The sequence below is a fragment of the Euleptes europaea genome, chromosome 5 (genome assembly GCF_029931775.1).
Source record: "Euleptes europaea isolate rEulEur1 chromosome 5, rEulEur1.hap1, whole genome shotgun sequence".
NCBI classification, from domain to species: Eukaryota; Metazoa; Chordata; class Lepidosauria; order Squamata; family Sphaerodactylidae; genus Euleptes; species Euleptes europaea.
Genome location: NC_079316.1, coordinates 77,113,264 through 77,366,179, shown reverse-complemented (window position 1 = coordinate 77,366,179; position 252,916 = coordinate 77,113,264). Strand labels below are relative to the sequence as shown.

General features: G+C 44.7%; 1 protein-coding gene and 1 non-coding gene across 2 annotated transcripts; both read left to right on the top strand.

Annotated features, from left to right (window-relative positions):
• Positions 1-20,114: 20,114 nt before the first annotated feature.
• Positions 20,115-244,781, top strand: STK32C (serine/threonine kinase 32C). Its single transcript, XM_056849782.1, has 12 exons — positions 20,115-20,226; positions 137,563-137,618; positions 211,176-211,327; positions 216,856-217,029; positions 219,350-219,387; positions 229,316-229,405; positions 235,478-235,581; positions 235,708-235,824; positions 239,519-239,644; positions 239,827-239,958; positions 242,398-242,465; positions 244,353-244,781. The coding sequence occupies exons 1-12, from the start codon at positions 20,136-20,138 to the stop codon at positions 244,489-244,491; spliced, it is 1,287 nt and encodes a 428-aa protein (XP_056705760.1). The 5' UTR covers positions 20,115-20,135; the 3' UTR covers positions 244,492-244,781.
• Positions 75,364-75,435, top strand: TRNAV-UAC (transfer RNA valine (anticodon UAC)). The gene has a single exon. It is a non-coding gene; the product is annotated as a tRNA-Val (tRNA).
• Positions 244,782-252,916: the final 8,135 nt, after the last annotated feature.

Sequence of the window (252,916 nt, the reverse complement as noted above, 5' to 3'; positions counted from 1 at the left end):
CTTACGATAGGATTGCCAACCTCCAGGTACTAGCTGGAGATCTGCTATTACAACTGATCTCCAGCTGATAGAGATCAGTTCACCTGGAGAAAATGGGTGCTTTGGCAATTGGACTCTATGGCACTGAAGTCCCTCCCCTTCCCAAACCTTCCCTCCACAGGCTCCGCACCAAAAACCTCCCGCCGGTGGTGAAGAGGGACCTGGCAACCCTACTTCTGCCTTGTTTACGTATTTTTCCTTCACTCAGCACCTAAATAGTCTTTCTTCCTCTTTTGCTTCTAGGCGTGTGAAAAGAATACTGTGGCATGTTAAAGGCAGATTTATACTATTTATGCTTCTGCTGACTTTTGTGAACTCCAGTTCACAAAACCTTGTCTCCTGGTATGCCCCTCCGAGAGCTTTGCGTTCAGCAAATAATAATCTCCTGGTGGGCCCCGGCCCAAAGAGTGTCCGGCTGTCCTTGACCAGGGCCAGGGCTCTTTTGGCCTTGGCCCCAACAGAACTTATCCAGCAAGACCAAGGCCCTGCGGGATCTCAAACAATCCCGCAGGGCCTGTAAAACGGAGTTATTCCACCAGGCCTAACGGTTGAGGACAGCTACCATTTCCATCTGAGCTGGCCTCCCGACCCTTTCCTCCACTGTATTCTCTATTATGGCTGTTAACTGTATGAGGGTCTTGGCTGCTGGTAAGCCGCAGCGGTTTGGTTTTTTTGCTCATGAGTACCATCCCTATTTTATCTATTTTGATGTTTGCTGAGTTTTATTATAAGGATTTTATTGTATTCAAGTGATTTTATTGTATGGACTAATAGTCTTTCAAGGTGTCACAAGAGAGACTAACAATTCCCCTGGAAGAGATCTAGTAAATTGCTTTTCATGAACAAACAACATTAGGTACTTAGTTTAAATTGGAGTGCAGTTGTACCCTCAACCCAGCTTTAGTCTTGTTACTTGGAGGGGGTGATGGTACCCTGTACCCTTAAAGCTGCTTGACTGGGAGAAACCTGAGGAGAAATTGTATTTGTTGAACTTCTGTCTTTTAACGCAGCTTGTCAGAGGCACAGGTTCTTTGCAAGTGTGGGGGATTGTAACACTTGTTCCTGCAAATTGATGGTATCCGAAAGCAATACTTATAATAAACATTGCTTACTTCTTTTGTTGAGAACAACAATGCAGAACAGATAGAAAAGGATATTACCGTAGTTGCCTTTCCAGCACTGTACCATCACTCTAGTTTTCGGCCAGGATTCATAACATTTTTGCTGACTGGAGAAGTATGAGGTTTTGTGGATTTACACATATACTAAAAATAATCACATTACCTTATGCAGCAGGTAGAAAATGGATAGATGTACTAATTGAATTACAATATATTCTACAGAGCAGAAAAATCTTGTCAGGCATTAGAAGAATGACAGTTGGCTTTGAACTGGTTCTCTGTAATTTCTTGGCAAAGGCAAAAGACATAGTCTCAATTATTTATAATCTGCTATTATCCACACATTTTGGAAGTAAATTAAAATATATTGAAGCCCGAAAAACAGATCAGCAAGCCAATTAAAGAGGAAATCTGGCATGAGCCAAGATTTGGACGCCTCTCCCACTACATCGGCATGTAGTAATATAAGAGAAATTGACTTCGGAGTAAAGAGTAAATGTTAAAACTGCAATTTGGATAACAAAATTCCCTGTATAAATGCTGAAATCAGGTTATTGTTAAAGGGGACTATCATTTTTAGGGCTTGGTCTAGTCCAGTTGTCAAAGGATTTGAGGAATAAGAACAGGCTAAATCATAGCCATCTTCAAGAAAAAAGTATATTTTCCAATAATTTCAGTTATTTAACATTATAAGTCTAAGCATCTATAATCTTTGCAACACATCTATGGAGCATGTCAATATTATTATCCCTATAAATGTGGATTATCTTGAGAATCTACATGAAGAAGCAACAAAGACAATATTTGTCTAACGTTGAGGAGGGTAGTCAGTGTTTTCAAAACTATGGGAGATTGCAGCTATGGGAAAAGACCAAAGACTAGTTTACAGACTCATTAAACACGGCAGAGGTTTCTGTTAGTATGGATTCTTTCTTGCACTTAGGCTGAAACAGAAGCCAGGATGGCGGGGGGGGGGGGGGAGGGAAATCTTGAGATTTATTCATGTACTAAAATATTCATACTAAAGAAACTGAAAGAAAAAAAATGAAAGAAGAACAAATGAAAAAACGAAAGAACAATTACTTTTATCCATTCCTGACCTTTTTGGCTCCTTGAAGGACTGTCTGAGATACTGCAAATAAATAATAATTTATAGACTAGTTTCTCTGTCTTGCTTCTTTTTCTATATACTTATGTAGTTTTTATTTTAACTGTAAACATTTCATAAAATATTTTACCCAAAAATAATGGCAGAAATAACCCCAGAAGTCTCTTTGTCTTGTCTTCAGTGTGCTTGATCCCTCCATGTAGAACAGAGATTAATGGTAGCCATGAATTTTTCCCTGCTAGGGAGAGTTATAGGGTTGCCAGGTCCCTCTTTGCTACTGGCGGGAGGTTTTTGGGGCAGAGCCTGAAGAAGGCAGGGTTTGGGGAGGGGAGGGACTTCAATGCCATAAAGTCCAATTGCCAAAGCGGCCATTTTCTCCAGGTGAACTGATCTCTATTGGCTGGAGATCAGTTGTAATAGCAGGAGATCTTTAGCTAGTACCCGGAGGTTGGCAACCCTAGAGAGGTACCAAGAGCCACCATGGCCTACAGGCCAAGATTCCCTCGGCATACCTCCTCATATCACGCAGATGCAACTAATTCAGACATTATATGAAAATAGATCACTTGACTAGCATGGGTATATGGGCAACACCAGGCAGTAAAAGCAGGACGTTCTACCATATATGGACATTGTGTCACAAGTTGTAGAGTCCTTTTTTAAAATCTCAAATTCAGCTCTGAGGCTGACATCCTAATCTAATGGACCCATCAAGGTGTTCAGGAGCCACTATAGTCAGTGATACAATAGCAATCATTCAGGAAAACTGCAATTCCTTCATTTTGAACATAAACTGTATTTTTTTAATGTAATAGCACCCAGTTTATTAGCTAACAATAGCTGCAGTGAATAACCCTGGCAAAGATTAGCAAGCAACTACGTCAATCTGAAATAAGAGACTTTTTTAAAGAGGATTTATGGGGATTGATAAAAATCCATTACATAGCCAAATGCAGACAACAGAAAGCTGAAAGCTAACAAATTTACCTTAATCCTAGATAGCTGTTCTATAATCTATGAATAATTTGATTTACACTATACACACAATTCTTACAAGACAGAAAATGAAATTACCAATGTGATATCACTGAACAAAACCGTTATAAGAACAATTCCTTTGTAAATAAGAAATTGCTTAGCTCATGGATGCAGACTCCACATAGGGAAAGATATGTTAATTGATGCCACATTGAATAAACCCTCTATATTTCCAGGTAAAGGTTAAGTGCCAAACCAAGAGCACAGTAAGCTTCCAGGTGATCTAGGTATGGTATTTTAACTTTATATATCTTTCAGAGCTGAAAACTCTAATAATGTAGAATAAGATAAAAATGGCTATTATCTGCTTGACCAACAAGCTCTGTTTAGCCATTGGCTTGACTGCTGTGATATAATTTAATATTCATTAGCATTCTAATTGCTGTGCTGGAGTCAGTTATAGAATGAGACAAACTATGCTTTCTGCTAGTGAACTAGTCTAGAATTACTCTTCCACCCCAGTATATATGTAATGGGTTTTTCACTAGTTCCAGAGACGATTGAGTAGTCAAATCCAGATGGCACTATGACCCAGAGACTTAAGAAACAGCTATGATGTTTTACTTAAAGCTGATAGCACAGAGCACTGTGGTGCTTCTTTAGAAATCAGATGGCAAGTGAATTAATCCAGAGATTTACCACCTAATAATGGGGTGCTTGTGCCACTAAATTCCAAATAGCACCTGAATTGGCTCAGGTATGATCCATTGAATTGTGGGTGTTTCATCATAGCTGGACAGCATCTGTATTAAACCAAGAATGCTCCACTAAATCCAGGCAGCACCTAATTATGAGATGCTCCATAAAATCTGAACAACACCTATATTAAATTGATGTACATCCATTAAGTCAAGGCTCCAATGTGATTCCCCTCAGTTGCTCCAATACCTGTATCAGAAGTCATGAGGATAGCTTTCTTGGGGTTTCTTCTCTCATTACTACCGTTAGGATTCCTTCTGTGTCTTCTTCTAGCCCAACATCTGTGCATGAGTTGCAGGACAGCAATAGCCAAACTGAGATAAAGAATTGATGAAAGACACAAGTTAAATTGCCAGTGAATAAAATAGGCATATTTAAAAGCAGTTGAGTAACTCAAATACCTTGCTAGTTTCATAAAATGGTCATATTACCCAAATGAGCAAAAAGTCAGTTTTTTTAACTGAAAGCATTTAAAAGTTTGCATGTTATCACTTACTAGTACAATTCTAAAGGGAAAGCTTAGCAGAAGAAATAGGCACAAGAAATAAATACATATAAAGATTAATTGACATTACAAGAGAAATCTGTTTCCTAGTGTCTAACTAGTTTCCTAGTGTCTAACACACCTGCAAGCCTATAACAACAAAAACAAAAAAATAAATGGGAACATACTTGCCAGTCAGAGGTCTAGAATGCCTTTGTCCCTCTCCCCTCAAAACCAACAAACTGTAAATCTTGAGTAATACTAATAATCACAGGATTAACCTTCCATCTCCCTGATTACACTTCTCTAGGAAAAGTAACTATAATTGATCATTGTTTACATTAAAGAATTATTTTATGTTTCATAAAAAAAACCACATTTCTAGGTCACTTGTCAGCTAGATCACCATTGGTATGTATTTCTTCATACTTCTAGTTGTCAGTGGAATGATGTGACTTTATTGTATGTTTGTTTCCCTTCTTAAACATCAAGACTGCTTCTGGAAGTGATTCCCAAGTGTTCTCTCATTTCATTGCCCTGAATGTCCTTTGCTGGCAGTGTGTGGTTGGGGGGCTCTGTAGCAGCAGGCCCTGCCAGAAACCCTGGGCCCTGGCAGCTGCCCCACCTCAGGGTTTGCTGATGCCAGCCCTGATTGTTAGGCAACCACAATAGCCTTCAAGCCTTGGCTTCTGTCAATAAAAAGCCAAGGGAGGGGGCAAGGTCCTTTATGGGGCTATTTTGGCCTTTGAGGGAGGATTCATCAGGTCCAGACCCACCAGCAACCACCAGCCAACCTGCATGATTCATCCAGACTCAGCTGTTTGCTACTGTTCAATAGCAGTTGCCCCACAAAAGCCAGTGTGGAGCAGTGGTTAGAGTTTCAGACCAGGATCTGGGAGACCAGGTTAGAATCCCCACTCTTCCCTGGAAACTCACTGGGTGGCCTTAAGCCAGTCATACACTCTCACCCTAATTTACCACACAGGGTTGTTGTGAAGATGAAATGGAGGAGAAGAAAAAGATGTTTTGGGTTCCCACTGTGAAGAAAGGTGGGGCATAAATGAAGTAAATAAGTAATAAATATAGCTGAACATGAGGGCAGATAAAAGGTTGGTAGGTGGGTGGAAAGGAGAGAAGGAAGCAGGAAAAGGTGAATTTATGGGGGCGTAAGGAGAAGGAAAACAAGCCATAGTGTGGAAAAGGAAGATATAGGGGAAAGTGAGGTGCCCCCTGCAAGTCCTTGTGGGTTAAGGTTGCCAGCTCCAGGATGGGAAATAACTGGCAATTTTGAGGGTAGATCTTCAGGAGGGTGGGGTTTGGAGAAGGGAGGGACTTCAGTGGGGTATAATGCCGCCTTCCAAAGTGGCCATTTTCTCCAGGTGAACTGATTTCTGTTGCTTGGAGATCAATTGTAATAGCGGGAGATCTCCAGCCACCATCTGGTGGTTGGCAACCCTATTGTGGGTTCCCTACTGTACAACGGCCCAGAGGCTGACACCACACAACTGGGCCCTATACAGCCCAGTGCCTAGAACCATGCAGAGTTTTCCCTGGGACAGGCTGCCATGGGGAACTAAGAACGAAAGCTGAAGACATGGGGGCAGGTAAAGATTGGTTGGCTGGTGGGTGGGTGGGAAGACGAGAAGGAAGCAGGAAAAGGGAGGAAGTTATGGGGGCTTTGAGAGAAGGGAAAGAGCAAATAGTAGGGGAGGCGAAAGTGATCGGCCCTTCCAGTCCTTGCTGGTCCCTTGCTTACCCTTTAGTATTAGCACTATGTGTTCTAGGCTGTCTTAAAGAAGAGTATAAGATCAGACTCTAAAGGGAGTTGCTTATTTAAATAAGCTGTCCCCCAAACAATTGCTTTACCCAGAAAGAAACACTTGACGTCTCAAGCTTGAGTGAAACATAGCTAGGGTTTCCAGTTCTGGGTTGGGAAGTATCTGGAGATTTGGGGGGGAGGGAGCCTGAGGAGGGCGGGGTTTGGAGAGGGGAGGGATTTCAATGGCATAGAGTCCAATTGCCAAAGTGGCCATTTTCTCCAGGTGAACTGATCTTTATCGGCTGGAGATCAGTTGTAACAGCAGGAGATCTCCAGCTAGTACCTGGGGGTTGGCAAACCCTAAACATAGCATTTCCATGAGCAGACAGATTTCCACCCATGGAGTGCAACTTCTTTGACTTCCCCTTTCTGTCACAGCCTAAAATGTCCCCCCCAAAAACAACAACAACAACAACTCGGGGCATTTTAGGCTGCACCAGGAACGGGGAGAAAGGAAGTCATGCTCTGTGGGTGGAAATCCTAATGCTCACGGAAACACTCCATTGGATCCAAGCCCTTGGCATCTCATGTTTCAGTACTGAAATTAACTTCCTTTTGATGCACTATATTTTCTTAAAACCCAGTTTTCAGGAATCAGGTGGCTCACACATAGTTACAAATGCCCTACATTTTCCTGAGATGTTAAAACTTGCTTTGACCCATTGACAATGGCGGGGATCGGCTATTCAAAAGTGATGCTTGCTTTTCTCCCCTTCAGTCTAGGATTATTGTAAGGAACTCAGCTGCTATGATGTTCCACTTCTCATATAAGTCAGGATCTATTTCTGAAAAAAAATGGGGGAGGATGTTTTTGTATATGATTTTCTAAGCACAGATTCTTAAATGAAGAAAATTAAGAGCAGCTCCTTGTCCTCCAGCTGGTAAGTAAATACTAATTAATTACTAACTAAAAACAAGTAGCATATGTCCTAAATTTCCTAATGAGACATCTGGATTCGTTTTTGCATAAATAGAGAACATGCAGACCGCGGAAATAGACATGAGAGTGAAAGACGCTTCACGCAAAAGGCATATGTGGCTGACAAATTGTTATATGGATGAAAATACCCATGATAGTGCCAAACATAATGATATAAACAAGGGGGCGGGGTGGAGCATGTATCCTCTGACTATCCCAGCATAATAAGGGAACCTGACGTGTTTGAAGAGCTCTGCAAACCCTGGAGAGCCTCAGCGATGAAGCTTCATAGCCCCAGTGGCAAAATGTTGAAAAGGGCTAGGAGTCAGGCAAATTAAACACCTGTGTGAGAAGGTGATGGTATCTATATATGAATGAACACTAATTCAGGGCACAACAAGAGCCCTACAGAAATAATTCTATTGCAGCTAACAGTTTCTCATCTCTGCTGTAACCACAAAATGTGACTAGATTGAAGATATATTTGAAAGGGGGTAAAGCTAATGACTAGTTTAAATGTGAGAAGTATTAGATCCAATTGCCTACTGTAGAATCATAGAAACATAGAGTTGGAAGGGACTTCCAGGGTCTAGTCCAGCCCCCTGCACAATGCAGGAAATTCACAACTACCTCACCCCCACATCTCCAGTGACCCCTGCTCCATGCCCAGAAGATGGCAAAAAACTTCCAGGATCTCTGGCCAATCTGTCTTGGAGGAAAATTGCTTCCTGACCCCAACGTGGTGATCTGCATTACCCTGGGCGTGTAAGAAAGGGCCATGAGAGCCAAGCACTGATGCAACTTTCCCTGCCCTCCCTCTCACGATCTGCCGAAGTTCACAGAATCAGTCCTGAAGTTCTTGGAAAACCAACAGATATAGCAATTGAAAAACTTAATTGTAGATTTAACTAAATTTAACGAGGGACAGACTTCTATATGCTCTCAGTAGTGCCCATGTGCTCATCATCCCCTTGAAGCTGTCCTGTTCACACCTGCTGAAGTATGCATTTCAATAATAACTGAGTCATCTTGCTGGACTGAATAGCCTTGGGAATGGAAACTAGCCACATACAAATACACTTTTTGAAGCTGAGGCCCTACTAATCCCAACTGGCTACTAACCAAACATGGGGATCTAGTCACAATTCTATGTTTAGGAGTGGTACAGAAGGGAACTCCAGCTATGTGAGCCCAGGGGAGACCCTGTGACAAACTATTACAGGCTGCTCAAGAGAGTGCATTAGTTAAATATCCTTAAAAAATAGGATTGCCAACCTCCAAGTACTAGCTGGAGATCTCCTGCTATTACAACTGATCTCCAGCTGATAGAGATCAGTTCACCTGGAGAAAATGGCCACTTTGGCAATTGGACTCTATGGCATTGAAGTCCCTCCCCTCTCCAAACCCCGCCCTCCTCAGGCTGCACTCCAAAAACCTCCCACCGATGGTGAAGAGGGACCTAGCAACCCTATTTTGGAAGACTAGTTCAAATTTACCCTGTAATTTTAAGAGTCTTAACATACGGTAGTGATGTTCAAGATGGTATCCGCATCTTTCAAAAGCAGCAGGATGTATATGTATTCTTCTGCCACAGAAAACATTCACTGAAAAGATTAGAAGCATAGTTCTTTTTATTCAGTCTAACTATGTTGTTGCATTGAGAACATATCTGTTAGTTACGGGCCAGAATATCACAGTTGTGCTACCTGCAGGATTTTTAATCCTCACAATAAAACAGTTTTACAACATTTGCTTTCTTTGCAATATTAAAAGTAGGAGCGTTTATTTTGCAAAGACAGTTTTCATTAGCTGCGAAATGGATAAGAGCAAAAGAAGGAAAAAAATTGCAGGTGCTCAAGTAAACAATTCTAACTAAAGTAGAAGCTGTTCAAACCCTTTTTTTTGGGGGGGGGGGATTACATAACAAGCAAAAATTACAAAATTACCAGCACAGCTTTAAATGCATGCACACAGGGTCAGCTTCTTTATGAAACAAGTTGGAGCAGCAATTTGAAGCTTAGGATACCACTTAGAGAAGTTTTTCTCTGTAGGAAAGAAAAGCTAATAAGGAACTTTAAAAAAATGTAAATGAAATGTATTACAACATTTAAAAAAGGGCAATACAATCCAAACATCAACCAAAACATATAGTATAAAATACATATAATATTCCAGAATTAAAGGGTTCCAGATTTGTCTGGAGCCCGAGTTGCCGGCGCTGGGCGGGAGGAGAGCGCAGCGGGTGGCTTGAAGATGGCGGGGTGGCTCCTGATGGTGCCGCTGCTTCGGGCAGCCGTCCCTGCCCTGTTCAGGCTATCGGGCTTAAATGTGGCCCCTTCTTTGAGAAGGGGCCAATGGGAGGAAGGGCTCTGAGTGGGGAGGGGGCCGGCAAGGAACGGACCAGAGGTGAGCTTTTCACTCTGGTCCGTTCCTTTTGTATAAGGGAAGGAGCTGGCTGCCGGGGAGCATCAGTCAGCTTCAGCTAACGTTTTACATGCTCGTTCTTTGGCTGGTGACTGTGCAGCCATGGAATATGATGAGGCTTTTAGGAAGCGGGCATCGCAAAATGAGCGAACCAGGTGGGACCTCATAAATGATAAATTGTGGCTGGTTACCGTAGGTCCACATATAAAGGGAAGACCGGACAATCCCCAGTGGGGGCGATGGAGCGGGAATTGCAGAGATGTTACATGCAGAGACTGCTGAGAATATAGTCGGGGAAAATGCCAGCTACTAAAGTGTCGATTTGAGCACTGTTGTGAAAATTTCTATGGACCCCACCCGAAGGTGAATTGCTCCAGCAATGGCTCTACACCACTGCCCTTTTGTGGAGGCAGACCTTCCAATTCAGGGGGCCGCAGAGATGGGGGGGGGGGTCTGCCGCCAGTTCTGCTTCTGCAGCAAAATAAGGAAGTTGGCCTGAATACATTAGCAAGGACACTTGTAAAATTACAGGCTGTGATTCCACTGCTGTCTAAATACCCCAATAGATCAGCAGCTGATTATTTAATGAAAGGGTTTTCAGTTGGATTCCGCAACCCCTTTTTTGGCCCCAGGTTGCCATTTCAGTCTGGCAATTTAAAATCTGCAAAGGAAATGCCTGATGTGGTCAGGACAAAAATTGACAAAGAATGCCAGGCTGGTCGGGTGGCTGGCCCATTTATTGAACTGCCCTTTCCTAATTTAAGGATATCCCCGTTGGGTATTGTCCCCAAGAAAACCCCTGGTGAATTCCGTATGATTCACCATCTCTCTTATCCGAAGGGTCAATCAGTTAACGACGCCATACAAACAGCACTATCTTCGGTGAAGTATGCGTCATTTGATCAGGCGATTGGACTGGTAAGGGCATGTGGCCCAGGGGCCAAAATGGCAAAATGTGATATTCAGTCCGCATTTCGACTGCTGCCAGTGCACCCGGCAGACTTTTGCCTTTTGGGTTTTAAGTTTCAAGGGGCAATATATGTGGACAAGGCCATGCCCATGGGCTGTTCGATTGCTTGTGTGGCATTCGAGGCCTTCAGCACATTTTTAGAGTGGGCTGTCAAAGAACGTGCCGGGTTGAAGCATGCAACTCATTATCTTGATGACTTTTTGTTTGTAGGGCCAGCAGGATCTGACAGGTGCGAAGTTCTACTGTCTTCATTTATGATTTTGGTGGAAGAGATTGGTGTCCCGTTGGCCCATGAAAAAACTGAGGGGCTGACATCCACTTAACTTTCCTGGGCATAGAGATAGATTCTATTGCAGGCTATTCACATTTACCAGAAAACAAGCTGGAGACACTAAAGGCCTTGCTAACAAATTTCTTGGGAAAGCGTAAGTGCACCTTATGAGAATTGCAGCCTATCATCGGCAACTTGAACTTTGCATGCTGAGCGGTTTCTCCAGGTAGGGCATTTTGTGCCCGTCTGACTAGAGCTACTGCAGGCGTTAAGGCATCTCACCACCATATATGCCTGAATCATGACACGAGGGAGGACATTCACACTTGGCTGTATTTCCTGCAAAATATCAATGGGGTGTCATTTTGGCAAGAACACGTAGACCTGGGACAAGAATTACAGGTACAGTCCAATGCTGCCGGAAGCATGGGATTTGGTCTGTACTTCAAGGGGAGTTGGTGTGTACAACGTTGGCCATCTCATTGGGCTCAGTCGGATCTTGTGAGGGACTTTTTTAGAATTGTTCCCCTTGGTGGTAGCGGTGGTTCTGTGGCAGGATAGGTTTCAGAATAAACGAGTCCGCTTCCTCTGTGATAACCAGGCTGTGGTACAGGTAGTGTACAGGCAGTCCTCAAAGTCACCTAGGGTGATGCATTTGGTATGCAAGTTTGTATTGACGTGTTTGCTTGCTAACATCACGTTCACTGCCTGTCATGTCCCTGGTGTCAACAAGGACATAGCAGATTCTTTATCCCGCATGCAACGGGAGATTTCGCAGCCTGGTGCCAGAAGCAATCGTCCAGCCAGAGGAATTTCCCGAGGAACTGTGGGCTCTTGGAGAAGCACTATAATGCAAGGGGTTTACGACTCAATGTCTCCAGCAAAGCTCCGATTTTATTCAGCGGCAGTGACTACATTTTTATCATTTTCAGTGTCCCATGGGGGCTCGGGGAGTTGGCCGGTTCCTCAACAGATGGTCCTACGCTATTTGGTGCATATGAAAAATGGGGGATGTGCGGCCAGAACTATAGGGGTACACAAAGCCGCAATATCTTTCTATATCAAGGTTCAAGGGCATGGGGACCCTTATTCATCCTTCCTGGTGTGTCAGGCGGTAAAGGGTTGGAGAAAGGGGACCTCTTCTATTCCTGACTGGCGCAGACCTCTCAACTTGGACATTTTGTCTAGACTATCACAGACCTTGACAGAAATCTGCTGGTCTGCTTATGAGGTCACTTTATTTCGGGCAGCTTTCACAGTAGCCTTCTACGGGGCACTCAGGATTGGGGAGCTGGTGGCTGGATCGGCCAGGGAAAAATCCAGCCGAGCATTGCAAAGGGATGATGTGGTGATCTCAAAAGGTGCCCTATATATACAAATAAGGAGATGAAAGACCGATCAAGCTGGGAAAGGTGCACAGTTACTCCTTAACTCGGCCCATTGTCAGGGTCCCTGCCCCGTGCAGGCTATGAGTCAATTCCTGAGAGTTCGGTCTGACCTACCGGGGACGCTATTGATACACGAAAACAGGAAAGTGTTGACCCGTTTTCAGTTTGTTCGGGTTTTTCGGATGGGGTTGGCTGAGATTGGGCTGCCAGCACAGGAGTTTGGTGCCCACTCCTTCCGTATTGGGGTCGCTACTGCCTCCGCCGGGTTAGGCCTGCAAGATGATCAGATCTGAGGCATTGGCCGAAGGAGATCAACAGCCTACAAGGGATACATCAGACCCCACTTGCAAATTCGCTAACTCTGCGTTTTAAGTTGCAGTTACATGGCGGCTGCGAGTCTTGATATGTGGCCACAGCATCGTGCACAGGGCAGGCGCTTATGCTATGGCGTCTGGATGGGGCAGACATTTGGGCCTTGCAGGTCGAGTGTGGATATTCTGGATGGGCTGTGGGGGCATGCGTTGAGACGCATTGAAACCAACCTTGGACAAAATGGCACAGAGATATGGTCCTCCAGATGCATTAGTAATCTAGCTGGGGGAAAACGACCTGATTTCCTGTGAAGGAAAAGACCTCATAGAAGCGGCATGTTCAATGGTTTGGGCTATTGCGGCCAGATGGACTGGGACACTGCTAAGTTGGTCAGACATGCTTTAAAGGTGTTGCTGGAAAGGTGCAGCTAGCCCTGAAAGGGTGGATGTGGCTAGACACAAGGTTACTAATGCCATTGGGTGAGAAATATTGACACTTGGAGGTCTGGTGTTCAGGCACTGGGATATATCATTCCGGCAGCCCGCCATGTTCCACTCTGATGGAGTTCATCTGTCAGAGTGGGGGATGGCTTTATGGCTATTCAGTATTCAACAAGGCCTGAGGGAATGGTCACAGCTGTAGTGCGTTGGGGGAAGTGGAACGAATCCATGGGATCCACCCTGCTATTTGGCGAGGTGAGCATTTGGCAAGATCCGTTAAGGAGGAAAGCGGTCTGCGAACCCCTTTCCTCTGGTGCGGGGAATCCCAATAAGGGATTTTGGGGAGAGGCATGGCAGTAAGGCAAGCCAGTTCAGGGGCGGCCAGAAGGCCTCTCCGTAGGTGGCTGTGGGATTTACCTAGTGGCTCATGTCCTGGTATTTTCTGGAAAAAGCCATCCCTGGTGACTCCAGCGGGACCGCTGGACATCAGTCCGCATTGGGGTCAGCAGATGTAAGGGATCCTGCCTAAAATACTGCGCCAATGCTTACAGCTGTTATTGTAAAATTAAGTTGTGGCCGTTTTTTCCTTCCACATAAAAATTTCTTCTTCTAGTACAGAGTATTGCATGGTTTGTTATGTATGCTAATAAAGGGTCAACAGCCAGCTTCTCCTCTGGTCTTGCCCTGCGCTAGCAACAGGCAATCTCTTTATAAACCACCACCATCTGATTCTAGACTTTTAAGTGTATTTTCCATTCTGGAAATTGTAGGACTCCATACTTCTTCTAAATCCTCTATGTTTTTGTCATTTTGGTAATAAGTCAATTTAATCAGAACATAGGTCTCTTTCACTTTATCAAACCAACTATTTAAATTAGGGGAATTCTTTCCTTTTCAACGTCTAGCAAAATTTACTCTTGCTAGTGTTAACTTATGGAGGATTATATCATGATATTTCTTATGCAAGATCGGTAGACAATTTAATAAAATTGTATCTGGTTTCATAGGTATATCTATTTCCAGACCTTTGGATAAAATATTAATCACTTTTCCCCAACAGCTAATAAGGATCCCCCCCCAGTATGTTTGGTATTGTCACCTCCTACTTCTCCACTTCCTCTTTCATCACTATACCCCATTGTAGCTGACAAAAGTAGCAAAACCAGGCCAAACTCTGACGAGATACTGGTTTTGGGGACTTCTCAGGTATGCAGGGGGGGAAATGCCTTTGTAAATTAACCAAAGGGAAAAATCCAGAATCAGCCTGATGAGGACCAATAATGGAATGCTGGGCTAAGGAAGGGAATATTGAGGGCAGCTGAATGGAAAGGGAAAGGTTAATGGAAAAGGGTGTGTGTGCACACACGTGTGTAGAATTAGCCTGCTGAGTCCCCTGAGGGGAAAAAAAATCATGGAGGGGATATATGGGGATGAGATTTCCGAATAGTTCTCTCCTCTACCAATTCCTCAAGGTTTAAGAACTTGGGTCCGTAATACTGCAATACATTTTATGCCTTCCCGAGTAGAGTGTGTAGTCTATATCTGCTATAATTTCCTCCAAATGTCTACTAATGAGAAATTGAGTGGTGTGCATTCTCTTTAAATTTGTCCAATTTGCTGCAAATCACACCATAAAAATATCTTGCTAATATAATTTCACTTACCATCCAAGTATCAAATTGCTCTATTAAAATTTAGAAGAAAACCTTTTATCTTTGATTTAGTGCATATGTACCTTACATTGTAACTTTTTGCCCTAAGACTGCCTATATTAATCTCTTAGCTGTGCTACTTTTTTCTTCTCTACTCATTTCGTCATCACCTCCTCCCCTATATTTTGTATTTTCTTCAACATTCTATGTCCTGTCCTTTAAAAAAGCACGTCCAAGTTTTTCCTCTTCTGTTCTATTATATTCTTCTTTAAGGAAATACTATGGCCATTTATGCAGGGGTACATTTACTTCGCAGTCCCTGCTGAACTGCTTCGAGGCTTCCTTTGCAATATTCATGATTTTACCGACCTTCAGACATGACTTCGCTCTGGCATCATTCTTCCCCTGCAGTTCTAGGATCCTGTTTTAGAACGAATTTAAATACTGCTTTGAGGCAATAGCGATGCAAATTCACCCCATTTCCATGCATATCTCTTCAGGTTTCTCTCCCCACGCCCATTTTGGCTTCTCCCTCCCACGTGTCTGTCCCTCCCATCCAACCCCTTCCCTCAAAGCAAAGCACAAAAGAGGGAGTTAAACCTTCATGGAATGTGCAGGAAGACATAACCAGCAAAAGCACATGCAGCCTCTTTAAGAGCTGACCCGCCCCCTCCATGTAAAGTGCAACAAGGCTATGTTTTCAGGGGGAGGGACTCGGAAGCTCTGTGATTCATTGGGGATGCTTAATTAATCACAAGGTACTCCTGGAATTTTTTTTGGGGGGGAGAATCCCTTATGCATACGATGCTTGAGGATTCGGAGCAGAAAACTGTGCAGCAAACCAAACACAGATTTACCCTGCATAAATGACCCATAACTAAGCCCCCCCTTCAATTACCTACTGAGATTTGTTACATGTAAACTTACAGTGCAATCCTAAACAGAATCAATGGGTTTAGATGTGTGTAACTCTGCTGAGGATGCCACTGTTAGGCACTATGCAGCTGAATCTTGAATGTTTACTTGAAATTAAATCCCATTGCATTCAGTGGAATTGACTGCCAAGTAAGGACTATAGAATAATAGCATTAATGTATTCACTATCTTTATTAAATGTTAATAACATGAAGGGTAATTAAATAAAGATAAAAATAATTACTAAGTAGAAGAAAAACAGTAGACCCTAGATATTCATATTGCCTACGTTTTATCTGAGTTTTTTTTTTGCTTTTTAAGAAGTTGATCATGCTATAATTAATGCTATAATTAAATGTCAGGGATTGGCGCTTTTGGTTTTCCTTATCTATCATTCGTTTTTTGTCTTTCCCATTTTAAATTTCAGCTGTTATCTGTTGCCCAGTTCCCTTTCTGTGGCTTCACTTTGTGGTCCCCACCTTTCTGTGGCTTCACTTCATGGGAACCTTCGTGAAACCACTCTTGATATGATATTTGGACTATTGATGATTGCACCAGTGTGTTCATGTTCATTAGGATGGTTTAGGATGTATATGTATGTATGAATGGCTAGTTGATGTTCAGTGTTGTACTTGTGTAGCTATTTATATAAATGTTTGCACTTTGTTAATTACCCTCGCATCTGTGCTGATTTCCAAACCCCGTGGTACTAGCACAGGAGTGTCTTTTTCCTACATACCACCTGGAGTTTGGCAACCCTAGTCATCCAGCAGGCTTCATGTGGAGGAGTGGGGAATCAAACCCGGTTCTCCAGATACGAATCCGCTGCTCTTACCCACTACACTACACTGGCTCTCTTTAAATAAAATAAAAATCTTCATTCAGTTACTTGGGACTAAGCCTTATTGAGCTCAGTGGCATCTACTTCCGAGTAAACAAGCATTGGGAGTTGTGTGTACATAACCTCTTTGTGGATGCCAAGCAACTTAAAATGTTCATTTCCCAATCTGTCAGGTTTATATCTACGCAGCTCTTAGTAATCCCAGTCATTTGAAAGACAGACAATATGTCTTAGTTTGCACAATAAAAAGCAGGGTTTAGCTGGGCCCTTGTTCTGCTGTTTTGGAAACTGGAGGTCCATTGTGTGTGTTCCGTTTTTGTTGAGGTATTTATGTACATATTTTAAAATAGCTAAATATATCCAGTACAATACCAGGATACACATTAGACTGAAACTCCCTATCTCTCAATTAGCTCTTTAAGGCTTTTTCTTTTTCTGCGCACAGCATGTAACTGAAACAAACAGTTAAATAAGAGGAAGGAAACTGCTGTGAATTAATTAGCAGCGCTAATCGAAAACAATGCAAAGTTGGTAGAAAGTGAGGTTATCTATTCTAACAAAAGGGTTGTTCAAGGTAGACAGTAATTAGCAGTGCTGTCCTAAACAGAGTTATACCCTTCTAAATCCACTGAAGTCGGTGGGCTTAGAAAGGTGTAACTCTCCTTAGGACAACTCTGATAAATCACTTGAATTTCACGGTTGTGATCTGAGTCACTCTTTTACCATTTTCAGCTTTTAAACATGGTTTCACATCTTTGTGAAACTTTCTCTTAAAAGTGTGCCTGAACAAATACAGAATCCAACTGTAAAGAAAATTTGGTGGTGGTAGGGGTGGTTGCGTAGAATGAAAAAATTCTAATAAATTCTGCCTGGAAATCCTACCCCAAATCCCTTAAGCATAGAGGTTATAGGTTACTCATTGGTGATAAGACTGGCATTCTGTGCATGCACACAAGAAATATGTGATGACACCTATGCCTTTGCATTGAAAATAGGTTCTGGAGCTAAGCACAATTTATGTACTGTGCATGTTAATTATTTTGTTTTTAGCTCACACAATATCAAGTGGCTTTGAGCAGGTGCTAATATATTACACACCTCTCCATTCTGCAATGTATAGGGTTGCCAGCTCTGGGTTGGGAAATACCTGGAGATTTTTTGGGTGGAGCCTGAGGAAGGCAGGGTTTGGGGAGGGGAGGGACTTCAATGCCATAGAGTCCAATTACCAAAGTGGTCATTTTCTCCAGGTGATCTGATCTGTATCAGTGGAGATCAGTTGTAACAGCAGATCTCCAGCTAGTACCTGGAGGTTGGCAACCCTAGCAATGTAAATGGTAATATCTATGTCCTGGAAAACTGGACTTTCAGGATTCTCTTTGTAATAACTTCTCTCCCACTGTTTGTAGCTTTGGGCCTATCTTTCTCTGTCAACTAAATGTATCACTTCATGCATCACAGGTTCACAACAGCTTTTGCCATAATAAATCTTTAAGGAATCCAGAAGACTTTTTTTTTTTTGCTGCATCAGACCCCGTGGAAGTCAGACTACCCCCCCACCCCGCTCCCAAAACAGCAATTGAAGAAAACATGGAGGGAGGCAGGAGTTGGTCCCTAGAAGCTAAAATAACTAAACTGAGGCTATCATGTTTTGGTCACATTATGAGAAGACAAGAGTCACCGGAAAAGACAATCATGCTAGGAAAGGTTGAGGGCAGCAGGAAAAGAGGAAGACCAAACAAGAGATGGATTGACTCTATCAAGGAAGCCACGGCCCTCAGTTTGCAAGACCTGAGCAAGGCTGTTAAAGATAGGACATTTTGGAGGACTTTGATTCATAGGGTCGCCATGAGTTGGGAGCGCCTTGATGGCACTTAACACACACACACACATTTATGCATGGGAGATTTTGCCTTGGATTTGCCACTCTCTAGATGCATAGGTCTAGATGCACGACTCGAGTTCGGTCCCGGCAGAAGTTGGTTTCAGGTAGCCGGCTCAAGGTCGACTCAGCCTTCCATCCTTCCGAGGTCGGTGAAATGAGTACCCAGCTTGCTGGGGGTAAAGGGAAGATGACTGGGGAAGGCACTGGCAAACCACCCTGTAAACAAAGTCTGCCTAGGAAACGTCACCCCATGGGTCAGGGATGTGATGTCACCCCATGGGTCAGGAATGACCTGGTGCTTGCACAGGGGACCATGACCTTTAGATGCGCATTTCCCCCATCCAAATTCTCAATACTCAACAATCAGCCCCCATGCAGAGTTTTGAGGATTCAGACGGGGGAAATGTGCACCTAGAGAGAGGCAAATCCAAGGCAAAACCTCCCGTGCACCAGTGGCCCACCCACCACCACCGCCCCTAGCCCACCTTTCCCTCCTCTACCAACCCTGCCACCTCTCCCACCCCCCAACCGAGCATCATCTCGAGGATCTCAGAAGGTTAAAGGTAAGTCCCCGCGTTTGCGGCAACTCTGGCGCCACCTAGCGGGCCACCGGGGCACTGCCGCCCGCCTTTCACCACCGCCTCCGGAGTCAGGCCGTTTCAAACTGACCGCGGAGGACTCTTTGGGGAGAAAGAGGGACGGGGTGGGGGAGAGCCGGTAGCCAGCGGCGGGTCGTCTTCGGGAGCCCCCCCGCCCTCAATGCTGGGGGGGGGCTGCGATTCGTAGGGTTGCCAGCCTCCAGGTACTAGCTGGAGATCTCCCGCTATTACAGCTGATCTCCCTTAAGCATAGAGGTTATAGGTTACTCACTGGTGATAAGACTGGCATTCTGCGCATGCACACGAGAAATAGGGGATGACACCTATGCCTTTGCATTGAAAATAGGTTCTGGAGCGAAGCCACAACTGATGTACTGTGCATGTTAATTAGAGGTGATAGGTTACTCATTGGTGATAAGACTGGCATTCTGCGCATGCACACGAGAAATAGGGGATGACACCTATGCCTTTGCATTGAAAATAGGTTCTGGAGCGAAGCCACAACTGATGTACTGTGCATGTTAATTAGAGGTGATAGGTTACTCATTGGTGATAAGACTGGCATTCTGCGCATGCACACGAGAAATAGGGGATGACACGTATGCCTTTGCATTGAAAATAGGTTCTGGAGCGAAGCCGCAATTGATGTGCTGTGCGTGTTAATTTTTTTTGTTTTGAGCTCGCACAGCATCAAGCGGCTTCGAGCAGGTGCTGCCATATCACACACCTCTCCATCCTGCAGCGTGCCGGGCTGCCAGCTCTGGGTCGGGAAGCACCTTTTACGGCATCGAAGCCCCTCCCCTCCCCAAACCCCGCCCTCCTCAGGCCCCGCCCCTAGAACCTCCCGCCGGCGGCGGAGGGGGAGCGGGCGAACCCCGGCGCCTGGCGCGCCTGGAGCCGGCGGGGAGAAGCCTCGGGCCGAGCGCAGCCCCTGCGCCTTCCCTTCCCTCCCCGGCCGGGCGGGTGCGCGCCTCGCAGACAAAAGCCGGCGAGCGAGGGGCTGGTCGGGAAAGGAGAGCCACGTTATATAGATACACACGCACAGAGAGACACAGACACGCGCGCACACACACACAGGCGCGCGCGCGCACTCCCTGCACAGATCCATCTGCAAGGGGGCTCTCGCCTGCTGCTGCCGCCGTCTCCGCCGCGCCCCTCGCCGGGACTCGGCCACCCTTCCGCCGGTAGGGCATGCCCTCTCGCCCCCCTGGCCAATGTTTCACTGGAGCAAGTGGAAGAAGAGGATGGGCGCCAGCACCTCGTCCGCGTCCGCCAAGAGACCCGTGTTCGACGAGAAGGAGGATGGTGAGTACGCGCCCCCAGGAAAGTCCAGGTCAGGGGAGCGCCTGGCCGCCGGTGGGTTGGGAGTAGGAGGTGGGACCAGGGCCAGGGCTGCCACTTAGGCGAACCGGGAGGTCGCCTAGGGCGCAGAACGGACCCCAGGGGCAAATTTTATTTATTTATTTATTTATTTATTTATTTATTTATTTATTTACAAAATTAGCAGTTCCAAGTTGGGTGTTTTTCTTTTTCCTGTAGTAGAAAAAGGGCAAGAGTCCAGTAGCACCTTCAAGACCAACAAAAATTGTTTTCTGGTAGGGTAGGAGCTTTCGTGAGCCACAGCTCACTCCATCAGATGCACTGGCAGGCACCCTCAAAGCTACAAGAGCCCAGTAGCACCTTCAAGACTAACAAGAATATTTTCTGGCAGGGTAGGAGCTTTCGTGAGCTCCCTTCTTCAGATACAGAAAGATCCTACCCTGCCAGAAAATATTCTTGTTAGTCTTTAAGGTGCTACTGGGCTCTTGCCCTTTTTCTACTACTGCAGACAGACTAAACACGGCTACCCACTGTGAATTTTCTTTTTTTCTGCAAGATATCTGGTTTTGAAAATTGGTTTGCAGGGTGGGGTGTGTGTGTGTGTGCGCGCGCAAGTAGCCTTGCCCAGGGTGCAGAAAAGCCTGGCACCGGCCCTGGGTAGGACGCCAACTGACCCCCCCTCCCTTTCCACAAAGTAGGAGCAGTTGGGAAAGTCGCGGGAGGGGAAAGAGATGGGGTGCAGAACTGCTTGGGGGATGCCCACGGGGCTGGGAGGTGTCCAGCGGAGACGGCCAGGAAATGATGTAGGCGCATGACTGGGAACCAGGCGAATCCTCAGGACGCCACGTGAGGAAGTTCAGCAAGGTTTAGGAGACCCGTTCTCTCTCTTTCTCTGGGTTGTGCTACGGAAGCATTGGCTGTACTGTCATCACCCTGTATTCTTCCTTAAGCTCAAATCCATAACTTTGTCCCCCTACCCCCCAAACGACCGCATCTTTCTCACTAGGCAGTTCTGGAGGTGGACACCTGTAAAGGTGAGGCTGGTGAGTCTTCATGCTCGAACCGGAGATCTTGGATCATCTCCTCCAAGAGTGTTAAAGTTTCTTTTAATTTCACTGCAAGTGGATAAAGCCATGGGGGGGGGGTAATTGGATTAGGTGTCAGCTCATGTAAATGGCCCTGGATTAATAGGACGAGTTTTGCTATGGAGCTGTGAAGATTTGATAATAGGGATTAGTCAGTCGGCCAGATGCTTCTTCTCCTCTGAAGAATGGGTAAAGCCCGCTTCTGCCGCAGCCTGAGTTTGGATCACTGGTTCAGGAAATAGATTATATCCGATCATGAGCTTTCCTTCTCGCTTGTGCACGGGAGGTGATCTGACTGGGGATGAGTAACTGGAGAGGAGATGAACAGTGGAATCCTATGCAGAGCGGAAATCAATGGGTTTAGATTGGAGTAACTGCGTAGGGTTGCATTGCAAGGTTTGCAAATCCTGTATGCACGGGAGGAAGTTCCGCTGACTGCTGCAAGGCTTACTCCTAAGTAGACCTGTCAAGGGTCAACCTGTGCATGTTGCGACTCATATCAGGGCTTCTTTACAATGCACGTGTGGCACTTGTGGCCCATGCACAATTAATGTTTGAGATCAGGGGTACATGGATGATCACCCTGTACAATTGTTCTTTAGATATGTTACTACTTTTACAGTGCCATCCTAAGTAGAGTTACATCCTTAGCCCAGTTGCTTCAGTGGATTTAGAAGAGTGTCACTCTATTTAGGATTGCACTGTAGTGTCTGTCCTTTATAGTGGTACTCAGTGGCAATAAGAAAAGCTGCTACAAATCACTGGTACCCTACAGCAGCCAACTCACGAATGATTTTCAGTACAAATGGAAATAGTCAGAGGCAAATGCTCCCTTTCAAAACTGCTAGTTTCTGAAGGCACTGAAAAAGCATTAAAACTGGTCATCTATCAGTATTGGTGCCATTCTAAGGACACTTTCCTGGGCGTCAGCCCCACTGAATAGACCAGAGTAGGATTCTGCGTAGACCTACTTGGATAGCTCTCTTTGAAAGCCAAAGTGCTAGTGGAAATATTTTTCAAAATAACATTTTGAATTTACAGCGTCTGAAGTTTGGATCATGCAAGCACTAGAAAACACACACACACACCAATTTGTTAAGAGAACTATCTTTACAGAACCATCCGTTGATTTCTCTGGGTAAAGAAATGGATCAGATTGCCTATTGTATGTAGTGTGGATCATAAATGGGTTGGGGAACAAAAGGATGTACTATCTTCATCTTTGTTAAGTCGTGCAATTTCAAACAGTATCTGCCTTCAAATAAATTTTGAGAGATCACTATAAGGAAAATGTTTCTGCAGATCCAGAATCGAGGAATTTTAAGAGTGTGCTCTTTGCTTATTCCGGTTGTGATTTTCTCCAAAGCCTGTTCTCAATTATGTGTATGCTTACTTTGAATGTAAAAGACCCAGAGTGAGAAGGGCCAGCTTGACACATGGCTCAGTGGTAGCGCATCTGCTTGGCATGTAGAAGGTCCCAGGTTCAATCCCCGGCATCTCCAGCTAAAGGGACTAGGCAAGCAGGTGATGTGAAAGACCTCTGCCTGACACCCTGCAGAGCCGCTGCCAGTCTGAATAGACAATACTGACTTTGATGGCCCACGGGTCTGATTCAGTATAAGGCAGCTTTATGTGTTCATGTTCTAGTCTGTTTCATCAGATCCCTTTGGGAGTTAAGGCACAAGCAAGTTTGCAATAGCTAGGAGAACGTGCATGACAATTAATCCATTCCAACTGCATGCTATTCTTTTGGAATCAGCTTTCACTCCCTGGTTCTTCACTTATGATCTCTAACTTCAGTGTGAATTGCCACTTCACATATAAAAACACATCGGAACAGTGCGGAGGGATTGTCCCCTCTTTGTGATTAGACTGCAACCGTGGACTGTGGCAAGTAATTTGTGTTGTGAGAATATGTATTTATTTGAGCACGGGCTCTTCCCTACCCCCTGGGATGGAAGCTTTTGATCCAGATAAATTCCTGCTTGCGTGGGTGAAGTAACACCTAAGATGACATATTGAATAACTATCTTCAGGACTAATATCTGGATATCTAGTTTCACCAGTATTGTCTGCTTGTAATGTGGGATCCCTTTTAAAGAAATATTCTACCTCTCTGTTCCATAAACTTTTCTGAGAGATGGTTGTGTTGATGCGCTGGAGCTGACCAGCAGTGAAAAACTTCCCATTCGGCTCTACTCATGTGAGCAGAGCAAATAGGAACTCGACACAAGATTGTGGGTCCTCTCCCATGTTAGCAGAAATCTTTGTTTTTCGCTTTCAAATAAACGAGAGCTGCAACCATACCTGTTTCATTAATCCAGTTAAAATGTTTATATAGCCCTTTCCCTAACTAGCTCAAAGTGATTTATATATGCCCCCCCAAAATTCGGTGTATCAATTAAATATAATGCAAGTAACCTGAAATAAAAACAGAATAAGAAGAACAGAATACAAGACTTAAAGTGCCACCCTGAGCAGAGTTACTCTCTTGGGCTTAGAAATGTGTAACACTGTTTAGATCGCTACCAAACCTACACCTGCTAAATGTTTGTTGAAAAACGTAGGTCTAATAATCTTGTCAGTACCCTGATAGAGAGGGAGATTGTCTGGCCTCTGCAGGCAGGAGGCGCCGTAGTTCAGGAACTGCGTCCATAAAGGTCCTGCTTTCAGATATATTTGTCCTGACTTGACACGAAGCAGGCAATGCTTGTTGGCCGTGTCTCATAGCAGGAGGATGTATCGAGACTCCTCTGTCGCGTACATCATACCAAAGCTCATGAGCATTTTGCACCATGTGGCCCAGCACGTCGCTGGCATTGATTCTTAACGATCTTCAAGTTTAAGAGTCCAATCCAGTAGCCTTTTCCCCGTGCAGTCTCAACTGAGCAGATGAGTCTCATGCTGCTGTGTGAATTGAATGCCAGGGCCCAGAAATGTTTCTTTGCTTCTATTGATCAGTTCTAATTTGTGATTTCTGCCCACTTCTTAGCAGCCTGAATAGCCCTGATTAATCTGATGTTGTCAGAGTTTGGCAGCTGAGCAGGGTCAGCCATGGTTCGTACTTGGGTGGGAGAGCATCAAGGAAGCCTGGAGTTGGCAAACCTACTTCTGCTCGTTTTATTTACTTTAAAACATCGATTAGTCGTTTTTCTACCTTGTAATCACTCAAGGCAGCTTATTTATTTATTTGCTGTCAAGTCGCAGCCGACTTATGGTGACTCTGTAGGGGTTTCAAGGCAAGAGACGTTCAGAGGAGGTTTGCCATTGCCTTTCTCTGCATAACAACTCTGGAATTCCTTGGTGGTCTTCTATCCAAATACCGACCAGGACCGACCCCCTTAGTTTCCGAGATCTGATGAAATTGGGCTAGACTGGGCTATCCAGGTCAGGGCCAAGGTGGCTTACAATATAAATAATAATGATACAATAAAATGCATAAAACCCACTAGTTAAAATCAATAATTTAAAACTGCCAGTAGACAGAAGAAATAATCAAATGCTGTCATGAATAAAACTGTCTTCAGCTGCTTCCTAAAGACTGAGCCGCACAGGAAAAAAACATGTATGTGTGCTCCAGGGATGCCTGTATGTTTTCCCCTTTGAGGTAAGCATTGGGAGGGCGATATGTGTGTGTATGCGCGTGGGTGTGTGTGTACGCATGTTCGTGAAATGCCATCCAGTCACAGCCGACTTATGGTGATCCTAGCAAGGGGCTTCTGAGGCAAGTGAGAAGCACAGGTGGTTTGCCATTGCCTGCCTCCACATCATGACCCAGTAGGGTTGCCAGCTCTGGGTTGGGAAATAACTGGAGATTTTGGAGGCGGAGCCTGAAAAGGGAGGTGTTTGGGGAGGGTCCAATTGCCAAAGCGGCCATTTTCTCCAGGTGAACTGATCTCTGTCGGCTGGAGATCTGTTGCAATAGCAGGAGATCTCCAGCTAGTACCTGGAGGTTGCCAACCCTATGACCTAGGTATTCCTTGGCGGTCTCCCATCCAAATAACAACCAGGGCTGACCCTGCTTAGCTTTTGAGATCTGACAAAATTGGGCTAACCTAGGCTATCCAGGTTATGTAAACATACAGATATGGGAAATGATGTGAGAGTAAAGGTTAAGTGCCTGCTCTTCCCGCACTGTTTCCAAACCCTGCCTCTCCACCTCTATTACTTTTAAATTAAAAAAAAAAAAGACTACAGCTTTCCCACCATCTTGTCTAGGCTGTACGTCAGCTCTTTGAAGCCAACCACACCTTCATTTACAAGGAAAAGATTCCTCTTGGGAATCCATGGCTTTCTCAGTGCCGCCGATCATGGGGAGGAAGAGTTTGCACGGTCACTTTCTCTGGAAGGGAGAGTTTGCACGGTCACTTTCTCTGGAAGGGAGAGTTTGCACGGTCACTTCCTCCGGGAGGGAGAGTTCACATGGTCACTTCCTCTGGGAAGCCACCCTGCAGAAAACCAGGAGATTGTGTGAGGGGCAGGGCCAACGAGCTGTCAAAGACAGGACATTTTGGAGGACTTTTATTCATAGGGTCGCCATGAGTTGGAAGCGACTTGACGGCACTTAACACACACACACAGGGCCAACGAGCTTGTGCCCGCTGTCCTCTCTGCACATTCAGTGAACCCGTGGGTCTGTGATCTGTTCCGTAGAGTTAACTGGATTCAAACCCTTGTTCAGCCCAGGCAAGTTACTTGCCTCCAACCAAAGATCCTAGCTACAAAATGGGAACAATAGAGATGAATGAATAAGAAAAAGAAATATCGCCTGCCCTGAACCTTCATCAAGAGGCAGCCTTTCGTAGCCACCTTAATAAATATCTATGTCACCTGTGGAAATAAGGTGCTGGTTTTTGCTAGGTGGTAGCTAGTGAAGAGTGTTAATTAAGAAATAGCTGCTGGGGACTGGTTAACAGGTTTTTAACAGCCCATTCAAAATAATTAACCCCAAAGAATGATTAACAAAGGCATTTGTGCTGTGTGAGTACACAAAGGAAAGCTCTTAAATGCCATATTTTTCTAAAGACTGTTGTGTTCCAGGAGTAGACAATGTGCCAGCGTTACAGAAATGCACCTCATTCTGACAAATACAGAACTTTCTTAAATTCTCCTCTAAGTATCAATTTGCCATTTAGCCTGCCTCGAATGCAGAGGGGTAACCGAAGCTGTGCAGTTTCAAACTAATGTATTCAAGCGTCAGTTTTGCCACACGTTTTTTGAAAAAAAAGAATGTTAATTGCATGCACTTTATAAAACGAGCGAAGTCTACGCTGCCTTTTCAAAGGAGGCAGCGCTGCCAAGAAGTGTGTTATGATGTGTAAAAAAAAGGAAAGGGGCTCGCAAGCAAGGTTGTGCTAATTGCATTAATATTTCATCGAGGTATACGTTCAGTATCGTCTGCTTTTAAAGAGGCATAATCACTTCTTAGTGTATCCAGAAGCAATTACAGCATTGTTCTGGCTTGCTCCTGTTTACCGGCACAGCATGGTTGCTATGGAGACCCCTTAAGACATTTTGGGGACTTCCTTAAATAAAATGTCAATTAATACTTTACATTTTGTGGGAGAGAGAGATGATGTTATGAAAAAGGCGCTCCCGTAATGACCACATAATATAATATATGGTAAAAAAAAAAAAACAACAACAACAGCAGAGGGAAAAAATTAGATGGGTTTGAGCTAAGGCTAACCAGAATTAAAAGGGCAGAGGCTAAAAATCAAGTGGAAATAAGTGGAAAGATGGGTTGGTATACATAACAAGTGACTGAAGAATGAACATGCTTTCTTCAGATAAGCTTATGAGAGCAGTTGTGGTGCGCTAAGATGCTTCCAGAGCTGGTTCAAGGGTTGTCACCTTCCTTAGTGAAGGTAAATGGAAGTTGAGGAAAAGTCTTGGGTTTGGCCTACCTGATAGGGTTGCCAAGTCACCACCAGCTGGAGGTTTTTGGAGCAGAGCCTGAGGAAGGCGGGATTTGGGGGAGGGACTTCAAAGCCATAGAGTCCAATTGCCAAAGCGGCCATTTTCTCTAGGTGAGCTGATCTCTTATCGGCTGGAGATCAGTTGTAATAGCAGATCTCCAGCTAGTACCTGGAGGTTGGCCACCCTACTACCTGATAAATGGGAGGGAAAGCCAGTAGATGGAATAGTTACTTGTGATCATTCTGCCTCCTGGATAGCTGAGCAAGTGGAACACATAGTTAAATTGTGGAACTCCTTGCCCCAAGATATAGTAATGGCTGCCAACTTGGAAGACTTTAAGAGGGGAGTGGACATGTTCATGGAGGAGAGGGGTATTCATGGCTACTAGTCAAAATGGCTACTAGTCATGATGCATACCTATTCTCTCCAGGATCAGAGGAGCATGCCGAATATATTAGGTGCTGTGAATCACAGGCGGGATGCTGCTGCTGCAGTCGTCTTGTTTGGGGGCTTCCTAGAGGCACCTGGTTGGCCACCGTGTGAACAGACTGCTGGGCTTGATGGACCTTGGTCTGATCCAGCATGGCTGTTCTTATGGGAGAGGGCAGGGTGATGAGTTGCAGCCATGATAGCACTTGGGCAGAAATAACATGGTCTTGCCGTCGTTGGAACAGCTCCTCAGCCTGCCTGTTCTTCTCAGGGCCAGTCGAGAAACATGCAGGAGAAGCAGCTGAAATGACCAGCTTCCTTCATGAACAGGAGACCCCAGAACCCTTGGCCGTGTTGTCACATGCCCCTTGGGCACAATAGTGAATCCACGGATGTGAGGGCGATCTGGCTGCGACATCTGTCACCCCGTTGATCGCCAGGGTAAATAGTGAATCCTGCTGCTCCTCAAACTAACATAAGCAAGTAAGCTGGTTCCTACCTCCTATCAGGCCTCCATCAGTCTGGCCTTCCTTCCTTGGGGGAATGGCAGTTGTGCTCTCCTGAATCAATCACAATCAGATTGTGAGGAAAATTAGGCTGGGAATGTCACCTTTTCAGAGCATGGGACACTTCCGAGTTAACCGTCTCACCTCAGTTCCTCAGCTGTTAATCGTATTATCAAGCCAGGCTATGTCAAATAAAAGTTGTATTGATAATGAGATGGGGGGGGTTTACAAGGAAGTGGAACAAAACGTAGAAGTAAAAATAAGTTTAGACTCCACAATTATAGATCATCTGATTTCCACCATACCAGTTTCTGGAAAAGGGAGGTTTCATTTTTGTTATGGTCCCAGCCTTCATCATAAACTCCTCCAAAATGGTAAAAGATTAAATTTGTTTCCCAGCATTTATTTTCATTCACATCACAAAAACACATATGCATACCATGTAGCAGGGAGTATTGTGTATCTGTCTGTTCCCTTCAGTAAAATTCCTCTCTAAAGTAAAATTCCTCAGCAGATTGATCTGTATATCCTTCCCATCTGCCAACATCCAAACAAAGGATAGATTTCTCCACATTGTCTTTCTGACTCTGGTTCTTAATTAATTACATATATATCCTACAGTGGGAGGGAAGGTGGCATGATGTAGTCCAATTTTGTTAAATCTCAGAAGTTAAGTAAGGTGAGTACTTGGATGGGAGACCACCAAGGAAGGCTCTGCTGAGGAAGGCAATGGCAAACCACCTCTGCTTGTCACTTGCCTTGAAAGCCCCTTGCTGGGGTTGCCATAAGTTGCTTGCGACTTGACAATACTTAGAAGAAGAAGAAGAGTTGGTTTTATATGCCAACTTTCCCTACCACTTAAGGGAGACTCAAACCGGCTTACAATCACCTTTCCTTCCCCACAACAGGTACCTTGTGAGGTAGGTGGGGCTGAGAGAGTGTGACTAGCCCAAGGTCACCCAGCTGGCTTTGTGTGTAGGAGTGGGGAAACAAATCCAGTTCACCAGATTAGCCGCCGCTCATGTGGAGGAGTGGGGGATCAAAGCCGGTTCTCCAGACTCCACCACTCCAAACCACCACTCTTAACCACTAGGCCACGCTGCCTTACATATGTATATCCTGCTCTTCCTCCTAAGAATTCAGGTCAGCCTGTATGACCTGCCTCTCCAAAAAGGAGGGAGGGAGGGAAGGAAGGAAGGAAATCTGTAAGGTAGATGAGGTTAAAAAGGTAACAGAGAAAGTTAGGTAGATTTCAGTTCTCAACACTAACTAATCCAACACTGACTCTCTCCTTCTAGAATTTAACAGCTAGAATACTTGTGGACAGCAAGGTTGCAATAGGGAATGATACTTCATGCAGCCCTGTAAAACGTGTCTGCGTGTGTGCCTTTGAAACCTCTCTGGGCAGCATAGATGCCTTTCTTTGTGGTCTTGGTTGTGTACTGTAGTGCCAAACCAGGAATGCTAGAAGTTGCAGGACCAGTTTACCCATACACTCAGACTGGGCCACAGCTGAGCTCCTGCTAGGAGCAGCGGAACCTGTGAAAGTCTCCAACCAGGGTGGCAATAATGGATGACCTTGGGAAGACACTTCTGTAGCAGACTGCCTAGTCTTTCAAGGGTTGAGCCTGCAACTTGTGTTCCTCCTTTGACACGAATTGGATTCTCCCGAGTGCAGATTCCAAGCTGGAAGCAGACCCTGAGGACCAAACAGGTCTTGGCTTCGGTCCCTAATGCAGCTGTTTGTACGGGTGATGGGGCCAGCACAGGAGGAAGAGCGACACGCATATGGATTGTGGGGGGTTGGAAGTGCTGAAGCAGCTTTCCTGATTCCCCCCTAAATTAGAGCTGCCTGGGAACGCTCTTGGTTTTATTTTGTATTGCATCTTTGTGTGAAGCCTAAATGCAGTTGAAGTTAATCAGAATCAATGATAAAGAAGGGATGAGGCACCTGCTCCCTGACTAATCCACTTCCTAGTGCAGTCTGATTGAAGCTTGCGCTTTTAAACATTTTTTCACACTTCCTTCTTTAACCTTTGAATGGCTCCAGAATGTTTCAGTGAAATGCTCCAGTTAACTCAAAAGATGCTCTGTATGTCTTATATATTTTTTTTTTTACCAAGATCTCAAAGACCGACTTCAACTCCAGTGTGATTTCGGTCTCTTCTGACACGAATAGATATTGTATCTGCTCAGAAATTTATCCTTGCTTGAGCTATATTTGCAGTTTCCCTTAAAGTATTACAGTGGCTGGTTAACTCAAAAGATGTTCTGTATGTTTTTTTAATATAAATATATCAGGATCCCAAAAGACTGAATTCAACTCTAGTGTGATTTCGGTCTGTTCTGAAACGAAGAGATATTATGTCTGCTCAGAAATTCATCCTTGCTTGTGCTATATTTGCAGTTTTCTTTAAAGTATTATTGGGCTGGTCTATAGAAATCCTGCCGCATGTTTTTTTAAAAGCCGTTCCAGTTCTCCTAGTTTATTGAGTTTAAGAGCACAAGAGAAGTCTGTTGACATTAAAGGACATGCCATCCTATATTTCCAATAGAAACTGGACTGTTCTAATCCTTTGGTTCCTAATCATTTCATTTGCTAGCAAATCATTTAGGGCGAACCCGAATCTCTTTTCTTCTTTTATAGCAGTTGCAATTGAAATCTTAATTTTTGGGTGCATTGGGTCCTCTTCCTCAGTGTGGTGTGGTTAAGAATGGTGGACTCTAATCTGGAGAACTGAGTCTGATTCCCCACTCCTCTGCATGAAGCCTGCTGGGTGGCCTTGGGCCCGTCACAGTTCTCTCAGAACTCTCTCAGCCCCACCTACCTCACAAGGTGCCTGATGTGGGGAGAGGAAGTGAATACGATTGTAAGAAGAAGAATTGGTTTTTATATGCCGACTTTCTCTACCACTTAAGGAAGAATCAAACTGGCGTACAATCACCTTCCCTCCCCCTCCCCACAACAGACACCTTGTGAGGCAGGTGAGGCTGAGAGAGCTCTAAGAGAACTGTGACTAGCCCAAGGTCACCCAGCTGGCTTCATGTGTAGGAGTGGGGAAACCAACCCGGTTCACCAGATTAGCGTCCAACGCTCATAAGGAGGAGTGGGGAATCAAACCCAGTTCTCCAGATTAGAGTCCACCACTCCAAACCAGCATTCTTAACCACTACACCATGCTGGCTCTTTGCTGCTTTGAGACTCTTTACAGTAAAAAAGTGGGACATAAAAACCTCCTTCTCCTTCTCCCCCCCCCCCCCGATAACAGAGGTGCACAAAGGTAGTCTCTAGATAGCCAGTTGTGGTATAGTAATTAGAGTGTTGGACTAGGATCTGGGAGACCCAAGTTCAAATCTCCACTGGGCCATGCAGGCTTGCTAGGTGACCTTGGGCCAGGCACACACTCTTAGCCTAACCTACCTTACAGGGTTGTTATGAAGATAAAACGGAGGAGTGAGGAACAGTGTAAGCTGTGCTGGGTCCCCATTGCGGAGAAAGGCCGGGTATAAATGAAGTAAATATATTTCTGGTGACTGCTTCCTCCTGGAGGACAAGGATGCATTGCAAGACCTCTCCCCAGAATTTTCAGCATACTGTAGGGGACTAAGAAGTGACTCTCATTTTGTGCTGGGTGGCAGGTCAGCTCCTTCTTCTCTCCCAAGTTGTCCGGCATGTACAGCGAAGTTGGGGAACAGGAAGACTCTGTCTTTCACTTCCCGCTGGGCTTCCAGAGACATTCAAAAGCAGCATGAGAAATCCGTGCTGCTTCCGACCGTCTCCGAAGCTCAGCACGAAGTGAAAGACTGATCGCTCCTCTGCCAAATCTTCTGCATGTGAAAGAGAACATGGAGGGGACAGGGCATGCACATCAATGGTTGGCTACCAATGTAAGCCAAACTTGGGAAACTTCTGGATGCTGCTTTTCGAGAATGTTTGTAGTCCAAAGACCGTGCATGTTTTTTTTTAACATGTAAGTAACCAACACATTTCCAATTCTGCATTTCAGTATTTTCTAGTATCGTCTCCTGGGAAATTAAAGGAAGGCCTGTTGTTTGGGCATGATGTGTATTATTTTACGAAAGTTGAAGGTACTTTCTTATAACTTGCATTTTAAAGATTTCCAAATGATGTCATAAAGAGATTTCTGGTGCATTGACAAAAATTATTAGATGATTTTCGCTGCGTGGTAGAGAAACAATCTAAAAAGACAGAGATCCATATTCTCTCCTGAAGTAGATTGTTTATTTGCGGCCTTTGGCCAGATAAAACAAGATACATGGACTAAAGTGGTCTTATCGACAAAGGTTTACAGTCCAAGTCTTAAATCACTTAAAAAATTAAAAAATAAAATAAATAGCATCCAAGTTACATCTGCCATTTGGACTAAGAGACTACTCTGTGGCATATCTCCTGAAATTTTTGGCCACTACCATAGGACATTCCAGAGCTAAATCAGGGGTCCCCATTCTTATTGAGCCTGTGGATGCTCGTTGAATGTTGAGGATGGGTAGTGAGCTCCATAACAAAACATCAGCCATAGGGGCGAGCCAATCTACAAATTGATGGGAAGTTTCAGAATGGGTTCCAAGCCAAATATCCTCTTATAAAGAAAGCAGCTGTTTTGAAATAGTTGCTCTCTTGTTCCAATAAGATGAAAGAAAGTCAGGACTGGCTGTCTGGAGAAGATATATTTTAGGAGAAGGAGGAAGTAAGTGCCATAGTATCCAGGGGCACCATGTTGGAGATCACTTTTCTATATATTACAAAAAAAAAAAATAGTACAGGTGCCAAAAAAGCCAAGTCCTCTCCTAATGACGCCATTAAACTGTGTGGTTCCATTCTGGTTTCGAAACATGGCACTATGTGATGGGAAGGAGAGGGAGACCAACAGCGCATCTTACCTCCACACTGGTCCAGTACATCTGCCCGACCTTAAATGCTTCTGGTTGGCCACGGAGTAATGTGAGGTGCAAATGGGGTATAAGTGAATGTACGTAGGCCCGGTCACATCAGGGCTTTGTGGGACCTTAAAGAGTTCTGCAGAGCCTGCAAGGCAGAGCTATTCCACCTGGCCTATTGCTGTGGGCAGCAGCGAGTACCATCTATGCAGGCCTCCCTACCCCCCTCTTCTCCCTCCTACTCAATGTTAAGCTGGGGGGGGGGGGCAACCTGCTGCTTATCTCGGGCAACATGAGTGAGTTTAGGCACCATCTGGAGTTTTTTTTTGAGGTTTCTATTGGGATTTTACTGTTTTAAATTTAGAATTTATGGTTAATTTTATTATTGATTATTCTTGATGTATTTTAAATGATGTCGCCCGCTCTGAGCCTGGTTCTGGCCGGGGAGGGTAGGCTACAAATCGCAAGAATAAATAAATAAAACCAATCAATAAGTGCAGTGAATTCTGAGATTGAAGATCAATCACGCATATGAAACTGCCAGGCTCCCCTGTTGGTTGGTCAGAGCCCTGGACTGGCCCAGGGCTTTGCTAATCCCGACAAGCCTGGGGCGGGCTTGCGGGTAGGACAGGGCCCGTGTTTCGTCCCCCAGGACCTCTGAGCCATGTGACCTGCCCTTCCTCTTGTTTGCCTCAAAAGGGTGTGCCCTTGGCCCACATGAGCTCTTGCTCCTCCCTCCGTCTGTGATACCTTCAGGCATGGCTGCTGCTGAGGCTTCTGCTGCTTCCTGAGGCTGCCTGGGTCACTTTCTGTAGTTCCCGGCCCACCTGCTTTGCTGCCGCCGCCTCTCTTTCTTTTCTACCTCGCCAGCTTTTCACATTCTCCTCTTTACCTCCCTCTTTGTGACAACAACAAGGGAGAAAAAAGCCCATCTGGCAACTAGTAAATTCATGGTAGTAGCTGATAGAAGGCGGGGATGGAGAGTAGGTGGGAGCTGTTCAGCGTGCCATGGAATAGAAAGAGTTGTGTGTGTGCGCGTGTGCGTGGGCTTTGTCTTGATGGTGCTTCTCCTGCTGCCCAACCTTTTGCCCAGCCCCTGCAGGGCCTCTCTGCCCTTCTGTGGGAGATGTGCTCCCCCAAGCCCCTTGCAGCCAACCTCTTTACTACCTTCTTCCATTTTCATGCATCTCCTCAACCCAGTGCACCCCACGCACTCCTCTTCAAACTTCAGCTGGGAGAGGAGAAGGAGGAGATGAGCTCCCATTTGCTTGGGGTTCATCGTGGAGACAGCAGCACCCTTTGTGTGATGTTAGTTGTTTTCTCAACATCTGGTTGGGCACTATAGAAAATGGGGTGCTGGAATAGATCCAATGCCCTAGTTTGTCTAGGGCACCCAAAAACCTTGGGCCAGCCTTGGATGGGTCACTGTATTAAGTAAATTTAGATTTGTGGGTCAACATACCAAAAAAGTTGGGAACCACTGGTATACAGCAACCCCCCTTCCTTGATTTTTGTCAACCAACAAAGACTCTTCATGGCTTTACAGAACTGTAGTTTGTCCTGGATTCCCCTTAAATGTTCTTACTAAAGAATCATTGACATCTACTAGGCTATTGTAGGCTTTCTATATGCTATGTACATGGTTTGTCGTGGGTCTCATCTTCTGGGACCAACAGTTTATCGAGTTGATGTATAATCAACACTATGTGTCTGGAAGACAATGGGACAATCCATTTTGGGTTCTAAAAAAATGTTAAAATTGTTTGTGTGAGTTGCAGCCAACTTATGGCAACCCCTTCTGGGGGTTTTCATGGCAAGAGACTAACAGAGGTGATTTGCCAGTGCCTTCCTCTGCACAGAAACCCTGGACTTCCTCGGTGGTCTCCCATCCAAATACTAACCAGGGCTGACCCTGCTTAGCTTCTGAGATCTGACGAGATCAGGCTAGCCTGGGCCATCCAGGTCAGGGCTCTGATCAGATAGTGGGTTATAAATGTAATAAATGGAATTAATTTCCACATGTTGTTTGGTATTGTTTGGATGAAGGCAGTCATTTCGACTGACAGCGATTCAGATGTTCTGTGCTATAGTACCAGCTGTTACAAAAGCTGAAGAAAACATTCAAATTTAGGAAGAGGCCCTCATATCTTGTTTAATTGGGAGAAATAATTTCTCTTATACCATCTGAACTTGAAATGTGTAAACACCTGGAAGAGATTTTCCTGTCTTTTTCCTTTGACATATTTAGAGCACTAAATATGTCAAAGTCTTCAGGAGTCTGTTGGTTCCTGCAGGCTTTTGAAATCTGTAAGCAGAATTTGAAACATGGAATTTGCTGTTTCTCACCAGCAGCCTATGACTAGAGTTTAGTGTCTGGACTATAGGCTCCTACAATACTTTCCCTATTCCCATGGAAACCTACATGGAATTTGGGGGGAAATAGAATAAAGGGCTTAAAATAATCTCCAGTTTTAAATAAAGTCATACATGAAGCTGCCTTATACTGAATCAGACCCTCGGTCCATCAAAGTCAGTATTGTTCACTTGGACTGGCAGCAGCTCTCCAGGGTCTCAGGCAGGGGTCTTTCAAATCAACTACTTGCCTAGTTCCTTTAACTGGAGTTGCTGGGGATTGAACCTGGGATCTTCTGCATGCCAAGCAGATGCTCCACCACTGAGCCACAGCCCTTCCCTACTAGAAGATGAGATATCCAGTTCTGGTATGTATTGGGGGTAATGTGAATGGTTTATGGAATTGTGAGGCTTGTCATACACTATGCCTGTAAGGCACACATACCATTGAGGCTGCCATTTTATTTATGAAAAGAAAAGTCTTAGGGCTGCATTAGGCTTCCTATCTTCCCCTAGCTTAGTGTTGAAGTCTTGCAGTACACAAGGTTGAATTGGGCTAAACTGCAGCCAGTAAACATAATTTTGCAAACCTTAGGCATGATCAATACTACAATCCTATGCACACTTACTTGGGTATAAATTTCATTGGTTTGAATTAGATATACTCGATTACCTGCTGATTTGACTTGCCATTTGTGATCCGTGAGCCGACTGCTTGCCGAGCTGTTTGATGCATCTGAATACCTGTGGACGTGTTCATTTACTTGATTACAGGCTGATTTCTCCCTGCTACATGTCCACTCTGCTGTCCCTAATTGTTAAAAGGCTCTAATTGTTAAAATCTATTTGAGATTTTGCTGAGATTTACTACTTAAGTGTCTCTGGGAGCCATTGGTGCCTGCCCATGAACTTAAGTACTCTTGCAGTTAGTTCTTATGATCAGTTCAGGATAGATGCTTCTGACTGGGGAGGTGCCGAAAGTATGCAATGCAGCCTCTGTAAGGTTATTTAAAGAATGACCCAGCTCTGCAGTTATAAAGAAGGATTGTATTGTGAGTTAACCTATGTTTGACAAGAAGATAACTTCAGTGACTCAACCATCACTCTGGCAAAAGCTCCACAAACTGCAGCTTATTTGTTCCTTATTACCAAGCTACGTGTGTAATGCACAGGTGCAAAGTCGTGTGGCAGAGGGCTTGAGATGAATTTCGACAGATGACATTATGGTGATGCTATCAGAAACTCGCCACTTGTATCAGCAGAGGAGTTGGGTGTAGAAAAGGTTGTCTGGTGATTGTATTTGTCTCAAAGTCCTCAGCATCCCTGATTTTAGTGGGATATATTTCTGAGTAATCACGCGTAGGATTCGGTTGTAATTTCTGTTCAAACTGGGGATGTGCAGTCACCGCTCTTCGTGAAATATGCTTTGTTCACAAATTGCAGTCGGAACCCTCTAAGCTCAAAAATATTTTAATATTTTTCAGATGATTGAAATTGGGTTGAAAATGTTCGGTGCCTATGCGTTCTCATGCAGCTTTTCCTAGACCCATTCCTCATGTATGTTAAAAATCAATCAAAACCGTGGTCTTTCATTCCTGCTTGGAGGAGGGGGGCGGAAGCTGTATGTGTCCCTTTATAGCTTTGCCTAGGTAACTCAGTGTTTGTATAGGTTGCATATCCCTTATCTGGACATCCAATATCTGATCTGAAAACCGGACCTTCTGAGCCGGCATGCAGGCATTACTGAGAGCCAGCGTGGTGCAGTGGTTAAGAGCAGTGGTTTGGAGCTGTGAATTCTAATCTGAATAACTGGGTTTGATTCCCCACTCCTCCACATGAGTGGCGGATGCTAATCTGGTGAACCGGGTTGGTTTCCTACTCCTACACATGATGCCAGCTGGGTGACCTTGGGCTAGTCACAGCTCTAAGAGCTCTCTCAGCCCCAGCTACCTCACAGGGTGTCTGTTGTGGGGAGGGGAAGGGAAGGTGATTGTAAGCCGGTTTGATTCTTCCTTAAGTGGTAGAGAAAGTCAGCATATAAAAACCAACTCTTCTTTTTCTTCTCCTTCTTCTCCTTCTCCTCCTCTCCTCACAGGCCCTCAGCAGTGTCATTGATGGTTCAATGTACACAAAATTATTAAAAATATTGTTTAAAATTACATTCAGGCCATGTCTATAAAGTATATATAAAACATAAATGAATTTCGTGTTTAGACGTGGTCCCATCTCTAAGATATCACATTGTATATGTAAAAATTCCAAAATACGGAATACTGGTCCCAAGCAGTCCGGATAAGGGATACTTAACTTGTATTCATGTGATTTTGGACTGCAGATACTTTGTTGTGACTGTCTGTATTGTCCATTCATCTAACGCATCCAACAGGAACCAAAAGTTCAACTTCCTAAAGAGGCTATTTTCTTGGGTGCCTCGATCCCACTGGAGTGAAGATGGCGATGAAATCGCACAGCTTCTGTCCCATATTCCAGCCTTGCCTGTTTTGCCTCCCTCCCAGAGCTAAACGTATTCATGTTTGTTCATAGAAACTGGATTTATGCAATCTCACACTGCTGCCCGGGACCTGTAATTTGATCTGGTTCGTTCTGAGCCACCTTGAGCCCCAGAGGGAAAGGTGGAATAGAAATGTTTCCCTCCGTAAATAAATATGCCAGTATGATGAATGCCACTGGTTGCAGAGGCGCAAAAGCAGTGCATGTGTCCTGTGTAGTCGATTACAAATAGCATATGACTTGCCCACGACAACTTTGGGTTCTGTGCAATGCAAGCAAGCCTGTAAAACTCTGAGCGCGCAGCAGCGTCGATCGCTGGGCTAGTGGTCATGCCGCGTGCTTACGATGAACAGGTGCAGAGGTACTCAACCTGCTGTTTGTTTTGAGGCAAGCCAGCTGTTGAGTCGTGAGGCGTCCAACTTGACACGCAGCAGGAATCTTGAATAAATAAGTTTGAATGCAATCACGTTTTTTGGGGTGAAGTTCTCTGCATTGTTGGGTAAAAATCTGTGGAAATATAGTTCCCACCGCATTGCTTTCCACGGGCTCAGTTGTAACTTCTGCTCAATCAGTGCACAACATGTTTTATTTTTGCAAAGATATTTTCTTCGTGCTGCCTGTGTGTCTATTCATGCACACTTTCATGCATATGCCTTAAAAAGTTCCTTACTTTGTGTCAAACAGAATGATGACCAATGTTCCACTAAGGAGTTTAGAGATCTGCTGCAAAAAGAACATTGGAAGATGTCCTGGTTGGCCACTGAGTGAACCGACTGCTGGACTTGATGGGCCTTGGTCCGATCCAGCATGGCTTTTGTGATGTTCTTATATCCTTGTGGACGCTTATTCCTTTAGAGAAGTAGGCCCCAAGTTCTGTTGGGTCTGTTCCTGATTCACTTCTATGTGTTCCCTTCCAAACACATAGGAACCTTGTGACTGCATTTGTGTGGCATTTTGCCGGGTGAAATAGTGACTGGACTGAAAGGACCATCTCCTTTTGATATGTGCTCCTCCTGTCTCTATCAGAGGTTCTGTCTCTGTGCACGCTGGTGAAGTAGAGGCTATCGAGTACCCTTGTCGCCCTCTGTATTTGGATGGCCCTCCCTATAACCGCCCACCTGGTGCTGAATCTGATGGTTTTTAGTATCTAGACAAAAGCTTGTTTATTTGCCCAAATCTTCTTTTCTGCTTTTTGTGTTGCCGCTGCTGATCATGACTCTGCTTATTCTCTAGCTAGTTACCGTGTATTTTTATAACTCTTTCTTTTAAGTTTACTTTATACTAACAACAATAACAAAAATAAAAGTAGTAGTAGGTTAAACAGCAGTAGTAGGTTAAACATCCTTGTATAGTCAAGAGGTGTTCCAATATATGCTCCAATATTATACATCAGTGCTTTTTACAGAAATCATACTATTTGTTGTATTCACTTAGCAGAACTTAATAAATGCAAATCATACGATATTTTCATGGGTATCGTTTACTCCGTGATAGCCCCTTCTCCACATATTCTAGAATAGGCAGCCATCCATTTAAAAAGTTTTGTAGAGTAAGATAAGTTATTTGCTACTTTGAGTTGTGACGATATCTTACCTACAATTAAATGCTTTAAAATATTAATTAATTAATTAACATATTTCTATAACACCTTTCTTCACAGTTCAAGGTGGCTTACAATAATAGTAAAAAAACATTTTCAGTTAAAACCAAAAATAAAACAGCAAACCCCAAATCTCTCCCCCCTTAAAAAATGCCTGCCATTCAAACCCCCTCAAAAGCCCTGGCAAACTAGCAGGACTTGCAGTGGCTCCTGACGATCTCCAAGGCGGGGGCACCTTTCCCCCCTTCAGGGAGCCCATTACATAGAGCCAAGGCCACGATACAAAAGGCAAGGACTCTAGACCAGGGGTGTCAAACTCATTTGTTACAAAGGCTGGATATGACATAAATGTGACTTGATTGGGACGGGTCGGGACGGGGGGAGGGGGTGGCTGCCTTGGCTGGCTTGCAGGCTGAATAAGAGCTTTCATGGGGCCAGATCCGGCCCGTGGGCCTTATGTTTGACACCCCTGCTCCAAACAATGCTAGATAGGCCACCGTAAGTGGTAGAAGAAGAAGAGTTGGTTTTTATATTCCTACTTTCTCTACCACTTAAGGAAGAATCAAACCAGCTTACAATCACCTTCCCTTCTCCTCCCTACAACAGACCCCCTGTGAGGGAGGTGGGTCTGAGAGAACTCTAAAAGAGCTGTTACTAGCCCAAGGTCACCCAGCTGGCTTCATATGGAGAAGTGGGGAAACCACCCTGGTTCACCAGATAGTGTCCGACACTCATGTGGAGGAGTGGGGAATCAAACCTGGTTCTCCAAATTAGAGTCCACCGCTCTTAACCACTATACCATGCTCTATACAACTGATAAAGTGGGCTCTAATCGACAAAAGCTTATGCCGTAATAAATAGGGTTGCCAACCTCCATGTAGTAGCTGGAGATCTGATATTACAACTGATCTCCAGCTGATAGAGATCAGTTCACCTGGAGAAAATGGCTGCTTTGGCAATAGGACTGTATGGCATTGAAGTCCCTCCTGAAACCCTGCTCTCCTCGGGCTCTGCCCCAAAAACCTCCCGCCGGTGGTGAAGAGGGACCTGGCAACCCTACCCTGGAATATCAGTCTTCTCAATCAGTGTTACCTGTCTTGTCTGGATTCAGCTTCAGTTTGTTCTGCCTTAGGCACCTGACCACAGCCTCAAAGCAGTGGTTCAGAACCAAGACAGAAGCATCTGAAGGCTTGGCTAATGAAATATAGAACTGGGTGTCATCTGCATATTGATGACACCCAACCCTAAAGCTCCAGACAATTCCACCCAGTTGATTCTGCACCTTTGGGGTGAATGATCAGGCAGAAGAGAGTGAGACCATCCAAGGGAAATGCCCATGATACAAACTCTATATTCAAGCCAGTAGATAAGAAGGAAGCACTTATCTTTGTCAAAGGCTGCTAAAAGGTCCAACACTATCAACAGGGAAATTATCCCTTGTCCAACTTTAAACGAAGATTGTCCAACAGTGCAAATAAAGTCATCTTGGTACCAAATCTAGGCCTGAAACCAGTTTGGAATGGTTCCTGGATGACATATCTGCTGGAAGGTCTGCCCCCACAATTTAATTGAGTAAAGTTACTCTAAAGTGTGTGGATTTTGTGATCCACAAGTGTGTGTGTGTGTATGTCTTCAGAGCAGCTTCAGGGCATTCACCTCTCTTGGAAAATAATGTACTGTCTTTCCTGCCTTTCACTTCTTTAAAGATCTACTTCAAATATGTTTCTATCAGCCCAGCAAGCACTAATCTTTCCCTTTGATTATGATGAAAGTGAAAAACCTCAGGTAAAGCTGAAGTCTGTTTACTGAAGATTCCCATGCTGGTCCTTTTGTTGAGCAGTTCCATGTTGAGACTGACTGTCCTAGGGTGCCTTACTGTTTCTTTGTAAGTTTTCCTTCACAAGCTGGTTAGCAAATAAAACATAGGGTCTGATGCAGTCAACCGCAATTACTTCTATATTGCCTAGAGTTTAATGACAAGAGTTAAATAGAAAAAGAGTTGGTATCTATATGCCGATTTTCTCTACCTTTTAAGAAGAATCAAACCGGCTTACAATCTCCTGCCCCTTCCTCTCCCCACAACAGACACCATGTGAGGTAGGCGGAGTTGAGAGAGTTCGAAGAGAACTGTGTCTGGCCCAAGGTCACCCAGCTGGCATCCTGTGGAGGAGTGGGGAAACCAACCCGGTTATCCAGAAGTGATGCCTTGGCATCTTTCGGGCTCCTCCGTGCAATGCAGAGGCCCTGTCATTGTTTTTCCCCTTGGCTGCACCTAATCTTGGGCATTTTTACGTATAACAAATTAAAGAAAACTCAGCTGGAGTCTGCTGGTGTTAACTGCAGGCTTCTGTGTTCGCTCTAGGCCCGCCAATTTATTTTATCTCGATCAACCAGAGAATCCCAATAAGAAAGAGAATGAATGTTCTGGCCAGTCCAGGGTCATCTGGAACTGATAATAAGACCTGTTACAGATACAGCGCGAGGCTGGGTCCCCTCTGTGACATTAGTGCCGTTTCTCCTGCTTGTGTTGCCTCCCAGCTGTGTCCTTGCGAAGCATGTGGAGAGCAGAAAACATGTCATTTTCAGTCTTCTCCCAGCCTACACAGAAGAGATGGAGCCGGGAGAACAAGAGGAAGGGTGTGACACGCACGCATATGCCCACTGCATTTGCAAAACTGGCTAGCTTTTATGCAGCTGGGGTGCCCAGTGGAGAACTGTGCCCATTGTGCAACCCTTCTCATTGATTATGTGCTGGCTGTAGATTTGCACCACCAAGTAGCCTTTAATGATGCCGAGAACCACAGCCTCCATGCTGAAAAACAAAAGGTTGTGTTCTGCCCATCCCCTTTGATCATCTGCAGGGTTTTGAAAGCGCGACTAGAAGCTTTTTAAGGCAGCATCCACAGTTTCTCTCGGCTGAGAAAGTTGTTTTGCATAATCTAGTTGACAGGTTGATTACCTGGAAAGCTGCCACATGGTTTACTTCTCAGATAGCTGCATCGTTTCATTTCATTTCATTTATTTATTTGTCAAACTTATAGCCCGCCCTCCCCAGCAAAAGCCAGGCTCAGGGCGGCTCACATAGTCATATAAATATGCAATATACCGTAAAAAAAACATGAACTTAATTAAAAACAATAAATTATAAAACCAGCCCTATAAAACCTATAAAAATCACATATCTCCGATGGCGCATATTGATTGCGACAGAAGGCCACAGCAAGGTCAGCTAGTGGATTGAATAAAGTGCAGAGCCTGCAGATAACATGAAACGCTCAGATAACATAAAACACTTAGGAGTAGGGTAAGGAGGCCAGCATTGATAAAGAAAACCGAAGCTGGCCTCAACCAGCTCCGCTCTCTCATCCCCTTCCTCCACTCCAGTGGATAGATAATGTTGGTTTCTCATATGTCTAGGGATGTCAGGATAGGTGTTTTCACCAAGTCAAGGACAAATTGGACTTCTGATCTCCACACTTGGGGGACTGGCATAAACTGAACAAACGAAAACTTGCATGTGTTTGACCTAAACCCCCATCAAGTTTAAGGGTAGAACCTGTCTGTGTACAGTGCTGAGGTTCAGCCACAAGCCTCTGGTCATGTGTGAAGATCTTTCTCGCAATGCTGCCTTTAGTTTTGAGGATAAAATGGAAGAACCGCAGGCATGCTGCTCTTGAATTCCATCCAGATGAAAGTACAGGAACGGCTTTTCCTCATCCCTCTAGGACAGCGGTTCCCAAACTTTTTGAGTTGTGGAGAACTTTTCAGGAGAGAAATTCATCATGGAGCACTCATTTTCGCCTAGCACCTATGTTCTAAACTGAATAACAGTAACATTTCTACTCAGTACTTACCTACACACAGTTCATAGCCATAAAAATTCACAATTTTGAGATCTTGTCACATTTATTTAATTTATTTTTCTTTCCAGTCTCTTCACAGAGCTCGAGGAGATGTTTTGCGGAGCACCAAGTGCTCTGTGGAGCACAGTTTGGGAACTGCTGCTCTAGGATGCGGAGAGGGTAGGCACCCAAAGCTTGGTATCATCATTTCTGCACTGAGCTCTCTACTGAACACACATTCAAGAGGAGACTGTGCGGGAAAATGTCACCTGCCATTCATACATCTGGAGCCCCTCTAGCAGCGGTATCTTCCACAACTTTCCTGAGATAGTTCTGCAGCACCATCAGTGCCATAGACATGCCTATCTATGTGGCTTCAGAGAGTGACACAGACCAGCATCAGAGCATCAATCAGAGCATCTTCCCATTGCTGTCAATCAGTAGCATTATAACACCTGCCTGGTGGAATAGCCTCCCGAGTGAAACCAGGGCCCTGCGGGACCTTCAAGAATTCCGCAGGGCCTGTAAGACGGAGCTATTCCGCCGGGCTTATGGTTGAGGCCAGTGACAGTGCTCCCTATCAATACTGGCCTCCCTAGTCCTTTCCCCCCTTCCCGCTGCTAAGCCCTTTCCCCCATTTTTTTGGGGGAGTCAGTTCCATCTATCGAGCTGCAGACACCTATGATGTGTTTTTAGCGCCATCGGGGGGAGTGTTACTCCCCTATTTATTGAAATGATTTGGGTTATTTTTAAATGTATTTAGATTATACCTTAAGGTTTTAGTGATTTTTATTGTTCTGAACTTGGTAAGCTGCCCCGAGCCCTGCCTTTGGGCCAAGGAGGGCAGGGTAAAAATGTAATAAAGCAAATAAATAAATACGTTTTCAGCTCGGAGTGGGACTGTAGTTATGCACTGATACAGATAGTTCCAATCTTGTGTATTCACGTGTTTGGTCTGTATAACAGCTTTCATTAATACTGCCGTAGCAGGCTGTTCCTGGTACATCACTGAAGCCTAAGCCACACCAATGGTGATGTTGCATTTGGGATCATGATGCTGTTGCACTGTAGCTGGAAATAATAATAATAAGAACGCTCAGTATTTATATAAGCACTTTAGGGAGTTCAGGTCACTTTACAGACACCATCTCAGTACAGCTTGCGACTGCCCTGTAAGGTAGGTCAGTAATTATTATCCCAGTTTGGAAATGTGAGTAGAGGCTGCAAGAGAGTGGCTCACTTAAGGCCCTTTAGTGCAGGGGTGTCGAACTCATTTGTTACGAGGGCCGGATATGACATAAATGTCACTTGGTCAGGCTGGGCCATGCCTCGCCAGACCAGATTGGGTCTGGTGGTGGTGGCTGCCTCTGCTGGCTCACGGGCCAGATAAGAGCTCTCAAGGGGCCAGATGTGGACAGTGGGCCAGATGTGGACAGTGGGCCAGATGTTTGACACCCCTGCTTTAGTGAGTTCCTAGAAGCGATAAATTTGCTACTGTGTTCACAGAAGCAGTGACTCTGGCTCAGCAGTCGTTGCATCCGGTTCTCAAAGATATTGGCTCAGTGGATCTTTGGACTAACCTGTATTTCCCAATCATCCTTTGGAAAGGCTGTCCATTAGTTGCTTGCTTAGCCTCTGCTTTCTTTTAAATACGGAAGCAGCCATCAGATATTGCTAGTGCTCTCTTAGGTATGTTGTGGCTTCAGCTGTAAGGATGTGGAATTGTGCCCTGAAAGGCTGCAATGAAACCTGTGTTTATTAAGGGCAAGGACCGTTTGAGTGAAAAACAAGAAATCACTGCTCTGTGGGTTGCATGTTTAAAGCAATTTCAGGAATCCAGTGGGTTCATTTGGTGCTTGCTGAAGTGACTTTATGATTATAATCCTAAACACACTTGGATGTAATAACCATTTAAATCAATTGGATTTATTTAACAGTAAAAATAGTTAGGCTCAGGCTGTTAAGTGTGTTTGAAGTGTGTGTGTGTGCATGTTAGCATTGTTAAAAGGAATTCTTTTAATTCCTCTTCATCCAATTTATCCCTGAAACCCAACAATCCATTTAATTCTTTTCGGGAATCTGGAGTCTGTTTCAAATCAATTCTGTTTTTATCGACAGAGAAATTCTAGGACGCCGAAAGGGAGGTTTTGCAAAATTTCAGAATTTCGTTCTGCGGATGATCAGAGTCAGGCAATGTTTTCCCTAACCTTCCTTCTGCTAGAGCAGTGCTTGCCAACCTTTTTTCACTTGGCGTACCCTATGGCAGCCCATTTCTATAAATTGTGCCCCTCATATTATCAAAATGTTTGTAATTAATATATAAGTGTGTGTGTGTGTGTGTGTAAAGTGCCGTCAAGTCGCAGCTGACTTATGGTAACCCCTTTTGGGGTTTTCATGGCAAGAGACTAACAGAGGTGGTTTGCCAGTGCCTTCCTCTGCACATCAACCCTGGACTTCCTTGGTGGTCTCCCATCCAAATGCTAACCAGGGCTGACCCTGCTTAGCTTCTGAAATCTGACGAGATCAGGCTAGCCTGGGCCATCCAGGTCAGGGCTGTAATTAATATAGTTGCTGTTATTTCAAATGCCTTTCCCCGCCATTATTCAATTTGTTCTGCATACCCCTAAACGTCCTGGTGCGTACCCCTGGTGGTACACGTACCCCAGGTTGGGAATCACTGTGCTAGAGCACCACCCTGTGGTACATAACATCAACAAACAAACCACGAAACAAACAAAAGAATCTGCAAGGGCTGAAGTTACAGAAGGATGCATAGAAGTGTAACAGAAAACTGTGGAGAGAAATCAAAGAGAAATCCTGCTTTTGAAAGTGAGAAAGACAATAAGAGGAATCACTGTCTACATCTTAGAAAAGTGAATTTCAGAAAAAACAAATCCCTCACCATTATAACAGTAGTGCATGATTGCATTCTGGTTAGTATTCGTGATTTACAGTAGAATTTTCATTTATTCTGATTGTGTGATATCCATTCAGAACAGATACATAGAATCAGTGGGAATGCTGTTAGCATAAGGACATCCCAGAGTGCATATGGTTTTCATGATTCAAAGCTCCACTGAACCTTAATGTACAATAAGGTTTACATCAGGGGTGTCAAACTCAAATGTTACGAGGGCCGGATATGACATAAATGCCACTTGGTCGGGCCGGACCATTCCTCACCAGCCCCTATTGAGAGTGGGGGTGGGCGGCTGCCTCAGCTGGCTCACAGACCAGATAAAAGCTCTCAAGGGGCTTGATCTGGCCCTCAGGCCTTATGTTTGACAGCCCTAGTTTACAAGATGAGAGCCCTCCCCAGCCATTTGGTGTGATGGAAACTTCCATTTGCTCAGTGCGAAAGAGACAGTGGCAGTGTATACTCTGGGCAGATCTCCTTCTGGTCAATGGAACTGTTGTGTGTGCAACAGAGCAATATTCCTTGGGCAAATGAATTCACCTACAGATGATTACGATAACCAAAGTTAGAGAATGCTTCCTGTATTGCACATCATTTCAGTTCACACATTTTCATCCAAAAGAAGGAAGCATACAATGGTTGTCTTTCATGGCAGCTGTTTTGTGAATGACATGGTTTAGATTTCTTGCATGGTGATAGTTATACTAATGAGTCTGAGCTCTCTAGGGGAAAACATATTTGAATGCCAACTTGGCTTATGAGTGGTTCACATTAGTGGGCTTTGCCATTTACCACTGTTAAGAAATAACTCTCTCCCTTTTTTAACCAAATTATTCCACTGGGGAGCACAGGTGAAACACCATATTTTTTAAAATGAGAAACTGTAAAAGTCTGGTCAGATACCAATTTGGCCAAGTCAATAATTACAGTTCACATACTGTTATTATATTAGTACAAAGGCTTTCACTTCTAAATGGAATTTCTGCGGTGTTTCTGGCCTTCAGTTTGGCTGATACCATTGATACCGCTATCCTTGTTTCCATATCCCAGCCATTATTCAGGAATGTCTGATTTTCCACAGTGGCTTGTGTGCTGAGGAACCACCATGGTATAGTGGTTAATAGTGGTGGTTTGGAGCGGTGATCTCTAATCTGGAGAATCGGGTTTGATTCCCCACTCCATATGAGTGGTGAACTGGGTTGTTTCCCCACTCCTACACATGAAGCCAGCTGGGAGACCTTGGGCTAGTCACAGTTCTGTTAGAGGTCACTCAGTCCCACAGGGTGTCTGTTGTGGGGAGGGGAAGGGAAGGTGGTTGTAAAGGCGGTTTGATTCTTCCTTAAGTGGTAGAGAAAGTCGGCATATAAAAACAACTCTTCTTCATCATCTTCTTCGGAAATTCATGGAGATTTGACAGTGGAGCCTGGGAAAGGCAGGATTTTGAGAGGCGAGGGACCTCAGGAGGGTATTATGTCATAAAGTCCACTCTCCAAAGAAGCCATTTTCTTCTGAGGAACTGATCTTTGTGGTCTGGAGATCACTTGTAATTTCTGGAGATCTCCAGGTCCTACCTGGAGGTTGGTAACCCTAATTCTGGGGCATATTATAGGGTATGCATTCAGTCTGTACAGGATCCCTTCCAGGCTTATTGGGACCTCCATGTTTCCTGTGTGAACTGAGTGTACCCAAGGATGAACCCGGTCCTCTCTTCCAACTGCACATTGCAGAGGAAGAGCAGAAGAGGCATGCAAGCCATCTTTTAGGAAAAAAATCTTGTTGATTTTCTCACTGATCAGACACCTGAAGAACAATTTTAAAAACATCAGTGTCATCTGATGTCTCCTTGGGTGCACTTGTTTATAGTTAATATGCAAATAGTCAGCAGTGTGATCTAGAGACTGCACTATCAAGGAGAGACTGCAGCACACACTAAAGACACTCACTTGTGTACATTTCAGTGGAGGAGAGTAGCTTCATGTGTATACATCCTTGTGGTATGAAAGGGATGCATCTTTGGGCAAGCTACTCTGTGTGCATATATAGCGTTCTGTATTACAAGTTACAATACATTTTTTTAGCCATGCATTTTGCATCTGTGGCCAGATTTGAATGGAGGGCAGGGTGCAAATATATGACATTTTGCAATAATGAAACATGCCGTTAACTGAAAGGACAGTAAAAAAGAACAGCAAACGTATTCAGTGGAAAGAACTCAGCTAGCCTAAGGACACCGTGAGCTCTCACACTTTGGGTAGAGATGTTAACAAATGTATTATGACAGACTTAGCAGGTTAGAAGGCTCGGTCAAAAAAATATATAACACTTCTGTATGACATTTACACAGTTGTAACTCAAAACAAAAAAATAATCTCAGATCTTGTAGGAGTAATTTTTTACCATGTCTCTTTTGTAAATAGTAGTTCCGGTCCAGCGGGAAGTTTCAGGCTGACCTGTGTCATCTAATGCTTTGGTTATAGCATGAAAGAACTGTGCCGCAGATGTCATTGTAGTTCTGTGCTTGCCTTACCTCTCTTGATGCTGTTGAATGATCTGCTTTGATGTTGGAGCGGGGACTTTGGCTAGCGGAAGACCATCTGACTATCATTGGCTTAGATGCTATGATGTCATAGATAGGCTGAGTATCATAGTATTGGGTAGTTAAATGGTAACGGGACTTGGGAGACCGTAGAGTTAGAATGTTGAAGTCTATGAGCAACTTGAATTAAATACACAAGTAATCATCTAAATATCATGGATTTTTCAAATTTTCTTGCAAAGAAAATAATTTTAGAGGGTAGCCGTGTTGGTCTGCAGTAGAACAGCATTATTCGAGTCCAGTAGCACCAGAGACCAACCAGATTTTTGGGGTACAAGCTTTTTTTTAAAAAAAGACTATTTTTATTATAAGAAAAAAGAAAACAACCTACTACCAATCCCATACATACAGTTTGTCATGCCCTCCAGAGCCAGACAATAACATGTTATTAAAAATACCATTGTAAAAATAGTACATGCTTTAAATTAAAGATAGTCATTCTTAACCAGCCGATATAGTGACCTCACAATAACAACAACAATTATATCACAGTTTATCATACATTAAGGTTAATCCAATTACACATTGCTAATTCCTTTTTCTAAAAAAACGCCTATATAAACAATACTATTGGTCACATTCGAATTAATCTACTGCTCAGTATCAGTATTACAATTGGACATAGTCATAATATAATTTCCATTTTTTCAGAAACTGCTCAGGTCTTCTGTTCAGCAACTGTGCCAACTTTGCCATCACTGTGTATTTGGCCATTTTCTTTCTCCACCTTTGTATCTCTGGTATTTCTTCTTGCTTCCACATAGATGCCAAAACTACTCTGGCTGCTGTTGTCATATGTCTAAACAAATCTCTGTGGTTTTTACCTAGTTCTTCAGGTACAATACTCAATAACATAGTCTCTGGCTCCAGAGGAAAAGGGGGTACAAGCTTTTGAAAGCTTATACCCCCAAATTCTGGTTGGTTTCTAAGGTGCTACTAGACTCTGGAACTACCCTCTGAAACTATCTTCATGGAAGGGACCACATTCAGCCTCATGGAACAGAAATCCATCAACCTCATGAGGTATCTTATGAAGGGAGGTTGAACTCTCAAAAGCTTATACCACAAAAATCTGGTTGCTTTCTAAGGTGCTATTGGACTTGAATCTAGTTGTTTTGCAAAGAAGCAACTGAACAAATCCTAACATTTAATTACATTCAATTTGTAATTTCTTATGAGGAGAGCACCATACTACAGTATGCCTATTATGTATCATCATCTTCTGTACTTTTATGACCTTGTAAACAATTTTTGAAGGGGTCAGGGCTTGAAGTGGGAGTGGACATCCTCCCACTACTTTTCAGGCAAGCCTAAATCTGTCCTACTTCTTCAGTGGTTGACGTCCATAGAGAAGCATGATCACTGAATATTAGGCAATATTCGTTCATGTTTTTGATGTCATTTTTAGTAAGTCTCTTTTTGGTAATGACAAAACTGTAATGATTTCTGAGTGTGACTGCCTAATTCCAGCTGACAAACCAACAGTTTATGGTGCAATTATATACCTAATGATGATGAATGGACCAAGGCTAAACTGAGTCTGGCTTAATTTGAAACAAAACCCACCCCACTTCCTTATTTCTCCCATTTCAGGCACTGGAGAGGGTAGCTTTATGCCCACTGCCTCTACCACCCTGGGCTACAGATGGGTCCAGGTGAAGCTCCAAGTACTTCTACCTCCAGAAGTAGGTCTGAAGACAGACCATCTCTCTCTCACCCCTGCCCTCCTCCACCTCCCAGACTTCCCTTGAATCTCCATGTCTAGGGAAAATATGGGCAGAGATTGATCCCTGGACTTCTGCCAGTGTTGCAGGAAGTGAAGACTAGGGATGATTCCCTCCTGGTACCGCCTTTGAATCTCGGAGCCCTAGGGATGTGTCTGTGAGAATAGCCTATAGACTCTTAAAGGCTGGAGAGGGGCAAAGAGCCAAGTGCTGAACGCATGGCTTTCCCCTTGGTCCCTTAAAGCTGGAAGAGGGAGGCAGAGACAGATGTGTAGTTAGCGTGCTCACCCGGGGGCCACATTACATCGCTGCACAAACAGAGCATCTCTTCCCAAGGCGTCTTCGGAGATATGCAATACATCATACATGGGAGATCGAGGATAACAATCATTTGCATTCCTTTGGGGAAACAACAATACGAGATACTAAAATAGCACAAGGGGAAATTATGTGGATGCTTTCTGAAGCGAGCAATGAGCTCCTAGTTTTTACACGGACAGATCATTTTGCAAAAGAAGAAAATAATAGCTAATCTGATATTTATTGCCAGAAGTACTGATGGGCGGGATTGCTGGTGAACTGGCTAAGACTTTCCAAACATGAGGAGACAAACGTTAATGTATTGTTCCTTTCTCCCACTGTTTTTTACATCCCTCCCAATATGTAAACTGATTTCGGCTGACAGTATAGAACCTTAAATGTTTATAGTGAGTAGAAACAGCTGGCTGAGAACAGTGCTTAAAATATGACAAGGATTGGTTTTTTGATGTAATAATTGACTTCTCGAGCATGTGACACAGAAAGCATTCTAAGATGCAAGAATGGATTTGTACATTTAACTTCAGCTGATGTTATTTTGCATGCTTATTTTTAGGAGTAGATTTTATCCTGGCTGGTTTCTTACTTAAACATTAGTTCATCAGTTTATTTAGGGCTCACGAGAAATATCTGATGGATAATCCTGGAACCTGCCGTTCTTTATTTACCCATGAACTTAAAAGAGAAAAAAGGCTTGGTTATTGTGACAATCTCAAGAGACCCCGGAGAGGCTGTGGCTTGGTGGTTCATCACTGTCTTGGCTCAGGTAACAGGAGATGTGAAAGGCCTTTGCATAAGATTCTGAAGAGCTGCTGCCACTTTTAGTAGGCATTCCTGAGCTTGTATGGACCAGTGGCTTGATTCAGTATAAGGCAGCTCCATGAGTGTATTATTTATGGTGACTGTTGCCAACAGTGTTAATGTGAACACGTGAAGCTGCCTTATACTGAGTCAGTAGAAAAGAGCAAGAATCCAATAGCACCGTATACTGAATCAGGAGGACTAGTTTGGTTGTCACTCCTCATTATTGGTTTATATGTTCCCTGCCTTTCTCTCTTTACAGTGGACTTTTATTTTGATGTAAAACTTTATTGGTGGAGGATTTCGTGCTTTGTACCCTAAGATACCCTGTACCCTAAGATACCCTGTTGGAGAACAAACCCTGAATACTGTTCTGATGGTTTAAGACACAGAATTATCAGCACTGATAGTCTTGATTACAGTTACAACTTGGATTTCCAGTCTTGAAATAGGACCCAAAGATACACAAGTCCTTTAAGTAAATCTCATCAATTGGGATGGTGATGGTTGGGTTGCCTTCTGATCACCACTCTGAGTTCTGCTGGGGATCACAGGGGATCTCCCCCCACTCCTAGAACAGTCTCAATTTCCATGGGAGGCTTTGAGGTAGAGCAGCTGCTTGGCATGCAGGAGGTCCCAGGTTCAGTCCCCAGCATCTCCAGTTAAATATCCTAAATAAATAAATGAAATGGCTGCCATGGGGTACTGGGCCAAACACAAAATGTTGAGAGGTTGCCAGCCAAGCATCTTCCTGTGAGGGAGGCAGCTGTTCTAAATGGGTGCTCCATGCAGATACAAACGTGGTGCGCCTCTTAGGCTCTTCTGAAGTAACACCTGCTCCAATGAGGTGGAGGAAAGCCAGGACTAGACTTTTGCTTTGGGGAAGAAGCAGGTCTCCAGAAAACCCATTGGTGGATGCCGTGGTTCCCATGGGGACCACACAGGATAGATCACAGGTGTAAAGTAACTCTCATGTTTCTGATCCTGCTCTCTTATCTGTTGGTTATGGAAGCTTTATGGCCTCAGGTCAGCAAATATCACAGGGTGATGTAGCCTAGCCTTGGAAGAGGGCCTGTAATTTTCTTACCTTCAACATCCTGTCTCCCATTTAGCATCATCTTGGCTCTTTCAGGTTTGATTTTCAGGCTTGGTTCATGTTCTTTTGATGGCTCTCTTAGAGCCACTGTTGTGTAGTGGTTAGTATGTTGGACTAGGATCTGGAGATCCAGCTTTGAATCCCCAGTTTGTTTGAATCCCCACTTTGTCATGGAAGCTCACTGGGTGACCTGGGGCTAGTTACACAGAGATCCTGAGCCTAATCTACATCATAGGGGTTTTGTGAGGATAAAATGGAGGAGAGGAGAATGTAATTTGCTTTGTATCCCATTGAAGAGAAAGGCAGAGTATAACTAAGTTAAGAGAGTTAGCAAGGTGTAATGGTTAAGAACTGTGGTTTGGAGCGGTGGACTCTGATCTGGAGAACCGGATTTGATTCCCCACTCCTCCACATGAGCGGCGGAGGCTAACCTGGTGAACTGGATTTGTTTCCCCACTCCTACACATGAAGCCAGCTGGGTGACCTTGGACTAGTCACAGTTCTCTTAGAGCTCTCTCAGACCCACCTACCTCACAGGGTGTCTGTTGTGGGGAGGGGAAGGTGATTGTAAGCTGGTTTGATTCTTCCTTAAGTGGCAGAGAAAGCCGGCATATAAAAACCAACTCTTCTTCCTCTTCCTCCTCTTCCTCTTCCTCCTCTTCCTCTTCCTCCTCTTCCTCTTCCTCTTCCTCCTCCTCCTCCTCCTCCTCCTCCTACTACTACTACTACTACTACAGGGATCCTTCATCTCACTCTGCCATTTGATTTGGCATCCTTTATTGTTCCCGTTGGCTTGTCATTAGTCTTGTGTTTTGTCAGGTTTAGGGCACTGTTCCTGCTCTCTGAAAGTCTGAAGCAAAATGTGACTCACTGTAAGCACAATCTCCGGGGCACAACTGACCTTACAAAATAAATGGAACACCTAGCTTGCTGTTTCATGTTGTGTGCTTTCAGTTGAGCTACAGAAAATACCCTTGTTAGGGCTAGGGCACAGGACCCCTGGGATACTTCTGCCAGTGTTTTCTGGAGTGTGTCCTGAAATGCTCTGGGTCCTCTCTGACTCTTCTGTCGACTCACTTTGCCACCCTAAAGAAAGTTACAGCCTTCTGAGCCCGTTAACGTCAATGTATTTAGAGGAGTGTAACTCTCCTTAGGATAACATAGATTCATGTGCTGGTTGCCGGGTCGGCAGCATAACTTTTCTGACACGGGTAGGTCATTTTTATATGAAAAAAATGTTTTGTCAGTTGCGGCGAGGAATTGCGTACGCCAAGTTGCCACCGACTTATGACAAACCCAGCAAGGGGCTTTCAAAGCAAGTGAGAAGGAGAGGTGGTTTGCCATTGCCGTCTTCCGCAGAGTCTTCCTTGATGGTCTCCCCCTTCCAAGCACCAACCCTGTTTAGCTTCCGTGATCAGACAAGATTGGTCTATATCATGCCGCCTTCTCTCCCAAGGCATTGAATACAACAACAAAATCTGAAGACCTGGTTGGTCAATTTCTACACTGCTATAGCTTGTAGTGAGTGCTGAGCAACTGCGACAATACATCTAAAAAAGAAACAAGCCCAAGAAGGAAGTGCTGTGCCGTGTGATGAATTCTGCAGAATCCGCAGTACTTTCTTTTTTAGTTGGAAATTGTTTTTCCCTGCTGAGCCCTATTTCTTCACTATTTAGCACGAACACTTTCGAAGCACTGCATGGCAAATGTGTTACAAAAGTTTCACACTCTGCATCAGCACATATTGCAAACACCCACAAACTACTGCCATGACAACTGAGCAACACTTAAACCTTCTTGAGAGCGCTCCTTCGTAATGAAGTTCATCAGGTTGTCTGAATCGGTTCAACCTTTGGGCTGTTTTCGGTAGATACTGTTGTCTCTTTAGACTCAATTACCCACGTACAACTCGGCTCTGAATTGGATCGTTGCCATGAAATGTGCGTTATGCATGTACCATTAATTTACTGACTCATCCTTTCCCCTTTGCTCTGCAAACTGCAACATTTAACGTCTCTTATGAAAGAATGTTTATTCTATCACGTTGTGTAACAGTGGACTAAATTACCTCGGAATGCAGCATGACATAATGCGCCGGAAACGCTCCGGCCGAATGGGGCTCTTTCCTTCGTGCTGAGGGCCCTGCTGGAAACTCAACACAGCCAACCAACCTGCACATTTTGGGTGCATGCATAATTTGTTTATCGTTTTCATGGCTGCTAAGCCACAGATGGTGGACAGCTTGCATTTTTTCCCCATGGTGTGTGTCATCTCCCCCACACCTTGGAACGCCATTCCGCCCCAAATGTGGAAAACCTTGGTTCAACCTCTCTGAATAATCTGGCACAGGCTTACAAAGCAAGCTATCAGATCCGGAATCTTTGTACCTGCATCTTTGTTTTTCAGCATTTTTTTTTTTGTAATCCTCTCAAAGCAACATCTGCTACCATAAGGTCCAGAAATTGATTTAAAAAAAAAAATACAGCTTGGAAACTTGAAGTTCAAACAAGACTGTCAATCTGCAAAAACATGCTGCATCAGTGCTGTATTGTTGCACAGTGCTTTGCTGCCATCAGGGCTGGACATCAGGGTATAGATCTATGGCCTCGACTCGCAGGCTCAGCAAGGAAGCCCCACTGCAGGCTGTCTTTTTCCATTTGAAGTATACATTACCATCTAAAGACGATTTAAGTCCCGAGTTTAAAAGGACCTAACTACACGACTGGTGTTAGCATGCGCTGCACACTAGAGAGAAAGTAAAGAGCACATTAAGCACTAAAGATTCACATTATCGGCACACGGTTAAGCACTGGCAAATCACACTGATTTCAGCAGGGAAGAGTTAAGCACTATCTCACTTTTGCCCCACAGCAATCTTGGCTTGGATTGTGTGACCTACTAGTGGACAGCAATAGCAATTTACACCTGTTATGGGAACACTTGTACAAGACCTCCTTCAAAACTTCAGTTGAGATGAATGAACTTCTCTTTGCCTAACACCTTTCTGCTATGGAAAGGTGTAACTTATTGTACCCCATATAATTAACACATTGATTATAAGAATACTGAATTGACTTCTGGCTCCTAAAGCATGATTTGAGGCGCTGGGAAGAATACCAACAGCTGTCTTCCTCCCTGTGCAAGCTTCTAAGCCATCCTGTGCTTACTCTAGGATACAGTGCTATTAATGTTTTTCGGTTTTGCCACCAACTTGAGGGCTAAAAACTTACTTTGCAGGGTATTGCTCATCCCTCAATAAGGCACTAATTAGAAAACAAAGCTGCCTTATTAGGCCCCATAGGTAGGGTTGCCAACCTCCAGGTTAGGGTTGCCTGGTCCCTATTTGCAACCGGCAGGAGGTTTTTGGTGCGGAGCCTAAGGAGGGCGGGGTTTGAGGAGGGGAGGGACTTCAGTGCCATAGAGTACAGTTGCCAAAGTGGTCATTGTCTCCTGGTGAACTGATCTCTATCAGCTGGAGATCAGTTGTAATAGCAGGAGATCTTCAGCTAGAACCTGGAGGTTGGCAACACTAAGGTAAAGGTCCCCTGTGCAAGCACTGGGTCATTTCTGACCCATGGGGTGACATCACATCCCGACGTTTCCTAGGCAGACTTTGTTTGTGGGGTGGTTTGCCAGTGCCTTCCCCAGTCATCTTCCCTTTACCCCCAGCTAGCTGGGTACTCATTTTACCGACCTCGGAAGGATGGAAGGCTGAGTCAACCTTGAGCCGTCTACCTGAAACCAACTTCTGTTGGGATCGAACTCAGGTTGTGAGCGGAGCTTGGACTGCAGTACTGCAGCTTACCCCTCTGCGCCACAGGGCAACCCTACCCTGGGACAAGTTGGTTCTGAAGCAGACCTTTGATGGTAGTTGGAGGAACGGCAGCACCACCGTAGGCACATGGAGCAAAGTTGTTTTAACCATGGAAAAACACAATCTAGACCAAGATGGTTTACGTAGTGTATTTTTAATGAGCTTTATTACTGGTGCATTTGCTGGAAAAGGGAGTGTTCAGGCCTAATGCTCTTTAAATGTTCTGGGACATTAAGTTTTGTTTTTGTTTTTTAAATCCCCTGGCAATGAACCTTAATTGAACACCTTGTGTAGTCTAAACTGGTCCGAGTTGAATGGCTGGGCATGAGATGGCTGAGTGTTAACTATTAATTTCGACTTCACTATTACGGTCAACAAGACGCACACCACTTGCTCACTTATGGTGAAATAAGCTCACTTGAAAAAGGATAACAAGAATTAGCATGGGAGACTAGGCACTAGCTGGAGATCTCCTGCTATTACAACTGATCTCCAGCCGATAGAAATCAGTTCACCTGGAGAAAATGGCTGCATTGGCAACTGGACTCTATGGCATTGAAGTCCCTCCCCCCTCCAAACCCCGCCTTTCTCAGGCTCCACCCCAAAAACCTCCCGCCAGTGGCGAAGAGGGACCTGGCAACCCTACCCATAGGTTTTACAGTTTCGAAAATTGAGGGGGGAAAGGAGAAACTCAAAGGCTTCCAGTTGATTTAGTATTATAATAATAATTTATTAGGTCTATGACCGCAGTCTTGGACCAAGGAAAGACCAGTCGATTTAAATATGGTGGAAAACACCCCCCAAGTCATGTTATGTAATCCTCAGTTGCACGGTAATTAAAGTACCTGAGGATTTGCCCTTGACCCATTTCCCTCCCTCTCCTGCATTCCTGCATCCTTAAATGATGATGAAGGCAGCTAGAAAACCCGGCTTTTTGTTTACATTGTCACATTAGGCTTAGCATAAACCTTCAGGCCACCGAAAGTAATGATATCGGAAAGGGTGTTGAAAGGGCTGAAAGCAGAAATATATTTGCTGTTACAACACCCGCCAGAAAACAAATTATTCTATATCCGGGGATAGATCAAAATTGGCAGTTTAGCAGCTTTCCTATAAAAGTGTTAGCTGCATAAAGGCACAAAGAAAGATAGAGGGTTTTTTTTCTCCTTCCCTGGCAAAAACCACAACATGCCAATCACTTCTGGTTTTTTTTACATTTGGTTATATTGCTGCAGCAGCTTTGTTTGTTGCCACGGTATCTACATGCACATGGTAATTTTTGGTTATCCTTGATGAGCACTTCCTTGTCTAGTCTAAATATACAAGTGGGCTCAAGTCTTGTTTGCATTACATCCCTATGATGACACTGTGGATGTTGGCATTGTGAGCCTATGTAATTCATATTTCCTTAAGGAGCCTTTGACATTGACAGGATATGATGGAGAAAGGCTATACTTAGTCCCCAATCCTGTTATAGTCACCCTCACCACCAAAGGCTCTGGGCCAGGAGGTGCATCTGTAGCCACATGCAAATATGCCTTCGTCCAGAGGGCCCAGTCGAGAACAAGCCCCATGAGGAAAGTCTGGGGGACTTTGGAATATTCAGTCTGGAGAAGAGGAGGTTGAGGGGGGACATGATTGCTCTCTTTCAGTATTTGAAGGACTGTCACTTAGAGGAGGGCAAGGAGTTGTTCCGGTTGGCAGCAGAGAATAGGACTCACAATAATGGGTTTAAATTGCAGGAGGAAAAGTACCAGCTGGATATTAGGAATTTTTTTTTTTTACAGTAAGTTGTTCGACAGTGAAATCAGCTACCCAGGGAAGTGGGCTCCCCCTCACTGACAGTCTTTAAGCAGAGGCTGGACACGCACTTGTCAGGGATGCTCTAGGTTGATCCTGCATTAAGCAGGGGGTTGGACTAAATGGCCTATATGGCCCCTTCCAACTCTAAGATTCTAAGATTCATTGAGATGCACAAGCATCCCAACTACAAACATGGCTTCCATTCATACATGAGCCAGTGTGATGTAGTGGTTAGTGCTGGCCTAGGATCTGGGTGACCCAAGATCTTCACTCCTCCATGGAAGTTCTCAGACCTTGGGCCAGTTCTCTGACCTTGGGCCAGTTGCCATCTCTCAGCCTACCCTGCCTCACAGTTTTGAGGCAAGGTGGAGGTGGAGGGAACGATGTTGTAAGTCACTTTGGGTTCCCATTGGGGAGAAAAGCAAGGTATCAATACCCAAATCAAATCAGTCAGAGATCCAGTGTGGTGTAGTGGCTAGAGTGTTGGACTAAGATCTGGGAGACCCAGATTTGAATCCCTACTCTGGCTTGGAAACTGACTAGGTGACCATGGGGCAGTCCCACAATCATCTTTCAGTTGTTTACAAGAATTGGAAGAACAAGATGATATCATAATGGGACTTCTAAATGCAAGGTGTGTGTGTAGGGGGGGGATGGACTAGCAACAGGGAGACTTGGGCCTCTATGCCCTTACATGGGACTTTTGGCACATCTGGTTTGCCACTGTGGGGAAAAGGTTGGTGGACTAGATGGAGCATCGGTTTGATCCAGCAGAGCTCTTATTAATAATCTTTGCTAGATCTATGTGAAGTGCTTATAGATTTCAAGTTACAAGACGAATAAGGCATAAAATGATTTATTAACTGCTTACAGTAGAATCCTCTCCAAAACCCCACTGAAATAAATGAGTTTTCTTCCCATTAATTCTAGGGGTGGCAATTGAGAATCTTTCCCATATCTTTTGAAAAGATGCAATAAAGATTCTGAATTGACTCCTAATGAAATGTGAGTATTGAAAATTAATGTACTTCTGCTGTATGCCTTCATTGCTTTAGTCAAATTGATTTTTTTTACTTGGAGATATATTGTTTTCTTAGGAATAATTAAGATTATAGCTTTTGGCTTCAAAATTATGTGGATTAGGCCATAAATTTTAAATGGGATTAAAAACAGCTTCTTAATGTGCATGTGAAAGTTTAAGTTTCCCTTCCAGGGAATATTAATTACTGTAGTTAGAAGATAAAAGTATTATTTTTACAGACTGGTCAGACAAGCTCTGATCTGATTTAAGCCTGTTTTTTATTGGAAGGAAATTGAACCAAATTAGCTAACTGTAAGAATTAAATCAAATTGATCTCCTGAGACATCTACACCATGAGTACTCCATAAAGTTCTGGTTTGGACATAGTAATGGCAGAAAAAGAATAATAAAAATTATTGTTGAGCTTGGGACCAGGTATTATACTGAAAGCGAATACAGATTCGTTGTTTTGTCTTTAACACAATACAGGAATCCAGGAATACTTGCTGAAAGTAATTTAGACTGTGGAATATATCTGTGAGATTTAAGGTTCAAAGAGATGAAACTCTGGATGATCTTCCCACCAATTTTTAAAGAGTAGCAGCAACCACATGGGGTCAGGGTTTGATCTTTCCACCCACCCCCATGGGTTTACTTATTAAAATCAATCCCTCCCAGTGCATTTTTAGGAGAAAAAAAAAGAAGATAGGCAAAGTTTCTGCCCCATTTTCTTCTAAAGGGCAAGTAGGTGCTTGTGTCTGTATAAGGTGGTTTTCAGTTAGCAAAACCAAACTGATGAACATTTGTCCCCCTAAAACTGGTGGCCAAAGCAGCCGCATTAAATGTAATGCAAGTCATATCCCTGAATGAAACAGATTTCCATGTCTATTTTCTCTTGAAGGCAAATGAGATCTGTTTAGTGTGTGCTAGAATAGATTTTATATTGCTTCTTGCTGCTGGGAGTTTTATTGATTCATAATATTTTTTCTTAGATTAAAAAAAAGAAAAATGGCAGTTAATGTTCAATATTTTCAGTATTGTTCAGTATTCTTTGGTGAGGAGCTTATCAAGCTGAGCTAGATCCAGGCGCAGTGGAGATCTCCCTGATTGCTTCCTGCCCTTGGATGCTGGAAGGAGGGAGACTCTTAGCTGGAGATGGATCTAGGCATGATGGATCCACACAAGCCACTGAATTATCTTGCCAGAAGCTTTAAAACAACATGTTATATTCAAGAAAAAAACCAGTGGTGAATACAATCAATACCCCTAAAGGCACTTTCTGTAGTTTTCTCTATTCCATGAAACTTTCACAGCAAAAGAATGAATGGCGGTGTTTAAATACACTGTGTGGTCCTCTTAGAAAACAAATTGCGTTTTGAATATCAAAGAGTATACATTTTTTACTATGTTTCTGCTTCAAGACTCTAACCAAGGGAGGATTTTTTTTTTTGCTAACCTGAAATCTTAATTTCTAACAATAATGTCTTCCAAATATTTTGTATTTTTGTGATTTTTTTCCCTGGGGGGGGAAATAAGAGGAGAAGAAGAGAGAAGAGTTGGTTTTTTATATGCCGACTTTCTCTACCACTTGCGGAAGAATCAAACCGACTTACAATCACCTTCCCCTCCCCACAACAGACACCCTATGAGGTAGGTGGGTCTGAGAGAGCTCTAAGAGGGCTGTGACTAGGTCATTCAGCTGGTTTCATATGTAGGAGTGGGGAAACCAACCTGGTTCACCAGATTAGAGTCTGCCACACTGCTCTTAACCACAGCTCTTAACCACTACACCAAGAGGCACAATTCAGTTTTCCACTAAATAAATGCATCTGTGTTTTCTTGATCAACTTCCACCAAAATGGACAGAGGTCTCCCCCACAACTGCAGGATGGTCCAGAATATTTGCAGCAGCGAATACTTCTGAGTTTCCCACGTGTCTGTCAGCTGTAAGATGCAGCCTCCTTTTCTCTCCTAGGGCGGGCCTGTCAGTCAGCAGTGGAGTGCATGTTTTGTATGCAGATGGACCCAGGTTCAGTCCTTGAAGTGATCAGTAGTAGGCTGTGGATCAGTAGTAGTGCCTCTTCTCGGCATGCAGAGGGTGCCAGGTTCAATTCCTGGCATCCCCATTTATAAATAGGATTGGGTAGTAGGTGTTGCAAAAGACCTCTCCAAGGCCTGAATCCTTGAAGAGCTGCTGCCAGTCCGCGTGGACAGTGCTGACCTTGATGGACCAATGGTCTGATTTCGTATAAGGCAGCTTCATGTATTCATGATTCAAGGTTGGCAGCTTCATCCTTGGATCAAAGCTGGGGTTGTGGAGTCTCTTTGCTGCTTGAGGAACTGTTGCCAGTCAGGGCAATGATACTGTGCTAGGCTGACCAATATTCTCTGTCAATATAAGGTACCTTCATATGTCACTGTATAGTGGGAGGGAGGGCATCTCTGTTATATGGGACCTTGTTGTTCTGAGGAGCAATGGTGTAGCCGATGTAGTGGAGAAGAAGAAGAGTTTGTTTTTATATACTGACTTTCTCTACCACCTAGGGAAGAATCAAGCCGGCTTACAATCACCTTCCCTTCCCCTCCCACAACAGACACCCTGTGAGGTAGGTGGGGCTGAGAGAGCTTTTAATAGAACTGTGACTAGCCCAAGGTCACCCAGCTGGCTTCATGTGGAGGAATGGGGAAACCAACCCGGTACACCAGATTAGCATCCGCTGCTCATGTGGAGGAGAGGGGAATCAAACCCGGGTCTCCAGATCAGAGTCCACTGCTCCAAACAACCGCTCTTAACCACAACACCACTCTGGCTTTAATTTTTCAAGGGACACTTCTGTCTTTCCTGAGTCACTGCCTCAATATTTCAGCTTCTCTTGCAATTGATGGGGGGGGGGGAATCTAGGAGGGCAAATGAAGGAGACAGTCCTAATTGCAGAGGCTCAAGGATTTTAATTTTTGTAAATTTCACTTAGAGAATGAAAGGTCTAGACAGGAGGAATCAGGAAGAACAGCAGGCTGTGGAAATATCATTGACAACGTCAAGTCTTTTTTGGGTTGCTCTATTCGTCCATTGAGGATTGTAGATTTGACAGCTAAGGATGGAGAAATTTCTGTAGAGGACACCTGGTGGGTCTTAGATGCTGTAGTTTGCCCTGAAAAAAGATAGTAAAATCCCCAGTGAGCTCAACAAATAAATAGATGTGAACCGGGTGAACCTAATTACCATACGATGAATAACAAGAGGTTTTCCTGCTACTGAATACAAAATTCATACCAAATGCGTTTGGACCTCTTCTGTTTTATATGCTGACAATTCCTTCCATCTGCTCCACTGGTGCATCAAATTGAACACAGAGTTTCTGATATCTTCACCCTTTGGTTCTTGTAGGTTATCCGGGCTGTGTGACCGTGGTCTTGGTATTTTCTTTCCTGATGTTTCGCCAGCAGCTGTGGCAGGCATCTTCAGAGGAGTAACACTGAAGGACAGTGTCTTCAGAGGAGTAACACTGTCCTTCAGTGTTACTCCTCTGAAGATGCCTGCCAAAGCTGCTGGCGAAACGTCAGGAAGGAAAATACCAAGACCACGGTCACACAGCCCGGATAACCTACAAGAACCAATGAACTCTGACCGTGAAAGCCTTTGACAATATCTTCACCCTTTGTTTCCTCGCCTTTTTCTCTTTTTCTTTTAGATCCCTTCCTATCCGACAGTTTTCAGCCTCCTCTATTTCAAGCAGATACTATATCCTCAAAATGTGTTTGGGGCAAAATAAAATCATGGCACTTTGGGGTGATTTTCTCCTGTTTCTTTCCTTGTAGATTGGCATGTGTTTGTAGTGTTTTAATAAGGCCTTGGAGGGTACAGAAGAGGGCAACCATCATGATTATGGAACTGGAGCACCCTTCTTAAGAGGAAAGGCTTAAGAGTGGAGCTTATATGTTTAGAAAAAAGACAAGGAGGGACATGACGGGTTTGTAAAATTTATAAAATTATGCACATGGTGAAAAAAAGTGGACAGGGGAAGCTTTTACTCCCTCTGCTGTAATACTAGAACTCTGGGTTACCCAGAGTAGTTGATTGGCAATAGATTCTAGACAGACAAAAATAAGTAGTTCTTCATGGAACTAGTAATTAAGTTGAGGAATGGCTTTAAAAGAGGATCAGACAGATTCATGGATAGGTCCAGCAATGGCTGCTAGCCAAGGAGACTAAAAGGAACCTTTATGTCCAGAGACAGTACACCTCTAAATATTACCGCTACAAGCTTCATTAGGAGGAGACCTTAAACTTTATGCCTTATGTGATGGCTCTCCAGGGCATCTGGTTAGCCTCTTGGTGAAACAGAATATTTCAATTTCAATTTCAAATACCTTTATTGGCATGACATGTTTAAAAGAGATGTACAAAAGCTGAAATTAAGAAAATTTAAGTGTTAAAAACTAATTTGGATTCAATTTATTCTTTGATGTTGTGATCCTCCTTCTGGCTAAGTTCCCATTGGATGATTGCTGTCATCAGTAATTTCGCCACACTTTCTGTGATTTCTGAGTCCCGATCAGCTAGTAGTTTTTGAAGCGTTTTCCTGTTTTTGAGAGAGAATTCGGAACTAAAGGTTTTATGAAGTTATCTCTTGACGTGTCATATAGATGGCATTCCAGGAGTATGTGGGACAGGGAATCAGGGGATCCTGTACCACATCTGCAGACTCTATCTGCATGGGGTATTTTTAGAAATCTGCCATGAAGGATCGCCAAGGGCAATGTGTTGGTTCTGGCTTGATCTAGGATGGACCACTGGTCTGATCCAGCAGTACACTTTGTATGTACTTGACTTCCAATTTTGTATTCTAAATAAACATTATACAGTGATGCTATTTCCATCAATTTTTAAACTGTAGGGGGGACCTTCCCCCAGGGGGGGAGTGGGAATTGTACATTTTGAGAAAATTTGAAACATACACAATCCTTATTTTCTTATTGGATCAAAACTTACCGTGCTGCTTTAAGAACTTACCATGCATTATGTACAGTTCAGAACATACAATTATCCTGAAATTTAATAGCACTAAATAGCTTAGTTGTATGCAGTAATTACAAGCATGCCCAGTGCTTGTGAGGGAGCAGCAAAATGTTCTACCCTGAAGAACCTATCATAGTTCAGGAAAACAGTGAAAAATCAGAGTTGAAAATTGAAACTGTCAACATTGCAGCAAACAAAAGAACATACTATCTCCTCTTCATACAGATGGCGTTCTCCAGAAAACAGAAGGAATCTGTATTTTGAAAGAGCTGAGAAATAAACATCCCTGTAACTAAGGCTGGAACAGACAATAGCTTTTCAGAAAGCTGAAAATGCTCTGACAGAGACACTGTATTTTTCCACCATGGCTGGCACATATCTTTTTCTCCCATTTTTGCCTTGCAATGCTACAGCTTGGCCTGGATCCAAAGGCACCGTTCCAGTCATGGAGGAATCTTCCTCTCGCAGGAGACATCTTCCGTTTACAGAGTTTTTCCATGAATGGAAGGTCTCCTCCATGACTGGATGGGCACCTTTGGACCTGGTCCATTGATGTAGGGGATTAGTTAAATTGTGGAACTCCTGCCCCAGGGTGTGGTGATGGCTGCCACCTTGGAAGGCTTTCAGAGGGGAGTGGACATGTTCATGGAGGAGAGGGCTATCCATGGATACTAGTCAAAATGGATACTAGTCATGATGCATGCCTATTCTCTCCAGGATTAGGGGAGCATGCCTATTATATTAGGTACTGTGGAACACAGGCAGGATAATGCTGCTGTAGTCGTCTTGTTTGTGAGCTTCCTAGAAGCACCTGGTTGGCCACTGTGTGAACGGACTGCTGGACTTGATGGGCCTGGGTCTTGACCCAGCATGGCTTTTCTTACGTTCTTACCTTCTTATTATTAGACACAGAGTTGCTAGAAATCATTCTAAATCTGTGACTTGAAAAGTATGTCACTATTCTAAAAGAAAAGATATTTTGTAAGTGATCTCCAGTTTTCCTGCTTGAAAACTGGAAAAACTAGGCCTCAATATCCCTTCCCCAAATTTCAGGTTTCCCTTTTCCAGATTTTCACATCGGATTGTTCTTCAGCTAGGAGTCTGGGGGCAAAATGGTATCATCAGCACAAACTGACCAGAAGTGCAGTTTGCTGCACAAGGGAATCCTGCATGGATTCTGCATGGCATCCTGCATGGCAGGGGGTTGGATTGGATGGCCCTTGTGGTCTCTTCCAACCTTGTGTGATTTTGTGAACAGAACCAACAGTAAAGAAATAGCCTTCCATGCTGCTCTTCTGTCGTTGACTGATTTAGGGAGATAGTCTCAGGGTTCGTGTGCAGGCTGTGCTCTGTCCCATCTGTGCTATAAGTCCTTGCCCCTGGAATCTGCCTGACCCCAGCTTTGCAGACACACTGCCCCCACTCCCAGCTCGCCCAACTCCAGATTCACCACCTCAACGGTGGCGGCTCTCCCCCACCACAGCCTGCCCAACCATTCTTCTCTGGGAGCCACACTGGACCTGGGGGACAACAGCAGTGACAGCAGGGGGTGGTGGCAGCGAGCCACACGCTGGCCTGATATGCAGCGGCAGTGACCCCAGGAGCCATGCTGGGAGCCATGCTAGGACTAGGGTTGCCAGCTCCGGGTTGGGAAATACCTGGAGATTTTTGGGGCGGAGCCTGAGGAGGGCGGAGTTTGGTGAGGGGACGGACTTCAATGCCATAGTGTCCAATTGCCAAAGCGGCCGTTTTCTCCAGGGAAACCGATATCTTTCGGCTGAAGATCAGTTGTAATAGCAGGAGATCTCCAGCTAGCACCTGGAGGCTGGCAACCCTAGCTAGGACCAGCGTTAGCAATGGAGGCAGGGCAGGGAGCCGCTGCAAAGCTGGAGTCAGGCAGGCTGGCCAGGGTTGCCAGATGGTTTTTTTTTTTTTTTTTAAATACCATACATGCTGAGGCTCAGCCCACCTTCTCCCAGGGCAAAGAGCATGAAGCACGCTGTTTGTGCTGGGAGGAGCACCCAACTGAAGCACGAGGCAGCTGTGGTTGCCATTTCACACTTAGGCTGCCTCAGCGCAGCCTCGTGCAAGCCCAAACGTCGTGCTTTGCTGTTTGGGCTTGGCCAGGTTGCCAGTTGACCCCAACAGTCTGGAATTTTCATTGACTGTTCAAGAAAAACACTGAAAAAACGCCGAACGTTTAAATGTTCGGTATTTTTTCCATCCCCCCCCCCCCCAACAGTCAGTGAAAATACCGGACAGTCCAGGTCACTGCTGGATGCCTGGCAACCTTACAGCTCCGGGCGGGGGAGCTGCTGCAGCAAAGCTGGGTTGGGCAGGCTGGGGGGAGCATCCTTTCACTATTGCACGTTTCCAATTGCCGTTATGTAATGTTGTTTGTAACAAATTTCATACTACTCATTTTGAGTAAAACCTTTCATTTCACCCATTGACTTTCATTTCACCCATTCTACCCAGGGTGGGGGGAACTCATAGGATTTTGAGTGTGAAACAAGTCTTGCCTTAAGAAACATTGCACTCATGGAGAGGCAGCCTGGTGTAGTGGTTAAGAGCGGTGGTTTGGAGCAGTGGACTCTAATCTGGAGAACCGGGTTTGATTCCCCACTCCTTCACATGAGCAGCAGACACTACTCTGGTGAACTGGGTTGGTTTCGCCACTCCTACACATGAAGCCGGCTGGGTGACCTTGGGCTAGTCACAGTTCTCTTAGAGCTCTCTCAGCCCCACCTTTCTTACAGGGTGTCTGTTGTGGGGAGGGGGAGGGAAGGTGATTGTAAGCCGGTTTGATTCTTCCTTAAGTGGTAGAGAATGTTGGCATATAAAAACCAGCTCCCCCTCCTCCTCCTCCTTATTCCTAAAATATTTCATATGAGTTTTTATTTTTGTGCTGCCAATCATTTCCCTGAAAATAATCATCAGAAAGAAGCAGTATAAAACATTTCCCTTGCCCAAATTTTTCAATTGTTTTTCCTGGGTCTTCACCTCTCTAGGACTTGCTGGGAAGGCTACAATGGAGAGCAGACCAAGCTGCATCCTATTTTGCTCCAGCTTCCCAACAGTTCTACTGAAGTAGGAAGATGCTATGGTTGTGATTTTGAATTTTTCACTATATCTTTTGATGACCGTTTCAGACCAGCCTGTACGGTTGGGTAGTCTGTGCCTTGCCTTGACCCCGCCTCTGACCTGTTCTATGGCGATTTACTCTGCCTGCATCCTTTTTTTCATCTCCTTCTGCTTCTCTTTTTAACAGTGTCTGCTTAGCACAAACTCATCTGTTAGCACAGGCATATTAACTTCACAGAAATTACTACCCCCTAAACATGTTAATATCATGCCTGTCTTCACATCCTTACACTTGTAATGTCACACACATCGAGGGCTTGAAAGGAAGTGAGAACCAGCTCTCCTTCGGTTGGACTGTTTGAGAGTGATTCATCCTCATTACAGGGACCAGGCAAGTGGTTATTTAGAAGTCGAACAAGTTCTCTTTCCAGTCCTCCTCTTATTCCAGTCTCTGGGCCTTCTCTTATGCTGCCTGTCCTTCCCTGTTCCGTATCCAGCAAGCAGTTTCCCTCTTCAACCGAATTTACTCATCTGTGCTAAAAGGTTGGCTCCAGCGGTAGATTTCCACTAACAGAAAGGAAGTCTGATTTTTTTACCCATTCTCCCCTTTGACATAGACCTCTGACTCTCCCGTCATGCTGTTCCTGAGGGGATTAGATCCAGAGGTAGCCGTCACATTGAAGTCTAAAGTCACCAGGTCAGCACGTATCCCTCACAGGGTAGCATTTCAGGCTACAGCAGGATGGAAGAAATGGCAAGGAAGTCATGTTCTGCTGCTTGGAATCCCTTCCATTGTTACTGCTGGATCCAACCCAAAATCCCTTTTAGCCTTTCTCTCATTTTTGGTGCTCAAGAGTGGAAAAGCAGAGGCAGTTTTAAATGAGCTTGCATTGGGGTTTTGAATAGATTCATGGCCTTGCAGGGCCATGGTTTTATAATAAAAGTAGGTTTTATAATAATTTGTCTAGCAGTTAAAGGTCTTGTGCTTATTCTTGAGGTGGTGAAGTCCTTTATTGTGGTGTACTGCATCATTTGGGGGGGGGGCGGCAGGCATTTCTTCAAGGAAATCCCCACTGTAAACCTTACAGCCCATTCCTGAGCTGACGGCGTGCGGAGTCGGCGGGGAAGAAGCGCAGCGCACCTCTTCCTAAGCCGACTTGCGCACGCTGTGGGAAAGAAAAAAGCCTTTTCAAGGCTTTTTTTGTTTTCAATGGGGCTAAAAGCCCCATTGAAAAGAGCGAGGCTGCGCCCGCTGACAGCAACGCCATTCCCGCTGGCAGTGGCCAGGGCCAAAACGTGATAGGAAGCTGCCTAACCGGCGGCTCCTCCTCCCGCCCTTGCGCCGGTGGAGGGGCAAGGTTCGGTCCCGCGGTGCTCGGCCGCCAGTGGGACTGGCCTCCCCGCCAGCATAAGTGCGTGTAATCATGTGATTGCACACATGCTGGCGGCGGGGTCATGCCTCCTCCTAAGAGGTTCCCCCCCCCCCAGGAATGGGCTGTCAGAAGTTATCATATTGGGGGAAAAAAACACTAGGCTGTGCATCATCGCTGCCTGTTAATTTAAACATCTGAAGAAGTGAGCTGCGGCTCACAAAAGTTCATACCCCTGCTACCAGTTGAACTTCCTACTCGATTGAAAAAAGTGTTCATGTATGCTACTACTGCTGCGAGGGTAGTTTGAGCGAGGAAATAGAAACAACCATTCGTTCCAGAAATAGAAGAATGGAGGGACAAATTAATGGAATATGCCCTTATGGAAAAAATGACTGGAATGATAACTACTAATAGTGATATGGCTCTTGGCCAGCATTATGAGACATGGAACCCCTTTAACAATTACATTGAGGCTCAAGGTTCACAATAAGAAAACGATAGATAAGATTTTTTTATAGGATATATTATAATGTAATTTTTACTTACAGAAAACTACTAGATTTGTTAATGCATTAACTGATAATAGACAATGACTTATTTTCTGTACAAGCCATTTATATAATCAGCCCAAGTAATGAATTATGGTAACATTATCAGCCTGTTCTGCGCTAGAATTGTTTTTTCTGACTTGTAGATCATATCTATGTTTGATATTCATACTTTTCCCTTTCCCTGTTTTCCTTTTGTACCCTTGTTATTTTATTTAATAATTTTTTTAAAAAAGTTCATACCCTGCCAGAAATTTTGTTAGCCTTTAAGGTGCTACTGGGCTTTTGCTCTTTTCTGCTGTTAGTGACAGACTAACACGGCTACCCATCGTGTTAATTTACAGTCACTGTTTTTGAAAAAGAAATTCTCATTATCCTAGCTGGGGAAGAAGGTCAATCCGAGTGATATTCAAGACAATGCCATTACCTTTACCTTTTTTTTTCCAATACAGAAATGAAGTGAGGGTGGAGGGGGCCTATTTCTGGTCAATTATTCTGGAGTGAACGGTGGGTTCCCTTGAATATTGCGGCTGCTCTTTCTGATCCGCAACCCCTAGAATGACACGCTGCTTGAAAACTTAATTGTTATGTAGCACCATCTGCCAGTCATGCTCGGGGGATGTGCCGAACTACCACCTTCACATCACCATGTCCCGATCCTTGTCAGGCAGCTGAGGTATTTCATTATCTTTGTACTGTTCTGCCCACCAGGAGGAGGTGGTAGGAATATTTTTTGCTTTGCAGTTCCAATCTGATGAATACATTAGGCTGCAGCCGGTCATGTGATGGAATGTAACGAGACAGGGAACGATTGTGAGGCTTCCAGAACCCAAAGCACCCTTTTAGTTTCCAAAGGCAGTCCTTTGGAGCTTAGATGGCCGCTGGATCCTCTCCTGGGGTACCCAAGGAACAATCACATGGCAGAAGTTGGAGGGCGAGAGATTCAAAACAGATAAAAGGAATTATGTCTTCACACAACGCATAGTTAAATTGTGGAACTCCCTGCCCCAGGATGTGGTGATGGCTGCCGACTTAAGAGGGGAATGGACATGTTCTTGGAGGAGAGGGCTATCCATGGCTACTGGTCAAAATGAATCCTAGTCATGATGCGTATTCATTCTCTCCAGGATCAGAGGAGCGTGCCTATTATATTAGGTGCTTTGGAACACAGGCAGAATAATGCTGCTGCAGTTGTCTTGTTTGTGGGCTTCCTAGAGGCACCTGTTTGGCCACTGTGTGAACAGATTGCTGGACTTGATGGACCTTGGTCTGATCCAGCATGGCCTTTCTTATGATCTTATGTTCTTATGTTGTTTGGAGCACTACTTCACTCCCTTACTTGTTTATGCATATAGAGAATAAGGCTGTCGAGAGCGTCTGCAAAATTAAGGCTGCTTGCAGTCACACATTTGGAAGAGACCTGCCACACTATGAATGAGCCTTGAGCTCTGTTTTTAATATATGTTGGACTCTCGCAGGCACAAATCCCATGCAAATATATGCTGCAGCCATTGGCTGCCACCTCCTCTTCTCACCGTTCCTCAGTAGGGGAATGAAGCATCTCTCAGCTGGTTGCTTGAGACAGGCTGCTTCCATATCGTGCACTTGGCTGCGGGACTCGTTCGTTTCCAGAAGCAGGAGAAGAGGAGGGTGGCAGCAGCAACGGTGAGGGGGCAGGCAGATGAGGAGTGAAAGAGAGTGCCCAGCAGCTGAGTTCGCTTGCCCGGCTGTTCGCTTGCCTGCCACCCTGCAGCCGCTGCCTCCCATTGTGGTGAATGAATGCAGTCCTGCAGTTGAGTACATAAGATGGAAATAACCCATCCTTTGGCGACCAGCTGCAGGGCGCCAGATTCCCCATCAGAAGGAATGTGACAAATAGCTCTCCTGGTATACCCCCAAAGACCATTACGCTCATCTAATGACAATTTGTTGGTCACACTAAGATCAAAATGATAGATAGATAGGTAGATAGGTAGGTAGATAGATAGATAGATAGATAGATAGATAGATAGATAACCAATAAGAAAATTAGTATTTTTTTAATCTTCATTGACTGGGAAAAGGTTGGAAAACCACCAAGGAAGAGCAGGGTTGCAACTCAAGGCAGGCAATGGCAAACCACCTCTGAATGTCTCTTGCCTTGAAAACCCTATGGGGTTGCCATAAGTCAGCTGCGACTTGATGGCAAAATAAAAACAACCACAGTACAATCCTAAAAAAGAAATTCTGAGGATTGTACTGTAAGCCCCATTGAATAGACCTTAGTAGGCTTCCAAGTAGACTTGATTAGGATTACCGTATAAGCTGTCCTACCTGAAAGGCATATTGCCATGCTTATATTCCTAAACACAATTTTGGCTTCTTTCCAAAAGAAGAACAAGAGAATAACCATGTTTTCTCAATGAAAATAATTTAAACTTACAATTGATATGATACATTTACAACAGAAGTGTAGCAGAACTAATCTCCGAGTTCCTAGCTCTTAACCACCTCTTCTTTATGCTTTAGATTCATCTGACACGTAACCTTACAGAATTCCATGATGTCCACCTGGACTACAGTTTCTTATCTTAATCAGTGGAGATGTTTCACTTGAAACAAGAGAACAATAATTACCTGCTAATTGTTTTGAACTTTCTGGAGAGCAAGAGTGCAAAAGACCAAGGCTAGGACATTTGGAAAGTGGGAGGGGAGTTCAAAGAGGAAGTAGTGTGGGTGGGAATGCAAGACTAATGAGAAAGACACCACAGTAATATTCTCTTACAAAAAGGTAACACTGCCTCATATATCGAGATATTCCAACAGAAAAAATATATACATGCCCAATGGAGGATTTTTAAAAAAGTGATGCCTTGCTATTTTTGCTCTCCGTCTCCTTTGGATATTTAGTTGATCCACAGAGCAAAGAGAAGAGGTAGATTTCTATTTTAAAACTAGCCAAAGCCTATGTGGATCTTATTAAGTATTCTTCCCTTGTCTGCATCATTAAGGGTTTTTATAGCACCACATGCCTCCATGGGAAGAGGAAAAGGAATGAAGACACGATTATAGATAGATAGATAGATAGATAGATAGATAGATAGATAGATAGATAGATGTGTGCCTCTACACAGCAAAGCACAGCATTAGGTGATTAAACTGTACATTCTTTAGAATGCTTTCCTGGGAGTTAACCCCACTGAATCAGCCTGAGTAGGATTCTGAGTAGACCTGCTTTGGACGGCTGCTTCCACACGGATTTTTCCGAGCATGGAGAAGAGGAATCTCCCAGTTTAAAAGGAGCATTGTACTCGTTCTGAGCACAACTCCATAGTGTTTCCTGAGCTTTCCCCTTTAATCTGGAGAAAAAACAAAGCCTGTCTTTTCTCTGGTTTGAAAAAGGGAACTGTGGGGTAGCTGCAGGTGGAGGGTCTGAACACTTCAGTGGTTTCCATCATGGAGAGCGGAGGCAGAGGCAAGGTCTGCTTTGAAAATGGTGCAGGGCAGCCTGCTGCTGCACACCATTCCTCTCCCTTTAGCGGTTTAAAGGGCTTTTCCCCTGCTGAGCCATGCTAGGTCTTTCATGCCTGGCTGCTTCACTCGCAGTCACCCCTCCCAACGACTTCAGGTCTTTGTGTTGTTTATGCATGCCGTTTCCAACTGTCAGAGGTCGCCTCGCTCTCCCCCTGCGTTTCCCTTCATTTTGCCCACGTTTTCAGAGACCTGTTTTATCTCGAATTTGAAAACACGGGGAAACGCAGGGGGAGAGCGAGGCGACCTCTGATGGTCAGAAATGGCACGCATAATCTGCACAAAGACCTGAAGTCATCAGAGGGGTGACGGCGAGTGGAACTCAGTCAAGAAAGAGACAATGGGGAAATAGGTGTGTGTGTGTGTTCAGACTGTTGCAGTCCCTCTGTGTTGGAGCAAAGGGGGGAGGAGCAGGGAGTAGGGAGGCAGCAGCAGAGAGTGGTCTGGGGGTAGGGTAGGGTTGCCAGGTCCCTCGTCACCACCGGCGGGAGATTTTTGGAGTGAAGCCTGAGGAGGGCGGGGTTTGGGGAGGGGAGGAACTTCAATGCCATAGAGTTCAATTGCCAAAGCAGCCATTTTCTCCAGGTGATCTGATCTCTATCGGCTGGAGATCATTTGAATTAGCAGGAGATCTCCTGCTACTACCTGGCAGTTGGCAACCCTAGGGTAGGGGCATGTGAATGTTGCTCCTGTTTGGTCCTGCATCTTATGCCCCTATCTGGATGCAGTGTTCAATTGCAATCCCTGACCAAAGGGATTTCTAAGTCCCTTGAGGTCAGTGGCCTTACAGGGGTTTAACTTTGCTTAGGATTGTCCCGGGTGAAAATAAGCAGTATGGGCTGATACAGGGTAACAGTAAGAAAGTGGCCAAAGTGATATCTCCCATATTCTGCTTTGAGCCAGTCAGAAATGTGCATGTAGCTGAGAGAAAGCCCTGTTACAGGTTGTGGCAGTTAACACAGTTTCAAGTACAGGATCAGGCTGCACTTTTCCATTTTCTTCTGTTTGCTTTTTCTGATTGTCACATTATTTCCCCATGTCAGCTTTTGGCATTTACATAAGAGCCCATGTTTCATAAGCACTCAGCCAACCGTGGCACGTTTTTAACTTTTAAAAATTATTGTTTGTACTTCCTAGGTGGGGTGTGGAATGGTATAGTATAGCCCGATCTCAGAAGCTAAACAGGATCTTGGATGGGAGCCCACCCAGGAAGTCTTTGCAGAGGAAGGCAATGACACACCACCTCTGTTTAATCACTTGCCTTGAAAACCCTATGGGGTCTCCATAAGTTGGCTGTGACTTGATGGCATTTTACTTACACCCACACACTTTCTTGGTCCAATAGGCTCATGTGTTTTGTCACTTCTGGATCACAATGTTATTATACAAGTCATACAACTATCTGTTATTTGCCAAAACAACAACAACAACAAAACACGTCAAGACTTTTTACGTGATCTGATAAAGGCAATTTTAACCCATTCCCTAGAGAAGGATGAGTCCACATTAAAGCACTCATTCTATTGGCCATATCACCTCAGTCCTTGCTGCATTCAGATTCAGCTCTTTCTTTCCCATCCACTTGGCTACTCTATTGAGGTATTGGCTAGGACACACATAGCTGTACTTGGAGGTTAGTTAATAAAAAAGTGCTGTCATCACGTTGATGACACCCAAGCCCAAAGCTTTTGGATGATCACATTGAATAGCCTGATGTAAATATGATAGGTGACAAAATGGAACCTCAAGGCACATCATACAGGTAAAGGGCCAGGCAACTGATACTGCATCTCTGACAGAAATTCTCTGCATCTTATTAGAGAGATTGAAACCGAGTACTATGCCTGTAATCCTCATCTCCTTCTCCAACCAGTGTAATAATATGGAGTAATCTACCATCTCAGATGCCAATCTAGCTCATGGTGGTGGAAAGTATTCTTTTCCAGTACCTATAAATTACATTTGTAATGCAAAGCAGCTCAACAGCTTAGAGTTACTCCAGTTTTCTAATCTAATTAATATCTACCTGCTTCCTGTTTTTCTTAAAAAAAACCCATCAACTATTTCTGTCTTCTTGTTCAGGCTCACAAAATTGACTGTATACAAGCTTAAGTGACAGTAACATCCAGTAAATTATCTCTCCTAGCATTGGGTCCAGCATAACCAACTGAAAGTGTTCTCAGAAAAGAGGGCGAAGCTATTAATACTGCTCATTACCCTAAATGAATTAATGTACTCAAATCTCTTGAGTAGCCCTAAATAATCAGATAATTTTTAGTGGCATTTGGAAAATGATCTCCTTTGATTTTACCAAAAGATATTTCCAGAGATAAAACCAGGGGAAAGGGAGGGGAGGGGCTGTGGCTCAGTGGTAGAGCATCTGCTTTACATACAGAAGGTCCCAGGTTCAATCCCCAGCAGCTCCAGTTCAAAGGACCAGGTAGGAAGTGATGCGAAAGACCTCTCTCTGAGACCCTGGAAAGCTGCTGCCAATCCAGGTGGACAATATTGACCTTGATGGACCAATGGTCTGATTCAATAGAAGACAGCTTCATGTGTGTTTATTTCTGGAGTATGACGGATGGGACTGGGAGACATTGGTAATTCACTTTCCTTTCCACACAGTACAGAAGTTCCCATCAGCAACCCTGTCACCTCACCTCCCGTTTCTCTTTCTTGGTTTGTGAGAAATCATTCTGTTTCCTAGTTCATGGGTAACTGTAGGCTTTTGGCCTGTAGATAAAGATAACATTAAAAGCTTTCTACAAAATGCTAATATACCCGAGTTAAATTCAGATGATAAAGATTTTATGGAAAAAGATATTAATATACAAGAACTAGAAACGGCCATCCAAAATTTGAAAATTAAGGAGGCCCCAGGCCCAGATGGCTATATAGCTGAATTTTATAAAATGTTAAGTCACACAATCAAAATTCCATTACTCAAAGCAATAAATAATATCTTTCAAAATGGAAAGCTGCCAAATACATGGGCTGAAAGTAACATTACAGTTATTCCCAAGCCAGAAAAGGATCCAACCTTAACTAATAATTATAGACCAATCAGTCTCCTAAATATTGATTATAAAATCTTGACTTCAATCTTAGCAAACCGGCTAAAACAAATAATTAATAAATACATTAACCCTGACCAAGCACGTTTCCTCCCTAAGAGACTGTTAACATCTAATATTAGGAAATTTTTTAATTTACAAGATTATATAAGAAAATCAATGGGAAAAGCAGTTATCTTATTCTTAGATGCTGAAAAAGCATTTGATAGAGTTGAACACTGTTATTTGAAGGAAACAATAGCTAGCTTTGGTTTCAGGGGGAAATTCCAGAAATATTAATATTCTATATAACAAGTGTCAAGCTAAAATAAGAATTAACGGTGAAAGAACAGGAAGTTTTGATATCATGCGGGGCTTTAGGCAAGGCTGCCCTTTGTCAGCTCTCCTATATGCTCTCTCTCTAGAACCCCTGGCAATCTCAATAAGAGATGATAATAAAATCAAAGGTATACAGATTAAAGACGAGGAACTTAAATTAAGCCTATATGCGGATGATATAGCGCTCTTCCTAACTGAAGCAGATAAATCTGGATTAGAGCTTAGAAAAGTGATAGCAGAATTCAGTAATAAATCTGGATACAAGTTAAATGCAAATAAATCTGAAGCTCTTTTTTAAAATATCGATAACAAAAAGGAGAAACAATTATAAGCAGAAGATCTAAGATAAGCTGATAATGTTAAATATTTAGGAATATGGTTAACTAAAGATAGAACTAAATGTTTAAATTTAAACTGCGGAAAAATAGCGAAAGATCTGAAGGATTATTTTCAGAAATGGCTCCCTTTGAACTTTTGTCTTAGGCCGAGTCAACCTAATTAAAATGATAATTTTGCCAAAATTGAGTTTTATTTTTAATAACTTATTTGTAGACATACCGAAAAAATGATTGAAGAATGGCAAAAGATCTGTAATAGATTCATCTGGCAAAATAAAAAGAATAGATTTAGAAACAATAACCTATATGAGATTAAAAGCAAAGGAGGGATTGGTATGCCAAATTTATTAACGTACTATCAGGTGGCTAGGATAAAGTGGTTAAAATCATGGGTAGTAAATGATGAAAAGGAACCATATATCATGATTGAGCAGGACTTTGTTAAATTCTTGCTAAATAAATGGCTTTGGGTTAAAAAAACGTATAGGAAAAATTTCTACAAGAAAGATAATAATTGCATTAATACCATTTAAAGCAATGGAATGCGCTAAGAGATAAACTAGCTCCAGATATTTCCCCAATGTCTTCCTTTTTATGGAATATCTTAGCTGAGAACCCAGAATTCCAATTACCACATAGAATAAAGATAGATAAACAGAATGAACGTAATTATTGGATTAGAAATAATAATTTAGAACCTTTATGTAAAATTATGGATAAAAAAGAAATTAATATTACATTTTTAGAATATTTACAAATAAAAAATATTGGAATAACCTAAAAGAAAATGACATTTCCGAAATTAGAGATAAATCAGGGTTTGAGAAGCTGATGTTACAAGACAAAACTCTAACTTCAAATATATATACAATTATACTTAAAGATAAATTAAATCAAACAACGGAATATCAGGATAAATGGAACACTTACTTAGACAGAGTGTTAAGTGACCAAGAATGGGAACACATTTTCACAAAGGGAATTAGATTTCACAGTCAGTATGCAAATGAGAGAAAATCTAATAAAGTTGGTATATATGTGGTATATAACCCCACTTAGACTAAGTAAAATCCATAAATCAGAAAACGACAGCTGTTGGTACTGTGATAGAAAACAAGCAGATTTTATACACATGTGGTGGAAATGTGAGAGCTATGTCATTTTGGTCCGAAATAGTGAAATGTCTAACGGTTGGAATGGAAGTTGATATTCCATGTAAACCCGAGATATTCTTGTTAAATTTGGTACCTAATCTAGCTAAAGATCTACTTTGTATGGTGTTACATATGATAACTGTGGCTAGAACAACCTTTGCCAGTCACTGGAAACAAAAATCAACTCCAAAGATAGAGGAATGGCTGGTTAAAGTTAAAGAAATATATGTTTTAATTAAGCTAACAGCTTATCAGAAAAAACAGAGATACAATAAGATTGGATGTGGTATAGTCACATACAATAAGTAAAATATAGAATTTCATAAATAAGGGCGGGAAAGAGGAGTGTGTTGCGCTCAGTCAGGACGTAATGATAAATATGAAGACATAGAAATAAGCTGTAGTATGGGAGACTTGATCTTATTTTATTATGTGTGTGTGTTTGTGTGTATTGTATTTTAAATTATGGAGACTCAGTAATTCTGTTTTTTTTAGTTGTTGTTATTTGTTTTTTTCTAATAAAATTAAAAAAAAAGAGTAACTGTAGGCTTTCAGGAAAGTATCTAGCCATCCCTGCTTCCTTCACAATAGGGGCAATCTCATGCCATTCCTGTTAGAAATGGGAGTGAATCTTTCTAGATTATTGTTTTTAGTGGAAAATTCATTCTTGTAGGGTCTTTCCCCAAAGCAGCATTTTTTTTTTGTTTCAGCGGAAATTGTTTCCTCATTAAAAGGTACAGGTACTCCCCGGTGCAAGTGCTGGGTCATTACTGACCCATGGGGTAACGTCACATCACAACTTTTACTAGGCAGACTTTGTTTACGGGGTGGTTTGCCACTGCCTTCCCGAGTCGTCTGCACTTTACCTTCAGCAAGGTAGGTACTCATTTTACTGACCTCGGAAGGATGGAAAGCTGAGTCAGCCTTGAGCCACTATCTGAAACCGACTTCCATCGGGATCGAACTCCTCTTTACTGAAACAGTAATCTACTATTGCCAGAAAACATTGGGACCCATTCCTCAGCCTAGCAATTCTGTTGCTGTCATTAGCCTGGGTGGATGCTATGGGCATCTACCGGGTAGTGTCTCTGGCGTCACCCCTGATGAGTGATACATCCATGTACGCTGCCTTTTGATCCTTGGAGGAATGGTGGGATATAAATATGAGGAACGAACAAAGGAATGCATGAATTAGGGTTACTAGCTGGCCTGGGGGAAAAAAAACCTGGCCTGCTCTTGGGCCTTTAACAACAGCTATAGTCACCCTGGGGCCATTTTTTTGTACTGTGTTTTTGATGAAACACATAGTAAGACCATGGCTATGTGGTGATATTTATGCCAGAAAACCCCACAGTGAATGCTATCAAAGACCAGTCATGGCCCTGCCATCCTGGCACATGTTTACTGAATGTACATACGGTATTCCAGATTATATGAAAGTTCAGGGGAAATCTAGAAAACTGCTGAGAGGAAGAAAAGAAGGGAGAAAATTCTTTCTGGTGGATTGGTAGCACCAAAGTTAGCGACTGTTGTGTAATGTTTATTAAACGTAACTCATTTAATGTCTAAAGAACATGAGCAAAGATTTGGGAATTTCTCCAGGAATGTTTCCTTTTGAAACGTCGTTTATTCTCTTCTAAGAATGAAGACTGAACTATTGTGGATAAGTAATATGCATATTTACAAGACTCATTTGACTAGATAATGGCTCCTTCTTGCTAAATCGAATTGCTTGCGTCGTTTAATTACCTTTACAGTATGCCTGAGCAAAAACAAAGCAGAAGGGAATCCACCACTTACCTCTTTTTTACTGGCAGCCCTTATTCCACCTGTTCTGCATTACCTTTTCCACCCCCACCACCCCCAACACATATGCGTGTTTTCTCTGACAAACTCACTGCAAATGTTGAAGAAACCTAATAGAAGAGCCAAGATAAATGTGTCAGGGTCTATACATAGTTCATTTGTTTAGACGACTGGCATACAGTTTATGTTAGCGCTTCGTTACATGTTGGTGAATGTCTGTATGAACCAATAACGGTGCTTAAGCAAAGTGGAGCATTATTGAGAAAATTGCCCACTAGATCAGGGGTGTCAAACATGCAGCCCTTGGAGGGCTTTTCTCCGGCAGATTTGATACAGCTAGCCCCCCCTTGCCCGTTCCTTTGTGGGCTGTGCAGGGCAGCTCTGGCCTCACGCACTCAGCCGCTACCCTCCCCTGTCCCTCTTTGTCTTCCCCTCTCTTTCATTCTCTTTTTCTTTCTCCTTACTTTCTATTTCTCTCCTTTTCTCTCTCTCCTGCTTTCTCTCTTTATCCCTCTTTCTCTCTCTCCTCCCTCTCTCTCCCTCTCTCTTTCTCCCTCTTTTTCTTTCTCTCCATTTCTTTCTCTCTCTCTCCATTTCTCTCTCTCTCTCTCTCTCTCTTTCTTTCTTTCTTTCTTTCTTTCTTTCTTTCTTTCTTTCTTTCTTTCTTTCTTTCTTTCTTTCTTTCTTTCTCTCTCTCTCTCTCTCTCTCTCTCTCTCTCTCTCTCTCTCTCTCTCTCTCTCTCTCTCCCCCTCTCCCTCCCTCCCCCTCCCTCTTTCTCCTTTATCTGTTTCACTCTTTCTGTCTCTCTCTCTTTCTCCCTCTTTCATTCCCTTTCTCTGTCTCTCTGTCTTTCCGGACTGAGGGAGGACTGCAGGCTTGCCAGCCAAAGCAGCCACCCCCACCCCAGTTTAAAAGTTTTAAATACAAACATGCTTAAAACATAACACTCACAGTGTTATTGTTTTAAGCATGTTTGTATTTTAAGTAAACAATAATATCATTTATTGGCTTTGCCTGTGTCTTCTATAAAGTTTATCTCTCTGATACCTGGCATTGAATTTTTATGGTACACATGGCCCAGCCCGACCAAGTGACATTTATGTCATATTCGGCCTTCATAACAAATGAGTTCCATTGGTGTTGTCTTGCTTTCTAGCATACGGTTTCACGTTGCAATCTCTTGATGGTCACCACCCCCCTCCAGTCCCCGGTCCCATTCTCCCCTCCAGAGTGCTGTGGGGGAATGCAGAAGGCATGTTTCCTTATGTAAGAGTAGGGGAAAGTGGCCAGCGTGGCTGCCCCGGGGAGCAGTAACTGGGGCTCCATTCTCTTCTGCAGCAGTGAACCTTTTAAAGCAACCGGATGCTACTCTGGATTGCGATCTGGCAGACCTACCTTGAGAACTTGAAGTGAGGGGAGAAGATCGCGGAGGCAGACCATCCCTAGATATTTGTCCTTTTTAGACATTCTACATGAGTAGGATGAACATGTGGTGGTGGTGAGGAATGAGATCGTGCTGATAAGAAGAAGAAGAGTTGGCTTTTATATGCCAACTTTTTCTACCACTTAAGGGAAAATCAAACCGGCTTACAATCACCTTCCCTTCCCCTCCCCACGTACAATCTTCCCCTCCCTACTCCCTGTGAGGTAGGTGGGGCTGAGAGAGCTTGAAGAGCTGTGACTAGCCCAAGGTCACCCAACTGGCTTCTTGTGGAGGAGCGGGGAAACCAACCTGGTTCACCAGTTTAGCCTCCACCACTTATGTGGAGGAGCAGGGCATCAAACCCGGTTCTCCAGATCAGAGTTCAAAATATCGTTCTTAACCACTACACCACGCTACACCTGTGTGTTAATTGACATGGACATATAGAGCTTGCCTTTTCAGGATTCCTAATCATATGACCAAAAACTTGACATGTGTACAGTGGTATGTGCACAGGCTCTATAATACAGTGCCATGAATGCACGTAGATTAGGGGAAGAGCTTCCTGCCACAATCCTGCTCCTTGCCCATGAATGTTTATTCTGTCCACGTGGAACATCTGAAAAGAGCTGTCCATGGTGAGATGAAGAAGTGGACTGCTGTAGTTCCCTGTATTCTCTGCACCACACTAACTCTCTTATTTAAGGCAGATGATAAAGTCTAATTACGAATGTGAAGTGTGAAAACTTGGAAGCTTGCTATTCTTAGCGTTGTCAGTCTGGAGCGCCATGTTGTCTCGTTCCCCTTGTGTTGCGACGGCTGTCAGCTGCGCAGGAATCAGAATGATGAATAGTGGTTGTTGGCCTGCCACTTGATTTGATTCAAGTACAAGATGCTTTCCAAGCAGGTCAGGAGGGGATTGGTTTTCAAATGGTAGATTTGGGTTTTTTGTACGACACAGAGTGCCAAGTCATTGTTGGAGAGAGTGCTGGAAGAATGAGATAAAAGATAAACCATTCCCTTGTTTGAAGCCTCAAAAGAGGTACTCCAAGGCTGAATGTATGTTCCAAAGAAGTAGAGTTCAGTTGTCTGCACGTAAGTCCCATTGATTTCGAGAAGTTAGGATGGTTGCACACTGTGCGTAGCAATGGCTTTTGCTATCTAGCTAACTAGTATATTTTAATCTCATCCTTTCTCCAAGGAGCTTGGAGAAGAATCCATGGTTTTCCCTTCCTCCCCTGTGCAAATTACATGAAATAACCTTTGAGATCAGAAAATGTTATAAATCCAGTAAATTTTACCATAACAATTTCTATATTTTTTTAAAAAAAATTAATACTCCTTCAGAACAAGCACTCATGACAATATACATATTAAAGCTGTAAAGCCACACTATGCAACAGTATACTGCTATATAATTCTCAATGTGACCAGATCTGTAGATACTTAAATCCAGAGACTGGAGCCTTGAACAGACAAACCAGATATTTCAGCAAATCCAAAAAAAGTCCCTAGTTTGCAGAAAGATTTGAAATCTAAAAATAAGTAAGCAATCAAGCAAACAAACAAACGGGTGGGTGGGTGTTGTGGTCAAAGTTTCAGATTAGGATCTGGGAGACAGAGTATAAATGAAGTAAATAAATATCAGTATAGGCGAACATGGGGGGGCAGATAAAAGGTAGGTAGATAGGTGGATGGGAAGGAGAGAACGAAACATGGAAAGGTGAGGATATGGGCTTGCCAGGAAGAAAGAGAAAATAGCATGGGGAGGGGGACAGATGAGAAAGTGAGGTGCCTCCCGCAAGCCCTTGTGGGTTCCCCACTGTGCAACTCAGCCCCACATCCCCCACTGTGCAACTCGGCCGTAATTATTTCAGGTAAAGGCTGCAAGGGGGAGGTAAGAAGAAGAAGAGTTGGTTTTTATATGCTGATTTTCTCTTACCACTTAAGGAAGAATCAAACCGGTTTACAATCACCTTCCCCTCCCCACAACAGACACCCTGTGAGGTAAGTGGGGCTGAGAGACTGTGATTAGCCCAAGGTCACCCAGCTGGTTTCATGTGGAGGAGTGGGGAAACAAATCCAGTTCACTGGATTAGCGTCCGCTGCTCATGTGGAGTGGGGAATCAAACCTGGTTCTCCAGATCAGAGCCCACCAGTCCAAATCACTGCTCTTAACCACTACACCACGCTGGGAAAAAGAAGGGAAAGTTGAAGATGGAGGCAGATAAAGTTGGAAAGGAGAGTAGGAAGCAGGAAAAGGGGAGCGGCTATGGATGCTTTTAGGGAAGGGAAAGAAGAAATAGTTGGGGGAGGGTTAAATGATATGCTTTTCCCACAAACCCTTATGAGTCCCCCACTTGTCTGGTATAATACTCTTTTGCTGTACTTTCAAAATGATAGGATTTTACAGGAGAATACTGAATTTGGAGGGTATAGATATTTCAATCTTGTGAACAATTAAATCAACACAATTGGCGAAATCTAAATGTGAAAGAGATAAAAAATACTTGCTGGATTTCAGGAGAAACTTATTACTAACTTCTCCGAAATTGTCTGAGATATGCTGTGATTTCCAAGAAGCCTCATCAGAGTAAGTTAATAATGTTCACTGACATTGTACTAATGTACAAATGAGACCATTTGTCAACTACTGGGGGTGTCTTTGACAGTTCTTCTATTCCCTACAGTGTTTGTCGGTCTAAGCTTGGGGTGTTATTATTTGTTTAGTGAGAGATATCGCTGACATTTCTATGAAGTCCTTTTGCTGGTAACAGTTTGTCCTGTTCTTATCTGGGAAGCACAGAGTAATGCGTTGTTAGGATGCTCTTTTTCACTAGTAATGACATTGATGTGCCCCAAATTGGAACACACGTTCTGGAGGCTATTGACTTTGAGGTAATTTTCAGCTGCACATGGTTTCTATGGCAATCTCGCCTGGCATAGTCACCCTCAGAAAGCCAGTAGGGAAAATGTGAAAAACGCCACGGGCAAAATCCCTACTGTTATTAATGGGGAGCGGTTGACAGGCGGAATGTAAATAATATCTGAGATCGTTGGTGTATAAAATGCCTGAGAGCTCTGTTGAAGCCAGCAGAAGGAGGGAAGGCTGCATCCAGGAGGTCCTTCGTCATGTTTAGGCCTAATTCTTCCTGAGAACATTTCCCTTTCCAGCTGCCATGGCAGATGTGGAGCAGCCAGCCACTTCTCCCATCATCCTTGGACCCGGATCCAGTTTGGGAGGCACAAAAGGAAGGCAGAAGCCAAGGATTCTTTGTTGTGCCTTTGTTGGCTCTGTTCATGAAGAGGTCTCTTCTTATTTCCTCTTTTGAGTATTTATTTAAGCATTTATCTATTGCTTTTCTCCCCAGAGTGGCTTATAATGCAAAAGTGCAAGGTAAACAAACAGGAGAAGGGGGGGGGAAATCTTCCAAGTGCAGACCAGGGCTGGATTCTCTCTCTCTCTCTTCCCCCGTCTCTCTCTGTGTCAGCAGATGCTCCTCCAACCTTCAGGCAGTGGTCCTTGGGCTAAGAGCCAAAGGCCAAGTTCACGCTTTCAAAGGGTGCCCGAAAGAAATAGGCAGGGCAGAGGTTTAGTTACAAGGTCTTGCAACTGCTGGATGCTTAGGGTTGCCAACCTCCAGGTGGGGCCTGAAGATTTCCCAGAATTATAACAGATCGCCAGAGATCAATTCCCCTAGAGCAAAGGCTCTGCGGCAGGGGTGTCGAACTCAATTGTTACAAGGGCCGGATATGACATAAATGTCACTTGGTCGGTCTGGGCCATGCCTCTCCAGCCCAAATCAAGAATGGAGGGGGTGTGTGGCTGCCTCAGCTGGCTCGTGGGCCAGATAAGAGCCCTCAAGGAGCCGGAGCCGGCCCACGGGCCTTACATTTGACACCTCTGCTCTATGGCATTATACCCTGCTGAGCCCACCCTTTCCAGGCTCAACCCCCAAATTCCAGGAATTTCTCAACCACGAGTTGGCGACCCTGTGGCTGTTTCCCTCCCCTTCCATGTCCAGCTTCCCTCCCCTCCTCGTCAATGTTAACCTTTTGTGTTTTAATTTCTTTGCCCTTTTTCACAAACCCCTTTGAGAACATGTGTTGAAAAGCAAGACGTACTTATCATAAGTCAGGTAAGTACACATGCATGGCTCAAGAGGACAGCGTAGCGGTTCTGATTCATGTCTGATTCAGGGAGAACCAGTATGGTACGGTGGTCGCGGCGGGGCTTAGACTAGGATCCAGGGGGATTCAGGTTCAAAACTGTGAAGCTTACTGGGTGCCCTTGGGCCAATCACTCTTTCTCAGCCTAACCTATTCCGTAGGGGTTGTTTGAAAAAAACGGAGATGAGGAGAACCAGGTGTTTCACCCTGAGCTCACTGGAAGATGGATGAGATAAAAGGGTCATAGATGTCTTGTAGAGGCTCCACATCATCCTTTCATAGTGAATTCTATGATGATGGGCAGGGTAAAGAAGGGATCCGAAGCTGGCCTGTAAGGCCCTGTGGATGTGTGCACCACTCTATACATAGGAACACAATGCGCATATTGGATTCCTGCTCAGGGCCAAACTAGACGTGACGGCATTCTCATGTTGAACATAGTGATGCCACCGCCATTTTAAAGCCTAAAGTGGGTGATTTAAAAGTGCCGTGAAGGCTTGAACATGATTGGGTCCACAGTGTGGCATGATGAGGCACGTTTCCCCCAAAAGTTCCCAAATGGCTGTGGGGGGCAGCTGTTTCGGCACTTGAAAAGGCATGAGGGGGCAAGAGATCAGGATTGAGCCCTCACAGCATTTTTAAATTGCCCATGTTAGGCTTTGAAATGGTGGTGGCGTCTCCATGTTGGTCATGAGGAAGCCGTCTTGATCAGGCCCCCACCCATGATCAGGACAAGGGGGACGTTTTGCTCTTACCATGCCTGGGTCCTAAAGTGGAACAGTTTGTGTTTTCCTATCAGAGTGCATTTGTAGTAGGGGAAAATATTCTGGGATAATAGTACTCCGGTCAATATACTTGCCACTGTTCCATTGTAATACTAGATTTATTTTTTAGAGAGGAAGAGGCTTTGCCTCTTCTCAACAATACGGCCTTTTAGAGCCTGCTTAATTTGTCCCACATAACTGAATAGCAGCCATTGGCAACAAAACCTCCTTCTATTTGAATAACTTCTGTACTCTTGCCCTAGGTTCCAATTTTAATTCTGCTAGAGACCCCTGCTCTGAGACCCTGAAGAGCCGTGGGGAGGGGTTGTGGCTCAGTGGTAGAGCATCTGCTTGGCATGCAGAAGGTCCCTGGTTCAATTCCCAGCATCTCCAGCTAAAGGGACTAGGCAAGTAGGTGATGTGAAAGACCCCTGCCTGAGACCCTGGAGAGCCGCTGCTGGTCTGAGTAGACAATACTGACTTTGATGGACCAAGGGTCTGGTTCAGTATAAGGCAGCTTCATGTGTTTTTAGAGTGTGACAGAAAGAGTGTGGGAACTGACAGTTAGCTACCGGATGGGATCTTGTGGATCTCTTCCAGTAGCAGGAGTCAGAGGAATGCTCTTTCTGCTGGAAGAAAATGCCTCTGCTAATGGAACAACATTGGTGGGATCCAACCGAGTTCCTATTAGTGGGTTCCAACATATTTTTGTTTTAGTAAAATAATACAGGTGATATGTGGCCCACTGTGTGGAGTTAAACCCAGAGAAGTGAACGAACCTGAATATTCGCAGTAACATTATTTGTTCTCCCTAATTTTTTTTTAAACTGTTTGTTTAGCTCGTAATCACAGGCTTTCAAGTGAGTTGCAAGTGAAATTGAGATGAAAGTCCAATGCCTTAAATAGAAGATCTCAGCAGATATTATGCTAATTCTGGCCCCGCATCTTTGATGCCAAAGTCAAGGTGCACATTGTTTGTGGTGAGTTCTTTCAAGAGAAAATCTTGATTTGTACCAATTTACCTAATTGCCCCTTGTCATCAATCTTTCACAAAAATTGTAGGGATGGTTTCCATGTCCATATGCCTGTGTGTGTTTTTCCCCCACTTTTCAATTAGCTTGTCAACAGATCCTCTCGTGTAGGTGTAAGGGCGGGAAGGAGAAAACACTGGGAATGCATTACTTTCCATGCCAAAGCAACAACTGGCTTTAAGCTGACAGGACGTGATGTCATCATGAACCTTGTTTAGGCTTGAGACTTTGGAACTAACAAAAAGATGGCAGGAGCTTTGTAAGGATGTCAGGGCAGGAAGCGACTATTATATTATGTGCTGTGGAACACAGGCAGGACAATGCTGCTGCAGTCATCTTGTTTGTGGGCTTCCTGGAGGCACCTGGTTGGCCACTGTGTGAACAGACTGCTGGACTTGATGGGTCTTGGTCTGATCCAGCATGGCTTTTCTTATGTTCTAATGCTGGCCCTGCCGGGAACTCAAAGGGTGACCTTTGGCTAAACTTAGCCTTGCAGCTCCAGCCAAAAACTGAATGGGTAGAAAGATTAAACCTCCTCTTTCTTCCCTGCAGTGTGGTGGTGATAATACTGACCTATCCTATAGGAACTGCTGTAATTATTATAACAAATTAATGTGTCAAGTGCTTGGAACACTTGAAAGCGCCATAGTAAGTATGCTCCTATATCGTATGTCAACATTTAGCATTTGTATATTTCAAAATGGGCCTTATCTTGTTACAGTTTTTGCTACAACTCTGTAAGGTAGGTGCGTATTCTTAGCTCCGTATTGTAGATTGGGGGGTGGGCAGGGAGTTGAGAGAGAGTGGCTTGCCTGTGCCATCTAGTGAGTTCATGGCATAGATGCGATTCAAACCGGGGACTTCCTGGTTCATAGTTAAGTCTAGCCCTGTGCCCGAGTTACAGTGAACACATGTGCAATCTGTGCACAGTTGATGTTTTTTTATATACGTGTTCAGTAACTCTCAGGTTACATTCAACTCAGGTAAAGCTGAATACGTCATTGAAGCCCCACGTTTGTCTTCGGACTGGTCCCTGGTTTCATCAGTAAAGTGAACGCACATTGGCTCTTCCTTACAAACAGATGTATGCACATACAAGCTGGATGTAGATGTGCTCGCTGTGATGTGTGAACAGGGCTTCTGTAAAACTATCTGGGTGTACTAGCTTTCACTGAGCCAATGTTACATTCTCTGTTTTTACTGTGATCCTGAAAAAATGCAGCATACGCTGAACCCTGGTGGAAGGCGCTGCTCTGTTTCAAGTCAGATTATCCCTTATGCCTGAGCTCATTTAACTGCCGGTGCCATTGCCAGTGATTTAATGTAGGTTTTGGCACAAGCAAGACATAAGTTTTTCCACTGAACTATGCGTCTCCCTAGCTTTCCAGGAGAAATGCTGCTGAGGAAAACGGCCTCTTTAAATTGCTCGTGCGTGTAACTTGTTTGTGAGATTTACAATGTCCCTAGTATTTCTGTCATGTTTACTCCCTTCAGCTATATATAGATACCACGTGGGAAGTGGATTATCTAATTGGAATTACATTTCCCCACTTCATTAGGGCCTGAAGAGAACCAAATTAATTAGCTGTTTCTGGCGCATTTAATCAGTATGCTGCGCATAGCCAAGTATGATCAGAACTTTATCAGTGCTGTGATTTCAGAGTATCTAGGCTTGACTTAAATGCACGTATTTTGCCACTGCACAGACCTTTCAAGACCACACATTGTGTACCAGTGCTAGAGATCCCTCTCTCGGCTTGTTCCACCCCTCGCTCCCACAAAGAGGGGGTGGTAATGCCAGTGCCACGTCACAGCCCCCCCTCCCCAGTTTGCCGTGGTTTTCCAAGCTCTTTGCAGCTTCCAGTGCTGATGGAATCCTGCCTCTGTCTAGGGTCCCACTGGCAGGCAGCACAATTGGTTGGCGGATGCCAGTGTACCTACTGTGTCCTCATAGGATTCCAGCATTTTAAAGACCGCAGATCCCTGCGTGAAAATAATTGGACGCGCACATTTCAGAACATCAGAAACATCATATTCTTGGGATAAGGGTTAGCCGTTTGAAATTGACCACGAAGAACACCCAACAGTTTTCCACTATCTGTAAAATAATTAAAACCATATGATAATTTTACAAGCTATCTGGCCAGCTCCCTTGCTCATCTTCAGTAAGTTCCAAATTTAACTTTTCCTTGCTCAACGTTCTTTATCTCACGGTAAGTAATGGTTTTATAATAACGTCACTTTAGTTGTGCTTCCACATTCAATAATACATTGATTGTAATAATCTCTCTCTGACCTAAGTCCTTAATAATTTATGTCTAACTTTTGCTGATTCCCCCCCCCATCCAACTATTGCGCATTCTGCTAATTCAAATCAGTTCTTTAGGTAAGTCTCTGATTTATCTAGGAGGCTTCAGTTCTTTCCGAGAATAGAAATATATGTTTGTGGTTCACTTACCTTTATGTAAGGAAGACAATCTTCCTAGTAAACTACTGAAGGTAAAAAAGAAGAAGAAGAAGAAGAAGAGGAGGAGGAGGAGTTGGTTTTTATATGCTGACTTTCTCTACCACTTAAGGGAGACTCAAGCCAGCTTACAATCACCTTCCCTTCCCCTCCCCACAACAGACACCCTGTGAGATAGGTGGGGCTGAGAGAGCTTTAAGAGAGCTGTGACTTGCCCAAGGTCACCCAGCTGGCTTCACATGTAGGAGGAGTGGGGAATCAAACCCGAATCTCCAGATCAGAGTCCACTGCTCCAAACCACCACTCTTAACCACTACACCACGCTGGCAGTACTTTTCAAAGAGGTGTAAGCTAAAATGCTATGCTTAAGTGATTTGTGGATTCAGTAAAGGAACCCAGATTTTTAACAACCACAGATTTTTAGAGTCAAAACCATTCATCCTCTCCCCTCCCCTCCTAACCTATCACACTTATCATATGCGGGACAGATTGGGCATTGTCAAGCATCAGGATTTGAATCTAGTACCTGGAAAACAGGTCCAAGAAAACAGCTATGCCAATAGCAACATGTTCTTGGAGGCTATTAAAGGAAAAGAAGCAGGAAGGAAAGCAAAATGGACTTGGCAACGAGGAAGTTGGGTTAAATGTGGGGATCGTAAGAAAGGCCAGTCTTCAGGGCTCAGCAATAGAGCAAAGCCATTGTGCTTGCTCAGGCAAGAGAACAAATGCAACCCAGTGGCTCAATTTAGACATCATGTGCCTAGTTAGTGACACCAGGCACGTTCACACATGCTGAATAATGCACTTTCAATCCACTTTGTAGCTGGATATGGCAAAATCCACTTGCAAATGATCTTTAAATTGCATTATTTGGCATGTGTGAAAGCACCCCAGGATTCAGCCCACCAACAAATCACAGCAATCTTGGTTTGTCTTGGCAAAAGCTGCTTTCATCACCTCCTTCTGCGGGTAGGGAACTGGCCCTAATTCAGCCAGGATGCCAGCATGAATGCATCACACAAAATGATAGTGAAGACTAACTTGATAGTTAAGACTAACCCATTTAAGATTCTGCCTTCAGATTCTGGTTTGGTAGGCACTAAGCACAGTCAGTGGATGGCTTGCATCCAGACCAGCTAACTATCATGAATTTAATTAAAACCGTGGCTTTATGTGGCGTTTGAACTGCACCAAGGTTCAGTAGTTGATGGCCGCTTGTCAGCTGATTGGGATAATGCAGAAATGGCTGCCATTCGTCAAAGGCTGTGCTTTGCTGTCTACATTCCTGAATTGGTCACTTGGCATCCTTTTCTTGAATCCCTGTCAGAGGACAACAGCTACCCTGCTGTACCAGCATGGTATAGTGGTTAAGAGAGGTGGTTTGGAGAGGTGGACTCTGATCTGGAGAACGGGTTTGATTCCCCACTCCTCCACATAAGTGGTGGAGGCCAATCTGGTGAACTGGATTTGTTTCCCCACTCTTACACATGAAGCCAGCTGGGTGATCTTGGGCTAGTCACACTCTCTCAGCCCCACCTACCTCACAGGGTGTCTGTTGTGGGGAGGGGAAGGGAAGGTGATTGTAAGCTGGTGTGATTCTTCCTTAAGTGGTAGAGAAAGTTGGCATATAAAAACCAACTCTTCTTCTTCTTCTCCATCTTCTCCTTCTTCTTCTCCTCCTCCTCCTCATTGCAAGCCAATGGGCATCCTCCTATGTTCTCCCAGGGCAAAGGACTTTTGTCCTGCATCTTTGTTTTCTTGAAAGACTTCTGTGATGTAACGGTGAGGGCACAGCTGCACACAAACACCCCCAGTTTAGGGTGACTGAGCAGGATTTTAAGGCCATTGCATTTTGTTTTGTTTTGTATGGAAAAATTCCCTAGCTAGCTATTGTGTGCCCTCAACCAAGGAACTTCAGCATTCTGAAAGGGACAGCCTCTTTAGCTTGAAAGCCTGTTTGAAGCCACACAGTCAACATTTGATGACATCCATGAGCATAAATAATACCTAAGTGGTCCCACAAAACATATAACTCACCAAGGCTTTTTTTCAACGCCCGTATTCTTGTGTTAAAACAATGGCGTTTGTGGTGAGAGGGAGGATCGCCTCAGGGAATTGCATCATACCCAGCTGAAGAGAGGTCTCCCGTGCTAATTTCTTGTTATCCGTTTTCAAGTGAGCTTATTTCACCATAAGCGAGCAAGTGGTGTGCATCTTGTTGTCTGTAATAGTGAAGTCGAAATTAATAGTTAACACACAGCCATCTCATGCCCAGTCATTCAACTCAGACCAGTTTAGACTACACAAGGTGTTCAATTAAGGTCCATAGCCAGGGGATTTAAAAAAACAAAAACAAAACTTAATGTCCCAGAACGTTTAAAGATCATTAGGCCTGAACCCTCTCTTTTCCAGCCAATGCAACAGTAATAAAGCTCATTAAAAATACACTACGTAAACCATCTTTGTCTAGATTGTGTTTTTCCATGTGCCTCCGTGTGCCTACGGTGGTGTCCCAGAACGTTTAAAGTTCATTAGGCCTGAACATGGTGTGCCTACGGTGTGCCATGTGCCTCTGTGTGCCTACGGTGGTGTCCCAGAACGTTTAAAGATCTTTAGGTCTGAACACTCTCTTTTCTAGCCAATGCACCTGTAATAAAGCTCATTAAAAATACACTATGTAAACCATCTTGGTCTTGATTGTGTTTTTCCATGTGCCTCCGTGTGCCTACGGTGGTGCTGCCATTCCCCCAACTACCATCAAAGGTCTTCAGAACCAACTTGTCCCAGGGTAGGGTTGCCAACCTCCAAGTACTAGCTGAAGATCTCCTCCTATTACAACTGATGTCCAGCTGATAGAGATCAGTTCACCAGGAGACAATGGCCACTTTGGCAATTGAACTCGATGGCATTGAAATCCCTCCCCTCCCCAAACTCCGCCCTCCTCCGGCTGCACCCCCAAAACTTCCCACCAATGGCAAAGAGGAACCTGGCAACCCTATCCCTGGGGGAGGAGACAGAAGCGCCTGGGGAGAACAGCCTCCCTCCCTCAGCCGAAGAACCAGCTTGCCTCAAGAGGAGGAACAAGGAGCCAGAACAGCCTGTCCTCAGATGGTTTAATTGAGAAGAGCAGTATGAAAAGATTACATGAAAAAACATGTCTTTACGGTGCCATCCTAAGCAGGCCCTGACCTGAATACCCCAGGCTAGCCCAATCTCGCCAGATCTGGGAAGCCAAGCAGGGTTGGCCTGGGCCAGTATTTGGATGGGAGATCACCAAGGAATACCAGGTCACGACACAGAGCAATGTCAAACCACCCCTGAAGGTCTCTGGCCTTGAAAACCCCACCAGGGGTTGCCTTACGTTCAGCTGTGACATGCTGGCAAAAATAATAATAATCCTAAACAGAATTACACTCTCCTAAACCCATTGGATTTAAAAGGGTGTATCTCTGTTTAGGGTTTCTCGGTGAAACTGTCAGTTAACTTGCGACAAGATTGAAAAGCTGCGGTGTGCGTGTGTGTGTTAAGTATCATCAATTTTGCTTCCGACTCATGGCCACCCTATGAATCCATGTCCTCCAAAACATCCTATCGATAACAGCCTTGCCCAGTTCTTGCAAACTAAGGGCCATGGCTTCCTTCATAGAGTCAATCCATCTCATGTTGGGTCTTCCTCTTTTTCTGCTGCCTTCAACTTTTCCTCACATTGTTGTCTTTTCCAGTGACTCTTGTCAGCAGCTAGTATGACTCAAAGCATTGAACCCCAATAGTGTACATACTTTAGTGTTGTTATATATTTTATCAAAATATTGTGAATTGGTTTTTTTTTAATTTAAACAATTTACAGCTTAGGGAAGGTAGCATACAAATACCTTAAATGAAAATACAGTTTTCTATCTAAAGAAGCATTTCATGGATATGAACAATACTAATGGGAAAGCTGAATAATGAAAATGATGAACCCACAGAAAGTAATCCTGAATGTCTACTGAATCCCCCCATAAGGCAGAAAGAGAACAATAGATCTGATTGTAAAGGTGCACTGTGAACTCACGTAATTTAACAACGTTATTTTATGGTACCAATCCAGCACGGAGTAGTGGTTAAGAGCAGTGGACTCTAATCTGGAGATCCGGGTTTGATTCCCCACTCCTCCACATGAGCGGCGGACTCTAATCTGGTGAACCCAGTTGATTTCCCCACTCCTACACATGAAGCCTGCTGGGTGACCTTGGGCAAGTCACAGTTCTCTCTGAACACTCTCAGCCCCACCTACCTCACAAGGTGTCTGTTGCAGGGAGAGGAAGGGAAGGCACTTGTAAGCCGGTTTGAGACTCCTTAAAAGGTAGAGAAAATTGAATTATAAAAACCAACTCTTCTTCTTTCCACTGACATGATAATTACACGAGAAAGTTTGGGAGAGTTGTAGGAGAGAGTCTGAAAGTTCGAGTCTATATATCTTTATCTCTGATAGTTCACAGTAGGAAGTAGGGACACTGTGCCGAGTGCTCATATCTGCAGTGTACTGGCAGATGAATCAATAGGGGACTGGTGCTCCTACTTCCTGATTCATAGCATTCTTATTTACATGGAAGAGAAGGTTCTCTTTAGCAAAAGATCCTTCTCCTGCTAGAAGGGTCTTCATGGAGGTACAACGATCTGAATGAACCAAGGGTCAAAACAGATAAGAAATTTGTTATCGGATCACACCAGCATTTTAAAAATATAGAAGCCATCTGGAGACCCAATTTGGATCAGGGCCACCTGGGTGAGGATTGGTATGACGATGCTGAGTTAAATCCACCCCTACTCCTCAAATGAAAAATTGACAGGCAAGAGACAGGTGTCTGTCTTTTCTTTCTTCTGTGGCTAATAATAGTAGGGGAGGCTGGTTTTGATAGGCAAAACTGTGTAGAGGCAGAAAGATTAAACTCTTTTCTTCTTGTAGGGCCCTGAAATGTATATTTAGAAGACTTTGGACTATCCCTGATCTCTGTCTCATCTAAGTGTCTGTCTAATCTATCAATATGTTCTGTAAGCATGGGGCAATTCCTTTTGTTTAAAAATCATATTCAGATTTAATGAAGATGTGTACTTGGCAGTGGAATCAGACTCGTTTCTCAGCAAGCTTCAGAAGCCTACTCTTGGGCATCTCAGTTCAACATTAAATTGCAAATAAAGAAGTGCATTCTAAGAACATTCATTTATTTAAAACGTTACTGCTGCCCCTTTCTGCCTAACAGGGTACAGTGACAACAACACACACAAATGAAAATAATCCCAAAGCTGAAACAAGAGGCAAGAACAACAGAGAGATATTAAGTAAGCACTGTCAAACCGAATCAGCCTAATGAATCTCCAAATGCCCTCTGGATGCCTTTTTTACTATGCACAGGAAGGCTAGAAGTGATAGAGATTAGTGAACCTCCTGACAGTGGGGATTCAAAAGCCTGGGGACAGCCTCTGAAAGGGCCCTCTCCTGTTCAGAAACCATGGGTAGCACTAGGGTTGCCATCCTCCAGGTACTAGCTGGAGATGGGCTATTAAAACTGATCTCCAGCTGATAGAGATCATTTCATCTGGAGAAAATGGCTGCTTTGGCAATTGGACTCAATGGCATTGAAATCCCTCCTTGTGAGGATCCGTCCCCTCGGGCCCCGCCTCTTAACCCCTCGGCCTGGCCGGCTTGGCTGGGAGAGGGCTTCCTTCGGCCTCAGAATGGGCCTCCTGAGAGGATTTCCTTCCCTCCTCTTCAGCCCACGGCCCGTTCCTCCTCCTCTGAGCCCCACTGGCTCCAGGGACGCCCGGCACCGCTTCCTCCCCGGCCGTCCACCCCCTCCCCGTCATATAGCCAGCCAGGCCCTCCGGGGTTCCGCCCCTTTCCCCTCTCCCCTCCTGTCTGACAGGGGCTCCACCAATCAGCCCCTGTCAGCTCCGTCCATCCGCCCTCCCCCTCCTGAGGGCTGCGGCCCCGCCCCAGCTGATCGGCGGCTCGGGCTCTGCCGCTCCCGGCCCCTCGCCCCTCCAGCCCTTCCCCTCCTGGCTCCTCCTCTGCCGGGGGACCTCGCCCCAGCGCCTGGGCCGGCGGAGGTGTCGCCTCGCAAACGCTGCCCATGCCGGGCGCCGGTGCCGCGTCGTCCGGCCCCAGCCCTCCCGGCCAGGCCGGCAGTTCCCCTGGGGCTCCCGCGGGTCGTGGTTCCATCGGCCCTGCCTCCTTTTCCCCCTCCGGCTTTGCCTCCTCCTGCCCGGTAAGTGCGCCCCCGGGCAGTCCCGCGCCTGGGGCTAGCCCGGGCGCGGGACACTCCTCAAACCCCACCCTCCTCAGGCTCCTCCCCCCCAAATCTCCCACCAGTGCAAAGAGGAACCTGGCAACCCTGGGTAGCACAGTTGAAGGGTCTATGTACATAAAGACCTAAGTTAACAGGATGATCAATACAGCATAGAACATGTTGTTAGAGTTCCTATGCCCAGCTATTTAGGGCATTATTTATTTATTTATTTAAAACATTAGTGGCGGAGGCTAATCTGATGAACTGGATTTGTTTCCCCACTCCTACACATGAAGCCAGCTGGGTGACCTTGGGCTAGTCACACTCTCTCAGCCACACCTGCCTGACAGGGTGTGTGTTGTGGGGACGAGAAGGGAAGGTAATTATAAGCCAGTTTGAGTCTCCCTTATGTGGTAGAGAAAGTCAGCATGTAAAAACATATTACTCCTCCTCCTCCTTCTTCCCTGCATAAAATCCACGGGGCAGGATCCAATATCCTGAATATGTGCTCCACATGTACATAAAGACTTTTCAGCTACACCTTCTGGAGGGAACCCCTGTTAACCCCAAAGACGATCTGAAGAGTAAGGATCCTTCTGGAACAGCACATTAAGAAGTCTGGGGGAAAGTTGCTAGAAGGAAAAATTGTTACCACTGCCATGTATGCTTGGAAACTTTTTGCACTTCTTGGGTAGGTTTTTGTTAAATGCTTGGCGGTGTCATGCACGTGTAACAACATACCATCACTACACTTTTCACTGAAAGGTGGTAATGTGTTCAAGTGTGTGTGTGTGTGAATTAAAGCTGTTCATATGCCCCTCTTCACAGAAGCTGGAAGAATTCTTTGTGCACATAACATTTGATCCCCTCCTTCTAAATCAAGACAACCACAAAGACCCAAAGAGAAGAGGCTGATTGTGAAGGAGTGTTCTGTCCTTCGAATGAACCTCCTGTTAGTTACTAAGAGTGAGGGAGAGCCGCAGGCAAATGAAGCAGTAGCTTTTCTCTTTGCCTTTCTTTTGTTCTTTGTTCTCTTTTGCCAGCTAGAATGCCAGCTAATCTAATGACTTAAATGGTTCGATATCGTAGACATGACCTTTGTTTTATCAGAGCTTAACAACGATTGTGATCTCATTTAGTGCATGGCTGGTCTGAGATCACACACAGATCATCCAGTACAAGTAAAGCCATGTAGACATTTGCTCATGGCTGGCACATTTCACATTTCAGACCTACGTTGATCAAGTTGATTTGAGAAGAAGCCCTGCAGCCCTGTTTCCCTGCTTAAACTCCAGAAAACAGTTTGTCCCATGATGGCCTCCCTGCAACAGGCTTGACCCAGCTTTCTCCTAACTCTTCAGTGGGGTTATTTTCTGTCCTCCTGCAGAAAGAACCCAACAGTGCAATCCTAGGCAGAGTTAGAAGAAGAAGAGTTGGTTTTTGTTTTCCGACTTCCTCTACCACCACTTAAGGAAGAATCAAACCGTGTAGGTGTAGGACTAGAGTAACTGTCCTATGGGGAGCGGTTAGGATGCTAAGAGCTGTTTAGCTTGGAAAGAAGGCGGCTAAGGGGAGACATGATAGAGGTCTATATAATTATGCATGGTTTGGAGAGAGTGGACAGGGAGAAGTTTTTCTCCCTCTCCCATAATACTAGAACACGGGGTCATCTGCTAAAGCTGGAGGGCGAGAGATTAAAAACAGATAAAAGGAAGTATTTTTCACACAATGCATAGTTAAATTGTGGAACTCCCTGCCCCAGGATGTGGTGATGGCTGCCAGCTTGGAGGGCTTTAAGAGGGGAGTGGACATATTCATGGAGGAGAGGGGTATTCATGGCTATTAGTTAGAATGGATAGAATGGAAAGTACCCAGCTTGCTGGGGGTAAAGGGAAGATGACTGGGGAAGGCAACGGCAAACCACCCCACAAACAAAGTCTGCCTAGAAAACGTCGGGATGTGACGTCTCCCCGTGGGTCAGGAATGACCCGGTGCTTGCACAGGGGACCTTTACCTTTTACCTTAGTTAGAATGGATACTAGTCATGCTGCATACCTATTCTCTCTAGTATCAGAGGAGCATGCCTATTGTTTTGGGTGCGGTGGAACACAGGCAGGATGGTGCTGCTGCAGTCGTCTTGCTTGTGGCTTCCTAGAGGCACCTGGTTGGCCACTGTGTGAACAGACTGCTGGACTTGATGGGCCTGGGTCTGATCTAGCAGGGCCTTTCTTATGTTCTTAGGTGCTGTGGTACATAGGTAGGACAATGCTACTGCAGTTGTCTTTGTGGGCTTCCTAGAGGCACCTGGTTGGCTACTGTGTGAACAGACTACTAGACTTGATGGGCCTTGGTCCCATCCGGCATGGCTTTTCTTATGTTCATATGTTCTAAAGAGTCATGAGGCGCCTTCAAGACCAGCAAATTGATTGTGGGTGTAAACGTCTGTGATCCAGAGGCCATTTGAGTCATGCTGCTGTTTTCAGAAAAAAAATGTCAGAGGTACCACAAATAGTGCAATCCTAAACAAAGTTACACCCTTGGGCTTAGAAGGGCATAACCTTGCTTAGGATCATTCTGTAGGTGTGCAGCTCCTTAGTTTTACCACATTAGCTCTCTGGGCCATGGTCCTTAAAGGCGTTTATTTTTTTGGGTGATGCATTTTATTATGTGCACAGCATAAACATATAGAACAGCCGTTTCAGTTTGGTTGAGACAGACAACAATCCTCTCTTGTTATTTAGCAGAAAGCCCTGGCAGCGTTGCTTTCTGTATTGGTTTAAGTGCTAAGCTTCCGTTGAAGTGCAGAGCTGCAGTAACGAAGAGCTGACATGAATTCCTGATCAGGCTTAAAGTATTCGTATCGAAACGGCACGCATTCTTAACACTGGAGAGATTTAACACGTCTTCCCCTGAACAATTACCACTTGGATTCTGCATGGCAACTCTTGCTTAGGTAAAGTTAAGGAAGCACTTTTAATGACTTCAGCATACACGTGCTCGAAGAGCTAATTAGGTTTCCTGTGGTGCAGACATTGACTTGTTGTTCAGTTTTCTCCCAACTGAAAACACAGTGTTCAGGAAACCCTGCTGAGTGGTCTCAATCCAACAAGGCAGCTTGTTCCTTTGCATCTTCAACAACTCATAGGTATTTCCAGGGTGCAGAATAAGCTGTACAAGAAAGGACCCTGAAGAGAACCTTGTGTGGCTAATTTGGAATTATACGCAAGTTCCACTTGTGCATATTTAAAGCACGTGGTGCAGAAGGGTAAAATTACAGATAGTAAACTTAAAATTAGATGCTGCAAACAAACGCTGCAATGCAGCACCAGAAGTCAGGAACCCTCTACCATCTTTATTATTGGAGCGCTACATAATCGTTTAATGTCAGTCAAGCTGGGAGGGGCTGTGGCTCAGTGGTAGAGCATCTGCTTGGCATGCAGAAGGTCCCAGGTTCAATCCCTGGCATCTCCAGTTAAAGGGACTAGGCAAGTAGGCGGTGTGAAAGACCTCTACCTGAGACCCTAGAGAACCGCTGCTGGTCTGAGTAGACAATACTGACTTCGATGGACCAAGGATCTGATTCAGTATAAGGCAGCTTCATGTGTTCAATGGCGAAGAATTCTAAACCACTGGTTCCTGGGGCTACTGTAGTAAGACAAAACCCCATTTTAAAAAATTGAGTGATGACTGTAATCCGTCCACTGTGGTGGGAAACACAACCCTATCAGTGCTCACGCCATCTATTGAACAAAACAATCTGAAACTAATTGCATCATTTGTTCCTAAAATACTATGTCTACTCCAAACTTAAGGACTGGGAGCAATCAGCTCATTTTCAAACACTGTAGGATGATGACATTCAATTACCTTCCTTAGTTCTAAGTATATATTTCTCAGAAGCTTCCTTGCAGCGAGCTTCACTTTTGAAATCCTTTGTTTTCAGAATTAGGGGTTTGCTAGGGTGCTTTACCATCCTGGAGTCTGATCACTGCAGAGACAAAACTAAATGTATCGTTAAATAAAATCAAGTAACATGGCAAGCAGCATTTGTTCTACTAATCCTGCAGTGCCGTAATTGAAAAGGCAACAGCAACCATGATTCTGCTTTGCCAGTGGCATATAAGCGCACCACATGGCTGTGAACCCTTAGCCACTTGCATCTTGACCTCAGGAGCAATATGTGGAGGCCCTTCCCTACCCCCAACTGAGTCCAGACATAAAAATAACATGTCTATACCATCTGTATAGAATGACAAGATATAGCTCTTCTGGTATACCCCACAAAGAACATTACGTTCTATGGATAATAACTTACTGGTGGTCCCCGGCCATAAGAGGGTGCGGCTGTCCTTGATGAGAACCAGGGCCTTTTCGGCCCTGGCCCTGACTTGGTGGAACTCCCTCCCTAGTAACATCAGAGCTCTGCGGGATCTTAAAGATTCCAACAGGGCTTGTAAGACGGAGCTGTTCCACCAGACCTACAACTGAGGATAGCCTCGAAATGTCATCAGTGCTGGCCTCTGTCAGACTCAGGCATCTATCCCTAGCATCCCATAAACAGACATGCTCAGGCAGGGGATCCTAAGCAATGCTAATTTATTAGGAGCAAAAAGACAGATTAAAAGAAGTTGACTGCCTCTCACGCTGGAGAGGTTGCTAATGGGGTCTATGCAGGTAGGTTACAGTATAAAAGCATTCTAGGCAAGAAAGTAAAACAGAGTGAAACCACAGTGCAGTAACTACGAGATAACGGTTCCCAGAGAATCGCAGACATAACATCTGTGATAAACAGTACACAGGATTTGCAGCATGAGAACAAAACCTCGACTAGCAGCCAGAACCTGGCCTTGACAGGAAGCCAGCCTCTGGCCTGCAACTGCCAAACTCCTGCTCCAAAGGTAGCAAAGACCTGACAGCCTCCCTACCTTCCCCCTATCTTATTTTATCTGGGCTTACTATCTATGGGGAATGCCCGGCTGCAATATTTTTCAATATTTCTCAACAGTGACTACTCCCAATGGAGCGCCATCTATTGTTTTATTGTTTATTGTTTCAATGTGGTTATTTATACTTGATGTATGGTTTTAATGAATATGTGTATTGACTGTGGAATGATTTTAAGTGTTGTTGCCTGCCCCGAGCCTGGGAAAGGCGGGATAGAAACTTATGGAAATAAATAAATAGCGTCCCATTCTCATGCCACAGGAGAAAGGTATCTCAAAGTCCGTATCTTAGTGGCAAGATGGGTCCAGCAAAGCAAGGAGCTGGGAATTCTTGAGGAAACACAGGAGATGGCCAACCAGGTTCAAGGCAAGGAGCGGGTTTGGGGTGTGGAGCAGGTGAGGCTGTCCAGCCGGGCACTGGAGGAGGCAGAGCTAGAGTTGATGTAGGGAGATGTTGCAGCAGCAGAATCTAGGCAGCCCCTGAAGAGGTTTATATCTGGCTCTACCTCTTCTGTGCATTTAGTGGAACTGTTCGTGGTATTGCCAAGTGAGTACTCTGGGCTTATGCTCGGGCCCACTGCCTTTTCTGTTTGGGGTCCTCAGGTGATTGCAAAGAGTCCTAAATGGGATGGTGAATTCCAGCAGAAGGTCATGGGCACCTCTGACTCCTGGGTTGGATCAAAGGTCCGTGGGCGCTATCACCCAAGCAGGTTGCTCCTGGGGTGTAGACTCCTCCACTGGGGCCTACAGGGAGGTCCTTGCTGGGATGAGGGGTTCCAAAGACTCTGCCTCCTTCTCTTTGTCTATGCAGGATCAGCCTAGAGCATCCCTGACAAGTGTTTGTCCAGCCTCTGCTTAAAGACTGCCCGTGAGGGGGAGCTCACCACCTCCCTAGGTAGCTGACTCCACTGTTGAACAGCTCTTACTGCAAAAATCCCCCCCCCCCTAATATCCAACCGGTACCTTTCCGCCTGCAATTTAAACCCATTATTGCGAGTCCTATCATCTGCTGCCAACAGGAACAGCTGCCTGCCATCCTCTAGGTGACGGCATTACATTCTGTATTACCTGAAGCTTCCAAACCGTCATAATGGGCAACCCAACAAAAAATAAATGACAGCAGTCTAAGTATAACAGATAATGTTGGAAATAATTTAAAGGAATTGTTAGAACTGACAGTCTGGAAGTATTTAGGTGCCAAGAAGGCAGTTAATTCAGTGGACAGTAGCCAGTAGGTAACTGCTGTCTGTGAGCAGCTCTAGCTGTTCTGGAACAATAAGTTGCTCAAGACTGAAGAGTCCGAGTAGCCAGAAGTCTCGTACAACCAGATGGAGCTATATTGGCCATTTCTGTCACCTGATCCTCGCTGAGCTAACAACTGTAATGTGACCCTCTGGCCATCTGCAATGGTGGCGCTAACATGCAGCCAAGGGCAGGTCAATATGTCCTTCCTCTGGTGAAGAAGAAGAGTTGGTTTTTATATGTCGACTTTCTCTACCACTTAAGGAAGAATCAAACCGGCTTACAACTGTCTCCCCCCCCCCCGCACAACAGACACCCTGTGAGGTAGGTGGGGTTGACAGAGCTCTAAGAGAGTTGTGATAGGCCAAGGTCACCCAGCTGGCTTCATGTGTAGGAGTGGGGAAACCAACACGGTTCACCAGATTAGCCTCTGCTGTTCATGTGGAGGAGCTGGGTTCAAACTCGGTTCTCCAGATCAGAGTCCGCCGCTCCAAACCACCGCTCTTAACCACTACACTACACTGGCTAAACTATGGGAGGGGCTCAGAGTAACAGTCCTGCTTCCAGAATCCCTGCTTGAAGACTCACACCCCACATCACTTGACGTTTAGATATTTTTTTATAATTCCTAGTCACCTGAGTGTAGCAATTCTGTATATCAATTTATAAGAGCCCTTCTCATCTGCAAACCTGTCCCAGTCTGTCTCAGGGAAGCTAATTTTTCCTGCCAGTTTTCCCAGCTAACCTTTAACTAAATGACAAACGCAGAATCTAATTTTCCAAGAGGCAGCCAGTGCCTTCTGCCAGTGCAGAGAAGTTGCATTTGTTCCCTGGTAATTATAACACCATTTCCAAAACCATTACCCTTCAGATGGCAGCAATTTTTAATCATGATCCCTATGCCATTATTATGAGACCAACTGCAGAGTTACAAGGTTAATCTCATTAGGAATTACTTAGTGTGTAATACAGATTTAAAACAAGATGAATAATTACAACATATCAAAAGACAGCATCATACCAACTCTTTCCTGAAGAAAAACGAGTGAGAGTTTCACATTATATGATTAGGAAGACAGCAGAGCAGGAAAATGATGGCATTTGATATTAAATCAAGATGGATACATGTGTGACCTCAGAATCATAAAAGGAAACTTACTGAGGGCGGGACTAGATGTCTGTATTTGTGTGCTTACGCATGCGTGAGCATGCGTGCGCAAAACTGCTTCAATTCTGTGTCTGTTTCTCTGCTCTTCTGCACAATGTCTAGAATAACACGTGATGTGACATTATGACACTGTTCATCTCTGCGTCTGCCCGGTCAGCAACCAGTGATTTTAGGTAAATGGTTGACTCAAGGATGTCACTCCAGTTTAGCTGAGAAGAGGTGTTTGGATGTGGGAGGAGGACAGTCTCTGCCTGCTGCTGGTTGATCTCCTCGAGGTGGGAGGGTTCCTTCCCTCGTGTAGGTAAGGTTTTATGTAGCAACCACTGTAGCTGCCTTCCCTTAGCGAGGCAGGAAGGAAATTGGAGACAGAGAGCGAATCCAGGCAGGAAACAGGAAGTGGGGAAAGTTCAATCAGTTCCTGCCTACCTTAGCACCCGGAAGGCATCACCCATCTGTCTCCAAGATGCCCTCCTATCCTCAGAGTAGAAAGAACCTTCTCGGTAAGTAACCAAGGTCCTGTTCTACATTAGGGTCTCATTACACCAAATGTGAAATGAGAGTTGGTAATCCCCAACCCAACCCCAGGACTCACAGTGTGTGTGTGGGGGGGGGGGAGGGAGAGAAATTGGCTCTGGAATATAGCGCAGTGGCAGGAGGGGCTTCAGTCTTCCCTATCTTCCACCTCATGTTGATTTCAACAAAAAAAATTACCATGGGGGGGCGTTTGTCCCACTGACGGATTCACATATCTGACCTCCACAGCCATTTCCCCCCCTGTCAAAAGCATCATTGAGCTTTTATGTATCATGTAATGAGATCCTCATATAGCACAATGACAGAAGTCTTGGAACAAGGTAGGCTTTGGGGAACACTGAGAACTTAGTTTTGGTAGTTCAGAAAAATTGATTATCAGCCTTACCTAGGAGTATTAATGTCTTAAGTTAACATAATTACAAATAAGATAAATAATATAGATTAAATGTAAGTTAGAGAATAAATGTTTATGCATTTGTTTTAGTAAAGAACATAGCGTGTGTCTGGATTAATAAGAATAGAACTAACTGATACAGAATATATTAGGACCACTCTGTTCGTTACTTAAGGAGGATCTTGTGGATATGGAGTTTATGGAGTGTGTGATGTGTATGAATTGTATGTATTCTATAAAAAAATTAATAAAATTTTATTTTTAAAAAAGATAACCTAGTTTGTTCGATGCATTTTCCAGATGTCACCCAACATCCTTCTTCGTAGACAAGGAAAAAAGGTTAGCTTGACAGGCTTGGCAATCGTATGATGATGTAACAAAGACATTTTTTGTTGCTGATCATCCTTTTGAACAGCTGCACTGGGACATCCGTCATTTCCAGCAATTAGAAAAGAGTGATATTTTTCATGTATGACAAAGCAAGTCCACTCGGCTCTGTGAATGTGTCCAGAATGAAAGTGTTCTGTCAGAATATTCCAGATATAGACAAATGGTCACTCATTCAGGAAGCTTATCTTCAACATGTTCTCTGCCAACCCTGAGTTTGGGTGAAGACCCTTGGATTTGGGTCATGTTGCATCAGTTAGCTCTTTCTCCAGAGGCCTATCATTGGGCAAAAATGAACAAAATCGTGGGTTCCACTTTGAGTAACAATTCTTACAGGTGTGTAGCAAGCTAATAAAATCTGACTGCCGAGGGCAACTGTTTCCGTCATAATTATGTGAAAGCCAACCTGAAAAGCACTGCACTTTTCCAATGCATGATACAGCTATCCAATTTTCATAAAAATATAGAAAAATCTGGGCAAGAAATTCATTTTTTTCTGAATTCAGGTGGATTGTATTGTATTGTTCAAACAGAGCTTGTTGTTCCTTTCCATACTGATCGGCAGTACACCTTGAACACATGAACACATGAAGGTGCCTTATACTGAGTCAGACCCTTGGTCCATCAAAGTCACTATTGTCTGCTCAGACCGGCAGCGGCTCTCCAGGGTCTCAGGCAGGGGTCTTCCACATCACCTACGTGCCTAGTCCCCTTTAACTAGAGATGCCTGGGATCGAACCTGGGACCTTCTGCATGCCAAGCAGATGCTCCACCACTACCACCTTTGTTTGCTGTTGAAAATTCCCCAGTTATGTGAAATCAAGAAGCTAACAGTGAAGTTAGCAGAGCGACTCCTTTTAAAGTCCAACGAAGTCAGTGAGCTTTGAAGAACGTAATCCAGGTCAATTATGATCTGATTTGTCATATGAAAAAAAGAACACTGCTCCAGTGGCGCCGGTAAAGCTTCATTATTTAGCTTCAACAATATAAATTTGTAAGCATGAAAGAAACTTCTCGTCTGCAACCTTACTGTCCAGACTTCAGTTCAGAATGAATGGATGCGGCTGAGCAACGCATTTCAGTTCATAATGCAGGTGCCATGAGGTTATTAATTGTAGCTCCTGCTCTGAATGTGAGACAGAAAAAGGCCCATTCATTTTGTCACTGGGTACAGCTTATTAAAAATGAATCAAGCCAAGGGCACATTGCGAGGGCCTCGATTTGGCACGCTGGCCCTCCATGAAAAATGCATAAGGTTTTATTTTTGTCCCTCATCGCGTGAGGACGGAGCTAAAAATAACATCTGTGGGGAACAGAAAAGACGCTCCAGCCGTACTTCACTCCCTCCGTGTTCAATCTGTGGGACGGCTGGGGACCTACTTTTCGTTGAAGTGAAGACATTTTTTTGTTGCCTGATTTGTGAAGGGCAGACGTTGTTCCCGAAAACGGATATTTCACTGAATAAGGACATGGTTTGTTTAAGGATGGAGGCCTTGTTTGGAAATGGCTGCTTAATGTCTAGGAAAAAATCTTAATGAGAGAGAGCATCAATTTGGAGAATTTTCCATAGTTCCTGGAAACGTTCAGAAGAGATCAAATTATCTGCTGCCAGAGAGGGCTGCTGTGATGTGACTTTGCATTGTCATTCCTGTTTGTGCCACAATCAGAGTGGCTTGTAGACTGTCATTAGCAAACAGAGAAGGTCCCCTACTTCATACAGCTCGCAATCCAAAAAAAGGAGAGGAGGAAAGGATGTTTGATCTCTAATAAGGGCTAAAGGTGGCCAGAATTTAATATTTATTGTACATGCAATTCACAGTGCTAAAATCGTTACTATCCCATTATTTGTTTTCTGTCACTAGGATATGTGCTACAAAGTACATCATGCGACATTCCTGTCTAATGAGAAAGAGTGTATTGAAATACATAGGCTGGTTAGTCATTTTGTTTAGTTGTTTTCTTTAATAAAGGAAGCTGTGGGTTAGATCCAGACTAAACTTTTTATCAGTGGAATGGAACTTTTCCTGCACCCCCCTCTTCCACTGCAGCCTACTGATCGCCACAAAATGCGACTTCTGGATAGGGTTGCCAACCTCCAGGTTATTAGCTGGAGATCTCCTGCTATTACAACTGATCTCCAGCCGATAGAGATCTGGAGAAAATGGCCGCTTTAGCAATTGGACTCTTTGACATTGAAGTCCCTCCCCTCCCCAAATCCCGCCCTCCTCAGGCTTTGCCCCAAAACCTCCCACCGGTGGCAACGAGGGACCTTGCAACCCTGGTCCTGGGAGACAGGGGGCCCTCAGGAATGACAAGAGTCTGTAATGGGAAGGAGGAATCAGTGGAACTTGCTTCTCCCCCTTCTTTTAGCAGAAAATTTAGTGTGGGCTAAACCCTAGATTGAAGCATCAAAATCCTTACCCCACTGGGTTGGATCCGATGCTTCCATTAACAGTGAGAGCTCACAGAAGCAATGATTATCACCTTCATTTTCTGCAGCAGCCTCAAACACTGTCCCCAAATATTGCTGCTGAGGATTGGGAGACCTTTTAGAACAATCCTCATGAGGTCTGCTGTGAGAAGCATTCTCAGCAGGAATCACCCCCCACCCACATACCACTCCTGTGCAAATCCACCATAACAGCCTTCTAGTACACTTTCTGATTCCACATAAGGATATGTCCTATTTGCCTTAGCAAATAGGCAGCTTTTACTTGTACATGCTGGCAGGCAGGCTTCACATGCGAGGGGGAAGGGCAAGAGGGGCAGAGGCCCAGACTCCCCCCCCCTCGCCACCCCATGATAAGCAGCCTCCCATTCACATGAAGTGAAAGTGGGAAGCAACCTATTTTCAAACAAACATGGAGCATGCAGGTGAAAGGGAGCTAAACTCTTTCCCCCCCGTCTTATGAAGCATTTTTATCTCCGCCAGGCTTCAATATACCAGAAATCAAACGGTAGAAGAAAAATGCTGAGTTCCATCATTGTAAGTGAGGTAAGGTTGGGGAGTGTTTCGCTTCATTTGCCCCCACACGCTCTGTTTTGTTTAAAAATATCCCCCCTTTCCCTCTTGCTTGAGTCTCCCAAGAAAGTAAGAGCATACGCAATTCACACCGCCATATGCCTGCTATGAAAGTGAGAATTTGAATTGCCTCTAAAGCAGGGACACTTTCCTTATCTGCCTGAGATGTAGGAGGGTAGGCCTGTTTGTTGAGGAGTGTGGTTCTTGAAAATTCTGTCCCCGTTTGTTGAATGATAAACAGCAACACATGGAAATGTGTGTTATCCGTGCAACCAGTGAAAATGAATAAAAGTGTAAAAACATTCCAACAAGTGTCATCGTGCGAATAAAACAAATACAAATAACTGAATTACACAATGAACCGCAAACGAAGCCAATAAAACTAAATAGGATTTTCGCCACTATCTGTTCAGCTGATTGCCGTGAAGTCCGGTTAAACTCAGTTGGAGAGGGAAATGATGACTTTCCCAATTTAAGCCATCTCTGATTGTATTTAAAGAACGTTACCCTCGAGGTTTTGTAGCCAAATTAAGCTGAGATGGCAGATGCATTTCTACTATGAAGAGAATTAAGAGAACTGGGACAGATTTGAGATAGCAGTTGCTGGAATTTGTAAAAGCAGGGCACAGTGAGAACCTATTTCAATTTTTAAAAAACTGAAGCACAGAAAAAAGCTACAGCAAAAAAAAAATTCTTATTGTGCAGGAGGACATTTTATCCTTTTTGACATATTGCAGGGCTGACCAATTAATTTGGAAGTCTTGAACTATCATATTTGCTGGACTTGGAGCTTGGGAGGGGGACAGGTGGATTAGATAACCAATCTGTACGTGGTCTGGAAAAGGTCAGATGTCTGAGGTCTAATTCAGAGCATGAGATGCAATAATCTGCAGTAACCCTCTTTTTATGACGTCAACTGAATCAAAATTAAAATAGCATTTTTCCCCCCTTCTGAAAACATTCACAGTGCTGGCCATCCTTCCCTCGATAGGATGCCTTTTAAAAAACAACACCCATTTTGTTACCGTCTGCTGTGAAATTGTTGACATCGGGAGCCAATCCTAAACGGGTCTGATCAGAAACAAATCCCATTTTGTTCAGTGAAGCTGCAGTCTTAGGAGCTTGTTGTTGTTGTGCAACAGCTGAATGGCTAGAGATTATTGTGGATAGTTCCTTCAGAAGCGTAAGTAATCTCTTCATTAGCTCCGTACTCCTCTTTTACAACTCATTTCTTATTAAGCATTTTCTGAATTATCCTGGGCCCCATTTTACCTATTTTTCTACTCCTGCCTGACTTGTCACTGCTGTCTCCCTCTTCTGTTACTGCAACAATGGCATCCTAAGCAAAGATATATCCTTCTCTAAACACAGTGACTTTTAGGATTACTTTGTTAGAGGGTAATGGTTCTTTCGGTGGAAGTTTTTTTTTAAAGCATTATTGGTCTGTAATAGTTGCTCCCAATTGAAACTCGGCAGGTGCAGTGTGCAAAACAGGAAGTTGTGCTTCACGTATACAACTGAACTGGTTTCCAGTGCAAAACGGTTAAGTGTAGAGATAGAGACACCACTGTGCAGCCACAGGCAGGTACAGCCAACAGCAATTTTCAGTCGAATACCTGAGGTTTTGTGTGATGGTGGTGCTTTTCTGTGAAAGTTTTTTCAGGCCCCTTCTCATCTGTAGTCATCTGCCTACCAGTTATGGTCTTGCTGTCTCTGGTGCAAAGTCTCTTCCAATCAAAGGGAAAGATTGATTATTACTTGGCCCAGGTTGTTTTGAAGCTGTGGTCTTATAGAAACAATCACTGAGACTTGACCTTGTAGGCCAGAGGTTCCAAAACTGTGCTCTGTGGAGCACTTGGTGCTCTGCGAAACATCTAGTGCTCCATGAAGAGATTGGAAAGAAAAATACTTCTGTCATTCAATTTAGTATATGGGTGCTAGGTGAAAATTAGTGCTGTGTGATGAATTTTTCTCCTGAAAAGTGCGCCATGACTCAATAAGTTTGGGAACCTCTGTTGTAGACCATGTACAGACTAGGGCTGTGCATTTTTCCCCCTGAAAAATGTTTGGGTTTGGGTTTATTGTTCCTGATTTTTTGGGGGGTAAACCAAAATAAGCCGAATACCTATACCGTAAATGGGTATTTTGGCTTTCCCACCTCGTTTCCCCCCCCAAAATTGGGTCCATTATAGTCTTTGGGAATTTGTTTGAGGCTCTGGGGGAGTTTTTCAAGGTAGAGTCACCAAATTTGCAGCGTAGCTGCAAGGGACTCTCCTTAGACGGGCACTGGAGTTTGGTTAAGTTTGGTTCAGGGGTGCCAACTTTATGGGCTCACAAAGGGGTCATCCTGATCCTCCAGAGGCATTTGTGAGAGCCGAACTGTCAATTGGTTTTATAGTTCAGAAGGTCAGCATTGCCGAGGACTGGTGGAAAGAGCCGAGGCAGGCTGGCGCCTCTGAGTCTGGGCACTCTGTTTGTATCTGGGTCGCATAGCAACATGGCCATGCAAATTAGCTTCCAAACTGATGGGAATGGTTTACATGCAAGAAATATAAGGCTTTGAAAACATTTCTTTTGGTGGCAAATGACATTGTGGAAACAGTCCTTTAATATAGTCATATATAGTGTTGACTCCCTGCTTGTGCTGCCGCCATCCAGAACTTGTGAGAGTGCATACACAATCTAGGTCCCCCCCACTTATGCCACTGGGGGGGGCACTCCACCTCCCATGCTGTGCAATCTCCCAAGAGATTCTGTGCAAGTTGGAGCACTGAAGGGACCAAAGCAAAGGCCAAAGCATTACACTGGGGACAGAAAGCAGAATCAGTCAAGCTGAGCCCAAGGAAAAGGGGATCTAACTAGGAGACCACACAGAAAAGATCAAAGAACCTGGAACTGACTGCTGCCAGTCAGAGTAGACAATACTGACCTTGATAGACCAGTGACTCTGACTCTGGATAAGGCAACTACATATGTTCAAGCAGACATCAGGGACATTCTTTGGAGAGGGCTAACATGAACAGGGTGGGAGGTTGTGTTGTCTCCCTGCTTGTGCTGCAATCCAGAACTTGTGAGAGTGCGTGCATGCACAATCTGTGCCCCCACCCCACTTAAGCCACTGGGGGGCACTCCACCTCCCATGCTGTGCTGTTGTTGCGTGAAGTGGCAAAATGACTAGAGCAACCATGGCCATAGCACATAATATTTCTGTATGTATACTTTGTCCCTGAAATAGAATGAATTAACAATAATGCAACTTGAGAAGTGAGCGGGGTTTTGTGGCAGAGGCGGATGTCAGAGAGAGAAAAGAACATTAGTACAGGTTTAAACGATATGCATATTGAAGCATAAAATCTATCCAAAGGAGGGGGTTCTTTCTAATGTCAGGCAAACACAGGAGAGCCGGAGGGAAAAAAAAAAGAATTTCCAAAGGTTGATAGAAATGTTCAGTGGGAATACAGGCACACAAATTTCCTGGCTCGGTTTAATTTAATACTTAGCACTTGCTTCATATGTGCAAAGTGTGAATTCCTTGGCTTTAGAGGGCAGCTATTTAAGAAAAAAATCATTGGTATTTCAAATGTAGACAGAGAGGTTGACAACATAACTTCACTGGCTGCTCTCAAGTCATGGGGGGGGGGTAGATGATAAAAGAAGAAGAAGAGTTGGTTTTTATATGTTGACTTTCTCTATCACTTAAGGAAGAATCAAACCGGCTTACAATCACCTTCCCTCCCTCTCCCCACAACAGACACCCTGTGAGGTGGGTGAGGCTGAGAGAGTTCGGAGAGAACTTTGACTGGCCCAAGGTCACCCAGCAGGCTTCATGTGTTCGAGTGGGGAAACCAACCTGGTTCACCAGATTAGCATCCGCCGCTCATGTGGAGGAGTGGGGAATCAAACCCAGTTCTCCAGATGAGAGTCCACCGCTCCAAACCACCGCTCTTCACCACTACACCTCGCTGGCTCTCCTATTTTATTGTACCACTGAAACAAGTCTCTCACAGAATTGCCTAAGTGGTATGAAAGTGTGATCATTTCTCTTATGCTTAGTTAGAATTCTACCACCTTGGGAATATGGAAGAGACAGATATGAGAAAGCTTGCCGTTGGAACAAGACTCCTCATATAGGGAGAGAAAGTTGCAGGGATCGATCCTGCCTCTTCAAAGGCCTCTGCAAACTACTCTTTCGGCAAGGGAGGGAGATTCTGGGAGTTCCCCTGGAAAAAATGGCCACTTTGGCAATTGGACTCTATGGCATTGAAGTCCCTCCCCTCCCCAAACCCCGCCCTCCTCAGGCTCCACACCAGAAACCTCCCGCCAGTGGCGAACAGGGACCTGGCAACTTTATTTGAGTATGGCCCTTCTGATGCAACTGCTGAAGTATTTCTGTCGCTTGACAATTCCAAAGCTCAGTGGAGCTTTTACTTTGGCCAGAAGAATGCCTTCCTTCAGCAGATTTGGAGGGCTGATATTTTAAAAAGTGCTGTACTCAAATTAAACGCTCATTTGACAGAGTTGAAACTATCGAACATATGATCATGGATTGTCCTATATTTAATGGGCTGAGGGCCAGTTTAATTATTTCTTTATTAAAAAATATGGAAATGTCCAACGAGGCATCTGGCATTACTAGGGCGTAGGTGACGTGGCTACTATCAGATACATATGATTCTATTACTCTGTCTGTGGCAAAATGTAAAGGGGCAATAATTAAATACCAAAAGAATAACAGTAAGGCATTTTTAATTCCTTTATTTTCTGCTCAAGGCTATAGCCGTATGAGCAGTACTAGATAGATCGATAGATCGATAGATCGATAGATCGAATTGCCAGGTCCCTCTTTGCCATTGGTGGGAGGTTTTTGGGGCAGAGCCTGAGGAGGGTGGAGTTTGGGGAGGGGAGGGACTTCAGTGCCATAGAGTCCAATTGCCAAAGCGGCTGTTTTCTCCAGGTGAACTGATCTCTATTGGCTAGATCAATTGTAATAGCAGGAGATCTCCAGCTAGTACCTCGAGGTTGGCAACCCTGTAGGTAGGCAGGTAGCTAGGTAAATAGATAGAGTGAGCCAGCCCAGTGGATCTAGGACCAGTCAAGGAAGATTGTCCTGCTATTTCAATTGTATGTTTATCAGTTTATTTAAAATGTAGTCTGGTATTTTTGTAAGCTACTTTAGATATCAAGTGAGCGTAAAAGTGGGATAAGAATGGGTGTATAAATAAATAAAACCATTAAAAGATGTAAAATGCTCCCCTCTTGCAGTAGAAATTAAGGTGGCTGGGGAAATACATAATAATTCACAGAAATCCTTCCCCCATCCTGAGCCAATTCATCTATCTATGCACCTCTCTGTCTTGGCACAACATCCAGGGCATTTCTCTTATTGTTGCCTTCAGGAAAAAAAACAACCCTGAAAAATAAAAACAGAAGAACCTTTGAAATTCCAGGTTGCAATACAGCAGGCGATTAGAAAAGCCATTACGGCTACTCAGGAGGGCAAAAAATATCTGGCAGAAAGGTAAAGCCCACAGGCACCAAGAATGCAGGGAATCCCGAATAACACAAAAAGCCCTTGGCAGAAAGACAACAAATTAGCTTAAAGGCAGCTTGAAGAATTTTAGAGCACATCTGGAGGAACAGAGCACAAAGCCATCTCCTGTGCCAGCTGACAGAAGACCAATCGATTTCCAAAATCGCAGAATAAAGGCTGTTTCACGTGCGTTATTTTTTTTTCCTTTGTAGATATCACTTCAGTGTAGGAAAAGGCTTTTACTGATAAGCCCACATGTGGCTATTTCACTGGGGGAGGGGGAATACCTTTTCATGCACCTGATTCCAGTTCACAGTTTCTCTAGTTAAAGGAATCTCTAGTAGCAAGGCAAGAAGACCCCCCCCCCCAAACGCTGCAGATTCATTGCCAGTTGGAGGAAACACTGGAGAAGAGGGACCAGTGCTCTGACAGTATAATGCAGCAACATATGCATCCGCTGCAACATGCATTTTCTCTCATGGTCCACAGATTAGATGGCTTTTTCAGAGCAGGAAAAGCCATCTGTTAAGCAGCCATCAAAAGACACAATTTTAAGGGAAGTTGCAGACCTCACTGAAGAGCATATAGCATGCATGCAGAAGTTCCCAGAATCAATCCCCAGTAGCACATGTAGTGCTGGAGATCAGTTGTAATAGCAGGAGATCTCCAGCTAGTACCTGGGGGTTGGCAACCCTAGCACCATCACCTGTTTTATTTATTCTGATGTTCTGAGATCATATATTTTATGGTTTTATTACGAGGTTTTTATTGTATTGACTTGATGTTATTGTTGGAATGTATGCTGTGAGCCGCTCTGAACCTGGCTTCGGCCGGGGCGTTGAGGGCGGGGTATAAAACTAGTAAATAAATAAAATAAATAAGCATGAGATGGAAGCACATCACTAGCCCTGAGTTAGCGTGGTGTAGTGGTGAAGAGCGGTGGTTTGGAGTGGTGGACTCTGATCTGGAGAACTGGGTTTGATTCCCTACTCCTCCACATGAGCGGCAGAGGCTAATATGGTGAACTAGGTTGGTTTCCCCACTCCTCCACATGAAACCAGGTGGGTGAACTTGGGCTAGTCACACTCTTGTCAGCCCCAACTACCTCGCAGGGTGTCTGTTGTGTGGAGGGGAAGGGAAGGTAATTGTAAGCCGGTTTGATTCTCCCTTAAGTGGTAGAGAAAGTCAGCATATAAAAAACAACTCTTCTTCTTCTGACATTGGTGAATAATGTGGGAAGCCTCTATGGAGAGGCAAAGCTCTTGCTATTTCCCATCATGCATGACTTGGCCCACAGTATGTGGGGGAATTTAAGCAAAGGCAGCAATCCCGCAGTTTTACCTCATGGGCCAATTGACACAACAATTGTGTGAATGGCTGGCTATTTCTTTTAAAGCCCACTTGACAGCATGCCCCTGGTTAACTGGTTGCCCAGCAATTGGTGCCAGTGAGGATCACAACTTGGCAATTATTGTGGCGCATGTGCTATATTGCAACCTGTGCTTATCCCAAATGCTCCACATAAGGGTTCGTTTTGGAACATGGACTCTGAATATGTCGAGCTTTATTGTTTGCGAATGTGATTTTTTCCCCTTTACAAAGCAGCAGTGTGAAGCCTTTTTGCCCGAGACAAAAACAATTTTTTTCCAGAGTTTTACCTTTTTGACTCCCCCACCCCATGTTGTAAGTCAAAATGAGGTACTTAAGCAATACAAGGCTGTTATTTTACCAAGTTAAGACTTGGAATTATTTTAGACACTTTTCTTCTCCCCACAGTTTGGCATATTGTTCAGAGGAAGTTGTGATGGCTTAAGTATTAGTTGGGTGTATTTCTATAGCTCTCATCCATGGTGCTATTTACCCTGCTACACATTGTTAGATGTATGCATTTCATTTTATTAAAAATGCACATAAATATACACTTGGAACAGGAGGATGATTATTAATAATAATAATAACAATTACGGAAAGCAAATAAAAATGTTACCCGCTGGAATTTTATTCTGAAAACATTAAGCTGGTCGAAGGGGACTGTATCCCTTACAAGAAAATTCTTTTGTTGTGACTATGGTACCCTCAGGATTAGCTTTGGCAGCCAATCGAGAGCTGAGGTACGTCTCCATCGTCAAATTGCTTGTTTGTATAAGCAGTTCAACACTCTGTACAGGCTCTCACGGATGCTCTTAACAGGCTATCAGTCACAACCCTCTGCTTGGCTACCAAGACGCCCACATTTCCCTTCCTAATGGTATCCTCACAAAAATGCTATAAACGATTGCGTTCATTGGGGAAAACCAGAACTTGGCATATTGGCCATGACCTTACACGGAGTTCTGAGTACAAATCTAGTGGGTTGGATCCAAACTAGCACCAACAGAGTGAAGCTTATGGAGCAGGACATCCCCACCTTCCCATTCCTGCTGTGACTTACTGAGGCCTCCGAAATTCTGATCCTACGGGCCAAGGGACCTTTGAGAACAGAGTGTGTATAGGGGTGGTAAAATGGAGGTCTGCCATGTGAGGAGGAATCAGCAAAAATTGCCTTCCCCTTCTTCATCGGTGGAACGACTGTTCTGCCAGCGGAATGGCAACCTTGGGGTGCAACCCAAAGGGCTGTACCCGCCCACTCCACTCAGCTATGTGTGGATTCTTCCTCTAGCTCAAGGAGCCTTCCTCCACAGGTAAAGTGTCTTCCTCTGGAGGAAAGCTCCTTAAGATGAAGGAAGGTTCCACAATTAGTGAGGGGAGTGGTAGGATACAAATGGTCGATTTCAGTGGCACATGACTATCTGTTGTATGACGGCCGACAACTGTCTCCCATTCCCACAGTGATGTCCACTGAGGATTGTGCAGTGCCCCAAAGTCTTGTTTAATTCAGATGGTAGGTTCCCATCATTGGTTTTGGTAGAACCGTTTTACCTTTTGTATCTGCATAGCCCAGGCTCGCCCGATCTCATCCGATCTCGGAAGCTAAGCAGGGTCGATGCTGGGCAGTATTTGGATGGGGAATCACAAAGGAATGGCAGGGTTGCGACACAGAGGCAGGCAATGGCAAAACACCTTGGGATGTCTCTTGCCTTGAAAACCCTATGTGGTCGCCATAATTCAGCTGTGACTTGATGGCCCCCCCCCAAAAAAATCTGCAAATTGCATTGAAGTCCAAGGGCTTTGTTTTGGATGTTTGCGTACGTATCACTTCTTTCTGTTATTTAGAATCTATAATATATCTGGCTGTGCTCCCAAAAATAGGAACAGGAGGAAAAAAAACAGTTAATCCAGTTGTTCAATTTAATGCTCTAATTTGGTTTCCTGACTCTCAGTTTGACATCATCTTTCTTCTAGCCTTTATGGTACCCCACAGTCTTCAAGGGAAAAATTCTTGTCGAACACCTGTGCATGTTTGACAGCTCCCTCATATATCATACTTATTCCTATTGCACGCTAATCTCTGTGTAAATATAGTTAGCTTGATTTGCCACAGGTGCTTGGTAAACGGAGACTTCCTTTTTAAACTGTTCACCAGGAATATTTTGTCCAGGTTAGCATGTTTTTTTTTAAAAAAAAAATCTTTTCTCTTTGAGCTTGGAATGGATCTTCTCCGTGTGGACATTTTGGGGATTCTGTCACTGTGGTTTGGCTCACCCGATCCCCATAAACCAGGGCTCCCCAACATGGTACCTTTTCCGGTGCCCACCAAGTGTTTTTAGGAAGTGGGTGGGGACGGATAGGGCTTTTGCTCAGCGAGGCTTCTGATTGACTTGGAGATTTGATCGGCTATGCAGATTTTTAAAAAAATGTTGCTTGAGCAACATCTGCCACCACAGCACAAGGATCTGCACAGTGGTACTGAAGTTAAACTGTGGCAATCATTTTGTAGCTGGCTCCTCCTCCTGTGGCAGACATTTTGCGGCCGCCATGCTGTATCAGAATTCCAAATGTGACTGCAGGCTCAAAAGGGTCGGCAACCCCTGCCATAAACCATATAAAATCTGTATAACCCATGCCGGATCCCCTGGTAATTGGCACAGCAGAATAGAAGGAATTGTGGTGTATTTATGGCACGTACACGCCAAATAATTTATCCCCCAGAAATTGTTTCCCACATTTGTTTGTCACTGCAAGTTAGGTTGTTTTTTTTAAAAAAATGGCAGACTCACAGCGTCATATGTGAAGCTGTGCTTTTTAACAAAACAAACAATGTCTAGTGATGCATAGTTGTTGGCAGAGTGTGATACCCTAGACTGTTTTCTCACATCTTTACATTTTCCCACTACCTTTTTCAAAATTTGTAAAACCTACTTTGGCCATGGTGAAATGACCTTGAGAAAGGTCAAATGCATTCTAGCATCTTGGTGCGTCCCCGTCCCCCCCATTACAGTTGCATTAATTAACCACAGATAAAAAATAGTAGAAAAATAACTTTTTTGTACGATAATTAGGATTATTGGTATGTCAGGTAATGCTTTGCACCAGCATGAATATGTAACTCAGCAAACAATAGAATGGCTTGGGTTTTTTTGTGTTATTTTTTGTTATTTTGCTTGGATGCTGAACTCAGGAATGCTTTGCATTGCAGGAAGGCTCAGGTTCATTCCCTGACATTTCCAGTTAAAAGATCTGAACAAAAAACAGAACTGGAAAAGATCGCTGAGTGAGACTGCTTTCTGGTCATGGTATTGGGGCAGGATCAAGGGACTCAGTGAAAGGCAGCTTCAGGTCTTTGCAAACACTTGCAAATCTCGCCAGCTAGAAAGGATAATTGTACTTTGTACATATTTGCTACTGGAAAATTGCTTGTGAGCGTGTGTACGTGTATGATGGTGTCCGGATGATTTTTAATATCTGTACAATATCTGATCAGGATAGCCTAATCTTGGAAGCTAAACAGTGTCAGCCCTAGCTATTACTTAGATGGGAGACAGCTGAGGAAGTCTAGGATTGTTATGCAGAAGCAGGCAATGACAAACCACTTCTCAGCATCTCTTGCCTTGAAAATCTATGGAGTTGCCAGAAGAAGAGGAAGAGGAGGAGTTGGTTTTTATATGCTTCTTTTCTCTACCTTTTAAGGAGAATCAAACTGGCTTACAATCTCCTTCCCTTCCTCTCCCCACAGCAGACACCTTGTGAGGGAGGTGGGGCTGAGAGATTTCTGCAAGAACTGTGACTAGGCCAAGGTCACTCAGCAGGCTTCATGCGCAGGAGCATGGAAACCAACCCGGTTCACCAGATTAGCGTCCGCGGCTCATGTGTAGGAGAATGTGTGGGGAATCAAACCCAGTTCTCCAGATTTGAGTCCACCACTCCTAACCGCCGCTCTTACCACTACACCACGCTGGCTCTCAGCTGCGACTTGACAGCAAGCAAACAAAAAACAAAACACCTATATTCAGCATAGTTTTCTATAGATATATCAAGTCCCCTGGTAATTATTAAATATTAACGAACAAGATGCTTGAAAATCAAATTGTTCTGCAATGCCTGTTTTCACTCAGATTCGTTTCCCTATAGCAGTGATGGCGAACCTTTTAGAGACCGAGTGCCCAAACTACAACCCAAAACCCACTTATTTATCGCCGAGTGCCAATGCGGCAATTTAACCTGAATACTGAGGTTTTAGTTTAGAACAGGGGTGGGGAACCTTTTTTCTGCCAAGGGCCATTTGCATATTTATAACATCGTTCGGGGGCCATACTGGGCGTAGATCTCCTGTTGTGTGTGTGTGGGGGGAAGCTAGGGTTGCCAGGTCCTCTTCACCACTGGCGGGAGGTTTTGGGGGTGAAGCCTGAGGAGGGCGGGGTTTGGGGAGGAAGACTGCACAGCCATAAAGCCCAATGGCCAAAGTGGCCATTTTCTCCAGGGGAACTGATCTCTATTGGCTGGAGATCAGTTGTAATAGCAGGAGATCTCCAGCCACCACCTGGAGGTTGGCAACCTTAGGGGAGGCTATGCAGAGAAGGCTTGGAGGGTGCCTCAGCTCCCCCAGGTCTTCCCCCTCCTCCCAGGTGGGAAGGCAGCCAGCGGTGGGCCCAGGCAACCAAGGTGCCAGGGGGGCGCAGCTTGCAGCCTGCGGTCGATCTGCAGGGAAGGAAAGAAGGAAGGAAAGAAAGAAAGAAAGAAAGAAAGAAAGAAAGAAAGAAGGAAAGAAGGAAGGAAGGAAAGAATGAAGGACAGAAAGAAGGAAGGAAGCAGGGAAAGAAGGAAGGAAAGAAGGAAAGGAAGGAAGGAAAGAAAGTAGGAAGGAAGGAAGGACAGAAAGAAGGAAAGAAAGGGAAGAAGGAAGGAAGGAAAGAAGCAAGGAAGGAAAGAATGAAGGACAGAAAGAAGGAAGGAATGAAGGACAGAAAGAAGGAAAGGAGGAAGGAAGGGAAGAAAGGAGGACAGAAAGAAGGAAGGAATGAAGGACAGAAAGAAGTAAGGAAAGAAGGAAAGAATGAAGGACAGAAAGAAGGCAGAAAGGAAGCATGGAAAGAAGGAGAGAGAGAGAAAGAAAGAAAGAAAGAAAAGGAGAGAGAAAAAGAGGGGGGGAAAGAGACAGAAAAAGAGGAGAGAAAGAATGGGAGAGTGACAGAAAAAGGAAGAAAAGAGAGAAAAGCCTTCACACACACACACAGCCGGCTCCCTGCGACCGGGCTTCAGCCTTCCCACCTCTCCCCCACCCCCACCCCCAAGTCCACAAAAGTCCTCCACCTGATCGGCTCCCACGCGGATGCTCCGGCCCCGGGAGGGAGCGATTGGCTTTTTCCTCTTCTTCCCCCCTCCCTCCCTCTGCGGCGGCCGAGAGAGGTTTCAACCCCTGTGCCGCGCGGCGTGCAGGGACGCTTCGCCTTCCCGGCTTGGGGGAAGCGTCTTCCTCCCTCCCGCCTCCCGCCTCCTCTTGCCGATGGCGAGAGGGGATTTAAAGGGGCCGCAGCGTTCCTGCACGCTGCGGCTTCAGAGAGGGCCGTGCTGCGCTGCGTTTCTCTTGCAGCTGCAGCGGAGCCCAGTCTGGGCCAGGAGCCTTCTTACTCCTCCTCCCAGAGGCTCCGGGGGCTGCTTGGGCGCAAGTCCCGCCAGCCGCCACCGCAGCACGCCCCCCCCCACCGCACGGGCCGCTCCCGCTCCCCGGCTCCGCTTCACAGGCCGCTCGGCTGGGCTGCGCGCTGGGCAGAACCGGGGCAGCAGCGGCGGCGGCTCCTCTTGGCCGAGCAGGGGAGGCGCCGCAGGTGGCGGCCCGGCCTTCAGGGGCCTTTTGCAGCGGGCGGGCGGGCAGGCGGGCCCTGAGGGCGACCGCTGCCGGCTCGCCCGCTGTCCCCGCCCCCGTTCTGAAGCGCCTCCCAGTCCGACCTCGGCGTGAGGAGCCAATCCGGAGTCGCTGCGGACCGCCCGTGGCGTGGGGCCAGGCAAAGCCGCGCCTCAACCCCTCGCCTCCAGCCCGGGAAGGGAAGGGGAAGGAAGGCTGCTTCCCCGGGGGGTGAGTGGAGGCGGCCGGGCGCGTGCCGGCAGAGAGGGCTACGCGTGCCAGAGTCGGCACGCGTGCCATAGGTTCGCCAACACGGCCCTATAGAATGACATTGATAATTTCTTCACAATCTTAAACAAGCAACAATTCAAGTATCTTTATATTTGTGTAGTTGGAAGCATTCATCACGGTAGCTGGTCGGGTGGCCACTGTTGGTGAATACTTGCAGCTTGCTGTGCCCTAGTTTGATAGGGTTGCCAGGTTGCTGGGAATCCACTGGGCTCCTCAGAGTGGCAACTGCACACGTGCTTTTTTGGGGGTTGAGCAGTATCAGCGCAGTCCTGAGTCTGCAGGTATGGTGCCATGGCGGGGAGAGGCGCAGCAATGGTGCAGTCGGGAGGCCTCCTAAGGGTCCAGAGTGCTTGCATGGTGGTCAATGGGCTACGCCAGGTCAATGCCTGGTGTAACTTTTCGGCGGCAAAAGTGGGCATTCCTGGCCTGAAAGGGCCTTAGGAGGCCTCCTAGCTGTCGGAACGCCCCAGAGAACGCGGCCACCACCGGCCGCTGGCTCACCACTCCGGTACTGGTGTGGCCCTTGCGCTGGTGCGGCTTCGCCTTCCCTCTCCGCTGCCTGCTGCCGCAGGAGTAACTCGACTTACGCCGGTGCCCAGGCCGTTTGCGCTGGCGCGAGGCCCTGAGGGCCTCTTAAGCACTTTCGCCACCAAAGCTCTGGAATGAGCTGTAAAGCATCCCGTTGTGATGTGGCGCTTCTGGGAATAACCCACAAGTGATGTAATCGTGTTGTGCAGCCGTGTGCAGGCCCCAGCCCTGCCCCGAAAATCTCCTGCCGGTGGAGAGGAAGGATCTGGCAACCCTATAGGTTCATCATGGGCAGTTCATGCAAGCATTTGCATGCATGCACTGCTTTAGTGCCAGAGCAGACAGTGGCATTCATCAACTGGTGGCATTTACCATATTGGCACATGCTGAGAACTTACTTGATCAAACGGCAGTTCCCAGATGACAATACAAGAATGTTCAAGTCATTTGTGACCCAATTTAGATTACATAATAAACACCAGCAAGCATTTGCTGCACATTTTAGAGCACTTAATAAAAATCAGACTTTTTCTTTAATGTTTGGTGATGTGCACAATTTGTGATCAAATTGCAATTCACAAAGAGTGTTAGTCATTGTTGCCTAAAACCCAACTTTTTGGCCTGTAAGGTGTGAATTTTGATAAAAAGGCAAAAACCAAAAGGGATATTAAACATTAACAGAATAACAATGCAATCCTAATCAGGTCTATTCAGAAGTAAGCCTCACTAATTTTAATAAGATTGTGGCCTTATTGTGGCATCTGCTCAAGAGTAAACATGACTCTTGCAATAAATCAGTCTGTTATCTTAGTTACATTGGAAAGGCCTAAGGCTCAGACATGTCACATCAAACTAGAGTTTGGCATTATGTGTGAATCAGTCCAAAATCCCCTGGAAGATGATTTCATAGAAATTCCACTGAGTGAGGTGAGCTCATCTTGTTTGGGGTTAGCTTTACATCGCTCATACACACATATGCAATGAGTTGTGCAGGGCTTGTCAAAGGTATTTTCTGGCCCTAGGCAAAGTAAATTTTTGCTCTCTTCCCCATATGCGCTATGGAATGCTAAGCAACATACCAGTTGCTCACTAAATGATGCAGAGTTTTAGCTAGGATCTATTTTCTTATTGTCCTTTTCAATGCTTGCCGGTTCTTTTCTTCCTCACCTTTAAAAATGTGTCCATGGAGCAGGTGGCCTGTGCGATCAGAGCGCTGTCTTGATCATGTCCCCAGGGATGCAGAATATATCACCCAGTTTCTGTGTATTGGTTCAATAGTATAGGCAGCACTTCTCCCTCCAAGACACATCTGCAGCTGAGGCAGGCACCCCAGAGTATTTCACCCCCAGGTGACAGCCTCATATGCCTCTATTATTGGGCCAGCCCTGGTGCTGTGAAAACATACATTTCATCAGTAGATATTTCACTGTTGAAAGGGCATTGCCAAAGAGGTCCTTGTTTTTGCCGTAGATAGAAATCACTGTTCCTAGCCAGTCCCGTGCAATCCATTTATGACTGTGTTATTAATGCAATGTGGGAATAGGGAACAGGGTTTTTTTTTGGGGGGGGGTGCTGAGGTAATTGTCATGGCATGTGAATAATCAATATAGCTAATTCTTAACATGGCTAAATCTGTGAAAACTTAAATCCAGAGACTGGCGCCGTGAACAGACATGACAGATATTTCTGCACACCTGAAAAAGCCCTAAGCCAGCAGAAAAATCTGAAATCTACAAATGATATACAGTTTTAAATATTGGGTGATTAAAACCCCCAGAAATAAAAGAAGCAGCACCTGTAACTTTATGAAATGAATGCCCTTAGATGTTATTGCTAGGCAACCTCTATAGTATTGTCAGCCTTCAAGCCTTGGTTTCTGTCAGTAAAAGGGAGGGGGGGGGGAACAGGTTCCTTTCAAGGGTTGTTGTGTTGGCCTTTGAGGGAGCCAGACCAAACAGCAATCACCGGGTGACTTGCTACCACCTGACTTGCATGACTCACCCAGGCTTGGCTGCTTTCTACTGTTCAACAGTGGCCACCCTACGAAAAGTCAGTGTGGTGTAAAGCTGTTTGTTTCGAAATAACTTTTTTTTCAAATTGCTAGTGCTACCTTCTGAACAACATGAATTGCTTCGATACATTTCACACGGCTGCACAGACAACAGTAAATCGGTCCACAGATGTGTGCCAGATCAAACAGAGCCTAATGGATCCTATGCAAGCTTTCAGCTAAAAGGACCCTGGTAGCAAGTATGCTTGCATGCCCAGAGGCTTTACATGCGACAAATGCTGTTCAGGAGAAATCATGGGCAGCTGATGAAGCATTAAAGGGGAAATAGATTTGTACCGCATCAAGAGGTGGATAAGGAGACATGTACTTATCCATATTTTGCAGGACAATCCAGTGTTGTGTTTTAGAGGCTTACTTGACAGGCCCACAGCCATTAACATGAGCTCTTGCTTCAGCAGTTCCCGCGTGGTATAGTGGTTAAGAGCGGTGGTTTGGAGCGGTGGACTCTGATCTGGAGAACTGGGTTTGATTCCCCACTCCTCCACATGAGCAGCGGAGGCTAATCTGGTGAACTGGATTTGTTTCCACACTCCTCCACATGAAACCAGCTGGGTGACCTTGGGCTAGTCACACTCTCAGCCCCACCTACCTCACATAGTGTCTGTTGTGGGGAAGGGAAGGGAAGGTGATTGTAAGCCGGTTTGATTCTTCCTTAAGTGGTAGAGAAAGTTGGCATATAAAAACCAACTCTTCTGCTTCTGCTTCTTCTTCCTCCTGTATGTGGAAGGGGTCACTAATTTGGCTGTTCTACATTCACTAGGCTTTACTGTGCATGCCCAGATTGGCATGCCTTTCATTGCTCTTTGAGAAGTCTTAAAGAACGTCTACACAAAAAGGTCAAAACAATAATTGATTCTTGGATGGCATTTGTTTCCCCAAGCCTCACCAGTTACGCTGCCATATCTGTCTGCACAGACATCATAAAAGCCATAGTTGTCTGATTATAATATCATAAGTATAATATTATAGTAATGGTAATGCAGTTTAATCCAGTGTAATGGTCTGGGAGTTGATTATAACTGAAGCAGAGCACTTCACTGCTGGTCGAGCCGGTCTTCCCATTAATATACTGATTTTGCAGTTGTATAGCTTTATCTGTATTAATAAGCAAAATTAAAACCTCCATGATGTCACTTGAAGAACATTATTGAATATTGACTAATAATCAATAAGACGCAAACAGCAAATGTACTTAAATTCATCACAGAGTTAAGGGAAGGCATCATATGCAGGTGGATGTCCGCTAGGGACGCTGAGCTGAGCACCACGTCTCTTGGGGGCTCCCAAGGGAACCAGAATTCGTTCAAATCTAGGGTGTAATTCTGCACCCCTACCCGATCCTAAATAGTGGATTGGGAAACAGGATTTCCCCTGCTGCCCATGAAGTGCGGTTTGACCCCCAGTTTTGCTGAGAGAGCCATCGGACGACTCTCAGAATCCTGGATGAGGTCCCGCCTGGCCTGAGGGGAAACCATTGCCGGGAACGTCTCTCTGGAATTAGGCTCAGCTCTCCCCTACCTATTACCATCTAAGCAACGATACATAAGCAAGAATACCTACTCTTCTAAAATCTGAGTAAGTAACAAGAACTCTTTTGTTTTTCCTGGAATTGGAAGTCCCAAAGGAGTGGAAAAAATATCTATAGAATCCGTATCTCCCCATCTGAGGTTTGGATGACTCTTTGACAATTAAAAACATTGGATAAGCCGGCAGGATTTTAATCAAATTGATTGGTGGATAGACATAACAATTGGGACCTTTTGAATGACATTATATCCACCAATCAGAAACTCAGAAGTGTAAAGGGGAGGGACGAGCAGATTCCCCCCCACTTCCGGGAGGAGGCTTTTCTGAGTAAACAAATTTTCAAGCCTCGTCTTATCCGGAAGCATCAGCTATCGTCTGCCATTGCGAGAATACTACGGGATTTGAGACCGGATGTGTGGCACCACTGTGTAACTGGCAAATACTTCCCAAGTTCCTAGGCAAAAGGAAGGAACAGCAGGCGTGCGACCTTATATCTTGTCCCCTGTAACACCACTTTACAACTCACAACGTATACCTGTCTGGATTTTACAAATTAAACCTCAACAAACTACCAGAAGTAGCAACCATGGAAAGTGAGACTAAATTCATGGACAGACTAGTCTGTCTGACAAACAATATCTACGAACTTGTCAATCGGAAACTGGATGTAATTTCGGGAGATCTCAAGGATATAAAAGACCGAATTATGACAATGAGATTAGAGATGAGAGAAGGAAGCTCCCCAAACGACAAACCATTAAAAGAAGAATTAAATTCTGTAAAGAAGATGGAGAGCTATGAAGGACTACCAAAGGATATACATCTGCAAGAAGAAATTGAACCAACCCAAATGACAACTATGGATATGAACGTAAGAGACTTTGACTTTTGTTTGTATGATTTACCTGATGAAGTTTTCAAAGTTAACTGGGAGAATTTAAAAGGGCAAAAAGCTGGAAATACCGGGATTTTTCTTCTCGCCTTAGGGATGGAAGAAAACATGCTGCAGATTTACTATCCCCCATCAATTTTTACAGAGGGAATTGCACTAACAACTTCCATGGATGCCCTTCAACGTTTAAAGCTACTGGGAAAAAGAGGAAGATGCTAGAAATTTAAGATAAAGAGACTGGGTCAAAGGGTTAGTTTTTCTTGGGATTTAATTAAAAAGGACTGATTAAATGGCTTGGCTCTGACAAAAACAGAATAATTAATGGAATTAACATAACTGATTAGATATGTGGGAGAAATGGAGGAATCATAATGATATTCATTCTCAAAGGAAGTTAAAAATGATACTTATTATCTAATCCATTTTTATTATAAAAATAGTGCTTTTTATTTCTGTTCTTTTTTCTTTTTCTTTTCTTTTTCTTTATTGGAATATAGATAAATGAAATAGCAAATACTTAGATTATGAGTAATGTTAAATAAAGAAAAAAATATCTTATAAACGTTTCTAACAATATTAGGATTAGAATCTTAAACAAAGGAGATTACAAATAAATGACAAGATTGAGGGAGGTGTAGGGGAAGTCTTTATATTTTATTTTTTATCTATATATGTATGTATTTTCAACAATTGTTTATTAGAATTTATACTCTGATGTTTACCTATATTGATTGTTGAATACCTTGTCTAATTAGTATAGAAAAATAATAATAAATTTTTTTTTAAAAAAAGGGAAGGCATCATATGCTAGATTCATCGTCTGTGGTTAATGTGGTTCACAAATTTATCCCTAGTAGGAAAGCAGTAATAAAAACAGCGCTGATCTGAAAATGCTGTTAATTTAACCGAGTGACTTAAACAGAGCATGCATTTCTTGGGGTGGGGGTGGGGAGGAACTGTCCTTGCTTCAGTTACGAAATAAAAGATTTGTGCAATATTAATTCATGTCATTTATTAATGAAACCGTACAACGTGTTTCATAATTTACATATGTCCAGAAACACTTAGATTGCGACAAATGGTTATGCACCTAAGAAGTGGAAACCGAGCAGCTGCTTTGCATGAGTGCTGCAGTAACAAACCTGTTGCTAAAAATAGTATTGCACCATTGCATTGGTTTGCCTAACTGAATTCTTCTTTGCGGAACTGAGCATGCACAAATCGGCCAGGGAGCTGTCACATCGATTGTGCTTGGCATACAGTCCTCAGTGGTATATACTGCTTCTGATCATGGTGGCTCCATTTAAGTGTCTTGACTGAAAACCATTGAGTGTCCTGCCCTCCATGAATTTGCCTAATTGCATATCTTTTCAAACTTGTTGTCACAACGTGTTGCAATCTTTTCATGGAATCGTCCTTTAATGGAATTCATTCACAGAACGATCTAGAGCAGTGGTTCCCAAACTTTTCAGGCCACCACCCCCTTGGTTCCACAAACTCAACCCCAGCGTCCCCTACCCTATCCAACAACACAGTTGAAGGGGCTCACCTCTAGCACCCCCTGCTGCCCCCTTGCCTCTTGGTGCCCCCCTAGGTGATCCCACTGTCCCCCAGGGGGTGGTACTGCCCACTTTGAGAACCACTGATCTAGAGTCAATGCATAATAGCCTAGTCTGGCGGCATCTGGGAGCTTCTCTTTGGAGTGTTGAATGTGCACAAGCAGATCTTTCTCCAGAATTAATGCCAGGGATGAATGGGTGTGTGCACAAGAACCAGCCTTTAGAGACCTTTCCTAAGTGACATTTTTAACCTCAGAGGAGTCCTAATGGGTCTCTCCTCTTCAGGGATAACTGACTACCTGTCATTTTTACCTGTTCATTTTTAAGAGATACTCATTGCTGAGATGCAAGAACCATTTTAGGCCTTCAGAAGTAGTCTTCTGCCCATCATTGATTCATAGGGTCGCCATTAGTTGGAAGCAACTTGACAGCACTTAGCACACACATGAAATCAAAATATATTATGGCCCTGGCTCCTTATCTCTCGCAACTTGATGCCCACTGAGTTAGAAGAGCCTTCACTCTGGCAAGATGTGAGGCTATGCCCCCTCGCCAAGACTGGAAGGCAAATATTTAAAAAAGCATATCTAGAGAGTATCCATGCACTATGGGTGAAGTGGAGGCCATGATACGTGTTTTTTTCTGATGCCCATATTATAGTGGATTGAAGGTTAGGCTTGTTTATCCTATAATAGCTAAATTCACGGAAAGTTCGGAAGCTGGAAAAGTTATTAACTGGCGAAAATCCCATGATCTTGAAACACGTGGGCAAATGTTGTGCTTGTGTGCTAAAAGCCCAGAGCAATTGTAATAGGTGTACAGGAATTGTAATAGGTGTACAGATACTTCTCCATGTTTTACACTGTTATATTTGGGTTAATTAGTATTTTATCTGTATTTTATATGTTTTGTTAGCAGTTCTTGAAATGCACGGTTTTAGGTTTTTGGAAATGTAGTATAGAAATGCAATATGATATTTTCTGGTCTATGACTGCAGTAAATTATGATGTTGATGATGATGATGATGATGATGATATGCCTGTAAGAAACGGCTGATTGGTGGCAAATGAATCTAGAATTTAGGGCACAACCTTTTAAAATTTTTTTGCTGCTATTCCTTAGATGTTTTTTAATCCTCAAAAATAACCACACGCGCTTTGAGGCAAGCTTTCAAAGGCCATGAGCATCATCTCTTTGTTTATGCAACACCTGCTTAGACTATTTTTTGTTTTGAGTGCTGATTTCTCTTGGTACAGGTGGCTGTTGAAAGTTATGCGAAATGCAGATAAGATGAAAAGGGTCTGCAGATGAGACACACTCCATTTTCCATATGACAGAGTAAACAGGATTCCATCTGGAAGGCAAAACTTGAACCAGTCACAGGAATCGCTGCAGCTCCCCACAGGTCCCTTCAGTATATGGGCCCTCCACACCCCATCATGACGCTAGGCCTTTAACGTGTTATGGATATTTTGACTAATCTATACAGGAGGAAAATGTGAATACTGTATTTCCATCTGTGTTGATGATAGCATTGTTGGTCTGATTATGGTTCGGGTGCATATTGGGTTATAATAGGGTTGCCAACCTCCAGGTAGTCAGAAAAGCGAAGGTACACAGTACCAGAGGTCAACAACAAGAATTTTGCCAAAGATGTGTATAAAATTTATGAAAAGTGAAATGCAAAAAATTATATTTGTGTCACAATATGATAGACAGTTCCTCAATACACCAGTACCTAATGTGTGAAAATATTTAACAGCTATTTACAAAGTCACACATCAAGAAATGAATTCACAGTAGGTGATGATTCTTAACAAATATAAGCAGAGCCACAGAGCCAAATTACAAAGAATTCTTCAGTACAAGAAAGGAATGCTGGCTGATATTTCCTGTTTCGATTTCTTCATCAGTCCACCTGGCCCATAGCTACTGAAATCAAAAATTTCCAGCAGATTCAAAATATTAATAAGTAATCAATGAGAAGCATCTTGGTTCATGTTTTTGGGTTGATAAATGTTATTCATTATGTGTGCTGGTAAATGTGGGAGATGCTGGGATTACAACTGATCTCCAGTTGATAGAGATCAGTTCCCCTGAAGAAAATGGCTGCTTTGGCAATTGGACTCTGTGGCATTGAAGTCCCTCCCCTCTTCGAACCCCGCCGTCCTCAGGCTCCATCTGCCCCCCCAAATTTCCAGGCAGTTCCCAACCCAGAGCTGGCAACCCTAGGTTGGAAAGGACTTTCGGCAGAATGGAGCACACAGAATGGATCTATACTGCCCCCCTCTTCATATCACAGTGCAGGGGGCTCTATTGGGAAGGGGGAATTGAAAGAAATCACAAGTCCCCTCTTGTGTGCGAGCAGAAACTCTCCTCTATTCACACAGGTTTGGATCCAACTCATTCCAAGATACTCTGCTGGGTATGGCTTCTCTTTGCATAAATCTTCGGTCCTTCGCAGTAACATGATCTAAAATTAACTAACAAGAGTATTTGCCCAAACAGACTTGTGTTTGCCACGCATTATAGAAGAGTTATAAAACCAATTCATATTTGAATACCTGATTCTTTTCACCTTTCATACTTAATATATATCAATAGGTGGCTGAATGACTCATAAGCCTGTTGGACGGTTTTCTTTGTGATATGTGGGTATAGGCTGTGGAGCCGAGATTTAGTTTCGCACGGAAATGTGTTAAAATTGTCTTAGAGGTTTGTGACACCATTTTCACTATGCAAATCTTTGCCTCCGGATACGTGAATGTTTCACACTCCCTGTGAAATGTAGAGTAGATTACAAATCTATGGAGAGCACGTGTGCTCTTCAGAGGCAGGAGAGTAAAGCTGTACTTTTCCATTAGGTCTGTCCCACATCTTATTACCTTCCCCACTCAGTGATTTTAGTGAACTGAGCTTGTCAGATCAATGGATATCCATAGCCACAGCATTCGTACCTGCTTATATCTCAAAGGTGATGGGGTACCAATGGAAAAGTGAAGAGTCTGTCCCTGATACAGAGGAGGGGAAAGCCATGAAATAAGTTAACACTTACATCAAATCTCTGAACTAATGAAATGTTGTGCGTTCGGTTACCCGCTGGAATGGAGTATGTGCAAAGACGCATGGCACTCACTGAAATACAGGATATATATTTTTTTAATCCTGGAGAGGAATTAGGATACAGCAGTTGCTTCAGGGTGGTTCTTTAGGGTTTCCAGTTCCAGGTTGGGAAATATCTGGAGTTTTGGGGGGTGGAGCCTGAGGAGAGTGGTCCTTGGAGAGGGGAGGGACTTCAATGCCATAGAGTCCAATGACCAAAGCGGCCATTTTCTCCAGGGGAACTGATCTCTGTCGCCTGGAGATCAGTTGTCATAGTGGGAGATCGGTTGGCAACCCTATGGTTCTTCATTCACAAGTTCACACAAGTTCACAAGGTTGGAAGAGACCACAAGGGCCATCCAGTCCAACCCCTCAAAATGTAATGGTAGATGAGATATATATAGGCAATAGGCTAGCACACGTTCCATTGTGTGATTCCTGCAGAAAGCAGCCATGATGAAGTGGCACACTGAGGAAGAGTAAGCTTCTGCTTATGAATAGGTGCTTAGAATTTTCAAGGCTTTGGCTTTATCTGATTGAAAATGAGGAAAGGGTTTGCAAAGATAAAGCAAGAGACCAGAACCAGTTTGATTTTGCATTGGCTCTCTACTAATAATGTGTGTGTATGTCTGTTAAGTGCCGTCAAGTCGCTTCCGACTCATGGCGACCCTATGAATGAAAGTCCTCCAAAATGTCCTATCTTTGACAGCCTTGCTCAGCTCTTGCAAATTGAAGGCTGTGGCTTCCTTTATTGAGTCAATCCATCTCTTGTTGGGTCTTCCTCTTTTCCTGCTGCCCTCAACTTTTCCTACTAATAGTACTGATTCAAAATGTTGCAAGTTTAATCATTATCATCGTTTGCTGGCCTCCCCATCCTCCCCCCAACTTGGTTTGGGGGTCCACTGCCAACTGGGTCTGTCTAGTAGTTGTGATCTGGAACTAAATGCCATCTTGTTCACTGTATTATATGATAAAGGCAATTTAAAGTATGTTTTAATATATGTTTTAATGTATGTTTTAATTGACGTTTTGTGATTGTGTTGTGACTTGCTCTGAGCTCGGCTTGCCGGGAATGAGGGCGGGATATAAATGCAATAAATAAACAAGCAAGCAAGCAAACAAACAAATAAATAAATGTCCATAAAAAGGAACTATGTACATACTCCAGTAAAGACCAAGTTTAAAAGTGGCGCTAGATAGCAATGTACAATCAAGGACTTGTGGAGGGCGTCTCATTTTCCTCTCCCCCACTGTTGCCTCTTTCCCTTCCCTGAAAGTCCCCATAGACTGTGCCTCTGAGTTCAACCTGGGAACATACTCATTTTGTTGAGCGGATTCTTGCTGGGGAACTCCTTGTAACGATGTTGTGGGGTCCCAGTTCAGGATAGGACCATCGGGGTACAGGAGGAGGGACTCCTCCCCCCACAGCTCTATAATTAATTATAGTTTGAAATATATTTAACTGCTCTCCACTAAGGATACTCAGTGGGGGACGACGACAATTCGTCTCCAAAATCAAGTGTAAAATCTTTATAAACAGCCTTTCGCCTTTTGTGTAAGAGGTGACTTGTTGAGCGTAAGCTATCAGAATAATTAAGAGGGCTAAGGAATGCTATTGTTTTCACAAGAAACTACAAAATCTTCCTTACAAATCCCATACGAACATAAGAAAGGCCATGCTGGATCAGACCCAGGCCCATCAAGTCCAGCAGTCTGTTCACACAGTGGCCAACCAGGGGCCTCTAGGAAGCCCACAAACAAGACGGCTGCAGCAGCATCCTGCCTGTGTTTCACAGCACCTAATATAATAGGCATGTTCCTCTGATCCTGGAGAGAATAGGCATGCACCATGACTAGTATCCATTTTGACTAGTAGCTATGGATAGCCCTCTCCTCCATGAACATGTCCACTCCCCTCTTAAAGCCTTCCAAGTTGGGCAGCCACCATCCCATCTGGGGCAGGATCCCACTGTTTGAAGTTCTGCTTTAATCAACTGTTGCATATGGTCATGTGAATTTGCTGCATCTAATTTGTGTTTAAATTTATAATATATTCTTAAGCTTTTACAACCATCCCCCCCCCCTGAATTGTCATGCCCAAAGCCTTATTGGATTTAGTGCACTGCTGCTGTCACAACTATGCTACACTGAAGACATGTTAGTTGGAGAAAATGGTTCTCTACATGGGCAGCACCTGCTTGTTAAGGCTGCGTCTCGTAAAACTCTCTACATTTATTTGGCTGCTACGAATCATCTCAAATGATAAGATGTTTGAGTCAAAAGTGAAAGACAGCTTTCTCTGACAACTGACAAAAAAAGTAAAACTCCCTATTGTTCCCAGCAACTTTAGGATTTTCTATTTCTGGAATAATCACATCTTCTGGGGAGATGTATTGTCGTTTTTAGAAATGCTGTGCATTCAACACGAAAAGTCACATTGTGTCACTATGTTTTGAGAGAGGGGAAGGAGGGAGAAGCTTTGCAGTTGTTCTCTGATTGTAATTTTAGTGATCTGGCTCCACCAAAAAGAAACCAAAAGTCTACAGCCACAGAATTGGTTGGATATTTTGAATTAAGGTGTGCAGTTCACTCTTCCTTATGTCTGTCTTTGGTGTGTACACATCTGTCCACTCTCTTTCCTTCTTTACTAGGTTCTCTGCTTGCTGAAACTGCCCCCCAAAACATCAGAAAACTCAATATGTAGGTAGGGTTGCCAGGTCCCTCTTTGCCACTGCCGGGAGGTTTTTGGAGCGGAGCCTGAGGAGGGCAGGTTTTGGGGAGGGGAAGGACTTCAATGACATAGAGTCCAATTGCCAAAGCAGACATTTTCTCCAGGTGAACTGATTTCTATTGGCTGGAGATCAGTTGTAATAGCAGGAGATCTCCAGCTAACACCTGGAGGTTGGCAAGCCTAAGTGTAGGGCTTTTCCACCACTGCAAAAACCCATTGGGCAAGTTGACAGTGACATCCTAGGCAGAAATACACCCTTCTAAGCCCATTGACTTCCAACCTAAGCATAGTTACACCCTTGACTTCAATCCTGAACAGATAGACTTATCGTAAACTGAGTTAGTTTATAGGGCCACTGACTTCAATTGATTTAGTCCATGGGTTTAGAAAGGTGTAACTCTGCTTAGGATGGCACTGTTAACTTAGCTGTATAAGCATTACAACTTTCAGCGGGAAAGTTAGGTTCTTGCTGAAGTCTTTCCCATTAAAATAACTTAATTGTGGCTGGAGTGCTGAAACGTCCCTTTGTGATGTGGTGCTTCTGGGTTTACCTCCACAGGTGACGTAATCGTGTCGTACGCTACTGTGTGCGATCACCGCCCCAGTCCAGCCCCCGAAAACCTCCTGCCAGTGGAGAGGGGGACCTGGAAACCCTAATTATCCCAGTACTATAATTTTCGAGTTGCTTTGCCTGAAGATCCAGGCAACTTCAACATGATTCAAGTGATATACAAACACTCTTCCCTTCCTCTATTATTTTCCACCGTGGTTCTGGAATTAGCCCTGACCTGGATGGCCCAGGCTAGCCTGATCTCGTCATATCTCAGAAGCTAAGCAGGGTCAGCCCTGGTTAGTATTTGGATGGGAGACCACCAAGGAATACCAGGGTTGCTGTGCAGAGGAAGGCACTGGCAAACCACCTCTGTTAGTCTCTTGCCATGAAAACCCCCAAAAGGGGTCGCCATATGTCGGCTGCGACTTGACGGCACTTTACACACACACACACACACACACACACACACACAAAATGCAAAATGGAGTCATAAAGGAGCAGAAGCCAGTGGCTTATATGTTTATTTCCTCCCAGCACAAGTAATGACTGAGTGAACTGCTACAGATTCATGAACTTATCACAACCAAGCACAGCAGCCTTCTGGAGGCTGTGGATACAAAACATTGCAAGTCGCTTCCTGGAATCACCCCTTTTCTCCCTAAAGTGCTCCTTTTTGCCCAGCTCAGATGTTTGTACCAAACAGAGTCATGTTTCCATTTTACCAATTCATTCTTCAGTTCATTGCATTGTATGTATTAATCAGAATGGACTCTTCTGACAGTGGGTTGGCATGATTTGATTCTTCCAGTAAGTCTGTTTGTAAACACTGGACTTCTGTTTATACGACATTATTCAGAAATACCATTTCACAGATTATAATGATACACAAACATCCTTGGGTAACGTAAGGCAGAAAAGACTTCTCTGCAAGGCAAACAGAATGCTTCTGTCCATAAGCATCATTTGTACTGCTTGAGGGTGCTCATCAGCATCTTGAGATTTCATGGTTTCACTGAAAGAAAAGTTCATTTCTAGACTTCATAATTGCCACAATAAATGTGGAAGTGAAGGTGCAATCCTGTGCATCAATGCATTTCTGTAATACACATTCTTTTTTTAAATGTTCAACGTTTGTGTATACTATTAGAACCAATATTGGGTGAATATGTAAGAGAATCACAGAAAGAAGCGTATGAACAGAGTATACCCAACGTTTATGGTGCAGCTAAGAGCTGGACTTGCTGCAGTGCTTGACACAGGAATGTTGCTGAACATGGATGCTCCTGTAATGTGTGGCACCATTGACCTGTGTAATTCCTCACGCCCCAACAGTGAATTGTGTGGAACAGGAACAAGGAAACAGTGGTAGCGATGATATCACAGCACAGCTAAGTCTGCCCACATGTTAGAGGGAAAGGTGGAGAACGGAGTAGCTCCCCCTTTTTTGACAGCTCAATATGGAATGTCACATCTACTTCTACCATAACTCAAGTCTTCGCTGGTGTGGCTGTAATAATTCTAGGATGCAATTAGGAGCCGGGGAGTTCAGCCTGGTTCAAGAAAATGATATGCCAATTTTCTCCTTACGTGTAAATGAGTATGCAAATTAATTACAGACATTATGTGCAACGAAGCCTTCTCAGTGGTGGTCAAATGCTGATCTGAAGCCCCGCAGGAGACTTCTGGCTCAAAAGCAGCATAGTGGAAGGAATCAAAGGCATACTGTTGCCCTGTGAGAAATCTTTTGGCGGTGCTGATATTGTTTAAATGCTTCCTGCTTCCTTTCAGGTTGCCAGGGTTAGGCTTGAATCTTAGCTGAGCATCAAATGTTTAGAGCATGTGTCAAACATAAGGCCTGGGGGCTGGATCTGGACCCTTGAGGGCTCTTATCCCCGCGAGCCAGCCAAGGCAATTACCCCCCCACACTCCCGATCTGGGCTGGCGAGCCTGCTGCGGGTTCGCCAGTTGAGGCAGCTACCCGCCCCCCAGTCCCGAGGTGTCAATTATCAAAAACTGTTAAATAAAAGAAAATACTGTATGAGAGTTATTGTTTTAAGCATGCTTGTATTTTAAGTAAAAAATAATAATATCATTAATTGGCTTTGCCTGGGTCTTCTATAAAGTTTGTATCTCCGGTACCTGGCATTAAATTTTATGGTACACATGGCCCAGCCTGACCAAGTGACATTTACGTTATATCTGGCCCTCGTAACAAATGAGTTTGACACCCCTGATTTAGAGTCAATTTCAGACTCGATAAACTTGAATAATCCACAGGGAGGCAACTCAGATTTATAGAATGTGCAAGAATTGCAGTCAGATTTGCGGGGGGGGGGGGGTTGATGCTTCGTTCAGGAATTGGCAGCTTACGGATTATGACCTTCTGTTGTATGAATTGGCTGTGTGACACATGCCATAACAGTGGAAACAAAAAGACTGATGTAACATGAAATGTTAGGGTATGGCTACCAGTCAGCCACAGACCTGAAATTTTGAATCTGTCATGTGAAGTTTCACCCTAGGGTTGCTAGGTCCCTATTCACCACCGGCGGGAGGGTTTTGGGGTGGAGCCTGAGGAGGGTGGGGTTTGGGGATGGGAAAGACTTCAGTGCCCTAGAGTCCAATTGCCAAAGCAACCATTTTTTTCTGGTGAACTGATCTCTATCGGCTGGAGATTGGTTGTAATAGCAGGAGATCTCCAGCTAGTACCTGGAGGTTGGCAACCCTAGGTCACCATCACATGCCTTTGCTAAACAGAACATGGGCACTACTGGTCACATGTTAGATGCAGGGAAGGGAGTCTAGATTATAGCATCCCCAACTCCCCAATCCAGTTCTGTAAAAAGATATAACACTGGTATTCTGTTTGGCAGTGTGCCTGGGGTCCCAATCTGATAACCTTACACACTGCCCTATATAGTCCTTCAGTGTTGTGCATTAGAGTGCTGTCTGATTGCTTCTATAATCTGCCATGAGTCTCAGCAGGAAAGGTGGGCTATAAATGAAGCAAGCAAGCAAGCAAACAAACAAACAAAGGTATCCCGTAAGCAGCAAGACTGTCACAGGACCTTAATGTGCGGCGCTCTGTTGCGTGTCATGTTCCTGATCCTCTTTTAAGGCATAGATTATGTTTTAGGACTATTTCACATTTTACGAAGTACAAACACAATGGGGAAGTCAGATTGACAGTGAATAATGGAAATGCGGTAGGGAAGAATCTACTAAAAGTAGAAGAACAAATAGACCCATCCTCTCCCTGTACCATCCTAGATAGCTGGGGCCAAAGCTTTCCTGAATCCATTAGCCAGGTTGATCTGGGTCATTTGCTTATTGTGACAACAGCATTGATTTCATCCTCTGTGTGTGATTGATTTTACTCTACTTTTTGCACCCTCTCTATTGCTTGAATGGTAGAGTCAAACTTCTTTTAACCCAGCCTCACTGTTCTTTGTTCCTTTCTTGCATGGAGAGAAATGAAGGAATGGTGGGTGAAGACAAGCTGCAGTTCTCCATGCATTAATGCAGGCACTTAACTTATCCAGAGTTAGTTTTCTTTCTGCTAACCAGGATTCTGTGCCTGGATTCAGAATTCTGGTTGACAATGCTGGCTTGGGGAGTGGGGAGTTCAACTCCAGTTAAGTGGCTCACCTACACTTTTATGGCACAGAACTGGTGTTAAGTCTCAAACCACCTGGAGACAGTAGTGGGATTTGTGGTTTATTGAACCAGGAATCAAAACCAGGTCCAGATCTAAAAAGAAGAGGCTAGATGGCCATCTGTCAGCAATGCTGATTCTATGACCGTAGGCAGATCATGAGAGGGAGGGCACCTTGGCCATCTTCTGGGCATGGAGTGGAGGTTGCTGGGTGTGTGTGTGGGGGAGGTAGTTTGGAATTTCCTGCATTGTGCAGGGGGTTGGACTAGATGACCCTGGTGGTACCTTCCAACTCTATGATTTTGTGATTCTAAACCATACTTCACTGTCTGGTGAAGTGATCTGTGCAATGTTTCTTTGGAAACTAATAAGTTTTTTCTTTTTTTGTTGCAGTGAACTTTGATCACTTTCAGATTCTTCGAGCAATTGGGAAGGGAAGCTTTGGCAAGGTAAGAGAAAAAGCTGGTAATTTGTGGGGGATGGAAATGTAGGTGATTAAATTCTCTACAGTAAAGATGAGTATCTCATAGATTGCTTTGATTTAGGAAGAACTGGAACTTTCTTCTAATTGTCAGAGCATTTTTTCCTACTGTAATTATTAGGGTCACATTTTTAATCGAGCCGAGTATTCTGTGTAGTTCCATATAGTTCCTTCTAAATGAATTCAGGTGAATAATATATAATAACACTGATCATATTGCATTCTGATAGTAGTAGAGGCTGCTGTGTCATTCTTCTTCCAAGAGCATAGGAAACCAATTATTGATTAATTTTTTACTGGTGTCCCCCCTCCCCCCGGCAGCACACTTCGTACATTATCTCTTTGTTATGATATGGAACATAATCGCTTTTGTCATGACGTCTGCCTGGGATGGGTTTATTTCTTGGCACTTTGTCCTTTGACATTTATCTTTGCACGGTTTTGTTTTGCGTCCGATTTACAGTGCTTGTTGTTTTGCCGATTGCCTGACCGTCTTCCAACAGAAAGGTATTCGGTGGCCTCCATTTCAAAATTCTTTGGCTGTCTGAATCGTAGCGTGCACACGTTGATCTAAAGCTAGTTGCCCTTTGAGTTCTGTCTTCTTCTGCTCTGTGTAGAAAGGGCAAAGAAAGCAGCAGCAACAATCGCAGCACATGGAATGTTCTGGAAAACAGCCCGATGTAGGTTTTGTGGCTGTGCTTCATGACATTTTGTGTCTGAACTTCCTCACTGTATATTTATTATTTACAATTTGTCCAATTGAATTCAAAGCATGGCTATACTGCCATGAAAAACAAACAAACAGTGCAATGGATACAAGAGTAAGAAGTGCACACATACTCCTCGTAATATTCTATTTGCCATATAGATATTTCACAATGCATTGGTTAATTTTTAAGTGGCTGACAAATCAGAAGACAGATTCTGTTTAAAGCAGTTAACACACAGTAATCCAACAAGACTTTGTGTGGACGAGATACATACCCATCATTGTGTCAACAAATCTTTAGTTTTCTGAAGATCTACATATTTAGAGACTGAACCTTCATCATAATGCCAGCTTTAGGTCAAAGTACTTGTCTAAAACATTCAGTATAGAAACAAATGCGGAAGTCTCAATTTAAGAGATATGCACTTAAGATTCTTGATTTAACACTTAGTCCCCTAACAGTGCATTCCCAAGGAGAGTCACTCCAGTCCAAACCCATTCATTTCATTGGGCTTATATTGTGATAAGGAAGAGGAGGAATTGGGGTTACAGGCAAGTGGTCAGAGCAGTATTTCAGCACACTGAAGCACCAATACCACAGAAGTGATCCGAACCAGTACCTTATCATGGCACTGTCCTTTTAAAGTGCCACAGTAGAGCAATAGGCACCTCAGAGAGTGGGGGAAAGGGAGCAAGAAGCAAGCAGAGGCAAGGAGTGAGGGGCAGGGCCGGATCTTGAGGGGATTTGGTGGGGCAAGCACCCAGGGCGCAAGGAGGGGGCACCAGCGTGGGCATTGAGAAGAGGCATGTCACCACTGCCGCCCCGTGGCGTGGGCATAGCTGCCCGCCTGCGGCCCAGCTGGTGCGTGCACCACCACCCAGCATGTAGCCACCCGCTCTTCCTTGTCACCCACTGTGCACAAGGCCAGGTGGCGGGTGAGCATGTGGCAGCATTGTGGCAACCGCCCCTGAGGCCACCAGCACTTGGCTCCAGTATGTGCCCGCGCAGGACACCCACTCCCTCCCCCTTGCCCCGGGTGCTCCTTCCCCCAGCTCTGGGTGGGTGGAGGGGAAAGCATTACCAATTCTTTTCTGGATTGGGGGACCATAGAGGATGGCTTCTTTAGGCTTGGAGGTCTGAGGGAGAATGGTTCGCAGAGAATGGCCAATAAAGGCAAGAGGATGATCTAAAAGCAATAAATCAAAAGAGAGGCAAGCACTGCGGTGAGGATTAGTCTGACCAGCATGTCAGAACCCAGGGCATATGGACTGGAGGCAAGCAAGAGAGTAGGCACACATGCCAATTGGCATGGGAAAGGGATCTCGGTTATGGGAATTAATCACAACAGAAAATAAAAGTTGACTTTGCAGCCTTGGCAGGAGGAAGGGGAAGGTCTTGGAAAGTCTGAATGGGTGCCTTTCATTGGCGTAAGGGGCGATGCAAGGCAGATTGGAGTCTGACTACTCCTCTAATCAGAGGAGAGGGGGAGGGACTAGAGAGCCAGCGTGGTGTAGTGGTTAAGAGCGGTGGTTTGGAGCAGTGAACTCTGATCTGGAGAACCGGGTTTGATTCCCCCACTCCTCCACATGAGTGGTGGACGCTAATCTGGTATACCAGGTTGGTTTCCCCACACCTACACACGGAGCTGACATAGGGTTGCCAAACTCCATTTGGCGCCTGTAGAGTTCCTAGAATTACAGCTGATCTCCAGACTAAAGTAGGGTTCCCAACTTCCAGGTGATGGCTGGAGATCTCCTGCTATTACAACTGATCTCCAGAGATCAGTTCATCTGGAGAAAATGGCCGCTTTGGAAGGTGGATTCTATGGCATTATACTCCACTGAAGTCCCTCCCCAAACCCTGCTCTCCTCAGGCTCTGCCCCCTAAATCTCCAGGCATTTCCACACCCGGAGCTGGCAATCCTAGGCTACAGAGACCTGTTCCCCTGGAGAAAATGGCTGCTTTGGAGGGTGGGCTGTATGGCATCACATTCCTGCTGAGCTCCCTCCCATCCCCCAATTCCACCCTCCCCAAGCTCCACGCCCAAATCTCCAGGAATTCCCCAACCTGGAATTGGCAATCCTACCTGCATGCTGCTCCCCAAATTTATTTTTTTATCAAAATCCAAATATGTAATGATAGAGGTTTTCTTTAGAGATCAACTTAGGACATAACCAATTGTTTTAATTTTTGTTTTTGACAAGCTCTTCTTTCCTCTCGGGCCCTGATTAATATCTCTGAAATCCAAAGATATTATTTTTCTTTTAATCCAAAAATAATAGGAAGATTAAGATGAAAATGTCTTGGAATCAGCTGAGCCCTAACACGCAGTTATGACTCACGGAATGGGTTATGGCTGCAACACATGATTCGTTCTTTCCATTATGGTTGCGTAACTTTTTAACTCAGTGCCCGCTAAAGGAGCTAATGAAATGCAATCTGTGGGATCAGGCGTGTGTCAAAATATGAGCCAGGCGCTTATTAGTAAATATTCAACTGAAATAAAAAGCAATACTTTATCTGGTGAGCAAGTGTATAAAGAGCGGAGACCTAAGGTGGCTCATTAATCTGCTTAAACAAGAAAGCTATTTCTCTGGTACATTTTAATGCCACGCTTCCTCCAAGGAGCACGGGGTGGCATGCGTGGTTCTCCTCTCTCCATTTCTGAAGGAGGGAGAAAAAGAACTAAAGCCATATATCTGCAAGACAGAGGGGAGAGTAATAAAGCAGGCGCTTTTTTAGAATAGAGAATGAAAAATCATCTCGGCCTGGCTGACTAACAAGAAGTCTATTTTTTCCCCTGTTTTATGTAGAGCTGAACAAATCCAGAAAATGTAGTGTAACAAATTCTTGCCTGTGACTGCAAGGGTGAAACAAGCTAGACTTCAGTGTGTGCTCTGAACTTAAATCTCAGTATTAAGCCAATTACCATCTTCTACTGGAAAATTCAGTGCATGGTTCTTCTCGGTATATGTACACTGACTAGCCTACATGACTCAACAAATGTCATAGAAGTATCAAAACGTGGAGATTTGCCTCTCCTCTCCTCCATGTTCTTGTCTGTGACAAACATGACCCCTGATTCACTGTACAGCCTGTGTTGTACCTGCCAATCAGTGTGGGCAAAGTTGAAACGGATTAAATTGCACTTCTCTGTGGAACTCCCTGCCCCAGGATGTGGTGATGGCTGCCAACTTGGAAGGCTTTAAGAGGACATGTTCACGGAGGACATGTTCATGGAGGAGAGGGCTATTCATGGCTGCTAGTCAAAATGAATGCTAGTCATGATGCATATCTATTATCTCCAGGATCAGAGGAGCATGCCTATTATATTATGTGTTGTGGAACACAAGCAGGATGCTGCTGCAGTCATCTTGTTTGTGGGCTTCCTGGAGGCACCTGGTTGGCCACTGTGTGAACAGACTGCTGGACTTGATGGGCCTGGGTCTGATCCAGCATGGCCTTTCTTATATTCTTACATTCACCTTCACATCACAGAAGATGACTTTGATGATAAGACAAGGAGGATTTAGATATTTGATAGCTAGCTAACGGTAAGTAGAATATTCAGGTCTGCCAGCAAACATTTTGGTCACCTTTGGTCTCAGTATTTCTAAAAACATTTCTCAAAAATATCCCCTCCCCCAACTCACAGCTGTCTCAAGTCCCTTTCACAGGCTCAAAGTACATACAGTGAATGCACACGGAGGGAGAACAGCAGCATAATAGTTACACACTACAAAAATGAAGATAGCTGAATAGAGCACTGGCAGTACAACTGGAGCACAGAAGTGTACGTTCATAGGGTTCTCTCCATGTGCATGGTGTTGAACAGAGCACCAGCCTGGTGTAGTAGTTAAGAGTGGTGGTTTGGAGCAGTGGAGTCTGATCTGGAGAACTGGGTTTGATTCCCCACTCCTCCACATGAGTGGCGGAGGTTAATCTGTTGAACTGGATTTGTTTCCCCACTTGTACACATGAAGGCAGCAGGGGGACCTTGGGCTAGTCACAGCTCTCTCAGCCTTCCTCTCCCCACAATATAAAAACCTATTTAAAAAAGCATATAAAAACCAACTCTTTTTTTTCATCATCGCTGAAAAAGCGGGTTTCTGATGTTGTGAAGAGAGCCCTACCCATGTAAACCCATACAAGAGTAGGCTGTATATATATCTTATAATGAATGCATGTAGATTGGGGGCAGAGCTTATTACCACAATTCCACTCCTCTCTCAAATAAATATTCATTGAGTTGCCGCAGAACCTGTGCAAAGTTCTACCGTTTACGAGACATTCATACAATGCCATATTGCTCTCTCTTCCTTATGCGGTGCATAACTAGTGCATAAATAATGTTGAATATAGATATGGTTTGCAACAGGAGATGTTCTGGGGGTCCTGAGAGGCAAGATAGGGCCTAGCCAGAGAGGCAAGGGAGAGGAATGTTTTACCTGTTTGTCTCCTCCCCAAGTGGCACATGTCTGTTAGCTGAGGGGCACCTGTTGCAAGGTGGACAGTAGGTAGGGCTGCCAAAACCCTGAGTGGGGGTGGGAATCCCGACCTCCAGCTTCCATCGCCCACTGCCCCTTGGAGAAAAAAAGACACTAGCATCATGTGCGGCATTGCTTCACTGGTAAAAACCCCAAAGTGACATAGGGTAGCTCTAGGTTTTCCCATAGAGTTTCTGGTGATTCCTAGAGCTTCCCATCATCACATCCAATATTTACTGGAAGTGATGTCATCACATGCATGCTACCCACCCCAGCCCTCCCAATTCTAAGAGTCGGGAATCCCAGTAGGGTATCTGTATTAGTCTGTTACAACAATAATGAAACGAAGATCTTGTACTTCAAAGCCTATGTTGACCACTTGAATGCCTGAGTAACTGAGAAGTTACTGTTTAAACCCTGTGTGCTATCTATAGGTTTCAGCATAACTCAGCAGTTTAATGTTATAATCTCCCTTTAATCTCCCTAAGTTGATTGGGGAGAACAGGTGAAGTTGCATCATTCCTTCACAGTGTTATTTTCCAAGCATAAATAAGTGTATGTACAGTAACTGTGGGACGTGAGAACCCATTCACACCATCCTCTGCGCTTGTGATAGAGCTGCTTTCCCTTCGTACAGGCCCATGTTTTCATGGTGTGTATGTGAATGCCTGAAGCATGTGTCCACCCAGCTGATGATTGGTTGGGAGACTGAAAAACAATTGCATTATTATTGGCCATTAGGATTGGATTCCCTTTCAGCCAGGATTCAGCCAGGATCGAACGCACGTTTGGCGAAAACGCATGCGTTCGATCCTGGCTGAAACAGGGAATAAAGGAGGCTAAAGCGACCATGCGTTTTCGACCAATGTGCGCTCTCTCTCTCTCTCTCTCTCTCTCTCTCTCTCTCTCTCTCTCTCTCTCTCTCTCTCTCTCTCATTTTAGATTAATTGCTGAATATATCAGTTCAACATTTATTGCAATCAAAAGATCAGTCAGCATCAGTTTAACAGCACAAATGACACACAAATTTAAAATTAATATGAAGAAAATAAAATATCTTTATTGTGCTGTAATTAATTATACATGATATAATTATATCTATGACAACATTTGGAATATCTGCTTCCTTATGGACAAGATCTCAGCACAGAATGTGACCACTTTAGAAGCGGTCTCGTTGGAGTGGTCTGCAAGGAGGGGATATGTGTAGAATTTTCCAGGTCTTCCTTGAAGAATACATAAAAATTGTAGCACAACAGAAGATTCACAGATCCATTCTGTCTTAATTCCCATGGGAGATGGGTATTTACTCAGCTTCTTTCTTCCCACAATCACTCTCCGGGTATGTCACCATGCGGACATAAATACTGAGAGTGGTAATTATGTGGACTTTCATTACCATGGAACTTGCTAACCAAGTGTATCCATGCAGTGCCCATATATAATAATGTTTTCTCCATGCAACAGAGCACTTGGGAACTACTGGAAGGGATTTCATGGGTCAGAAAAGTGGCCAGGAAAATGAATTTGGGAACTAGACCTCAGTCTCAGAAAACCAGATTCATTTATGTAAGAATGATCCTAAAGTGATAAAAATATATTTTTATTAATTTTCCAAACAGAAAACCACCACCCAAACAAACAGCAATAACAACAAAACTTTTTAAAAACAAACATAGAAACAATACGACCAAAAGAAGAAGAAGTTGAATCTGGTTATTGACAGAGGGCTTAGTATTTAACACATTTCCCAGTTTATCTTAGAATAAAAGATAAGAAAGGAATTCATTAATGGCATTGGGGATTTTTAGGTTTACCTTTGACTACTGTAAGTTGGTGTGTCAATTTTTCTGCCTTAGCTGTTTGCCACAGTTCGGAATACCAAGAATGTCATGTTAAAAGTTCTGCAGTTTTCTAACCTTTTGCTATTACCCTACAGGCTGCCATCAACATAAACACCATTAATCCCTTGGATGCCACTTTTCCATTCTGTTCTCCCCAGTCTATTAACAAAGCCCATGCTGGAATGTCGTGGATGGTTTGATTCGTAATATTTGTTATTTCTATCAATATTTTCCCCCAAAACTGTGACACTACAGGGCATGACCACCACATGGGGATATATTCGCCTTGCTGGTTGAAATTTCTCCAACATTTTTTTAGAAGCGTGGAAGGAGAAGCTGTCTGAATACGCAGTTATGACCAAAATAACCAACTTAGTGAATAAAGATCAATACTATGAACTGTTTTTGAAAAATGGAAACTTGTTATTATCAATTTGTAAAGGTTTAACGATAGAAGAGTGCTGGTGTTAGAAGGTTAGAACTGCTTTCACAAATCATATTTTTGTCTTGAGAAAAACGACCTGTGCAGGCCAGGCAGTAAGAAATGAATTTTTTTTTCCATAATTTAGTTTAACATATTTTAAACATAGTTTAATAGAGTGCAGTAGAACAACTGATGTTAGAAGGCTAGAATTGACAAAATCTTGATATTTCTATAAACTATACTTCTGTGTTGCATAAACTGTCCTGACCTATGTAGGCCATGCAGCCATGTAATGTCTATGCATATAAGTAATTTTTTCTTTTTTCCCTTTATCTGAATTGTTCTATTTTTCGAATGTCCCCCTGCTGTATTTTCCCTACCCCTTTGCTCCATTTTAAAAATAAAACATTATAAAAAAAATTCTCCAACATTTTGTATTATTTGTATTACTTATTTTTGCAACGATGCCCCAGAGTAATATACCATTGGTGTAGTCATTTCAAAGAATTCTCCCTAAAGACTGCTGATATAGTTTTTCTTGTTTGAGTCATCCATGATTTATTCCATATATTTTGTTCTATTTTTATCCCAATATCATCTTCCTATATTGTTTTAAATCTGTTTGATATACTTGTGTCTATTTAAATTAAATGGGAATATATTTTGGAAATTCATCCTTTTGCACTGTTCATATGTTCCATTAAGATCTGTTCAAATTTCATCATCTTTCTGGTCATACTTTGCCTTACTGTAGGATTCATAATTAGGTAGTGTAATTGATGAAAGAGAATCCAATTTGTTAACACTCCTTGCAGCTTTTCTTTTAATTGTACTACAGTAAGGTGAGTTCCATTTTTATACAAGTCTCTCATTCTGTAAATCCCCTTTTCTTTCCATTTAACATAAATTGGGATGTAGCATAAATGGAAGCAGCAGAGATATTTCTGGAATTAATTTATTTTTCCATTTATTCCAAATTTTAATGTAGTGTATAGGAAAGGGTTCTCACTTCTCAGCCCATTTTTTATCTCTTACTTTTCCCCCTCCAAAGACAATTTTTTCAATTAATTCTAGATATTTTCCAGTTGCTTCCATGCCTGCGCATGGCTTATCAGAGGCTTCCTACAGATATGATACCAGTGTTCTCAACTGGTTTGCCTCATAATATTTACTTATACTAGGTTCTCTCCATCCCCCTTTACCCAATCTCTTTTGTCTCAAAGTCTTTGTAAGTCATGCTCTTTTGCCTTGATAAATAAAACGAGTTAATTTTTTTTTGCCACTTTGCCAAGTCTTTAGGTTCAATTTCTGTGGGGAGTGGTTGAAGGAAATAGTTTACTTTTGGCAGTGCTACCATTTTTATAGTGGTGGTTTGGTCCATGATTGTCAGATATATCTGGGACCATCTTTTAACATCTTTTTTTTAAAAAAAAAATTTGCTGGATCACTGGATGAAAATTTAACTGCTGAAGTTGATTTAAGTTCTTTGGAATAATTTCTCCCAGGTATTTAAATGGCTTATGGAATGTTGGGATACCTGTGTCATTTTTTATTTCATGTTGTATTTTAGGTTTAATGTTTATATATAGCATTCCAGATTTTTTATAATTAATACCTAATCCTGCTACTTCTCCATACTCATAGATCTCTCTCATTAATTCCGGTAAAACATCTTTAGGATTTACAATTAATATCACCACATCAACAGCAAACATTGATCTTGTGTATTTTACCATTTACTCCTAGACCTCTAATATTATTATTAGACTTTATGGCAATTGCCAAAGGTTCTAATGAGAGGACAAAGAGCAGGGGTGATGAAGGACATCCCTGCTTGGTTCCTCTAACCAGGGGGAGACTTCCAGAATCCAAATCCATTGACTTGCACTCTAGCTTTTGATTTTTGATAGGCGGACTGTATTGCATTCATAAAGTATCGCCCAATGTCTAATTTTCTCAGGAGCCCACAAATAATGTAAAGAACTTTAATGGCATACATTTCCTCAGATCACATTTCCTGTTCATGTAGATGACCTTTGGTCAGAAGCCAGTGGGTGAAATATAGCCCCTTTCTAAGTGTGCTTAGATAGCAGATTAATAGTTTAAGAGGCAATGCTACATTTTCCCTTGTTATCTCTCACTGTGAAGGATACTGCACAGGTCCTGCCTGTTTTGTGTGGGTTAAAAGATGAGCAGGGCAAAGACCATGAAAGATGGACAAATTCACAGTGCCGAGTTTAATCTACAGTGCTGTATGTTAGGAACCTGGTTACCATAGAGATTTGGTGCATCAATGCGTAGAGATTAGTCTCTCAAACAAGGTTCAGCTGTGCAGCCCATATTACATATGGGAGCCAATACAGCCCAGCTATCTAGCTAGAGTTTCGATTCAAATTCTTGCCTGAGCAATAAAGTTATGAAGCATCACTAGACAAGTAACCCCCTCTTTGTCATGCTTTCTCCATTTGTAAAATACAAACAGAAACAACATACAGTTTTTTGTGTGTACGTTAGTGATAAGGATTGTAAAGCAATTTGTATGGGTATAACTACAATAGAAACTGTTGTTACAGATTATGGGTGTTACCTAGGGTTGCCAGCCTCCAGGTACTAGCTGGAAATCTGCTATTACAACTGATCTCCAGCCGACAGAGATCGGTTCACCAGGAGGAAATGGCCGCTTTGGCAATTGGACTCTATGGCATTGAAGTCACTCCCCTCCCCAAACCCTGCCCTCCTCAGGCTCTGCCCCCAAAACCTCCCGCCGGTGGCGAAGAGGGACCTGGCAACCCTAGTGTTACCAGATTTTGTGCCCTTCTCATTTCAGTTTGAAAATTCCAGGTTTCAACATGAGTTCTCCCAGCTCAGGATGAAATGGCAGTTGTCTTCCCTCCCCCACCCCGATCCTACTAATGAAATTCAACAGAAATAGTTCCATTAAAAGTTATACCTATTCTGTGCACCAGAGGGGTAACGATGGCATAAAATGGGACGGAGCATAAACAGTGCGATCCTAAACGCGTCAAAGCCAGCTTTACTCAGGCTTGCGCTAAAAATAGGCAAAAAAGGCCATAAAAAGACACAAACCGGGAACAGAAAGGAGAAAAACCTAAAGGCTCAAAATGACAACATACAAAAACAGCAAGAAATTAAAGGTGACATATTGATACATTCCTATTAAACATAAACATGCCAGATTAATTAAACAGGAATGATCTTTTATAAAACAGCAGAATCCAGTTGAAATATAAACATTGCAGTTTCCATTGCTATAACTATGTTGAATAAACAGAAGATATCTGAAAAGAAACCAGAGGCTTCAGCTTTCATCCCCTCAACATATTTATTTTGTTAGTAGCAATAACATGCAAATTTAATTCAGACATTCACTACAGGTTGCAGTTGCAGGTTCCTTCATGTAATCCCTCCTTTCCTGTGTTCTACATGTGAATTAGTGGTTCTTGGGTCTGCTGAAACCCAGAACAAACTATGATTCAGTTGTCTTGCAAACCAGTATTGCAAACGGGGAGAGGAGCTACACATCATTGGATATTGTGCTATTCTAATAATCCAAGTCCTAGATTTTCCTATGCAGACAGAAAAATTATTGCACTGTCATTGAATAGATCAATTGATTGCCATAGCACAGTACCCACCAACATGGGTATTCTTCAGGAATAGTAAATCAGGGCTTGGAATTGAGGTCCCCAAGGAAGGCATTGACTATAGTTTGTCATGTGCTGGAAATCTGGAATTGGCATGCAGTGCAGTAGAGGAGAAAGGATCACATGAATAAGGCTGAGCTTCCGCTGAGCTACCTAAGTAATGTAGTTTCAGAATTCAGCGGTACAACTGAACCATGCCTTCCTGTTAAAAAAACATACACTCCCCATGTCCTTTGTTATTTTTGCCATACTTATGCAGTGATGTTAATCACAGCTGGAGTAAGGGCAGATTCAGACATGCGTGTTTGTCACTTGATTGCTGAAACCTCATTGCATGAACGGAGCAGGCATTGCAGAGAGGACGAGTTATTGCCAGATTGCATTAAAGACCTTTACAGTAGGGCTGCTGGGGGAAAAAATCGGTAAAATTCAGATTCGGCTAAATTTGGCCCGTTTTTATTCGGGAAATGCCAAAGTCCAAACTCCCCCTATTCGGATTCGTGGAATTCGGCTTGAAATTTGGCATTCCCAAATAAATTTGGCCAAATAATGCCATTTAAAGCACATTTGCGGCTTTCCGCAGCTCCGGGGGGAATTTTTGGAGGTAGAGGTCCCAAACCTTTAGGGTAGCTTGGAGGGACCCTACTTGCAAGAACCCCCAAGTTTGATGCAGATTGGGCCAGGGGGTCCCGAGTTATGGGGTCTGGAAGGAATTCCCCCATCCGCCCTTTGGATTGAATAGGAGCCGGCAATCCTTAATGTGCATCTAGAGAATGGCAAATCCAAGGCAAAACCTCCCATTGTTTCTGGGGCAGCCAGAGAGAGACTCACTGACCCACACTGACCTCCAGGTGAAGGTGGCAACCAGTGAAATAGCAACAATCACACTGGCAAAGAGGAGATCAAGCAGTCCCCCCACCAGGACAGGCCACTCCCCCCCTTTGGCTCCCCCCTCCACACAGTAGAAGCCAATCCATGGCTTCTAAGAACCGATGTAACTACGCCGAAAGTGCATCCCGCTCAAAGCATAAGTAAACAGCGTAACTAGCATGGGTAACGTATCTTTTCATTTCAACACAGCCAAAGTGCATCTTATAAGGCTACTAGCGTAAGTGTGACCTGCGGAAATTGTGTATCTTCAGGATTGATAGATTTCATGCTGCTGGATTCAAATCTTCCACAGCAACAATCACACTATCAAAGAGGAGATCAGCCCCCCCCCCAGAACAGGTAACTCCCCCAAATCACACTTGCAAAGAGGCAATCAAGCCCCCCCCCCCAGCAGAACAGCCTTCCCCCCACCAACCAGAAGACGCAAATTCCAAACGAAGGAGAAGAACAGGCCATCCAGAGAGAGACTCACTAACATGGGATGTACTAAAACGAATGACAGGCTAGCCCATTGGAAACAACAGGAGCGGCTGCACAGCCCATTGGAAACAATAGGAGCCAGCCAGAGAGAGACTCACTGACCCACAGTTAACTCCACACAACCGGTGAAAACAGCAGAAAGCACAGTCCCACAAAGAGGCAATCAAGCCCACCCCAAGCAGAACAGGTAAACCCACCCCCCTTTGGCTTCCCCCCTCACACACACACACAGAATCTGCTTCCCCCCCACACACACACACAAACAAGAAAAAAGTTATAGAGGAAAGCCCCAAAATGGGTCAAACTGTGGATGTCTTCTATTCCAGCAGAAGCAGGGGTCAGGAGGAGTAATCCATACTGATTCCAGCAAGCAGCAGCAGGTCAGCTCAGCTCAGGATCTCTCACGATCAGCACAGGAGCAGCAGCAATGGAAGGAATACAGACTCACACACAGAGACTCTCTGGCCATTTATGCACGGGAGGTTTTGCCTTGGATTTGCTTCTTTCTAGATGCACATTTTCCCCGTCCAGATTCTCAAAACTCTGCATCACGGCTTATTGTTGAGTTTTGAGAATTTGGATGGGGAAAATGTGCATCTAGAGAGCGGCAAATCCAAAGCAAAACCTCCCATGCATAAATGGCCTCTCCCCCCCCCCAGGTCGCATCCACATGCACCCCCCTCACACACGCACACAGACACACTCTTTCTCCCCCCACCCGGGCCGCGCAGCAACCTGGGACCATCCACACTCACCCCCCCCCCCGCATGGGGATCTCTCTCTCTCACACACAGATCCTCTCTCTTTCTCTCCCCGGGCTGCGCAGCAGGCCGGGCTCACGCACTCATCCGCGACTGATTGGCCAGAAGAAGACCCAGCTTGGCCACCTATTGGCCATGGGAGAATGCAGATTTGGGGTCGCCGAATTTGTACGAATTTATTCGGCGTCCACCCAAACTCGCCGAGTTTGGCTTGTCATTTTCCCACCTTTTTTTGACTTCGATTCTATCCGAACTAGAAACCGCTGAAGCGGGGGAAAGTCGACTGTTTTTCAGTTCGGATGGAACCGAATCGACAGCCCTACTTTACTGTGCCATCTTATGCAGAGTCCCATCAGTCTAAACTCACTGAAGTCAATGGATTTAGTCTGGAACAAGTGGGGACCCAGCGTGGTGTAGTGTTTAAGAGCGGTGGTTTGGAGCGGTGGAGTCTGATCCGGAGAACCGGGTTTGATTCCCCACTCCTCCACATGAGCGGCGGAGGCTAATCTTGTGAACTAGATTTGTTTCTCCGCTCCTATGCACGAAGCCAGCTGGGCTTCTCTCTCAGCACCACCTACCTCACAGGGTGTCTGTTGTGGGGAGGGGAAGGGAAGGTGATTGTAAGCCGGTTTGATTCTGTCTTATGTGGTAGAGAAAGTCGGCATATAAAAACCAACTCTTCTTCTTCTTTCTCCCTACTGCTACCCCTTTCTTACTGTCTTTTCCATGCCTGTCACTTTCTCTCTGCCCCCCATAACCCTCCAGCCTCCCACCTGCTTCCTCTCCCCCTGGTGGTGGCAGCAGCTCTCTCAGAATCACATTGGATTTCCCAACTGCAGAGACCAGTTCCCCTTAGGGTTGCTACCTCCAGGTTGGGGAATTCTTGGAGATTTGGAGTGGAGCCTTGGGAGGGTGCGGTTTGGGGAGGGAGCGACCTCAGCCGGGTATAATGTCATAGAGTCCACCCTCCAAAACAGTCATTTTCTCTGGGGGAACTGATCTCTCTCATCTGGAGATCAGTTGTAATTCTAGTTGATCTCCAGCCCTCACCTGGACGTTGGCAACCCTAGTTCTCGTGAAGGAAATGACTGCTTTGGAGGGTGGAGTCTATGGCATTATACCATTTTGAGGTCCCTCCCCTCCCAAATCTCCAGGTATTTCCTAACCTGGAATTGGCAACCCTATCTTCTTCCCATGCAACAGTAAACTGATATTTATCTGCCACTATGTCTTAAGCTTTCTGTCTCCCCCACAGCCTCTACCTTGGAAAACTACAGTCTTTCTCCACAGTGGGAACCAAACCAGCTTATTTATTATTTCCATTTGTTACCCCGCTCTTCCCGGCCACAACAACCCTGCGAGATAGGTTAGGCTGAAAGTATGTGACTGACCAAAACCAACCAGTGAGCTTCCACTGCAAGATGGGGGTTTGAAACTGGGTCTCCCAGACCGTGCTCAGAAGCTCTAGCTGTTACACCACACTGGCTTTTATAGGGTGGCTGCTGTTGAACAGAAGCAAGCAGCCAGGCCTAGCTGAGTCATACAAGTCGGGTGGTGACTTGATATCAAGTCACCTAGAGGCTGCTGCCAGGACTAGGGTTGCCAGACTCCAAATGGGACCTGGAGATCCCCCGGAATTATAACTGAACTCCAGACAACAGAGATCTGCCCCCCCTGGAGAAAATGACTGCTTTGGAGAGTTGACACTATGGAATTATACCCTGCTGAGGCCTCTTCCCTCCCCAACCCTGCTTTCCTCAGACTCAACCACAAAATCTCCAGGAATTTCCCAACCTTGAGCTGGCAAGTCTAGTAAGGCCTGGCCCCAATGAATCCTCCCTCAAAGGCCAAAATAGGCCTGGAAAGGGCTCTGTCCCCTCCCCCTGCCTTTTACTGACAGAAATGGAAGCCTGGAATCTGTGGACACCTAGCAACAGCCACTGAGGGAATCTGTTGCTTAAAGCTACAGGCATTCCTTTTATCATTTTTGGATTTTTTCAGCTTCTCAATCTTTATTTTTATTCATTTTTTAGATGTCATGTTTTTCTGCAAACCTGGGGCTCTTTTCAGGATTGTGGAAAGATCTGTCTTGCCCATTCACAGCTCCAATCACCAGATTTAAGTATCCAAAGATATGGCTGACTTCGCTGTTAGAATATACAATAGCTCTGCATAGGATTGAACTGTTAGTCATAAATCTTCAGTCATCATGCACATATGTATCAACCTAAGTTCTATTGATTTTGTGGCTTGGGACTTGTGTATAAAGAGATTACATATCAGCGCAGCAGGAAATAGTTTCTGTATGACCTTCCTGAGGAAGGCTCACTTCTAATGGGGTTGGCTCAGGAGGTCTTTAACCTTAGGATTGCCATGGCTTTAATAATTCACACAGTTTTCAGCAGAGAATGATAAAGCTTTAATCTCCTTTCTATAAAGGTCACCAAAGGCATTCACTGTAGACGTATTTCAAATTCACTCAGTTTTAAAATTTCTTTGCATCAGCTCCAATTAGATTTTTCATGTATTTTTTTCCCTTTTTTGTACTATTTTAGAAGTTCCCATTTTGCAAGGTAGGGAAAAATGAAACCCATATTCCTGGATATATAAGGGCCAAACTAAATGTTATAGCATTCATGGGTCTGTTCAGTGGTCTGATAACCATTTTAGAAATATATTCAGCCAGTTAAAAATGCCATGAGGCTGCTATGCAGCCAGACCCAAGTGATCTTCTCTCTCCCCCCCCCCCCCCGCTGGTGCCATTTTCAAGTGATGAAACAGCCCCCCATGACTGTTTTGGCACTTGGAACCGCATTGGAAGGGGAAACAAGATTGCCTCTTCCCACCACACAGAGGCTTCATGGCATTTTTAAATGGTTAAATACATTGGACCCATGGGTGCTATAACATCTAGCTTGGCCCTTAGAAACCATCCTGCCAAGTGCATTAGGTGTGGAAGAATAACTCCAGAGCAATGATTCTCAAACTGCCATAATGAGCATCCCAAGGTGATGGGATCTGTACGTGTGGAGGTGGGGGGGAGGAAAGAGCTTCTGATCCTGATTAGGCCTAACTATGAGTAAACCCAATTGATTTCAGAAACGAAAGGAGCAAAGCATGTTAAGAAAAAAAAATACATTTAGACAGCTCATCTAGCCCTGTTGGTGCCAGTCTCTGGTCTAGTGGAAAGATAACAAAAGAGAGGGTGAGGGGTCAGTCAAGCTGTTTCAGAGTAAATGACCCCATAGAAATAAAATAAACCTTGTTTGGCTACAGTCAATCATCTATAATGAATAAGTTGGGAGATGCTGAGAAGACATTCCACATCCTGAGTTAGCACCTCTAGTGAAGGCCCAAATACAATCTGGGTTAGGGAAAGGCCATAGAGGAGATCATATCTTAATGAACTACAAATGGATTAGCAACTTCCTGTTCCTCAGGTCTGGTTAGTTCACGTATGGAACAAGCAGAAGCTCTAGAGCAGGGATCCGCAACATGGTCATGGTGCCTGTCGACACCTTTTCTGGTGCCCACCAAATATTTTTCAAAAGTGGGCAGGGCCAGTTAGGGCTTTGCTCAGCAAAGCTTCTGACTGACTATTGGTAATTTGAAGAAGAGTTGGTTTTTATATGCTGGTTTTCTCTTCCACTTAAGGAAGAATCAAACTGGCTTACAATCACCTTCCCTTCCCCTCCCCACAACAGACACCCTGTGTAGGTGGGGCTGAGGGAGCTCTTAAGAGAGGTGTGACTAGCCCAAGGTCACCCAGCTGGCTTCATGTGGTCGAGCGGGGAAACAAATCCAGTTCATCAGATTAGTGTCCACCACTCATGTGGAGGAGTGGGGAATCAAATCCGGTTCTCCAGATGAGAGTCTACTGCTCCAAACCACCGTTCTTAACCACTACACCATGCTGGCTGTGTAGATTAGCTGTGCATATTTTTTTTAATGTTGCTTTGGCAGCAACTGCCATCACTGCAAAAGGATCTGCACTGTGTTTCTGAAGTTAAGCAGTGTCAATCATTTTGTGGCTGGCTCCGCCTCCTGTGGCAGCTGTTTTGCGGCAGCCGTTTTGTTGCTGCACCTACCATGCCATATCAGAATTCCAGATGTGCCCACAAGCTCAAAAAGGTTGGGGAACCCTGCCCTAGAGCTACTGATATCTTGCAAGGATGATAATGACTTTTCAGTCTTCTTTCTGGACCAGTCCAGGAAAATGTGGAAATATCTGCTGGTGTGGCAATGCTGAAGCTAAACTTGGCTGGACCTGCTCAGTGACTGGGGCTTTGAGTTTTTTTACTGGAAGGGCAGAGTAACAAGATGCAATTCAACAAGGATAAGGATAACTCTACATCTGGGTAACAGAAATGAGGGGCATGCATACTGGACGGGGGATACATGACAAAAAAGCTAATGTGATCTTGGGGCGCATCAATAGGGGCATAACATCCAAATCTCAAGTTCCACTGCACACAGCATTGGCCGGGCCGCACCTGGAGTATTGTGTGAAGTTCTGGAGGCCTCACTTCAAAAAGGATGTGGACAGAATGGAGCGGGTGCAGAGGAGAGTGATGAGGATGATCAAGGGGCCTGGAGACCAAGCCCTGTGAGGAAAGGCTGAGGGACTTGGGGATTTTTAGTCTGGAGAAGAAGAGGTTGAGGGGAGACAAGATCGCTCTCTTTAAGTATTTGAAGGGCTGTCACTTAGAGGAGGGTAGGGAGCTGTTCCTGTTGGCAGCAGTGGATAGGACTCACAATAACAGATTTAAATTTCAGGTGGAAAGGTACCCACTAGATATTAGGATTTTTTTTTTTTACAGTAAGAGTTGTTCCACAGTGGAACCAGCTACCTAGGGAGGTGGTGAGCTCCCCCTCACTGGCAGTCTAAGCAGAGGCTGGACAATCACTTGTCAGGGTTGCTTTAGGCTGATCCTGGGTTGAGCAGGGGATTGGACTAGATGGCCTGTATGGCACCTTCCAACTCTATGATTCTCTGATTCTATGTAGTGTGCTAACTTATTCATCAATGTTGCTCTGCCATTTTCTTCTTGGTTCAGCCTCTTCTTATGTTACCATTGCAGCCTAGATTGCCCTAAGGAACATCATGACCCACTCTTGGCGCTGCCAGGGTGCACCTGTCCTTGAAATAACGGAAACAAATCCTGTGTGATGTGCCTTTATTTAATTTCGATTTATGGTCGAGGGTGGAGGATCTCTCTACTTTTCGAGTTGCTTAGGGTTGTTTTTTTTTAGATAAGATATATAACTAAAATTAGTAAGTATGAAGGAGTTTGTGGAATATTTGGTCACCGGGGAATAATTGCATCGAAGGTTGTGGGAGGTTGCTTCTCAAAATGCACATTTTCTAAAACAGGTAATTGCAAACCTCGGCAACATTGTTAGACCTAAGTAGGTCGTGCTGGGAAGATGATAGGATGATAGGATCTCCCTTCTCTCCCTGCTTCTCTCCTTCCCACATACTGAACATGACTGTGAACTGGGTAGGCTGATATATTTAGCCTCTGCTATTAATCCAGAACATCCATAGGCTTGAAGGAGAATTTTTGTGCTATCCTAAAAAACAACTTCTGCTCTCACTGCACTATGTGTTGTATCTAAAAGGTAAAGGTAGTCCCCTGTGTAGGCACCGGGTCATTACTGACCCATGGGGTCACATCACAATGTTTACTAGGCAGACTATGTTTACGGGGTGGTTTGCCATGGCCTTCCCCAGTCATCTACACTTTACCCCAACAAGCTGGGTACTCATTTTACCCACATCGGAAGGATGGAAGGCTGAGTCAACCTTGGGCCGGACACCTGAAACCGACTTCCGTTGGGATTGAACTCGGGTTGTGAGCAGAGCTTTGACAGCAGTACTGCAGCTTACCACTCTGTGCCATGGTGCTCTCTGTGTTATATCCACTCTACATCATATTGTTCCAAAAGGAAGTGAAGGATGTGCAACTATTAGTAATGTGAGACCCTGAAACCATAATGATCCGTAGCACTGCCCAACACAGTCCTAGGAGCCCCAAAGTGCTAGGCAAGCAGAGTTAGCAATGGTTGATCGCTGCCTATGCCTTTCCCCACAAAAAAGCACACACATAGGGAGCTGTTCCATCGCTGATGCCATCTGAAGACCAGGAGCTCCTGGGTCCCAGGCTGATACTGGCAGAGAGCCAGGATATCCTCAGTGGCACTCCTACATTGCAGTGCTGTACAAAGTTATTCCACTCTGAGCATCTTGATTTTAATGGCTTTAGACAAGAGTAACTCTGCATAGGATTACACTGTTAGGCTTCGCTGTTGGATATGTTCATCTTTGAACGCTGTTTTATATTAGGAGCTTTTTAAAACATGGGAGAGAGAGGTAGTTAAGTGGGAGAACACTTGCTTTACTTGCAGAAGGCCCTAGAGTCAATGCCTGGCACCTGCAGTTAAAAGGACCTCAAGCCCTGGAGAGCCACTGTTGGTAAGACTAAGCAGTACTGGGTTGGATGGACCAGCAATCTGACACAGTATAACTGAGGGCCAAATGAGACATGATGCTGCCACCATTTTAAACATTTAAAAATGCGGCCAGGGTCTGCAGCACGGCAGGCAAAGAAGGAGGAGAATGAGATGAAGGAGAAGGAGGAAAAGAAGAAGAAAGAGAAAGAAGAGGTTTTAATACCCCGATTTTCTCTACCTTTTTAAGGAGACTCAAATCAGCTTACAATTGCCTTCCCTTCCTCTCCCCATAACAAACCCCTTGTGAGGTAGGTGAGGCTGAGAGAGTTCGGAGAGAACTTTGACTGGCCCAAGGTCACCCAGCAGGCTTCATGGGTAGGAGTGGGGAAACCAACTCAGTTCACCAGATTAGAGTCCGCCGCTCTTAACCTCTTTCACCATGCTGAGGCAGTCTTGTCCCTCCCCTGGGTGGGACCTGGGTTCCAGGTCTTTGGCCTCAAGCCTGCCTGAACATGGTCCCTGCAACTTAGATGCTAACATGTCAAAGAGCTCGCTTGTTTTCCCTGTGGGTTGTAAATGACCCTCTGTATCTAGTGTAGCTTCCCTTTCCCATATTCTGCTGGTTGGTGGGATTCCAACTCAGTCTTCCGTTTCCGTCACTGTCACAGAATATCTTGCCCATCTGCTTGTCATCCGCAACCTTGCGGCAGTTTAAAATTTTAGGATAGCGGCAGCGTCCTCTTGGCTGCAGGGACACCGTCACGTCCAGTCTGGCCCCCAGCTTCGCTCAATCGGATATTGTATTCAAAGCTAACAAACCTTTTTTCCTCCGATGGTCTGACGAGACCATTAAAACACTCCCTGATTATTCCATGTGTTTGCACAAAAGCCTTCCAGCAAATGGATTTTGCAATGCCATGAATCAGATTTACTATGGCCATTTATGCGTGGGAGGTTTTGCCTTGGAATTGCCGCTCTCTGGATGCACATTTTCCCCATCCAAATTCTCAAAACTCTGCACGGGGGCTCATTTTTGAGTTCTGAGAATTCGGGTGGGGAAAATGTGTGTCTAGAGAGCTGCAAATCCAAGGCAAAACCTCCTGTGCATAAATGGCCTAAGTATTTTAATTAATGGAGCTGTCATGGCATAGTTCACTTGTAAAGACCAGTTCTGTACCATGCACTGCAGCTTATTTGGCTTTGGGGTCAGGCCCACTGACATGGACTGTGTTTGACTGCACAGTAACAAAAACTACTTTTACTTTTGTTAGTTTCTAGCACTGCCATTTCTCTCAGCATCTTCAGCTTCACTACAACACAGGAGAAGAAGCGTCTTGTGTTCAAGCCCCCCACGGGAATAGCTTTGTGGAACCAGGCCTTTGTCAGATAGCAGTGCTAGAGGGAGAAGATTTTAAAAGGAAAGGTCTCGGCACGACCTTTCTGCCCTTATTTTTTTCTCGCAGCCCATCGACTGTCTTTTGTGCATGCACCTGGGTCCTTCGTTGCCTGACGTCTTGCTAGCTAGATATGTGGCAGAAACAGAGCAGACTGCTAGCAAGAAAAGGCATAATTTTGTGGCCAGCTTCCTCACCCGAAGTCTTAATACATGGGCAATTACAGCTAGATCTGAACCAACACTTGTTACAAGCGCAATTTGTTCATTTGCTCGCTTCATTTATACCCTGCCTTTCTCCCTGTTGGGGGACCCAAAGCAGATTACATTGTTCTCCTCTCCTCCATTTTACCCTAACAACCCTGTGAGCTAGGATAGCCTGAGAGTGTGTGACTGGCCTAAGGTCGCCCATAGGGTTGCCAACCTCCAGGTACTAGCAGGAGATCTCCTGCTATTACAACTGATCTCCAGCTGATAGAGATCAGTTCCCCTGGAGAAAATGGCCGCTTTGGCAATTGGACTCTGTGGCATTGAAGTCCCTCCCCAAACCCTGCCCTCGTCAGGCTCCACCCCCAAAACCTCCTGCCAGTGGCAAAGAGGGACCTGGCTACCCTAGTTACCCAGGAAGCTTCCAAGGCAGCGTGGGGATTTGGACCTTGGTTTCCTAGCCATCGTGGTGTAGTGGTTCAGAGCGGTGGACTCTAATCTGCAGAACCGGGTTTGATTCCCCACTCCTCCACACAAGCGGTGGACTCTAATGTGGTGACCCGGGTTGGTTTCCCCACTCCCTACACATGCAGCCAGCTGGGTGACCTTTGGCTAGTTACAGTTCTCTCTGAACTCTCTCAGCCCCACCTACCTCACAAGGTGCCTGGTGTGGGGAGAGGAAGGGAAGGCGACTGTAAGACAGTTTGATTTTCCTTAAAAGGTAGAGAAAATCAGAATATAAAAACCAACTCTTCTTGTTCTTCTTCTTCTAGATCTTACTCTGACATTACATCACAAGGGGTCTAGGCCTTGCATTTGAATGCAGATTGCACAAATGATTTTAAGATGCCTATTGTCAGTTCCTGGGAAATGCTGGCTTGGCTCCAAAGGGGGAAATGCACAACTGGAAATGCCTTCCGCTCGTGAAGTAGGCTCTTGGATCTCTGCCACTGTAATCATACAGCTTTCTGTTTGTTGAATACCTACAAGTCAGTCACAAATGGGGGTCCTTTATCTCAAATTCTACATACCGTTTTATCTATTCAGTGGCAATTGTCACATTTTCAAGATACGAGTCTGAAGTCTCATTTCTGTGACATTTTACGAAACAGCATATTTCACTGTTCACTGAAAACAGAACTTGCCATGTGTATCTCTAGGTGCATGAAGGGTATTTCCATAGTCATTCTGACTAGGCTTCCCTTTCTCCCTGGCTGCAAGTCCTCCCGTGGTATGCGGGGTTCACCGCAATGCACCCTTACTGTATATGCTGGTTGACTATATGCAGTGGTTAGAGTGTTGGACTAGGAACTGGAAGATCTGGCTTCTAATCCCTATTCTCTCATGAAACTCGCTAGGGTAGTTTATGCATGGGAGTTTTACCTGAGGTTCGTTGCTCGCTGGACCCACACTTTCCTGTGGGGAATCTATGCACCTGCATCCTCCAAGCTCAAATCAAGTCCCCGCCCCTTTAAATGCTGCTTTGTAAAGAGCAATCATAAAGGAGGAGAGGGGGAGAAATCCAAGCCTCGGTTCTAAAAGGCCTTTCTTCTGCTCAGAAAGAGCTCTGATGAAGCAGGAAGCATTGAATCTCCTCCTCTTTACTCCTTTGTAATTGAGCGTATGCTTTCTGTGATAGAACCCATGCTTCTGTGTCCCGGGCTTTGCCTTATGCACGGAGATTTCACCTGGGCTGAGCTCAGGGGAGGGGGAAGAATCGGGTTAACAGAGGAATGGGAAGACCCAGACATTGTGAGGGCTGGCAGCAAGGTAATTTCTAATGGACGGAAAACTCATGCATAACTCCAAAGAACAACCGAGACAGTCCGGGGGCCAACGTGAGTGAAAGTACCCATGCATAAACAACCTAGGTGATCTTGTGTCAGTCATTCTTTTTCAGCCTTATCTACCTCGCTGGTTGTTGTGAGGACCAAATGGGAAGGAAGCGCTCTGTATGCTGCCCGTTGAAGAAGAAGAGGAGGTAAAAATGTGATAGGTCAAGAGACACATTGCCAAATGTGAGGGGTCCGCCTGCTCCTGACCTCATGCTGAGAAGTGATGGGGTTGAAGCTTCACTCAATCCCTCCATCTTTCAGTTGCGGGGCTCCCCAGCAGAGTCTATCCTCCCTGGCCCTCTTCGCTCTGACGCTTTCAGTATCTCATGTCAGCCCCCGCCTTCTCCCCCGGAGCCTTCCCCTACCTCACAAGTCATACGGGGCAGTGCTGTGGAGCCCAGTCAACCAGAGAGCAGTGATCCACCCTTCTTGCCAGTCTTCCAGCCACAGCTGCCACGATAGAGATCTTGCTGTGGATCTACAGCTTCCTTGTCACCTCAGCATCTCGGGAGCTGTGCTACATCTCGGCTGTCTGACATCTGATTGTGGTTGTTGCTGCCGGGGTGTCCTACTGGTCACAGCCCTGTTACCTATCTTACCCTCTCTCACTGACATCTGTCTGGTAACGACTTGGACCCCGTTGACATCTGGCTGTGGGAGGCAACTCCAGACACCAAATCCACGTGTCCCCTGTTATGCTTGTAAACTGGCTGAATGAAACAACACTTACAAATGTGCGTATGCAGAACGAGCACATGAAGACAGCAGGCCTAAGAACACTTTCCCAGGAGTAAGCCCTATTGAATATTTTGAGTAGACATGCTCGGTATTATTCCTTGAGAGACATACAGGGAGACAGTAAGCAATTTGCTTGTGGGTCAGGAAGAGTTCTATTTGTAGTTCTTTTCAATTTGAGTTTATAATGCAAACGGGAAACATTTGCTTTAGCTTTTCCGTTTGGAATACTGCTGGTAACATGAGCTATTTTAAAAAAAATGTGTACACATCTCTGGGTTCAAAATGAAGTAGACAACTCTCTTTTAGCACGAAATTCAAATTTTCAAAAACTGAAAGCTAGGAAGAAGAAGGGTTTTTTTGTTTTTGTTTGTTTAACGAAAACCCCTGCTTTCAAACAGGAGACATTGGCCTTTTATGCACAGGTTGTTTCCATCGCCATCAACTCCTGATGACTTTGGGGCTTTTGTTTTCATTATGCATGCATTTTTCGACCTTTAGAAGTCGCCTCACTTTCCTATCGTGTTTCCCCCATGTTTTATGGATGCTGTTTTACTCAGAGTTTAAAGTCTGCCTCGATTCCATATTGAAATCTGGCCCTGTGTATGCTTGCCAGTTCAGGGTTTTCTCCCGATCCCCTTTCTTGTCCCTCTCACTTGTCTTTCCCCCTCATCCAACCCCTCCTATTGAAGCCATTTTTTTTTTTTTTGCGTGACAGAATGCTAGAATACTATGAGGCTGCTTATTTGGTCAGTTTCCCAGCGAGTGTGTCAGTTTCAGATCAAACAGCTATTTTTGTTTGCGAGTGCAGGAGTAGCAACACTGAAAAGACCATTGAGAGTGTTGGTGCTCTTTTGTTGTTCAAAGGGGTGTTTAGGCTTAGGATGGCACAGCAAGTATTAGCTGAATATTGCCCTGTGGGCATTTTAAGGGCAAAATATGAAGTTTTCCATAGGAATGCTCCCCAGAAGCTTCAAATGGTTTACCTTTTGGGGCACTGTTTGCAGCCAAGCCTGCCAACCTCACGGTGGAGCCTGGAGTTCTCCCAGAACTACAACTGATACCCAGGCTACAGAAATAAGTTCCCTTCAAGGAAAGGGGAGCTTTGGAGCGTCAACTCTGCAGCATCACATTCCCTCTGAGCTGCCTCCCCTCCCCAAACTTTGCCTCCCCTGGCACAAGCGAGAGTTGCCAATTCTCTCTGCTCAAACACACCTGCAACCTTCTGCTGCCTCGGCACTACTTTTTGTCAGGGCGTCTACTCAATTCTGTTCTGATGTCAGCTGATCACGGATCATATAAAGAGTCTAGTGACATCACAACACCATGGGCGAAAACGCAGGGCTGTTTTGTCTTGCGATTCTCCCGCAAATGTAGCGAATCTCTGTTGTCCAAAGCCATGGACGTCTCCCTCCTGCAAGGCCAACCCACTCCCATTGTGAAACTTCACCTGGTTTTCCAATCCTAGTGTTGCTCCGATTTAAGATAAAGAATCACTGTAATTGGGAGTGCTTGCTGGTGTGTTTCAGCGCGCAGGTCGGCTCCCTTTCTTTCCAGTACCCTTTGCTGCTCCCTCGACAGGCTCTCCTTTGCACCACAGCCTTCGCCACACACTTCCAGCCGCCGTCTCCACTTGCCTCTGGGACCCTTCCAAGCCGGGGCAGAGGAGCGCAAGGAACCTCACTGTCATGGCCAGGCTGGCGGAGAGGCAGCTTTGGTGGCCAGGGCAACGGGTGGCGGAGGCAGAACTGTGGCAGCGCCTTCCGGCACCCCTTCTTCGCACATGCAACGCCCCTGAAGAGTTATGGCGGCACTGGTGAGAGTGGTGGTGAGTGGAGTTAGTGAGTGTTGTTGCATGAGCTTGTTTGCGGTGACTGGTGCTTCTAGAGGGGCAGACAGCTTAGTGCCGCCCCCTTGGCAGCCTCTCTCCATGCATTCGTGTTTTTTTTTAACGCGGGATGTAAAAGTGTGAGACATAACAGGGACAAACCAATGACAACCCAGCCATGCCCATGTCGCCAGTCAGATCAGGCAGCATCCTCACGGAGGGCAAATGAAACCAATTCAGAAGGGAGTGTTTCCTGCGGTGGCGTCCTCACTCTGAGTGCTTTGGGGTCAGAGAAGAGGCTAATCACTGTCTGCATGGGTGTCCTGTAGCAGGGGGGAGCATGGACATTGCCTGCGCCCTCGGACACGGGAGCTATTCCTGCCTGCCACACTATAATTTTTTTTGCCCTCTTAGAGCCCTCTCTACTAATGAAAGGGGGATTGTGCTTTTCACAGAACCCAGAAGTATTTAAGAAACGTGTCTCTCCTTCCTTCCTGGTGTAGTTGCCTCAAACGCTGGAGGGGGGGAAATAGAAGGAAAAGAATCACTTTCTAGTGTATAATTCTTGTTTTTCTGTGTATTGGAAAACTAATAACATCACACATTCTCGGGCAGCGGATGATGGACCCTGTAAGTAGGTTCAGACTTATTGCTGTAATCAACAACTGTGAAACCGCCTCTATACTCAGCTACCTTACTGATTATTGTGGCCATAGCAATTTAAAGCATCTCTCTTTCAAACATTCATCCCCCGGGGCTGGAGATTACAATGCTGTGTGTCCCTTAAAGTAGGAGAATGTGCAGATAGTGTACCTCCTGCCCCCTTTCTCCTTCAGGCCCAGAGTCAGCAGGATTTCTTTTCTTTTCTTTTTTACCACACAGCAGGGGAAAGAGGGCTAGAAAAACAGGAAAGGGGGAGCCTGCGATACACTCGAATGACTTCTCAAATGTTTAAAAAGATTTCCGGGGTTGCGCTCTGGCAGTCTTTCACCCCACAATGTGTCTCCTGCCTTGCTTCATTCAATTACAGTAGTATGAAGATTACAGCGAGTGAAACGACTCTTATCTCGCAAGGGGGGAAGAGATAGTTTACTGGCATTTTCTGTAACGTCACAGCAGCATAGGTGGCAAAAAACCCCACAAAAAAACATTGTAGATTTTATGTTCTTTGATGGCCATTTGTACTCATTGGCTGAGTTAATGTTAAAGTACCTGAGAGTACATAGACCTGAGCTCTCCTCACATTACCTTCGTGTGTATGTTAATGTATAACCTTTGATAACCCCATGTATCCCTTGGGCCCGATTGTTGGAGTTTGTTCCTTGAGCAATAAATAAGTCTTATATCTAGTCTTTCCTTTGGTTCTGTTATGTACTGAATATATATTATTAGCTCTGATGACATGCATAATAATGCCTGCTGGATGACCTTGGGCTAGTAACAGTTCTCTTAGAGCTCTCTCAGCCCCACCTACCTCACAGGGTGACTGTCATGGAGAGGGGAAGGGAAGGTGATTGTAAGCGGGTTTAATTCTTCCTTAAGTGGTAGAGAATGCCGGCATATAAAAACCAACCCTCCCCCTCCTCCTCCTCCTCCTCCTCCTCCTCCTCCTTCTTCTTCTTCTTCCGTGCCTGAGTTGCAACAGAATATAATTAACATGGCTCCCCATTCAAGTGTATTTTTTTTTCCAGTGGGTCACTGAAAATATCAGGCCATCATTAAAAATATATATATATCAAAAATTTGCAAGCTCTATAGCTTTGTGGGAAGGGGGCTTTAGGGCAAACCATATCTAGTAGAACCCCTTAACCTGCAAGAGTCGGGCACGCAGCTGAATATTCCATTATGCAGCTTCTGACCTTCTTGAGCCCCTGATGCAAAATGAGAATAGCAGCACTGTTGGGGCGATGACTGGAAAAGATGTGCTTCATACTGTCGTCCAGAGACATCTTGCCCAGTTCCTCAGGGCAACCCAAACCCCAGAATTTTGTTTGTCTGTTCCTGGCTCTGAGAGGCCCTGACTGGGACAAATATGAGATAATAACCTCTGGTGACCCAAAACATCTCCCTTTTCTACAACTGATGGCAACTTTAATTGGGGTTGCCAACCTCCAGGTGGGGGCTAGAGATCTGGGGTTTTAACTGATCTGCAGGCAACAGAGATCAGTTCCCCTGGAGGAAACAGCTGCTTGGGAGGGTGAACTCTGTGACATTGTACCCCACTGAGGTCCCTGTCCTCGCCAGGCTCCACCCCCCCCCAATCTCCAGGAGTGACCCAACCGAGAGCTGGCAACCCTACCCCCCATCCTCCACTGGTGGCCAAGAGATACCTGGCAATGCCAACTTTAATGCTAATCTTTCACTTTCCTGCTCTTCTGTCCCCCAATCTATCCTGCTGCATCAGTATGTTTCCTGAAGTAATTGGTGCCTTCAGTGGCCCTTCTGACCCCCAGAAAGACAAAATTAAAAAGGTAAAGGTCCCCTGTGCAAGCACCGGGTCATTCCCGACCCATGGGGTGACATCACATCCCGATGTTTCCCAGGCAGACTTTGTTTGCGGGGTGGTTTGCCAGTGCCTTCCCCAGTCATCTCCCCTTTACCCCCAGCAAGCTGGGTACTCATTTCACCGACCTCAGAAGGATGGAAGGCTGAGTCAACCTTGAGCCGGCTACCTGAAACCGACTTCCGTTGGGATCGAACTCAGGTCGTGAGCAGAGCTTTTGACTGCAGTTCTGCAGCTTACCACCCTGTGCCACAAAACATTTAAAAATTTAAAAACCAGGAAGTTATTTCGCATGTTCTTTTTGTGGTTGGAGGAAAGGATAATAGAAGTGCCAAGAGGATCCTTCAGAATCCCAAAGCCCTAATGAAGGAGGGTGTCTTGCAGAAAGAGGGATTCAGGTGCCAGAGATCCTCTTTTATCCCTGGTGCTTTGCCCCTCACTTGGCAGGACTGACTGCAGTGGCACCTGTTTTTTATAGTGTGTCTTGGTTTCTGAATACTGAATTTGTACTTATTACTGGCACTTACCTGTCATTTCTGCCTATTTGATTGACACAATACAGTTTGTTTTAACTTTGAAGCAGGATCTCTGTGTATGGAACTTTGAAATTCTGAACACGTTAGTATTTCAGGAGTGACATATGCGACAAGGAAGCCATATGAATTTATGACATGTCAGTGTGAGCGGGTACAAGTAGCCACCAACAGAAAAGTAGGCTTGAAAGTTATTGTTTCAAAAGTTCTTTGTGCCTATTGATGTTTCTTATTCATTCTTCTTTGGAATTCTTAATAGGAATCTTCCAGTCTGTTGATTTCAGTGGGCTCTGCATCGGATTGCACTGTTCATTTACTTAACAAACAAAAAAGCAACAGTTGTCCTCTTTCATGTGCCAGAGAATATGAATTACAATTTCCTCCTCTTGTATGTGTGGGGATCCAGGATGTTCATGGTTGTGTGGTCGTTCCTATCAGTCTCCATGGTTCCATCTGAGACCCCAGGGCTGGCAAATATTCTGATGCAGAGAAGGGAGGAGGAGGAGAAGTAGAGTTGGCTTTTATATGCTGACTTTCTCTACCTTTTTAAGGAGAATCAACTCTCCTTCCCTTCCTCTCCCCACAACAGACACCTTGTGAAGTAGATGAGGCTGAGAGAGCTCGAAGAGAACTGTGCCTGGCCCAAGATCACCTAGCTGGCTTCATGTTTTGGGTGTTGAGAAACCAACCCAGTTCACCAGATTAGAATCCGCCACTCTTAACCACACCACACCACACCACACCGGCTCTCTAACCGCATCTTGTTCCTCTTCCTCTCCTCCCCAATCTTCTCTGCAGCCTGGAGAAGACCTAGAGCCTCCTCCCTGGCCTGCTGTTTGGTCCCTTATATGGGCCAAAGCTTAATTGTGTCCATGCCTGACAGCCTGCTTTGACTTTCCACTCACATGAACACATGAAGCTACCTTATACTGAATCAGACCCTGGGTCCATCAAAGTCAGTATTGTTTACTCAGACCGACAACGGCTCTCCAGGGTCTCAGGCTGAGGCCTTTCATATAAACTACTTGCCTAGTCCCTTTAACTCAAGTTGCCGGGGATTGAACCTGGGACCTCCTATATGATAAGCAGATGCTCTATCACTGAGCCACAGCCTTTCCCCTTCTATTCCCCATTTGCCTGACAGCTGCTGAAAGGGGCCGCTCATTGACGTGTATGAGCTATGCATTGCCTGGCCTGGAGATGCTGACCTTGTTGCCATTGGAGGCAGCCATAGGAGCAGTTGGCAGCCCGAAGCAGGTCTGGGGTGATGGGTACCAGGAAAGTCTGGGAGAAGGTCTGATCTCGGACATTAAGATTGGAGTTATTTCACTAGGTTAAGAATTTCATTCTGTAGATCAACATTGTCTTCAGCAGAAATTGCACTGGGGATGGAGAATTTGAGTCCAGCGCAAGAGTTTGTGGGACTCAATGTACCACTTCATGCAATCCACTGCTGGCTGATCTCTGACCCAAGAACAAATCCTGCCCGTCATTAGACCTGCACTACTGCAAAATTTATATTCTCATTATATTTTCTGTCTGCTCCTGGTTTTTTGTTTGGATTCACTCTTGATTTCTATGCCATAGGGCTTATGTGGTTTTATATGTTATTCTGTCCTTCTGTTGTGCATGGAGAGCACTGTGATGAGCATATGGGGCACAAATGCTTTAAATAAGTAAATAAAGAAAACCCAACAAATGTTCCTGCCTACAAAGCAAACGGTTCACTTAAGAAGTATCTGCTGCGGAGGCTCCTAAATGCCAAATCTGTCCTGTTGAGCAAATACTCCCCAGGATTCTCTAAGCATCTATTCTTCTTAAAGCGACGCAAGCTGGCATGAGGTTGGGAGGAGAAGGAGTGTGGAGGGCAGCCGGAGGGAGGCTGAGATCAGCTGTTCCTCAGAGATGCCTATGGTTTAGATTGCCTGCAGGTTTGGAGACTATTTGAAGATAGTTGCTAGGCCCCTCGTGAAGTGAACAGTCTCTTGCTTTAAAAAAGAAGAACAACCCTACAGCCAGGAGAGAGAATGCAAATGGGTCTTTCAGCTTGCTCCATCCCTGGGTCCTGGTCAGCACCCACCCACCTCTGGGGAGGGATGTGGCTCAGTGGTAGAGCATCTGCTTGGCATGCAGAAGGTCCCAGGTTCAATCCCCGGCATCTCCAGTTAAAGGGACTAGGCAGGTAGGTGATGTGAAAGACCTCTGCCTGAGACCCTGGAGAGCTGCTGCCGGTCTGAGTAGACAATACTGACTTTGATGGACCAAGGGTCTGATTCAGTATAGGGCAGCTTCATGTGTGTTCTCATCCTGATTGTGTGGCAACATGAGGGTCCTGTTTACTCCAGCAGATGGGAGAGGAGGGTTTAGGGTTGCCAGCCTCCAGTTTCAGTTTCAGTCACCTTTATTGGCATGATAGCCAGCCTCCAGGTGGTGGCTGAAGATCTCCTGCTATTACAACTGATCTCCAGGCGACAGAGATCAGTTCCCCTGGAGAAAATGGCCGCTTTGGCAATTGGGCTCTAGGGGGACTGCAATCTGACCGCTTGCTAGGGAGTAACTGGGCAAATGTGCTTAATTCTGGGTAGGAGCAGATTGCAAGGAAGCGTCTCAACGGGCCAGTCGCCCACTCGCAGTGGTGCCAGTCCGTGCCGGGCGCCTGCTCCCCCCTTCTTTTGCCTGCGTGTGTGGGCTCTTCTTGGGAAGGGTAGAGCCTGCAGCTCCTACCGGCGCACCTCGTTGACTCATGCGTTCAATTTTTTGAATGTGAGATCAAAAAGCGTGCGACCAAAGAGGGACAAACAAATGACAACAGAGCCATGCGTTAACGGCCTGAGTTAAGATAGTCCCCAGGGATGCAGCATGGCAAGCCCTCTTTGAAAGAATGGCAGGGCCAAAGTTGGTAGGTCATCAGGTGGCAGGACTCTCCATGGAGACTCTGTTTTGCTTGCCTCCAGCTTGATGAGGTGCAGCCCTTCTCAGAGCCACGGTGCCCGTACCATTTACTCGGACCGTGGGCATTAAAACCTGGCGTCAGGTCCACAGGCAAGATTCCACCCCCCCTCCCAGCTCCGCTTGCTGCTTTCTTGCTTCCCCCAGTGATTTAACACTGATTTGGCTGCTTCAGAAGCTGCTAAAAGAAAAAAGAGGTCAAAATGCGACATCTCTTGAGAGACGGAAGGGAAAGGCGTACATGCCAGAATCAGAGAGCAGACGAGAAACCGCAAGAATATGGGACTTGGCTCTTATTGACTTGCTGTCTAGCTGTGTGGTAATGAGAGCAAGCATAAAATTATAGAGCAGAAAATGTTGTTAAATAATTCACAGTGGAAAAGTAAGGGAAAACTTCAGCTGCAACGCCGGATATATTGTACAACAGTCAGCAAAACGGCCCTTGCATCAAGAGCGCTTTAGGGCTCCTTGCTTTTCTTGAGAGGAGAATGATTTGTATAAAATTTAACGTGTTGCTTATTTGGTTCTGGGCATATTTAGTCCAGTGGGATGTACTCATTAGGAAGTTTGCTTAGTGCAGCAACCTTAGCATGAGATGTAAATACCTGATGACCCTAAGATGGGTCTTTTCTCCATCACATAAGAAATATTAGCCTGCCAATGAAACTCATGGTCCTCCCAGTCCAGTGTACGGTTTCCCACAGGGGCAAGTCAGATGCCACATGGAAGCCACTGAGAACAGCTCTCACTTGCTAGTTTCTCCCCAGTATCCTGACAACCAGAGGCATTCTTCCTCTGAACTCAGAAGCGCCATTCAGCTATAAAAAGAATAGTAATAATAAGAGTTAGTCTTTATATGCTGACTTTCTCTACCACTGAAGGAAGACTCAAACCAGCTTACAATCACCTTCCCTTCCCCACAACAGACACCCTGTGAGGTAGGTGGGGCTGAGAGAGTGTGACTAGCCCAAGGTCACCCAGCTGGCTTCATGTGGAGGATTGGGGAAACCAACCAGTACACCAGATTAGCGTCCGCCACTCATGTGGAGGAGTGGGGAATCAAACTCGGTTCTCCAGATCAGAATCCACTGCTCCAAACCACCACTCTTAACCACTACACCATGCTGGCTATTCACCAGCAATAGAAATATCCTTTACACATTTGTCCAGCCAGCTCTTGATGTGCCTAAGCCAGTGGCCATCACCACATCTGGTGACAGTGAGTTCCCAAGTTGACTGCCTGTGGTATGAAACTGCACTTCCTTTTGTCTTTCTTGTCACTGAGTTGAATAGGGTGACCCCCAAATTCTAGCACTGTGGGAGAAAGGATATATTCTTCATCCACTCTCTCTATTTCATACTATAGCCCTCTTCATATGTTTCATTATGTGTGAATGTGTGTGCCATCAAGTCACAGCTGACTTATAGCGACCCTGTAGGGTTTTCAAGGCAAGAGACATTCAGAGGTGGTTTGCCGTTGCCTGCCTCTGCGAAGCAACACTGGACTTCCTTGGTCTCCCATCCAAGTACTAACCAGGGCTGACCCTGCTTAGCTTCCGAGAGCTGACAAAATATGGCTATATCACAAGACAGTCTACGTGGGCAGAGAGAGTTCTGAGAGAGCTGTGACTAGCCCAAGGTCACCCAGCAGGCTGCATGTGGAGGAGTTGAACCTGGGTTCTCCAGATTATTGTCTGCCGCTCTTAACCACTACACCACGCAGGCTCTCATGTTTGATTATGCATACACCAAAATACATAGAGAGGAAGAGGGTCACTTATTCCCCACGGCCTTGCCCCCAACCACCGCATGAACAGGGGAGGTCTTGATAAAGCTCTATGCATGTACAAGTGTTTGCAGCTTTGAAGGAACCCTGAAAAAAGTATACTGAGAGTATATTTATATGAGAACAGGGCTCTGTTGTGACCTTCCATTGAAATCACAATGGTGGTAAAACTGGTGGGCTGGATCCCTATACTCCCTTGCACTTTTCTTTCTTTTTTGTTTCTAGAATTTTTATTTCAATACATAAACATAGGCATACATTAAGGCTGTTACCGCACTAGGTATTCCCAGCGATGTATTAAGAGTCTGGAAATGTCATAAAAAACACTGTTCGCAATTTCTATGTATTCCCACCGATGTATTAAGAGTTTGAAACTGTTATAAAAAATACTGTTCGCACTTTGTTTGGCCCCTGTAGCTGTGAAGACGTCTTCCAACCATTTCTTAGCCGTAGTATCCAAAAACCCTTTTAAAGCGATGTTTTTTTATAACATTTCCAAACTCTTGATACATCGCTGGGAATACCTAGTGCGGTAACAGCCTAAAAACACTCTCTCTCTCTCTCTCTCTCTCTCTCTCTCTCTCTCTCTCTCTCTCTCTCTCTCTATGTATGTATGTATGTATGTATGTATGTATGTATGTATGTATGTAAACCCTGCCCTTCTCAGGCTCTGCCCAAAAACCTCCCGTCAGTGGCAAAGAGGGGCCTGGCAACCCTAATAACTGCCCAGAGAAAACAATAAGATAACTAGACCAAGTGTGGTTACTTTGAAAATAGGGTCTGCCTTCCTGACTCTACAGTCCACCCCCGCCTTGAAACAGAGGATGCCTTGCAGGGTCAGAGAAACCACGTCCAAATAAGTGCAGTTTAGTTCTTTCTGAGCTTAGGAGAAGTGTGGTAGGAGGGAACGCGTGTGCCCTAGACTCTTAACCAGCTTGAGGTTTTCCCCTGGACACTAAGGAGTGAACTTCTGTCCCTTCTGTCTCACTGCTTATTCTTGCCAGTCAGTTAAAAAAAATATATATAAAAAGGCCTTTCTATGGGGAGCTATTTTAAAAGCAGATTTCCCCCCCCCCTTTTCCTGCCTCAAAAGAGTTATGAAACACAACAGGAGATAAAAGTGGTTTTCGTTTTTAAAAGGCTTCTGATTAAAAAGAGAGAGAGTGAAAGAGATTCGCGTCAGTCCCCAGGTTTATCATTTGGAACACAACATTGTGTTTTGCTTTTCCGTGTTTGCAGAGGGGGTTTGATTATGGAGGATAAAGAAGGAGAGAAAGCTTCCCACCGCAGCGTCACGGGTTCAAATCCAATCTAGGTCAGCGGCATCCCCAGCGAAAGCACCATCTGGTGACTACTCAATGGCCTGTGCAAAATGAGCTGTGGCCACAGTCCATTTCCCAAACACAAAGGTGTAAATGCGATAAAAATTATTGTAAAGTTGGCACAGACCGGAAGCTTCCTTCGCAATCTCAGCAGAAAGCCACAGATTAACTGGTCAGGGAAATTGAATTACTCACTCACCCTGAGTAGGTTTCCCTCCAGAGCACTTGCGGATTGAAACGCATTAGCGGTGTGGCACAGGAGAGTCAGCGTGTCTGCAACTTGACTTGGAAAATGAGTTGCACAAAGCAAGAAAACAGGAGCCTACTGGGAACTTTCCTGGTAAATTAAAGGGCCAGTCCACTCCCAGCCTTGACAGAGCCCTTCTTTGGATAACTCAACTGTGTGCTACCATTTCCTTGAGTCTCAGCTCGTGCATGGGATGGAGGATAGGGTTGCCAGCTCCGGGTTGGGAAATACCTGGAGATTTTGAGGGTGGAGCCTGAGGAGGGCAGGGTTTGGAGAGGGGAGGGACTTCGATGCCATAGAGTCCAATTGCCAAAGCAGCCATTTTCTCGAGGGGAACTGATCTCTGTCGCCTGGAGATCAGTTGTAATAGCAGGAGATCTCCAGCCACCACCTGGAGGCTGGCAACCCTAAACCCTCCTCTTCCATCTGCTGGAGCAAACAAGACCCTCATGTTGCCACACAACCAGGATGGGAACACACATGAACACATGAAGCTGCCTTACCCTGAATCAGACCCTTGGTCCATCAAAGTCAGTATTGTCTACTCAGACGGGCAGCCGCTCTCCAGGGTCTCAGGCAGAGGTCTTTCACATCACCTACTTGCCTAGTCCCTTTAACTGGAGATGCCAAGGATTGAACCCCGGGGAACTGATCTCTTTCGGCTGGAAATCAGTTGTAATCCCAGGAGATCGCCTGTTACTACCTGGAAGTTGGCAACCTTAATGGAGGAGCTCATAAGGGCGCAGTCTGTAATAACCTCTCTTGCTGTTGAGACTGTGGGGTGCTAAAACCTTGTTGCTCTGAGAATCGTAATAATGGATCTGATTGGATATGCTGGGAGCCAAATGGCAAAACTTTGGCCTCTGGGCCGTTTGTTGCCGGTCCCTACTCTCCATGATTTGCTTGAGTACAACAAATGTTTGGCATGCCAATTCCTAAAGTGTACACAATGCACACAGCATGGTGCGGGGAGAAGCCATGGCAACAGCGGTTATACAATCCTAACTGGAATTGGTTCAATAGTATTGCTGTCATACTTCAGCTGCTTCCACTCTTCAATCTGTACAAACAGAAAACAATGATAGGACCAGGAAAAGTAAGTTCTGTTTGGTTACAAAACCACAGGTCTAGATGGAGGAACTGGCTAAGTCCAGTGACATTATGGGGACCTCTGCATGAGGTAGCCTCAGGGGTAGGGTTGCCAACCTCCAGGTAGTAGCTGGAGATCTCTTGCTATTACAACTGATCTCCAGCCGATAGAGATCAGTTCACCTGGAGAAAATGGTTGCTTTGGCAATTGGACTCTATGGGATTGAAGTCCCTCCCCTCTTCAAACCCTGCCCTCCTCAGACTCCACCCCCAAAATCTCCAGGTATTTCCCAACCCGGAGCTGGCAACCCTACACAGGGGCCATCTTGAGAAAGAATGGGTATATTTTAGTGGGGCCCTGGGCATCCAAGGGGCCTGGCCATCCGGCTCGTTCCATGACATGGTCCGTTTTTGCCATTTCAGAACAAAAACAGACATTTTCTTCTCCAAAGGAGTAGCAAGCACCAGTTTCGGCTAGGTGAAGCCTCGTGTTTACATCCGAGACGACAGCTCTGTAATCCCGTTGTCTGCCATTGCTCAGCCCCACAGCGAGGTTGTAGTTTCTCTCACTGTGCAAATGTCTTTCTGACTGTGCTGTTCCTAAACTTGCGACTTTATGTAAGGCATTTTCTTGTGACTGCTCCGAGTGAAGAATAGACCGTACTACCTCGGACAGCAGGTGAGGAATTATATTATTCAGAGTTCCCTGCATAAATAATCCCTTGTACGTGAAAAATTGAGAAAGGAGCAAAAAAGCTAGGTTACAACCTTTCTCCCTTTTGTGCTTTTTTTTTTAATTTGCAGAGGGTTTTTTTTGTTTGTTTGTTTTTTGCATGAGGGAACATTAAAAATACAATTCTTCCCCTTACAGCCTGAAGCCCATTCAACCATTTCATTTTTCGGCATGTGTAGACCACGCCTTCCATTACCATATAGATAGACTTTTACCATATGTTATATCAAAGAGTTCCCAGCGATTCCAAAAGCTACCACTGTCACTTTTAGGTTTTCCCTGGAAGTTAAATCATCACGCTCGTGACAATGGTGACTTTTTATTTTTTCCCCTGCGTCCACTTGGAGTGGCAGTGGACAACGGGAGCCTGGGGTGGGAGACCCTTCACCCCAACCGAGGCAGCCCTAGTTGAACACGAATACCTACAACCTCCCTTCCCTTCTCTTCCCAGAAAAATAAATATATTTCTTGTTGTGTTAAATCTCTGTTCTCCTACTTGATATTTAGTGTGCACAAGGTTAGAACTGGGTTTTTACCAAGGCAGGGCAGAGGGTGCCTCATTGTTTTACCTCACGGGTGGCAAACTTTAAAGAGTGCCAAGCAGTTGCAGGCCAATAAATATTTCTCTGGCCTCTCCTTGCACCTTCGGAAGTACGTTAGTTCATAACATTTGCACGGTGGCCGTTCTGCAAACTACTGGCCCGGTACGGCATTCCTGTGTGGATTGTACTGTGGAAAGGCTGCCCAACAGAGGCCCTGTCTTCCATCCCGACCAATGTAACTGCAACACTTCTCTTTTACCATTGTAGGCCCATCCAGGGTGGCACACATACCCGCCAGATAATAACCTCCACAGGAGGGTCAGACAGAGTCAATCCTGGATGCAGTCCCCTCCCTGGAGAGTCGCTGCATAGAAACACGTGCATTTGTGAAAGTTAACTTTTAGTAATGATATGAACAAAATTACAAAAAAAAACAAACAAAAAAACCCCCTGCTTGGTGTGTGTTTCAGGGAAGTGGGGTGTGGGCTGTAGTCCTCAAGTATTCCTTCAAATCTTACATGCAACCATCAGAATGGCACAGTACTAAGCAAGGGTTTTCCCCACCAATAACATATTAGTGGCTGCTCTTGCCTCTGCATTGTGCTATTCTAAAAGTATAGTTATCCTTTCCCAACACGTAATAATATATCTTGTACAGGCAGGTGCTTCTGACTTTTTTTTATTGGGGGTAAAGGGAAGATGACTGGGGAAGGCACTGGCAAACCACCCCGTAAACAAAGTCTGCCTAGAAAATGTCGGGATGTGACATCACCCCATGGGTCAAGAATGACCCGGTGCTTGCACAGGGGACCTTTACCTTTACCTTTTTAATTACCATTCCAGTTATAATCAATTTATGAGCAAGCATTTTCTGATCTTTAATTTAAAAACAATATAATTTAAATAGCCTAATAAAAGAAAAGTGATTAAGGAGATATTTTGTGTCCTGCCATATGTTTAATACATTCCAAAACTGATTTTCGTTAATTCTTCAGCAGTTCAAAAATATCAAGCCGGCTGTTGTTTTGCCTCATCTCCATCATGTGTCAATCTATATATTTTCTTACCCTCTGTGATATAAGATACTGTTGATAGTGGGTTTGATAAACATTTTCCATCACAGGCACACATAATGCTTATTTGGGTATATTTTGAGCTAACCACATCCACATTTTCTGAAAGACATCAATTCCCAAATGTTTCTACCAGTTAGTCTTAGTTTGTCATAGAATATGTCTTGTATCTAGGAGTGTGTGATAGAAATGACTTAACACTCTTTTGGAGCTTTTTGAAACAATTACATTCTCAAAAGATATTTTGTCCCTCAGTTGTCTGTATTTTCATAGCAATATTTACACAGCATGCTTTATTTAAAGCCATTAAAACCAAAGCAAATAGTATTTGCGGCGGTTCAGAGAGTCTTCCCAAGGCGCATCCCAGCTGTGGCAGCAGCAAAAAGGTCAACCTGGCACGGAAGCAGGTGGCTGACTGAGGTGCTGCCTCAGAGGTGAACTGACCTCTATTGGCCGGAGATCAGCTGTACTAGTAGGAGATCTCCAGCTAGTACCTGGAGGTTAAAGGTAAAGGTCCCCTGTGCAAGCACCGGATCATTCCTGACCCATGGGGTGATGTCACATCCCGACGTTTCCAAGGCAGACTTTTTGTTTGCGGGGTGGTTTGCCAGTGCCTTCCCCAGTCATCTTCCCTTTACCCCCAACAAGCTGTGTACTCATTTTACCAACCTCGGAAGGATGGAAGGCTGAGTCAACCTTGAGCCGGCTACCTGAAACCTACTTCCGTCGGGATCGAACTCAGGTCGTGAGCAGAGCTTTTGACTGCAGTACTGCAGCTTACCACTCTGCGCCACGGGGCTCCTAGACCTGGAGGTTAGCAAACCTAAAAATATGTCATACTTAGAGAACAGCTTGTAATAGATAACAGACATATTCAGTAAGGCCAGGTTCACAAATTGGCATGATCAGGCAGTATCGGGGGCCTCTGTCCGAGGCCCCCGATACTGGCTGATCATGCCCACTGCTAACCTTTAGCGATTCAAGCGGTATTTTTCCACTGTCTTCATTACATCAAGTACCACCACTTTTCATAATCTTGGTCCCCTCTCTTCTAGGCTTCCCTATTTAACCCACTCAAGCACAAAACTTATTTTATAGAAGAGAAACCTTTTCATGACATATGAATTAAATTAACTGCTATTATCAGACTAAGCTAGAATGGCGTTGCTTTGATATTTTGATTACAAACGGCATATATATTATCTGCAATAGCATCAGGAAGGGAGGTGATTGAGGGAGGGAGTGGCAGGAAGGCCCCTTATTCTTGCTATATAAACAGTTAATCGCAATGTGCAGTTCCACTATTTTATCTCTTTTAGGATTTGGATTCCACAGTGCAGTTCTCAGCCAAAGAAGCTCCATTATCACATAAACCAGCTCAGCCAGTTGTATAAACATGTATAATGTAAAACATCTCAGTTTATGTAACCCACCACAGGGATGGGTTATATGTCCCTCTGAGCTTTTGATGTTCAAGCTGTTTAAAAGCGCAGTAGTCTGAAATCTGCATGGCTGCAGTCTTGGGAGACAATTTAGAATCTAGTAGCAGATTCTAGTTGTTCATTGTGGGTCTGGTTAGATCTGCTGGGTGGCCAATCCTGTGCTGTCCTACGAAATAAAACTCCATGATTATCCTTCCCTGTACCCCACCACCACTACCATTGACCACCGCAAATAGGGTCATATTCAGCTGCTTAGTCCTATTGAATCTTATATAGAACGGAATCAGGAGACAGGTATAGAATTGTATGAATGCCATTGGTTTAAAGCAGCCCGTTTCTAGCCATCATGAAGCTTGAAGGACAGAGGGGAAGTGCTTGGTGAAGACGCAGAATCAAAAAAAGATGGATGCAAGATGATACATGGATTTCTTTCCTTCTCGGTAGATTGAACCCCCAACCTTTAAACATTGATTGATGAAGTTCTCCTCTACTCCCACTTTCTTATCATCAACAGAGCAATAATATGGTCCAGAATGAATGCCTTGCTCTCCTAGAACATTCACTGTTGTAACTAGTTTGGGTCCTGCACTTTCCCAACAGCAGTATCAAAAGTGCAACAGCAGAAGAAAAAAGAAGCCGTATCATAAAAACAGCCATTCTCATCGCATCCATAGCAATTACATCGTCACCCACAAATTACTATGTCACCGACTACAATAATGCCACCCATAGTAGCCATGCATTGAAGGTACCAATCAAAACAAGGCAATATCAGGACCACACTAATGACATCTCAGAAATGCTCCCAGACTTCTCCCTCACACAAACACACAGCTAGGAAGAGCTTCCAGTGCCTCCAGGAGTACAGGCCTCCATTGCCTACCGGTAAAGGTGGCGGTTATGGATCGCCACAAGGTGTTGGGCTTTCTCATCATTACAGATTGTACTACAGTACCATAAAACAGTGTGTGTTAGGAAGTTTTGAACTCGTCAGGTGTCCTTAGGCCTACCATTAACCTTCAATTCCTCACTTGGAATGTGGGGATCATAACACTGGGCTGCTTTACAGATTTCGAATGCACATGGAACACTGTGGATATTGTGATGCACTGTGTTATTTTTTTACGTTAATGATTGGGAAGCCCTTCGCAGATCTGTAGGGCAAAGTGTTGTTCCAGGTGCTTTTTTCCCAGTTGTTTTTTTCTTTATGCACAGTTTCTAAAGTCTTCTCTGTTCATATGACATATCACTAGGGTTGCCAGGTTCCTCTGCTCCACCGGCGGGAGCTTTGCAGGGACGTGGCTGGGGGCATGCGACACACCAATGTCACTTCTGGGTTTACCCAGAAGCGACACAGACGCTCTAGCAATCTCTGCTGAAACTCTGTAATTTCCACAGAGTTTTGGTGGAGATTGCTAGAACGTCCACATCTCTTCTAGGTAAACCCGGAAACGACGTTGGCGCATTGCTTCCTGGTAAACCCAGAAAGGGCATCGGCACATCACATGGGTCATGGGCGTATCATGGTCCTCGCCCTCCACCTGGCCCTCTTTTGTCTGCTGACCAGTTGAGGGGTGGTGGGCAGCCCGGTGGATTGGTGGGGTTTTGCTTGCCCCCACCAGGCAATTGGCAAGCCTACGTATCATCAACAGGATAATTTTCAAGGCAATGTGATACTGTAAGTAATTTAGAACACAGCACCAAGTGAAACTCTAGTAACCTCTTACTTAGCTGTTATGGCCACAATGTATAATTTATCATCTACCTCTGTGTACTGACCTGCTTGCTTCAAAAACAGTTGTACAAATTATACTGGCAGATTGTGACCCTTGTTGGAGAACTTTGTGTTATTTATAACTTTATCTTCTCTGAGCACCAATTGAGGGCAATTTGCTTTAAGCTGTCTAGCTAACAGTACTGTTTTATCTCATGCTGTATTATTTATTTCACCTGTGATCCCTTAAGTTAAAGTTTCAGGATCCTGGAAATCTTTGCAGAACATTGCTTTGGTTTGTATATTTAACTGCACTAGCCCATGCTTGTCTGAAGGGATGCTGCAGACATGAAGCTCCGTGGCAAAGATACTTCTCTGAAAGTCTTCTGATGATGAAAATAGATGGGAGACCTCTGTTTGGGATCATCCACCATGTGTATATCTAATTCCCATATGTGCCTCCTCCCTGCGGATACTTAAATCCAAAGATAGGAGGCACACTTAGCTCCAGCAGATGTACTCCCCAAGTTTGCAGAAAAATCTGAAAACAAAAGAAAACAAATTCCCCCAATTTAAAAAACTGTTGTCTGAGCATGCCTTTTATCTTCTGAAGTGGTGGGCCTGGCCCAGCTTTGGGCAGGTGGGTGAGGTTTCCCCCCCCACACACACACACACACACGTAGCCCCACTATCACTGGCTTGCCCGAAGCTCTTCCAAGCCCCCTCCCCCAACCCCTCTCTAAGGTAAGTGGAAGAGAAGCAGATAGAGAGGTTGTGTAAAAAGATGGAGGTTTTTGTCACAATATTGATGCGAAAGAAGACTCAATTCTTTCGCTCTGTGCCTCTTTCACTTGGTTTGTTTATCAATGCACCGAAAGAGTGTGCCAATCATTCTTAAAATGACTCGTGTACCTCCAAAAATCTCCAAGTCAGTGGATGCAAATATTAGAGGCACTCACCTCTTCCTGAATTGCTTTCCTTTAATACTCTCCCTCTCCCCGTGTGTGTGTGTGTGTGTGTGTGTGTGTGTGTGAGAGAGAGAGAGAGAGAGAGAGAGAGAGCGGATGAATGGCAGGTTAAAGATTTGTGCTTGGGAATGTCAATCTTCTTTTAGCAACCTACTCTGGCATCTAGGTAGATTGCCTTCTTCTATAAGGACATTCAACCATGGTGTTAATGCAGAGGTATTAACTCTCACCCTTCCCCAAACCTCTCCAATTAATTCCACTTCTTGAAGAGGTTGGGAGGGAAAGACTCACTTTCATTTAGACCACAGACATCTCAGAAAAGGCAGCGGAGTTGCTCTTTAGTTTCCTGGTGGTCTGCCGCTAATTAATTTCTGTCAACTTTCCTTGCAGAGAGGGTTGGTAGGGCTTTGGAAAGTAGAATTCCAATTTCCTCCAACAATAGTGAAGTTTCTATTAAAGTGTCAATTTGTTTTGTTTCTAGAGCCACCATTCTCTCCACAGCTCTCACCTGCCTCTCAGTTGTCAGCTAGGGGCCAGGAGGTATTCCTTAGGGGCCAGATTTACTCCAGGAGGTCCAATCTCTGCTCTATGATCTAAATACTGATGAACCATGAAGCCCCAACCTTGGCCTAAGTCCAGACTGCTGGATTGCCCCAACATTCTCCCTTGGCATATGGCCACTCATTTTGAAGGCTCCCTGAAGGGAAGGCACCCCGAAAGTGTCTTGGGGAAAGCACGCACTGTGCTTTGGGGGAAGAACACATACAGTATCTTGAGTTCCAGAGATCAATCTGAATTGCCCCAGTGATCTCTCAGTTTATTAGGCATTTAGACAATGGATACCAAAGTTAATGAATCAACAAGACAAAGAGACATTTCCAGGAAGGCATCCTCTGGTACATAAAAGGATTAGCTAGTACATAAAAGGATTAGCTTAGCAAGCGCTTAATCATTAATAATACTACGTGATCTATGTGACCTATGTGACCAGTATTTGAAAGTGGACTTTGGCCGGGAGCTTTCAGGAGACCTAGAGCTTGTTGTAACCAATATTTCAATATGGCAAGACTCAGGGTTTTGTGGAACCAATATTAAAATGGCGAGGGTGTGCCCAGCCGCAATTAATTGGCTTCAAACATCTCTACAGCTCCCACCATTTTTGTTCACGTAACTGTCTTTGAGTTGAATTTGGAGGACTCTTTTGCAGGCATGTTTTGAAAATAATTTAAACCATTTTAAATAAAGAGCCATGGAACTGAGGCTGTACTTTGGGAATGATGGTGGGAGTGGAAAGCGCCTTCAAGTTGCAGCCAACTTAGGCACTTTCACACATGCCAAAAATGTACTTTCAATCCACTTTCAGTACACTTTAACGAGCGTTTGCAATTGGATTTTCCTAGTTCACTCAGTAAAATCCATCTTCAAAGTGGATTGAGAGTGCATTATTCGGCATGTGCGAAAGTGCCCCATATGGTGAGTCCCTTGGGGATTTCAAGGCAAGAGACATTCAGAGATGGTTTGCCATTGCCTTCCACTGACTAGTGACCCTGGAATTCCTTGGTGGTCTCCCATCCAAATACTAACCAGGGCCGATCCTGCTTAGCTTCTGCTATGTAACGAGATAGGGCTAGCCTGGGCCATCCAGGTCAGGGATAGGAAATTATACTGGAACAATATTTTCCCAATGTGGTAAAAATAGTGCTTATGTTGAAAAGATATTCAGGATGAGGGAAGGTATACATGAAGTTTCCTGATGTGATCAAACAAAGAAGTTCTATTTATGCTTGAATTTCAACAGATTGCTCAAGCCCTGCTGCCCCTTTTAATTAACCTCATGAGAGGAAGGAGCTCATGAGGGAAGGAGATTTGATGTAATGTGAAAATGACTTTTCCTAATTCAAAGAGAAGGTGCCCATTAAACAGTTCTGCTAAATTGCTCAAATTTCCTGTTTCACTTTCTAATTGACGCAGAAGGCAAATAATTAGGCTTAGGGGCAATATTTGGATCACAGATGTGGTAAAAACTGCAGTTGTTAACATAAATATTTTCCCAAGGAAAGAAATTATCTGCCCCTTCTCCCAAGCAAGTACTACAATCTTATCTATGGGTGCGATCCATGTGGAACAGCCATGCTTGCAAAATTGTTTTCAGTTGTGTATAATTGGCTATTATCGATTGAAAGGAAAATATATTAAAAACTCATTAAAATGATCCTACTTCTACTGAACCCCAACCTTTAAAATGAAGTTGAACAAGGAAATCCTCAGATTCCAGTTAAACTCTAAAAGTTATGGGTTAAGGATAGCCTCCGAGAATGCATCTCGGAATGCATCTCTACAAGCCCTCTTAGTTCAAAGTTGGCACATAGGTAGTACAAGTAGCAAGAAGGATGGCTTGTTGGTTTAAGGATGTACATCTCAACTCTAACAATCCTGCTTGGATGGACAGGAGACTAGTTTTGCGGGTTGCTTGGTAGCTCAGCATGGTGGTACCCTACAAAAAAAAAATGGGAGGCTGAGTCCAAATCAAAGGAGATAGTGATACATAGTCGACAGAGCATAGCCTAGTTTTTTTTAAGGGAAGGGCTGTGCCTCAAAACACGTTTTGCATACAGAACATCCCAGGTTCAATCCCTAGCAACTCTAGTGAAAAGGCCATAGTGCAAAAGAAGGCCTTTCTCTGCCTAAAAGCTTAGAGAACTATTGCCATTCAGCATAAAGCTAGATGGGCAAATGGTCCAACTCAGTATATTGAGATTAATGTTTTGTATAAGCATGCTGACTTCCCACAGTGGTAAATGGGCCCAAAGCTGGGTTCAAATTCACAGGCTGTGTCTGGGAAGAAATAGGTTACTCAAGGTGCTCTCGGTTGTTTGGTTGGTTGGCTGGTTGGTTGATTTAAAACATTTATTAATCATCTCTCTTCTTTATGGAGTTCAAGGTGGCTTACAAACAGATAAATTACATTGGATAAAATACATCAAAAACATAAAATGAAAATTTAAAATCACTACAGAAAATTTAAAATCACTACTAAACTTAACCAAATGCAGTCCTAAATAAAACCAGCTTAAAGCTGACTGAAGAATCAATGCATGCCAAAAGATCCCAAATGCTGGAATAGGGGAACAATACAAAAGTTTAGTGGAAAAGAAACTTGTAACTTCTACCTATCTTTCTTCAATGCTATGTTCAAGCCATAAATAAAAGTTAACTTCTTGTTTGTTTGACTGTGTGGGCTGGTTGTCTCAGAGAGAGAACCCCCCCCCCCCCACACACACACACATACACCCACACACAGGCTAATCTCTCTCTCTTTCTCTCTCTCTTTTTATATATATTGTCTCTGCACAATCCTTAGGAGTACATTGGGAAAAGGATGAGGATATATCTCTGTATCCAGATCTATAGGTATAAATCACAGTCTATATATTCCAGCTTTTAAAAGGCAGATCTTGCACTGTGGCCCAGAGAGTTTATAAGCTGTTAAGGTCAAAGTAGACATGATGAACCTCTTTTGTCCTCCACTGAGCAGTGTGTGTGGATCCCCTGGAATTATAGGGTTGCCAACCTCCAGGTAGTAGCTTGAGATCTCCTGCTGTTACAGCTGACCTCCAGCCAACAGAGATCAGTTCACCTGGAGAAAATGGCCGCTTTGGCAATTGGACTGTATGTCATTGAAGTCCCTCCTCTCCCCAAACCCCGCCCTCCTCAGGCTCCACCCCCAAAACCTTCCGCCAATGGCGGAGGGACCTGGCAACCCTACCTAGGCTGTTAATTAGGGGTTTATATCAGCTTTTTAAATAGCCTGCTTCTGTTTTATGGATAGCTTTTATGCTGCTTATGTCTAATGGCTTGTGTTTTGAATGGCTTGTTTTTATACCGGGAGACTGAAATGTTCACCAAATCGCTCAGCTATCCATTGCATTTTAGCCACATAATAGTAAATAAGAAAATTAGGAACTAATTTCTCCTTGAGATTCAGTGTGGTGTAGTGGTTAAGGTATTGGAGGTTCAAATCCCCATTTGCGCCATGGAAGCTTGCTTGGTGACCAAGTCTCAGCCCTGACCCTGGCTAGTATTTGGATGGGAGACCTACAAGGCATACTAGGGTCATGACTCAGTGGCAGACAATGGCAAACCACCTCCGATTGTCTCTTGCCTTGAAAACCCTACGGGGTCGCCATAAGTCTGCTGTGACTTGTTGTCAAAAACAAAAATTCCCCTTATTTCCATTTCTGTTGTACCTGCTTCTTGTCAATCCTAGGCATCCCTCCCCCAAGACAAAATCAGTGATTGTTTTCTGACATTTTAAAAAATTGACATCAGGTACATGAATTGGGCCCTGACCATGATGGCCCAGGCCAGCCTGATCTCGTCAGATCTCAGAAGCTAAGCAGGGTTGCCCTAGTTAGTACTTGGATGGGGGACCACCAAGGAATACCAGGGTCACTATGCAGAAAAAGGCAATGGCAAACCACCTCTGTTAGTCTCTTACCTTGAAAACCCTACTGGGTTCCCATAAATCGGTTGTGGCTTGACAGCGCTTTACACACACACAAGTGAATTGGACAATTCCAAAACAAAAATATAAACTTGGGAGAATGAGCCTTTTAACTAAATTAATTATGTCAACAAAGATAATTTCAAGGAAGCTAAATGAGATAGTCTGACATTTACTTCTCAGAGAATTGGGGCTAGATTGACTTCACAAAACTGGTCCAAATGCATGGATCCCCAGATGCCTGGTTGCTTGTGGATGCGAAGGTTTATGGTTTTTTGTCAAGAGAGATTAAAAAGAAAGCACACCCGTAATCCTTTCTCAGCTCATCTTTTTGTGCATGACATCACCAATTATTGCTTAAAGACAACACTTACCCTTGCAAACAAATCTACATTATGCTCAAGGTCCCCTTGGATGATATCCTTATTATTTATTAAAACATTTATCTCCCACCTTTCCCAAGGCTCAAGGCAGGAGAGAGAGACAGAGACAGAGAGTTATACTGGAAGTGCATTATCACATTGCTTATTCTTTATGTCTGTTGAGCATCTTTGGAACAGCAGAACAATAACCAAACATATTGCTTCCATTCTTTTTTTTTATATCACCTAGCAGTTGCACGGGCTTTGGCAATTAGAGGAGGCCTGGGCAATCTCATTTCCAGTAAATCTTCAGATTCTAGTTAGCAATTACTACAAGCACCCAAAATAGAATTCCAAGAATAGCTGGTTCTCCCAAGTTCTAATTACCAACCACCAGGGCATGGAAACCAAATTGATAATCAAGGTGGGCTGCTGACGTAGGAACGGGTGCTGCCGCTGTAATTGCCGAGTCAACTTCCTGTGCTGTTGAGTTTTGTCTCACCGAGCCATTATTCCCCCCCCCCCGAGATTTCCTGGCATCACAAGCCTCCTTTGTGTAGGCAGTTGGTGCCTATTATTGATAAAAGGGTGTCTCAGAGACCAGACTCCGGAGTGGGGGGAAGCTCAGGAGAACAACTCCGTGAAGTGCCTCCCCAATCCAGATGGCTCAGGAGACATCCAAACATATTGAAAGTGAGTCCATCTATTGGGGTTTTTAATTGGTAGGGCTGTAGAGAAAGCAGGTGCTGGGGCTTCAAATAAACAGTGTCTTGATCGAAGCACACCGTATGAGCTTTGAAGTCTTGTGGAGTTTTACATTAAAAGCTTCCTTCTGCCACCTCCCCTTCTATTTTGTTTCCAAAGGACGCATCGAGTGCATGTTAAAAAAACAAAACAAACATACACAAGGCTCCACAGCTCCGAAGATTGTTGCTTAGAAACATCCTTTCGAGATCAGTAATGAACAGGAACAATCCTAAACGCTGTTATACCTTTCCAAGCCCATCGATTTCAATGGGCGTAGAAAGGAGTAACTCTACTTAGGATTGTGTCGGAAGCTTTTTCGGGTGTGTTTTTTTTTAACAGTGTGGAAACAATGCCTTAGAAATCTGGGAAAACGTCAATAGTCATTTCTGTCCATATATTCAGCAAGAATAATTTAAGTTCTTGGTAGGAGATCATTAGATTTCACTCTTTTCAATTTCCGAAGTTGTAGGTGAAAGAAAGAAGGAGCCTGTCTACTCTCCTTTGTAGCCGTTTGTAACAAGGAGGGACACATGAGAAGTGTTTACCCTGAACGTAAGCTCAACCCTTCTGAACAGTCCATGTACTGATACACAGGAGACATTTCAGACTTTAGGGACTTATACTTGGGAGTAACCCTCACCGAAGATAGTAAGGCTTACTTCTGAGCAAGGGGATCTAGAGTTGGACTACCCATCTATGTAAGATTTTCCTGTGTTTCTGAATGCCACAGTGACAAATATTCAGGATCAGACATTTATAGTTTTCTTATCCTCCATTTTCTAGTGTTGGCATATGCCCCCCCCCTTCCACAGTTATTAGACCGAATCGGGGGGAAATACAGGTGTTTGTGCTCCCGCTGTCTTTTTTTCCTACCATGTGTAACAATAGTTGGAGAGTTTGATTAACCTCTCCTCCCATTCCAAGGCCATAATCCTTTAGGATGTTTTTTTTTTTTTTTAAATGTAGGGCAATCAGATCTGATTATAGATCCCTGTGTTAACTATAATTTGGTCCTTAGAATGAATCAGCAGAATTCAAACTTCCCTGAGAGAAAGGAGCTGCTTTCCCATTTTATCTACAACCCACCCACCCCCATGCACCCTAAAATGCTGCTACTAAAGATTGTGGGATCCTGGAAGCAATTTTCCTCTAGCCAGATTAGCCAGGAATCTTGGAGGGTTTTTATTTGCCATCTTCTGGGCAGGGAGTAAGTGTCACTGGGGATGTGTGTGGGGGCGGGGGAGGTAGTTGTGAATTTCCTGCATTGTACAGGGGGTTGGACTAGATGACCCTGGTGGTCACTTCCAACTCTATGGCTGTTACCGCACTAGGTATTCCCACCGATGTATTAAGAGTTTGAAACTGTTATAAAAAATACTGTTCGCACTTTGTTTGGCCCCTTTAGCTGTGAAGGCGTCTTCCAACCATTTTTTAGCCGTGGCATCCTAAAACCCTTTTAAAGTGATGTTTTTTATAACATTTTCAAACTCTTAATACATCGCTGGGAATACCTAGTGCGGTAACAGCTTATGATTCTACGATACCATAGATTCTGCCCTCTGAAGCTGCCATTTTCCCTAGGGGAACTGATCTCTCATCTGGAGATCAGTTGTAATTCTAGATCTTCAAACTCCACCTGGAGGTTGGTAAACCTAAAAACAAGGAACTGCGGAAAAAGGCACCCAAGACCCCTTCTTGAGAGCTTTGTTCATGGAATTTGTCTCCACCCTACCTCTTCATCGTTTTTGGCTCTGGTTCCTGTAATTGGTCTGTTTTATGGGCTTGACCTAAAGTGGCGTCCCTGGGGTGGAGGGTGGGGAGAGGAACCAGAGCCTATGACCCAAAAAAAAAAAAAATGGTAATATTTCTTACAGTGGCAATCTAAGCAGTGATGACTTCAATGGACTCAGTAGGGTGTAACTCCGTTTAGGATTGCGATGTCAGTTATGATAGATATTTCCTCTGTGGATCTTCATTGCTGGGAAATGGCTCTGTCCAAGCATCCATCATTGCTTAGAAGAGGTGACCTTCCTGCTGATGAGGATCTGATGTGAAGCAGCAGATCTGCTGTCCTGTAGGAGTGCCTCTTTTGCCTGCACCTGAGCTCTAGCTGTGTACTTGTTTTTTAAAAGGCAAAAATGGCATCAATCTCCAATGCTGTCTCCTCCATGGGAAACCAACCTGGATTCCTGGAGGAAGACAATGTCTGATTTATTCAGCAGGTGTTGCACCTCTGGAAGAATCCTCTTTTGTCTAACAGTTAGAGCGGTTCCTCAGTGGAACAGGCTTCCTCGGGAGGTGGTAAGCTCTCCTTCCCTGGAGGTTTTTAAGCAGAGGCTAGATGGCCATCTGTCAGCAATGCTGATTCTGTGACCTTAGGCAGATGATGAGAGGGAGGGCATCTTGGCCATCTTCTGGGCATGGAGTAGGTGTTACTGGCTGTGTATGGGGAGGGGATGTAGTTGTGAATTTCCTGCACTGTGCAGGGGGTTGGACTAGATGACCCTGGTGGTCCCTTCCAACTCAATGATTCTATTCTATGATTCTAAGCCCACCCCATCACATTCCAAGAAAGGATATATGAATTATGAGGTTTGAGTCAGTCTTGACTGGTTTTATCAGGAACACTATCAGATAGTGAAACATTCTCTTTTGGCACTGGTCTGCATGTGTTTACTACAACCACTTTTGGTTCTAGGGGGACAAAAGAACATGAAGCGGTAGGACTAACTCTTAAATAGAAGTTTGGGCTTAGTTGTGTCGAGGGGTATAAAACACTTCCTCATTTGTACCTTCTTGAATTCTGGGATTTTGTTGGATAGCAATCAGTTGTTGTTGAAGGAACTGGAACCTTTGGATTAACTTGTTTTGCTCTTTCTCCGGAAGTGTTGAAAAGGAGCAAAAAAGGTCTGCCTCCACCAGATCTTTCCCTGTTTCCGAAAGTGAAAACTCTTTGAGATGTTTGGCAGCTGTTGAGATTTTCTCAATCTTTTTAGCCAATCTGGGTCATCACTATTCCAGGAACTTCTCACTGCTCCAAGAAGTGGGGAATGTGTTATAATATGTATAGACAATTCAGTCTCATTCATTCTCACTTGGAGACATTCATTTTTCAGGGGATCATGAAAAATATTGTGGTACTTAAGAACCCGCAGCGCAGAGTGGTAAGCTGCAGTACTGCAGTCCAAGTTCTGCTCACGACCTGAGCTCGATCCTTACGGAAGTTGGTTTCAGGTAACTGGCTCAAGGTCGACTCAGCCTTCCATCCTTCCGAGGTCGGTAAAATGAGTACCCAGATTGCTGGGGGTAAAGTGTAGGTGACTGGGGAAGGCAATGGCAAACCACCTCGTAAAACATAGTCTGCCTAGTAAACGTAGGGGTGTGACGTCACCCCATGGGTCAGGAATGACCTGGTGCTTGCACAAGGGATCTTTACCTTTTACTTACAGTACAAATGAAAAACTGAAATTCGGTCATTTATCTGAAGGTACTCTGATTCTGCAGAAAGTCGGACCACGTGGCATTTTTTTTCCAGCTCTTGCTCCAAACCTGGGGCCTCACCCTATCTCGAAAAAACAAACCTTAAACCATTTTGATACTGTGTGAGTCAGTGAGTCCGCTCCCGGTTATATAAGCCTCTTAACTGTTAAGCTAGTAAAATTAAGAATTACAGCATTGCATTTGGACACCGCATTTATTAAGAATTACGACAGCTATTCAAATGCTTTTGAACACTGTAAAGACAAAATGTACATATTTCCAAAGAAACAGCTAATCCTAAGGAGTTTAAGAATGGATGTACCAACAATAGCAGTCATATAAATCATGCCATTATGCCATTGGCTTAGTCTTTAAGTTCCCCGTAGAAGGAGAGACTGGTTTAATGTCTGCGAATGCTAATTCGAAAGCATTCCAAGTTTTTAGTCTAGACAATATTTAACAGGCTGCAGCTGCTTTAATTTATGTAGTAATATGCACCAACAATTGTCATATCTTTGTATATCAACCAGATGTAGAAACCAAGCATAAATCTGAGTTATAAATGTGTTTTCAACCCCTTCTCCAGCATGAGTTTATCCTGATCCTGTGAGCATCTAGTAAAGCCCTGCTTTATGGTCCTCCATCAACGGAGATTCAGTGGAGCCTTTTTGGGTGGCAGTACCACAGGAGTCTCCAAGTAGCGCAAGAGTACCTTTAAGCCTAAAAAAATGATTGTGGCATAAAGACACTAAAGATTGTGTCACAATAGATTCTTTAAGGTACGGGTTGTACCCTGAGCTTGGGCTTTCCAACTGGTACCCATTTGGCACATTGCCCAGTTTGAATTCCCAGCTCTCATTTTAAAAGAGCAAGTCTCCGCCTTCCAGGAGGCTGAAGCTGGTTTCCAGTTCCCAGTTCCTTATTCACATTTCCTAGTTCCTGAATGATACTGAGGATCTCTGCACCCCAAAAGAAAGTTTGGACCACCACATATCATGCACTCCCACATTCAGGGGACAGTGCCCTCCGAGGGGGTACATGCTGGTTCCTGCTCCAAAGTCCAGTTGAAACTGGGAATGAACTGGGAACTGGGGACCAACTTCAGTCTCCTCTGCCTTCCAGATCTGGGGATAGAAAATAATATGTGAAGGCAGTTTTCTGTTTTCTTTGTACAATTTTAATTCTGCCTTCCCTTTGTTATTGGCAATGGGGAAACTCGTAGCTTTGATTCACGGGTTTTGGAAGCCCTATTAGCAGGATAGACAGCAGCAGCAGTTGGTAGCTCCTTCTGTGTTGTGTGCTTTTTAAACTGTAACTATTTTTTAAAAGTAACTTTAAGGCAGAGTCTTTCTTGCCTTCTTGTGAATTTCCAAATCATTCTAGGATGGAAACAGTAGAAAAACGAAGTAATTTGTTTTTCCAGGACCCTTTTAACTCCCTGTTCAGCCAACCTCTGACTAGAAGTTATTACCCAATAAAGAAATTTCTTGCTGTCTGTAAGGATAAATGCCTTTCCAATCAAGGGGTCAGATTGAATGGGGTGAGATTAAAGGCTTTTTAAATCGTGGCCCTGCCATCTGAGACATGACCTTGTATGCCATGTTATGCGCAAGCTAAAGAAGCATTTTGCTTAGCTGAGGTGGTTCTCACTGTATTGTTTTGGGGGCACTAGCATTCAGAGGCTTTTTAAAGGGGGCTGTCTGGCACATGGTGGGAGCCATCAAGTGAAAAGAGGAAGATGTAGGCCAAATTAGGCGGGAAAACATCCTTATGGCTATCATGAGGATGCCATCTCTATTTTAAAGAGATTTTAAAATTCTGCGCAGGGGGTCCATGGTATGGCCAGCATAAGGCCTTCTGTTCCCCTCCCTTGTGCCTTATCAAGTGCCTTATCAAGTGCCAAAATGGCTTCAACCTCCCCCATGGCTGTAGAAGAAGAAGAAGAGTTGGTTTTTATATGCCGACTTCCTCTACCTTTTAACAAGTCTCAACCCAGCTTACAATTGCCTTCCCTTCCCTTCCCCTCCCCACAACAGACACCTTGTGAGGTAGGTGGGGCTAAGATAGGTTTGCCAGGTCCCTCTTTGCCAACGGCGGTAGGTTTTTGGGGTGGAGTTTGAGGAGGGCAGGGTTTGGGGAGAGGAGGGACTTCAGTGCCTTAGAGGCCAATTGCCAAAGCAGCTATTTTCACCAGGCGATCTGATCTCTATCTGCTGGAGATCTGTTGTAATAGCAGGAGATCTCCAGCTACTACCTTGAGGTTAGCAACCCTAGGCTGAGACAGTTTGGAGCGAACTGTGATTAGCCCAAGGTCATCCAGCTGGCTTCATGTGGAGGAGTGGGGAAACCATCCCGGTACACCAGATTACAGTCTGCTGCTCATGTGGCGGAGTGGGGAATCAAACCTGGATCTCCAGATTAGAGTCCACTGCACTTAACCACTGCACCACGCTGGCATGGGGGTGGCCGGGTTTGAGGTCATGCTGTGTGCCCTCAGCATTTTAAAAACACTTTAAAACAGTTACAGCATCCTCATAGCGACCCCGAGGATGCCGTCATGTCTAGTTTGGGCCTCTGGGGCCGACCGAAATTGTACATCGGAATGCAGGCTCTCAGTTTGCTAAAGTTTGAAAATTGCTGATCTAGAGAATAATTAGGTCCATAAAAGATCATAATAATATGGCCAATGTTTGCCCTCAAGTTCTCTTCTCCAAACCTCAAACAGGAGCTCACCCATCATTTCCAGCCACCAACTCCATGTATAATTTCAGTTTTCCCCCTTCTAGTATTAATTATGTGAAGATTTGCTCCAGTTTCAGCTCCTTATTTTTCCACACCGGAGTTCCTGCTCTTTAGGGCTCAGTTGCACTTGGCAGCTTAATATTCAGTGCAGTCTTAAAGGCCCTGCAGTAGGGAGAGAAGCAATTTCCTTATCAATGATACACCAGGAATAAGAATTATTTTACTACCGTGCCTTTTTCCATGTTATTGTCTCAGCAGGGTTATTGTTATGCAGATCCCCCACTGCATTCAATGCCACAGATGTCCAATGCATTTAAATGCATTTCTAGGTACTAAAGATAATACTTGAAGATAACGTTGCTGGTGACAGAGTTGTCAAAACTGGCCATGGAACAAAGCCCTGCTTGGATAAGATGCACAATAAGAGCAACCAGAAACTTACTTAGCTGTTCTGAATTATACGTACTATCACAACAATAAGAAATATTCCATTCAATAAGGATAATAGAACTAAGGATAATGCGTCTGTTTCTGTAGCAGTACTGCTACAGAAGTAGGCTAAACTCATGATATTTAATTGTGCGATAGATCCTTCAAACCAGTGGTCTTTTTCTGCATTGATTTGGTCTTCCTTTCGTACAGCAAAAACCAGTGGGAGCAAGCGTAGTGTGGTGGTTAAAGCATAGGGTTGCCAGGTGCCCGGTGGTGGTGGGCAAACCCCCAGCAATTCGCCCCTCTGCCCGCTGACCGCCTGGGGGTCGGCGGGCAAACGTGCACATGCGCGCGCACACCGCACGCACGGCTTTCAAGTTTACAACCAGAATTGCCGCCTCCCGAGGGGGCTGTTCCTCTTAGTTTGAGTGGTAAAGGGCCGTTTTACCTCTCAAACTAAGAGGAAAAGGCCCCTCGCGAGGCGGCACTTCTGGTTGTAAACTGGAAGTGACGTGCATGCGTTTTGGCGCACACGCATGCGCAATCCTAACCGCAGCCCCATAGCTTCCCGCCGGAGGAGAGAGGGGACCTGGCAGCCCTGTTAAGGCAGCCCAGGATCAGGGAGACCCAGGTTCAAATCCCCGCTCTGCCATGAATTCTTCCTGGCTGACTTCGGGACAGTCCCTCTTTTTCAACATAACTTGTTTCCCAGGTTGTCATGAGGATTAAACCATTCGAATCAGGCTCCCTGGGGCTGCTGTTTACACTTCCTCGGGAGGTCAATTCACAGCGTCCCCTGACATCAATAACAATTTGGTCCTAACTGTAGCATAAATGAGAAGAACTCTGCAGTTCAGACATGTGCACTATCAACCCTGAGAAGAATCGCTTTCTATCAGGTGGAGGCAGGGTATTACTCCAGCCAGAATATTTAGAAAGGCAGCTCTGTTCCCAGAAGGCCAATCTGTGAATGATCGTGGGGCTCAGAGGGCTGAGGGTTGAACACACACACCCCTTAGCTACATGCAGGAAGACTAGAAAATGGTTCCCTGTTATGAGAAAGTTGTCGGTAATTAGGAATTACCTCCGAAATTCATTTTACCAAATAACAATAATAAATGGAAATAGAAATAAAAAATTGACCTTAACTTTATAGATAATAATAATCCCCTTCTCCAACAAATCAAAATAGCTCACCAGGGAATTCAGCAAAAATAACGCTGCCTTGGTTGTATTTGTATAGATTAATTTATTTACGTTATTTATAGCCCGCCTTTCTCACAGGGACTCAAGGCAGATTACAAATAGTGGGTCAGTACAGTCAACAAAATGGGGCATTCAATAACTAATGCATTAGAAGATTAGAAGTCTGAAACCATCCGAAATAACGAAAGCATAGCATAAGTATTAACGTGACACATTAAGCTGTACAAAAGTTACCTAATAGGATCCTACTTAAAATACGCTATGTACAGCAGTATAGACCACAAGTCCCAATCATTTATCCAAGTCAGTTTTGTGAACCACTTTGTACTATGCAACCTTATTACCTGCATAGAAAAGGCTTCTTGAATTGTTCAGTTTTGCATAGTTTGCAGAAGGCCAGGAGAGTATAACAAAGGGGTGCCGAACTCAATTGATATGAGGGCCAGACATGACATAAATGTCACTTGGTCAGGCCAGGCCTTGCCTCGCCAGCCCAAATCGAGAGTGGTGTGTGTGTATGGCTGCCTCGGCTGGCTCGTGGGCTGGATAAGAGCTCTCAAGGGGCCAGATCTGGCCCGCGGGCCTTATGTTTGACACCCCTGGTATAACTTACCAATAACTGCAAGAGCTGTTCCATTTTAATGGAACTACCAAGTAGGATGGGAGAGGGAGATGTGCCTGTGAAGCATGGAACTCCCAGAACACATCTGCTGTCCCAACACGGAGTGTATTGTGTAGTTAGACCTCGAGGGACATACGGATAGGATGTCTACTCAAAGATCCTGTGGTATGTCCACTGGTGTTCAAGGAGGCATATCTGTCATTGGCGGTTTATGAGCAAAAGGAGCCTATCCAGATGGGTAACTGCAGCAAATGTAATTGCCACATAAAGTCTGGAAAGGCTCAGAGACTACAGTGGGGGAAATTTTGGTGTGCTGTATTTTGGTGTGCTTCATAAAACATGTATAAATCTCACTAGATTTCCTTCTGTCACGTATGTACATGCTTTCCACTACGGTCATGTGCCTGGCATTACTGGCATTGCTTTGTGGTATTTGCCACAGGGCCAGTTGTGGAGTGTGTGTGTTGCTAGCTATGAGAGGGCAGTAGCATCCTCATGCAGACTTAATGCTTACTGTGTGGCATTGTCGAGGGTTTCAGGGTGCACATTTTCAAGTCCACATGAAAAACTGGCCACACCAAAGGATGCGTAAGAACCAGCTTGCCCTGGTGTCCAGATGCAGGCACCTGGGTGAATTGGAGCTAGGTTCTTCTCCACAACAAAGATTCTAATCTGGGATTCAATTGAGGTTTTAGATTCAGTTGTGGATTTAGATGTCTGCAGATGAGAGCCACATATTCTGTTAGATATATAAATAGCTCAGGACGTGTTATTCAGTTATTTCACAACCTCTAATTTGAGTAGGTTTTTGAGCTTATTGGGTCAATATGAGCATTACATGGCTAGAAATGTAGCCCTTTATAAGAGTAGTAGATAGGAAGCTGAATTTCAAGAAGCATCATAGAATCATAGAGTTGGAAGGGACCACCAGGATATCTAGTCCAACCCCCTGCACAATGCAGAAAATTAATAACTACCTCCCCCCCACATCCCCAGTGACCCCAACCCTTGCCCCGCAATGCAGGATCCCACAATCAAAGCACTCCCTAAAGATGGCCATCCAACCTCTGCTTAAAGACCTCCACCACCCTCCGAGGCAGTGCGTTCCACCATCGAACAGCCCTCACCATCAGAAAGTTCTTCCTAATGTTTAGGTGGAATCACTTTTTTATTAGTTTAAATCCATTACTCCGTGTCCTAGTCTCTGGAGCAACAGAGAACAAGCTAGTTCCCTCATCAACATGACATCCCTTCAAATATTTAAACATGGCTATCATATCTCCCCTCAACCTTCTTTTCTCCAAACTCAACAAACCCAACTCCCTAAGTCTCTCCTCATAGGGCATGGATTCCAGACCTCTGACCATTCAGGTCACCCTCCTCCGGACACACTCCAACTTGTCAACATCCTTCTTAAATTGTGGAGCCCAAAACTGGACGCAGGATTCCAAGTGAGGTCTGAGTAATGCAGAATACAGTGGTAGTATTACTTCCCTTGATCTAGACACAATACTCCTATTGATGCAGCCCAGAATTGCATTGGCCTTCTTAGCCGCCATATCACACTGTTGACTCATGTTCAGTTTGTGGTCCAGTAAGACTCCCAGATCTCTTTCACATGTACTGTTGTCAAGCCAACTATCTCCCATCCTGTACCTGTGCCTTATGTTGTTTCTGCCTAGGTGAAGTACCTTACACTTCTCCCTATTGAAATCCATTGTATTATTTATGGCCCAGCTCTCCAGTCTATCAAGGTCATTCTGAACTCTGACCCTATCCTCCGGGGTATTAACTACCCCTCCTAATTTGGTGTCATCTGCAAATTTGATTAGCATGCTCTCTATTCCATCATCCAAGTCATTTATAAAAATATTAAATAGTACCGGTCCCAGGACAGTCCTTTGTGGTACCCCACTAGTCACTCCTCTCCAGGATGAAGTTGTGCCATTAATGAGCACCCTTTGGGTTCGGTTGGTCAACTAATTACGAATCTACCTAACAGTAGCAGTGTCCAGCCCACATTTTACTAGCTTTGTTTCAAGAAGATCATGGGGGACTTTATCAAAGGCTTTACTGAAATCAAGGTACACTACATCTACAGTATTCCCTTCATCTACCATACTTGTCACTCTATCAAAAAAAGATATGAGATTAGTTTGGCATGACCTGTTTTTGAGAAACCCATGTTGACTGTCGGTGATCACGGCATTTCTTTCTAAGTGCTTACAGACTGTCTGTTTAATTGTCTGCTCTAGTATTTTACCTAGTATTGATGTCAGGCTGACTGGGTGATAATTGTTTGGGATTTCTTTCCTCCCCTTTTTAAAGATGGGGACCACATTAGCCCTCCTCCAGTCTGCTGGAACCTCTCCTGTTCTCCATGAATTCTCAAAGATTATTGCCAGTGGTTCTGAAATCACTTCAGCCAGTTCTTTTAACACCCTTGGATGCAGTTCGTTTGGTTCCGGAGACTTGAATTCATCAAGAGTAGCCAGGTATTCCCATACTATCTCAGATTCTATACTATGCTGTATTTCCCCTTTTGCATCCTCTGCTCCATTATTCCCAGGTTGAGGACTATTCCCCTTTTGGGAGAAGACTGATACAAAAAAGGAGTTAAGTAATTCTGCCTTTTCTGCCTCCCCTGTTAATAACTCACCATCCTCTCCACACAATGACCTGATCGTTATTTTGATCTTCCTTTTGTTATGGACATAACCAAAAAACCTTTTTTGTTTGTTTTTAACTTCCCTGGCTAGTCGGAGCTCATTCTGCACTTTAGCCTTCCTGACTTTCTCCCTACATGTGTTGGCTACTTATTTGAATTCCTCTTTGTTGATTTCTCCCTTTTTCCATTTCTTGTACATGCCCTTCTTAAATCCTATCTCAACCAAAAGTTCTTTAGACATCCACCCTGGTTTCTTCAAACCTCTACCTTTTTTTCTCCTTGTGGGAATTGATTTAAATTGCGCCTTCAATATCTCCCTTTTAAGAATTTCCCATCCTTCATGTACTCCCTTCTCATTCAATATTCTCACCCACAGGATCACACCCAGTAGTTCCCTAAATTTATTGAAATCAGCTTTCCTAAAGTCTAGAATACATGTTTGACTATTTCTTGGTTCTCCTTTCTGCTGTATAACAAACTCCAGGAGAACATGGTCACTCCCACCTAAAGATCCCACTCCTTCTACACCATAAACCAAGTCATCATTATTGGTTAAGATCAGATCCAAAATGGCTGTTACCCTTGTCGCTTCTTCCACTTTTTGGACTATGAAGTCGTCTGCAAGGGAAGTGAGGAATTTGTCGGACCTAGTTTTGGCAGAGTTAGCCTTCCAACAGATGTCAGGATAATTGAAATCTCCCATTACTACTACATCTCTCTTTTTTGAATGTTTGGACATCTGTTCCAGGAAAGCATCATCTAACTCCTCAGTCTGGCTTGGGGGTCTATAGTATACCCCCACAATTACATCACTATTTTTCTCCCCCTTAATTTTTACCCAGAGGGTTTCAAGCTGGGTTCCAGTGTCTAAGACCTGGATCTCCTCGCAGGTGTAATCATCCCTAACGTTTAATGCTACTCCTCCCCCCTTCCGATTTGGTCTATTTCTCCGAAATAGGTTATACCCTTCAATTAATACATTCCAATCATGAGACTCATTCCACCAGGTTTCCGTAATGCCTATTATATCATATTTGCTTTGTACTATTAAAGTTCTAGCTCATCCTGCTTATTTTCCATGCTCTTTGCATTAGAGACACCTTAGACCACAGGTCCTTCCTCTTGACAGCTTATTTAAGATTGCTTCCCTCCCATTGTTAAGTTTTTGAACTGTCTTTCCTTACGTATGTGCTACCCTCTGCAATTCGTTCCTATCTATATTTGCAGTTATTGTCCTCACTTGAGGCTTTAAATTAACGTCTCGCTCCCCCGGAAGATTTAGTTTAAAGCCCTCCTTATCAGGCTTGCAAGGCTGCAGCCAAACACATTTTTACCCACCTTTGTGAGGTGCAAGCCATCTACCGATAGAAGAGCATTATTCAGGTAGCGTAAGCCATGGTCCAAAAAACCAAACCTTTCCTGGCGACACCATCAACGCAGCCACTCATTTATTTCCAGAATTTTTCGTTCTCTTCCCAATCTGTGGCCTACTACAGGAAGAACCGATGAAAACACAATCATGAAGTCATTAGGCAAGGAAGAAAAACAGAGATAAATTGCTCCATCTGTATCTTTTGCCTTCAGTCCTTGGAGTAGGGTGGGCTACCCAACTAGACAGAGGAAAGCTGATCTGGAAAATCATTTGCAAGAGAGAAGGGAAAGAATACAGCTAACCATGATCAGGACTGTTCTTCCAATGGCTCAGAACACCTTTAGCAGAATGTTGGCATAGGTTGGGAATATTAGCCATTTTTAGATGTTCTAGGTGGGGAGAATTAATGTGGTTGTGTGTGGAGGGGGTGAAATTACAACACACCTTGACCTGCATATTCATATGAACTTGGGTATTGAGCCTTTGCGTGCACAAGTTATTGCATTCAGAGTTTCATCCACATGATTTGGATCCCTGAGAAAGCAAGCTCTGTGCATATGTTCCAATGGAAGAGTGTATGTCAGAGGTTGAAACCTTGCCCCACAATCCCACTATTCCCTGCTTATATTCATTCCCTTTTGGTGGAGCATCTGAAAAAAGCAAATGTGTCATACGGGACAAAGGAGAAGTTATTTTTAGACTGAGATATTAGTCCATAATATGGTAGAATTTGTAGAGCAGGTTCAGAAACCACATTTTTCTAACATCTGTCAGCTGCCTGGTATATTTTGAAAGAGCATCAAGGAAGGCTATTTCTGTTTCTCTTTTGCTGCAGACCATCAGGGTCTTCAGGAAAGAAAAGAACTTCTAAATCCAACAGCATTGAGGAAGAAGGGAAAAGAAAGATTTATCAGGAATGTTAGCTGTAGGGTTGCTCATTCCAGGTTGGGAAATACTTGGAGATTTTGGGGGTGGAGCCTGAGGAGGGTGGGGTTTGGAGGGAGGGACTTCAATGTTATATAATCAAATTGCCAAAGTGGCCATTTTCTCCAGGGGAACTGATCTCTGTCACCTGAAGATCAGTTGTAACAGCGGGAGATGTCCTGCTACCACCTGGAGGTTACAAAGGTAACTGGAGTCACATAGGAGCAAAAGGGCAGTGAAAGACTTACAACTTACAACATACAATTCTATATACAATCCTATGTTCTCAATCCTATAATGTAACAATCTCCACAATTTTCTCTTGAGTAATCTTCACAAAGGTAACTGGAGTGCAAAATTCAAAAGTCCCTTGAGGGTAAGGTTTCAATAGTATTTCTAGAAGAATGATGTGGGGGACGATCGTTTCAGTTCTTCTTCAGCCCCTTTTCAGTTTAATTCAATTGTATATGTTCACAACTTATCTCCATTTTTCCATTCAGGATAAAGCTGCAGCCACGTACTATATATATTTTTTCAAAGTTCCCACATAGGGTATATCATTTGACATACGTGGTTGCTCAGATGCTGTTATCTGTTCCCAAATGGAATCAGATTGCTACCCTGAAGAAGAACTGAAACGATCGTCCCTTACCCTCAAGGGACTTTTTGAATTTTGCACTCCAGTTACCATTGTGAAGATTACTCAAGAGAAAATTGTGGAGATTGTTACCTTATAGGATTGAGAACATAGGATTGTATATAGAATTGTATGTTGTAAGTTGTAAGTCTTTCACTGCACTTTTGCACCTATGTGATAAATTGTTAAGTTCTGGAGTATTTTGTGTCTGTGATTGACTTGAAATTAACTAGCCGACTCCATACTAACCACCTGGAGGTTGGCAACCCCAGTTAGCTGCCTTATGCTGAATCTAGTCTAGTCTTTCCCAGTCGTCTTTAGAGGAGCTGGAAATGTTGAGGATTCTAAACCTTGAGCCTTTTAAATAGAAGTATGTGCTTTGCCACTGAGTTCTGGACCCTACTGGCCACTTCCGCACTGACCTGCAGACCAATGTAGCAGTTGGCTAAGAAATTATATCCACTAGAGCATTAAGGCAGAAAGAAAAAAACACCCAGCAACTTATCTTTTCCCCATGACTTGTAGCAATCTGTTTAAGAAATCACCTATCATATCTGGGACTATTTTTATCACTTTGGTATTTATTGAGACCTCTCCAGAGACATGCTCAAGGTGACTCACAAAGTATATACTGTTTGTTCCCTTTTGGCTGCTGTTAATACAAAATACGATGAGCAGTATCTCACTACACAGTGTAGTGGTTAAGAGCTGTGGTTTGAAGCGGTGGAGTCTGATCTGGAGAACCGGGTTTGATTCCCCACTCCTCCACATGAGCAGCAGAGGCTAATCTGGTGAGCTGGATTTGTTTCCCCACTCCTACACATGAAGCCAGCTGGGTGACCTTGGGCTAGTCACAGTCTCTCAGCCCCACCTACCTCACAGGGTGTCTGTTGTGGGGAGGAGAAGGGAAGGTGATTGTAAGCCGGTTTCAGATTCAGATTTATTAATACAGCATAAGCCAGTAAAAACACATGGGTCATTTATGTGTGTGCGTAAAGTGCCTTCAAGTTGCAGCCGACTTATGGCGACCCCTTTGGGGGTTTTCATGGCAAGAGATGAACAGAGGTGGATACCCAGTGCCTTCCTCTGCACAGCAACCCTGGACTTACTTGGTGGTCTCCCATCCAAATACTAACCAGGGCTGACCCTGCTTAGCTTCTGAGATCTGACGAGATCAGGCTAGCCTGGGCCATCCAGATCAGGGTGGGTCATTTATACAAAAGGTAAAAAATTACAGCAATTCAACAAAAAAAAAATCCTAATTAAAATTTCCAAATAATTTATAATAGACTAAAATTGACCAAATTATGATTTAATCTAATTGAAATTGCCCAACATTAGAGGTCGGTTTGATTCTTTCTTAAGTGGTAGAGAAAGTTGGCATATAAAAACAAACTCTTCTTCCTCTTCTTCCTCTTCCTCTTCCTCTTCTTCTTCTTCTTGAATAAGTAATATTTCTAAATGACACAATTATCAAGTAGACCATTACGTATATCTCTCTGTGTGTGTTTTTGTGTGCTTAATTTTTGAAGGAATATTTAGAAAGCATTTCTGTTCATTCTTTGGGAGGAGACATTATTTTCCCCTGTTGTTTTCAGTAACCCATTTTTAAATTCTGTGTATCACCCATGCAGCTCTCACAAAAGCCCAGATAATAATGAGATCATTTTACTAACAATAGTGTCATTATCGAAGCAGCTGCTGCCATTTAATGGACTTTTTCCCACCCTCCAAACATGTGCCATTTTTGTTCCTGCTCTTAGTGTTAATGGTTTTTTTCTCAATTGAATGTTATCTGAAGTATAATGACAGGATTGCACAAAATGTATTGTCTGGATTGCCTTATGCTGAGAAGCACCCTGGTTCTAGAAACTAGCAAGGTGCAGGTCATTCAGAAAACAATCTACAGATAATGTGCCTGGAAACAGTGTTTCTTAATAGTCTCCAAAGAGTAGAAATCAACACAGTGTTCAGTTCAGATGTCATGTTAAACCACTATGATTAGCATCTTTGCCTGAATGCAGGCCATTGCACTAACTATGGTTAATTATGGTCCATCAAACCAGGATCTCAAACCAGGATTTGGCTTATTTACTAGGGGTGCCAGGCCCCTCTTTGCTACCGGTGGGAGGTTTTTTGGGTGGAGCCTGAGGAGGGTGGGGTTTGGGGAGGGACTTCAGTTCCATAGAGTCCAGTTGCCAAAGCGGCCATTTTCTCCAGGTGAACTGATCTCTATCAGCTTGAGATCCGTTGTAATAGCAGATTTCCAGCTAGTACCTGGAGGTTGGCAACCCTACTTATTTACCGACAGTTACTCTTAGTTCATTTCATGTGGCCTACAAGCTCAAGTATCCTGGTTTCATCTTGCCTTGTTCCCTGATAATGTCCTCCCAGTAATTGTCTATATGCTGAATCCTAGATTTACAAACTAACCATAAATAAAATAAACTATGATTTTGTTTAAGAGTGCCAATGTGATCCATTTCCCATATGTGAATCGGACCTTAAAGACTCTTAAGTCTAAATTTGGCCTACCAAATGTTATCATCTGACCACCACACTTCTGCTGGGAACCCAAAGGCAATACACACACAAAGAAAGAATGGCTGTGACCATAGGTCTTGTCAGTTAATCGCAGGGAGTGGGCACCCAGCCCATTGACCTCCATTCATTCCTCAAATTAGCCCTCAAGGAAAATTCCTTCAGAAGACTAGATAACAGTTTAAATAGGTGTGAAGCCAGGAAACTGTATGGTAGGACAATGATCAAGTGATTGCATGGATGGCAAATTTAGCTATCTGCAGAATGAAGTCATATTGCAAAGTTTTGGCGGTGGAGCCTGAGGAGGGCGGGGTTTGGGGAGGGGAGGGACTTCAATGCCACAGAGTCCAGTTGCCAAAGCGGCCATTTCCTCCAGGTGAACTGATCTCTATCGGCTGGAGATCACTTGTAATAGCAGGAGCTCTCCAGCTAGTACCTGGAGGTTGGCAACCCTGCATGCCAGGCTGGAGGGGAAACATCTGGAGGGGCAGGGAGCTGGGCGGGGGGTAGAGGCAGTGATGTTGGGGGGGGCAGGGAGCCCAGCAGTGATGTTAGGGGGAGCAAGGAGCTCCCTGCCTGCCCAGCTCTCTGTCCCTGTTGCCACCTTCCGGCCCAGCAGCAGCAAAGCTGGGAGCTGCAGCTTCTCAGTAACGACAGAGCCGCGAGCCGTGGTGGGCCCAGTAGAAGTAGCTGCACACCCACCCCACATTTTTGCTGCTGCTTTGCTGCCAGTGTTGGCGACTCCCAGCTGCCCAGCCGGCAGCTCTGCTGCCTCAGCAGTAAGTTCCCGCCCATCCAATCTCTCTTCCCCTCCCGCACTCCACCTCCTCCTCATACATCTGCCAAGAACAGTTCTCTGTGCTTACACAGTCAACTGTTCTCTTTTGTTTTTGTAATCACCCCTTTTTTTCATTTTCGGATTTTTCTGCAAACCTTTGGGGCTCACCCACGTTTGCAGAACAACCTGCTTTGTGTCCGTGTGGCCCCAGTCCGCGGATTTAAGTATCCACAGGTGGGTCCACACATGGCTATTAGATATAAGATTATCTGCTGTGCATAACCTACTCGCTCCTCAGAATCTCTAGCTTTCTTTAAAAGAAAAAGTTGCCCAAGCCCTTCTTGTTCCACGGATAAAAGGGGAAGTGTTGCCCCTTTTTAAAAGTGAAAGCTGAAAATTCAGATGAACAACTAGATTGTGGCAACAGATCGTTATAATGTCATTAGGCTATAGTGCCTTAGCAGTTAACAGCAAGCCCCCCCCCCCAGCCCTCCAGTGGTGAGGGGAAAAACTGGAGGTACGAGGGGGCTACGGCAAAGAAACTGCATGGAAAACTGCTATGTGGAGGCTCTGTTGCTGCTGTGAATGCTTCTGCACTTGCAGTGTCAACAAGAGCTACACAGAGAAGTTGTTGCTGTGTGGAAGACATACCAGGCATGTAGAAAAAGAAAGTATAGCTCAGATTTTATCACAAAGGAATGGATGACTGGGGGGGGGTATCTCCGATTTGAAAATGCGGGCAAAACGGAGGGAAACGCAGGGGGAGAGCGAGGACAGTCGGAAACGGCATGCATGATCAGCACAAAGACCCGAAGTTGTCGGAGGGGTGACCCCGAGGGAAACAGCCATGCATAAAAGGCCCTAGAGATAGCAGGGATTAGGAACTCCTCCTCCTCTCTCATCCGTTCTGCAGTGAAGATGTGACCTTGCCATGGCTCCATGTTTCCACCCAGGGATTTGCCACCAGCACGTCTGGTTTGGCCCATGTGATCTGTCTCAGTCAGGAGCCAGACAGCAGGGGGCACAGTGACCCATATGCTGATAGTGGCTGTTCTTCGGATTGGGTCATCACCTTGAACTGTCTGTCCGATCATTTGTTCATGGATTAATCATCAGCCTTTCAACCAGACGACTAAATTAAAATAGATTTAGCCAAGCTCTGTCTAAGGGTCCTTTTAAGGATATTGGATGAGCTAGAAGATTATAACAACTGAATGAGTAAAATCTGTCCTTACTTTTGAGAGGGAAAGGCTATCTTTAATATTTCTCACTAACAGCAATTAAAAGTTTCCCAAACAGATTAATCCACCTAGCCTGTGGTTGATTCATCTGCTGATTAATTCCATTAAAGCAGCACCAACCTGTCTTACTGTACCAGTGTGACATTATTTGTTTGTTTGTTTGTTTGTTTGTTTATTAACTTTATAATCCACCCTCCCCAGCCAAGACTGGGCTCAGGGCAATTCACTATAAATTATATCATAAAACACAATAAAACCGTTAATACAATGCTTAAAGACCTGCCCATCCAGTCAATAACAAGCAATAATATATTATCCAAAATGGTGCAGCTAGTGTACTATATAGGCCACAGCAGAGCCTGCTGTATTCCATATCCCCAAAGATAGAACAATTTGTGTGTGTGTGTGTGTGTGTGTGTGTGTGTGTGTGCAGGGTACGGAGGCCAGCGTTGATGGGGGGAAAATGTACATGGCCTCAACCATAGGCCTGGTGAAATAGTTCTAAGCTATTACCACCAAGCTTGCTGACGAGGGCTAGTTAAGATACCCATCCTACCTATATTCTGGCATGAAAACACTGGAAATTAAGAATGCAGCCCTATGAAAAGTTACTCCTGTCTAAGCCAATTGACTTTTATAGCTCACTTTTCTTCCCCATAGGGTTGCCAACCTCCAGGTCCTAGCTGGATATCTCCTGCTATTACAACTGATCTCCAGCCAATCGAGATCAGTTCACTTGGAGAAAATGGCCACTTTGGCAACTGGACTCTATGGCATTGAAGTCCCACCCCTCCCTAAACCCCACCCTCCTCAGGCGCCACCTCAACAACCTCCCACCAGTGGCAAAGAGGGACCTGGCAACACTACTTCCCCAGTGGGGACCCAAAGCAATGTACATCATTCTCCACGTTATCCTTACATCAGCAACACAGTGAGGTAGGCTGGGCTCAGAGAGAACAGAGAACCGCTAGCTCAGGGTCACTCAGTGAGCGTGCGTGCCAGAATAGGGATTCAAACTTAGATCACTCAGGTTCTAGCTTGACATACTAGGCTGTTTTCACTGAACTTTGACCAGAGTAACTCTGCAGCCCTGACCTGGATGGCCCAGGCTAGCCCCATCTCATCTGATCTCAGAAGCTAAGTAGGATTGGCCCTAGTTAGTACTTGAATGGAAGACCACCAAGTAAGGCCAAGGTTGTATTGGGCATGAATATTGTAGAGCTTTTAAATAAACCATTTCTATATGTGACAGGCATCACATCTATATATAATATAGGTACAAGAGGTATTGCTGATTTGTTTAGGTGCAAATAATGATGAAAAGTACATGCATTTTACTAGACAAATTCAGTGCAAGTGAAAAGAAAACGGTGTGATCTTTTATTTTTGCGTGGAAGGAAAATGGGTTCAATTCACATAAGACCGAATTAAAATTAAAAAGGAGGGGGGGGTTTCGGGGGGGAGGAGTAAGAACAACGATGACAAAGAACTGGGAATTATCCTTACTGATCTCCTGTCACCCTCCCCCTAATCAGCTCAGTAAAATAAATGTTGGGCCAGAAGGAGGGTTGGTTGATCTAATTTCTGTTGAAAACAGCAGGCTGATACAAGATACTGGCATTGACCAGAGTCCGATAAATATGGTTACAGGAATAGTTAAAGTAATTTCCCAACCCCCTTATGCCTGTAACTTAATAAAAACAAAGGCAGATGTGCACAAATCAGTTGGCAGTGGTTGAACCTCCAGGGAACTCTTTCTGTTATTTGCAGGATCTTAAACGGAAACAGCAGCTGATACTCTGCCTGCATACTCTCAATTCTGCCTGTATTTCATGGAGGTTTTAAAAAGTTTATTATTTGATGGAGATTTCTGTACTGAATAAAGAGACTAGATACTGGAGAAGTAAGAGAAAAAACGTCCATTAGCATGTTCCTCATGAAAGTAATGACCATTTTCCAACTCTCCAGTGATTGATCCTTTCTCTTTGATAATCATAAACTTAAAGTAACCATTACACGGTATGAAATATTTACAGCATCCATACTTACTATGCAGATTGACGGTCTTCAGAACTGCAACCCAATCAGTTTGAAGCACATCCTTCCCTCTTGCATTTAAGTCAAACAGATTTGTGGGCAAGAAAGACGGACATTATTGTAAGGGACAATCCCCTTCCTTTAGGGTGGTTGCCCATAGACTTTAGTCAATATTTCGTTGGCCCCGATTCTCATTGCTCTAAGAAGAAGCCATAGAAAGAGTTTCAGAGAACAACCTATCATGAGCGTTAGTACATCAGACCACATGATCTAGGATCACAGGTGCCACATGAAGCTGGCTTATACCAAATCAGACTGTTGGTTCATCAAGCTCAGGTCTTTCACATCTTGTACCACCTGATCCTTTAACTGGAGATGCTGGGGTTTATACCTGAAACCTTCAGCATGCAAAGCATGTCTGCTGACTCTGAGCCATGTCATCTTCATGGTCTCTCCTCCCAAGTCTTGCTGGATTGAACTTCAGTAGTGGACAAAGCTTTTTATGTACAACATCCATCGATTTAGTTGAGATTAGTGAAAATTCAGGTGCGGTTGTACCTTTTGCTTCACTGCATTGAATTTCATTTTCTATGTTCTTGCCTGCTCACATAATTTAGATAAATGATACTGTAGCTCTTCAGGAGAGCCAGCATGGTGTAGTAGTTAAGAGTGGTGGACTAATCTGGAGAACGGCGTTTGATTCCCCATTCCTCCACACGAGCTGCGGACACTAATCTGATGAACCGGATTCTTCATAGTCTGCCTTTGCTTTCACCCTTCTGAATAATTTGGTATCATGCACAAACTTGGCCACTACTCTGCTCACCTCCAGTTCCAAATAATTTATGAACAAATTAAACAGCCCTGACTCTAGTACTGATCCTTGTGGGACCCCACTGCCCATTTATTCCTACTCTCTGCTTCCAGTCATTTAACCTCTTATCCCATGATTGCTAAGCTTATTCAGGAGGTCTTTGGTGAGGTACCTTGTCAACTTTTGGAGAGTCCAGGTATATGATGTCTACCAGATCACTGTTGTTCATGTTTGTTCACGTTCTCAAAGATCTCTAGAAGGTTGGTGAGACAGGACTTCCCTTTGCAGAAGCTGCACTTCTTTCCCCTCCCTCTCCAAGAATCACAAACATGCCCAGTTACCCAGAAGACTTGCTGATGCAGTTTCCTTCCCTTGGGGAGAAATCATGTGAATAAGACCTGAGTGTGGACTTCCAAGTTGTTCTTTGAGTTGCATGGTAAAAGAGAGATCGGCCATAGAGCTGAGGGAGAGAGAGCAAGACCAACAATACAGGGAGAAGACTGTGCTGATGACTGATCATTAGGGAACTGAAGCCGGTTTTGACCAGCCTAAAATATTACCTGCAGACTTCTCCTTTATACTGATGATCATTATCACCATGTGCTGCAGCTGCCTAGCCTAGTACTGAATCAGACAAGGTTTGCTTACTTTGACCTGCAGTGATCCTCCAAACACCAGAGTTGAAGTCAATAGGAGTAAAAGGGTGTAACTCTGCTCAGGATTGCACGGTTAATGGGGAACTTGATACACGCAAAGCATTTGCTCTGTACTCAGTTTCAGCTTCTTCCCTGGGGCTGTGCTTAATTCCCGATATATGAGGCTTCTCTGAATATGTATACAGACATGACTATTTATATAAATCATTGAGTTTAATGGGAGTCATCTTGGCCAACAAGGAAGCATAATTCTCATTATTTTCATTTATGCCTCTAACTGGGATGTTTTGACCGAGCTCATGATAACTGTTCATTATATTTGTTTTCTCTGCTTCAAATGCCTTCCATGATGGTTTCGCATTATATGCTGTTCGCAATTTTCAGTTTGTTTCTGATGAGGGAAGGTTGCACTCCTTGCCCTGTCCTGCTTGTTCAAGGTCCGTTATGATTGTCTGTTTTAAGAGGCGTGAGAGTGTTTTCTAACAATTCATCCAAAGCCACCTTAAGGTCACGTTCAGCCTGCGGTGCTCGATGAGGAAATCATAGGAAGCGAACTGTCAGATTTAATTTTTAGTCGCATACACAGCTTCATAAGCGTAAGCAGATCAGCTAATTAACAGAAGATGGATGTAATTGTGCCAGATGTAGATTTTTCATCAACTCATTTCCAAATAGTTACTTCGTAATTAAGTGTTTCATTAGTTCTCAAAGGAAGCCGAGGAGGAAGTAAAACACACACCAAAGCAAAAGGGGGGAAAAGTTTGTTAGGAAATGTAATGATGGAAGTCCACCAGTTTTGCAGTTCTCAGCAGAGAGCTGGGGGGGAAATGACATATTAACTTCCTGACATCAGGAACTGCTGACTTCGGGTCTGTCGCCAGAAGAGGTCTCTCAAGGGCAACACATCTTGACTCTGGTTGTCTGGACACTAATGGTATTAATTGGCTAATAGGAACAGACATTTTAGCCGGATGTACTTGAGAGGTTATTTAGTATGAAGGCTGATGTCTGTGTGGAGATTAGCTAGATGTCACCAGTACCAATTTTAAAAGAACGTGCTGGCTTAAGTCATTCCATGTATAGGATTTACATTTCAAGGAAATTCTTCAGGCATGAGGACTGGCAGATAAGAGAGGCAGCCTACCACACACCTGTTTCCTGAGTTTGGTGTCCCCATCCCTTGCCAGCCTTACTTTGAAGAAGACGACGACGAAGAAGAACAGTTGGTTTTTATATGGCGACTTTCTCTACCCCTTAAGGAAGACTCAGACGGGCTTACAATCACCTTCCCTTCCCCTACCCACAACAGACACCCTGTGAAGTAGATGAGGCTGAGAGAGCTCTAAGAACTGTGACTAGCCCAGGGTCACCCAGCTGGCTTCGTGTGTAGGAATGGGGAAACAAATCCAGTTCAGCAGATTAGCCTCTGCCGCTCATGTGGAGGAGAGGGGAATCAAACCCGGTTCTCTAGATCAGAGTCCACTGCTCCAAACCACCACTTTTAACCACTGCACCATGCTTTGGTCAATGGAGGCCGTGCAGTTTACTGCCATCCTAATCAAAAGTACAGCCTTCTAAACTCATTGACTTCAATGGAAGAGTTTAACTCTAATTAGGATTACATTGTAAAGCATCCATATGGCAAAAACTTGTGGAATGGGATCCTGAGTCCCTGTTGGCCTAGGAAATATTCTCCCTGCTGCTCATGAAATCCAGTGCCCACCATGCCACAGTGCCAAGAAGTCTGTTGGCTTCATCCCAAGCTCCAATACGGAGCTGAAATGCTCAGATCCTTACATCTGATGGTCAGATCCAGACTTGATCTATATCTGTACCATTTCTACAAGTACCTAGGATAATTTAGAAATGTAATTAAAATTCAGAGTTAGAGCTGTGTAAATCCCCAAAGCGTATGTGTGGTGGATAAATAAATGCACATTGCAGAATAATGGGAAACAAACAGTTGGAGCTGTTACCCAATTAAAAAGGCTAGGTCATCGTTTAACTCATTATTTTCTTCAGTTAATTAAGAAATTCATAGAATCTCAGTACAACCAGGACATTACTTCCATTTATAGATTCAAGATTTGGAAAACAGACATTTTTTACCGTAGATACCCTGTCCATTGTGGAAACGAAACAATTCTACAAATCGTCTAGACACTGGGATGGCATTTGAAATATCAACTGATCTTATTAAAGGGGAAATTCAGATATCTGAAAAGGAATGTACTTGGAATTTGTTTCCCTTCAGAACTTTGGCTAGATATGTTAAACCATTTCTTGAACAATAATGGACAGGATTCTGCAGGGTACTGTAGCCAACAATCTTCCCAGAGTTTGACTAGATTACTAAGTATCTCTTATCAAGGGTGAACAGCTCTTGGGGGCTTCTTGCTCTTGCAGCTTATAGACACTTCTGGCCATGTCAAACTTGTCACAAGCAGCTACCCCCAGGTGCAAGATTGGACATTTGCACACCATAAGAAACTGAACATAAGAAAAGCCATGCTGGATCAGACCAAGGCCCATCACATCCAGCAGTCTGTTCACACAGTGGCCAACCAGGTGCCACTAGGAAGCCCACAAACAAGACGACTGCAGCAGAACCATTCTGCCTGTGTTTCACAGCATCTAATATATTCGGCATGTTCCTCTGATCCTGGAGAGAAGTTTATGGGAAGGTTAGTGGTAGCCGGCAAAATGCCTGATTCTGGTGCACTAAGGCAGTTGAACTCATCTGTGTTGCTGTGGGCTGAAAGCAGCAAACTTAAGAACTCACAGAAATGGGGTCAGACTTAAGTCACTCTTGCATTGCAAAGCACGGGATGATTGAAGTGCAGTTATAAATCAACCTTGCCAGGCCATCGATCCATTCAGAAACCTGATGTATGTATGCATTTATTTATATCCCACCTTTCCTTATGGCTAAAAACAGCAAATACATTTATTTTTCACATGCCAGAAACCTGATACTTGCCTTTCTGTTCTTCTCATGTGCACACCAATCATGGAAGAGGAGCTGAAGAGCACTTTAAGTGGCTCTGCCAATCTGGCTTTGGTCTTGAAACGCCATTGCAATGGCTGAATTAACAATGCAAATAAAAGCATCTAACTATAACCCAATTTGCTTTTTCCTTTTATTAAGGTATGCATCGTACAAAGGAGAGATACAGAAAAGATGTACGCTATGAAGTACATGAACAAACAGCAGTGCATTGAAAGAGACGAGGTTCGGAATGTGTTCCGAGAACTGGAGATCTTGCAGGAAATTGAACATGTCTTCTTGGTGAATCTCTGGTGAATCTCTTCTTTTTTTCTGATATACATTTTTATGTGTTCCTGTTCCATCTATAGGCACTCATAGTTAGGGCAATGGTACAGCCAGTTTTGGACGCAGCCTAGTCTAGGAGTTTGATCCCAATCCACCTATTGGGAGCCAGTGTGGTGTAGTTAAGAACAGTGGTTTGGAGCGGTGGAGTCTGATCTGGAGAACCGGGTTTGATTCCCCACTCCTCCACATGAGCAGCGGAGGCTAATCTGGTGAACTGGATTTGTTTCCCCACTCCTACACACGAAGCCAGCTGGGTGACCTCGGGCTAGTCACAGCTCTGTTAGAGCTCTCTCAGCCCCACCTACCTCACAGGATGTCTATTGTGGGCAGGGGAAGGGAAGGTGATTGTAAGCTGGTTTGAGTCTCCCTTAAGTGGTAGAGAAAGTTGGCATATAAAAACCAACTCTCCTCCTCCTCCTCCTCCTTCTTCTTTCCCCCCAGCGTGTACACTTCTGCCAGCAGCTGTAAAGTTATAAGCACATCCTAGCAGGTAATGATTAAATAGCATGTCCCACATAATTATTTAGCACCTGCTGAGAAGAACCATGGCTACATGAAATCAGAAAACCTTCCCAAATCCACTGGGATGGTATAATGATTAACAGAGAGTGCACAGAAACACCAATCAGCATAGAGGTTGCAGATAAAAAGCATTGATCCAAAGCATAGTCCAAAAGTAAAAACCAATTAAGACCTTTTTATTAAGAGCAGCCAAAATAACACAAAGATAGTGCAAGTTATCAAGTTCACCAGAACTCTTTTACGACACTGGGTGTTTAGAAAGGCAGCAAAGCCAGGGGAGATATTTCAGAACATCTTGTAAGCATCCTATGTGGAATGCTGAGCAGGGATGCAAAGATAATATGGTGCTGGGGTCATGTTACACATTTAGCCTTCTGGGAAGTGGAAGCTGTAAAACCCAGCAGCTGATCAAATGTGTCTCTAGTACCAAATGGATTTCACATGTCCCTTGAAAGAGGGAAAACACGGTGGTACTTGTGTTAAGAATATTGGAAATTAATTTTAGTTGATGCCCAGGGCAAAGTGGCAATGGAAGCCAAATTAACCCGTGTTGGGGGATAACATATGTGTAGTCTTCTCTCGGGTTCTTTTTCCTTCTCTTCATCAGCTAAATTTGGTTATTTCCAAAGTAGAAAGAGGTCTCAGGTCAGTCCGAAGCTAGGTCAAAAACCAAAATGCTAGATAATACAGGTTGAGTATCCCTTATCCGGACATCCCTTATCCGGATGTCCGGATAAGGGATACTCAACCTGTATTATCTAGCATTTTGGTTTTTGACCTAGCTTCGGACTGACCTGAGACCTCTTTCTACTTTGGAGGTCTCAGGTCAGTCCGAAGCTAGGTTAAAAACCAAAATGCTAGATAATACAGGTTGAGTATCCCTTATCCGGACATCCAATATTCAGACTGACCTGAAAACCAGACTTTTTGAGCCGGCGTGCAGGTATTACTCACAGGCACTCAGCAGCACGCCAGTGTGCTTTCTGGTGGTTCAATGTACACAAAATTATTTAAAATATTGTTTAAAATTACATTCAGGCTATGTGTATAAAGTGTATATAAAACATAAATGAATTTCATGTTTAGACTTGGGTCCCCTCCCCAAGATATTTCATTATGTATATGCAAATATTCCAAAATATGGAAAGATCCGAAATATGGACCACTTCTGGTCCCATACAGTCTGGACAAGGGATACTCAACCTGTACCTTTTATTAGGACCAACCACAATAACACAAAACAGCATTCAAGCTTTCAGGTTCTCCAGAACTCTTCATCAGGCTGCATGTTTCAAGGGGAAAGTGGGGGGAGTTGTTGTAATCCATGATGTTAAGAGAGCCAGCAGGTGTAGTGGTTAAGAGCGGTGGTTTAGAGCGGTGGACTCTGTTCTGGAGAACCCGGTTTGATTCCCCACTCCTCCACATGAGTGGTGGACGCTAATCTGGAGGACCGGGTTGGCTTCCCCACTCCTACATGTGAAGCCAGCTGGGTGACCTTGGGCTAGTCACAGCTCTGTTAGAGCTCTCTCAGCCCTACCTACATCACAGGGTGTCTGTTGTGGGGAGGGGAAGGGAAGGTGATTGTAAGCCAGTTTGATTCTTCCTTAAGTGGTAGAGAAAGTTGGCATATTAAAAACAACTCTTCTTCTTCTTAAGCATCTTGTGAGGAATGCTAAAGCAGGTATGCAAAGATGAAATGGTGTCTATGTCAGAACCTATCAGGATGACTGTGTTCCGCAGGAACTTCAGCCAGCTGTCTTTTATGGACAGCATCCCTCTCAGAAGCTCAGATAACCTTTCTTTGATAATGCTGCAGACACCAGCAGTCATTGCAGTCAGATTGTGTGTGTGTGTGTAAAGTGCTGTCAAGTCGCGGCCAATTTACGGCAACCAAGTAAGGTTTTCAAGGCAAGAGAATAACAGAGGTGGTTTGCCATTGCATAGTGACCCTGGTATTCCTTGGTGGTCTCAATCCAAGTACAAGCCAGGACCAGCCTTGCTTGACTTCTGAGATCTGACAAGGCTAGCCTGGGCCTCCAGGTCGGGGCACAGTCAGTTTAGCTATAGATTAAATAATGGCCACGATTCAGGTCATATATCAATTTGTTATTATACAGATGTGCATCCCTAGTCTGTAGCTGGAGATTAACCAGTATCCCAGGCACTCTGAGCAAAATGATGGGAACAGAAGACATTTGCAAAACCGAAAAACGGAATGTGGCCATTTATGAAGATCCTCTCAAGCTTTAAAATAGACCCAACTTGAGTGCTGGGTGCTTGGTGTAGACCGTGATCTTCTGCCCACAGCTATTAGGATGTTGTCCAGATTTCATCATTGCCAGTAGGATGGCAGAGTGGCCAGTCACTGAGAAGATGCTGGGAGGCACCCAGTATACCTGAAGGCATGGCAATGGGATCCTTGTCACCCAGTCAACACTATTATGTAAAGTCTTCTGTAGGCATGAAAGGAGGGGAAGCAACCCATGAAGCTGGGCATTAGCTATACATTTTCACATTCTGGTAAGGAAGGCACACTGTGCATTTTGGAAGAGAAATTGGTGTTATTCAAGAATTTTGCTTACTTATCCCTCATCCCCACCCCCAGGTTCCATAGAGCTCAAATGATGGTACAAGTAGAGTGCAATCCTGGGGGGGTAGATCCACGGTGACAAAAAGAGAGAGGTATAAAAAAAAATATTTAAAAAGGGGGGAAATGCCCCATAGAACAAAGTGAGGCTGTGCCAGCAAAAAAGGTGGAACATCCTCGCTGCAGCTCAAGGGGGTGTCCCAGGGGCAAGTGGGGTTAGGAAGCTGCCCAAAGGCAGCTCCACCCCTGGGAATACCCCCCACCCATGCCGCATGGGCTTTCTCTTCTGGGAAAGCCCTTCCAGCGTGGCTGCACTGGCAGTGGCGGCCAGCGGCTCGTGGACACTGGCATGTTTGCCCCTGTGACAGCGTAGATGCCACCCTATTCCAGGATAAGGTGGCACCTACGCCGGCGCAGAATCACGCCAGCTCCTAAGGAGCTTCGGCCCCTCCTTCAGGAATGGGCTGGTACTCTAGGCAGGATGTAGTATTTTCATAAGAGCTACTAAGAATGCAATTTGGGTTACCAGGTCCCTCTTTGCCACTGGTGGGAGGTTTTGGGGGTGGAGCCTGAGGAGGGCAGGGTTTGGGGACAGGATGGACTAAAATGCCATAGAGTCCAATGGCCAAAGCGGCCATTTTCTCCAGGTGAACTGATCTCTATCAGCTGGAGATCAGTTGTAATAGCAGGAGATCTCCAGCTAGTACCTGGATGTTAGCAACCCTAATCCCCACGTCTACCTGCAACTATGACATGCTATCTCCTGTCAACTGTACTTGACATGGATTGTACTTTTGGTGCACTAGTGTTAATAACAGAATGCCTGTAAACATATAAATGTCCTTGTAAAACAGTGGGCTTTTTGCTTCTGTCAGTGTGGGATCCAGGTTCTTGGATAAGTCTTTTTATAAGAGTGATTGGTGGGACATAAGATATGAAAAGTTGAGAACTATTGCCATAGACAATTTTATGTGATACTAAGATAATTCTCTGTTCTGTTGGGTCCTGTTACTGTTAGTATGTAGGGCCAATATCCCAGGTTCCCAGCAATATCCCAGGTTCTGGGCTTTTACATTAAAAAAGTAGGGTTAGCCACAATGCAGGCTAAGAGTCTCTTGCCAGAGAGTCATTGAGAACTGATGGCCCTGGTTTTCCCCTTTGATAATAAAATCAGGCAGGCTGCTTGATATTCCAGTCCATTATTGATTATGCCTGGAAAAAAACGAGTGCATAATGATCACATTCCAGGGGCCATGTGATTGTGCCAGATATAGAAATGGGGGATTGCGCGAGCAAAGTAAAATTAACTGGGACATCTGCTCCTTGTTCGATATTCAGCTGTGGAGGGAGCATTGCAAAACAAGATGATGTAACCCAAATGGATGTACCTAGAATAAATATGCAATGGGCAAAAAGAATCAGGATAGCATCTTAAAGAAAACAGCATTTCAGGGGGATTTGTATGCAGATCATCTACAAATTAAAGACGAGTGAATGTATACACCATGTGTGGCATTTATCATCATCATCATCATCATCATTTAAAACATTTATTATCTGCCTTTCTGCCTTTGGAACTCAAAGAGGCTTACGATCTTTATTTATTTTTATTCATTTTATATCCCTCTCTCCCCCCACTAGGGCAGGTCTCAGAGTGGCTATCAACAAGCTAAAATATACATAATACATACAAATAAAAATCAACACATAAATGAATTTAGAATAGTATAAGAAGTGCGGTGGGGACTGATGGTCTTTTCTTTAGCTTCTTGGTACAGTCCTTTCAATTTGGGGGCAAATGGATCAGATTTGGGTGAAAAATATACATAATCTCTGGTCCATCCCCCCAAAGGCAGATTTAAATACAGTATAAATATCCACTTCTTAATCTTCAATGATCACCTGGTTGTCATCCTCCTCTTCATCTGCTTGAAGTTTGCACTTTTTTGCTTGGAAATGGTGTTTTGAAAGAGACCGTTTGCACCCCCCTTCCTCTTTTTGGGGAGCAGTTTTCCATTTCTCCCCACTTGGGCTTCCCAGGCTACGTAGTGGAGGCGACTGGACCTTCGTACTGTTTTTCCTCTCATTACCACTTCCATAGGGATAACGTGTAGATAAAATACATAAAACAGAACATATAAAATACATTTTAAAAAACCCAAATTTAAAATCACAATTCAGGGCTGCCGGTACATTAATCAAATGTGGTCCGAAATAAAACCATCTTCAACTGCCTCCTGAGGATTGCAAGTGAGGGAGTCAAGCGCACCTCCCATGGGGAGGATGTTCCATAATCATAAGGATGCCACTTGAAAGACCCTCTCTCATGTACCCATCATTTACTTGACGTCCCATCGTTCACTCTCCTCTGCTCATTTCCCACAGGTACTCTTTTCAGGATGAAGAAGACATGTTTATGGTAGTGGATTTACTCCTGGGCGGCGACCTTCGTTATCATCTCCAGCAAAACGTGCAATTTACTGAGGAAACCGTGAAACTCTATATCTGTGAGATGGCCTCCGCCTTGGATTATTTGCGCAGTCAGCATATTATACACAGGTAATGGCACAATCTGTTACTCCCAGCTGCCGTGAACTGACACTACCACACAAGCCAGCTGGGATGTCTGATTCAGGGATCACTTCTGAGCTGGTTTCAGCTACACGCAATCTCAGCTATGAATCTGGACTTGTAATTGGGACAGGATATTTAGTTCCTAAGCATTTTTGCCCCAGTCTGAACTTGGGAGTCTTAGGGATCATTTACAAAGTGTTGATCATGTATTTCCCCCGTGGTGCAGAGTGGTAAGCTGCAGTACTGCAGTCCAAGCTCTGCTCATGACCTGAGTTCGATCCCAACAGAAGTTGGTTTCAGGTAGCCGGCTCAAGGTTGACTCAGCCTTCCATCCTTCCGAGGTCGGTGAAATGAGTACCCAGCTTGCTGGGGGTAAAGGGAAAATGACTGGGGAAGGCACTGGCAAACCACCCCATAAACAAAGTCTGCCTAGTAAACGTCGGGATGTGACATCACCCCATGTGCCAGGAATGACCCAGTGCTTGCACAGGGGACTTTTACCTTACCTCACTTAGGGTAGGGGCTGTAGCTCAGTGGTAGAGCCTCTGCTTGGCATGCAGAAGGTCCCAGGTTCAATCTCCAGCATCTCCAGTTAAAGGGGCTAGGCAAGTGGGTGATGTGAAAGACCTCTGCCTGAAACCCTGGAGAGCCGCTGCTGGTCTGAGAAGACAATACTGACTTGGATGGACCAAGGGTCTGATTTAGTATAAGGCAGCTTCATGCATTCATGTGAATGTGTTAGTGAACGTTCTGCAGAGCGTTTGATAAGGGTGCAAGTTATTTGAACATGCTACTAACGACTGAGGCTATACTTGGGACATCTGGTAGATCAGCTTGTAGACCACATAATTCCCTGTTGTCTTCGCTGATAAAAAGTTTAGAGATGCTCTGTCATTGCAAGGTGCTGGTGGGCAGCATCCCGAGCCACATGTGCCTTACCTGCCGGAAGGTGAGTGTGGGGGCACAGGTGTTTATGAGGGGGCAGGGGCTCACCCATTGGCCAGCGCTGTGGGGGCTTGGCCCCCTTCCAGCTCCTGCCCATTGGCCAACCACTTGGTCTGTTTCCACAGCCTCCATGGGGGATGGGGGCATGGCTGCATCGGGGGGGATTTCGGGCAAATGCTGTAACGGGGCTCTGTCACTGTAAGTGGCTTTTCTTTGAATTTACTTTAGTATATGAGGATCAAACAAGATAGAGGCATCTGGTTGGCCACTGTGTAAGGCAGGATGCTAGGCAAGATGGACCATTGGTCTCATCCTGCACAGTTACTCTACTTTCCTCATGAGATGCTGAGAGATCTGTGAATGGATCTCCCAAGTATTTTTTTACTTGTGAGTTGAAACCATGGGTGAGGTGTTATCCCTCTTCCCATGCACACTATTTTCCCAGCCTCATATATTTGTCTTAATGGGAGAAACATACAGTTAGAATCATAGAATCATAGAGTTGGAAGGGACCATCAGGGTCATCTAGTCCAACCCCCTGCACAATGCAGGAAATTCACAACTACCTCCCCCCCCACACCCCCAGTGACCCCTACTCCATGGCCAGAAGATGGCCAAGGTGCCCTCCCTCTCATGATCTGCCTAAGGTCATAGAATCAGATGGCTGACAGATGGCTGTCTAGCCTCTGCTTAAAAACCTCCAGGGAAGGAGAGCCTACCACCTCCCAAGGAAGCCTGTTCCACTGAGGAACCGCTCTAACTGTTAGAAAATTCTTCCTAATGTCTAGATGGCAGCTCTTTTAATTTAATTTTAACCCGTTGGTTCTGGTCCGACCCTCTGGGGCAACAGAAAACAACTCTGCACCATCCTCTATATGACAGCCCTTCCAGGACTTGAAGATGTTGACTGGTATGCTTCCCCCAATAGAGCAAATAGCAATTCTGGGGGACCGTTCAAGGAAAACCGCATGGAGCAAAAGGATTAAATTTCCCCATCATAACCCCAGTCCAAACTGGGGGTCCCCATAGCTGAGAGTTACCACCCAAGGGTGCTTGGAGAGCCATTCACACATCTCCCCTGCATTTTCCCACGTTTGGATGTAAGATACCCTTCTGAGAGTTGTGTTCACAGTATGACGTTCTTTCATGGGGTTCAATTATTACTTTGAATAGAAATTTTTCTTTGAGAATCTTGTGCAAGTTTCACACCCCTATTTTGTTTAATGGCACTGGAAAGTATTCCTTTTATCTAAAGCCCCACTGTATTATGGTTTCCTGGGGGGAATTTTTGCATTATGTAGTCATAAGAAATTGTTACCTTCCAGTTATAAATCTGACTTAAAAGCTTGCTTCTTTTCAGAGACGTGAAACCAGACAACATTCTCCTTGATGAACAAGGTAAGACACAACAACAACAAAATCTAATTATTTTCTGCTTCCTCTGCATCTGAATAGTCTGATCTTTTCTGTGCCTTTCTGTCTTGTACATTCATTTACATGTTCCGGTTCTTTTTCTCCCATTTTCACGCTTGTGAATGAAGCGCTCGGGGGTTAAGGGATTGGAAAGTGAATTTCTTCTGACATTCATCAGCCCCCCAAGGTTCATTTCAGAGCAGGATTAGTGGTAATTGACATTGATCGGTAGCTACTATTACTCATTCTGGAAAGGTTTTGATAAGTGCAGCTTCATGCAAAAGCAATTAAAATTAGCTTTGTGAGCCACCCATTGCCTTTTGTGATATAAAATATACAAAGAGCATACTTATCCATTTCCCCCCCCCCCTTAACATCTGTGTACCTGCTTGGGTAATCAGTGGCCGGAAGTGACAGATGTTCTTGAATTTCTGACAGATGTCAGGAAGAAAGCCAGTCTCTGCAGGGCCTTGATACGTTCCCGAATCTTCATATGAGCAAAGGCTTCACTTTTCGGTTTGCAGATGGGAATGGTTCAGTAGGCTGCAACAACAAAAACCTTCACCTTTCTGTAGAACTCCGCATATCCTGCAGGGCTCCTGCATAGGGTCCGGCAACACATGATGGAGAGGTTCTGTGCTTGGAGCTCCAGATGTGTTATTTGGCTGCAAAAAGCAGTCTGTCCCCTGATATGAATTGGGGCCATGACACTGGGGTGGGGTAGGAGTTAAATCTCCCACCAGTCAAAAATGCTCTCCCCTGGACTGCTTTAATCCTCAGTAGAGGAAACAGTCAGGGGACAGTCCTTTTCCCCTACCAGGTCTTAAAGCGTCCCAGAGGAAGCATTTTCAATCAGGGAAGGTTGAAAGCAGACGAGTTCCTCCCCCCTCCCTAGCACCAAGACTTTGACCAATGTTGCCCTCCCCCCTTCCCCAAGAGCCATTTTTACGGTCGGATGAAATATCTGGAGTTCCTGTTCTGGAACTCCAGAGTTACGAGTGTAGGTCCAGACAGGAAAATCCAGGAGGTGAATGAGTATACAGTATCCAACTAGATCCAGATGTGTAGCTTAGCCGTTTGAAGGTGAGTTTTTGCAAACTGAAACATATTGTGTGGGGCAATTTCCTCCTGAAGTTTGCATGCATGGTGCAGGGTAGGGATTACCATTTGGAAAGTTTTCCCTGCAGCTGGGTGGGGAAGTCACGCACATGGGTGGGGAAGTCACGCACATACACACAAACATACATATCCCTCAGTGGAACAGGCTTCCTCAGGAGGTGGTAAGTGCTCCTTCCCTGGAGGTTTTTAAGCAGAGGCTAGATGGCCATCTGTCAGCAATGCTGATTCTGTAACCTTAGGCAGATCGTGAGAAGGAGGGCATCTTGGCCATCTTCTGGGCATGGAGTAGGGGTCACTGGGAGAGTCGGGGGGAGATAGTTATGAATTTCCTGCTTTGTGCAGGGGGTTGGACTAGATGACCCCCAGTAGTCCCTTCCAACTCTATGATTCTGTGATTCTGTATAAACAATATACACACACATATACATATATGTACTCATACATATATACATACATATACACGTACACATTGGTGCCTACGAAGTACTTACAGTTTTGTTGTGCCACAAGAGCAATCAGAAGGGGGGGGGGAGAAAAGATTTTAGAGTTCATGAATCACAGATGTCAATGATCCATGTACAGAGACACAGAAGACAGAGGATGGCCTGAAGGAAAAGTCAGCAGTTTATTTCGGGGCCGGAGCTTTTATCTTGGCTTGAAAGCAGTCCTCCTGAAGGCGACTTCTGAAAGTGGTTCTTGATTTGTTGCAGCTCATGCGGGATTTCCTCCCCACCCCCCAGCCTTGGGTGGCAAGAGAGCAGATAAATGGGCCATTGTACAACTTAATTGTAGTTGAAATGAGATGCGTTCATTAACACGAGTATTCTGGCATCAGCCGCGTACAGCTTGAAGTGAATTTAGAGAGAGGACACTCAATTTAGGTTACGGTTCTCCCGAGTTAATGAGAACACTGGAAGGGTGTTTGCTATGCAGCTGGGAGCACAAATTTAGATCCATGTTATTGAATATTGTGCTATTGTAAACATTCACTGCCTGGATTTTCAGACATTGTGAGAGGCGAATGGTGACAGCAGCACAATAATCCAGAGACTTGGGGATTTAGACTTCAGAAGCAAGAACGCAATCCACCTCATACCTTTGATTATCTAACAAAAAGGCATTATGTGGACCGCGTCCTTGGATTTGGTATTTGGTTTTAGAGCAGCGTTCTTTCTACTTTGTGGATTCAGAGACTCAGATATGACAGCGGTGAATCACAAGGAAATCACAAGTAAAGCAGGGAGGTGGAAATGCAATTTCATGTGTCAGAAAGGTTCCACCCTGCCCACACGACCTTACGGTGCTTTAAATCACACCCTCGCACCCTTGCCGTATGTGAGATAGGGCCCGACTTGCATCTAAAGACTCCCAGCTGCCTCTCTGGTGTATGGTTTGGGTCTTAATCATGCCATAATAAGATGCTTCTTTGGAGAACCTAATAGAGAGGGTGGCATATTCCATCACTTCCGAGTGAGCTTTTGATTTGAAGACACTTGAACGTACCCTCTCAAGTGTGATTCTAATGATTTACAGTCAACGGCTGGGTGATTTGTCCATGAGTATGCCCCTTATATTTTCATCTCTTCTTTTCAGCTCAGACAGCAGCATTCCCATATGCATCGTTTACTTTGCCGTCAAATAGCTGTTCAGGAGGCAGGAGAGAGAGGGGGCCTGCTCTGACCACAGATGGTTTCAAGGGCTTTTTATCCTGTATATATTTGTGTATAAGCCTACTTATGTTAAAGGTAAATTAGTATTTCTACCAGAAAAGACTAGAGTAAGTGTTGGTGAAGCCCTTCTATTCCAACAATCAGAAAATGTGCATGTGAGCATACATACACACGCCATTCTGGGAATAGAATCCCCCACATATCCCAGACTAGTCATAGGAAGAGGAAAAAATACGTGATTTCTGATGTGGAGCAGGCTTACCCAGGAGTTTAATTCTTAAAGTCCGAGTAGTCATGTCAGTCCGTTCTCACAAAAATCATAGGGTCAGAACAATACCGCCAGACTCGAGCCTAAGGAGAGAAAGTAGGATAGAAATGTTTTAAATAAATAAATAAACGTTAGGACCAAATCATTCCTACAAGCTTTGAAGTTACACAGAACAGTATGTCAAGTTGGGTTTTCAAGCGAAAGTGTTTTTAAGGTGGAAAACCAGATTTTAAAAATGAAGGGCTAGAATTAAACCCTAGGCTACATTCATATGCCATGATAATTGTACTTTGTTTAAACCGTGGTTCATTTTCTGTCTTCGGTGCAGCCCCACATGTGGGACTGCGCCTGCGCGCAGGCCTGCCGCCGGAAAAAACTCAATAGCCTTAGTCCTCAATCGGGGATGCCCCTCCCTCACAGGCGGGGCCGGCTTTCGCGCCGCGCAGCCCGCATGCTCTTGGGCGGGGCATCCCCTTCCCTCCTCAGTTCCTTTCTTGCCGCCGCTTGGATCGGAGCTCCTTGCCTTACCTCAACGCGTTCGTAAGTCCTTTAGGGCCGCGTCCACGGTCCCCCTTCTTTCTACAAAAAAAAAAAAAAAAAAAGAAGAGAAGATAAGAAACTTAAAAATAAATTTATTGTAACTAAAGGACGAAAGAAAAATTTATTCACAATCTCCCTTGGCCTGGTGCTAGCGCCTAAGATGGCCTCCAAGGCCCCCTTCAAGATCTGTAAGACGTGCCCGGCTAAAATACCGCACTCAGATCAACACGAACTCTGCCTAACCTGCCTGGGTGAAGGGCACAACGTGTCTAAATGCGCCATCTGCCAAGGCTTCTCTACCCGGTCTCGCAATGCTCGCGCGCACCGGCTGAGCGCCGAACTTTGGAAAAAAGCCCTCTCGGCCCCCTCTCCCTCGACGGGTTCCAGGACCCCGGGAGATGCGCAGTCGACTAGATCGGTACCGATCCCCGGTACCAGCTCGACACCGAGACCTTCGGACCCGAGCTCCTCGGATCCACCTCAGGGCCATAAGAAACACAAGCACAAGACTAAACACCTAGAGAAACATCATGGCTCCAACCGCTCGACGCAGAAGAAGTCTGCACCAGCTCCAAAACCCTCGGCACCGGATGCTTCCATCTCGGTACCGCCTTCGGTACCGCCCTCGGCACCGCCCTCGGTACCGCCCTCGGTACCGAGGACACCCTCACCTCACCTCGGCTCTCCGTTCCATTCCTACTCCGAGGTCGACCTCGACCCGCTTGAAGGTCCTCCATTCATCTCGGATCCAGACCCACTGGACCCAGCTTCCATGGTACCGACCCCCTCGGTACTGCAGCAGATATTCCAACCAGCTCCCTCTACATCTGCTCCTACAATATCTCCAGAGTTGGTCAAGGACTGGATAGAATTTTGCCGCTTTAGACAGCTATCAGTTAGAGGCGAACCGGTGGTCCTTCATACACCTCAACTGCCTTCTCCTTTTACCCCTTTGACTCAGCGCACTCCCAGAGAGGAGTCAGAAGCAGACGAGATAGAATCTAGGGACGAAGGTTCTGAGGATATATCAGAGCCTTCTCCTGATGAACTAGTAGGGGATACAGATGCCATTTCACCATCTGAAGACCTCAAGCTCCGGACGGAGCAAATGATACGGATGGCTGAAGCACTGGACATTAACATTTCCACAACAGACAATAGACCTAAGGACAAGATTCTTAGCCGTCTTTACCCCGACACACCGGGTATTGCTGCCTTCCCCATATTGGAAGGCCTTTCCGAGATTGCTATGTCTCTTTGGAAGAAACCTGCTTCACTCCCAGCTTCTTCCAAGAAGGTGGAGAATCTGTACAGAATAAAACCTGAGTCGGCTGAGTTTCTCACGATTCATCCTCCTCCCTCCTCCATAGTAACTACAGAGATGCAATCCCGACAACGGCAGGGTCCTCACTCATCTCCCGCTGATAAGGAGAGTAAACGTTTAGATCAGTTGGGCAGACGGACCTACTCTTCTGCCGCACTGAATTTTCGCATATCTAATTACCAAACTATTATGGGGGGGTACCAGCTGTTCCTGTGGGAAAAGATTGCCCCCCATATTGACCTGCTCCCGGAGGACTCCAAAAATGCCTTGCGTCTTATACAAGCAGAAGCCACGCGTCTGTCGAGACAGCAGATCAACGCAGGCAAACATGCAGCTGACAGCGCAGCTAGAACAATGGCCTCAGCAATCACTCTACGTCGCCATTCCTGGCTCCGCTCTACTGCCCTCCCTCTAGACACAAGGTCGCGCATCGAGGATCTCCCCTTCGAGGGGGACACCCTATTTGCCTCATCTACCACCGAGTTCCTTACAAATCTTAAGAAGGACCGCCAGACCGCCCGGTCCCTGGGGGTGACTCCTGCCTTCCACCAACATCAGAGAGACAAGCCCCAGTTCCGTCAACAATCCTTTGGTCCCTCCTTCAATAGGTTCCCAAGATTCCAAAGATTCCACCCGTATCCTCAGCACGAAAAGTTTCAACATCAACATCCCAGGCAGAAACAGGGCTTCAAGCAGCGCTCTACTCCCAGCACCCAAAACAAGGACCAGAGACAACCCTCCCAAAAATTCTGACTATGTCTGCATTCCCCTGAGGAGGGGCGGCCATTCCTAAATAGGTTGGCAAAGTTCTCTGCGGCCTGGCAGGCTATCTGTTCTGATACCTGGGTTCTTAAGGTCATTTCACAGGGTTACCGCCTGGAGTTCAAATCCGTTCCCACTTGTTCCCCTGCCAGTTCTGCGGCAGATAACCCTCTCCCCGAATTTGCACCACAACTGGTTGAACTTATCCAAAAAGGTGCTGTTGAAAAAGTTAACCCCCCATGTTTGGGTTTCTTTTCTCGAATTTTTATGGTTAATAAAAAAGATGGGGGCTCTAGACCCATCATTGATCTCAGGTTTCTGAATAAATATTTACGAGTTTCTAAGTTCAGAATGGTGTCCTTACCCTCTGTGATGGAACTTGTTACACCCTGTACATGGTTCGCAGTGTTGGACCTGAAGGACGCCTACTTCCACGTTTCTATCCACCCCGAACATCGACACTTCTTAATGTTTCGTTATGGATCTGAATATTTTCAATATTCGGTCCTCCCTTTTGGCCTTGCCACGGCCCCCAGAGTTTTTACGAAGTGCATGGCAGTAGTTATGTCCTTCCTCAGAGACCAGGGATGTACGATCTATCCCTACCTTGACGATTGGTTGCTTACAGCATCGAGCCCAGAGTTACTCTCTTCTAATCTGCAGCTAGTTCTCTCTACCTGTACGAGGTTAGGGCTGATGGTCAACCTGAAGAAGTCTAAGTTAGTCCCATCACCCAGGGCTCAGTTTATTGGTGCTGTGTTAGACTCCAGGGCGGGTCGGGCTTTCCTCCCCACTGAGAGGATATCCGCCATTAGAGGACTAATTCACTGGTTCATGCGATATAGACACCAGTCTGTGGTCTCCATACAGAGGTTATTAGGCCTTATGGCCTCGACCACTGCGGTGACCCCTCTAGCTAGGCTGAGAATGAGGGAACTGCAGAATTGGTTCATTCGATCCTATGATTTTTCTCGCCACTCCAAGTGGTACAGATTGTCCATTCCCAGGCCTATCTTGCGATCACTACAATGGTGGCTTTCAGAAACCAACCTTCTGAAAGGGGTCCCCCTGGGATTTTGGACTCCAAGTTTTACAGTTACCACGGACGCCTCCATGGAGGGTTGGGGTGGTAATTGTGGGAATCATTCTATTCAAGGTAGATGGTCCCCTAGAGAGTCATCAATGCACATAAATTTTCTTGAGATGAAGGCAGTACGTTACGTTCTTACCTCTCTCTCAGATATCCTCCAGAACTCAAGGACACTTCTACAGTCGGACAACTCATGCACAGTTTTTTACATCAACAAACAAGGGGGTACGGGTTCCATCCCCCTGTGCAGAGAGGCCCAAAGGATTTGGGCAATAGCCGGGACACACAATATAGATTTGCGTGCCATCCACATAGCAGGAGTCCACAACACACAGGCAGACTCACTGAGCAGGGTTTTTACCACAAATCACGAATGGGAGCTACAAGATCAGTTTCTCTTCCCCATTTTTCAGGAATGGGGCACCCCTCAGGTAGACTTATTCGCGACCAGGGACAACAAGAAAGCAGTGGAATTTTGCTCGCTAGCGGGGAACGACCCCTCCTCCCTGGGGGATGCGTTCCAGCTCACCTGGTCGAACAGTCTGTTTTACGCTTTCCCTCCGTTCCCCCTACTTGCTCGAGTTCTGGGGAAGATAGCTGCAGACAACACCGACTGCATTCTCATAGCTCCCAGGTGGCCGAGGCAGATATGGTTCACCCTCCTCACTCAGTTAGCGGGAGGGAACTGCAAGACGCTACCCGATCACCCGAACCTACTTCGCTGGGGGGATCTGGCCCATCACGATGTGCAGAGGCTGCACCTCATGGCATGGAGAATAGTTCCCTCTTGTTAGTGGGCTGTTCACAACCGGTTCAAGAGGTCCTTTTACAGGCTAGAAGACCCTCTACCCGCTACTCGTATGATAGGAAATGGGATAGGTTCCTAACATGGGTGGAGCAACAGGGCTGTTCCCCGTTTAACTGCCCTATTCCTAAAATTTTAGATTATCTGCTAGAGTTGACCAAGAGGGGCCTGGCGGTCTCCTCTATAAGGGTTCATCTGGCAGCTATTTCCGCCTTTCATGATAAGGTGGAGGGACACACAGTGTTTTCCCATCCTCTCGCAAAGCGTTTTTTGAAAGGTCTTAATAACCTGTTTCCTCCTAACCCGGTTCTAACACCACAATGGTCGCTCTCCCTAGTACTGGCGAAACTGATGCTGACACCGTTCGAGCCTTTGGCCCAGGTGCCTCTGTCCTTCTTGTCGGCAAAAATAGCCTTCCTTATTGCTGTGACTTCGACCAGACGGGTGGGGGAACTAGCAGCCCTTCGTATCGATGGCCCGTTTCTCAGGGTTTATAATGAAAGGGTGGTCCTTCACCCTAGCTTCAGATTTAAACCCAAGGTGATATCATCCTTTCACCTGGCTCAAGATTTAGTCTTGCCGGTGTTTTTCCCTAACCCGTCCTCTCAGGCTGAACGGGCTTTGCATTCACTTGATGTAAAGAGGGCGCTCCTTTACTACATTGACCGTACCAAATTGTTTAGAAGGTCTAACTCACTATTCATCTGCTATCAGGGACCCAAGAAGGGAAAAGCAGCCTCGGCCCAATCGATAGCAAGATGGGTGGTTTCAGCTATTAGAATAGCTTACAAGCAGGCAAAGTTGACATGTCCATTAGGCATTAGAGCACATTCCACTAGGGCGCAGGGCTCTTCTGCTGCTCTTCACAGGAGGGTTCCAGTTGGAGACATCTGTAGAGCGGCAACGTGGTCGTCAGAGGATACCTTCGTGAGACACTACGCACTGGACCTGCAAGCCAGGAAGGATGCAGCAGTGGGCAGAGCAGTTCTCCAGACCCTTTTTTCTTAAGTCGACCCCACCACCTTTTCTGGGTAAGCTTGCGACTATCCCACATGTGGGGCTGCACCGAAGACAGAAAATGAAAACAGAGTTGCACTTACCTGTAACTGCTGTTCATTGAGGTCTTCGGTGCAGACACACATCCCTCCCTTCCATCCCCACTGTCGACCTAAAGCAAAAGGAAAGTTTTATTGGTTAGAAATTGAGTGTTTACCAGTATTATTGGCTGTCTTGGTCGGCGGCGGAGAAGGAACTGAGGAGGGAAGGGGATGCCCCGCCCAAGAGCATGCGGGCTGCGCGGCGCGAAAGCCGGCCCCGCCTGTGAGGGAGGGGCATCCCCGATTGAGGACTAAGGCTATTGAGTTTTTTCCGGCGGCAGGCCTGCGCGCAGGCGCAGTCCCACATGTGTGTCTGCACCGAAGACCTCAATGAACAGCAGTTACAGGTAAGTGCAACTCTGTTTTTTGACAGCCAATTCAGGTTAATCCCAGGTAAATCCCAGGTGGTATATAAACTCGTCAGTCTCCTGCCTCCCAGCAGGTAGGCCATCATCCATCGGTTGCTGTCTCCATGGCCAGATGTCTGCGAGGGGGAAGCTTTATTCAACAAGTTGTGGTTTGTGAATGTAGATGGGTCGACAAACCACAGTTAGTACAAACTACAGTCAGCTGCCAACAAATAGCCATCTGTCAGCAATGCTGATTCTATAACCTTAAACAGATGATGAGAGGGAGGGCATCTTGGCCATCTTCTGGACATGGACTGGGGGTCACTGGTGGTGTGGGGGGGGAGGTAGTTATGTATTTCTTGCATTGTGCAGGGGGTTGGACTAGATGACCCTGGTGGTACCTTCCAACTCTATGATTCTTTGAAATGTAGATTGTTTAATTGTCTGCATTCAGACATTACAACTATCTAGGGGTTGCTCAAGCTATAAGATCTGCATGTAACTCTAGTCTTCAAGTTATTTCACTGATCTTGCATTTCCTCCCTTAAGATATGAGTAACCGGAAATTCTTTAGACAAATGTTTTAAAATCTTGAATCAGTTCATTTAAGGAACCTCATTGCCTTAGAAGTTGTGAGATTTAAAATATCAAATTTTTAACTGATTATTTTTCCTGGAACCCTAACTTAATGTCGTTCATCGTCATCTGTAAAATCTGTGTTTTGTCATAGAAATGCAAATATTCTGATCTATATGAACAATGCAAATGAAGGAGCTTTGTATATGTGTACATATTTCATTAACTCATGTGGTCATATTTTAAGCCATAATCCTGGGTAAAATTCGGTGCACGTAAATTCTCAAATTTGTTTTTTTTTCTTCTTTTAAGGCCATGCGCACCTAACAGATTTTAATATCGCAACGATAACTCGAGATGGTGAAAGAGCAACTGCTTTAGCCGGAACAAAGCCTTACATGGGTGAGCAAGAATCTCCCTTTGGTTGAAACCATGACATTCACATGCAACTATTTTCATAATAAGTCTATTTTATCATCTCCCTCTCCTGCAAAGCTGGCCCTAAGTAGAGTTCACACTAGCCAGCCACTCTGCCCTGTTGATGGGATCTTCCTTTCCCAATTACATTTTATTATTTAAAAGGCCCACTGATCACTTGTTACTACAGAACAGTGATGGCGAACCTTTTAGAGACCGAATGCCCAAACTGCAACCCAAAACCCACTTATTTATCGCCAAGTGCCAATACGGCAATTTAACCTGAATACTGAGGTTTTAGTTTAGAAAAAACAACTCATACATTCACATATTTTGCGTTAAAAGAAAAACACAATAACAGAGCTTTCAATGATACAAACAACTTTTTATTGAAAGGTAAAAGTTTGCATTTGGCATGCATCTCTCCAGGACTCGTCCTCTGCTGAGCCACCGGACATTATTGTACATAAGTAAACAATTATACTGTGCCTGAACCTCCTCAAGAAGTGCTTGAAACTGTCGACAATTCAGAGCACGAGTCATTATGTAATTCACCATTTTTGTGACATCTTTGAGGACATCATCAAATTTTTTGAACAATTAATGTGATTTTTGCTGTTGTGTGCATGCTGATAATTTGTCTACCCTTGGCTCATACTTTGTAAGTTTGAGATCAACACATGCAGCACTCAGGTCATCTGTTAGCCTGTTTCTGGTGTCAAAATTGATATAATTCAAAGCTGAAAACAGCTGCTCACAAGCATAGGATGATCCAAACAAAGTAAGGAAAGCAATCCCAAGTGCTTTCATTGACTTAAAATTATTTGGCAGAGAATTCCACACTTTAAGGATTTCATTTTCAGAACTAATTGTGCTGTCCTTTGGGATCCCTTCTATCTTCTCAAGTGTTTCATGCAGGTCATAGAATTTATTTTTCCAGATAGAGCTTTCTTGAAATTCTATTAGCTCCATTTCCAGATTTTCTAAAACTAACCAGTGTCGGCAGGAAAGATCAAGTTCTTCAAATTTGGCTTTATCTGGAGAAGTAAGAAAACACAGGGTTGTCTCCATCTTACAGAACTGTAAAAATCTGTTACTAAGATTCACCTTTGCAGCTGCTACAATGCTAGAAAATTCCTTGTAGATTTCCTGATGACTTGTAGGATTGTCTGCAAATGTTGTAGAATTTTCTAAATGCTTTTTTAGATGGGCGGGGCCCCAGACTAACTGAAGACGGGCGGGCCCCCCGACAAACTGAAGACTGGCGGAGCCCCGACAAACAGCTGAGCTGCCCCGCAGCTCAGCTGAGAGGGAGAGCGTGGCAAGGTGCTGGCCACAGCCTCCAGGTCCAAACTGAAGACAGGCGGGGCCCGACAAACAGCTGAGCTGCGGCTGCAGCTCAGCTGAGAGGGAGGGGCTTGCCTCGGTGCAAGGAGAGGGAGGGCGCCAGTGCAGGCTTGGGGAGCATGGGCTTGGGTAGGAGCAGCACCGCCCTCAGCGCCCTCACCACGGCAACACGGCACAGCCCTAGGCAGACACGACGGGTCCGCGCGTGCCCACAGAGCGGGCTTGGCGTGCCGGCTGTGGCACGCATGCTTTAGGTTCACCAACATGGCTACAGAAGAACATAAGAAAAGCCATGCTGGATTAGACCAAGGCCCATCAAGTCCAGCAGTCTGATCACACAGTGGCCAACCAGGTGCCTCTAGGAAGTCCACAAACAAGACATCTGCCGCAGCATTGTCTTGCCTGTGTTCCACAGCACCTAATATATAATAGACATGCTTCTCTGATCCTGGAGAGAATAGGTATGCATCATGACTAGTATCCATTTTGACTAGTAGCCATGGATAGCCCTATCCTCTATGAACATGTCCACAACCCATTAAAGCCTCCCAAGTTGGCAGCCATCACCACATCCTGGAGCAGGGAGTTCCACAATTTAACTATGTGTTGTGTGAAGAAATACTTCCTTTTATCTGTTTTGAATCTCTCATCCTCCAGCTTCAGCAGATGACCCTGTGTTCTGGTATTATGAGAGAGGGAGAACAACAAGGGTTGCCAATTCTGGATTGGGAATTCCTGGAGATTTGGGGGCAGAGCCTGGGGGAGCGTAGAGTTTGGGGAGTGAAGGGGGCTCAGCAGGGATGTAATGCCATAGAGTCTACCTTCTGAAGCTGCCATTTTTTCCAGGGGAACTGATCTCTGTCATCTGGAGATCAGTTGTAATTCTGGGAGATCTCCAGGCCCCACCTGAGGTTGGCAACCGTGATTATTACGCTTGCCTTTTCCCATCCTTCCTACCCTTTTGTTGCCCCCCCATTGAAATGCAAACTGTAACAGACAAGGCCTCCCTCCTTTTTTTGTTGTTGTTTCTTTAGATTACTTGTATAAAGTATTGTCCTATTTTTGCTTTAATTTTTCCATTTATTCCAAAAGTTTTGTTCTTTCTTGTTACATTTGCAAATTGTGTATTTGCCAGAGAGCCAGTGTAGTGTAGTGATTAAGAGCGGTGGTTTGGAGCAGTAGAGTCTGATCTGGAGAACTGGGTGCATGAGCAATGGAGGCTAATCTGGTGAACCAGGTTGGTTTCCTCACTCCTCCACATGTAGCATGCTGGGTGACCTTGTGCTAGTCACAGCTCTTTTAGAGCTCTCTCAGCCTCACCTACCTCACAGGATGTCTGTTGTGGGGAGGGGGAGGGAAGGTGATTGTAAGCCGATTTGATTCTTCCTTAAGTGGTAGAGAAAGTCGGCATATAAAAACCAACTCTTCTTCTTCTCCTCCTCCTCCTCCTCCTCCTCCTCCTCCTCTCCTCCTCCTCCTTCTCCTTCTCCTTCTCCTTTTCCTTCGCCTTTTCCTTCTCCTTTTCCTTCTCCTTCTTTGTTATTTAGCTCACTTTTGTTTCCACTGGTTTGCCAGGTGCTGCTGTAGGAGTCATCCGGCTGCCCCCCCCCCCCATTGCCCCCTCTGTTTGAGAAGCCACTCACAGCTGCCAAACGAGGCTTGCTTAGCTGGCGATGATTTCCAGACAAATGCACATCCCTATTGTACATGATTTTGAGCATTTTGTAGAGTGGTGACTAACAAGGTTTCTCAATGAACAAAGCCCCGTGTACACTGATGGTTCTGTAGCAAGATCCACATCTGTGTGAGCTGATACTTAAAGGGAGCATTGGATGGATGAACTTAGCAAACACACTCACAATCACTACTTCCAAAATCTACATGATGCCTGAGGGATTTCCCCACCCATTTCTTTGCATTTAGTGTACTTCTTTTGTTCTTGTTACCCTTGTGCTTGTTTTCCACGACAACCTTTTTGCATGGACAGATAGAGTGAGAAGGGGATGGGAAGGGCCTCCCACAGAGGAGTTTCCCGGGAGTGCAATGCAAATGGGATGCCTGCAGAAAGGCTGTCATAATAACAAAATTGGGCCTATTGTCTGGACAGGATTTACCGGCTCTTGGATTATTCTTTCCCAAGCACTCTTTCCCACCTAGGGTTGCCAGCCTCCAGGTGGTAGCTGGAGATCTCCCACTATTACAACTGATGTCCAAGTGAAAGAAATCAGTTCCCCTGGAGAAAATGGACACTTTGGCAATTGGACAATGAAGTCCCTCCCCTCTCCAAACCCCACCCTCCTTAGACTCCAACCCCATAATCTCCAGGTATTTCCCAGCCCAGAGCTGGCAACCCTATTCCTACCTCAGGGCAACAGCTCTTGCAGGGTGAGAAAATGGAGATGGGGAGGATGCCATCTTTTTGCCCACTGCTGCTTCTGTCTGCCAACTGGAGGAGAGGGAAGTGGCTTCTTCTCTGCCTCTCTTCATCTGCCATAAGGAAGAAGAGTTGTTTTTATACCCCGCTTTTCTCTACCATAAGAAGTCTCAAAGTGGCTTACAGTTGCCTTCGCTCCCCCCCCACACACACAACAGGCACCTAGTTAGGTAGGTGGGGCTGAGAGAGTTCTGAGAGAACTGTGACTAGCCCAAGGTCACCCAGCAGTCTTCATGTGCAGGAGTGGGGAACCAAACCCAGTTCTCCAGATTAGAGTCCGCCGCTCTTCACCACTACACCACGCCAGCTGGAGAGAGCAATCCTAAGCAGGTCCACTCAGAATCCTACTCAAGCATATTCAGTGGAGTTTACTTTCAAGGAAATTGGTGTGTCTGTGTTTAGGACTGCACTGTTAGCTTTCTGCATGAGTTTGAGGAAATAGGTACCCAAGAATGGGCATCATGTAATATTCTGAGGAACCAGATCTTCCTTTCACAAACACTGCAGTTGAATATGACTATTATGCCTCATGTAAAATATAAGTATATATAACAAAAAGTATACATAACAAAATATAATCCCTCTGCTGCTTTTGGCACAATCCCTTACTCCCGATCCCCTATAGCAGTGGTCGGCAGACTCATTAGTCAACAGAGCCAAATATCAACAGTACAATGATTGAGATTTCTTTTGAGAGCCACCTAAAAGCAGATGCTCCACCACTGACCCACAGCCCGTCCCAAACGGTGCAAGTGCAGACTTCCCCCTGTCCCAGTTCCCAAGCCCCCCCCCAAATAAAAGGGCAACCGAGGCTGGCTGCCCAACCCTCGGAGGCCCCCCCCTGCTGCCACCCCCAGGAAGGGGGCTCCTCCCTGCCCCCCCCCAGCGCTGGGCATTGGCAGGTGGTCGGCCTCCCCCTGCCTTGGGCGGGGCAGGGGGGCAGCAGCGTCTCCAGGCGGGTGGGCGGGCAAATGGGCTGCAGCTGCTTCCGACGGCGTGTCCTGCCGCGGGGGATGGGGCGCCGCGGCGGCCGAGCGGGCTGTGGCTTGGCTGGTCTCGGCATCTGCTCCCAAGGGTGCAGCTGGCCACAAATGACTGGTCTGCCAAGAGCCTTCCTTGGGCGGGGGCCGGCAGAAACAGGCCCGCGTTGGGGGAGAACCTCCTTGCCTGCTTGTCTGCCTGGAAGGGGCGGCCCCCAACCTCACCGGCCCCGGTGCCTCCAAGCCCAGTGCTGGCGGGAGGGGAGGGCATGCTGGCCCCGCCCCCCCCCCCCGGGCTGGGATGTGAGGCACGCCGGCTGGGGCCCCTGAGGCCAGGAGGGTGTGGAGGGGGAAGAGCCCCCTCCCCACTGGGCATCAGGGCCACCTGGAGCTGCACCCCTGCCCCCTCCAGGAAGGCCTGGCCAGCCTGGGAGGCCTCCCTCCCTCCCTCTCTCCCTGGGCTTTGCTGGGCCTCTGGCCTCGGCGGAGGGTGGGCGGCCGGCGGCAGCGGGAGTCGTCAGCACCTCCCGCGAAGAAGGGCCGGCCGGCCGGCCAGCCGAGGAGACCTTTCCCGAGGAAAGGCATGGCGGAATGCAGCTGACCTGAGCAAACGGAGGCCGGGACCGACCCGCTCCATCCGGTCAGAAGCCAGTCTCGGAGGCGGGGGCGGCTGCTCCAGGCCCCTCCCAGGAAATGCCGGGTCTCCTGGCCCCAGCGCAGAAACAGCCTCCACTGGCCCGCGTGGTGGGGGAGGAGGAGCCCGGGTGTCCCCGGCCAGGGGTGGGGCAGGGGGAGAGGAGCCGCTGAGCCGACGGGCAGGGGTGGGGAGGCGGGGAGCCGCACTCAAGGGGCCAAAGAGCCGCATGTGGCTCGGGAGCCGCGGTTTGCCGACCACTGCCCTATAGGAACTAAGCCTAAAAACAAGCAAGTGCAATGAACAAATGTTCTCCCTCGGTTTAACCCCACCTTCTCCACGTGTTGGTTTCCTAGTCTCAGATTTGGGATTCTGTGCAGTTTAGGGCACGGACCTGTGCTCATGTTCTCCTTAAATCGCCATGCGCATCGATAGATCTAAATAAATAAAGCTTCCGTGAGTTGAGTCTAATGATTCTCTTTTGTTAAGTCTTGCTTCAATGGAGAATACTTCCTCTGTGAAGGCAGCCACAGAGATGCATTAGACCCAGCTTGGTGGAAGGTACTCCATGGATCTGTCTGAATCTTAGCAAGATGGTGCACTATGGTGTTCAAAAGTGGTAGGGCCAAATATATTGATTTCTTCCCCTTTTTTTCTCTTAGCTCCGGAAGTCTTTCATTCTTTTCTGAATGGTGGAACTGGTTATTCCTTTGAGGTCGACTGGTGGTCACTGGGAGTAATGGCATACGAGCTCCTTCGTGGATGGGTATGGTATCCTTTATGTTTTGGGATGTTGTGGCAGTCTGAATGACACCTTTATTTCGGTTCTTAATGCACCTCAGAAGAAAGCATAAAAGTTCCCAATATTTCTATTTCTTTCTTTTTTTCTCAGAGGCCTTACGATATCCACTCCAATAGTCCAGTAGAATCTTTAGTTCAGTTGTTCAGCACTGTAAGTGTCCAGTACATGACAGGATGGTCAAAAGACATGGTGGCATTATTAAGGAAGGTAAGTCGCTGTTTCTTCAGTAAGACTGTGATTGTTCACAAGCAAGGTGCAAACAGCAATGACCATGATCTACAGAGTCACGCTCTCAGCAGCCTGCACATTGCTGCCTGCATGTATGTGTTTAGTGTCTAAATGAGATGACTGTCTGTATGCAGTAGGTTAGGTCTAAACCACAGAACTGAATACAAATGTGCCCTTCCTACTATGGAAAAGAGTCCTTCTGATCAAGGAAAGAGCCCTTCCAGAAGGGGAAGATCACCTTCTGTGATTCAGACCAGTGGTCCAACTAAGTCACACATGAACCATGAAGCTGCCTTATACTGAATCAGACCCTTGGTCCATCATAGTCAGTATTGTCTATTCAGTCTGGCAGTGGCTCTCCAGGGTCTCAGGCAGAGGTCTTTCACGTCACCTACTTGCCTAGTCCTTTTAACTGGAGATGCCGGGGATTGAACCTGGGACCTTCTGCATGCCAAGCAGAGGCTCTACCACTGAGCCACAGCCCCTCCCTTTTTTAAATACAGTGGCCAGTTTGCCCTGGAGGTCCAAACAAAGAAGGTATATAGCCCAGATCGAGGGGGGGGCGGTTCCTTGGCTTGCTTGCGGGCCAGATAAGAGCTCTCAAGGGGCTGGATCTGCCCCCCACCCGGGCCTTATGTTTGACACCACTTGGCTTTTTCACCTAATACACTGCTTGATGTGTCCACATCCTTAAGAACCTGGCATACACCAGAAGGTGAGACAGTGAAGCCAGGTTTTAACGCATAAGAAATAAATTCACAGGGAGCTTCACTGTACTAGAAGGGCTTTTAGATATTTCTTACTGCCCATTATGTTATGATTATAATATTAGGATGTGTGATAAGTTATAGTTTTATACTGACCACTGAGGAAGGCCTATCCAGGCCGAAACGCGTCTGGTCCTTTTTGGATCTTATATTGGTCAAAGAAAGATTGTACATCGCAGTTGTTTATGTTTGTATATACTGAATGTGTAAGTTTTTGCCTTTACTAGGAGTTTTATGCTTTTAATCTACATGTGCACCTTATTAAAATTTATATATTTGTAATTTTAACATTTTCCAGCTCAACCTCTTTAGTTTGCAGCCACTGGGCTAAGGCCTTCCCCAATGCTCCTGTCTAGCACTGGTATCCAGAGGTTTGCTGCTCCTATATATGGAATATCCCTTTGGTCACCATGACTAGAAGCCATTGATGGACCTTGACCAACTTAAAGGGATTTGGTCAGCAATTCTCCAATTTCATTGGGTCATGTGAGCAACTGCAAGAAAATATGATTGCTTTAATCCATGTTTTACAGGATGAAAAGTTCTGATGCCTGTTCACTGTCCCTGTGCCTGCAAAGGTTCCCCTGTAACAGCAATGGGGGGGGGGGGGGCATTGATTTGCACATGTGGACCAGGCCACCATTGAAATGGATCAGAGAGCCTGCATATATGTCCATGTGCGCACAAATCTCTGGATAGTAATGATGGCCTCCAGTACCTTGAAAATAATGGCAGGTTACTGAAATAATGACCGTTTGTCATTTGAGCATGAATAGTTGGGAGACTTGCGATGCAATCCAAAAGGAAGACCCTCCCTACTAAGTCGATTGAAGTCAGCGGGGTTAGAAGGGTGTGTAACTCTGCTTAGGATGGCACTGGGGCAGCCCAGTCCTAAGGGGGGGCGGTAGTTGCACAGCAGCTGGGGACGGCACATCTGAGCCGCCTCCTAAGGGTTTTGCTGCATGGCGGCCCTCATCCCGCAGCGCTGCTCTGCGGCGCCAGCATAAGCGCCCCTGCTCCAGCGTCGGTGCCACCTCCTGAGGTGCTTCGCCCCCCCCTTTTCGGGATTGCACGGTTAGTGTGATGGAATTATAATATCCTGGAAACAAAGTTGGAGAGGACCATGGGGCTTTCTTTGGGTTTCCTGCACTTTAAGACATTGTTCTTAATTGCAGTCACGAAATAGGATTTGCCTTGCTGCACACTGTGTCATCATGTTGATAATTTGTCGTTTTACGTTTATAAAAATTGAATTGCTCTGAAAAATGATGACAGCATCTTGTAACCCCCCCCCCACAAACACACAAACAACAATCCCTTTGAAACTTACTCAGCAAGAGCACGAATGCCCTCTACAGGAGCATAGCTTTCAAAACATTGCCCACAGAAACCAGTAGCAAGCATCCATAATAAAGAACTGCTTTCGATCCAAGTGCATGATTTATGTAAAGACATGATTCTGAAGAGGGTTTAAAAAAATCTGGTCTATGTATAGTCATAACGCAATACAGTCGGAAGCAGCGTTACCCTTATGTGCCCGTTGACGTCCGTGGACTGAGAAGGGTGTAACTCTCTTTAGGATTACCCTGAAAACCACCTACAGTTCTTCTGATTGTGAAGAGGAAACTGAATGGGTTCACCATTTTACATGTAGGAGGAGTCCGGTTCAATCTCTCTTACACATGAAGCCTGCTGGGTGACCTTGGGCTAGTCACAGCTATTAGAGCTCTCTCAGCCCCACCTGCCTCACAGGGTGCCTGTTGTGGGGAGGTGAAGGGAAGGTGATTGTAAGAAAGTCAGCATATACAAACCAACTCTTCTTTCATCTTCCTCCTCCTCCTCCTCCTCCTTCTTCTTCTTCCATTTCTGGTTAAAAACATATCAGGTGGGGGAGTAACTCTATATGGGACTATACTGTTAAGCTCTAATTTTCTTGGCTGCTTTTAATGTGACTGGAACCACTTAATTAATTACTTTCAGGGCCATTAGCTGTCTGAAGCTGTAATGCTTTTACAGCTCACATTTTATTTATTGTTTTTAATGTTATTTTTTTATTGCCCCTAATGTTGTAAATGATCTTTGAAAGCTGCTACCAGAGCCTTTTAAAAACACATTATATTTCTTTACTAGCCACTTCTCCATATCTTACGCTTGAAGTGACTGAGTGTGTATTATTGCTTAGAAGTAAATGAATGCCTGCTCAGGGTTTGTGTTAAGTTCACAGAGGGCCGGTTGTTATGTTCGCTTTAAGGCATGGTTGCTGTTTCTGCTGGTTGGAACGCAAAGGGGTTATAACGTTGAAAACCATGGGTTATTAAGGACAAATGGCTAATGAAGGATGAATAGCTAATGCAGTTGTGTAGTGGTTAAGAGCGGTGGTTTGGAGTGGTGGGCTCTGATCTGGAGAACCGGGTTTGATTCCCCACTCCTCCACATGGGCAGCGGACCCTAATCTGGTGAACTGGGTTGGTTTCCCCACTCCTACACATGAAGGCAGCTGGGTGACCTTGGGCTAGTCACAGCTCTCTTTGAACTCTCTCAGTCCCACCTACCTCACAAGGTGTCTGTTGTGGGGAGGGGAAGGGAAGAAGAATGTAAGCTAGTTTGATTCTCCCTTAAGTGGTAGAGAAAGTTGGCATATAAAAACCAACTCTTCTTCTTGTTCACTCCCCAGCTCTGCTGGTCCCTAGAAAGCTGCATCAATGGTGTGAGAAGTAACTGCATCATTCAGCCACCCTGTATAACCTCTCTGTTTCAGCTGTTATGTCTGGGGAGGGGGGGTGTCACACAGAAGGAGCAACCATACCACACAAGCAATCAGCCCAGAGTTCTGGGTTAATGCCGTTTGTGCCCCTAGCAGTACTGTTTCGTCAGAACAAACTGTGCCACCACATTTGCCATTTCAGCTTTTGACAGTGAACCCTGAGCATCGCTTTTCCAACTTAGCTGACATCCAGACGTCCTCCTACTTATCCAGCGTGGACTGGGATGAAATCTGTGAGAAGAAAGTGGAGCCGGGCTTTGTCCCTAATGTGAGTCAAAGCGTTGGGCGCATTTTGCTTCTATCCCCGATCCCTGTTGCGACGAAGGAAGTGGCGGTGTTAAAGCCGAGGATTTGTTGAGGCGAATGTATTTGGGGCACTATGTTTGCTGCAATCATCTTGCTTGTAAATCACATGGCCTTGAGATGATATCTTGGTCTGATTAAAAACAGAAAGGCCGTCTGCATTGCGACCCCACCTTTGAGCTAGAGGAGATGATCTTGGAGTCAAGGCCGTTGCACAAGAAGAAGAAGAGGCTGGCAAAGAATAAATCCCGGGATAATAGCAAGGACAGCTCACAGTCGGTAAGTGTGTCCTTGCTTTTTCCAGCATAACATTTGGCACAAAAAAGGCCAAAACAAAACAACCCAACTCTGAGTAAATATTTGAGTGTTGGCCTATTTCTGCTTTGTGTAAGACCCCGAAGAACACCGGTGCTGCACTCAGTATAGGTATTATGATATCTCTTTCATGATATGAGAATCAAAGGCATCTCCTACAATTTCAAGGTCTGTGATTTGATTCCTCTGACAGGAATGTAGACACATCATTACTATTTGTATGGCAGAGTCCAAACATGTGGGCTTGTATGTGTGTGTGTTAAGTGCCGTGAAGTCGTTTCCGACTCATGGCGACCCTATGAATCAATGTCTTCCAAAATGTCCTGTCTTTGACAGCCTTGCTCAGATCTTGCAAACTGAGGGCTGTGGCTTCCTTTATTGATTCCATCCGTCTCTTGTTGGGTCTTCCTCTTTTCCTGTTGCCCTCAACTTTTCCCAGCATGACTGTCTTTTCTAGTGACTCTTGTCTTCTCATAATGTGACCAAAATACAATAGCCTCACAGCTTGTATAGCTGTGGTTAATTTTGTGGTATTGTCAAACAGAAAAAGGGTTGCACAGTAACAGTTGATAAGAACAAAGTGGCACCAGCCAACTGTGTAACGGGCACAGAGAAATAAACTGCCAAAGGATGATAAAATTTATTGTGTGTTTAATATTGTGAAGTTGGGTACCCAAGGTTGGGTGGGATGAATATATATATATATATATATATATATATATATATATATATATATATATATATATATATATATATATATATATATATATAATAATAAAACTATATAATTTATTAGAAGCGCTATATAAGAATTAAAATTATTTAAAAACTGTTAAAATAGCACAATGGCATTTCTTAAGGTTGGTGTCTGTCACCACAAGCCAAACGCGTTTTGGCCTATATGGCCTTCCTCAGTGGTCTATTTAAATCATATAAAAACATGCACACTCATTACTGTTTGAATCGGTTGATACTTGCACACAACTTATGCGGGAGACATACACAGCCCAACATAAAAACCTAAGACAATACCACCACATATTGGTGTAATTGGTAATATATACAATCTATTACATGCCTGGTCGGTTGTATATTGCCTGTAAATGTAAATATATTTGTAATGTGGGTGCATGTTTTTATATGATTTAAATAGACCACTGAGGAAGGCCATATAGGCCAAAACTTCTGTTTTCCAGGTTAGGTTCTATTCCCCTCTTTTTTCTTTTAGCATTGTCAATCCATCAAAGGTACGTGTATCAAATCGTCAAGGAGAGTTACATAAATAGCAGTCTCCCACAAATGTGAAACCTACACAAATATACAAATGGTATTAACAATTCAAACTACAGACCAGAGATACAATGTTATAATAATCATGGGAAAGTAGAATGGGAAAGACAACGGAAGGTGCTATCTTCTCGTTTCAAATGTCTCTCCTCATACACAGTGTTTTACAAACAGCACTTCCCAATACACGTGTAAAAAACTTGGAACATCTTGATAAATTAAACCAACATGGGTAACACCTCTATAATCTCAACTCATCACATTTCCAAATGTGCTTGAAATGTGTAGTTTGAATTGTTAATACAATTTGTATATTTGTGTAGGTTTCACATTTCAAGCGCCATTGAAGTCCCTCCCCTCCTCAAACCCCACCGTTCCTAGGCTCCACCTTCAAAATCTCCAGGTCAGCTCATCTTGGCTTACCTTGACTTGTAAGTTTGATTATTTTAGCACAATGTATACAGAGCCCTGGGAGTTTACAGAGAACTGGGAGTTTGAGTGGCAAAAGGCCCATTGCGGTGCGGTGTTTCCAGGTGTAAACCGGAAGTGACGTGATCGTGTCAGCGTGGCCGCACACACACGCAACCCCCACTTCTGAGCCGGGCAGTGAATTGGCGGGCAATTGCCCGCCAGTCTAAGCAACCTGGCAACCCTAACAGTTAAAGGAACTAGGCAAGTAGGTGATTTGAAAGACCTCTGCTTGAGACCATGGAGAGCTGCTGCTGGTCTGAGTAGACAAAAGAGTCTGATTTAGTATAAGGTAGCTTCATGTGACCCATTGATCCAGCTTTCTTGCAATTTGGTAGGTCTTTAGGTGAAAGGCAGCACTTGGTCCCCAGAAATTTTGGTGCCATTTGGTTGAAAAACAGCCACTCCACATATCTAGGTTGCCAACCCCCGGGCACTAGCTGGAGATCTCCTGTTATTACAACTGATCTCCAGCCGATATAGATCAATTCACCTGGAGAAAATGGCCGCTTTGGCAATAGGACTCTATGGAATTGAAGTCCCTCCCCTTTCCATCAAATACTGATATTTATCCCCTTACCAAAATAAGAATTATTACACACAAAAACTACAAGCTAACTATATTAACCCCTTCTCTCTTCTTCATAGGAAAATGATTACCTCCAGGACTGCCTTGAAGCAATTCAGCAAGACTTTGTCATTTTTAACAGAGAGAAGTGAGTTTGGAAGCATGCTTTTAGAAAGAACACATTATCACAGAGCAGCCTTTGAAATCGCAGGGATTATAGTTAGCTGTAGAAAAAAGGAGCATACTCTCAGAAGTAAGAATAGTCTAGCCATTGGGGCTTTTATGCCATGTCTCCTTCTTGGCTTCTGTGATACAGTGTGATCAATCTGTGCAGAGTTACTCTAGTTCAAGCCCACTGAAATAAATGGATTTAGATTGGAGTAATTCTGCATAGGATTGCATTGTTAATCTCTTTAAGGTACAGGTTTCTTAGGATGATGAAGAAGAGTATAAAAAGAAGAGTCTATTGGATCAGCCTAATGATCCTTCATTATCCGGTTACACACAGAGACCTGGTCCGATGTCCCAGCAAACCTACAGTTAGGTTTCCCCCATGATTGGCCCTGGTATTCAGAATTATACTGTCTCTCATTATGGAGGTTCATCGTGGCTAATAATGATTCATGGAGCTATCAGACATTTGGGAAGGGGCTGTGGCTCAGTGCTAGAGCATCTGCTTGGCATGCAGAAGGTCCCAGGTTCAGTCTCTGGCGTCTCCAGTTAAAGGGACTAGGCAAGTAGGTGATGTGAAAGACCTCTGCCTGAGGACCTAGATTGCCACTGCTGGTCCAAGTAGACAGTACTGACTTTGATGGACCAAGGGTCTGATTCAGTATAAGGCAGCTTCATGTGTTCATGTGCCTAATCTCCTCATGTAAACTTGTGGTCTTCACTACATCCTGAGGCAGTGAGGTTGACAAGTACCTTGCGTGTGTTTTCTATGAATTGACTGCCCCGTTCTGGTACTGTTGTGAGGACATCCATTTTGTGGTTTTGCCTACCACTTGGAGTCAGAATTCCAAAGGTGTCCACAGGCTCAACAAGATGGGGATCTGTGCTCTACATCTATACAAAGGCATTGCAGTACTGGCATTATTTTCAAGACCTTTGAAAGAGGAGGATAATGGCATTGTTAATCACTGGAATATATTACACATGAAGCTGCCTTATACTGAATCAGATCCTTGGTCCATCAAACTCAGACCAGCAGCAGCTCTCCAGGGTCTCAGGTAGAGGTCTTTCACATCACCTACTTGCTTAGTCCCTTTAACTGGAGATGACGGGGATTGAACCTGGGACCTTCTGCATGCTAAGCCAGTGCTCTACCACTGAGCCATGGCCCCTCCCCTTTTAATTGACTAGCATCAATGATACAGAGCCTCTGCTGAATAGATTCACATGTGTACTTCTATTGACTTTGCAGGCATCGTTATTGACCCAAATTACAAGGCAACAGAGTTGCAGTGTTTTAATTTTTAAGACGCACGGCACCCAAGAGGCTCTTTACACAGTGGTGCCCTAATTGTAAGGAGGTAGCATACAGCTGAAGGTCGCCTGTATGGTCACCCGGGCGATTGGTATTTCCTATGGCAAGGGTTCCCAACCTTTTTGAGCCTATGGGCACCTTTGGAATTCTGACACAGGGTGGCGGGTGCATCCCACAAAAATGCTGCTGCATCCCCTCAGATGAAATCACATTTTATGTCATATGCTTCATCTCAAATACACCCGGATCCAGCAGTAATTTCCAGTGGTATTTTCCCACCTATTTTTTATTCCATCCTGTACTGACGTCCAGGTATAAGCAGTCAACATTTCTTACCTTGCCCTTCCCTTCACCAGAGTGGGCCTTTCTCGCCTCCCCTAGCCTGCTGAAGCCTGAAACCCTCCCAAAATGCTGCTCCTGGATGAACAGGGGTCTGGATTGTTAGGAGGGAATTGGCAATCATGGAAACGTTCTGCTGCCTCCATCCAACCCACGGCTTCCATAATCATTTATCTTTTGTCTAACAGGCTCGTTTTCTATTCTGTGCAGGTTGAAGAGGGGCCAGGACCAAATGAACGAGTCCGTCTCTCCCCCCGAAACCACTGACGAAGCGGAAACAGAAACAGAATCTGAAAATTCCAACCTGAATATGTGTAGCTCAGTATGTTCTTCCACCGGCAGCAGCTAGGGCTACGGGGGGCAAGGCGGAAGGGGCCAGGAGCTTGCGTGTCTCTTGAAGAAATCATTTCTCAGGTTGCACTGACAAACAGACCGACAGTACACTGAGTACTTTAGTTAAGAAACCAGAAGAGGAGTCACAAAAATCAACACTGTAGAGCCGTAGCAGAGGCAGCTAGTTCTTACAGAACTGTGTTTGTGGATCAAAATGATTGCCAGTCACCTGCTATGAGGAAAGATACTTCGCTATGCAACACTTTGGCAAACACGGGCCGTTTCCTTTGTTCCCTTTTCCTTTTACAGGGGGCAGATAGCTCCCTGATGTGTATTTTCAGGTGGTGAGGTCAAAAAGGCAAGAGCCTAGTGTAGGGTCCAAAGTATTACAGAACATGACTACACAAGGTGGGATGGGAGGGCAAGGGGAGATGGAGAATGTGGTTGTAAACCGGCTGTCGCTGAGGTGCCCCTTGTGCCCCAGCTAAGGAAAGCGTGATAGCCTCTCAGCATTTTCAGAGCCTCTGAGGATCTTACGGAGCAGGGTAGCCGCAAGTAACGAGTCGGGACTGAACTCGACGGGTAACATCTACGGTGACATCTTAGCTCTACTTGAGTTCCACTGAGCCTGGTCTCACTGGTGCTTCTCGAGGTGTCAGGATATTCCCAGCTAGGTCACCAATCGCACCAGGCTGTACAGCCGGGATTTTCAAAGGGTGTTGGGTACAAAGTAGGGTGTTGTTCTAAACATACTGGATCTTTTCACATAGCTCTCCTTACTTGCAAGGACCGTGTAAGCTATAAGCAGATAAATCAAGGTTAGTGTTGCATTTTTCCCCCCTGTGAAGGTGCAGGGCAGGACGTAGAGGTGAGAGCTATAAAACAATGCAGAGGAAGTGTTGCCCATCGCACCCTTCTGCTGACATGGTTCGAAATGTAATTTAAAGTACTGTATATAAATTACTGGCCTCTGGCCTCATCTGTAGAGGACAGGGGAACTCCGACGTTTGCTCCAGCTGTGGCTATTGCCTTTTTAATTGTTTCCAAAGCCTTTTTTTTTCTACGATAGGCTCGATGGCGTCGTCTACTGTGTAGTGGCTTAAAGTGACTGCCGAAACGCCTGGAGCCCTCGGTTCCAGGAGGCTGAATCTTTGTGCTGTACAGAACCCTTGTTCCCGTTTTCACTCTGCCTGTTTGTTAGTCTGTGTCTGAGAGGTTGCCCTGTTTGCGTCCCGATCATGTTTCCCTGAAGGAAAGTAAACTTCGCATGCTGTCGAGTCGAAGAGCTGTTTTCTGCTGTCTTAATGAGGGGCTTGCCAGAGGTCAGCATGCCAGGATTGAACTGCAGTCCTCTGGTGGGAGGAATCTGTACAGCCTTAGTTACAGAACTGCTACCCTCTATGAAGCCGTTCTTTATATTATATGCTGCCAGAGACCAGTGGTAGCCTGGTACTCACTCCATCTCTCCAAAGGTGCAACGTAGGATAATATATTCACAGTGATTTGTTTTTGATCTTAATTTCCATAAACACAGCACACCGTAACAGTGCAATCCCCAGCAAAGTTCCAGCCTCAACTTCAGTGGATACCGAAAGCTAGAACCCTGCTTAGGATGGCACAGCAAATGACATAACCAGTGGGTAGGAATTTTATACTGGGTGACTGCCAAAAACACGCTTCCCTTTCCACAGTTTTATGTGGAGGCCGGAAAGCAATACAAATGTACACCAATCCAAATGTCATAGGCTCCCCCCGCCAAACAAACCAGTCATGTTCCTTTTTGGCACAACGTGTGGGTGTGCACAGAAGCCAAAGCTTTCTTCTCATGTGTTTTGGATGCATGGCATGCGCTCTCTGCAGTTGAAAGTGTCAAAGTGGCGGTAGGTCTTGATAATGTTGCAAGTGTCCTTATCTCATGTAGCTCTGTTGAAGAGTTGTTCCCTCGGCCCTAAGACTTGCTGTGTCGGGAGGCAAATGTTTAGGCTGCACCCCTCCACCTGCTTGCCCAGCACAGTACCACAAAATCTGATGTTATGCAGGCAACAGAGGTATAGCCGAACATGCCAGCAGAGATGTTCATAAGCAAAGAACCAGCATGTTACTCATAGAAGAGAGTGTGTGGCTGCTTCAGCCCAGCATTAAATGTACCCCATCCTATACAACCGAAGTGTGGGTTGGTAAGTCTTTGTTTGATTGGACTGAAACACCTCATTGGGAATGATAAATTTATCAATCAGAGGTGAAAAGTGCGCTTGGGGGAGCTAGCATTGTGATAAATGTTCTGTCTTGATTTAGAAAAAAAGAATCTGCTAGTTCATTAAAAACCCATTGGAACTGAAATAAGCTAATATAGATTGTTACTGGATAATAGGGATGTGCATTGGGAAAATTATCACTTTAATTCCATATCGTAATTTAAGAAAGGGAAGGTGTATTGGTTTTTAGAATTCTTAGAAATGTTGTTGTTGTATCATGAAGACTGACTGGGTTCCTTTTCCATTATCATTGAGATCAGATATAGGTCTTTGACGCATGGTTGGGTCACTCGCCGTCACCCGTCCAATGACTTTGGGTTTTTGTTTGGGTTATGCATGCCATTTCCGACCGTCAGAGGTCGCCTTGCTCTCCCCCTGCGTTTCCCCGCATTTTGCCCGCATTTTTAAATTTGAGATAAAGCGGGTCTCTCAAAATGCAGGGAAATGCAGGGGGAGAGTGAGGCAACCTCTGATGGTCGGAAACGGCATGCATAATCCACACAAAGACCCAAAGATGCTGGGGGATGACAGGGAGTGAAACAGCCATGCATAAAAGACCTAGATGTTTGCCCACTGTTTTCCATGCAAGGAAAATGGCAGATTTTTCTGTCCCCCCCCCCAATGGTATCAAAATATCAAGGAAGCTAGTCCGTTCTCTCTTCTAAAGACTCCCCAAGTTTCAAGAGGATTGGACACAGGTGTCCCAGTTTTACAGCTCCTTGAAGATGGTTCTCCCAGCCTTCTTCTCTGTGTACTGGGAAAACGCTTGAAAGTGGCCACTGATTTTCTGGAACAGCATTTTTTTAAACCAGAATTAATAACCAAGTAAAAGTCATGCTAGAGTGTCCATCTAATGAAGCCCCCACCCACCCTGACAATTGTGTTGCAGAGAAACAGGAGTGTTGTTTAATTGAGGCACGCTTATGTCACATTGTCGTTGATTCATCAGGAGCCCACCTATACAAACCTAAGCCATGAAAAATGCAACGTTACCAAAATCAGTAATCCACAAAAAGGTGCAAACCAAGTAACTCACTAACTGTGGGCAATCAGAAAAGCCAACAAATCAAGAAAAATGAACTACAATAAATAACAACTCCACCAAAGCCAGGAAAAGGAAAGTCAGGAGATCAAAACAAACCAGAGATAGATCTATCAATCAATCAATCATCCATCATCTATCATCTGTTTCATTTTATATCCCACACTCACTCCGTAGAATACAAAATAGCAATGAAAATAATGCCTCAGCAATCTAATTCACCCCAGTGACCAAATGACACTCCCCTTAATACCCTCTCCTAGGAGAAAAGGCAGAGGAAAGGCTAGCTAATCGAAATTAATTAATAATTGAAATTAATCACAGCAGTCTGTCAGGCAAAGACTCCAGGCAGGATCTGTCCGGGCAGGTAAGGTATCTCTCCAAGGACATGAGCTGCACAGCACAAAATGGCCAAGGTAACTGATGGTCGCTGTTTAAATTTCCCTCCCCTCCAAGAAAGACTGTGTGACTGGCCAAGGCAGCTCTCTTGAATGGCCCCAGAGCTAAGATTGGCCAGGAGAAATACTGTTTCCAGGGGAATGGGAGGCAGGAAGACAGGCTGGCTCTGTTAAATTCCCAACAATTAATTTGTAATGTTACCAGATCCCGGATTTGTTCTAGGAAGACATTGATTGCCTCGGATATAGCCCACCCAATCTGAGGCCAGCTGAGTCAGATGACTTTTAGGGTCAGGCTCAGCAATATCTGACTGCACACCTATGTTGGCTAATCAATTTACAGAAAGTGAATCAAGTGGGACCCCTTTTAATTGATTCACACAATGTTTGAGTAAGGTAAAGCATACAGCCAGTTATGAGGAACTTCACATTCTGTCGATTTCAGTGTGCAAGTTAAGTGTTGTCGAAGGCTTTCACGGTCAGAGTCCATCGGTTCTTGTAGGTTATCCGGGCTGTGTGACCGTGGTCTTGGTATTTTCTTTCCTGACGTTTCGCCAGCAGCTGTGGCAGGCATCTTCAGAGGAGTGACACTGAGGAGAGAGGAGAGATACTGTCCTTCAGTGTTACTCCTCTGAAGATGGCGGCCACAGCTGCTGGCGAAACGTCAGGAAAGAAAATACCAAGACCACGGTCACACAGCCCGGATAACCTACAAGAACCAAGTTAAGTGTGTCCTCTGATTTCACTATCAGAAACCAATGGGGCTGAAAAGTGCTCTTGGCCTTACTGTTCCCCAAATCTCGCCCCCCTTCTCTCCAGTTATCAGAATATTTACCCCCCTGGTTAGAAACACTTTGTAAATGGGGTGGTGGTGGTAGGACAATTCTCCTGGCTTTTCTATCTGAAAACAGATTCACAACATCTCCATCCCAGGCCAACAGTGTCTGCCTCATACCTTTCTTCTTTTTCTAGGCAGCTGTAGGCATAACAAGTCATGGTTTATATAAGTTTCATGTGACTTTAGTTTCCTCCTCTTCTTCTGGTAAGGAGGCAAGGAACTCCTATTAGGTCATCCACTGGAATCAGTAGATAGGTCGATTTTGACAGCCATAGGCCTTATGGCTCCTGTTTCGAGGATGGTTTTTGTGTGCTGGTAAGGTTCAGCACTACCACTAATGCCTGGGGAAAGCTGATGGGTAGCGTTGCTGGGCTTGTTCAAAGAGTTCGAATCAGCGGCCACAGCTATGGGAGCCGGTGATGCTTTTTAAAGTATGTTGCAAGTGGTGGTTGGGTGAATCCACCCTCCTTTGACAAGCTTCAGTAATAGCAAGACTAAGGTTTTTTTTTGTTTGCCAATTTCAGTTTGCCTGGCAAAACCTACATTTCAAGTGTATGAATGCTCCTGTACAGCTAGTGATTTCCCCCGCCACCCTGTCCATCTGCTTCACCAAAACTGTGTTCCTGGTACACAACAGCACAGAACTTTTAGAATCAAGGATTTAATGCACAATCTTTTAGATGGTGAATGTATGTATTTTTTTAAGTCTGTTCCTATCTGCTTTACTTACAATGAAATCTGTGTACATTCCTTTTCACTATGAAGTATGGCATTATTGGGATGGAATCACAGAAGTCTGGGGTTCCTCAGAAAACATTTGAAAATAAATGCTTATCATGAACACAAAGGTGATCAATGTCAGTCCTCAGCTGGTGACAGCTGATTTGTTTCGGCGGTGAGCATTTATATAATTTTTATGAATGCATATTCCCATCAGCTTTTACATACTGTGGCTATTGTGAGCATTCCTAAAGGATGGATTCAGGTCAGTAATGTAACATGGTCCATGCTGTGGTCACCCTGTACGTAAATCTTGTATACCAGCAGACATGCTAGTAAGTTCCTCTCATCCTTAATCGGGAACAAGAACATTGGGGATGTTGGGGGGGATCAAGAAGTGAAGAAAGATCACTCTATCAAAATAACAGGCTTTGTTATGCAACAACAATAAGAGCAGCGTTGTATATTGGTTAGAGTGTGGGAATAGGATGTGGGTTCAAATCTCCATTCTACCATGAAGCTTAGTGGGTGACTTTGAGCCAGTTGCTCCCCATATTACAAGTTTGTTGTATGGATAAAGTGAATGAGGAGGGAAACCGTTTAGACCTAGGGTTGCCAGCTCCGGGTTGGGAAATACCTGGAGATTTTGGGAGTGGAGCCTGAGGAGGGTGGGGTTTGGAGAGGGGAGGGACTTCAATGCCATAGAGCCCAATTGCCAAAGTGGCCATTTTCTCCAGGTGAACTGAACTCTTATCGGCTGGAAATCAGTTGTAATAGTGGGAGAAATCCAGCCACCACCTGGAGGTTGGCAACCCTTTTTAGATCACCCTGAAGAAGGATAGAATAAAAACATATTAGGTAGATCCTATGACTCTCGACCACTCACTTGGAAAGCTGGAGGGGTAGAATCTACAGAATATTTCACTTGGGCTGGAGAGTCATCGGTCGGAATCCCCAGACGGCTCATCTTGGGTTGGTAACTATCAGCCTAAATTACCACACAGGGTCGTGATGATAAAATGGGATAGCATACTTGTACTTCACCTAAAACTCCTGCAGTGATGGGAAACAATTTGTAAATACGTTACTTATGATAGAGAGATGCACAGCAGGTAGAAGAGCAGCAGAGAGCCAGCGTGGTGTAATGGTTAAGAGCGGTGGACTCCGATCTGGAGAATTGGGTTTGATTTCCCGCTCCTCCACAAGTGGTGGACTCTAATCTGGTGAACCGGGGTGGTTTCCCCACTCCTACACATGAAGCCAGCTGGTTGACCTTGGGCTAGTCACAGTTCTCTTAGAGCTCTCTCAGCTTCACCCGCCTCACAAGGTGTCTGCTGTGGGGAGAAGAAGGGGATCTTCTTCTGGTTTGATTCTTTTAAAACTGGTTTGATTCTTTTAAAAGGTAGAGAAAATCGGCGTATAAAAACCAACTCTTCTTCTTCAGAGTAGTTGGATTATTGGTTGGAGTGACGAGTGGTTCTCCTGGCATGTGAACATTTCAGTATTGGGTGGGGGGGACTGCGACCATCTGAAGGCTCAGGAAAGAAATGTTCTCACTAACAATAGACGTCCTGCTTTAGAGATCCGTAACCACAGCAAAGCCTGTGAGAGGGGAAACCTCTCAACAGAAGGAAGAAGGATAATGAGAAATGATGAGATTTCCTAAACGCAGCATTGTGGGGTTGCAGGTCTCTTGAAAAGCCAGACACCTGAGTGCAATCTGGATTAAGAAATACAACAGCCTCCCATGTTTGCTGGCAAGGGCCATTCATGTACACAAACAACCACTGGACTAAACTTCATAGATGTCATCTTTTTAAGTTAGCAACATAAATCAAGGACAGTGATGAATTCTTAGTGTCTCGCAGCTTGCTGTTCTTTCGTTAGTTACTTCAGTGCAACTTTGCTTTGTAAAAAATCTTTGTATACCAGATCCAGACATTTCTGACAGTTTTACTGCATGAAGACGAGTGGTCTATTCTATGAAGGCATTTCAGTTCGAGCAATATGTTTTCGTTTTGCTTTTGCATACAGCTGCAAAAAATCAAAATCCCATTGCATTTGTGAAGTAATAAATGTGTACTTTTTAAAAAAAATGGTGCATTGATATTTATTTACAGGTTTACTGCTCAACAGTGGTGGCAATTCACAACAGGGTGCAATATGTAGGAAAGAACTAGGTGCCGTGGAACACAAGCGGGATGCTGCTGCTGCAGTTGTCTTGTTTGTGGGCTTCCTAGAGGCACCTGGCTGGCCACTGTGTGAACAGATTGCTGGACTTGATAAGCCTTGGTCTGATCCAGCAGGGCTGTTCTTATGTTCTTAACTATCACGGCTGAGTAGCAGCCTAGAAGGGAAAGGAGCCTGTGCCCTTATTGGCAAATGGCATAAGGGTCATCCCCATTAAAGTCCATGCTTGTTGACTGGATGGTCATACCTAGAGAGGGAGGCTCATGTGAATGATCTGTGCCTGTGCTGCATGCCCCTGTCCAGTCAGCAGTCATGCCCTTGCACACACCTGACCCAGATGTTCCTCTGTCCCACTTCCTAAGGATGCTGGACCCCTAAAGCTTAGTTCACTGCCCAATGGTGGCATCTTTCTCCAGGACACCCATCCTTAGCATTTACAGCTGAGTAGGCAGCAACTTGCTTTGGCTCGCTCAAGATCTAATTGCAAACATGTCTGCTTTATTTATTTATTATTGTTCTTATATGCCGCTCTCCGCAACAAAAGCCGGTCTCAGAAAATCAACACATTAAATTCAATAAATGCATTAAATTTGTTTGTATACCAATAAAACCAGCTCCCTAAATATTGACAAGCGATAATCGATAAAATCAGAAAGGTCAGTACTGAAATACATAAAATGGTGCTCAATGGTGTCGCTGGTATGTGGGACCAATGAGGAATAATCAACGAGCAGATAATCCCTCCCCCACCTAATAGTCAACCTGAATAAAGATGTTAAAGAAAAAGAGGAGGCCATGAATGGGCTCCGTGTGTACAGAACTGGTCTTCTGTGCCCAGATTCCCCACATTGAATGCAAACTTGGGAGAAAGCTGTCGGATCTTCTGCTAAACTGGAACAACAGCTGTCACTTCCTGGCTCAAGTAACAATGGTTCTGGAAAGGCCTTTTGTGTAGAGATCTGAGACTTTCACGGTAATCTCACAGCATTCCTGATACC

What these genes read in the sequence shown, in the direction of transcription:
- STK32C (XM_056849782.1), top strand. Translation starts at nt 20,136, where the DNA reads ATGTTTCACTGGAGCAAGTGGAAGAAGAGGATGGGCGCCAGCACCTCG. An exon ending in CATTCTCCTTGATGAACAAG is followed by an intron (nt 219,388 to 229,315) that starts GTAAGACACAAC and finishes TCTTCTTTTAAG; the next exon opens with GCCATGCGCACCTAACAGAT. An exon ending in GCAAGGACAGCTCACAGTCG is followed by an intron (nt 239,959 to 242,397) that starts GTAAGTGTGTCC and finishes TCTTCTTCATAG; the next exon opens with GAAAATGATTACCTCCAGGA.